Source organism: Rhamphochromis longiceps, linkage group LG16 (assembly GCF_057381845.1).
Source record: "Rhamphochromis longiceps isolate RC_006_pf linkage group LG16, R_longiceps_female_GT1.1, whole genome shotgun sequence".
NCBI classification, from domain to species: domain Eukaryota; kingdom Metazoa; phylum Chordata; class Actinopteri; order Cichliformes; family Cichlidae; genus Rhamphochromis; species Rhamphochromis longiceps.
In genome coordinates, this window is record NC_140572.1 from 16,192,342 (window position 1) to 16,480,699 (window position 288,358).

The window sequence follows — 288,358 nt, forward strand, 5'->3', positions numbered from 1 at the left end:
AGTCAGGTGCTCCAGCAGTTTAACAGACTGACAAGCTGAGCTGAAGTTGACGCCGTCTCCTCTGTATTCAATTTTCCCTCGTGAGGTCATGTGAAAAGACCACGCCAGCTGGCAGAGCATGTCCAAAGGATGCAATCAGCACTATTTTATACAATAATCTAACACTCAGTTATCTCAACGTTAAGTGTCTTTTTCTAAGCATACCCAAACAGGTTACAATATAACTGGTTACTACATGTGATCAGGCCACAAACATAACACTAAGTCAGTATTGTAGAATATTGTCCGCAGCTAAAAAGTAAGGGGCTTTACGAAAATTCCTAAAGTCCTCAACAAGATCAACTATCTTCTTACTGTTATGTATGTTTGTATGCACCTCCATCTCCTCCCTAACAGGTGGGCCAATCTGAATGAAAGTTTGCAAGAACATCGTCACACATACAGCAATTAACTACACTAAGCGGTGCAAGACCAAAGCCAAGAAGATTATGAGGGATCTCTCCCATCCCAACAATGGACTCTTCTCACTGTTGAGGTCTGGGAAGCGCTTCTGCTCCCTTAAGGCCAAAACAGAGAGAATGATGAGGAGCTTCTTCCTCTTACTCTCTGTCATTACTACACATCAGTAACTGTTTATTCCACTGTATACTAGTGGTGCAACGGATCAAAAGTCTCACGGTTTGGACCGGATCATGTTTTTTTCGTCACAGATCGGATCAAGTTTCAGATCAGCAGAAAAAAAAAAGAAGAAAAAATTTAACTCGTCATTTACTTATTTATGTATTTTTTGCCTATTAAAAACATTCAACTCAAGACTCATTCCACGCAATTATATAAAAACAAATTAAGGTGCAATATAGGGCAGTACAGGGCTTTCTATCTACAACTCCGCTGTGATATAATGAGCGGTCAAATCATTTAAAAATATAACTCATTAAACATACACACCACATGGCAACCCAGACTTACAGAAGCAGGGGACATGTCCCAATCCTTGGTTGATTCTGATGTCTCATTGTCTTCCTTTCCACTCCTGTCCAAAAGCTTTTTGCTTGCTGGCTCTTCTGCATCTAAGATATCCAAGGCCTGCTGGAACTCTTTGGCAGCATACTAGAAAAAGCAGAAACAAATAAGAAGCATTAAAAATGACAGATCTAATCGATTATCTGCAATTTAGAAGATTGCAGAAAAGGCTATAACAACTGGCATGTTGTGCATCTTCCATTTACTTACATGACACCTTGCAGCAAGATACTGACAAGCTCCGTACAGCTGTTAAAGAGAAGACAAGAGATGTTTAAAACTTTGGTCTGACATTATGCTGCTGACTTTTTTATGACAAACAGTTTAACTCTAACACACACCACCCCCGTACTAAACACGGTTATAAAGGCAATCACCCACTTTTCAACACTCACGCAACGCACCTTGTCAAGTTTACGTGAACGGAGGGCATGGGAGGCTCTGTGGTACTGTGAGGTCAGATAAAGGCACTGAGCAAGCCAGTAAATATCCTGGGGATCTTCTGTATGTAAACAAAGTCGATAGGGTTATCAGTTTTAGAGGTTAGGAAGTTATCGCTGGCAGGTTTCACACCAATGAAGATGTGCTAGGATGCTAATCTGTTATCCGCCCAGACCGCTAGTAAAACTTTCTTTCAGCTGCAACGTAACAGGAAAACGTAACCACTTCCCATGAAGCACCACACACACCATCATTAGTTTTGCTGACAGGTTAAGTAATGCTACTCTAACAGACAGATTAGAACTACCGTAATTTGCTCACCGTGAGAGAGAGATGCTATCTTGTCGGCCCAAAATAGAGCACTCTGGTACTGTTGCTGTAAACAAACACACAAAGGCACCGCATCAGTCTCCAAAATATATGTCAAGCTGCTCACTGGCTGTTATTTGTTAAAGAGGAAAACAGCAAGAGTTCGTTACCACTGACACCAAACGTGCTAAAAAAAAAAAAAAAAAAAAAAGCTAGCGTAAGCTAGCAACACAGAAACTAATATTTTTTCCTACCTGATCGATGTATTGCCGCACTCGCTTTCTGAGTCTGTCGAGGTTCATTTTGACTTTTTAAAAGTGGACTGTCAAAAGTTCTGACTATCACAAGTGTGTCATTCTAAGAAGCAGAGGAAGCAATGCACTAAAACACTACGTGAGATCTCGCTAGCTGCGTAAAATCAAACCCGCGGCTTCTTTCTGCAATGAGTGCTCCGCTAAACCGTTCCGTAAGGAAACTACGTCGTGATAGAAAGTTCCACGTTGACGCTCCTGGCCCCCGGGCCGCCTAACCTAACAACAACAACAACAACAACAACAACAACAACAACAACAACAACAACAACAACAACAACAACAACAACAACAACAACAACAACAACAACAATATATGTTATTTCAGTGTATTTCCCCTGTTTTTATTTGTCATCACATTAACAACAGTGAAGACAGATACAACAGGAACACCTTTCATCTTACAGCAGTTAAATAAACACAATACATGCATAACAAATAGAATAAATCGGCAGAATGGTATAGGGATAAAAGAGAAATACATTTTAAACACTAATGACTAAACAAATATCTTAATAATGTAAGAAGTATTCTGAAAGTAAAAATATAATAGAATGAAGTCAGGATAAAATGAAATACAAATAAAGTAACAATATGAAAAAAGGAAAAAGAAAACTGCATTTAAAATTGCTTACCTAATCACAGAATAACAAATACTGCATTAACATTTTTCCTGTTTTTATTTTTAGGTTTATTAGGAGTCCTTGGCATTTTTAAATACATCAAAAACATGTGACTTGTCAATAGAATGACTGCTTTAATTGATTTATTTTGAATTTTAGGGTGTATCTTGTGATTTCTTTCTTTCATTCCTTTTCTCATTTGGTAGTGCATTTGTTTTAAAGGTATCTGTGTTCCTGTATCCTCTTCCTTGTTGCTCGTTTTTCTTCTTTTGCTTTGCACCACATTTCCTGCTTACCTTGCTGCTTTTTTCTTGTCCCTAGCAGTGACACATGAGATCAGGTGTTCACATTTTTATCTGATTTGTACATATAGTGTGAAACAAAAGCATATAGAGCATAGAAGTTAAGGAATGCAATGCAGCTTTAAGGAAGAAAGAAAAGGACACCTTTTGCTGATTTTCTCTGTCATGAGGATAGTGACTAATTCTTTCCATCACTTCGGTAGTTTTGAGCCAATCCTTGTGCCAAGCCCTCACATAGAAAGGTTTGCACTGGCTCAGTTTAAGCTGGATCCTTTGATTCTCTTGGGCAATTCTGAGCATTTCCAGCTGCTGATTTTTGTTCCCAGGGCTATATTGAAGAAAAAGAAAGCACAATTAAGCCGCCTTATTTCTTTGAAAACCCTATTGTTCTGACACCGTTATTACGAAACTTAACTGACCTTTTCTTTTCATAGAAATTCCAGTTGTCGACTCTTCCAGGTGTGCTCATAATATGTGATATATTCTCTCTAAGCCTATTGTTTTCTCTCTGAATCTCCAGCATCCTCAGCGATTCAGTCTTAATTCAACAAAATGTGATTAGAAACAGTCACATTTACAGGAGGTTATTCTAACTACATGTATGTAAAAACTGTGTTTTAGTCACTCTAAAACATTGTTATTACATTGGATCACTTCAGGCTTCACAATACTTTATTCTACACTGACTGGAGGTAAAAATAATTTTGTGATTCTAATTATTCATTTAAATTTCTTATGTTTTCTCACTCAAAGGACAACCTTGTGATTCTTCTGCTTGGGAGTGAGGTGACTATATGTCTTTGGTGGTCCCGTGTTTACCACTGGATTTGCTGTCATCACCTTGGGGGAAAAAACCACATACATGTCTGTCTGAGGCGGTAAACCGTGATTATCCTGACTTTAAAACAACTGTATAAAACAAAAAGGTAGATTAATTTGTAACAAAAACCCCCCCAAACAATCTAAGGTCAAGACATTTAGAATATGGGCAAACAGGGAAAATGATGACAAATGTTTTTTAAAAAAATGTAAAAATCAAAGACTTTTCTCTTAACTCTTTTTCTGTGCATGTCGTATGCAGCCTGGTCCAATTTGTCCTGCAGGTATTTGCTTGCAGTGGGAAACAGGGGCACTGCTAAGGGATGCAGCAACAGCTTCCTGTAAAGAGAAAACAGAAAAAAAGCTGCAAAAAACCAAGCCCTTTACACTCAGCAGAAAACAGTTTCACACATTTTAATGATACAATGAAAATGAAGAAAACTATAACAAATAAAATCCACATGGGGATTGTTTTAAAATTGCTCAAGATTATTTAAAATAGAATCAGAATCAGAATACTTTATTAATCCCTGGGGAAATTATGTGGGTTATGGTTGCTCCAGTCCAGTAACATTAAGAAAAACAAAAGCAAAAACAAAAACAGACTAAACTATTAGCAATACAATATATTAAGATACAATGAATAGCACAATATAAGGAATAGCACAATAAAAGTATGGGCAAATTATGCAAGAATAACAAGCTCTGGGATGCCCTGTCCAGATCAGGGGTGCTTCTTTTTTCTAGTACCTATAACTTGGCCATCTCCATGTCTCTTATACACCTGCTCTATGTGGCAGGTATGTGTTTCTGTTTCATGGACTGTATGTTTATTTATGAGTGCTTTAGATTAACTTATTTGTATCCAGTTCCAGCCATGTAAACGAAGTGAATCCCCCCAAAGGTTCACGGTCCCTGGAAAGTTTCTGCAGTGGAAAATAGGCTCATGCAAAGAGGACAGCTTTGCCGAATAAATAAAGCAGTAGGGCCTATGTAGAGATGGGACTTTTTTTCCTAAATTGTCCAGCATCTCTTAATCCAAATAAACGACGGACAGTTTGTTAACAGGGTGCATCAACAGTTGGCGCGTACGCCAATAAATCAATTAGCGTAAATACCCTCGGGCTCCCTGCCTCACCTTGCAGTCTGTGGTTGCCCTGCTTCCTTGGTTTCTTTACTCATCTTTCCGAGAGTACGCTGAACCGTCCGCGCGGACTAAAGCTCAGAAAACTGCAGTGTGTTTCGTGCCAGTCATACACGGTTGCCATGACAGCAGAGCGAGAGAGCGGAGATGAATGGTTTCAAACGATGCGCCTGTTTGGTTTGTTCCACACAGAGAAACACATACAGCCACAGAGATAGGCTAATTAGCGAGCAGACTGTGGAGCGAGTGGCTGTAAAATGAGCCGCTGTGTGAAGACGCATTTACACATAGTTCAAAGCTGAAAATGAGGAAAATGAGCTAGAACATAAACTGCTTTTATTTATTTATTTTTTAGTTTAGTTTACTTTTACAAAGTAAAACAAATAACACTTACTGTGTCTGGCTAGACATTATGTCCACTAATCACTTTGATCTCTTCATCTTTTAGAGCATCAGTGGAATTAATTTAACCAAATGTAGAATGAATTTATAAGCTGTAAGGACACAGTATACAGTATCTTTTGTATTTTAAGTACATACGGTCAATAACAGTGGAAAACTTACACCAGTGCCACTTAAACTAACACTAGTGCAAACTTAGTTTATACACAAAACAAGAAATGACATTGTTAGATTTTGCCTGGTCATGAGGAAAAATGAGGAAAGTTAATTATTGTGAAACCTTTAACTTAAATTAGAAATACAAAGCATTACACTTCTATACTGTGGTATCACGTTGGATTATTTCAATGTGTTTATAAAGTATTATGTGTATCATCCGGGAAATAAAAGACAGAAAGAGGAAATCAGAGTTGTTGAATGAAACCTATTCTAGTGATTTGACTCTATGAATGAATATACATGCAACACTTCCCCCTACTGACAGGAACTGGCTACGACGACTTTTGACACACATGGCATTTTTACTTTTAAGCATTCAAATTTCACGCTAGAAGGAACAACAACAACAACAAAAAAGCACTGATGAAAAAATGGTCACGTCACCGTTTTTTCACACCCTTATAAGCTGTTATAAATGTTGTCATTAAGATAACAATTAGCCAGAAAAATAAACTGTAACATTCACTTCACACATATTTCAAACCTGTAAATACTCATAAGCAAACTGTTCTTCAAGTACAGGTTTAATGAGAATATTGCACAATCACAAAGCTGTCGTAGACGTTAGCAGCTGATGTCGATCTGTCACGGCTACAGGCCTCATGTCTGGCATTTCCCCACAGATGCCCTCAGAGGTGAATTAATTGGCCCCCCTTCCATCTCCCAGCGTAGTCTTGCCTCAGTGCGTGGGAAGCACTCTCATGAATGAATTATATGCAATAAAACATTTCCAGTCCACTTTGTTATTTTGTTGTATAAGAGGAGATGTGTTGATGGGACAGATGGAGAATACCAAGATGGAAAAAAATCATGTTACATGCCTCTAGATCTCTTCCATCCTATTTTTGTTTTGTTTTTACACTTTTGTGTTTTTTGTTGAACAGTTAAACTGAGATATTTGTAAAATGTTTCTAGGCCTTTGAATATGTGTGATTATAGCATGGGCAAATGTCTGTGACCAATTTTGAATTGATTTGAATACTAAGCCCTTCAGGACCGATGACGTTTTGAAGGCATTCTTGTGCAGTTTATTTATGAATTTATTGAAATGTTCTGACTAAAACCCAAATTCCATTTCTCATGCAGACTGCAGGCGACATTTGGACATAAAACTCAGACCTTTCCAGGGACTGTTGCAGAAACTTTACAAATAGAGTTTCTGCTGTTTCTGCTGCACAGTGTTTAACTTTGTCCAAATAAAAATTTGACATGTTATCAAAATGCTTATAAGAACATAGAGCCTTCTACTTTCAGACTGTTGTGTACACTTTCTGCCAAAGACTTTCCCAGATTTTAATACTGTGTTTACATTCACTGGCTTGGTATGATTATATTAGCATACTAATATACTATATTGAACTATATGATTAATCAATTTGAAGAAAGCTTTCGAGTCCTAATGGGACATGGAGAAAAGGACAATGTTGTTGAGCTTTTGGTAGCTTAAACAGTGGCTTTTATGTGTAAACAGTTTTAGAAGATTTGATTTTTAGGCTGCAGTTGTCAGATTTAAGGTTGGACTTTTGGATTTGACTGGAATATTCATTTATATTTATGAGTTGGGGTTTTTTTGCCAGAATTTTAAGTAGGTGGATCAAAAATAACTTTGATTAATTGCATTGTTTCATTTGATTAATCATTTATTAAAAAACAACCACAAAAGAACCCCAACAAAACAAAAGCAAGAGCCACTTTGAGAACATAAACTGCTGCCAAGGCAGCTCACCATCCATCCATCCATCCATCCATCCATCCATCCATCCATCCATCCATCCATCCATCCATCCATCCATCCATCCATCCTCTTCTGTTGGTGGAATAATATTTTGTTTTTGTATATGCTCTTCATCTTTGTTAGTTTTTTAACAAGTTTGCATTTGTTTTTATTGCACTACAAAGTGCAGGATTTTGTTTTCCCTGTTGAAATGCATTTTGAAATACTTGACATAATTTTGAATATAATTATTTTGTATTATTTGTCATTTATACAGTTTGTCTTACTCTTGACAATACTTTCTTTATAGATGTATATCGCATCTTAAGGTCACCGCATGGTTCGAAAGATAGAAGACATTTTAAAGTTTGAAAGTTTGACCTTTTTTGACCTTGAAAAAGACGACAGAGGCCCAAACTAAATTTAGAATCCCCCCTTTTCCTTCCCTGTATGCTGAAAACATTATCAGCACAAACAACTGCAGTTTGAATATATAGCTCTATATAGCCTTGTTATCCCTTTGACCTTCAGAATAATCTACTGGCCTTGAGAGAGAGGTCAGAGGTCAAACATGACATAATATTTTAATCTCTATGCAAAACTTTCTACATGTTGCCAAGACATGCAACACACAAACACTACTAAAAATATAACCTCCGTCACAGAGTTAACAAAACAAAAAGTTTATAATAATCTTAGATCTAGAACAATGAAAATAAATAGTTACACCTAAGTCATCTAGTTATGACGTCAAAATCGTGAAAAAAAGGAAATAAGAGAAGGCACACAGTGCTTCTCATAGGCTTTGTTAGTACCTCAAGTGATTCAGAAAAGCGATAATGATGCAGTGAAGCTTGTTTTCAGGTCTTGATCAGAACGGCAGTGGATGCTAACAGTTCCAGGAACTCCCAGAGGTGGATCTTCCATTGCACTGCTGTGGGAATAGGTGTTGAGAGAAACTGCCTCTTTGGGACTGGGGACGCACAGTAACAGAAGAAAATCATGCAAACATAACTGGTGTTTTGTTTGCATGCACCTCAACATTATTATATGGTTTTAGAGTTGTAACAATCTATAATCTACTGAGACAAATGCAAAAATCACAGAGAAAGAAAGAGAAATAATCACTTTCAGTTCCAGAGGTGAAAACACACGAAATGTGCTCAAATATGGCTCAGAAATAATTTTGTCATCATTAAAGCTCAACATCTGCGAGAACTCAGATTATCCAATGCCATCAGATTATCCAATTCCATCACCATCCCTATTTCATTATGTTCTGAGGGCAGCAGAGGAAAAACAGAAACACAGTCTCCCCTGTTAGCCACCTTGTTTCTGCTGACTGAGACAAACATTAGAAGTCAGCTCAAATCTCACACAATTGCCTTATTTTCTCATCTATCCCGGCGACCAGTAACACTGTAAGATCAACAGGAGGAGTGCATTTCCCCAAGGTCAGGATTGAGTTTTTTTTTAATCTGTGTGATGGAAGTGACTATGGTAACAGGTCCCTTGAGAAGATCCTGTTGAGAGATGGCTGCATCACGCTGGCTCCCAGCCTGCTTGTTAGAACTGCCAAAGAGACACCTGCAAGCAAAGAGTTGTGTTGTTAAAACGAACAGTTGACAGATTTAATCAATTTCTCTCATCAAAATCATCCTGACATCCAATTTTCTAGTTAGCAGTCGGTTTACTCTACATTGCCCATACCTTTTAAATCAACAGGCTTCCAAGGCGAACTGACCAGGATACCTTCCTCTGCCTTTAAGAGCTCTTGTCTCCACACCCAGTGATCATCTGTCAGACTGGTGTTAAAGAGCCATTACAAACACTGTCTTGACCTTTTTAAAAATAGAAACAGACATTAGAGACACTACTATTTTTTTTCCAGAGTAGATTCTGTTCTGACACTTTGTAGTGTTACAGAATAATGGTACAAAATAAACAATACAGCCGCAAAATATAAAAACACACATTGTCAACAATAAATGCTTGAGCTTGTGCAGTAAGCTGCTTTACCTTGACTTCTGCTTTGTTCAAAATGGTTACAGTTCCCAGTGATTAAAATTCAACTCTAACAACATGTGAAAACCTCCGTCAGTCGATATGTAGAAAGTTATTTTAAATTCAACGCAATTTTCAGCTAATGGATGGTAGAATAGGTAACAACTCTAAGGCACCGCTCTCAGTCCTGCTGCTCCATTAATGCCGCTGAGCTATGGAGGAATGGATGCTTTGACTGGGAAATAGGGTTTATCTTTCTAAAAGGGGCTCTTTTGATGACAGCTTGGTGCATACATGCTGCACTTCCTTCTCAATGTAGGAAGTTTGCTCCATTTTAATATACAAACCCATTCGGGCCTAAATGCCAGATAGCTCTGTGCTATGAAAGAGTATAAATAATGAAGACTGCAGTCTTTACAAGTTAAAAAAGACCCACAGTGCTATTACATAACAGTGGAATGAGTTATGAGGATAACAAATTAGCCAGAGTACAGTAACATCCTGGAGTAATCAGCTGAGGTACCCTAACACAAAATCAGATTTACGCTCATATTTGTCCTCTAAATGTAACCTCAGCTTTTTTCGCATCTATAAATGTCCTCTTGTTTCCCTTGGCAACTTCACCTCATCTGAACATCGCAGCTTCTTGGTTACTGCCAAGGTCCCCTCTTGCTTGTATCTTGGTTTAAGACTTGCAAAAATTCCTCATGTAACTTACAGGACAATCCTTCCCCTTTTAACACGAATCGCACTCTCTTCTGCACCTCATCGAGTGTTTCTAATACACAAACTTTTAAAATCGTATTTAGTGTGATGGTTGTTTCTAAACTCTTGTGATGTCTGCCATCCGCACTGTTTAAATACAAACAGTTGTCAGAAGTTTATCCACACTCACCAGGAGTAGGAGTGTCAGGGTAGTTTGAGACGTTTAATGAGTTCTTTGAACACTTCTTTTTGTTACAGCATATATCTTTAAATACTTCCACGATAACTCTGGTTGGATATTTAACCACTTTTCTTGGCAGCATTGGTAAAACTCATTTAAAATGTTTGGTTTCCTGGCACAGATCCAGTTTTTAAGCAAGTTTTCAATAGAGTTGAGGTCAGGACGTTGGGAACAGAAGCTTAACGTTAGCCTTAATGTTTACCCATGTCAAACACAGTTTTCGTGTGTGTTTGGGTTCATTGTCCAGTTGAAAAAACTGTGTACGAGTCTTAACCGTTGTTGTTGGTTTGAGATAAAGCTGAAGATTTTGGTGGTCTTCCTTCTTCATTATTCCATCCATGTACCACCATCAGACTTGACACTGATAAGTCAAGTCAAGTCAAGTCAAGTTTATTTATAGAGCACATTTAAAAACAACCAAGGCTGACCAAAGTGCTGTACAGTAAATACAGATAAAAATACAATAGAACACAATTTCGTAAAACACCTCGCTGATCAAATAAAAAATAAATAAACAAATAAATTAAACCTTTCTAAAAGCCAATGAAAAGAGGTGAGTTTTAAGAGCAGTTTTAAAAGTTTCTAGGCTTTTGGAGAATCTGACGTGAGGAGGTAAACTGTTCCACAGTCTGGGTGCAGCCACAGCAAACGCCCTCTCTCCCTTTGTCTTTAATTTATACCTGGGAACATCTAAAAGCATCAGATCGGCTGACCTCAAAGATCTCCTGGGGCGATAAGTACTAAGGAGTTCTGACAGGTAAGAAGGTGCAGTGCCATTTAAAACCTTAAAAGCCAGCAGTAAGATTTTAAAATCAATCCTAAAAGCAACTGGGAGCCAGTGGAGAGAGCAGAGAACCGGAGTGATGTGGTCTCTTTTTTTTGAACCGGTCAACAGGCGAGCGGCAGCGTTCTGCACCAGTTGAAGGCGATGTAGACAGGAACGATCTAGGCCAGCATAGAGGGAATTACAGTAGTCCAGCCGTGAAGTAATAAAAGCATGGACCACTCTTTCTAGATCGTTCCTGCAAAGGTAAGACTTGACTTTGGCTAAAATCCGTAAATGATAAAAAGATCCCTTAACTACAGAGCTGATTTGTTTATCAAGTTTAAAAGCATTGTCAAAAAATAACTCCAAGACTCTTAATGGAAGAAGTGCAATCGGAGGTTAGGGGTCCCAAAAAGTCAAGAGAGAAGTTGGGATCTTTAGGAAGCCCAAACACAATGACTTCAGTTTTGCTTTCATTAAGGTGTAAGAAGTTAAGAGTCATCCAAGTCTTAATGTCAGACAAGCAGGAGAGTAGCGGCTGCAAAGAAACATTGCAGTTCAACCTCAGAGGGAGGTAGATCTGAATATCATCGGCAAAGATGTGGAAGGACACATTATGTTTACGGAGCACATCGCCCAGAGGGAGCAAGTACAGAATAAACAACAGGGGGCCTAGTATGGACCCCTGAGGTACGCCACAGGTTAAAGGAGCTCTGGGAAATGACAGTTCACCAAGGTGAACAGAAAAACTCCTATTATTCAAATAGGACTGGAAAAACTTTAAGACAGTGCCCTTTAAACCGACACAATGTTGAAGGCGGGCTAGCAGTATGTTGTGATCTACAGTGTCGAAGGCTGCTGTCAGGTCCAAGGTTACTAAGACAGCAGCACAACCAGAGTCAACAGTTAAAAGCAAATCATTAAAAACTCTCAGTAGGGCGGTTTCTGTGCTATGCCGAGCTCTAAAACCAGACTGGAACTTCTCATAGAGATTGTTGTTGTCAAGAAATAGCTGGAGCTGCGTGAGGGCGGCTCGTTCCAGTACTTTGGACAGAAAAGGGAGGTTGGAAATGGGCCTATAGTTAGAGAGTAGGGATGGATCTAGATTAGGCTTTTTAAGGAGAGGTTGAACAACAGCGTGCTTGAAGGGTGTTGGAAAGCAACCAGAACTGAGGCAGGCATTGATCAGGACCAGAAGGAAAGGTCCGACTGAGTCCAGAACCTGCTTCAGAAGCCGAGAGGGGATAGCATCGGTGGAACAGTTGGTAGTCTTAACCTTGCAGACTATTTCATGCAGCTGAGAGAGAGAGATTGGTTCGAACTGATTAAAGGCAGAATGGCACAAAGAAAAAACACAGGGATTGGAAGGTGGAGATGGAATGACAGACTGCAGGGAGGAAATCTTGTTTACAAAGAACTTTAGAAAGTCATTACAGAGGGTGGCAGAAGGTGTGAGGCTGGTGGATATGCAAGGATTAACAATGGAATTTAAAACACGAAACAGAGTCTGAGGTTTATGGACACTACTGCTAACCAGGTTTGATATGTAGGAGGACTTGGCCTCTTTAACGGCTTTCTGATAGGTTAAAAGAGAGTCTCTGAGGATATTAAAAGAAATGTGCAGCTTGTCCTTTTTCCATTTTCTCTCAGCACACCTACAGGTGCGCCTGAGAGCACGAACAGAGTCTGTAATCCAGATAATGATAATGTTCTTAGGTTTGAAAGCGTTACCTTTACTCTTCCAAGGATACCTCTTGTCTTTGCTGCCAAATAGTTTTTTTTGTCTTGTCTGACCATAAAACATTTCTCCAGAAGGCATTTGGGTTGTCTATGTGTGCAGCTGCAAATTTCAGTTGACCCTGAAGGTGTTGATTTTGAAACAGGGGTTTATTTCTTGGTCCATACACTCTCAGTCCATGACTCTCCAAACCGGCTTCACTGTGGACACTGGTGTTCCAGTAGTTTCCAGTTCACAGCAGGCTTTACTGAATTATTTATACTTACATACAATTGTTTAAATGGATGATTTTGGCTCCAAGAGACCTTCCCAACATGTGCAACTACATCATTCTGTCCCTCTATGTTTTTTTTAAGCTCTTCACTGGGTTCCTTGGGCTTTTCCATTGTTCTAACTATAGGTCAGCCTGATGAGTGCTGTCAAACAAATCCTGGCAAAGAGAAACTACCAGTCGTAGTCAATCATGATCATTAATGTGAAGCTAATAGTCCTCAGCCTTGTCAAGTTAAAAGACACTGCAGAACCTTCAGCACCACTTATTAAAAGATTTAACTGAGTTTATGTCTGTATTTGAGCCTGTATGTATATTTTTGATTCTGTGGAGATTAGATTAGAGAAATCCAAAATAAATTCAAACTGTGCACCCAAATCATGTTTTTTTAAACTACCAAAAAGGTGTGCTGTACAGTCATTCCACCAATCATTCCAAAAGTTTAAAGAAATCATTAAAAGCCCCATTCATGCCCATGATGAGGGTATAAAAACATCTGACCACAACTGTACGCAAAACTCAGATATCCTCCATTTCAAAGGTGAAGATTATTGTGCACCAAATGGAGCAAATTATTTGTGAGATGTGAGAATAATAATAATAATAAGGCCTAAATATCCTTAACAGTCAGCTTTTTCAAAGTGTGTTTTTGCTGGCAACTTAAATTAACAAGACAAAAGCAGAACACACAAACTGAAGAAAATCTAGCTAAATGTAGGTTTTGTGTGTGTGTGTGTGTATGTGTTAAACGACTTAACACCGGGCTGACCTATAGATCATTCAAGCATGACAAAGGCACCCTTACTTGACTTTTGTGTCTACATGTAACAGACAACGTAGCAATGAACCAATTTTAAACTGTATTTTGTGTCTAAGAGCCATGTTCTTAAGAAATAGGGAAAAAAACCAGTGAAGACCTAACTCATGACCCGAGAGATGCATCTGGCCCTTCAGCTGACCCATCTACTGTTTTCCTCATGCCTCATCAGAAATGGTCTCAGTGGAAGGTTGGCTGTCAAGAAGCCATTCTCAAGGAAGGGAAACAGAGAAAATGAAAAGGCATAATTATACCAAATTAACCTCAACACCTCAACATTATCAAAGCAGTGTGGGAGCATCTTGCCAGAGAACAGAACCAAAAGGTAGAAGCATCTAAAAGAAGAGCTTTGAATTTCCTTCAAGAAGCCTGGACAACTATTTCTGAAGATTGTGTAAAGAAATTTCAAGAAAGCTGCCCAAGAGAGTTCAGGGTGCATTGAAAAATAAAGGTAGTCGTACCAAATATTGACTTTCAACCTAGTTAGAGCTTTACAATCTCTGTTTCAGCCTCGTACAATGTATTTCCACATATAGGCTTGCACATTTTTCACTAAATTGCTACACCTTTGCTCATTTCCCTAGCTAAATACAAAGAAATGAGGCGTGGCTCATTACATTAGGGCAGTACTAGATTGAGCGCGTTTGGCTCCTGCCAATCAGACCATTACTTACAACCATCATTGTTCATGTATCATTATGCATCTTAATAATGACACACAAAGATAATTGTCCTTAAAATGTTTAAAATGCCCACTTACTTATTGTGTGTACTGTAGACTCTATCTATCTAAACACCTTTTTAATGTTCATAGTCACTAAACATGCCAGATAAAGCATTAAATAAATGAATAAGGAAACAACACAAACCACTGACACTCAAAATAACATGATGATATCACATTTGTTGTTCACCTACTTGTTGCATTTTATTCTGGTACAAACAGTACAAGGTGATGTTTTATTCTCGCAGTTGCACTGACTCCTGAAATGTGTACCGAAGGTTAAAATAAAAATATAGCAGAACAGAACGGATCACTGGTTAAACAGGGGATAAAATAGCTGAAAATATCGATTATCTTGTTGGCTCTGCAGGAACCAATCAATTGCATGATCATGAACAGGGCTGTACATTCGGGGGAAACTCTGGCTTAATGTGCATATCTATGTAGCTGTATTGTCCCAACCATATAGAGTAAAGCAATACAGACAACTACAAGAGGCTAAAAATGGAAAGTGCATTCACGATAAGAGAATGTGTTCATTATGAGAATTCTCAGTGAACAGGAAACTCCCAGAGAGATGGTTATGAAAGGGCGTGATTTGAGTGTGGGCTTTATTTTTGGCCATGCGCTTCATTAAGAAGCGATGCGTGTGCTCGTATCGCTTCTGGGTAAAGTTTCGAAGAGCCTGTGGGGAGTAAGGCTGAAAAAGGGCAGTGCCGGGGTCAAGAGATGCTTGGTATGAGAGTGACCACTGTAGCATTAATAATAGCAGCTCTCATATTGACTGCTCCATTTGACTCCTTCTCATCCTTTGGGTGAATACGCAGTAAAGGCACTTCTTGCTTTGCCCCAAAGCCAAACGGCTTCATTTACATTTCACCCTGCTGTATTTGTAACAGATGTTTCTGAGTGTTAACAATACTGCAAGAGAGCATTGAAACCATGGGTGATCTTTGTGCTTTTTGTGATTTAGTAAAGCAATGAATCCATTAAACACTTGAAATTTGATGAACTCCCCAGCGGATCTTAGGAAGAGTACATAAACCTCTGTGAGACGGAAAATTCAAAACATAATAAGTTAAAGCAGCAAAGAGAAGACTCTTGATGTGTCAGTAATGTGACGACTTGACTGAAGAATTATTCATTACTCTCGGGACATGAACAGGTTAAGCTAGAGTTTTTATGAATCCTTATTACGCTGTAACAGAATTCATTTCTTAGAGTCATTTTATGTCTTCAAAGGGAGACACCAAGATGTCTTTTTTTCATGCATGCTTTTTAAAGACTGTGTTTTTACTGCTCTACAAGAGACTGACACTGAAAAGGGGTGATGGGGAAATTAAAGACGCAGACTGTGGATCATCATCATGCATGGGGACAGTTTGTGTAACTGGCTGTCTATATTCACTGCATAAAGGCTATCTTTATACAATGGAGGGTACCTGAATCCTCACTGGGGCCAGTTTCATTACTCTTATCACTAATAAATACTTTGGGTTATAATTTCTTTTTTAAAAGATGAATTCGTTATAATGTGTGCACGATTCGTCTTTTGCCCTATTAGTCACAATGTGGGTGCACCAGAGAGGTTTTAGAGATGACGTCTAAACAAGATGCATGATTTTGCATTTTACACATAAATTCAGGAGAAAGAACTGACAGGAAGTTAAATGTACACGTTAATATCAGCTGGTGAGTGGGCCCATATCCTGTATGCTTAGGTCCATAATTTGATGGACAAAGACACAGTTTTTGTACTTTTGGACAGATTTTAAAACATTTTCAAAACATGAGTTAAATGCTTTAAATCAAGGGGTTTAACAAATATTTAGCATTAACGGTTTAGGAATTGCAGGCATTTTTATACACAGCTCCTAATTTTTGGAAGCTCAAAATCAGTTGGACAAATTAGGATAATTTTAACTATAAGGATTGTTTTTAATAGTTGGATGAAAATCTTTTCTGCCTGAAGTTTGGCACCCATGGATATCACCAAATGCTGCGTTTCCTTTCTTGAAATTCTCTACTCAACCTTTACTGCAGCCATCTGCAGCTGCTGCGTGCTTGTGGGTCTCTCTGTTTTCTGTTTTGTCTTCAGTGACTGAAAAGTATGCTCTGTTGGACTGAGATCAGGCGACGGACTTGGTAATTGAAAAATATCCCATTTCTTTACCATGAGCTTTTTACCATTAGCTTTTGCAGCATGCTTTGGGTTGTTATCCATTTACACTGTGAAGCGCTGTCTTATCAGTTTTGCAGCATTTGGCTGAATTTGTGCAGAGTTTAACCCTTCACTTCACAATTCATCCTATAGCAGCAGTCACATCATCAATAAAAACTAGTACTGGTAGCTCTGCAACAGACTGGCAACCTGTACAGGGTGTACCCTGCCTTTCTGGATTAGGCTTCTGCCCCACAGTGACCCTGAATTGGATAAACAGAAGGAAATGGGTGGATGCAAGTTAATCTTGGTTTCTTGTATCCAGTTTCAGAACTGTGTCTGCTTCATTTGTCATAAAATACCAAACAAACAGGCCTCACATGGCCCTCGAACTGCACTTTAGTTAACTGTCCAATTAATTGTAAAACCTTGGATTCAAGTTGAAAGTCTTCACATTTATCGTGTCTTGATTGTTTGATTTGAAATTCACTGTGGTGTACTAAGGAAAAACTACAAATAATTGTGTCTATGTTCAACAAATTATAGATTTAACTGTGTCTTTCTCCCCCCACTCTCTTGATTTCTCCCCAGCTCTCAGGGGCTGGTGTGATTGGGGTTTCCAGTAGGTGTGGCCAGGGGCTGCAGCAGCTGGGTCATCACACCTGTGTATCACTGCCTAATCGACCTGCTTTTGCTCAGCTTGTTTTTGTGGAAATGCTGGGGTTCTGACAGTCTAAATGTTTTCAATATTTGCTTTCTTTGTGTGTGACACTTACCTCCTCTCGCAGGAATCCTCTGGTTTGCTGCCCTCCACTTTTCTGTTTTGCTGGAACTTCATCTTGTGGTCTTAGTTCACGTTGGATTTAGAGCTCTGTAACGTGCCCTTCCAGCGTGACTGACTGAAACAAGCTAGACACTGTAAGCTCTCAGTTAACTTACCAGACTGTCCACTCCTCCACATCCAGACTGCAGTTGTACTGACTTTGTTGATCAACTCCGAATTTGTGAATAAAGTCTTTGAACTGTCCTGTGAGTCTGAGTCTGCCTTAGGCTCTTTATGTCATTCTGTAATCGGGACACATTTATTTATTCTGTGTAGTAGTTGTAAACCTGAAGTTGCCCAACACAGTGCGCTTTTGCTGTTTGAAACTAGTGAAGCACAAAAAAATGATTCTGGGCCTTTCAGCTGCCTTGTGCATAGCTGTTGCAGCAGGGTACTCACTGGGCATATAGTTGGGTGCGAATTGCAGAGCAGAAGCTTGCCACAATTTGTTTACAATGAGAGTGTGTGTTTATGTGTAAATTTGTGCGTTTGTTTGAGTGAAGTCTTTGGATATGACTTGGTTCACAGCAGCTGTTCATTTTCTAGTGAACACTTCCTCCAAGCTGTGCCAAACACTGCTCACTCTCCATCTCTGATTGGTAGACATCTTGGCTGGAGGCATGCCGGGAAAGGGGGTGGTTTTAACACTGCTGCTAAAATGGAGACGCAAGTGGTCCCAGTCTGGCATTCCCTGAAAACTCTGACAATGACTTGGGTGAAAACACAATTTTCTAAATTGGAGTACAGAGGGAGATTATGTAAGAGTGTAATTTATTAGTGTATTATCTTTGACTTGTTAATTTCATTTAAGGGGAATTCTCTGCTCCCCCCCCCCAAATAAAATGATGGGAATATCTTGTTTTGTTGAGTGAGCAGAAAGTACACTAGAGCACTGACAAGTAAGTATTTATCATTCACAGTTAGCGAAGTACTCAGATTATCACTTCGGTTCTTTCATTCATTTCCAATCAAATCCAAAAGATATGTGTTTGTAACAAATTTCTGGCTCATTCATTTTAGAGTATACTCAATGCTCTTATTCCTTTCACCCAAGTATAGCATATGTTGGTGCAGATTGTTATTAAATAAATAGATTTTTTTGTACAAAGAGTTAAATTAACCTCCATTATAAATTATCTCTCAAAGTGATATTTTAGTTTGTATGATATAATATCATATGAATCCATCCCCATAAACCAGTCTCCAAATCCTAACACTCATTCATGTGATATTCACACTCCCCCATGTGTGAGCCTTTTAAAAGTGTACAGTGAAATCACGGACCATGAGTAAAACTGGAACCACTCCATTTATCTCTGTGCATCTTAAATCAAGTTATTTTTTCCCATCAGGAGAAAACAGGCTGTTAAAAACTCACAAGGGAGCCACTTCCTGCCGGGCCGCAGCCTGGGCAATCAAAAAGAAGTATTCTAATGATCCCTGACAAAATTGTCAGATGATATCCTCCAGGGTGCGATGATACTTTACATTACAGTAGACGGATCGATAGCAAAGATGACATGAGAGGCCTCTGCAGAGAGAGGAAGCTGGAAAGACTGCAGTGCTCTGACTCTTACTTGCGCTGTTTCCACAGCGAGCTCACTTGGCCTCACAGAACACGTGAGAATATGTTTTGTTAGCATAAATTCCCTAAATTAATGCATGTGCCACTTATCTGAGGCGGTGGACTGGATCTACACGCAAGGACACCTGATAAGTGTGTCTCTACAGTAAATGTGTGTCAGCTGTAGTTGAAAAATTGAAAGTCACCTAAATATGAAATTCTCACAGTTAAGTTTTAAACAAGGATTTAGCAGATTCGCAATGTCAAGAACGTCACTCAGGAAACATTTTGTTTCGAAGTGGCCCACATCCCCGAGGAACCAGTTATCACAGACAACTGATAAGACCCGGGCGCCACAAAACTAGGCCATTAAAGTGGATTAATGCTGTAATTTAGAGGTGAACACACAACTTGGATAACATAAAAGGGCACAATTTTAAAATACAAAGGTATTTATTTTGAAAATGGAGGGATCAGTGAAGTGATTTAATGTGAAACATACCCCATATAAGCAAGAACTCACTATTCACCCCAGATTTATAAAATGAAAAACAAAAAATAGATTAAATACATGGAATAAGTGGTTCAGGTTTGATCTCAAATGAGTCACATACTCCTGCTGGTTCAATCACCCCGGTGCCTCCCTCCCCCATTTTCTTGTACTATAGTGACTCTGGTCTGTGTAACACCTGGGAATGGAGTCAGTGCTGTACTGAGCGACTAATGGCTCCTCTTCCAAACACTAACTTCTGCCATTTGTGCTGAGAGAGAATAATGCTGACAGACTGAAGAGTTATTAAGCGGTCTGAAGTATGGAAAACACATTTAACAAAAGACGATCAAACAACAAATGAACCGGTGGTTCCAAATCAAATTTAAAATATCTTGAGGCTGGGCTGAAATGATAAACTCGCAAGTGTCCGTGCACATACATGTCCTCTATCTCCAGAACCCCAGCTTGGTAAGGGCAAGGATAATGAACAATATCTCCTTCGCCTTTTGTCTGTGATGGAAAATCTATAAATCCTTAGAGATCAGCCATGAGGCAGTGGTAACAGTCGCTCCAAGCAACACTAACTGGGCCTCAGTCCTCAGGGATGAAGCAACAAAACAGAGCAAGTAAATGTGATTAAAAATAAATAAATAAAATCTCCTCATATACAATTTTGCCTTGACATTTCTGTCACTTCTTTTGGTATCTTTTGCAATCGTGGCTCGACTTCTGTTGCGCGTCTTTCCCCTCCTCCTCAGTTCAGTGTCTTAATCGGGGATCTGTTGCTTCACTGAGCTTCAAATGCTTAGATGACATGAAACAGGTGGACACGAGTGTCTACCGACCTATCCAAATGAGTACTGAACACCTGCGACTTTAGAGCTATTAAGCACAATTTCTCATTTAACACCCCATATAGGTGCACAGAGCTGCAGCAGCTTGCAGAAGTGAAGGCAAAGAAATGATCTGTTTGGAAGAAACCGCACAGAGGTAACGGACAGAAATGCTTTTCACCAGACTTTTTCACCTGCGACACACACACACATGCACTCATGTAATAAATAAATAGAATATCCTGCAACAGCCTGGGACAACAGTCTCTGCCGGATCAAAATTTTTTCCAAGCATCACCGATATGACGGCGCACAAACCACGTGTTTACGTAATGGAAAGCCAATCTTTCACTTTAACCCCTCCTACTCGTCTATTTCTAACTAGAGGGTCCGACGCCAAAGAAAAATGATGCAAATGTTCTTATACAGGCGCATCGTACTTTTGGAGATGCCAGTGGCGTTGTGCTGAAACGGCTTGAGGAGAACACCCCGAAAAGGGAGCAAACGCACACTCCAGGAATCACGGACACACACACACACACCAAGAACCCTGGCTTTAATAGAAACGTTGCAGCGTGGGGGCTCAAAGAAATGAAAACTGGGGTTGGTGCTGTCTGACCTCGCCAGGCAAGCAGGTTTGCAGGGGAAACGAACTGGACTTGATCCGGCAATGTGGTGTCTTGTTGGGGCTATCATTGCAGCAGTCTGTCCATAGGATGCATCCTCCCTTGGCTTTTGATGCTGTGCAGATCCACCCTCCTCTCCTCAGAGTGATGAACTAATAGGCAATGATTTTCTCCTCGGAAATCCACCGTGGTTTACTGTTTGCACGTTAGTTGTGTGTTTGTTTACTGGCGACCCGTCTCCTCCCGGTGCGACACATGCAATTTCCAGAGTATATTTTCTATTGTCGACTAGTTGAGGAGGCATTCTTTACACGCCAGAAGAAGAAAACACACCATTAGCACGAAGTGTGACAGACAGTGAATATTTTGTCACGTGAATGAAAGCGCACAGGACTTGGATATACCTATTTTTTTTATGATACAATTGGTAGCCTTGCTCGGGAGAACTGATCCAATTGTGTTATTATGCAACCGCAAGGATCTCATCTATATCTGGGTGTTTAAGACACGGGATTGCTCTTCGCCCAAATCAATGTGGTTTCTTTGGAACATTTTCAGCAAAGGAACGCATATGCTGCAGTGTCTTTGTGGCAAGAGTCTTAAGAAAAACAAGAATCCAAGTGGTAAGCTCATCACCATTTATGCCTACTCCTCCGTTTCTCAGCGAACCGGCTTTATGCGTGCTTGTGTGCAGAGAGTTGAGTGTCTGCGTAATTCTGTTAATTTGGTCGTAACGATGATAGATCTGCAATCACATTTATGCAGCGAGTGGATCATGCAGAGGCTCCTGAAGGAGGGGAGGAGGGGGGACAACTTATTCTGTGCTGCTACTACATCGGCGAGCTCAGGTCTTTTTTTTTAGGAGGGGGGCACAGCACAGACACACAAAGCCCCCCCGCTGCATCACCACGGCACCATGATCTTCTAACTTTTTAAATAACGCTTGCTCCCCCCCACCTCTCTCTCTCTCTCACTCTCAGACACACACAGGGGCTCGATGGTATTTCAGAGGATCACATCCACGCACAGTTATTTATTCATTATTTCTTTTTCTTTCTTTTTTTTTTCTGGACAACGTGATTCCCCCCTAACCAGATTATTCATCCTCGGGTTGACTGCAGCAGTGCCCCCCCACTCCTCTGCATCACCACTTCTCTATTAAATGAGCTATACTCGCTGTGTTTTCAGCGAAACAGCCGGAGGAGACAGACTATTCTTTCATGTCTGTCACTCTACTGATGCAGACCAATACTCATCATGCGGGCCCTGCGAAAGCGTGATTTTTACACGAGCACCTGAGTTGCTCTTATGTTGACGAAGCCAGGCAGCTGAGATGCCAGTAGGGCATGTAGAAAGGGACTGGGATCCGCTGCACCGAAGCAAATCCTGCACTTGAGCAGTCGACATCGTTTCGATTTAGATTGTGCACTTTTTTCTGGTACAAAAAAAAAAAAAAAAAAAAATCAGTACATAAGCCCTGAATTTAGGATCACAGTAACATCATATATATTTTTATATATCCTGCCAAAACAAATATAACAACGCAGAGGGCCAGTGTACCAGGAATGCTTATTTCAACAGGCTGTTGTAAAGCCCCAGTTAGACAGCATGTAGTGCGGGCTACTTGTTACCTCATGAAGCGGGTAGATGGGCTGAGTAGCAGCACAGTTTTTCGACACTGCAACTGCAGTATAGTAGATCATCACCATACTTTAGTGGGACAATCGCGCTTTGCAGACACTGCAGGAGTGATAACAAGACACTGTCTACTATCAATTACCAAGAAGAAGAAGTTATATTTTACAGCATTATGTCTCCACAAACCTAGCCAAGGTTTGTGTTGGTATAGCTCAAGATAGGGTGAAAACACAGTTAGCCTCAGTTTGTGCCTTCAGTTTGTCAATACGCATTTTTCTCATAGGCCCAGCTACAACAGCTAATTTGGAGGCATTACAAGATTTGCCAAAATATGTCAAAAAATATAATAATAATAAACATCTTTGGAACTATTTTCTCATGCTACAAACTCCAAGCAGGAAAGTAGGATAAATTCTTGCTGTATTTATGTTGTTCTGAAATATAAATATTTGTTAATGTATGTACGCCATCCATTTATTTTATGCTATACTGCATTATAATTGTTCTTACTCACATTTTTCCTGGCAAGCAGGAAGATTATGTCATCACCGGCCATAGGCATAACCTGGGTATTCCCCCCCCCCCCCCCCCCAAAAAAAAAAAACAAGGCAGAGTGTGACACTCTAAGTGGCTTTTACTTTGAAAAGATTTCTCTAAGCAATACTCATCTTCCATATTTCAGTATAAACAGTTGTTCTTGCATTAGAGGGAAGCTGTACAATATAAAGCCCTTTATAGTCAGTTAAAAATTTCTGGTGCTGATTAGACTCTAACTTATCTCTTCAGAGGTGCAGCATTTTCTACTAGTAGTTGGTGCTACATTTTAAATATGACAAATCAAAAGAACAAATTCTGCACCTCACTCATTTGTAAACACTGGTTCAGTTCTGCCCCTGGTTCCCATCTTCTCTTTTAGTTTAAGGAAATAAGCTGTAATTTCGAAAGACTTTTAAAAAAATGTGTTTTTTCGTAGTTAATGGAGTAGACATTTATTTTTTGTCCTCTAAGTGCTGTTATACAACCTCTGCATTTGAGTTTTGCTACTATCTACTTTTGATTAAATTAGAAAAAATAAGCTGTAACAAAGAGGTAAGACTTTAAAAAAAGAACAACCAATAAACAGCAAATATGTACAACAATGTCTCAGTAGAATTGTATGTATATAACTCTTACTAGCAAAAAATTACTAGCATAAAGGCTATACATTTTTTATGCTCCTATTCCTTGCTGATCATATTAAAAGCATAATATTGCGTTACAGTGGGCTCTGGAGTGATAACTGACTTTGGTCAGTAGAAAAGCCACTGCGAGACAGTAAGTTGTGTTTAACGCAATTCATCCAGTCAATCAAAGCTAAGACTTTGCCCTGACCACAAAATGGTCAGGACATGTGCTACAGCAAGTGATAGGACCAGTAGTTTACTGGGAAATGAAGTATCCGCACTGCCAGGCAAATCACACAACTGACTTGTTTCAACTCCAAAAGGTGTTTTAGAAATTCTCACACAAGTTGTTTAAGTGCCATTGTGATAGTGGGACAGCGAGTCCTCTGCGTGGCCCTGTGTCAGCAAAGTGTTACCTAAACTGTTCGCCAGGCCTGAGCTGCAAAGGCCTAGACTTAGTGCTACAGCTCTTTGGTTGTACTTTTAGTAACACAGCAGAATTGAGAGAACCAAGAAAGACCAAACCAAACAGACTGTATCACTATAGCTGTAGTTTTGTTACCGTATAAACACCAGTCTTATAATTCACGGATTGTATTCAGTTTCTCTTTACACACACACACACACACACACACACACACACACACACACACACACACACACACACACACACACACACACACACACACACACAGGCTTAGTGACTGTACAGGACCAATTCATCTGGAGAGGTTTAAAGCAGAGTATGGATGGCACTTGATTTTATTCTAGCGTGGGTTAATAGTTCCCTATTAAAGGCAACATTTATTTTCTGTCACTGGGTGTGTGATAGCATAAAGTTACATGTGTGGAGAACTTGTCTTTAGGGCCTTGTAATTATGTACTAACTGGTTGTGAGCCCATTCACATAGGGTCTTCCCTTTTAAAAAATCTTTGAGTTCTGTGTGCATCCTCATTTTCCTTCACATCATCAAATTAAATTGCCTCTAAGCCTATAGGTCAGTGGCTTTGTATTCATTGGTCAGCTGTACTGATGTGCATGGATACATATGGAGTATTTCTTGAAGTAGACCAGTCATCTTTTAGTGTTGAAAGAAGATGAGAGGAATCCAGTGCCTGGTTCTCTAAAGCATCTCCTCTCTTCACAGTGGTCCAGATCAGGTTATGATAAAACATAGTGCGGTTCTGCATTCTGATGCAAGTGAAGGGTTGGGTTAAAGCTCCATAACACAACAGGATGAGTCACTTCCTTGTTGGATATGGCAGTTTGCCATCATGTAAAGCTACGTGTCCACTTTTAGCCTTTTTGCAAAACTGCCTTCGGGTAAAGTCACCAAGATTTTATACTCAGTGACCTGTTAACGTTCTTCCAGTTGTGCCTCTGTTTTCCAGCAAGATTGTTGTTTCATGTGGTGGCTTGTCCTTAGGGTTGGTGGTCTGGTACAACTGCTACTGTGGATCTACTCTCAATGTTCACTCTTGTGTAACAGTACGGGTACATGTCTTTGAGTGAGTGTACTTCATTAAGTAAATTAAAAGTGATGAAGCAGCTTAGTGGAAAGGACGTAGATATAGGACGTTTAACCCTGAGGCTTAAGTGGCAGTGACGGCTCTATAAATGCCCACACAGATGTCATTATAAAAGTTTGAGTGTCACTGAATGATGCACACAATAAACCGTTTAATGAGGGTATTTGTAGTGTAGAGGGAAAAGTTATGTCATATGAACTGCGACAATCAATAAAGGCAGATATGCGAGTGGCGCTCTTTGACATATCTTGGGCTGAAATGATTGAAATGTAGACGGTAAATAGGCGGGTTGTTGAAAGAGCAGAATTGCTCTGGGTGTGTGAAGTCAGTGGGTGGCTTCTTCAAAGTGGCACAGTGGCTCACTGACAGCAGAGTGACACTACAGGTGAGGTCACATGACACCCAGGCCTCCAGGTGATGTTGGCTCATAGCATGTGAAGTGAAACTTTTCTCTGTTATCTGTGACATAGTCAGAAAGCTGGACCTAAGACTCATTTAATTTAAAATTGAATTACTATAACAAAATAATTTCTCCTGGTTCTTTTCTATGATCTAAGATTATATTTATGAGCCAACCACGCTGACTATTAGAAGACTACAACCTTGTAGAGGTGCTTCGAACTGAGAAACGTTCATGAACTGGGGGAATGTGAGATATTTTAATGTAGAGGCTTATAAACCACTGTGAATTTCAATTTACTGCGTCTCACATTACCTAAAATAATAAAAACCAAATAAGTGTCACTGTAATTAAACAAAAGGCAATTCTTTGGATGCTAGGAGCAATTTATTTGAAAATAAAAAAAGCTTCTTTATTCACAAAACGTGGCTACGCACGTTTGATTTTTACAGATTTTACACCAGATGCCCTTCCTGACAAAACTCCAAAAGGATTGTTTCTCCTTGAGTATGGAAGCAGGGATCTTCTGCCTGTTAGGAAAATGTGTAAACCACTACACCATGGAGCCACTAGCAATATGTAAAGCAGGACTTTGCAAGTTTACTTTACATTTATGTGCCAATAAATTCTACCTGACAGCATTGTGAGTAGGCCTTTAATACCTTTTAAGATCAAGCGCTACCTCTGTATCAGCATCTTGAATGATAAAGTGGATTTCCTGTGAATGTATTGTCTGTCATGTTACAGTAAGTTTATGAGTCTGTCTGTGAAACCCATACAAATGCAACTATACACTGTTGTTGTTACTGTCCTGCTGTTCGTTTGGTGTCAGTTTCTGGTGTTGGTGTCTCTTTTGCATGCAGTTCTTATCTCAGAGCAATTTATCGAAAAAAATGTACTGTTTCCCCCCAAAAATCACATTTTTTTGAGAATTTAAAAAGAGGGTCGATAATTATTTGTACAGTTAAAAGATACTTGTTCCATTTGTCTTACGTACTTGCGCTAGTTTAATTTGTGGTAACTAGGAAAATGCAGTGTAATTAAAGGGGACGGGCAAGATTCAAAGACAGACTCCTACAATTAGAGTAACAGCAGGGCTGGCTAAAAATAACTTCCTCCAACTACGTTGCTAGGTTTCAGACAGAAACATTTCAGTAAGTTTGTAAATGGCTAAACTGCAGTAGTTACACACACACACCCTGAAAGATCACAGCAAAGATGTAAAAAAACAGAATTTACAGTTAAATATGTATCGCTTTTCGAGTAACCTTCACACTTTTAAACTGACAGCATTTACTAAATCTTTTAAACTGTGAGTCACATTGATGAAACCTTTGTTTCTAAAAATATCTCAAGAGCATACATGTCCTTAGAATGGAAGTGAATATGCACAGAAGGGATAAACGTGTTTTGTTTTTATTTGATAAAACCATTTGGATTCTTGGAGATTCTTGGTCAAGGACTGTTTTTCTTCTCATGACAGAACTCTGTGATTATTGTCATGCTTTGTTGTCATTTAGAAAGAGACGTGAAATTAGGTGTTGCTGCAGTTAATATGTCAAAGATCAACACGACAGATTTTTTTCACTTTCATCTGCTTGGGCAATGGCACGATCAGTTTCCCCTGTGAATTAATTTGGGCTCCGTCTCTCTTGGTTTTCAAGAATGTGACCTGAAGAGGTGATAAGAATCAAGTTCCTGGCTACTATTCTACCTCCCTCTGCGTGCAATCAAGTTTACAGAGAAATCTCATGAGTGGGCAAATATATAAATCTAAATATGGTGTTTCTATACAGACAAAGACAGAAGCACAACAAGAAGAGAAGTGTTAGCTTCATGTTAATGTCTGTAAGGAAAAAAAATAAAATGAATGAAATAAAATATATCATGTTTACCATTTACATCTAATTAATAGTGTATTAGTGTGAATTTGTATTAAATTCTATTCTATTCTATTTATATAGCTCCGATTCACAACAACAGTTGACTCAAAGCACTTTATTTTTTTAGAGAAAACCTCAACAATCAAACAACCCCCTATAAGCAAGCATTTGGCAACAGTGGTAAGGAAAAACTCCTTTTGAGAGGAAGAAACCTCCAACAGAACCAAGCTCAGGGAGGGATCTGCTAAACCACTTTATTCAGCGCTCAACTTAAAGCATATACTGTTTTTAAGGATGGATCAAATATCAAATATCCTGTGAAAGTATTGCTTATAGGAATACACTCATAGATACACTACACTAATACACTAAAAAACGACTGAGGCACAATTCTTAATCTTTCAAATCATGTGTTTTCAGTTTCATTGTTACAGGTGTATAAAAGCAAGAACCTAGCCATCCAGACTGGCTTTACAAATATTTGTAAAGAGAATGGGTCATTCTACAGAGTTCATTGAATTCAAATGCGGTGCAACCCTGGCGATTTGTCACTTTCCTCCTATAGTCCACCATCCACTGTAAGTTGTGTTATTGCAAAGTGGCAGTGTATAGGGTGTGCCACTGCAAGGACAACATGGAAAAGCCAAGAATAATATGGTATAAAAAGAAGTTAATTAAATGTAATTTATGTTGGGAAAATAAATGAGTATTTGCTGATGCCGTCCTGCTTATTTTTCCAATATCACAGGTTTCCTTTTGTTGTATTGTAAATTTAAAAAAAAAATCTTCTAAGGGGCATGCTATAAAAATGCAGCATTTTCCTAGCATTATATTACAAAAAATACCTCCTCACCACTAAACAGCAAACAAGGAAATCTAGTCGTTAGCAACTAGCTAACTAGCTAGCAAACTACCAGCTAGAAAGATGGATATTTCCTCGAGGAATTAGTGGAGATCAACCCAGAGATACAAATATATGAGCAAAGTGAGGATAGCAGTAGCATTTTAGATCTTGTGTTTGACCTTACCTGCCTGATCTTTAAATTTAAGTTGACAAAAATGATCCATTGTCTGTCAGCTAATCAGCTAATGTCTGTTAAATATCTCACACTCATTTTTAGATTAGATAATATCACAATGAAATTATTACTCCTTTTTTTTAATATAGGCAAAGCATGAGATGGTTTTGTGTCTAGCTAATAGTATTAGGCTTTGCTTTCTGTACCTTGCATTTTAAGCCATTAGAGGTAATATTGCCCTTTTTGAATAAATCTGCTTTAAAAGGTTATATCTGTCTTTTGTAAACGGTCTAGTGCTTCTTTCATTTTCAAATAAACATCCCAAGAGTCAAGAGAGTCAACTGTATAAAGCACAATGAATATTTAAATGCCAAATAAATATCCTCAGGATGGGTTGCAGGTAAAATGCGAGCGAGAAGTGACGATTAGTTGATTGCTTTGTAATCTGAGTCATAGATACAGTTAGCTACCTGTGGTGTGAAATGTTGCTGTGAGGAATATGTGGCTAAATGTGAATTACAGTTTGATTACCATGGATGATGTCAGTTAAGCAAAATTAGACAGCTTTGTGATGAAGTGTTCTGCATTTTTTTTATTAGGCTGTCAACATGCAATATAAATAAGCATAACCAACACAATGACAACAAGAAAAGACGACTGGAAACAAATGCTCACAATCATTTCCCAATTCCTTTTCCCACACTTTCTGACAGAAACTACACTGTCACTCTTTTGAGGTATTTATGATACAGAGTGGTGAAATTGTCAGTTGTGCATGTGTACTGACGTGGACTTGTCAGATTTGAAGAAATAACTTTAGAGAGTGTAAGAAATTGTTCCTCAGTTGTCAGTTTTATGAACTTCTTTATTTTCAATCAGTTCATTTTTGAGTCCCTTGAAGTCATTGAAATTTCTGTTTAGGTTATCAGTAATAACATAGGCCGGCAATCCGATTGTTAAGTGATGACGTGACGAATCCTACTTCCGGGCCTAAAGTAGTCTGCGTTTAATATGGCTTTTGTGTTGTTAACATGTTTAATGTTATGTATTTTCTTCTATTTAATCTCAAAAAGCTCCTAAAACAGTCAGTGATCACTGTTGATCTCCCTCGGCTTTTATTACCGCTAATCATTTATTTAAGCTCAGTTTTTAAAACCTTAGGATGTAACTACAGCCCAGCCCATGCAGCAGTATATGAATGACTAACCTCGTATTGTGGATGGATTATCTCAGTTGTTCTCCTGGCTGAAGTTTGGTCCTTTTACAGCATCCTGCCATGCGATTATATTTGTTCCTGACCACCGAGAACACTCACGTTAACTTTTATCGAGTGGAAAAAAAGTTAGCTTGTTTATATTATGCTAACATAGCTGTGTCGCTAGCGGTCACGTAGCACATCATTATATACCAGCTAGCCCAACTTCAGTAACCCTACAAACCTCACTGCTGTTTAGTTTCCTGTCTTCATTTATGCTGGAAGTGATAGCAGAGCTGTACGTTTTAATTTGTTTCCAAAACCCCGCAGTCAGGACATGCTATATTGTATTTAGATAGAAGATAGCGAGCTAACTCCCTGCTAACTTCTAACTCCGTTAAATGTCATAAATTCCGTTTTCTTGGATGCCTGGATGTTAAACTCAATTGTTACACCTGGTAGAGCAGAACGCTGATCATTTTATTAAAGATGAAAGACTTTAGACAGTTTTTCAACTCTCAGTAATGCCATAGTGATCGTTTGATATATGGACCTGCAGTGGAGTTTAGGTCCAGACACGGCTAGTGACGTCAGACTGAACAACCGGATAGTATCAATCACAAGAGACCCATTAAATGAAATTAGAGTATAATTACTTTATGATGAGTCATGACAGTACCATATATGGATTACAAATGGCACTTTCCAAACAAAAAAAGACACTGTGCTCACTTTGTTAGATGATATTGCCTGCAAAGGTTGCATGACTTCATCTATTATTTTAAAACCTCAAACCGAGCATCTTGGTATTGCCGTCTTATTGTTGTTGCTTGGCAAGCTGCATCTGTAAATTTATTGATATACTAAACTGGGTGAAAACTTTGATTAATGAAAAATGACTGAAAACAAAATGTTTTCACTGGGGAAACTGAACAGGTCTAGAGACCAGTTAGTGACCACCTGGAAACCATTGTTAATGAACAACAAATGCATGTTCCCTGATCAGTTGCGAGTGGCTGGTTCAGGTCTCTGCCAGTTGCTATGAAATCAGTTGCTAAAGACCAATTCAATCAGGCCTATGAACTGGTCTGTGACACATGGCGACTGCTGGTTGCTATGGAATATATGTGTAAATTCCACAACCAGTTGCAAGTGGTTGCTGGAGGTTTCTGACAGTTGCTGCAATGAAATCGACAGATTCTGACCTGTCTACAAATACTAGCAAACTACTCTCTGAGGGGTAGTGAGAGTGAGTGAAAAGTGTGAAGCAATGCCCCTTTTGAGATGTTTAGGTTACAGTGATGAGGCAGACAGTGATCTCCACCAACAACATTCTCCAACTTCCAGCAACCACTTGCTAACTTGATGGGAAATACATATTTTTTCTTTGCAACTGCTGGTTCTTACTAACAGGTCTTTAGACCAGTGTGCCTGAGGCCTTAGATACTGCTGAAGCCAGAATAAGACAAAGCGGTACCCATGAGTTCCTCAGAGTGACCGAGCCCCCACTATTGCATGACATCAACCCACAATTTCAAAACATGAGTTAAAAAAAATACCTCACAAAAGGAAAAATTGGAGTAAAAGAATTTTCTTTTGCATCAGGATGGTAGCATCTGATTTTGAGTTTCCTAACACAAGAGCCTTTTTAACTGAAGTCGATTAAAAAATTACAGGAAGTCTGCTTTGAGTAACATTTTTTGAGCTAATTAAGCTAATGTAAGCTTCACGTTGATTGAAAACCCTGTCTCCTGCTGATTTATGAATGTCTGCTCTAGTGAGCTTGATAAAACCTGAATACTGTAAGAAACCTTGAGTGTTCACTTGGCAGTTACAGATATCCTCCTAATACACTAAAAGCTGCATATTTATGGGAAAAATGTCAAAGTCTTTACTTGATGAGCCATACTAATATATAGAAATGTCATTTTTCTGGTACTAAAGCATGAATCTAGGTAGTACTTAGACTTCCCCATCTGCTTTTAACTGGTTAACCCAAAAACTAATGTAATTAGTCAAAGATATGCCTGTGGCTTCGGAGGTAAGCTAGATTAGTTCACTGAATTTTGCACCTTTGCTCTTGTATGCTTTGTTTTGGCAGCCTGAGAAAAGATACTGTCTTTACTGATGCCTGCCATGTCTAATCACGATGCCTAAGAGCTGACTGGAAAATTCGCCATGAGGGGTTTAATGTATTCAGTGTAAAAACAAAAAAGAAAAATGGTTCTGTTTTTTAATGGAGTGGTATAATTTAATATCCTACACGAAAGACCCGTCTGCATGTTTGTAGAGCAAGAAAACCTCTCTGCACACACATAAAGGGCTTCTGGCTGCTTCTTGGCCCTGTCACTGCACCTTTTGGAGGTAACCTTAAACTGTAAATGCTTTTCAGCATCCATCACATTTGACAATGATCCTGTTTGAAATTTAAAGACACAGCTTCAAGTTTACATATCTTAAGATTACCGTGTGAAAGATTCATTTCAAGGACTTTTCAGTTTCTCTCGCCTCAGTGTTTAATGGTTTTGTAGAGGACGCGTGCAGTCCTGAAATAGCTTTCTCAAGAATACCAGAACATTGAAATACATGCTGTAATCATTGGTATAATAGGATGCCATGGATGTGAACTAAGATTTATGTTATGTCCCTAGTGTATGTCAGACAAACTTGGAAACCTGCTCCCTGCTTACATTTCCGCCAGGATATGGGGCGTCTGTGTCAATCATTTGCTTTAGCTTTGTGAAACCACAGATTTGAAATGGAGAAAAATGAGAGTGAAGCAATAGGGGCATTGTTACTCCTATTTCTAAATGATACTGCATCTCACCCCTCCCTACGCTGGCTTTTTACTCCATCTTCCAGTGAGGTCGTTCATAATAACAGATTTCACAGCTGAACTCGTTTGGAGAGACCACAACCCCGCTCTAACAATAATGAAAGCAAGGTCTGTCCCTTTCTCAAGTACATGACACATCTCAACACTCGCTGCTTGCATGATCCCAGATTATTGGGCATGTGATAGGCTGATATCTGTCTTTCGCGAGGCTGCTGAGCTTTTTGTCTGTGATGATGCACTGCACTCTGATAGTGAGAAAGAGAGATGGAGAGCAGTTGAGAGTTAGACAATGAAATTATTGATTTGTGGGATCAGAAGTTTGAACGGTTTTACAGCAGAGCTGACACGGATGCAAAATGACTTTTGAAATTTGCCGTCATTATAAAAATGTATTGTGAAGTGTTGGAAATACTCTGGGTACAATCGATGTGGAGTGGAGGAGGAGAAGAACAGTTTTAACAGGTGTGTGGAGGGCTTTTGTCTTCGAGCTCAGCATTTGCATCAATACCTGTGGCAGCATAATGTAGTCGGGGCAGTCAACAGGTGAAAACATCTGAATAATCTGCACTGATTCAATCCTTTTACAACCAATGCACCATGTCCATGTGCCATGAAGAGTTATTTCCATGTCTTTAAACACTATTACAAGAGCTTCTCTGTATTCATTGACACTCACACCAACTGAACTCTTAAATAACTCACTCACCCACTGACATTTGGTCTTTAGAGTGAAAGCTGACATGATTACAGTGGAGATGTATTTAATGAGAGTATGTAATGTTTCCCGAAAGGAACCCCAGAGAGCTATAATTTCAGTCTTATATGTCAACACAACATTTTGGAGCCATCTACAAAGATACGATTGTCTAAATAAGAGGTCCTAAATGGTCACCAGAGGGGAAAAAGCTCTGCTGTAAAGACAGGGTTATTGATTAAAACACACGAGAAAAAGAGCAGATCAGTTTAGACTAATTGTCTCTCACGTTTCACTGTAAAATTGGATAAATTGGCTTTGATTAATTTAAATGATGAAAAACCCAACCCTTAAAAAATACACTTAAATCTAAACTCGGAAATTACGTCTTTGATGGATGAATGAATGAATGAATGATACAATAGCATACGGAACATGAACAGTGACCAAGAGTCATTAATTGCAAAGATTTGAGTCTGTGTTGATATCACTCTGTGTGCACAAATAGGAATACAGGCATTCCAGAGTTATCCTGACTAAATTTTCCTCAGTGGGATGGGACAGAAAGGTTTTCCCTAAATGATGAACAAGGATACTGATGCTAGAATAATTCAGGCGTGAAGAATTACTTCATGCTTGATTGGACTTGATTGAAATACAAAATAAAAGATGTGGGAAAAAAATACTAAGGCAAATGAAATATATCCAAGAAACAACAAACAGGCACAGTTTGCTGTTCGCTTCGCTGACAGACACGCTGCATTGAATTGTGGGAATCAAAACAAAACAACGGGGGTAATGGTACAAGAGTACAATAAGAAAAGATTTGGCTTCACTTTTATTTTTAGTAATATGCTAACATAATCTGATGATGCCTTCCTATTTTCCTGAAAACCACCAGCAGCTGAGGGGTTAAAGGCTGTGCGAAGTGAGTCCATTTATTAGTAGTAATTTTGTTTCTAGGCCATCATCTAGGAGCGGGAAAGGATACAGTCATATTAGCATGTTGCTGATGCTGTACAGCAAGAAGGTTGGGTCATGTTCCCTGTGGCTCTTATGACAGAAATGTAGCATCTTCAACCTTTATCAAAAACACCAGACTCAACATGCTGAGGTGCATGGTGTGTGTTTGTGTTACTGAACCACTATTTGTGTTATTACAAATCATACCGCCAAAGGCACACGGCTTAAGTGATGGCTCGCTGTTGTTCTGGGCTACAGCAATGAGGACTGTTGGAGAGAAACATAGAGCCAGTTCAGCTGGGCCTGCTTCTTTCCTGTGCTGAAAGTACATTTTACTGATTTGATTATGATTGATTGCTGATATGATTTCATGACTCACCGCTGGCCTGTAGCTCATTTATTACTGTTGTCCATCATCTGACTGTGGTCTTTACTTAGCAGGATGCACTTACGTCTCTCTCTCTCTGTCATTATCTCTGTTGCAACAGTGTGTTTTCAGTGTACGGTGAATTTGTAATTGCGAAAAGCTCTTTATAAGGCAGCTGATGTGGTGGTTACCTCACAGCAAGAAGGTCATGATCCGCTGGCTCGGGCCCCTCTGTGTGGAGTTTGCATGTTCTGCATGCCTGTGTGGATTCTCTTTGGTTACTCTGATTTCCTTTGCCATCTAAAGGCATGCATGATAACCCCCTGTCACACAAAGGCCTAGATACCGGCATCCACAGGTCACTAGGGTAAAATGTGTATTACTTTACTATATGGCAAATGGTTGATGGAGGTTAGTGGTAGTCATTAGATGAAAACAGGTATGTGAAGCTGCACTGAAAATGTTCTTTTGATCGCTTTGGTTACTAGTAAATTGCTGTGATCACCTGTAGTTTGCAAACAAGATTGCAACATGTCTGCAAACACTCACACAAACTACTCAACAAACAATTTGAAATGTTCAAATACTTTGAAAGTGAATGTTCTCCATTTCTGGTGTGCATCACAATTTATTTTTTTTTGCAAGTGTTTGCAGACATCTCACTACCCACCATGTAGACAATTCAAGACTATGGTAGAAATCACAAAGAGGCTTTTGGTGCAACTCCTTTGTGACCAGTTTTACTTAGCAACTGCCATCAACCTCCATTAAATACTAGCTGGTTAAAGATTTGCACACTTTTCCCTAGTGACACAGGATTGCCAGGGGGGTTGTTGACCTACATGACAGAGACGATAGGTTAATTAGTGATTCTAATTTGACCATAGGTGCGTATCTTGGTGTTAGCCCTGCCATAAAGTGATAACCTGTCCACTCTCACCCAGTGGAAGCTTAGATAGGGCTCCAGTATGGTTCTGTGTTGGTCCGACGCACAGCCTACGGACAGCTTTGCAGACTATCTTCTACATGTTGTAGCTGTTTACTGCCTGTAGGCTACTCTTGCTTATGCCGTTGTTGGACATTGCCAGACAGAATAGAGCAAAGTTATAACATACTAAGAAATGACATGGATCTTGGTGTTAAAAACAATGAAAAGAGTCAGCTGCTTATGTTTTCTTGCTGGTTTTCTTCCTGGCTGTAACCTGCTCTGACATACTGTGTTTTGCTTCTTCCATGGCTATGGTAGTTTTTCCCCCCCTGACTAAACACAGTTTTGTTTTGGAGTGTGTCATTCTTGATACTTACAGTTTATTTTGGTAGACAACTCAGGGACCTATTCCTTTCAGGCTTCACTGTGCTTCTACTTCTGCCAGGTTTTGCTCAGTAGCCAGATTGTGGTCACTCAGTTTTTCAGCCGTTTCTGGTGTCTCGTGGTGCCCAGATAACTGCCTTCTCTGTATTGTCTGTTCAAAGTTCAGTGCAGGTTTTGTCATAGCTGTTCAAAGTTTTCTCTCTGGACAGAATTCAGTTTGTCCAGATTCTGAGAAGTCTTTGTCCATGGTGTGCAATGTTGTATGATTTCTCGCTCTTTCACTGTGTCCGTTGATGGACCAGGGTTTCACGATTTTCCAACAAAATAGTGTAATGTTGCAATGATTTCATCTGGAGGCGATTTATTACCACCTGTTTAATTCTTCAGCATTCTGGCCACAGCAAAGAAAACTACTGTTTTTTTAATAAAGGAATAATTGCCATGGTTTGAATCATGCTGCGAGCAAAGACTTTTTGGCACTTTACTGTTTACTACTCAGTAATCATCTCATCTGGCCTGAAAGTACCTGCTTGGCTAGACTTTCTAAAGCCTCCAAGTAGAGTCCAGCAAGAGTCTTTTTTTCCCTCTCTGACCAAATGAATTACAATACACTTAAAGGTTGTTATAAATTTTTGGTTCAGCATGTTGCCTACTCCGGTTTGAAGAGATATTTATTATAATGGAAATATTAAAAAGTTTGACTTGGCTAAGCTTTTTCCAGTTCACAATGCCGGATAATTAACTGTTGTTCTCAGTGCCCATTTCGGAGAAACTGAGCCTCATGACCAGCTGGTTGAGGGGACTTTTCTCTATCTTCTTGTTGATATAGAGCTTTTTAACAGTAGGAGTTTGGGCTTGCTGGCTTTAATTTGTTCATGGAATTTGATTAAAATGAAGCTGGCCTAATTAGGCGATCATCCATTGTTTGTTGTATTTCTTTGTACTCAGACGATGTCCTTAGAAATTCTAGTGTGCAGTGTTTAGCTGGGTTTCATGCATGTTTTCACAAGCATATAAAAGTTCTCCTGGGTTTTGAGTCTTTTGGAAAAGGCACCTAACAAAAATGTCATTTTTCCTTTCTCTTCTATCATTGAGTCTTCTTGTCTTTACCAGTTTCACACACACGTGTACATTCCACATTCATCCATCCATCACTCCTCTCCCTCAGCACAAGGGTCTGTTCCTGGCAGTGCTGGAGGTTGTGTGGTGGCTGTGGTATGCTGTGTAGATTTTTGCTGCAGTGCAGTAGGCAGTATTGTACTGCTGCTGCTTTCTCTCTCCTGCTCTTCTGCTCTCTCTCTAGCTCTCTCTCTCTCTATTTGTTTTTGTGTACATAGTTTGGGAGCAATGTTACACTTCTGAACACTTTCCCCGCAATTTTTAAAATCAAATCTATAAAAAATACAAATAAAAATAAGCAAGCACACAAAATCAAAGACAAGCAAGCAAACAAACAAACAAAAAACAAAACAAAATGGCATTTGCTTCAAAGCTTCCATCATATTTATCGCAAATAAGAGCTTTTTTCTGGACACTTACATAGGTTTGCCAACATTTCTATGATGGAAGTTGTTATTCTAGGTGTCATTTCCACCTCTTTCACATCCCTGTCTCGGAGTTCACTTCCCACAGCTTTAGGTGGGTCCCCCCTGTGGCTGTTGTCCTTTATTCAGACACAAAGCAAGAAAGGGAGAGAGAGTGAGAGATGATGACAGTGACTAAGTAACCTGTTTGTGGCGGTGAGTGCACGGCTCTTTGCACAGAAAGGCCAGTTGTTTTCTGTTATACACACTAGGCTAGAGACAGGGAAGCACTCAGATTCAGTATGTCAGATAGCAGAAGTGGAAACACACAAAGAAAATATAGCTAAGCTTGGCAGCCATACAACTTTTGTTTTGTTTCTGTGGACGTGAACATTTTTTGTTTGGTGACTCAGTGATAGGTCTTGCTTTCTGTCACATGCAGTAGAGACTGTGTCACCAACACCATTTAGCCATGACATGACGGCACTAGGCATTTCTGGTTACCTAAGAAGGTGTCAGCGCTATCTGCGGGATATGGCTATCTGCATGTTGGAAGGTTCTGGTGGGAAGATGTTGGCAGGGTCTTTACGAGTGGGTGACAGGCAATATATGCACGTGTGTATATGTGTGAGAAGGTGGCCATGCTTATGTGACTGGGTTAAAAGGTTGTGCCAAGCACTGGAGGACATCAGGAGGAGTGTGAGAACCCGAGCAACAGTTCAAGGCATGCATCTTTATTTCAAATGTTATGACATTTATTGCTAAAATACAGTGAGAAAAAAAATCAAGTTAGCTGGCCTTTGGAGCAATGGAGGCAACATCTTTTGCTAAGATTGTGGAGCAGCATGTTCGCAAGGCACTAAAGGGTGAAGCAGTGCATGGTGAGTCCAAGCATGGAGGCTGACACAAGTATTCCACAGGTATGCCTTTTTCCTGTAATGGATTGGTAATGTCAGGGATGGAGCAGTTCCTTTAATCCACACCAGTTTCTTTAATGGGACATAGTAAAGTAAACTCAGCACTGACATGAGTATCCTGATTGGTAGTATGACTGACGTAAATAGTTTTCTTGTTTAATATGTGAACTGTTATCAATGCAGACTCCTTCTACATTAATAAAACTAATCACTGCATTGCAGATGATCAAACCTGAAGGTCACACGTTGTAGTTTCTGTGTGCTTGAGAGTTTGTTTGCATGTTCACTCTCTGGACTCTTTTTATACAACACCATGCCAAAGAGGAGGAGGTAATTTCATTGTATGTATATATATATATATATATATATATATATATATATATACACTGCTTCTGGAGATTATTTAGTATTATTGGTCTTGCATAAAATATAAAGCATTTTCAAGGCCAAGTAAGGAAGCCAAGTACAGTGATGCATGGCTGTGGATCTACAACACGCCAAATTTGACCCTCTCTTCTCTTCTCTGCTCTTCTCTTGAGCAGAGGAAAGTGAATGTTGTCTGTCAGCTGTGTTCTCATGTGTTTATACACAGGAATGACTGACACGCAGGAATATGCACAGCGGGCTTACTGAAAACCTTATCATGTCTGCAGTAATGCCGCAGCATCTCTCCTATCATTCAGTCACAGAACTGCTCCTTAATAACAGCTTTGACAGACCTGCTTTTGCGGCAGCAGAGTCACGATCCATATGTTCCAAGGCCAAACTTCATATTGCTCTATTGTGATGTTCTCAGTAGGAGAATCTTGCTGATGTCTCCTCATGTTTGCTTTTAGAAGAGCAAGGTAATAAATGCTGAAAGACACTGCATTGTGTGTTTTAGTGGCTTAGGAGTGAACAAAATACTGCACTTAAAAGATTGACAGAAAGTCTCCAGAAGTGATGCTTCTGCTTTTTAGGTGAGGTGCTGGGCATCAATCTTCTCTTCTAAACACTTGCTTTGTTCCTAGATACTGTTTTAGCAAAGTGTTGAGAAATGCTGGATCATTCACTCATCAGCTAAAGGTAGGACAGTCTGTGTGAAGGCACACATGGTCTGCTGCAGACCTCAGGGACACATAGTTGTTCCTATTATACTACTTTCTAGTTTGTTCAGAGTCCACACAGAGGAAACCTACACAGTTGGTGCCTTTGTCGTGTAGTGGCTAAGCGGGAAAGTCACATAGCAGCAAAACGTTGTGAGGGTATGCTTATATGTGCGCCAAGCCTCTCCAATTTTATACACAATATGCAGTAAAATACACAATTTCTTATATATTAAACAATGTATTTTTCAGTACAGTCCCTTTGTGATGTGAGGTAACATTAAGCTGAGATAAATCTGTAGAAGTTGTTCTAAGCTTTCTGTATTTCCTTCTGCATTGCCATTTGCGTGCCCTTCTCATAGCTTTTATGCTCTCTTGCCTCTCTGCGAGCCCTCTCCTCATTTTCCCTTTGCTCCTCAATGTGGTCAGCTTCTCTGTCCATGCTGGCAAAAAGCCTGTGTAGATTCTGTGAAGTCTGCTCATATCTGTACTGTGTTTTCTTCTTCTTTGGCAGAGGAGCACAAGGAGATTCTGGTTAAAACGGACAACAAACAACAGGTTACTGTTACTGTACTTGAGTCCTTAATCGTAACAGGAAGCTTTAAATCGCTCCTGTTTTTGTTTTCAGCCATTGCAGAGCCGCAGACTGAACTTATACTAAAAGTGTGGTTATTAAAATGAGCGTAAATAACTTGAAATGAATATCGATAAACCCTTTTCCCAGTATTAACATTCATTTTAACGTTGGCAAAAAAGCTGTCACAAAAATAATGACATTCACGTGCGTGTGCTACCTGCTCCTCTGGGACCACAAAGTGCTCATTGAGCCTGATTCCAGCACATCAAGCATCCCCTTTGTCCAGGTTAGAGAAGTTTCTTTTGTTTTCCAAGTTTGGCTCCAAACGTCTTAGCAAAGCAACAGGTTTTGTTGATTTCTTTCTTCTTTCTGTGTTCTGTTACCATTTTCCCTTTTTCCTGTAGTGGCCTTTTACACTAAGATATTTTTGGAGACCAATCAGGCCACCGATAAGTTGGATCTACAGCTTGATTTCACAGTTTTGTTTGTTTTTATTTGTTTTTTTTCTCACCATCACATTGATCTGCTTTAACCTCCTAGGACCTGGCGCCCACATATGTGGACATCACATTTTAGGTTATTTAGACCAAAATACTGAATTTTGCTCTACATGGGCCTGATATCCACTTACGAGGACATTATACTGCTACTGTTCTATCAAAACTTTAAACGAATATCCTCATGTGTGGCTCTGATTTTTCATAAAAACAAAAATAAGATTAAAAAAAAATCTGGTAATTCTTTGTTTTTACATTCATCGGGCCCCAATATGACCAAATATCAAAGAGAAATTAAAAATGCATGTCGTGGAAGAGTTCGGGTCTTAGGAGGTTAAGATCTTGATCTTGGTGCAAACTAGTTTCCTGAGATTTTTCTTTACCACATTTGAATGTTGAAAACAAGGATAAAAAATTCCTCATTGCAGACAGATACTGAGTCTCAGGTTGAACAGTGTCTCTTCCTTGAGATCCCATGTCAGCATGTTGCAGCTGTTGACTATCCCATAGTATAAGTGTAGAAATCCCATCTGTTGGTCTGATGTTTGTGCCAGATTCCCCTATTTCATGACTGGATATGTATTTTAAAGACTATTTAAAACTAGATGGTGATATAATAATAGAGATTGATCATATATTAGATCGTATATTAGAGACCCCAGATTGTTTGTGACAGATAGAGGGTCTATATGTGTATTTATATAAGCTCTGTATGAATGTGTGTGAATGGGAAAGTGTTTTAAGTAGTCATACTAGACTAGAGTATCCTATGAATATCAGTCTGTGCAGTTAAATACAACAAACAGCAGAAATAAAATAGACAATGTAGATTCTCATTAGAGGAGTAGTAATAATTATTGAACTGAATACTTACAGTGATTAAGATTTGTGTTCATAAATTAAAATTTGAATCCTGCACAGTTTCAGTATATTTTACGGGGGCGTAATTAATATTTTTCTCTGCTGCATCATTAACTGTTTTGCATTGTGTTTTACATGATAGCGTCCAAACCTCTCCATGCGAGGAGAGTCAAAATGTAGGAGTGTTTTATAACTGTGTACACCGAGCAATGATAGAGTGAGAGAAGGAAAATATGTGGTCAAGGTTTTTCACTGTAAGTCAAGCAATACAAAAGTGACAAACTTTAGCTCAAGAAGCTCTTGTAGCTCCTTCGTCTTTATCATTTATTAAAGAATTGACAGATTTATGATTCATGTGATCAGTCTTAATATTTTAGGGGAAGCAGCTGCCTAAGACAGTGTAGGTTTGGATACAATTTTAGGAAGCGTTATCATTTTCCTACCCAATTTTAAACCAGTCGGTGGACTTGATAAAACATTTTTCATATGTACTTGTGTTGGAAGTCAAGGATGAACCTAGAACCTCTTGCACTTTAAAATGGAGCCTCAGTTCTTTCCTTTAAGTGATGTGAACCACAGCTGTCAAAATGTCAGAGCGATTGCCTTAAGGATACATTCTTCTTAGTTGTGAATTTTAAAAATTAAAGATTTTAAAGTTATTTTCAGGCATTTCTGCTATTTTTCTTTAACAGGGATGGAGGAAAAAAGGGCAAAAAATGAAAGAGTGGCAGCGGGGGAATGGCATTTAGCAAATGGTCTCCGGCTGGGATTGCACTGCTCAGGGCATATGTGGTGGGACTCCACTGCTCAGGGCATATGCGTCCATGTGGTATGCATCCTACCCACTGCACTTTCCGGTCTCCCTTGATGTTGTTGTTTTTCAGTTAGAAACAGAGTTGTTGACCATGAGTGGTGGCCACTCATCCATAAGTGGACCACCAATGGCCCACATCATCAAATGCTCTCATATCATGATCGTCTTGTGCAACCCAATCTGATATGAATGATATTAACCTGCAATACTCATCATCTACACTTAGAATATGTAATGTCTAAGTAGAAAAAATGTTCACTACTACTCTAATTATTTTGAGCTCTTAAAAAATAGAGATCCACTGTAATGTATTTAAAACAGGGAAAAAACTTTTCTCTTTTCCCTCTCTTTTCCAAAAATGTTGGAAGTCCAGAGTTAATAAATAATACTGAAAAAAATTAAGAACAATTAATAAACCTGGACAGATTCATCAATCTCGCTGGCTGATCCATTTCATCTGTTTTGGTACACAAAAAAGTGACAACAGGTGCACTGGAGAAGCAACAAGACAGCCTTCCAAAAGAGAATGGTTTTGCTGGTGGTGGCCACAGACCATTTTGCAGTTCTAGTATGATGGACCAACATTACCAGCGCCCTACAAAGTGACCCCAAGTGGGCTAAACGTACTACTTATGTGCTTATTTCCAATAAAACTGTGAGAATGTGGCATAAGAGCACTTCTTCCAATAGTGGGGCCTGCACTCATAGCCCAGCACCAGCAGCTCAACTTGTATTTAACCAGTGAACACCAGAACTGGCAGCTCTGCAACTGGTGCCCTGTTCTCCTTACAGATGAAAGCAGGTTCACATTGAGTACATGTGACAAGTGTGAAATATGCTGGCGACACCATGCTGGATGTTATGCTGCTTGCAACATCATCCAGCATGACTGGTTTGGCAGTGGGTCAGCGGTGTCCTTGGGAGGCACATTCCTGCAGGGTGACAGAGATCCCAGTGTGCTTGCCAACATTATCATCACTGCGGCTAGATACCAGGATGAAATCCTCAGACCCATTTTTTTAATCCTTATGCTGGTGAATTGGGCCTGGGTTCCTCCTGGTGCAGGACAATGACCGACCTCATGGAGCCAGAGTGTATAAACAGTTCCTAGGCAACAAAGGCATTGACACCACTGACAGTCCTTTATTGTCCTCAGACCTGAATCCAACTGAGAACATCTGAAATGTGTTCCCAACTCGATGCTACTAAGTAGCTCCACAAACTGTGCAAAAGATCAGTGATCCTGCCCTGATCCTGGTCTAGGAGGAGATCCCCCAGGAGCCATCCACAGCCTCATTAGGAGCATGCCCAGTTCCTGGGAGTGCATACAGGCATATGGGAGCGATACACACACAAATCACATCAACCTGTGATTTCAACTTTCAACTTTGTTTTTTTTAGTGTGATTTTTAAATCCTGTGCTTGAAGGATTGATAATTTTGCTTTCCGCTGACCGTTGTTATGCCATTTTGATTTTTGAATTACACAATGTATCTATGTAAAGACTCTCTACTCGATTAGTTCATTCATCATCAACTGATGTGCGATTTAACGGTTCCATTCCTTTTTTTTGAGCAGCATATTGTCTATTATGTGCAATTATTTTCATTATGTCCATGCATGAAAAACTTGAACTATCCTTCATTCCTAGCATTTCTCTTTTTTCGCGGTGCTGAATAATTTGTGGTATAGAAAGAAACAAAATATAATCCTCATGCGATACATCTTTAGGGTGGCAAACACTGAAGCATTCACAGTAAGAGGTCTTCTAGATATGCTGATTCAAAAAATGATCTCATGTTGAATATTTAATTCAAGGAATAATGCATAATGCACTAACACTAAAGCGAGATTAAAGGATAATGATGCCTAATGTAACGTAACCCTTGTGTTAAGGGTAAAATAACAGAGAGGCAATTACCCTTAGTCTGTACTAGAGATGGACCGATCCGATATTACGTATCGGTATCGGTCCATACTGACCTAAATTACTGGATCGGATATCGGAGAAAAATAAAAAATGTAATCCGATCCATTAAATATCACGAAAGCACCTCACAAAACTTGCAACACGCCGTAACTCACCTCAGAACGTTAGCACGTCGGAGCAGTATGCATCACGTGATAGAGCGGCTGTGGCATGCGGGACCTGTCGGTGGTCTGGATAGCATTTGGAGCTTCGCTAGCAACCCGGCATTTCATCTCCGACAAAGTTATCCCGAGAGAAGTAAAGCAAGTGTGTAAGTCCATCTCTGAATGTTTGTTAAGCTTGCGATATATGGAGCGACTGCCTCTTCTTGCTGCTACTTCAATCATGAAACTGCTTAATGATCAGCTGATCGGCTTTTCTGTCGTGAGTCCATCTCTTTTGTTTGTTTTTGGCCCACTTCGCGCCAGAAAGAGGAAACCAGCGGCTGAACAACAGCAGCACGTTTAAGCTTGATCAGCTGTTGTTAGAATGTATTTAATATTACTTTCTACTCCAGGATCTTTTTCTATGTAGCTGACGCTGGTAACTGTGCAGGGGCGGATCTAGCAAAGTTTAGCCAGGGGGGCCGATAGGGCATTAACAGGGAAAAGGGGGCACAAAGACATACTTTTCTTTCTTATTCTCATTTAAAATGTCTAGCTTTTAACCCTTTAGAGCCGATCGGAGCGGGAACGCTCTGTTATGCGTAACTATTTTTAAATCCCGGTAGCACTGCAACCACGTAAGCTAGCGCAAAAAATTTTTTTGCATATGAAACCGGAGGAGTTGTACTTACATATTGTGCCATCAGCTTGTCCTAGGTCACGGTTTCCTTCCACATAAAGCTTTGCAAAAACTGCATAAAAAGCGCTTGCAGGAACAAAAACATAATATTCCAGAAACACGCTTTGCCGGTCCGTTGGAATAGACGTCAGCGCGAACTTTTGCATTTCCGCCATTACCTGGCCGAAACCGGAAGTGACGTCATTTTTGCGGAAATGTAGTCTTTTTTGCGATCAGGGCCTCAGGGCCTATACTGCTCTTTTTAAAAGTTATCTTTGACTTTATGACTTTCTGTGTCGTTTCTGGGATGCTTAGGACTCATATTGCACTGCTGGAAATAGTTTATTTTGATGCATATGCTGCTTTTTTGCAAATTTGCAGTATAATATTTATTTTCGTTTTTCCTGCAGTGTATAAAAATTGGTGTATTTCAAAAATAAAACTATGAAGACACTCAAAATAAATTTCCTGTGGTGGGAAACTATTTTGTGCAACTTTTTTGTATTTACAGTTTTGAGGGATAAGCCTCTTAAATTTCTCTAACTACAAATATATGTTAAAAAATCAAAAACGATTTTCAATTTTTTTGTAGTTTATTGCACTTTTTTGCAATTTATGTAATTACTATGCACTTAATGAATACATATTATTAAAATCTGGGCTATAATGGTTGTATTGATGTATAGCAACTTGAAATGCTCCCAAAAATGGCTCCACAGCATGTAAAAATATAATATAAGCTCTGGCGGACTTGGTTCTATGGTAGGTCTTAAAGGGTTAATAAATAATTATCTGACACCCAAAGTTTTAATTTGATGCAAAATGAATAGAAGTCCATTATTGTATATAGTAACTATTAAGTCTAATATATATACCCTAGTAAGCTATAGTACTTTTTCCTTTGGGAAGGTACCATCTGTGCAGTCTGCAATTTTGTTGAAGAAAGATGTTGAATCTATTTAATATTTCTTGAAAAAGAATTGATTTCTGTGCATTTTTTTTCACACTGCATCAAATTAAGGTTGATTACGTCGATTAAGCATCATGAGGTGGAGCGTGAGGGGTGGTTCCCTATTTTTTATTTATTTATTTTTGTTGTTGCTGGGAGTTGGAACCCTATTAGTTAGGTTGCTTAATATGCTAAGTACTCTTTAAAATATCAGAATAGGGAGGATGGTGTAGGTTTAAGTTTATTAGATTGATCAGTATTGCTGAACTACAAAATATTTTTTTTTGCATACAGGTATAACAGAATAGCTTTAGTGTAGTTGTTGTTTTAAACTTGAGTATGAACTTATACAAAATGCAGCAAGATATTTAAAAAACAGTTTTGTTGATTAAAAAACACTATATCGGATTCATATCGGTATAGGCAGATATCCAAATTTATGATATCGGTATCGGTATCGGACATAAAAAAAGTGGTATCGTGCCATCTCTAGTCTGTACATCAAGGGAAACAGAAACAGATAAAGGGGGTAAGAGGCAGGTGTTAAGTTTTCCCAAGAACGACAGAGGAGGCCCCTTTTTTATGTGCACATGATAATAGAAAAATGAAGAGACAGACTGCAGCTAAAATCAAATGGTAAACAGAGGTCATTAATGAGAAACAAAGCAAAAACTTTTTTGTTAAACTGTCTGCAAAACTCCTTGTGGTCACTGCTTTGTTTCTGGTGGAAAGCTAAAGGTGTGTTTCAGCTGTTGTTGTGGACAAAACCGCAGTCACCTGTGTGCTTTTCAAAAACCATTTACAAATAAGTTGAGAGTCCTTCTAAATCGCTGGCGTAAAACAGTGATGGATACACCGGAGATGGAAGCATTCACTTGTGAAATGTCATAGAAAATGGCCTGTTCTGCAAATAAATGAACACAGGCAGATTGAGAACAGAGCGTTGTTTTAGAAATGCAGTAACACAGAAACTTTCTGAGTAAGAAAGTTGTTTCTTCTTACTCTAATCTTCAATTTCAATGAGGACTTAGCCCCCCCCCCCTTTTGCTTCCTCTAACCTCTAACCCTCTGATTTAATGATCTGACTGCTGCGTCTGTCTCTCCGGGGTTTTCAACATGTTCATTGTTTGCTCTCTTTTGTTGTTCTAAAACCAGTGAAGTAGCAGGGCTGATGGCTGTCTTCACGCTTGGTTTATGGCAGGCGGTGGATACATACTGTGTGTTTTTACTAGTCCAAATGTCATCAGACAGAGACATGCTATAAATAAGTTCCAAACCATTAAACCAGCTCTCTGAGTTCTGACTCGGTATGCATTTGCCGTTGACTTGCATTGTGCATTTGAATGCTACCTTGAGAACTTTCCTTGCCTTTTAAGCTTGCAGTCTAATCCTCCACAGCCTGTGTGGTGGGCTCCTTATCTTCCTCTTATCTCTGTGTGGTGCACTTTATTTATTTTTCCTCGTCCTTTGCTGTATCACTTTTCCCTGCAAGGGCAACACTGGCTCCCCTAGACCTGCCCCAAAATGACCCGTCAGTATAATCTGATCCTTTTAGACTGAGCAGGACCAGTCTTTTGCATGCCAAAGTCTTGATGATGGGGGCCAAATGTCCTCCCGCTGCCCTCCAACTCACCAACGGCAGCAAGAAAAGGTCTCCTAATCTCTCGACAGTAACTCTAGATTCTGTTGACACTGACAAAGAAGGTTGCAACAGCAGAGGGGTGCAGACACGTCTTTCTAACTAAATCAGCAGTCTTTCTGGGCAGTGAGAATAGAGCTGGAATATGGGCGAGTGACACTCACGAATCAATGCAAGGAAGAGCAAAATATATCAGATTTGAGACTTTATAGGAGAATGAGGATTGACAGAGGAGCCAGGCCTCAGCCATTTTTTGAAATGTATCCATCAGGCAAAAAAAAGAAAGTAATCGTGTTTTCTTGTATCACTTTTCGTAAGAGTTAGAAAAGCTCCCTTACAAAGCAAATAATCTCGCAATATTGCAGAAAAGCATTTTCTCATAGTTGCTCTCAATAGCTTGCAGAGTGTGTGATCTTAGAAAAGACTAACATATCATTAATGTTTTGTTTGTAAAGCTGGGAAAACATGTTGTTCCATCACTCATTAATCTAATTTAATGTTTTTTTCAGCCATTGTTACTGAAGCTTTTAGGCACTCAGAAGTATTTCTCAAAACTTGTTTTTCAACCATATCAGCTGTTTTTATAGTTGTTCTGTATGGCTGCACCGAAAGAGGAAGTGAACAGCTGGCTGTCATAGTCTGGGAGGGGGTTTCAAAGAATACCTGCCATCACAGACACCCCCGATCTTACACTGGAAGTGTGTAGGGGTAGTTTTTGTACAGGCCATCCTGTTTTACAGCCTGGATAATGTGCAGGATGTTGTCATCCAACAGTGTTACAAGCAATATTATTTTATACATGCAAGCGTTGCTGTGTTTGTGGCATGCTCGTCTCCTAAATCCAATTCAGTAAGGAGAGATCACTTGGAAGAATTTAACATGATTTATTGAGACAGAGAAATTAAAGTATTTGCAGATTATACTCCGATAACCCCTCGTGGCAGAAGGGAATCCCAGTGGTGAAAGGATTTAGGAGTCTAGATGTTGGCAGTGGTGAAGATAAGGAATAGAGCTCAGGCTGTGATGTCTGAGGTGGAGATGGGGAGGAGGTCGATTGCAAAGACAGTCTAAATGGGAGAATGACAAGAGAGCGCAGATTTAAACCATGCAAAGTGGAGGCTGATTGGCTCAAAGAATGCAGGTGAGAAGATGATTGGACTGGAGTAATGATGTCAGTATTGAGATTGGCAGCGTGGGAAAGCAGTCAACATGTAAACAGAAAAGCAGCTGAACACCCAGGAAAGCAGGCGGATGGGTGATTACAGATCTTCCTTATTGAAATTACGCATCAGCTTCATTTGACAGATTTACTGATTCACGCCGGTTTTTATTTGATTACCCCACTGATGCGAGATGTTGGCAGCAGCACTGATGGTGAGGGAAGGTAAGAGTAAACGACAAGGACACTCAGCGAAGCACCAAGGTCCTTGTGTCATATACATCCTTCAATGTGCCACTGGTTGCTGCTGAGCTCTTTAGAAAAACTGCCGCCTCAGATACTCAATATTAATATGTGTTTGGAGCTAATGTTATTAAAGGTGCTGGAAGAGACCGCTGAACACTTTGAGATATACAGTTTGCACACGAGGACAGGACAGATGAGGGTTAATGGTATTGTAGAAAAACTCCAACATAAGCACAAAAAAAAATGCAATGAGGTGCCATGCATGTTGCCGAGCCATTTATGATTTCAGTGTCACAGCACAAGGGGCACGTTTGTGACCCAGTAAAAATGAAAATAATTAATACAGGATTTGTTTTGTTTATGCCCTGCAGTCCCCAGGCTTGCTTGTTTGTTTGGACAAAGTCTGCGGTGACGCACATATCGTGATGCTGTTGTAGATGAGTGTAACACAGAGAAGATAGATGGCGACACATCCAGGCCCGTTCTTCTACCCATGTGATGCGCTGTATAGTGGAGATAACATATAAGGCATTACATACAAATTGAAACATTAAACCACTACATAAAGATTCACGTTGACAGTAGACCACATAGGGAAGATTTATGTTCTTGTTGCTGTTCATTATCCTCTTGGCTGATTAAATAATGAAAATAAAATCCTGTCATAACTGCAAAAAACACCCATCCTGAATCAACTGAACAATAGAAAATAGTCAGAGACCATGGTTATTATAAAATGTCATGGTTATCCATTAAGTTGTTTAAAAGATTAATATCTACAAAGCCACAATGCTATCATGACTGCAGCAAGTGTCCTGCATTCAAATAAAGGAATAAATAAGGAATTCATAAAAGGATATTCACAGCAAAGGAGCACAATTATTGCTTACTGACAGTGAAGATGGGAATAGTGACGGATAGATGAAGCCCATTGAGCTGAGAGTCAGCAGTATGAGGTACAAAAATGAGCATCTACAGACACATGACAGGGACGAGAGTGTTTGATGTGCGAGTCCAATTTCTAAACTAAAGAAACCTTTTCTTGATTAAAATTATGTTTAGACATTTCTCTTAATGCCTGATAGTTTTTTTTCTGTTAATGTAACTAAACAGTGCAGTAAAAAGTAACACAGTAGGATCTTGTTGGCTTCCTGCATTTATGCTTGTATTTTGTGCTCATATATATAAACTTTACCCATCTTTACCCATGAGGTTTTCTATCTAACAACAGAAAGTGGATAATATGCGCACATACCTACTGCAATAGTTGTTTCTGCTTTGGGATGACACAGACTCACAATTTCAGGTTTTTTTTTCTTAATCTCTTTTGAGTCCTTTTAAAAACAAGGCCATAGGTCCCGAGAGTAAAACAGACCACAGTGGTTGTACAAAGATTATAAAACCAACATTATGTACTCCATGTGAACTTGTGCTGAGGGGCTGAGGGCGAAGTGATGACTTGTCGCTTCAGTCTCTGCTCTCGAAGTCGTTTGGAGCTAAATGGCTCTTTGTGTGGAGTGCTTAGTTAAGGCTAGAAAAGCATGAAGTATAGAGGAGTGTGTAATGTTAAAAAAGAAACAAGGCGGTGAAATATTCATAATGGAATTGTCCTGGCTCGGAAAAGCGTTATTTATTGATGCCGTACATGTGATGGAAATTGGGGAATAGTTCTGTGTGGATTTACATGCTTGCAAAACAGAAAACTGCTGCCCGGCTTTTGTGGTCTGTGTAGTTCTTGCAGCAGCTAGGCCAGGACTTCTGTTTTCTGAGAGAGTGCATGCTCAAGGTTTGCTATCAGCGAAGTCAGATTTGGTAAAATTTGGGGAGACGTGACGATTGCAATCCATAACTGAATGGCTTACCCATACGTGGAGACTCCATGAGCAAGCAGACACAGACAATGAGGTTGTGTTTTGGTGAAGTGTTACATTTTCATGCGTGCGTTTCTGTAAAAGGAGTACAGGAGAAATTCTGACAAGTCAAACCAGTTAAGGTTCATGTGACAATGAAGCAATGGTGGTGCAGTCCCAGAGGTTAAGGAAACAACAACTCAGACCCAGAAGGACTTTAGAGGGGGTCTGAGTTGCTCAAAGAATGCTGCCAGTTTGCTCTAAATTCATTTTGTACAATATAGGTTAAAAAAACCCTCCATGACAGGTCATTTTTCACTCCACCTGTGTATTCCTACTATGAACACCTGCGGTCACCTGGGATTTGTCTCAACCCCTGATGTTTGTTAGTCCAGCCTCGACCGAAGCCAAATTATTCGCACACGTGCATATGTCAGTACATACACACACACAAACTCAATGTGTTGCTTCTCACTTCTAATTAGAGAACCATCGTTTCCCACCAGGAGTCAAGTCTAGACTTGTTTGTACGTGGGGATTTATAATAGAAGGTGTAATTTACCCTCTGAGTCAGTAATCGCGTGTGCGCAACGTGCGTGATTCTATCTTGGTATTATTCACAGTGGAAATGGACATTTATTATTGTAGTTCTGTGTGCGTATTTCTTGCCCTTTCTTCCCACATCTATTGCCTTTAAGTGTTAATGGAGCTATGTGTTGCTGCCTGATGCCTCTCTCTTGACTGATATTCCATATGGAGCCACAATCCAAAGCATGCTCTTAAAAACAATCTGCACAAAGGGGAAAAAAAAGGAAATGTGTCCATGTGTGTGCATTCAAGTGTGTGTGTGTGTGCTAGCTGTGCAGGGGTACAGAATACAGTAGAGCAGCTGGTATTGCACTCTGTCCTGTTCAATTCATAATGTTTTAATCCCCCTCCAGCTTTGGTCCACGGAGCAGGAAGCACGTTTGCTGCCTGTTGTATGAACGATAGAGCTGGCTCTTAAGTAACCGTAATGGGCGTCCTCTAAACTGCATCCCATGTACATAATTGTGTTCCAGTCAGACAGTTATTAAATATGATGACCAAACTGTAAAGTGGCTAGCAGATCAAGAATCATTCATCCAGTTAGTAAAAATGGGTGAGAGTGACTATTTTTTTTTTTAAAATGTTCAATCACAGTTTGTTAGATTTAGCAAACAAAACTACTTGGTTAGTTTATGCAGTGATTTTGTTTTTGGTTAATATAATAGACCCTTTCACAACATTAACTTTGTGTTTTGATGCCCTGAAGGCGAGGCCTTGACATGGCAACGGTGTCATTATCATGTCATCATTAACGTGACAGTCGTGTTGATGGGGTTGCACGGAGGAACATTAATTATGGTGTTGCAGCAACAACACAGTGATATCAGATTATTCTACGCTTCCCAGTCAACAAGCAAACAAGTGTTAGCACGCATCGTTCGTCAAACTCACCGTGCATACAAATTGAATTACTATTTATAATAAATCATGGTTGGATATCTTATTTATCACCGCTGTTTGCAGTTACTAAAACATTACAATGATGTTTCACATTCAAAAGTCAAAGGTCAACCTCACTGTAACGTTATAATATTTTTTTTTAATTTCTTTTCTGTGCATTACTCAACAGAGTAAGTCACGAAAAAGAGATTCCAAAAAAATATATATATTTTTGGCCAGAGTGCAGCAACATCCATATCTTGTGGCTGCCATGGCTATGTTTAATCAGAATCAGCTTTGTTGGCCACATATAGTTTGTTTTAACAAAGTGGCCACACAATATATTGTTTTATTGCACATTTTAAGTTGCATCCATGCAATGAAATCCTCTGTACCCATTTCTGGGTAGCTGAATTTAGATGTGAGAAGCATAGTACGCTACAATGACTTGATAGCACAATTTTCCAGGGGGCACTTGAGGTACAGCAAGTGCAAGCAAAGGTGGAGCACTCTCACAGCAGGGTGGGATGTTTCTTTGCGCTCTTGTGTGCATGTCTCAGAGACCAAGAGCGAGCAGACAAGTAAAAGGGAAAGTGTTTTTTTTTAAATAATGTTTCTGTGTCCATATCTTGTACATGTGCTGTTTGCGCATGCACCTGTTCATACCTAATGTAACTTGAGTAAGTGCTTGTTTGCTAGTGTTCTACATCAAATGTAGTGGCCATGCAGTTTGTCAGAAAGACTATGTTTCATTTCAGTATTGATGTGTGTGCGCTCTGTGAATTATAGCGGCGGGGAGGTTCTGCCTGAAACAGATTCATCAGACCACTGTAGCACTGATGAATCTGTTTCAGTGCAGGTTCCCTCAACAGCAAAGCCACCACACTAACACCGTCTATTGAAGCATGATGCATAAGTCTCCCTTCTCTTTCTCGCTCTCTCAGTGAATACACATTTCTTTTAGTATGCATGTTCTTGGATGTTTACAGCAACATGCAAATGATGCTTCCATCATTTGATAAGGCATGTGTGAATTCCCATGCCGGTCTACGCAAATACACATCCAGGGTGATAAAGTACCAACTCTGACAAGACGAAGACCTGCTAAACTGGAGAATCTAGAGAAATCTCTGTGTGCAAGGAACAAGGCTATCAATCAGTACTGTCTGTGCCTATTCCTGTGACCTTTGACCCCTCAGATGATACTTCATTAAAATAGTCATGATTTTGTTTAAATGGAAATCACTGCATTTGAAGTCATTATCATAAAATTCACTGTACTAACAAGAAATCAAGGCTAAAACTCTATCATGCAAGAAAGTCATAAGAGAACATGATCCAGACACCTCCTCTTTGTTTGGTTGACAGGACTTGAGGAGAGCTTCGTTTGCTTTTGGGTGAACTATTCACACAGCAAATGCTCACACATCTGAAGACCTGTCGTGGGTGTACCCCACCTGTCAGCTGTTTGCATTTGTGCTGTTTTTTTTTTCTTTTTTCATTGTTGCTTGACCAAACTTGTTTGCTAAAAAACAAAAATGAAAAAACAACAACTTTATGATGAAATGTTTTGCCAGATGCTAACCCTAATATAGATCTATTTTTTGTCTTTCTACTAGCTATAACATTCTAAGTTTAGTTTTATTAGGTGAATGATGCAGTTGTACTAATACACTTTCAAGATTTCAAAACGTTCCCTTTAATCCAGCAGTTAAACTATCCAGTCCATTTCAGCCATCTCTCTCACTCACACACACACACACACACACACACACACACACACACACACACACACACACACAGAAATACACAAAAAGCTCTTACCCCAGTTCTGTTTTACCTCTGCTGCTCTATGTCCCCCCCCGCCTTAGTGCATATGGAAAGTCTAAGAATATGCATGTCACCTGATGGGCCTGATAACAGTGTATTGATGCCAGTCCTTAGTAAGTGAGGGACTGCTCAAGTGCCTGCACATCTGTGTGTGTGTGTTTTTCCCACCAGAAGGCAAAGGATCAGTGGGTTGTTGACATCCACAGTGCTTTTCTACCAAAGCTTAAGTGCCCCAAAGGGACACGGTGTTGCTGATTAGTGCAGCTAGATGCAAGAGGGACAGGGAACACATGTCCATACGTCTCTCTCTCTCTCTCTCTCTCTCTCTCTCTCTCTCTCTCTCTCTCTCTCACTAACTCTTACTTTAAAGCTTTTCACCCCAGTCTCTACCCCACTCCCACTACCTTCCTTTCTTCTTGTTTCTGTATTTCCCGACTCTCTCTGTTCAGCTGCGCCTCACCATCCAACAGCTTTCCACACCGCTTTCTTCTCTCTGAGTCACTTGTCAATATCTTTGTGTACACTTAACCTTTCCACGTTTTTCCTGTGCCTCCCGCCTCCCTCCGCTGATCGCACACTGGATCTTCTGTGATGACACATGTAGATTATTCAGTGGAAAACACAGAATAGTCTGCCTGCACGCTGTTTTATGATAGATAGAAATGAAGGTTGGGGTAGCGGAAAGAGACAGTTTGCATTCTTTGTGCTGATAATCTAGCCCAAAATGTTCAAAGACGGTATTTGAGTCATAGTTAATCTTAAGCTTTCCTGGAAGGCAGTGACTCAGACCTGGGCTAATATAATAATTCCTGTGCCTGCTTTTTCACACAGAAAAAATAAAAAACAAAAAAACATGATCTTATTGTACCGTGCCATTCACAGTATAAATGTAAAACAACTGTTCAAGCTGTTGTTATAACCTTTTTTAAAACAAAATGTTAAAATGTTAAGTGACCATTAGCAGCTGTGTGAATAACTACATGGATAATTTTCACTACAGTAGCATTGAATAAGTTTGTATTTGAACCAATAAATGGGATTTTTCTTTCCTAACCATAACACCATAAAATCGCTATACCTGAGCAGCTATTTATGGTGCCTCAGGCTTACCAAAGAGTGGGTGAAAACAATCCCACTGTAAACAACAGTGACTCTTAAGATTAGTCCCACACAAGACATAACTCCAAGTGCTGGACCAAAAATTCCCTCTTTAGGAGACAAAAGAGGAGTTTTAGCAAATAGAGTTCAAACCTTTTGTCTCAGGAAAGATACAAGGGAGAGTTTTCATTTTAAAAAGAAATCCACGGGGAAACACCTGTGGAGTTGCAACGATTCAGTATGTAGTTGTGCAGCAATTTGTTTGTTTTACTGATGAGATGTACACTTACAGGCCACTTTATTAAGGCCACCTTACAAGTGCCTGGTTTGTATGCCTTTATGCCTTTATCCTATATAGCAGGGGTCCCCAATCCCAGTCCACGAAGGCCGGTGTCCCTGCAGGTTTTAGATCTCACCCTGGGTCAGCACACCTGAATCACATGATTAGTTCATTACCAGGCCTCTGGAGAACTTCAAGACATGTTGAGAAGGTAATTTATCCATTTAAATCAGCTGTGTTGGATCAAGGACGCATCTAAAACCTGCAGGGACACCGGCCCTCGTGGACTGGGATTGGGGACCCCTGCTATATAGCATAGAATAATTGCTGGAAAAATGAGGCACAAATTTGTCAGCTGCACATCCAAGTCTCCCATTTCATCACACCCTAAAAGTGCTGTACTGGATTGAGATCTGGTGACTATGGAGGCCATTTGATTACAGCAAACTCACTGTCACATTCAAGAAAATAGTTTGAGATAAACTGAGGTTTGTGACTGTTACGGCCCTAGCAGGGCCTCCTCCTGAAGCTGCCTGTGTGGGCGTGTCACACTACCTCTTCTGCCTGAGGTGCCACCTTTCCCTTTTGTGCAGCTGACTCTCGTCAGTAATCAAGGAGATTTAAGCCCAGGGAAAGGTGAGCTCTGGGCCAGAGTGCCATTTTGTGTGGGCCCAGCTAGTGAGCTGAGTGTCTTGTGGTGTTTCCAGCTAGTGAGCTGAGTGTCTTGTGGTTTCCAGCTAGTGAGCTGCGCTTTCCTTTTGACTTTTTGCCTTACTGACCGACGCCTGAGTTTTGTTTGTTTCTTTTATGGTGATAACGGCTTGTCCGTCTCTTTTAGTTGAATTACTTCAATAAAACTGTTTTATTTAACGTTTTGCCTCCCTGACTCCTTTTTCTGACCCGGTCACTTTTGTTACTTCCCCCTCCCCGCCTAGACCCCTCAGGGGAACGTAACAGTGACATGGAGCGTTATCATGCCTGAAGTCTGTACCCTGTCATAAAGGGAGTTTTGAGTTGGAATTGGTTTTTGATTATCTTGCTTTGTTCACCTTTAGAGATTCAACTTCCCAGTTAAGTTAGGTGAGTGTCCAGCTGAGCTTAGTAAGTTCTTCCTTCGGGCACTCTTTTGTTGTTTTGCCTTTTTTATTTTCGGAGTAATCCTGGGCGGGGATTAGTTCCCTGTTGGGGGTAGGCAATTCAGGGCTCCAGTCGCTGAAGTTTCGCCTTTCAAGTTGCCTCGAGCCCAGCACGCTCCAGAAGATAGGTAAAGTTAGTTGTGTTTGTTTATTGTGTAAACTGTAAGAGGTAAGTTGGTCATTTAAACTAAGTTGTGTAGTTTTGGAGTGAGTTGGCAGAGAGGTGTGGTTGTGTCTTAATTAGGGTGTTTTCTAACCCTTCTCCGGCCCCCAAAATGGCTGATGAAGCCATCAGTGCACAGGTGTCTAGAAGCTCGTTTGTAAGCAGTAACATCCACCTGGTTCCCGTTTTCTGTGAATCCAGTGTTGAGAGCTTCTTCAGTGTGTTTGAAAGCATAGCAACTGCATTACAGTGGCCTGAAGACGTGTGGGGGGTGATGTTGCTGTGTAAATTCACAGGTAAGGCTCAGGAAGCTTGCTCTGGTCTGTCTAGGCAGGACAGCCTAGTTTATGAAAAGATTAAAAGTGCCGTCCTCCAAGCCTATGAACTTGTGCCTGAGGCCTATAGGCAGAACTTTTGAGGTTTGGAGTTGGCACAGGGTCAGTCCTACCTTGACTTTGCTCGGGAGAAGGCAAAGCTTTTTGGTAGGTGGTGCTCTGCAAGCCAGGTTCACAATTTTGGGTCGTTACGTGAGCTCATGCTTGTGGAGGATTTTAAAAACTCTGTTCCTAAGTGCATTGCTCTTTATTTAAGCGAACAGAGGGTTTCCACTTTACAGCAGGCTGCCATACTGGCAGATGAGTTTACCCTAACTCATAAAACAAATGCTGTGGAATGTGACATCCCTTCTCACTATAATACATCTTGGAGAGATAGGAGGGAGCCAGCTAACAAGGCTGAAAAAGTTGTGGTTTCGAGACCCAAAACAAAGCTTTGTTTCTTCTGCCACAACCCTGGACACCTCATTGCTGACTGTTCAAAATTGAAACTCAAACGGAAAGCCGACTCAAAGCAACAAGTGCCTGCTTTGAGAAAAGCTAGTCGTGGTTCTCAAACCGACCAGGTTGCCAGGCCTAGTAAAAGGCTACACTTGGAGCATAATTGCTCAATCGTGTCATTTAGTCAGTGTGAGAGGTCAACTAACCCTGAGCTGCTGCTGGTTGACAATGTCCCCGTTCCTCAACATGACCTGCAGGTGGACAGATCATGTATAACACCACCACTCAGACCTGCACCCCTGACTAACAAACATGCCTGTACCCGTGACCTGAGCAATCGTCTGAAAACTGTTGCAGTAAGGTCTTCTGACTGCCTGCTGTGTTCTCCACATGTGATGGCTCAAAAAAGCCCTAGCCACCACATGAGACATTGTTTTGAGGGTCTGCGGCCACCCTCAGTCAGTATTTTGAACCCGTTGAGATGGGGTTGGCAGCTTCCGCAGGCAATGCCTAACCGTTGCTATGGGGTTTGGTAGGTGGAAAGCCTGCAATTTGTTGATGCGATGGTTACGGACTTGATTAGTTGTTTTGGTTATCATAATCATTTGACAAACCACGGGTTTGTATTTATGGGAGGGGGTGTTACGGCCCTAGCAGGGCCTCCTCCTGAAGGTGCCTGTGTGGGCGTGTCACACTACCTCTTCTGCCTGAGGTGCCACCTTTCCCTTTTGTGCAGCTGACTCTCGTCAGTAATCAAGGAGATTTAAGCCCAGGGAAAGGTGAGCTCTGGGCCAGAGTGCCATTTTGTGCGGGCCCAGCTAGTGAGCTGAGTGTCTTGTGGTGTTTCCAGCTAGTGAGCTGTGTATTGTGGTTTCCAGCTAGTGAGCTGCGCTTTCCTTTTGACTTTTTGCCTTACTGACCGACGCCTGAGTTTTGTTTGTTTCTTTTATGGTGATAACGGCTTGTCCGTCTCTTTTAGTTGAATTACTTCAATAAAACTGTTTTATTTAACGTTTTGCCTCCCTGACTCCTTTTTCTGACCCGGTCACTTTTGTTACTTCCCCCTCCCCGCCTAGACCCCTCAGGGGAACGTAACAGTGACATGGAGCGTTATCTGTACCCTATCATAAAGGGATGGACATGGTCAGCAAAATACTCAGCAAGATAGGATGTGGTGTTTAAATGATGCTCAATTGATACTAAGTGTACTAAGAGGGTTAGAGAGTTATGTAGGCAACTGGAATCTCAAACATCTGCAACTGAAAAGCCATCGGCTTCAAAATGATACATAACGAGCAAATCGTTTGTACACAACTGAAAGTAGATGATTCACAGAATTCAGAGTATCTAGCTTTTAAATATATAAATACTAGTTTATAACCAGATGTAGGAACAGAACGGTCAGCTTAGAACTTGACAAAAAAATGTCGGGTTGGTTCAAAACTGACGATGAGATCCACAAGTAACTGCAGCTGAAGGTGGCTCCAGGAAAGCCCTGGCAGAACATCTCAAGGGAGGAAGCATTTACTGATGTTCTGTTCTAGATTTCAGGTGCTATAGTTCTATACTTCAAGATTTTCATCTAAGTATTTATAAAAAAATCGGATTTTAGTTCAGTTTTTCCAATTATCTTTGAGCCTCTAAAACTACCGTACTGTTTATAAAATACAATGCTTGGGTGAAACCCTTTGAATTCAACCTGAAAAGGTGCAGTCGCATCTTCATTGTGGTGTGCAAAAGGCAAAACTACAAAAATTACATAACTGTTCAAAAACCTATGAACTCATTCTGAAAGTCCTTTACCCTTGCAGTGGCAGAGAGCAGTTCAGTGGCCATCTCTTGTGCTTTAGCCTGCAGTACAAAGTTGTCATGTGTGTTATTCCTCCAGATTACAAGTGAAGGGAGTGCTGTCTAATTATGACATAGTGCAGTTAGTGTGTGTCAGTCTCCCTAATGATAAGTGACTAGAGACAGAGGATAGGCCTTGTCATACACCCCACATGTTTTATTCATATCAACTGTACAAGGAAACTGCATTGTGCCAGACAAGCCCGATTCTGGCTCGATGTGAGGACAGAAGTTTCATTTTGGGGAATAGTGGAGTGGAATCCAGTCTATTTTCTTCACCCTTTAATAATGTAGTATATGTTGTCTTTTAAACATTTAAATAGATAAAATTATATATTCCTGTGTTGTTTGGCTTACATAAGCTAGCCAACTTTGGCAGATACACGTGTTTGCTGACCTTCAGTTTAAAATATGTATCGCTTTACTTTACAATCCATATGAAATAGAAAAGTGGCTTCAATAGTTCATTTATCATGCACCATTGAGCACATGCGTATGTTTGGGCAGTACAGTATTTGGACATATCAAAATTCTGATATTCGGAGAATATCACTTCAAAGTCCACATAAAGTCCATTCACAGAGTTGTTTTCTAGTTAAAAGGGTCTCCTGTTTGCAATACAGCTTTTTACTTTGTGTACCTAAAAGTGTCACCTAATTTGTTCTGTTTGCGTGGTGTTAAGCAGTAAGCTCAGTCTCATTCACGTGGCAGACGTATGTGCTGAGAAATAGCCTCCCGGGTTCACCCGCTCACTAACCACATTCGGCATTGATAGTTTGGACATGTCTCTTTATAGTCTAATTCTTTGTTTGATGCCATATGTGTTCAGTCCAACTTAGTTTCCTATGAATTGTGTTTACAGCATGTCCTTACTAATCTCACTAAATCCCATTGGCCACAGTCAACAAGAAAGCATCTTTTAGGTCTCATGTTTGAAGAGACAATAGAAGAACCATAGGTACTAATCTCTCCACGGAGGTGAATGAAAGTTCTTGCAAGGATTTGCTGTTCATGTTTTTGTTCTCAGAGCTGGATCTTCTCATTCACCGGTTAGGATGGGATTTACAATCCACTTGTTATTCTTGTTGGTGTATAGAGTCCCTAGCTGAATCACAAAATCCATCGGTCAAGCTCCTCACCTAGCATCGAAGAGCAATATCTCAGTGTTTTAGTGTATCCGGTATAATCAGAATAGCAGACATCCTGTTCAATTTTTGGATATTTTTTTCACGACTAACAATAGCTAATTAGCTCTTAAAAAGTTATATTCTTGTTAACCTACGATTTTGAGATTGCATTTTGGCAAAACGAGCCCTCTTTAGCTCTCCGCACAGAGTGTCTAACTGAATACAACCAAAACAAAAGTGGCCAATCAGTGCTAAGACTACAAGCAAACTTCCAGGACCAAACATGTTGTTCCCTGTCCAAAGAGTCTTTATTCGTTTTGAAGTTTGTGTTTATGTGGATGTTCTTTCACCGTGTGTCTTTGTCCTGCCTTGCACCCCTCACCTGCAGTCGGTTCTGCCAGATGGCCACGCCTTCCTTTGCCTGGTTCTGCTGGAGGTCTCTTCCTGTTAAAAAAGATATTTTCTTCCCCACTGTTGCCAATCTGCTTGCTCATAGGGGGTCACCTGATTATTGCTGTTGTTTTTTTCCCCTCCTCTGTATTATTGTAGGATATGAAGTGCCTTGAGGCAACTGTTGTTTTGATTTGGTTCCATATAAATAAAACTGAATTAGCAATCATGGGCATGTTGGTAAGAAAAAAAATATGACTCATGTGTTTATAATTTATTCACTAGTTTTAGCAGTGTAGTTAAATTAAACAGTTAAATTAAATTCTATAATAATCTAATAATGTACAAAAAACCCAATACCTGTGGCTAAAATAGCTATTTCACTGTGAAGTGCTCTAAATAGAGTGCATCTCAAATTAAACCCACTGTCTGACTAAAAGTGGGGTTGCCACTTGTTAAGTATTTAATCAAATTCAAATTCAAATTTTTTATTTGTCACGTACACAGTCATACACAGTACGATATGTAGTGAAATGCTTGGACAACTGCTCGTGACCTAAAGAGAACAAAAAAGGAAAAGGCTATGAATAAGATAGGAAATAAATATGAAAAATTAAAAAGGGTAAATTTAACTAGGAAGGAATAAAATATAAATTAAGGTTAAAAATGAAATAACTGTACAACACAAATTAGAATGAAGGGTAAATTTAACTGGGAAGAATAAGATAAAGATAAATATATAAATTAAAGTTGAAAATAAAATAACTGTACAACAAAATACACAATACACAATATAGAACTATATAAGAATGTATGAAGAAATCTAAATATAAATAAATATATACACAATAACAGCAGCTGTACAAGTATTAACCGGAAATGAAGAATATAGTGACCAGTGTTGTGCAAAACCAAAGTCCAGAAAGTCCAGTGTGTGTGTGTAAGAACCATATGTGTGGGTCAGTACTGTGTGGTGGTGTGATTGAGAGACCGTATCGCCTGCGGGAAGAAGCTCCTCCTCAGTCTCTCTGTGTTGGTCTTCAGGGAATGGAATCGCTTTCCTGACCTCAGCAGAGAGAACAGTCTGTTGTTGGGATGGCTGAGGTCCTTCACGATCTTCCTGGCCTTGGTCCGGCACCGCCTGCTGTAGATTGAGTGCAGGTCAGGGAGCTCGGAGCGGATGGTGCGCTCAGCTGACCGCACAACCCTCTGTAGAGCTCGTCTGTCCTGCATGGTGCTGTTCCCGAACCAGGTTAAGATGTTTCCCGCCAGGATGCTCTCTATGGTGCACGAGTAAAAGTTCCTGAGCACCTTGGAGGGCAGTTGGAAGTCTCTCAAGCGTCTGAGGTGGTAGAGACGCTGTCGGGCCTTTTTCACCACGGTGTTGATGTGACAGGACCATGACAGGTCCTGCGTGATGTGAACTCCGAGGTATTTGAAGCTGTCCACTCTCTCCACTGGGCACTCGTTGATGACGGGGGTCTGGTAGTTCCTCTCCTGCTTAGTGCTGAAGTCCACTATCAGCTCCTTTGTCTTACTGACGTTTAGAAGGAGGTTGTTCCTCTGGCACCAGTTCTCCAGATTCCTAATCTCCTTCAGGTAGGCCGTCTCGTTGTTATCAGAGATCAGGCCCACCACGACGGTGTCGTCAGCAAACTTGATGATGGTGGTGGAGCTGGTAGTGGCCACACAGTCATATGTGTACAAAGAGTACAGCAGGGGGCTCAGAACACACCCCTGGGGGGCTCCAGTGCTGAGAGTGGTGGAGGCTGAGACATGTCCGCCCATCCTTACTGCCTGTGGTCTGCCAGTTAGGAAGTTGGAGATCCACTGACACATAGATGAGCTGAGTCCCAGATGCTCCAGCTTGGTGGTGAGTGTGGAGGGAATTATGGTGTTAAATGCAGAGCTGTAGTCTATGAAGAGCATTTTAACATAATTCCCCCTTCTAGTGTCCAAGTGAGTGAGTGATGTGTGGAGGAGATGAGAGATGGCATCGTCTGTGGAACGATTTGGACGGTAAGCGAACTGTAGTGGGTCCAGTGTGTCTGGTAGTGAAGAAATGATGAAGTCTCTGACCAGGCGTTCAAAGCACTTCATCACTACTGAGGTGACGGCTACAGGGCGATAGTCATTGAGAGAAGCAGGGTGGGGTTTCTTCGGGACAGGAACAATGATGGACTCTTTGAAGCATGTGGGGATCACCGACTGAGATAAAGAGATGTTGAATATCTCAGTGAACACAGGAGCTAGCTGGTATGCGCAGTCTCTTAGGATACGACCTGGGATGCCGTCTGGTCCTGCTGCTTTCCTGGTGTTCACTCTCTTGAAGGCTCTCCTTACTTCATGCTCGGAGATGACGAGCACGTTTCCGGTGCTGGCAGTATCTTCCTGTCTGCAGCCGTTAGCGCCGCTAACACTAGCATTGTTGGAGACCTTAGCTGCAGCCTCGAAGCGAGCATAGAAAGTGTTCAGCTCGTCTGCCAGAGTCACGGCCGCGTTCGTCATACCGGTTGTTGGTGCTTTATAGTCCGTTATTGTCCTTAGTCCCCGCCACAGGCTCCTAGAGTCACTCTGTTGGAGTTGTGACTCTAGTTTCCTCCCGTAGCGCTGCTTCGCCTCTTTCACCGCCCTCCGCACGTTATATGACGCGGCTTTGTACGGGTCCATGTCCCCCGTCATGAGTCCCGTGTTGTAGGCAGCGGTGCGGGATCTCAGAGCGTCGCGGATGGTTTTATCCACCCACGGCTGGTTTTCCTTTTATTGTTTTAAACATCAGGTTTGATTTTGAGTCACCTTTTCACACACCGGGAGCGTGCTTAACTTACCATATTTTCTGTGATTGTCTGTTAAGTCTGACTTATTTTTGTTTCCTCGTATTTTTACTTTTCTTTACAATTTGAAATATTTGCAGGTTTGTTTTTCCAATTTCCCAGAAACCAATTCAAGTGCTAAACCTCGACAGAACATCTTTACAAGACAAGTAATGGTAGCAACATGGCGCAGTGCTGTTTTCTCTGTCAGAATCCAACCACCCCACAGACAGTTGTCTCTTTTTATGAATCGTGTTTGTTTAGTGTTTACTTTATCACATCTCTCCTTCTCTTTACCTCAGTGGCAGAACCATTTCCACATGTACTCCTGCATTATTTAGCTGCCCACTGCTCTTTTTTAGCCTTTTTAAAAAACAGATATTCTTTTTCTTTCTCTCTTTTACTCTCTTTACCTCATCACCTCATTTGGGCATCAGATTGGCTTTTGTTACTTCAGCTGTGAATTGGTAAATGTCAGGTATACAGATTGCTGCCATCTTTGCAATGCAAACATATTGTCCTTCAGTCCTGCATAATCTCCCCTGCTGTGGGTCTTTATCTTTGGTGTAAACCGATGGAAATCTCGTCCATTTGATTGGAGAAGTGTACTCCCCGCATTAAAATGCAACACTGCATGCATGCATTGAAATTGCCGCACAAACCTGGCCTCTCTGCCAAGGTATACTGAAGTGTTAAGCTGTGGCCAGGAAAAGAAATATCACTGAGTGTGCCTCAGTAGAGCGCGTGTCCAATAGAAAGGCTCTTTTTTTTTAAAGTTATACAACTTAACATCCCATATTGCCGTGTTTGTACTGTAAGTTATAAATTCACAGATGACTATCAGGTGCCATTTTCCCACCCCGTGAGTCAGCTTTCATCATGTTCCAGGAGGTGAGAAGCCTTCCCAGCATTACAGACACAACAGTTGCAATCACCTCCCCTAAATACCTCATTCACTGACATAAAGTGGCGTCCCTGGATGTCTCTGACAGACTGTGACTCCACAGCAGATGATTCACTGGTGCTGTAGCACCACTGGCTGGGTTCACAGTGTGTTCAGGAAGGGTCTGTCGATCATGCAAAAGTGGTAAATTAACCATTAACCCACTTTATCGTCATCCCGGCCAACAGAGAACAGATGGTGTTGTCAGAAGATCTTGTACTGTTGCAGTCATATATTTTTTAATATGAATTAAGTGCTGGAGCTGCGGAGAGGTAAAGAAATACTGGAGCTGTCTCTTGTTAGCCAGGTAGGCTTTTGATCCTCGTACTTACCCCAGTGGAGGTAGTGGCAATGTCAATTCTTCAAACAGGAATTAGAAACAAGCTTTTATTTTTGCAAAACAATCCGTAAACAGATGATATTAACTAATAACAATAACTGCATTAATAACTATTACTGTATTTGATGTTATTGTTGCTTGGGTTTGATACGCTGCATAAGGACATCAGTCAGTCAAACATTTAACATATAATTCTAGGGTCCAATGGCAGAAGAATAGAAATTACACAAAAATCCCAGATTTAGCAAATGTGATACAAATTAAAACACACACACACACACACACACATTTTCCTCTTTACAGTATAATGCTTCATACCTGATTGCATCTGGAGTGAAGGGTTTGTGTTTGGTGGTCAAATTGCTTTTAACCAGTGTTGGGAAGGTAACTTTTAAAATGTATTCCACTACAGATTACAGAATAAATGCCCCAGAATGTAGTTTGTAATGTATTTCGTTACGTTACTTAATGCGAGTAACGTATTCTGAATACTTTGGATTACTTAATATATTGTAATGCTTTTTACAACTACATGAATGTACTATTGCTGTGGGATTTATTACTATTACTGAAGGCTACTCGCCACCGAGCTAACATTGTTAGCTGGCTTTAGCTGAGGTTAGTTCATGGACTGCTTTCAGAACTGCACATGATTATTTGCAGCTAGCAGGTTGTAATGCAGTCCATCAAAGATACTGAAGTGGCACATAACCCAGGTAGCTACCACAACTAAAACAAAGCAGTTGCAGTGGGCTAACGTTAGTTCTTAAAAAAGAACTTACTTCCAGATGTTTCTTTAGGTTGGAGGTGGAGTCTTTTAATAATAATAATAATGGATTGCATTTATATAGCGCTTTTCGGGGCCCTCAAAGCGCTTTACAATTCCACTATTCATTCACTCACTGGTGGAGGCAAGCTACAGTTGTAGCCACAGCTGCCCTGGGGCAGACTGACAGAGGGGAGGCTGCCATATCACGCCATCGGCCCCTCTGGCCAACACCAGTAGGCGGCAGATGAAGTGTCTTGCCCAAGGACACAACGGCCGAGACTGTCCGAGCCGGGGCTTGAACCGGCAACCTTCCGGTTACAAGATGAACTGCCAACTCTTTGAGCCACGATCGCCCTTTGACACTGACAGCAGCTTGGTTGCTGGCAAACGGGGTTTGCATTGCCCGGTCAGATTTTGCCCATCCCTTTCTTTAAATGTGAAGTGGTGTCCGAATTTCCAAGTAAGAAATGCATTCCTGCCCATGTTCTGCTGGCTCTGTTGTGCTGGCTGCAGGTCTATTGTGTAACTGACGCCACCAATGTTAACCGGATGCTTACATTATAGCCTCTTATTGGTATCTTATTGTTTTGTTTTTATTTCCGGTAATGCGTGGAATTACCACAATTAGAGAGGAGATAGAGAAGAGATAGCCTAACATAAACGGGAAAAGACCGCCGTGTAATCCATTTATTTCAACAAAGTAACTGTATTCTAATTATGACTTTTTTAAACGGTATCTGTAACGCATGCTGGTACATGTATTCTGTTACTCCCCAACACTGCGTTTAACTCCTACTTTTCAAATGTTACATTAAGAGAGTGAAAACTAACTGTTTTTTTCCACGACATTGCTTAAAAACAGAATGCGTGTGTTCTTTATCATTTCTGTGCTAACATTTTCATTTTCTATATTTCTATTATTTCTATGTTTTTCTGTATCCATGATCCTGCAGTTTGGTGTGATCAGAGTGACACAAAGCAGTTAAAGTTTTTATTCAACTGTAACCAGTGTCACTTCAAGTGGTCTTTGCATGTACAGACTAATGGAAATGTCGTGTATAAGTGGATTGCCTCCATATGTTTTTTTGGATTGAATAAAGTAACTTGAGGTGGTTGACCTGCAGTGTGTTGATCGCTGTGTGTGTGCATTTATCTCAGAACTTGCATACACTAACAAATGCGGACCTACAGTAACACATCGTTGGGCATTTAGGAACCACTTGACATATTCATGCCCATCTGTTGTTTAGAGTCAACACAAGGCAGTGCTCCAGAGAGACAGGAGGAGGTGTCAGACCACATCGTGTTTGTAATACACTGAAGGTCCAGACAAAGTCATTTCTATTTACTGGGGTTTTAATCTTGTCAAACTATGTCTTATTTGCATTTTGATGTCAGCGAGCAGATTGAATCTTTCCAAACTGTCTCTAGTTACCGGAGAGGATTTACTCTTCTGGATTTACTCTTACTCCTTTAACAACCCTCAAATAATCTTGATAAACTGTTAGTGTTTCAAGATGCAAATGTAAGATTAAAACCTTCAGATCATAGAACCACCATCAAACTTGTCCTTGGTGTGCTGCAGACAGCACACTCGGGCTTTGTGGTCAGCATCTTTAGTTTCCATATCAGGGACTTTATTTTGTGGTCAATTCTTTATTATATGACTTCCTGAATAATTTAATTGTACTACTAATTCCAACTACAGGGCCTCAAAAGAGTCATGTACTGTTATTTTTCATCACTACCTCTTCAGGTTGGGAATGGGTAATTTGCTTCCCTGCTGCCATCCTTGGATATGGTAGCCACTGGATGTTTTGATGGCTGGATGGGATTTTAGATGATAAGATGTTCAGGGCAGTACAGATAAACGGCCGGCTAAAAAAACACAACCCAATAGCTCGTACACTTGTTGTCTGTTTCAATGTTATTCTCCCTCAAGTCCCTCTGAATTTGACTCTAAATTGAACCCTAAGCTCTATTAAGTTCTAGAGGAGATCAGTCTCACATTAGTTGCAAAAACTTTGTGTTCTTTTATTTAAAAGAACAAAACAAACAAAAACAAAGTATGCAGAAAGCTCACACAAGGGCACAACAAAAACACCAAACAGCAACTAAAACTCAAATATGACAAGAACTTCAGCTCATCCTACAGGACTGTAATTGAAACATGAGTCAGCATTTCGGTCTAAAACTGGAAGAACAATTTCAACCAACAACATTAAAGCTTATCACAGATAAATTTGAGATTGACTTTTTTTTTTTGCTTTTTAGTTAAATTAATTGTTATATGGATGCCATTTGTGGCAAATAAAATCAGCTAAATCCTCTCTCTCTCTCTCTCTCTCTGTCTCTGTGTGTGTGTGTGTGTGTGTGTGTGTGTGTGTGTGTGTGTGTGTGTGTGTGTGTGTGTGTGTGTGTGTGTGTGTGTTATTGTTTCATCTTGATTGCCTGGTGTGACCCAGGAATTAGGAACCGGCTTGCTATTTCTGAATATAATTAAAATGTATTCATTATTTAGCTCTACACTAAGAGACATTTCAATTTCAGTGAAATAAAACACTTTACAATTACCAATTCACAAACCTTTGATAGTAAAATTACATTTTTTTTTTAAGTACAGTAATCAAATTCCCCATTTTAACAAAAATAATGATAATTTGTTACTTCCCTCCCTAAAAATCACTTTACCAGCTGATTATCCTGACAAACCAATTATCTTTACAGTATTTATGTTTGCAAACATGCCTCAGTGATTATTTTCTTTTGTTTTCGTTCTTCAACTCTGAAAAAATCCTTAATGAAAGCATTTCCTTTACTTTCCCTTTACCCGTGCTTTTTCCTCACACACGTTTTACACGTTTAATGTGAAGCTGAGTGTGTATGAATGATGGCTGTGTCAATTTGGAGTGTTTGAATGAGAGAAGAGGTGTGTGCATGTTAGTGTAAAGTGTCTGCGGCTGTTAAGAAGCAGCTGAGTGGCATTTGTGTGTGCAATGACAAGACCCACTTAGAACCGTTGGATGAAGCCACACAGCTTGTCCTGGATAGTTTGGTCAAAATATGGGTCAAAACCAGATGCTTTACTGCTCTCTGCTTCTGGCTATTGTAAATTGCCTCTGATTTAGTGCATGCATGTGGCCTGCTTGCAGGTGTGCGAACTGGAGCTTTACTTGGTGTACTACAGGTGCCTGCGTGCTCTGTGCATAAGCTTCCCCAACATTTTTGTTTTTACAGCTTAAGTTGTCCTCTTAAAATGGAAAAGTCAAGGCAATGCCGCTAAGTCTTTGTTTCATGCCTCATATTTTCTGAATCTTGTGCGGTTCAAAGAAGGAGAACCACAGCTGAAGCAATCATATACTTTCAAGTATTCTCATGGTTTGCATTTTTTCCGTATTTAAGGTCAGAGCTATATTTCTCCCTCGCTGCCGCCACCCGTGGTGAATTCTGAGTCAGATGGGAGTTACGGCTTGAACGCTCCCCGTGGTCATTTAGAGTGGCTGATGAAGGGCACTGCTGCCATGGCTGACCACCAAATTTGCACTGCCCATTCAGATAGCTGGATGCAAGTGATCTAAATGTATTTTCAGCATTGTGTGTGAGATTTATGCTGAAAGTAGGCCTATAAAGAGGATCTTTCTGCTGCTGTTTTCCCCACATGTAGGTAGCTAAAAAGCTCTGTGACCGATTTATATTATACAATTTAAAAAACATCAGTAATATTTTAGCCCTTCTGTAACACAAAAGTGTTTTCACATATGTTCTTGTCCACAAATTTAATAAGAATTTTATTATGTACAGTGATGACTCATTTACTAGTGCAACTGTTTTCGAGATCTGTTTATTTAGTGGTTTGAACCAGCCTCACTGTTATGGTGACTTTTTGTCTGACGGTGTATAAACTGCCTTTTTGTTAAACTGGAAGTGTTAAACTGCATGTAGCATACAGTGAGGTAAAAATAAAGGCACTGAACTTAATACCTGCTTTAATATTCACGTTTTTAGTTCACTTAGTTAACTACTGTGTTTCTTTCTCCGACTGCAGAGCTTGTCTTTGCTATTCATACCATGTGTGAAGAATATCAAGACTGGCTTAAAATATTTCCTCCTTGAATTATTTATACATTTTTAGTTTGAAAGTTTGGGTCTGTGGCTTTGTCATGTTATATTTCCATCAAAGGCTTTCAGGGCTGATTCGTTTTGCAGATACATTTTTTTCTTTTTTCTGAATGCTAATAACTGACAGTCTCAGAGAGAGCGAGCAACTCCAACACAGTTTAAATATACTTCAGTTCAATTTAGTTAATTTAGCTTTATATGCATGGTTCCAAATAAGAACAACGGTTGCCTCAAGTTGCTTTAAACTGCAAGATGAAGGGCCTACGCCATTCTGTGGAAAACTCCAACAATGAAGTGATCCCCTGAGCAAGCACCAGGTGTTGGCAGGAAGGAAAAACTCCCTCTTAACAGGAAGAAATGTCCGGCAGAACCAGGCTCGGAAGGGGCAGCGATCTACTGTGACCAGCTGGGGTGGTGAGGGGAAAGAAATTGGAAAAGGAAGAGCATAAATAGACAGGACACACACTACCGAAGACACAAGACAGAATTTAATGACACGCTGCACATCATTAAATTTTGTCTTCTCCCCACTGAATGTGATTATCACACCCTACCCTGACAATAAAAAAAGACTAAAACATTAATGAAACAATGGAGAGAAAGGATTTGGTTGTCAGGAAAATAAATAACACTTTACAGTTAGAACTGAATAAATTCAATAAAAAAGTCAATGAACCAAAGAAAAAGGCAAACAGGGCATTTTATGAAATCAAATTAGACTGAATCAACTTACTTCTATGTTCCAAAAAATAGATTTTGGGAGCATTTTCTTCTCTGTTTAAGTCAACTTTGGGGCTCAATAGCAAGCCTAACATTGATAAATGATAAAAGCATCTAAATCATTACATATACATTTCTGACAGACTACCTATTTGTTATATCCAAAAGAGAAAAAAGAAAGAAATCTGTCTGAAAACACAAAGGTAAAAAGCAAAATTGAGATCACAACACAGGAAACACGACTCTTCATCTGTGTGGAAAATTGCAGTGCAGCCTTTATTGTTATTCTTGTGTGTCTTCCCCAAATTATGATAAATCATCCACATCCTATTGCAGTGCAGTGGGGAAAGTATTGGAATATCTCTGCTGGGATATATGTTTTTCTGCTATGCAGTACTCCAATAAGGTCTTTCTGTACCACACTTACATTTTCTGTCAACAAATGACAATCAGTAGCATCCATCAGACAGCATTCACATGCTTATATTGACACATATAACTAAACATTTTGAAAATTGTTGCAGGAAATCCGTTATGTGATGTTTTGTTTTTTATTTCAAGAAGAATATAAAACAAAATCAAAGACCGAAGCTGCTGAGGACAATTTTTTGCTTCCCATGCTTCACTACACTACTCTGTGCTCATCTGAGGAAGTGGTTTGATGGCCAGCTGTTGTAACAACTGGCCATCAAACCACAACTGTCATTCTCTTCATGTAAGTAGGTGAAAAAAAGTTTAAAAAAATCCTTTATATTATAGATAGATAGATGTGCAGTAAGGTGATGCATACTGTTTAAGAAAGATATTAGTAATGACACAGAAACAGCGAGGAGAAGATCGTGCGTAGGAGGTATGCAGGCCTCTTGGGAGCTTGCTTGTAGGTTAAGTGAAGCTGTTGGAGGAGCTGGAGAGCTTCTTTATTCATTTAATTACAGGTTGGCACAAAGTTTGATTGACTTTCTTATTGAATTCAATGTTGCTTTAACAAGTCTTCTATATCTGCAACTACATTTTAGTGTATTACATGCTAAAGTAACATAAAGACCTTACACCACATGTGAATTGCTGCAGCTATGCAAAAATGTGTTTTCGGTTGAGTTTCTCTTCAGTTGATTTCTGTTATATTTTGTAATTGTTGGTCTAAAATTGAAAGCTGTTGGTTTTACTTCCTGTCCTTGTCAGTCTTCCTCTGTTGTGACTGTTTGCCTTGTGCTCATGAAGACAGGTTTGCATCACCTATCTTCAATCAGTGATCAGGCTCCTGCGTGTCTACAGTATATACCGCCAGTTGTTCTTTTACCGCTTCTTTGATCGTCTTGTTCTTCTCATAGTCAAGTGATCCAGCCATTTTAGGATTCAATTTTTTCCCCTTGTATTTATTTATTTATTCCTCATGTTTGAAGATCCAGATTGCTTTACCTGTTCCTCAATTAAATTTGTTTGCTCCTTTGCCTGTCTTCCTGCGCATGACCCCACTTCCTATTTCTGGATTAAAGATTTGGACTTTTGGACTTTCATTCAGCATTTGGGTCCTCCTCCACTGTTATTGTTACTACCTGCATTTTAAGCTCCCCTGATGTGTTTTCTCCAAAAGCTCTGGTGGAAAATTCTGATCTACGACTCTGCGTGTGTTAATGGCGTATTTGTCAGTAACCCTGTTCTCACAAGGACAGCATGTGTTGTTATATAGGATGCTCATAGATCACAGGATTTTCTTGGCAAAGTGCCCTTAATAATTCCACTTCTTTGGCACATGAAAGCATACGCACACACAGAGAGGAGAAGTCTAGACCTAAATAAACACATAAATAAATAAAAACTTAAATAAATACTACATACATTTTAGTAATAAAGTTGCAGTTTCATGTGCAGCCTTCTACATCAGCGTTTTAGTGTCAACTTTAAGTCAAAATTGCCATATTGGAAAGAAATGCACACAAATCCTGAAAAATACCCAACACGTGTATTTGTTCTACTTCTTGAACTTTTAAGTTCAAACCACTTCCCCTTACGTCGCCTATCACCGACGTCCACGGCCTGCTGGACTGTTTAGCCGAGCACCTCTCAAAGTAGGCTGTTTGTAATTGAGGGGGGTTTATTATAGGAGGCCAGAGGATATTTTAAAACAGATAGGTGCATTGTGAAAGCCAAAGCTAACTGTAACAGGCCTGATTCTGTCTTAGTGATTTACACCACCGTGTATCGCAGGCCTTCTCGAGGCTTTTAACACAAAGGACTGGGCCTCTACTGGGGCTGTATACTTGATGAATTACCCGGTGGTTATGAGATAACACACGTCAAAGAGCCGCTGTCACCGTCTCACAATGCCCGCACAGCGGTCGCACACGGAAAACAGCGCTCTATATTTTTCTCAGTCTAAACAGACAATAAGCGATGAGAGGCCTGGTGATCAGAAATGTTTCGAAAAAACATACGAGTCAAATTGAAAATAGACCTGTTTACTACATGAGGCAAGTTTTCTCTACTTCGAAATGAGAGCATTAACACATGAGACAATGCCAACAAGCACAACATGGTATAAATTGTTTGCTTGAATTGTGTTGCCCCCATGTGTATTTTTCTTCCTCTTTAGATCATCTCATTTTATACGAGAGGCTCATATATAAAACATCCTCATGTTCATCTCATGAATACGTGTTTTCCTGCATTGTGTGTTGGTGACCCCACTCGATAAACAAATTGGGATGATGCTGTTCGCCGTGCAGTGCTTTTAGAATGAAAGAGGAGGGTGGTGAGTGAGTGAGCCACAGGATTCACAGTCCTCCACGCTATCCCGCTCTGCTCTCGCTGACAGGTTTTTCCCCCTGTCCACCCCCAGATATATCACCTTGGAGCACGGAAGGCCATGAATATTCAACAAAGCGTCCACTGTTTATTGCTATGCAGCAAAGATCAGTGCCGTGCCCTCTGCATGCGAACGCACTCTAATCTCTCTGTTACAGTACCGGCCAGCGTAGTGGACAGTGAAGGCTAGAGCCTCGAAACACTTCAAGTGCTGCGAATGGAAATGTTGTTGTAATTATGTGATGTACTGACACAGAGACTTGTAGATCTACTGAGTGATGTAAGAGGGGGACACATGAAAGAAGCTGCCTCGCAGAGAGAAAATAGGTTCGGTGTCTCCTGCACTTAACGTTTTGGCTCGGTCTCTCAGTGGAAGCGCTGCCCCTTCAACCAAACGCTTGTGCTTAAATGATCGCCATGAATAAGTGGAAAATTAAACATTTGGACAGCTCCAGGGTGACACAACCCCCACTCCCCCTCCACAGTGTGCCAGTAAATACTGAGTTTATGAGTTTGTACTCATTCTCTAATTGGCATCAGGTTTTGACAGTGGCACTGTACAGGGAGTGCAGAAGTATTAGGCAAATTAGTATTTTGTCCACATCATCCTCTTCATGCATGTTGTCTTACTCCAAGCTGTATAGGCTCGAAAGCCTACTACCAATTAAGCATATTAGGTGATGTGCATCTCTGTAATGAGAAGGGGTGTGGTCTAATGACATCAACACCCTATATCAGGTGTGCATAATTATTAGGCAACGTCCTTTCCTTTGGCAAAATGGGTCAAAAGAAGGACTTGACAGGCTCAGAAAAGTCAAAAATAGTGAGATATCTTGCAGAGGGATGCAGCAGTCTCAAAATTGCAAAGCTTCTGAAGCGTGATCATCGAACAATCAAGCGTTTCATTCAAAATAGTCAACAGGGTCGCAAGAAGCGTGTGGAAAAACCAAGGCGCAAAATAACTGCCCATGAACTGAGAAAAGTCAAGCGTGCAGCTGCCAAGATGCCACTTGCCACCAGTTTGGCCATATTTCAGAGCTGCAACATCACTGGAGTGCCCAAAAGCACAAGGTGTGCAATACTCAGAGACATGGCCAAGGTAAGAAAGGCTGAAAGACGACCACCACTGAACAAGACACACAAGCTGAAGCGTCAAGACTGGGCCAAGAAATATCTCAAGACTGATTTTTCTAAGGTTTTATGGACTGATGAAATGAGAGTGAGTCTTGATGGGCCAGATGGATGGGCCCGTGGCTGGATTGGTAAAGGGCAGAGAGCTCCAGTCCGACTCAGACGCCAGCAAGGTGGAGGTGGAGTACTGGTTTGGGCTGGTATCATCAAAGATGAGCTTGTGGGGCCTTTTCAGGTTGAGGATGGAGTCAAGCTCAACTCCCAGTCCTACTGCCAGTTTCTGGAAGACACCTTCTTCAAGCAGTGGTACAGGAAGAAGTCTGCATCCTTCAAGAAAAACATGATTTTCATGCAGGACAATGCTCCATCACACGCGTCCAAGTACTCCACAGCGTGGCTGGCAAGAAAGGGTATAAAAGAAGAAAAACTAATGACATGGCCTCCTTGTTCACCTGATCTGAACCCCATTGAGAACCTGTGGTCCATCATCAAATGTGAGATTTACAAGGAGGGAAAACAGTACACCTCTCTGAACAGTGTCTGGAAGGCTGTGGTTGCTGCTGCACACAATGTTGATGGTGAACAGATCAAAACACTGACAGAATCCATGGATGGCAGGCTTTTGAGTGTCCTTGCAAAGAAAGGTGGCTATATTGGTCACTGATTTGTTCTTGTTTTGTTTTTGAATGTCAGAAATGTATATTTGTGAATGTGGAGATGTTAATTTATTTTCACTGGTAAAAATAAATAATTGAAATGGGTATATATTTGTTTTTTGTTAAGTTGCCTAATAATTATGCACAGTAATAGTCACCTGCACACACAGATATCCCCCTAAAATAGCTAAAACTAAAAACAAACTAAAAACTACTTCCAAAAACATTCAGCTTTGATATTAATGAGTTTTTTGGGTTCATTGAGAACATGGTTGTTGTTCAATAATAAAATTATCCCTCAAAAATACAACTTGCCTAATAATTCTGCACTCCCTGTAGAGCGAATAATTTAATTCCAATTTGGTATCCCTCCAATCACTTACTTTCATCTCTGGAAAAATAAATGAGCATAATAGGCCTGTGTATATATATTGTTTAGTTGTTGTAATTACTGAAGAATACGACACGGACACAGCTAGGTGAAATCCAACAGCAGTTATTAAAGGCGCCCTGTGTTTCAGATCCAAATGTAATTTATTTACAAATGCCCCACTAACATAGGAACATGTGGCTCTACCAGATGATGAGCATTGTTTCTCCAATCCATTTAACAATTGTAGGGTGGCATTTAATCAGCTAATGCTCCACCACGTTGATGCATCCAGATGAAGTCATGCTAATGGTTGGGCTGAGTGTCTGCTGTGCCGGACGGCTTAACTCAGTCAACCTCTTGCTTGAGCTACAGGAAAGGGGCTTATAATAAAATATATTTTATTAGCAATGCTCTGGGTTGAGCATCAAGTGCAGTGGGAGGAAGGAGTGGGCGGGTGGGCTGTGTGTGCTGCAGGGTTGGGGCCAGCGGAGGGAATCCAACAGACAAAACTTGCTTGTGTTTGTATTTTGTCCCGGTGTGTGTTCATTCTAGTTTAATCTGTTTCGAGCAGTTTAGACTGACGGTGATTTGGATTAATGTTAAGCAGCATGTTGAAGTGTGTGAATGAGAGATGAAGTTGGTTTGGGGGTGGACTCTGCACGCGTCCCTGCTGCTGTGCATTTTTGCTTGTGTACACACATGCATATATGTGGGAGCGGGAAGTGGAGCAGTGGGTGCGCACACCAAATGATTCAGCACTTCATGGACAGGATTCATGTTTTATGAGTATAGGCAACCATAAATTAGACAGCCTGGATTTTCTGCTGCTGCTGCACAGTGTAATTCTCTTACTCTCTCTAAGCCCATTCTCATACTTTGCACTCTTTTTTAAAATATATTCATATTTACTCAGTATAATTCAACAGGCAGTATGATATCAAAACTACAAAAAATATCATTAGAAGTGCCTAAGGATGTTTACTGCATCCTACTTGTGCTGGTTTGAAGCACACTGTGGCAGGGAAATGTGTACACTTGACTCAGTATGTTTACCTGTGCACCGTGTGTAGGCTTGTGACAACTTACTGAACTTACTGAGTGCACTTTTGGGAGCTTCTTGTACGTTACTTAGCAACGGTGTTTGATCGGCAGACTCCGTTTTAGCTTTCTTACGAATCCTTTGTAATGCGCCTATGTAGCTGTACATTTGAGGGCCTGTGCAAACACAGAGGGAGAGCGACCAGCATAGAAAGCAGGAAGCTGAACTCTTCTGGGAATCAGCAGGTGAATCGGGGGAAACTGATGCTAGTGTTACTCAGGAGACCTAGGTTTTTGTTTGTTTAAACTACAAATGATGGATCAAGCCACTGTAATGTGACCCATTGTTCTGTGAAGTCTTCTGTTCATGCCTTGATTTTCACATTTTTACCATTACCATCCCAGTTTTTGTTTGGTTTTGTATCCATATTTAGGCTGAAGGGTGGTTAGTAAAGTCATAACTAATGCTAACATGCTTGGTTAGCAAGGTCCATCCATAAACTGTATAAAGTGTCTCTCCTGGTTGCTAAAATATGAGGATTTAACTTCTTAAAACTGGACTATTGGACGGACTGCTAGCACAGTTAACCACCCAGGAACCTTTGTTATCCGTTGGATAATTGATCGAAAGGCAGCAGCTCTTACTTGCCATCTCACCAGTTAACTGAAGTTTAAGGCTTACAGACAGCTAGTGGCAAAGCTACCAGTCAAGTCGAAGCTTTCTGAAAATGCATACTTTTAAGCCTTAATTACATTTTTTTAGAGGAAGATGAGGCTTACAGAATCAGTAGCCTCTTTTAAATTGTTCCTTAAAACTTATTTTGATAGACTTTCATTGTCTGTGTTTTTTCTGGTCTTTCATCTGGCTTTTTGATTCCTTACTTTTAGCCTTTTTATTATTTATAATTAATTTTCTCTGTCTTTAACTTAGCTTACTGTCTTTAGCTTTAAACATGGGAGTCAGTCTCAGAGGCCCATACTAGCTCACTGACACGAATGATATCCACTGCTTTAGGGCTGGATATACAAGCAACTCTCAGGTGTTTTCTTTCTAGTTGCTCTTCTTTGTAAATGAGCAGAAAGAATTAGCATATAAAAAGTGAAAGGAATAAAAATTCACTGTTCTTCCCAGAACCCGACGTATTACTAAAACACTGCTTGCTTTTAGCCTTTGAACAAACAAGACTATAAAGAAAATGGGTTTAACCAGTCCATTTCAAGCTTGTCCAAAGCAAAGGAGCGTACTTCCATAAGCAGAAATTGACCAGGCATCAGGAAGGCTGATGAAGAGGGCAATGGCGATGTTCATGTGTTAATAAGGGCAGCATGTGTGTATCAGCTTTCATGAGGGCAGACATCAGCTTATGTGTTTGCACTTCACAAGCGTCTTACTTATCCTGGGAGCGCCCCTTTATTTCAGAGTGGTGCTATTTTTAGAGCCGTGTAGAAAGGTCATCTCCTCTATTGGCTGGAAAAACACTGAAACAAGGTTTTAACAGAAAACATGCAGCCCTTGGGAAATGGATGCAGCTTTGTCAGAGTCACCTGCTGCATGCTTTACATCAACCGAAATGATGCATTGCTTTGATGACAGTGAATCTGCAGTGCAGTTTTGACACAATGTTTGGCTTAGACATCACTTTAACCTTAAAAACATCATATTTTCATCATTAACAGAGTTAGAAATGCTGATTTTAATTGATGAATCTGCTTTCCCATGTTACAGCCCCAGTAGACACTTCTAGCTATCAAGACTTCTAACTGTCAATTTTTCAAAGTAATGGGATGAGATTTTACTCCATACTTCCTGGAATTAAATCGCTTCCTGGAATATCTCCATTACAGTCATAATTCTGACTGACTGCTTATTCTTTTGATATTGCTGACACCTTTTGGAGGCGTGGTTTGGGTCAAGGGATTATATCGGTCAATGCTAGTCCACAGGGTATGGCATGGTGTTGCAAAGTCTTATGATACCTTTCTTTCCTCAAGCTTTCCTTTCCCCCCCCACCCACCCCTTTTTTCCTCCAAAGCACTCCTAGACATTCACGCTGCCTCCAATATGCTTGGCTGACGGTATTAAACACTGTTCTTGCATCAAATATTCTTCTTGGACTCATATACCCACAACCCCTTCTTCCAGTCTTCCAGTGTCGAATGTCTGCACTCTTGTGCTCGTCTCAGTCTTTTATTTTTACTGGACAGTTTGAAACATGTCTTTTTGTCAACAGTTCTACCATGAAGTCTAGCATCCTACTGTTGCCTCTTCTTGATGCTAACACTGTTGGTGTTTGATGGGTGCTGTTTAGTGCACGCTACCAGTGTATGACCTGTGAGGCATCTTTGTCTTAAGTTACACACTCTCAGATATTTGTGTTTTGCACCGTTGTGCATCGGGGCCTCCCACTCCTTTTTCTGTCTGTGTTAGAGCCAGTTTGTGCTGCTCTCTGAAGGGAGTAGCTGAAAGCATGGTAAGAGATTTTAAGTTTCCAAATTCTTACATCAAATATCCTTCCTTTTTAAGCGCAACAATAGATTGACAGTTTTCTAAAGAAAGATCTTTCTTTCTGGCCATTTTGAGCCTGTAAACAAAAAGGCAAACAATTGCCCGACTTCTGCTGATACTAAAGTGACCTAAAGAATGCCATGCTCTCCTTTTTTCTCCATTAATAGTACAATGACTTTCAGACGTGAACCATATCAGAACAACCATATCAGGAGACGGCTGATAACAGGCATCTATGCAAAAATGTATCCCTTAACATTCATCTGATTATTTTAATTGTTTGTGAAATGGATAAAATTGTTTGCGAGTTTTCTGAAAATGTTTTTGGTAAAGAAGGAAATTTGCACGTGATCCCAAACTTTGACAACCAAAGTCCAGCTGCTGGGCAAGTGGGGGGAAGGAAAATGTGGGTGGATGTGAGAAACTCAATTCTTCTTTTTAAAAAGTTCACTGAAATCATCCCTTACACCTCTGCTCACTTTTCCACCATCTGTTTACTCCAGCAAACATTTTTTTAGATTATCAAGAAACAGAGCAATTGATTCTCGCATTACCTCACCTAGTTCTTAAAGACAGGATGAAGCAGAAGAAAAGTAAAGTGTTGCTTTAGTATAAAGTACTTGTTGTTGTGTAAGAAAGCATCTGTAACGTTGAAGCGTGATGATTTTTGACCGGGGGTGAAATGTCACTTTCTGAGCTGCTATTCTAACTATACCTCTGTCACACTGGTGCTCACTTATAAGCAAGCAGCATGTGTTTTGTCACATTTTAGTAAAATATGATTAGCAGTCGTTATGTCCACAGCTGTCTTTCAGGGATCCAGCGCTGTGTGGTCATGTTTGATAGTCAAACAAACACTGCCGGGAATGTCAGTTGACTTTACAGGGCAGCAGCAGCAGAAGGAGGTCACAGGTGTGTGCGTCTGCAACAGCATCATCGACAGCTCTGTCTTTTTACTAAAGCCTCAATCTTCAATATCCTGAGGGCCAGGATAAAAACATGTCCCTCCTCTTCGCCGTCCTCCTCCTCCTCCTCTGTAAGTAGGCGTGATGGAGGAGGTGAGTGAGCTTCAGCAGTACAACGAAGGCCAACATCGCTGTCCACATTGCAGGCTCAGTCCTGCCAATTTTCGAGCTCTGTAATCAAGTCCCACCTCAACGGTCTGTTTCATGTGGAAAGAAAATTAAACTCTTGCATCAACTTTAAGTCATTTTTCTCTTATGTATTTCAGATGATTTAAATGCCCCCTCCCCCCAGTCGTAGCCCAGGCATAAAGACTTGGGTTCTTGCATCTCACTTACACACCGCCTAATTATAGTCCACTGTAATTACAAATGTGTCACTTTTCATTAGGCCCTAACAGCAGACATGCAAATGAAACACTCTGTTTGAGAGGGTTTTTTTAATCTTTTCTTTTTACTCTTTTATATCTCACAGATTGACACAATTTAAAAAAAACAGCTTAAAGGTAATAATGCTTTCATCTCTATAATTATTATTTCATTATCTCCATTTGCATATATATCAGAGGTGGGACCAAGTCATTGTTTTGCAAGTCTCAAGTAAGTCTCAAGTCAAGTCTCAAGTAATGTCAGGCAAGTCAGAGTCGAGTCTCAAGTCACTGGTGTAAAAGTCCGAGTCAAGTCACAAGTCTGAAACTTTGAATTTCAAGTCCTTTCGAGTCTTTAAAAAAAAAAAACGAAAAAATAATGTTGCAGTTATCCTAAATGTAAATATTAGACCATGTAATTTTAAAATCTGTGTTTTTCTCAACACATGACAAAATAGTGAACTTAGAAAATATACACAAATTGTGAAATTGCACCTCTATAAAATGCAGCTCAATTAAACCTAGCTCCAAGAATAATTTTCACCGACAGTTCTGTGATAAGCTGCATGTTATTCTTGGATGCGGTTGTAGGACCAGCTTTAAAATCGCATGACAAAAATATCATACACATTTAAAAAAAACTGTATCACCAACGTAGCCTGGACAACATTTGCTAGTTAGATGAAGTCAGCTATCTCATCGTAGCATATTTATATGCATATTTATAATTATACGGTTCTTGGAGTGAGTGCATACACTCGTGAAGTTTAGTAACTTCCGGTCACTGCAACAAGCCCAGGTACAGTTTACCGACGGATGGGTGCAGGACCTTGAAATGCACCGTGTAGAACGAAAGACCATCGTACGTATCATAAGTTTACCAGTCTCACAAATTGTCGTCATAAATACACATTCCTTAACCGTTTATTAATAGGACCTTTGAGCTCAACGGTAATTAATTAGTAGTGGAAATAATTTCTGGTAGCGTTACAGAAATGTAGCAGTGACAACAATATTGTATGCTGTAATCACCGCGCGGATAGGAGGCGGCTGGCTTGACCGCGGCTCACAAATGACGGCTCACTTTACCGCAGTCTGTAATCGCACTGGGCAATTAGTGATACAAAAAACCTGTTTTATCCTGTGAATAAAAGTATATGTTTTTGTCAATGTACCATAATAACAGAAGCGAAACGCAATATTGTGTCAGGACAATTCACTATTTATGCACAATAAATAAAGGAGCATAGCGCAACAATTTCTGTTCAGCGCCAGACTTGCTTGTAACCTATATCACTAATTATGTTATGAAAATGACGTATTAACTACTAAAAAACACTGACCTTCGTGTAAATGCTTGGAGCAGACTAACCTGTGAGCTGGAGTGTTCTGGGACGTTATATTTGGTCTTTGAATGGCTGCAATCCAGGCCATCCGTCGCGTCTTTGTTACTTCGGAAACATGGCTTGAACAATTTCTCTTCAACGACGTAATCCGATAACAACCGATCTCTTTACCCGTCGGCTTCCCGTGGCTGTCATGCGACCGGCTATTGCAGTTAATAATACAACGGCTTCTTGACATTTTTGTGTTTCTTTTTATCGCTGTATAACTGATTTTAATTGAAAGCCTGCGTGCGCTAGTACCGCTTGCCACGAGTTCCCAGAATCCTTTGCGGTTCTACCCGTGAATGACGTCACATTTTCAATCTCTATATAATATGCATGTTAAATTTTTATATTTGGGGTGAAATATCAAGTCTTTTCAAGTAAACCGGTTCAAGTCCAATTCAAGTCCCAAGTCATTGGTGTAAAAGTCCAAGTCAAGTCACAAGTCTTAGAACATTTTTTCAAGTCAAGTCTAAAGTCATAAAATTAATGACTCGAGTCTGACTCGAGTCCAAGTCATGTGACTCGAGTCCACACCTCTGATATATATTAATTAGGGCTTTTGGGCATAAACATAAATCGTGTTGTTTAGACTTTGATTTTGGCATTGTTCTGTCTTTTGTGCTTGCAGAATGGTTTTCTGTATTTTTCATTTATTTTTTCGTTACTTCATTATATCGTGTTTACTCACACGTGGAACTTGTCTCTCTGCCGCGACCTTTAACCCGTGACAGCTCAAGCTAACATAAGCACGAGCTCTAAGAGGGTGTTTGTAACTCTGATGTGGATTTTCCTTTGTCTGGTTGGTTAAACGGTGACTTGTGGTGACATGCTGTATTCTGAGAGCCAGCGATTGTCTGGTAAAGGCTAATGTCTGCTTTCTGCACCATATCGAGAGCGCTCGTCTGGCTGTGCTCCACTGTTCACATCAACAGTGTCTTCCTCTGTTAGTGTGTAGTGTGACCTGACATCACTGCACCACTAAATGCTATTGGAAGCTATGCGCCCTAAGGCAAATCCATATATCATAGTGTGCCTCTATTGTGTAACAAAATGAAAATTAATGCCTTTTCCAGTTTGTTTGTTTGTTTTTTTGTCTTTTTCTTCATTTCAGTTGTTGTCTTCATGCTGTTTCCTCGTCTCATCTGACATGGATGTTGACAATTAATGTGAAATATGAATTCATATATAGTAAATACCTGTTGCCAAAAGATGATCGATAAGTGTTTTAAAGCACCCTGAAACCCACTATCAGCTTTTGGTTTATCACTACTGACTCTAATATTAGTTACTGCTCACTTCCTCTTGTTAGGTCATAACTCTGCACTGAGATCACTGCTGTTTACATCATGTTGTCAGATCTTTTATGAGTATTGACTGACACAGAGATGATTTCGATAAAGTGATGAGACCCAGTGGGCTATCATCATCAAGACTCACATGTCCGCACAGCATTTGCGATGTTGCCCGTTTTGGCCACTTGAGGGCATCTTGGTTGTCTTAAGAATACAGCTTCTTTGTTCTTCAGTGAAACGCTTCGCTTTCGATCCAGTCCAGTAAATCTTCTGACAGATGGTTGCCTAAGTGCACTGGAACATTTAGAATCTAAATATAGTGCTTACATTCAGGACAATGTACCGACATGACACACTGTTAGTTTCCCAGAAAAGGAGCTTATATTTAATTCACTAGAATCTTTTTTAAAAATTATTTTATTTTTACGATACACGTTGCTGCATGCAAATTAAAGTCGATGGGCTTCCATTTGAATTATTTATTGTCATTATAAAAGACATCACAGTGCACAGAAATGTAGTTTTAGGGAAAGAACGTGAACTTTTTAGAGTGGAAGCACATATGCTCTGTGCAGAGCAGCTCCTCTCCTTGGTCATTACTCTAATCCTGCAGCAGGGTCCTGCTGAGCTCTGCACTGCTCTCTAGTGGCTAAAATGTAGTAAAGCAATTTCAAAGAAGTAAAAGAATTATAAAGACAGTAAAGAGAAAAGAGTCCACATTATCTTGACAGTTAAACTATCAATATGCTATAATGTGTCAAGTCAAAAAGTAAACATCTAAATAGGAATATAGTCGATAATTTATACTGTGAGCAACATAATAAGTTGCTCATTTGGTGGATGAGGTCCTACATCCCCTGAAACCTTGTTACAGTGGAGTCACAATATTTTAGTGCTGTTGCTGTTGTTTCCTGTAAATGAATGAATATGGCAGGCTGGGAAATGCCAGTTTATTGCACACATAACCTAAACTCTACCTATGATACTTCTTTTTGTTTAAAATATAAAGATAAAAAGATAAAAGAGCTTCATGTTTGCATGCACAACTAACAAAATATTGCAAATCTGAACCACAGATTTCTGTGCAAGAAAATTCTCCTTCCAAATGTGTGCACGGCACTATAAGTAACTTTTAGGTGACTTGTCTTATGAAGAAATCCTATTAAACATGCAGAGCCACTGAGCAGGTGTCAGCACCATCACCAATTCGTCCTTTAGCAAGAAAAAAGACGGACACACTGCCAGATTCATAAAGAACAAAACTAGGAGTCCTGTAACAGATGGTATGGCCCACACACAGCTGTGATCTCAACATCATTGAGTCAGACTGTAGCCTAAATCCACCGAGTCCAGCAACTTCTCTAATATTCTTGGAACAAGCTGTCTGCCAAGTACTTTAAAAAAAAACTGTAAATTTGTACTCAGGAGAAGTGGAGGTGTTTTTTAAGACCCCCTCTGATGAAGATTTAACCTTGTTAACGTGTCCATATGTTATATTCTATGTGCTAGAAGACATAGCTCGAGTAAAATAAGTAGACACCCCTGCAGTATGCCAGTTACAGCTTCAAAACCAGATTCTCTTTAAAGGGCACATGTGATTTAGATTTCTTCATAATAGATCAGCCTCAGATTTCACAGAGCACCCCGTTAACACATGTTGTGTTCAGTCGATTCTGTATTTAAGTGTATTCTTCCAATCAAAGAAATGTCTTACCTAATTTGGCTTATCACTTTGTTGACAATGGCTTCTCGCCAAGTGTTGCTGAAAACTGATGTGAGCACCTGAGGACATTTCTTGGGCCTATATCAAACCTGTGGATTGTTTTGGTGTATTTTTATTTTTAAAGTAATCTGAAAAAATGTAGTCGAATGTACTTTAATGTTTTCCATATTCATTTGATGAAGATGCTTTTCCATATTTTGTTGTTATTTTGTGTTTTTTCGACATCTACAGCTGAAACTGAGTGTGTCCAGTGGCATATTGCACCTATTTGAATATAAACCTTACTATCTGAGTATATATTAGATGTGAAATTTTTGATGTATTCATAGTTGTGGTAACACTTGATCTATGACAGTTAATGGGCGTCTGAGTGTGCTGTAATGTCTCCTGGTTAATTACTGCTGTCATACTTCGGTATTAACCTCATCACTTCAGACTAGTCCCCTTGTCACTTGCATTAGCTCACAGTCAAACACACATCACTTCTGTAGTGGCAGGACATCATCAGTGTTTTTGTCTTCCTTTCTCCTCAGAGCCAAGAGGGTCACACCAGTCAAAGTGCAGCACCAGCTAATGAAAGTTAGCGCCATAATTCTGGTCATTACAGACATCATCAGTATTTCATTGTCTCTTGTGGAAAGCTTTATTAGTCTTCTCAATCAGAGGTGACCGAGGTCCTATTCATACTTAGTTATTAAAGATCTATGGTCCATATTATATGAGCACACCTTAATAGACCTCAAAGAGGAAACATTAAAAGGAGTGCAATGTGAAACACATCTATTTGACAGAATATTTTATAGAGCCATCATTTTTATGGTTATGGCTCCAAGTCATTCATTACCAACAGCACATTTGTCATGTTGTAGTAATGGATATTTTTATAATTTATATACAGCACAAGCAAGGTTGTGCATTTTTTCCCGAGTACAGTGAATACAGAGCAGACATTACAGAATCAGATCACCTGCTGTCTGGGATGACGGTGGGCTGGTACAGCTCTTGTTGCACTGTTGTTATATTTTATGGTATTGGAGAATTTGTAGCTATTGTTGAAATCACATCCTCAGCTCTAATGATGCTGCACTACAAAATGTTTGAGAATCTTAGCTAATCAGCCTTTTTCATGTCGAGACTACTGCTTATCACTTCATTGTCCGTGAGATAAATGTGAAGCTGGAGCCGTGAATTGGTGCCTTTTAATGCTCTGTAATTACGATAATTGTCACATCCCATCTGAAAACCTGTCACAAGGTGTGGGCTGATTCTCACTTCAAGTGCAACATGTCCTGGGTTTTGATCCTGGATGAGTACGCATTTGTCACAGCCCGCCTCAAAGCAGAAATATATTTACAAATACATAATAGACTTATAGAAGAGCTATTTGTCAGCACAGTCGGTAGTGTGAGACACTTGTGGATGGGTAGGAGTGCACATGCAAAGCAAAGGAAAGAAAGTCTGAAAGAAGGAATCTGATGTAGTTCATCCAGCTGATCACTTACATCTGCAGGAGAAAGCACAACCAGAAACAAAACAGAGACACCTAGTGTCCAAATGGCCTGTGGGATTGTGACACGGTATAGGTGATTTAATTAATAAATGCAAAAACACAAATTTGAAAACAGCAGTTTGTCATTTTATTGGAATTATGTGTCAGATTATATCTGGCTGTGACTAGCTGCCAAAAACCCAAGGAGAAAATCCATGACACAATAATACACGTTATCAAAGTATGCACCATACAGGCATGGTGAGCGTGTGCACGTGGAAAGCAGACATGCACATCTTCTTAAACATCGACCTCGATGGGGCTGTCGATCAGCCGCTTCCTCTTTCGTGCTAATTGATTTTGGCTTGTTCTTTCAAGAGGACTGGCAAGCATAAATGTAAATATGTAGTGTGTGTGTGTGAGAGAGAGTGGGGGGGGGGGAGGGAGAGAGAGAGAGAGTGAGTGAGGGAGCAGAATCAGTTCACAGTAATGTGTAAAAGGTGTCAGCAGTGATGATGTTATCAAAGGTAGCCATTAATCCTGACAGACCTGTGCTGTTCTTACATCTGCATATCCAATATCATTTGTGTATTGCACTTAAACACACACACACACGGTTTTGCTTGGCTGGCCTTTTATCTTAAAAATGTGAGTTACCTGATTGAAAACTATGCTGCAGACACGACTACATGAATATTCTTTACATTCACATCAGAACTCACTGACCTGATTTTCTTCATGTCTTATTTTTGAACTCACAAACAGAACTTGACCTGACCTGGCGCCACCCTCATTAACATTATATGAAGCACCGAAATACACAGAGGTCCTTCACCTGCGTCGGGAAATGATTAATATTAATGTGCACACCTATCCACTTCACTTGGCTTTGGTTTAGACACCTCTGTATGCATATTCACTGACAAGCAAAACAATAAAATATGCACACATGCAAGCACACATTTTTGTGCGCCTGGTGTCAGCCTTAAAATCCGGAAGCAGGCGATGCCACAGGGGCTCAGAGTAATTGATATTCTCCCACACTGCCCAGGGCTTCTCCAAGGAACCTCACTCTGCAGTGCTGCTGACAAGGCACATTCCATCACTGCTGCAGACTTAAAATAGGATCAAAGGATGAAGCTGTGTGTGTGTGTGTGTGTGTGTGTGTGTGTGTGTGTGTGTGTGTGTGTGTGTGTGTGTGTGTGAGATACAGAAAGAGAGAATGAAGCGGGAATAGAGGATGTGTATGACCAGTATGTTGACTCTCCGGTGAACTGTGACATTGTTTTGCCCCAGCATGTCTGACTTTTGGCCTCTCCTCTTTTCATCTTCTTTTGCATTTGCATCTATCGCTCCCTGTATACATCTGTTTACTCGCTCATATTAGTCCTTAAACACCCCCAAATTAGTTATGCATCATATTGGACTGTTTGTTTTTGAGCTTTTGTTGAGTTTTTAACTAAACACTGCAACCAAGAGGCGACTGAGATCAGTTGGATCACTGCCACTAGTGCAAAATTTGTCTCGTTTCACTTGCAAAAATCGGCTGTCTCAGCTTTAAATGTGGCAGCAAAGCCTCCAGACATATCTGATTTTTGAGTGACCTTCCATTTCAAAGCTAAAGTTGCCAAGAAGACTTAATAAGGAGTTTTGTTTAAGCAAAACACCATTATGAGACCCCTCATTCAATAATTATGTCCCCACAATCCCATCCTCTTTCTTACTCATTTTTTTTCCACTTTTAGAAGACTATTTTGTTTTATTTTGCGCTAGTTCAGCAACAAAAGTGTTAACTACCTCTTTTTTAGTTGACTTTAGACAATTGGTGAGTGAAGCTAACAGTTTGAAGCCACTGTGTTTCATTAATGTCTCCGTCGGAGGGCCCCACACCTCAGGCCCACTTTAATCTCATCCCCAGAGAAAGGGCAGTGCTCCATCACACTCGCAACAGAGAGACATATTGTAGTGTGGCCATACATATTCTCTGGTGGCATATTTAGTATACCTAGGGGCAATTATGTGATGCACATTTAAGTGATTTTTATAACACTCTGCATGAGATGATGAAGCGGCTATTTAAAGGTCTGTGGGCAGAGACGTAGTGTGCGAGCTGTTCCACATATTCAGAAGTCAGTCTCTCTGAGGTTGTTCTGCCACTTTTTTAAATGTATAATTTATTCACAGTGAATGATCTCACTCACAGTAAAGCAACAGTTACTGCTTCTTGGTTGACCTCGTGGAAGCTCATTCATTCATATATTCCTTCAGCAATAAGGAGGCAGCAACAACTAGGCCCTGCTTTCCCATCACGCCATATTGGCTGTAACTCACATCACTCACTTATTCATTATTTACTGCTTTCTATATGTGACTTTTCACTGTTGCAAGAAAAAGCTTGTGAACTCAGGATTTCTGTCTTGATGTTGACAAAATCTTGTGTGATCTCAATCTGTAATGAAATTATAGACACAATGTTATTATAGTTTACTGACATTAAATTAAAACCTCAACTCAAACTCAGCGTAAAAAAAACAACATTTTAGAATAACAACAACAAAAATAAAACCTAGAAGTTTGAAAAAAAAAAATATATATATATATATTACATATCTATTGAGGTATTTAGTAACATGTTTACTGAGACTTTGGATGTAAACCACAGCACTATACAACACTGTAAATCATCTGTGTTTTTATATGCACTGATTTTCCTAAATCTTGCCTCTGACATGTGCCCTCAATCCAGTAACAAAAGACATAACAACTCTTGACAAAATCTTACACACTTACCAATACATACAGTGGGGCAAAAAAGTATTTAGTCAGCCACCGATTGTGCAAGTTCCCCCACCTAAAATGATGACAGAGGTCAGTAATTTGCACCAGAGGTACACTTCAACTGTGAGAGACAGAATGTGAAAAAAAAATCCATGAATCCACATGGTAGGATTTGTAAAGAATTTATTCGTAAATCAGGGTGGAAAATAAGTATTTGGTCAATAACAAAAATACAACTCAATACTTTGTAACATAACCTTTGTTGGCAATAACAGAGGTCAAACGTTTACTATAGGTCTTTACCAGGTTTGCACACACAGTAGCTGGTATTTTGGCCCATTCCTCCATGCAGATCTTCTCGAGAGCAGTGATGTTTTGGGGCTGTCGCCGAGCAACACGGACTTTCAACTCCCGCCACAGATTTTCTATGGGGTTGAGGTCTGGAGACTGGCTAGGCCACTCCAGGACTTTCAAATACTTCTTACGGAGCCACTCCTTTGTTGCCCGGGCGGTGTGTTTTGGATCATTGTCATGTTGGAAGACCCAGCCTCGTTTCATCTTCAAAGTTCTCACTGATGGAAGGAGGTTTTGGCTCAAAATCTCACGATACATGGCCCCATTCATTCTGTCCTTAACACGGATCAGTCGTCCTGTCCCCTTGGCAGAAAAACAGCCCCATAGCATGATGTTTCCACCCCCATGCTTCACAGTAGGTATGGTGTTCTTGGGATGCAACTCAGTATTCTTCTTCCTCCAAACACGACGAGTTGAGTTTATACCAAAAAGTTCTACTTTGGTTTCATCTGACCACATGACATTCTCCCAATCCTCTGCTGTATCATCCATGTGCTCTCTGGCAAACTTCAGACGGGCCTGGACATGCACTGGCTTCAGCAGCGGAACACGTCTGGCACTGCGGGATTTGATTCCCTGCCGTTGTAGTGTGTTACTGATGGTGACCTTTGTTACTTTGGTCCCAGCTCTCTGCAGGTCATTCACCAGGTCCCCCCGTGTGGTTCTGGGATCTTTGCTCACCGTTCTCATGATCATTTTGACCCCACGGGATGAGATCTTGCGTGGAGCCCCAGATCGAGGGAGATTATCAGTGGTCTTGTATGTCTTCCATTTTCTGATGATTGCTCCCACAGTTGATTTTTTCACACCAAGCTGCTTGCCTATTGTAGATTCACTCTTCCCAGTCTGGTGCAGGTCTACAATACTTTTCCTGGTGTCCTTCGAAAGCTCTTTGGTCTTGGCCATGGCGGAGTTTGGAGTCTGACTGTTTGAGGCTGTGGACAGGTGTCTTTTATACAGATGATGAGTTCAAACAGGTGCCATTCATACAGGTAACGAGTGGGGGACAGAAAAGCTTCTTACAGAAGACGTTACAGGTCTGTGAGAGCCAGAGATTTCCCTTGTTTGAGGTGACCAAATACTTATTTTCCACCCTGATTTACGAATAAATTCTTTACAAATCCTACCATGTGGATTCATGGATTTTTTTTTTTCACATTCTGTCTCTCACAGTTGAAGTGTACCTCTGGTGCAAATTACTGACCTCTGTCATCATTTTAAGTGGGGGAAGTTGCACAATCGGTGGCTGACTAAATACTTTTTTGCCCCACTGTATGTACTTTTAATATTTTAGTTGTGCTATAGTGTAGTGTTTAACATGTTCACTTAACATCTGTTAAGTGATCTTCTGGTTGACACCGGGAGGAGACACAGAGAGAGGGTTGGATCAGGAAGGGCATAAACATCTGTGCCCAATCAAACATGTGGATCCTTCTGCAGCTGCAGCCCCTGAAGGAGCAGCTGAAAAAAAGCAACTTTCACAGGACCAAAGAAACATTATGGAAATACACAGAGAAGAAAATGCTTTTCTAAAGACTTTGGTGTTCATTAGTTCACCATTAGAAAACTGTCTACAGATGGTGGAAATTCCCTGTTGGTATTCTTTCAATTACCGGGCATCCTGCAAAGAATGTGTAATGGAACCCAAGTGTACCAGCAAACACAGAAATGTTTACAACTTACTAAAAACTTTGTGTCCACTACAATAAAAATGCTAAATGGGACTGTTTTTTTAAATGAAAAGACACCACAAAGGGAACAAAAGGCCACTGAATGTTGCAGAACACTACTTAAACAAAAACTGAACAAGTGATTCCAGCCAATCAATGTCAATTGTGCATCAATGTATTCTTCCAATGACATATAAACTAAAATTATCACTAAAACTCCAAAGCACTGTATTTTCAGATCAAAGCAAATTACCTTTATTATTATTGGCGTGGTTATATTTAACCTAAAATTCCGACACGTTTTGGCACACAGACCTTCATCAGGTCGAAAATACAGTCCATGAACACAATGAATCTTCTCTAGTGTGTTCCACCATTAGAGGCATTAGACGTATGGTGTTCAACCAGTAGCAAGAGTAAAACTTCACCAACAGGAGGATTCTTTAGTAACGTGGACCAAAAATCCAAAGAGGATCAAACATTCACGAAATTCCGAATAAGACAGAAAAAGACGGCACATACAAAGATAACACAAAGGCATCTTCAAGTCAAATAAAGCTTATAAAACAAGGAATTAATTTAAAAATATTCTATAGTTTTTAAATAAATTTGACAGTTTTCATAGTTTTAATAATTTTCTTCAGGTCATAAGTGAACGATCTAATAAAGGAATCTCACTCAAAGTGATCAAATGCAAAAATGTTCAGTAATGAGCATGCAAAATAACAAACTAGTTAAGACTGTTCATGATCATGTGCTCGCGATCCCCTGAGCTTTCTGGCCTTTTCCCATCTCCACGGTTTCAGTATGTGCACTTAATTCATGACCACTTAATAAAATTTCTCCACAGTCGCTGCCCCATACAGGCTCTTTATGTGCACTCGTCTATCTTAGCTCTCTGATTAGCTCGGACTATTAAACTCATCCAAACTAATGAGATGCATACACGAGCACTGTAGGATACTTAAAGTCTATAACTGGGCTTGCTAAGCTTTTATTACTTCAGTATATGGACTCATGATATTCCCTGATTAAACAGCTAAAGTGAGGGGAAGAAGAAAAAGACATGGAGGGGTGGGGGGATGACATGAATCTGAGCTGGGAAAAATCATTAGTCCTCTCAAATTGAATTAACTTGCTGTCTTTGATAATGCAATGTAATTTCATTCTGTAAAGTTAAGGTTCTTTTATATCGTCGAGCCTCAGAAGTGCTGAGTCCTGCTGCCTGGTTTTTCTATCAGGATAGGTGATAAAACAACATGCCCCCTCCTACTATCCTCAAGCAAAGTCTCAGCAATAATCAAATGGGTTGTTTACTTCAGCTCTGTGAGTTGCCATTTGCTTTGCCTCAGCAGCAGGACATCTAACTAAGATAATTTCATTTTCTCAGAGGAGATTGGATTTAAATGATTTGACCTGATGAGGCTGTGGTTGCATTAATTGCAGCTTCTGCTTTGTCGAATCTTTGTGAATGAATCTTGGTTTCCAGGGTTTTCCATAAAGGCCAGATGTGCACGGTGTTATGCTCAGTGCCACACAAATAATAGAGGTTCAAAAACCGGCATTGGCGTGCCTTGTATTTTATAACTGTTGTTAGTTAATGTCTTGCAGATTCCAGCCTAAGGCAACATTTAGCCTTGTGTTTGCGGGCAGCCTCAGACAAAGTGTCCACATCTGTTTATCTAACTGCCTGTCTCTGTGACCCAACTTAAAGAATGAGTGAAGCTTTTAGGGCCTTCCTGAAGAAATTACTGTGAACAGCTCAGGGCAGACTGTCAGTTTGCTGTAACCATGTTAGAGCCTAGAAGGTGCAGTATAAATGGGGTATTAGAAGTCACGGGGAAAACACTTGGCTTATAGGTCTTTGGAATGGGCCTGCCATGGACCCTCATTCATTCACACACAGACGGAAAAAAAATGTAGGTAAGTGCGCTTTTGTTTTACTCTTCGACTGTTTGACGGGGTTTTCGATGCTTTTTTGCAACCACTGCTGTGTTTAGCTTAAAGGAAAGAACTGCCCTAGATTGCACAGTGTTGTCTCTGACTAGACTTCCACATGTGAATTTATGTGCTTTGAGGAAAAAGCTGTTCATGTATATTATGCCCATGCTGTGAGACTGAAAGTGGAAAGGTTATAGTTCACCAGCCTCCCTATATATATATATATATATATATATATATATATATATATATATATATATATATACTCAAAGGGGAAGATGCATATTTCTTGTGCAGTCAGGCGATGTAACCCAGAGGAATAAAGAAAATCCATTATATTTGTGAGCTTAAGTAGAAGCCCTCTGCGATTCATAACCGTCACGGTGACAGTGCCGCTCTGCAAAGTTGCTGTGGGACCATTGTTGAGCTGACAGTGTCCGCTGCTGGTTGGAGCGTTAACTGCATGTCTCTCAGAGCACCGCAGCAGCAGGAGGCTCCTAGGACATAAACTTTTAATGCACCCACGATATGTGCTCAATCTAGTGGGATGAGGGGTCGGGGGAAAAGCACACAAGCCCACGCATAGCGGGTTGAATGTCTTTTGTGAACCTATGTGATCTATAAAGAACATTTTAAAGCGGAATTCGTGTTTTGTTTTGTTTTTTTAAAAATCACTAACAGCGCTTTCATCCAGCTGTTATAAACCTGCTCATCTGTCCTCACACATTTTTCCCGTTCCTTTGTCACTTTAGTCAATCTTATATGTGTACATCTGCTGGATATCAACAGGTGTGTGTGTGCATGTGTGTGTGTGCATGTGTTTGTGTGTGTTGTGAACGCACATCAGAGCTATTCAGTACAACACTTTAGTCCCCCGTGAGCCAGGCTCTTTAATTACAGCCACAAACAGCAGATGGCTCTCTTGAGTTTTAATTTCTGTGCCTGTGATTGAGAATTGGATGATATTTATCCCCAAATCAACGAAAAGGATCAGACGCCTCAACCTCGCCCTGGCATTTATTGCGTGGATCAGAGACGTCTCGGTCAGCGTTTAAATTCACATGCGGGTCGTGAGTGGAGTGGAGTCTCTCTCATTTACTCGTGATTTACCGGAGGCATTCGCGCTGTCTCGTGGCTCGTGGACGTTTAAGTAAAGGTTATGATAACCGACTGAAGAAATGACACCCCCACACTCGCGACCCACCTCCATGATGGTGCAGAAATCAGAGACGCTGTCCCTGGTGCTGAAGGCGCACACAGCAAATGGAGCGCGCGACTTGAATCGATCTTAATTAGAACAACATAAACAGGTTTCATGAGATGGAGCTAAATAAATAAATAAATAACAAAGAACAAGAGTAGCAGTAATCCACTCACTATATGTGGAAATATATGGACTGTCCTGTGATAATGAGGTGAAAGGGAGTTCATAATGGCACACTGTCCCCTCGCGTTTGGCTTTCTTATTTCCACATGAGTGGTAAAGGGAATGTAGCTTTCTAAAGAGTCCAAACTAAAGCGTTAAAAACTGAAATGCTACTATCTAACGGCTTCAGACAGTCTGTCGTCCCCCCCCCCCCCCCCCCCCCCCCCCACACACACACACACACACACACACACACTTTCTCTCTTCAAGCAGGGGCTCGGTTGTCAGGAGGGAGGAAGTGGGAGGGGGTGCAACCTCTTCAAGTCGTGCACTAACGAGTGGTTAGGACTTGTTGATGGGAAACGTTTGTTGATCTGGGGCATATAAACAAGCACTTCCTACCCCGTCCACCCCCACCCCACATTTCTTTTTTTTTCTTTCAGCGTTGGAAAATAAATTGCGCCGTTTGTCTGTGGTGTTACTTTCTTCCCTTATTCCCACTGCGCACTGATCGCTATGCATTCGTTTTCCTCGCAGTGGGCTCTTTTGTGAACATGCACTGGGTCGAATTGTGTGCTGGTCGCCGGGGGGTTTAAGTTTAATGTATTTGTATGCAGCTTGTCACACAATGCAGACGTCATCTCCACATGCAGGATCAGCTTTGGGTATGTTTTTCCCTCCCTGGATCCTATCGCGCCCAGTCGCTTGTGTTGTGAACACTAGCCGACACGTCGACTGGTAGTTGGAAAATAACTTGGTATTAATTCCACATAACAACTCTGGCTCGGTTGCGCGTTCCTCTGTATTCCCAACTGTGTTTCTCTCGTTCGGTCATCGCGGGGTCCCTGTCGCCGATTGCTTCTTGCAAACTTGGGAGCTGGATTCGCCCCGAGCTGCTGTGCCTTGAGACGGGTTGTGATCTTCGTAGGAGGCGCCTGTGTTTGTTTAATTGCTGGCGGCGCACATGCACGGGCGTCCCCACCGCAGACTAAAGACTGACTTCAAAAAAAGCAATCTCGTCTGGCAAAAGGAGAGGGGGAAAAAACGGAGTGTGAAAGGAGGAAAGAGCAGGTGAGATTTCACCGAGCGGACGAGGAAGCCCGTGCTGGACATTTAAGGAGGCGATGCTGCTGATTATTTCACAGACAATGAACAAACACATCACAGCACAGGTATGAATAATCCTCGGAAATATTCGGAATCAAGACTGTAGTCAGTGATGTGCTGAATTACGCATGAACTGATCTAATTTTTTTCCACCATGCTCAAGAATTTTTCGAGTTATAGTGACAGCTGGTTTAATCCCCTAATTATCATGTAGTATTTTGATTTTTTTTGATTTTTTTTAAAAAGGAAAGCCAGCTTTTAGAAATATTTATTTGGCATTTGACATAACGGAACGAGCCACATAGCCGCCACCATGGGACTGTGACCCGGGCTGCGAGCTCTGAGAGGCGGCTGTTTGAATAGTCCGTGCTCCGAGTGCAGACTGGACCTGAGCAGTTGTGACATTTTGAGCCATGGCTGCTGCTATCGCAAGTGGGCTGATCAGACAGAAAAGACAGGCACGGGAGCAGCATTTAGACCGACCCTCCACCAACCGACGGAGAAAGAGCCCCAACAAGAACAAGGGGCTCTGCAATGGGAACCTGGTCGACATCTTCTCCAAAGTGCGCATCTTCGGCCTCAGGAAGAGGAGACTACGGAGACAAGGTCTGGGAACTTCAGAGTGTGTATTCAGTGTAAACATGTGCATACATTCAACCACTGGTTGATCGCTTAATTAGGACTGCACTATAAAAAAAACAACCTTGGAGCCAGGGCAGCGAGGGGGCGAGTCAATAATGTTTGCTTTTTATTTATTAGACGCATTTGCCACGTTAAACCTTTGTGCTCCAAAAAAAAAAAGTTAAAGTTGATTATGAGAAGACAGAGCACCATGTTTTGTGTATGTAGTCGAGTTGGTTGAAAATAACCAACATTCCTCTGATTTCTATGCAGACCCAGGTAGCTGACGGGCTCCTGACGAGTTGTACCAAATGGTTTAGACAGGTTTACGTAGCTGTCACCTCTGTGATTCTAAAAAGGGGTCTGATCGCCATGAAGCACATACAGAATATGCTGAACTGCTGTACATAAGTAGATTACAAGAAGCCCAAAATGAAACTCATTTCTATGCAAGTAAAAGGTCAGTATCGCTGGAATGGAGATTACTCCTTTCAAACATAATTCCTCCACCCCCACCACCATCCTAGCATAATTCTTCAATTTCCAAAGCCAGTGGCCTCCCCTCTTGTTCCGAATGATATTCCGTGCAATTATGAACACGTCATGAACATTTCTTGGCTGTAAAGTGGCAACCTGGGATTGCTAAAAGAGCAATATCAACAATTAGCTCACTGCTGGAATCACTAATAGTGTTTTCCCTTAGAAAAAGAAATGAGGGTAATTCATTTAGGGAGAAAATGACTCCGGTCATTTCCCCCTTGTTAGTGAATGATTGAAGGCAGCTGCATGTTTCTCTCAGAATCATCAGGTATCAGACCTGTTGCACCACACATGCTCTAACTCCAACAGATTGAACCCTCTTGGCAAGCTGCATTTGTTTCCTCTTTATGTGCACGGAAGCAGCGTTTACTCTTTCATCTTGTCCACAAAGAGAGCCATTTTGATTGCTGAGTCTCTCTGTTCATACTGGAGCAGAACAACACCATGAAGTGTCTGCTTCACCAGCCCTTAGTGATTACATGTATTAAAATGGCTTTGATGAAAGAGGATCCGTATAATAGCCCGTAGAGGACACATCTGGCCATGGGTGAGGGTGCACGAGAATGGAAGGGTATAACCAGCTATCCTCCAGGCTGCTGTTTCTGCGTCTGCCCACAGTGTGCATGTGGTGGGATGTGTATGTGTGGCTGCCCCATTTTTGTCTGTGTGTGTATTTAATTGTCCGTCCTCTTGTGTCACCTCCGAATTGGCTTGTGGCGCATCTATCTTTTCATTTGAAATTGTCAACAGCATCCAGAAGCCCTCGCAGATCACAGATGTGGACAGACGACGCTGTCCACATCTGTCAATACAAGGGCCCGTATGCTGGTGTTTCCTTTCATTGGGGCGGCGTGTGCTTCAGTCTGCTCTGAGTGCAGAGATGTAGATGCCAAGTCAGCCTTCACTGGCAAGCATAAAATGACAACATCACACCTGGATCGGCCATTTTCTGGAGCAACACACGGCCTCTTGAATTTCAAATAAGTGACGGTAATCCACAGTAACAGCTAAAGCACAAGTGTTGGTGAACTGTGTCACAAGTCTGCCCGGAAGATGAGGGACACTTCACATAAAATCAAAGTAAGAATTCAAGGAGGGGGAAGCTCCTTTAAAATGGCCGTTTTCTCCTTAGTTTTGAGTGTCTCGTTATAACAAACACTGTTTTCCTTTCCTTTCTTTCTGTACTCGTTCTGATTAAAGGCCCTAATGGGGAAAATACCTCATTAATTTCAGTCTCACATGAACTGGGAAAATCTCTATCGACTGATATGCGACGTTGTTGCCGGGGTGCTCCCTGCCACTGTTACTGTTCTCACTGCTTCATCTCTCTCTCTCTTTCTCAGACACTTCCTTTCCTTCTCTCCCTTCTTTCCTTCTTTCCACTGTGTTAGCATGAGAGCACAAAGCTTAGGAAGACTAATGACTTGTTTGCTGTACTTAATTTAATATTGAACCCTGAAAAGATGTTTCTTTGCCAGCGAATAAAACCCAAATGCACCACTGATCACATAGGTTGCGCTAACGTGCTCGGACGTACACATTTGTCGTCATTTCCCAGGTGACAAAAACACTGGGCTCTGACAGCTGAGCCTAAACAGACTGTGGTGCTTCAAATTCCTTCTCAGATGTGTCAGAATGAGGGAGTTGGGGTGAATTAAAAGGAATCCCTAAGTCTAGTATTCCCTTTGGGTTTAAATATTGATCTTGTGAGTCAGACACTATGGGCTGCATTGATTGGCATTGACTTACAGTGTGTATCAAAGCCTGAGCATTCTCCGTACAGAAAATGATCAGTTGGCACTTTGTATTTGAGCTTGTTTTGTTGCAGTTGATCATTAAGCCGCACAGATGTGGCTCCCTGACATCTGTCAGTACCTCGGGGGATATGCTGCGTGGAAGCATTTTGTTTGCCGTCCTTCATATCAGCTTTAATTTTAAATCCATGCTTTTTGATAGCAAATACAGAGCCAGTGATCGCCATAATTTTTTAGGGGATTAGATGGGAGTTATAAATCCTATTACACTCAAACCCAGTAAGCGAGCCGGGGGCACACGTGGCTTGGACTTGCCTATAATCTCGCTGCTGTGGCTCTAATTATCTCCCGCCAGATTAGATCCCTTAATTATTAGATAACGTTACATTAGATTACCCTATACGTGATCTAAAAAGCCAGCTGAGATGAGTGATTTCCCGCTCCCTGGCTGTTTATTCAAGCACATGTTGACAGGACAGAGCAGTGCGTCATCGGTCAGCCTCCAGTGTCTGTGCTGAGTTATTGGATGAGATGTCAGCGATGTTGTTGATGAAGGAGGAATAGGAAAGGAGTGAGAACGCTGCTTTGATCGCCTTTCATATGACAACACAAGCGAGAAGGGTTTTTCCTTTGTAGGCTGGAAAAGCCCTTCTCCTATTCTAGAAACATCCAAAGTGGGTCAGGCAGGGCAGGGCTGACAGGAGTCTACAAGTATTGCTGCAGCTGTGCCTGTGTGTTTGTGTGTGTGTGTCTCCTTGTACCCCACATGTTGCTTGCTTACTTTGTACTGAGGTGAGTATGTTCCCCTGCACACACACACACACAGAGGGATGACACAACAGAAAATAAGAGAGAAAGGGGAAGAGGGAACTGCAGCGAGGTCGCTTCACAACTTTCCCGTCACAGCTGAATTTATACACAGAGAGGATTACTGCTACAAAACAACACAATTTGAGGTCTTACGATTCCGATGCTCTCTATTTTCCAAGGAAACCCCCCGCTGATGCCAAGCCGCAACTCAGTTTCCTTAGAAACAAAGCATGTAGAAACATACAGTGCTTCAGTTGTAATAACCAATAATGCGACTGGGAAAGTCCAGTGAGATTAGAGGCTGGAGACTCCATCTGTGATAAGCAGCATTGTTGTTTCACTGTTTGGGGCTGTTATATACAGAGTCGTCTTCATACAGACAAGAAAAGAAATAAGTAAGAAAAGAAGCACGAGTCAAAGACCTCGTCGACTTAGAGAACACCACAGAGACGTTTTCAAAGCTCTTCTGGATTTTAAAGAGTGTACGCACCATATCAAGCTTGTCTGACAGGACTGAAAATGCTGTGTCACTCTTAAAGCCCTCAATCCTTCCTTTGTGTGTTTGCTTCTGAGACCCTTCATTCACTCCCATTCTAATATTCCTGTTCTTATTCTCTTCCATTTAGCCACACTTCACACTTGTCTAGTATTTTCTGAATTTGCCCCCCAAAGGAAAAGATAATAAAAGAATAAATGAGTGTAAATAAAACTATTTATTATCTGGAAGCATGTTCAACCTTTAACTTGTGTTGCATTCATGGGTTGCCAGCTTGACTAGGATTACAAAACCCATTATATCACAGGAATGCATGCTAGTGTATTTGTCAGTCATAAATAATTCGCTAGGTATTTAAAAACACGACTGACATATTCATAGAGACACTCCCCAGAATTGGAATAGAGCTCAACTATCATGCACAGTATTACAGAGACTTATCTTCCCCATTTAACAATTGTTTTGTCTCCTCCCCCCCTTTTCAGTCTTCTTTAATTGAAATAGCTTGAATTAGTTTTAATTTGACTTATTTCAGCTCACTCTGTCTGCTGCTCTGAAGTACTTATGATTGAAGCTGAAGGGGAAGTCTGTGTGTGTTAGATATACGGGCTTGCTCGCCTCAGGGAACACAGCCAGTATTTCATGATTTATGGCACGATAGAGGAGCCAAGTTCACCTCACACACATGTGCATCGCACACGCACACAACACAATACGCAGTTATGCAGTTTTAATTATGACAGATGTCCTCGGAATCAATCTCACCTTTCCCTCACAAGAGTTAAATGTTGATCAAAGCCATTTATTGATCACATGTTTGCCAAGTTTGTGTTTCCACATAATAGTATTTGCTCAGGGGAGCTGTGTGTGCTCATTGAATATAAACATGAAAATCTGTGTGTAACACCGGTGTTTGCTGATCTGTGAAGAATTGAGACTGTTTCTAGAGCAAATGGAGACCCAACACCATATTAGTCTGTCGTGTCCTGGAAAGTGCTCTGTGTGTGTGTGTGAGCATGTTTCCCGGCTCTCACTACTGTATGAGAACACACCTGTCTTCAGTGGTCTTAAGGTTGCACGGTTTTCTATCTGACTGCTGGGTACCTCTATGTTTGAAAAAACAAATGCCAGCTGATATAGCATGTGTTTGTGGACCTGGAGACACCTGTTTAAGTGTCTCAAGGTCACATCAAATGTGACGATGTGGAAACATTTGCATCAGGACAGAAGGAGGCAGTTTAAGGGAGGATATCTTAGATAAAAAAGGAGGTTCAATGTCTAAGACAGGTGGTCTCACCTTACCTGCGATTAATATATAGTATTTAAAGGCCTTGACTATCCTGAACACTTGAAATCCTGTTGTAGAGGCAAGAAATAAAATTCACCCCAGATTTTGATGTATTTGTGCACAAAATGCAATAAAGTCGACTGCAAGCTATAACCTAATATTCATCAAATGAGTCATCCTCTGAGCTGGAGATCACTTTGGTCTTAGTGGTATGTGGGATGACCCACAACCTGTAAACTAATTTAAAAATAAGTTGAAAGAGTCTGTACTCAGCTCTGCTGCAATTACTGGTACACATTCCATCTTCTCTGTCCGTCTCTCTTACAAATGAAGAAACTCACATCTACCCCACCTCCTAAGGCTCACACAGTTTAAAGTTAAGGTGCATTAAAAACACCAACCCACGCATAACTTGGTCTTTATGTGCAGCCTGCTGTGAGACGAGTACGGACCATCCACAAGGCTATGCCACAAATATATTCATTACCTTTACTCTAACACAGTGCTGTAAAACCAAAATCATTCAAGCTGAACTCGACTCGAGCCACGACCCCAGCTGCAGGACCTGCAGGTTAGGAGTCTCTCTTTGCAAGACTAAAGTTAGTTATCCGGCTCAGAGGACAGCAAATTTGGACGACTAGGTTGTTTAGCTTCACTAAGTTTGGAACAAAAGGTGTTGAATAATTTTAAACTTGCACAAATTAATCAAAATGTGGGATTTAATTCCATTAATAAATCCACACAATGACTTCTAATTAATTTCCAATCATCCTCGTCATTTATTAAGCGGCATTTGCTGTTTTTTCTAATGTGAGATTCATATTGCACATTGGCTATTGGAGTTTTCATTTTACAATTTAAAGTGTCATTTTTTAAAAGTGTTTTCTGAGCCCAGAAAAGTTGTCATGGGAAGAAAAATGCTATATGCTTATAAGGAAAAACAAAAAAGACGATAACACGAGTGCTGTCGATAATCCTCAAACCAATGGTGCTCATGGAAGGGGGCAATAGCAAAAAGACAAGCTGAAAGATTATGCTAAAAAAGAATGATATTAAAAATCCAAGATCAAGTTCAAGTACTCATATTAGGTTTGGACAAATAATGAGAAATTTTTTTAATAGGCTTTTTAAAGAAGCCATTCTTTAAATTTTAATCTTTCCATTTTCCTTTAAAAATATACAAGTATTAAGCAGAAATCTATAAACCAAAAATTTTGACAAAAACTGAATTTTATTTGTTACATTTTTGAATTTTTTTCTTCTTTTTTTGTCATTTTACTGGCACAAAAGAGGTCTCAAACCAACCTTCACTCTAACAATGCTTTTAGAACGCGTCACATGTATTGTAAGTTCAATGAAAAAGAAGACCAGGGACGATGATCTCTTCACAGTGACATCTGTCTCTGGCTAAATGCCTGCAATGATTTTGACTGAGCTTAGCATTATTGCGAACCAGATAGATGCTGTCACCATCCTGTCAGCCTGAATCGCACACAGCGGAGGCACTCTGACAGTCAGATTCTGCTTTAGCCACCTTTTCATTGTTCTGCTGAAGCAACAAAGCAGTGCAGATGAATGCCATAGCGCCGCTGCTCCCATCCGCCAGCAGAGAGGCATTCTCTCTCCCTTTCAGGGAGCGGGAAAAGGTCTCAGAGCTGGCTAATGCCATCAACTGAAAGAACCATTTCAGAGGAGAATGCCCCGAGCCGCACAGTAACGGGGGGGAAAAGCCCGATGCTGCCCTCAGCAAGACCTCTGGAGCTCTCCTCTGTGGCCTCTCTTTGTTTCTTTCTATATCTCTTCCACATAACTGTACTCACCCACCAACACACACACCGAGTAGCATGCAAGGACTCAGGTGAAGTTGATTCTTCACCTCCCTTCTTAGAATGAAATTTGGTGTGATGGCTGTCTCTACAATAAGTCTAATGTTGATAGTATATGACCTCAGACGCGCAGGTACACAAAAGCACACAGATGAAGAAATATCACAGCACAGCTTGAGAGCAAGCAATATTTTTTTCCAGAGATGTCCCAGTGTGCACCCGCACGCAGGTTTATTAAAATGTGTCCTTTTCTGTGTTGTACTGCTTTTTACTTTTTACATTTCACTTTCACTTTTTGTCATGTTATTGCAAACTGACAAAATGCCAACTAAATTACAATACGACTCGCTGAGCTGCAGCGGCTCTGGGCAATTAAACACTAGTGATTTATTTACAGTAGATATGCGGCTAATTCCCCTGTCGGGGCAGCTAGAAGGGACGGCACGCAGACACTCTCACATCCTACATACGAAGAACCCAGAGAGGGTGCTATTGGGTTCATTATGGGAGTCAGGCAACCACAGATTAATTCTGCTACCTATAATTGGATGGACTATCTCTGAGCAGGATGGGGCTTATGTGCCAGAAAGGTGGCTTGGGGATTTGCTTGTGAAAAACCACCAGCTGCAATACTTTGTGTGTGTCTCGGTGTTTTGCCATAAAGTCCCCGTGAAAACAATTTTCTTTTTGTTGTGTATTAAATCAAAAAAGTTGCATTCTTGAAGTTTATTCTAACTATTCTCTGTTCTTTCTCTTCCCCCCCCCCCCCCCCCCCCCCCCCTTTCCTTCAGATCCCCAGCTCAAGGGTATAGTGACCAGGTTATATTGCAGGCAGGGATACTACTTGCAAATGAACCCCGATGGCTCTCTTGATGGGACCAAGGATGACAGCAGTAATTCCTGTGAGTACCTTGAAATATCTCTTGGACTTGTAGATCAGATTTTTAACAGGTGTCTGGAATAATCTAAAGAAATACTAGCAGAGGTTATAGAAAAGTTTACCCTGTGTAGGTTTCTTGAGCACAATTTTATGTCTGGCTTGTTTCCTGCTCCATATTTATTCTTCTTATACAAAAAAATTAACCAAGCAGTCACCCTCTGCTAATGTCTGGTCAGTATTTTTGATCTTTGGAGCAAAAATGGCTCTTAAATGGAGCCATGGGATCACACAGTTTGGTCCTTTTCCCGAGAGGCAAAGTGGACCAGGAAACAGTAGGCTCAACAGAGAGAAAAAGGTATTATTAGCTTGTTCTGGCACTGCTCCTCTAACACTTCAGGCTAGGTGGTTAATTTGATTCCAGTGCTTGGTGCTAATGCTAGCCTGACACTCTGCATTGTGTCACTTACTCCTGTCAGCAGGAAGAGATGTGGCACATGTCACATGCGGTAGGCTGAAGGGACTTATTGAAACGGTAAGCATTATAGATAGCGTGTCATTTTAACTCCAGGATCAAATTAGGTGTCGGCAGTTGAAACTGACCGCAAGCCATCAAAAAGGAAAGGAAATGAGTGGTTCTGCATTTAGTTCTCTCAGATTTTCTTCTAGGATGCAAGCCTGCCCTTTCCAGTTGCTTGCAGGGTCAGCTGAGTTCATTGCATCCCTTTAGTGCATGTCTCCCAAATACACACCTAATGTCCCAGCCAGGCCAGTCCTCTTGTTTCTCCCCCATACAAACAATACCCATTACCTACCACGAGTCTGCTACAACAACAAGGGTGTTATTAAATCAGCCTCGCACTAGCGGTGGCCCCAATTACAACTGCTTCTCAGGTAGCACTGAGTGGCCAAGGCTGCGCTAGGCTAGTCACGTCCACCAGCTGTGCTGCAATTCATCTTCTGAGATTACCTAAATGCAGCAGTCAGCAGTTGTATTATCCATAGTTTGCAACGCCTTAAAGATAGACATCTTGTGTTTAGATGATGGATTGTTACTTAAATGTTTTACCCCCATCTAGTTAAAGTTTACTTAATGTTTGGTTTGTCTGTTTCAATATTTTTTGGTGAGATTTTGATGAATGTTTGTGTTTGCTTGTTTTACGTGTGTGTTCCCCAGCTTTGTTCAACCTTATTCCTGTGGGCCTCAGAGTTGTCGCCATTCAATCCGTGAAGACAGGGTTATACATCGCAATGAACGGGGAGGGCCACCTGTACACATCAGTGAGCATTCTATTCTATTCTATTCTATTCTATTCTATTCTATTCTATTCTATTCCATTCTATTCTATTCTATTCTGCACGGCTTTCAGTAAGACACCTGTTTTGTTCCTGCATAACACAAAATGAAGCATAATGCTGAAAATGTTTCTATGTGTGGCATCTGTTTATGTTTTGTACCTGTGTACAGCTGTATGCATATAAAATCATCAGTTTTGACATTAAGGCAGACTCCATTTTCAGTAAGGGGGCTTTGACCATGTCTCCAATATTTGCAATACCACATTTGCAACAGGATAATTGCATTTCCGTGAAGCTCAGGGATCCCATTAAGCAGAAATTTATGCAGTCCAATTTTTATTCATCAGCTTAAATGCCTTGCGACTTGTCAGTCTATATGAATTGACATCTGATGACAACGGTCAGGATGCTCAGGATAAAAAACCCCAAAAAACAAAGTGTTTATCTTTTTTACCTCTGTCGGTCTAAAATGCTAAATTACAGGATATATTTTGTCATGTGGCACATTGAAATGTTTAGCACGGCATTCATAAACCTATGCTACATATTCAACATTCATAGCTACAGCGTTATTTATTAGAGTGAGGACATCTGAAGAGCAGCCATTGTTTTTCACTACACAGTCACCCACTATTATTGACGGCCTCTCTTCAAAACAACATGGGCCCGGCAGGTTAGGCAGCCAAGGGAGTGATAAGACCTCACCCAGTCCGCTCTGTCCTCTCCCAGTCACTCAAATCAATCAGCAGAAAGAACATTGGGAGGAGTGACTCTCTGCTGGACAGGGATATCCATCAGAATCATTGTCTCGTCACCTCCTGCTGTGCACATGTTCCTAATGCTCAGAGCACAGACCGGGAATTGCCTTTTTTTTCCCTCATTCATTACCGTAGAGGTTTACAGAGGCTACTTCTCTTACTGTACCATGCACGAGCATTCTTCAAGTATATAGTAGGATTCCCGTCTGCTTAATCACTGCTTGACTTAGGCCAAAAAATGAAATTCATTTGAGAGGATTGACCTAGAATCCTGTGGCTCTTGTTATAGAATTGCACAGTAGGGATTATAAATGAAACCGTGCTAACTATCAGAACACACAAAAAGACACAATTCCACAATTCGTTAAATGCAGGCAGCCCTTTTCTCGTGTAAACACATACTTTAATTAAGACACTTGTTCTTATTGAGATGTTTTTTTTCACCATATACTTACACAGATTGCACATTTATACATTTTCAATTCTTTTGCATGTGCTCCAGTTCACAGAATGATATTGCATTAAACCGGCATAAAAGTAGACTTTGAGCACAGCAGTTGTGTAAATATAAGAATACATGAGATGTGCTCAAAAACATTCCAGAAATCCATCCAGGAAATTCAAAACCTGTACCAATTTCAATCTGACCAACTCTTTTGCAGTGCTTAACTTCTTCCAGTGCTCTTGCTGTTCTGTATAGTCCTTTGAAAGTCCTCTTCTCATAACTTGCACATGTGAAGTTGCCATTTCACCATAGACCTCAAACACTAATATGCAACAAACTAACAACTTTCCTCCCAAGAATCATCGCTGGTATTTTTCTGCGTCATCAGGTTTCTGAGTCGGAGCCGTTCAGTTTCCAAACCTTAAAGCGGTGCATCCAGTCTTGCTCATCCACCATATCCTCTGACAGTGACTCAAATCAAGTCTAGAGTATAACACTGAAACTGCGATTCATAAATTTGCCCCTGAGGGTGAGATTCTCAGCATAGAGTTCTGTTGTAATTTAGTGAAAAGTGTGAAAGAGGACATTTGCCACTAATGACCAGACTTCGATACATGCTAGCGTGCCATCGAGTCTCTGCTCACGGCAGTTTTTTTGGTAAGACCAACACAGTCTTCACTGACTCCTCACTCACTAATCAGCATATTTAGAACTTTGCAAATCAAGCTGTGTATGTTTTGACACAATGGCAGTCATCAAAGCAGTGATCCAAGTTCAGCAGGAAAGCTTGGAGTAGTCCATTGCTTCTCAAGGAGACATCCTTAAAGGAGATAGCAACCAATTTTAGTTCAGTCATGGAGGAGCTGTGACACTTTTTTCACAGCTCAATAAACAAAGCTTCACTGTAATATAGATGCAGTTTGTCAGTGCTTGGGATTCTAACCTACAGTAATAAGAACCTGTAAGAAGAATGCGAGTTAGCTTTGAGTTTCTCGTCCCTCTGTGTGGTTGGTATTTTATCTTTCAGCTTCTTGACATGTTTAGCTGAGCAGAAGTGCTGTGAAGTGGGTCTGGCTCTGCCTGGCCGGAGCACTGTGTTCCTTCAACACCGTTGGCCCTTCTCTTTTTTTCACGCAGCTCCTCTGTTCCATTTGCAGCTTATTTCTGTGCTAATGGAGGTTCTGATCGGCCCTCAACAATCCAACCACCCACTCAAAGGTCTCTTTTTGATTCTTAGTGTGTGAATTAGACCACTAATGGCAGCTCAGTAAGATGTTCTTCATCCTCCTCCATCTTCACCACCCCCTCCTTTCTGCCGCTGCTCTTCTCCTTTTGAAAGAAAGGTGCAGCGTTCCTCCCATTATCACGGTGTTCCTTCACAAGCGACAATCTGACAGTCGACCTTTTCCTACCGATTAGGCGTATTTGATTTTAGTGCACTCACATTTTCAGAAGCTTCTTTGATGGTTATGATAATGCACAAAAACATGCTGATTGGAGACAAACACAGGACACTGAACAACAGTGAAAAACAAGCTGTTGTTATTGGAAAAAAGTGTTCTTTAGTAAGTTCCCTGAAGCGAGGTTAGTTTAATTAATCAGTATTCACTTGGCCAGTTGTACAGTATTCTTTTACATATTAAATGCATTTCTGAGGCTTTTACTGCAATGATATACTTTGATAATGAGTGACACTCGAGGCGGCTCAAAAGGAGAGTTCCCCTCTTGCAGAAAATAGATGGGAAGCCCATTCATGGCCTCTGGTGGTGCATCATATTCTTTTGTGTGAGGCACCCAAGGCGCAGTATGGAGCTCAAATGACAGAGATAACATCAAAGTGACTGCACAGCCTGGCACAAAGGACACACCATGGAATAAAGAAGAGTTCAATCATCTCACCCCCTTTTCAATCTGCTCCTTTTGTATCTGAGCCAATAAACTCCTGGCTAATTTCTCCTCCAGGCTCCTCCCTGGATCAGGGATACTTTCGAAATGTAATAACAGCAGAGCAATTCTCCCAACTTGTTGTACTGGTGGAAGATAGCAGAAACAGGATTGCTGAAAGTCTCCAGATGACTGTAATAGAGCTCCTGGTGCAAAAACAGACACATTCAAATGAGATAAAACATAAATCATTAATTATTCTGCAGGGACTAGCATACTAAATCCCTAAAAGCAAACAAGGGAGTGTTGGATTATATAGTTTTTTTTGTTATACATGATGAAATTGTGGTGCCGCAGAATGCAACTCCTGATTTTGTTGTCATGTTTCAGTCTTGCTAATACAGTCTGTTGCCATCTCTCAAGTGTAAAGGTTCGGCATTTCATGGTTGGCTGGTTTTCTTTGGAACTAGTTCCCCATCCCCTCACTTCACTAGAGTCTCTCACTGCAGCCTTCCTTTATCAGCAGCCTGCACTTGTTAGTGCTACCTTTCATGATTGTCAAAATGACTTGCCACATTACTTGAGTGTTCCTTTTAGAAATGGAATCCTTGAGAGGGCCAAAGTGGAGCAGTGCTGAGGGCATCTATTTCCTGTAGTGCCCAATTCAGAATGTATGAAAGCTCCGATGAGCTTGATGTGAGGGCTCCTTCACTTTACATCAATATGAAAATGAAGGTGAATGGTGGTTGTGTGTAGGCAGAATAAGAGAACAGCAGCTTGCATGGGATTAACTGAAGTTGGTCCTTCAAGAACACTGAAGGCACCGTTAGATTTATGTATTTTATATTTTCCTGACAACTTTGCTAATGAGATAATCAAACCTTGTGTTTTTTTTATACAGATATGCTCAAATTTTCTGCCATTTTGCTAACACCAAAGACATGGCATGTCATGAGTGCAGAATTTCATATTTTATATCTATATCTATGTTTATATCTATATATTGACAAGCTCATCCTGGAATAATTGTTGAAATAGCCAAATCCCAACAGCAGTCTGCCTCAAGGCTTTTTATATTGTAAGGTAAAAACTCTACAATAATACAGAGAAAATGCCAACAATCAGACCACTATTAGCAAGCACTTGGCGACAGTGGCAAGGAAAAACTCCCTTTTAACTGGAAGAAATGTTCAGCAGAAACAACCTCAGGGAGGGGCAGCCATCTGCAGTGATACGGACGCTGTATCGGTCTGTTGTGGTGAAAAGAGAGCTGAGCATGGAAGCAAAACTGATGATTTACCAGTCAGTCTGTGTTCATGCTCTGATCTATGACCATAAGCTCTGGGTAGTGACAGAGTGAGACTGCAAATACAAGTGCTGTAAATGAGCTTTCCCTTGACGACAGGGTGAGGAGTTTGGTCATTCAGGAGGGACTCTTACTCCTCCACATCAAAAGGAGCCAGTTAAGTTGGATTGAGCATCAGACTAGGTTGGTTCTTGGCTGGCTGCAGAACTCCTCAGTGTTCCCTGGAAGAGATGGGCAGGGAGATGGAGGGCTTGGCTTCTTGGGATAGATTGCTATCACTGCAGCCTGCAAAGCGGCAGAAAATGGATGGATGTATGGATGGACAAAGGTGGCTTTCAGACTGCCTGTTAAAACACTTGAACTTATTGCATTTCCTTGCCAGCTATAGCAAGATGCATGAATAAACCTTCTAGGGTGTAAAAAGTTAAAATCAATATGCATGATGAAGAAGATACAAACAACATTATAACACCCAATGTGTATGAGTTCACATGTGTCTGCAAGTGTGCACGTGTGTTTGTTTAGTGTATATGTAACCCCATAAGCCAGCAGATGGCTTTGAGTTAACAGTTTTGTTGATGGTGTCTGCAAACCTGCCAAGACTGAAAATGATCTCTGATGTTATTTGTTATAAACCATGCTTATCTAAAGTTCCTATGATGTAATTTAACAAACTGGATTACATTTAAAAACACCCCCCAAAAAACTTAATACGTTGGCAACGTTATTATTTTCATATTCCCAAATATCTACATATACTGTGATGATGACTCACATGATCTTGCCTCTGGAAGAGAGTAAGTCTCAGAGCTGAGGTGTGGGGCTGGTTTTGTGGGGAAGGGGGGTGTTGGGCTCATTTTTTTTTTTAAAAGCGTTTCACCCACCTTTAATGCAGTGGCAGTGTCAGGAAAGAAAGTGGTTGTAGGGGCTGGAGGGAGAGCTGCTTCATGCATTAATGAACAACAAGGTTGGAGGTAGGTGTCAAAGCTAAACTGGTGAACTGCTGGTAGGGGCCAATGCAAGATAAGAACAGATCGACTGGTCCTTCAGCCATTTAACATTGCTGTTATTAATGACTTTATGCTCTTGGCTCGTTATGATATTGCACAGATTTGATTCTTTTTGTCAGACATTTTCCTTCTTTGCAGGATCGTGTCAGTTCATTGTGCTCTATGGAGCGCAGCTTGCACTGTGGCAGCGCAAAGGAGAGTTTTCTTGGCGTAGCAGGGGGTTACCCAGTCCAAATAAGGACACTTGCCACAGTATCTTTGGATTTACTCTCTGAACAATAAGTCTCAAATAAACAACACTAATTTGTCCTTCATCTCTTTTTATAACAACAGCTTAAGGTCTGTTAGCGTCACATCTCTCCCTTAACCACTGTTCATTTAAGGCAATTAAGAGCAGCTGTTTTCTGCATCACTGGTTTACCTCACACATATTTATGAGTGAATAAAATGCAATGAGATCCCTGCAAGCTTTCCTTCAATAGCACACTGGATTACAGGAGCACAGAGTCAGAAATTGTGCTTGCATTAGCTAATTTGCTTCAGCTTCTGCATTTTAAGGGGCTCATTTGTTAGCTTCTTGGCTAGCAGCTATTTAGATTAGCATTCAATCATACTTTACAACCTAACTTTTGTCCACAGTCACTCTGCTGATTATCTCATACCAGCATATTTGTTGATGAACTTTTACTTTGCTCCAGCATTATTTTTTACTTTTTGGTAGTCACTTCAACTGACATGAATTACGCCAGCAGAACATTTCTCCCTTCTCAGATTTTTGAAGTGCTCCCTCAAAGACCAAGGCTTTCTCTAACTCCAACTGTATAGCTATTGGTTACACTGTATATGCATTGTTCCCTACTTCCTGTCTCATGCTGCAGACAACATGACCAGTTACCATGTTGGATTGTTTTTCTTCTAGAAAAATGCATTTGTCTGTTCACAAAGGTATATACTGCTCTCTCTCTTTTTCTGCTGTCTCTCTCTCTCTCTCTCGCTGTCACTCCTAAAACTTTCCCCTCTTCCTAAACAGCCAAATGTCATGTTGCCATATCATTTTTTGATTGGTCGATATTGTGCATTTCTCCACCAAAATGAACGGGCTGGTTTTTGTTTTGTTTTTTTGGTCATGAGCAGAGAGTGCTTGCTAGCGCTGTCCTTAGACAGTAAACGTGATGAAACTATTCAGAAAAAATTTATATATTGTTTATCATGACTCTGGTTTTTCGTGGCCTATCAACACAATTTAAAAACTGGTATATATCACCTTTGTCATCTTACAGTGGTCATGTGATTGGCACAACTACTTTATTCTTCCTCAGTCAAACAGCAGCACGCATGCGATTGTTTTGCCCCTTAGCTCCAGGTGTTGTGCCAAAAAGTGATTGCCGTCCGCGGGAGCGCGCACAGCTGCTTAAAGCTGTAGCGCCCAGATTACTTACGTCTGCTTCCGTGCAAATGATATAAGATGCTGTAAGCTGAACACAGCTTCTTTGTTGAAAGATAGTAACGCGACCGCACCGCATTTTCTTGTTAGTAACGGTAACAGCGTTGTAACGATATAAATAGTAATTAGTTAGCTCATTCGTTACCATTACTTGTAACGCCGTTATTCCCATCACTGCTATCCAGTCATCTCGAGGCCTGTCCTAGCTGCCTTACAGCAGGGAACACCCAAGACAGGTCACCAGTCAGGTGGGAGGGCTATCATAGAGAGACAGGCAATTATTTGCAGTCACATAAACGCCTATGGCCAGTTTCATCAATTAACACAACACTCAACTTTGGGTTGTGGGGACCAAGCTATAGAACCTGGAGAAAACCAGGCACACGGAGATCATGCAAACCTTACACAGAAAGGACCCAGCTCACCAGCAGTGCAACCACGATGTTGCCAAAAAAGCATTTACATGTAATTAATGTAATACGTTTCATTGCTTTGATGAAAATATTGAGAGTGGTTGAATTACATTTTTATTGAAGTTAATACACATTGACAAACAACAATATCAACAGTGTTCCAACAATTCAAGATCATAACTGCACAAATATAAAAAAAAAATATATATACCTCTGTATGTACTTATCTTTGTTAATTTCCAGATGTATACCTCATGAATCTCAAATACTTTCTTCTTTTCCTTAAAAAAATGTTTCCTTATACAAGTATCTTCATCTATATTTTTCCTCCACAGCAGACTTTCGACCGCGGTGGCCAATATCCAGCTATATCCAGGCTTGCACTGCCTCCCTTATCCAGCCGAGATAATCCTTACATCTAAAATTAACTGACCAAAAACACACAAGCAGTTAGTTGGTTTGATAAGGATGCTGGAGGGAGTGCTATTGTGTGCATCTGAAAGATAATGGGAAGGCAGCAGGCTGGAAAAAGTAGAAACAGTGCATTGGTTCAGAGAATGAGGGTTTGAAGCGAGAAAAAAAGGAGGGGGGAAGGGGGCTGGTGTTGATGAGGAAACTCCAAGGTGTGCAGCAGGGAAAGCCCTGCTGTGGTCAATATAACCAGTGTAGCGTGCACACAAGTGCAGACAACCTGTGCGAATTGCCCCCATTTATCAGTTGTTCATTCAGCTAAAAACCTTCATCTTTATTTAACAAAACCATCAACGTTTTGGCATAAATACAGCAGATTAGCAACTTCTAAAATATTATTTTGTTGTATAAGGAAATAAAAGCCTAAAACAGATGGAATTATTTGGTTAGGTTACTGAGCATCCAAAGATTATTTATTTAACTCTGCAACATAAAATTCAAACCCAACAGCTGTCAGCTAAGCTTAAGTCAATTAATTGTTAGTAGAAATATTACAGAGCAGAATTGAGTTCGGCTTACTGGTGCAGCCCTCCACAACAGTCCTAGTTTCTCATGTGGCCCCTTGGGAAGATAAATTGCCCACCCCTGCACTAAAACTTGGTCAACTTTAAATTACTTCTGTAATAAAAGCCTCCGTGTGGTTTTAGTTACTGCCTTTGGCCTCCACTAAATCATTTGATAAACTACAACTCTTGGAAAGTATCACATACAAACAGTTCACTGTTGATTACACTGATCCTCAACCGTTGCCCAATATTGCATATTTCCTTTTTATTTGAATAAGCTTTCATGATTACTTACTAGAAAGTAAGTAATCTCTGTTGCTTGTGAAGCTCGCACACAAGAATTTCCCTCACATGTGCTGTACCAATGTACCTGCACATGTGATGTGGCAATAAAAGTGATTTGATTTGATTTGATTTGATTTGAAATACTGTTTTCCAAGCAGAAATGTTCCAATACTTTGGGAATGTGGGAACATGTCATAGGTAGGCACTGGCAGTAACTGCTAACCTGCTCTTATATCTTGTTTCCAGCGCTCTTGTCTGGATTATCTTGTTATTATCTTTTAAAAGACTTGAAATTGCATGTGTAAAGTTGAGGCTGTTTAGATTCAGGCCTCAATGGATAAATCAAATTTTGTACACGAGGTTTTGTGTGTGTGAGTGTAAGATATGTTTACATCGCTGAGCAGCAAAATACAAGGAGAACAGAAGAAGAGTAGGCGCATTGAACTGTGAATTCAACTGTGAATTTCATCTTTATTCCTCTCTGAGACCCACAGAGGAAATGTTAGTATAGAAATGCAGATGGCATCATATTCATTTCTCTGTGAATGCATATTGAGGTAGCTATGAGAGCAAACACATCTAGTCTGTTCACTGTATTAATGGCCCTAGTTCTGGCCTAATTGCTTTCCCAGTGTGTAAATGTCAAGTACCATGCAAATACAAATGGCACAATGGTGCTTATTGCCTCTAGAGCCTTGTTATGTGCAAATGAGCAATGGACAGATGAGGGCTTGGAAAGCTACAAGTAGTACTCGGGAACTCAGTATCCCAACAGAAACATAATGCATATCATTTGCAAATTTACCCCAGACCATGAACTCAGCACTTCTTTCGGCTAACTATTTTGCAACTTTAGTTCTGTTAGCAGCTCGCCTTGTTCAGCCTTTTGGGAGACAGTAAAAGCAAAGAAAGTAAAGCAAACCTTTTAAAAAAATATTTAAAGTCGAACCATCATTTGCCTCCTCTGTAATATCTACACCATATATTTGAATATTACCAAATAATAAGATCAGGCAAAGCTACTTTTGGCTGCTCTCTTATTCACAAGGGGTCACCACAGCAGGTAGCTCTGCGTCAGGTAAAAAGATAAATATTAAATGTCATATGATAAAAATACCACTTGCAGGTTAATAAAAGTGACTTCATTGCTACAGGCACTTCTTCCAGAAAAGAAAATTGTCTGTGAGGGGCTGCACATATCAAGTAGTTTTTGTTTTTTTGTTGTTTTTTTCTCGTGTTTTTTCTTGCTGAAGTATTTAAATTACAATTTTGTATCTTATATTCAGCACAATGAAATTGAATTACTACAGAAAAAAATTTAATGATAGAAAGATGTCATAACAGTGAATCAACTCACTGCAAATAGGTTAGTGTAGCCTTAGAGTGCCCATACCCATGGTGAACCATCTAAAGCTTCTACAATGCATCAAAACCTGAGTGTGGAGAAATGGAAGAGGGCTACCTAATGGCTACCTAAATGGGCTTTAGCTTCGTATTTGCTGTGTGACATATTATCACGTACACCATTAACAGTAACAGCAGTCCCTAATAACGGTGCCTCAATTCATCAGGATAAAGGACCTATCATAGAGTAGAAACCTGTTCAGGAAATGTTTTGAGGAACAGTGTTCAAGATATTGACTTGTCCTCTGGATCTCACTCTGACTTACCATGTGGTGGAGAGATGACCAACCTTTAGCCTTATTTCCGCTGTGCTTGGCTCAGACGAGCCTCTGATCGTGCCTGATAATGAGCCTGTCCATTTCATGTAGGCACAAAATGGACACAGTGGCGCAGGCGGAGAGTGGTGCAAACTCACCCCCACACGCTAGCATGTCGTTAGCGTCGAAGCTCTTCGCTGGAGTGAAGACACAAAGTTTGCCAGTAAACTGCGGGGGACGAGCACGACAACGTAAAAACATTTGTAACAGCAAGTCAAATAATCTAATCATCCCCCTCGCCCAGCTAAGCATGAAAGTTTTAAAAAGGCTAGCAAAGGTAAACTGGCTAAAGCTAAAGCTGTCCAGCATTAAGAGCCAGCCACAAGTCAGAATCCTTATTATCAGCACACAAAGAAAGACAGACAAGCATCCACACCTATGTGTATTAGAGCCACCAATTAACCTAGCCTCATGAAATCTTTGAAGTCATGAAATGAACATCTTTGGACTGTGGGAGGAAGCCGCAGTCAGGAGAGGACCCGTGCAAACATGGAGAGAACATATAAACTCCACACTCCATCCCATGCAGTCAGGCAAAAGTGTTAACCACCATGCCACTGTGCTTTCAATGTAATATTTATAAAAATTTAATAATATTTTAAATTTTTACTTTACTTATTTTTCATGTGAGTAAAATTAGAATCAGCCACGAGAATGTTCTTCAGTTCAATACAATAACAGAGAGACAATTCCAATAATCAGATGACTCCCTATGAGCAACCATTTCAGGACAGTGGGAAGGAAAAACCCTGTTTTAGTAGGAAAGAAACCTCCGGATGAACCAGGCTCAGAGAGGGGCAGCCATCTGCCACAGTGGGCTGTGGGTGAGGGGAGGAAGACAGGACCAAAGACACACTGTGGATGAGAGCCCGAGTTTAAAGTAATGATTAAATTCAGAGTGGTGCATAAACACAGAGTAAAAAGAGGTGAGTGAAGAAGAAATACTCAGCACATCATGTACATCAGCCTAGGTCTGTTGCAGCATAACTAAGGGAGGATTCAGGGTCACCTGGTTCAGCACTTTAAAAAAATTGCAATCAGTGCATCTCCAGGCAGAAGCCTTGCAACTATCTTCTCTGTGCTGCCTACTACATGATTTCTTTGGGTTTTGCATAGTCCATGCTTTGAGGTGTAAGATCAGGTTTTGCATCATGACCTATTTACGGGCCTACTCAATGTCAGGCAGTCATGTTGGATTTCATGTGGTAGCTGAGTAGTTTACTATAGCTACTTATTTTGGTTTATCCTCAATGGTATTTAACATGAAGGAATGATCCGTGGAGGTTTTGATTGTTATGGATGTTTTATAGGGGTTCAAGCTTCAGAAAGACTTTTGTGTCATGCCCACGTTGTTGCAGTTTTAAGTCTTGCTCAAAACCTTCTCAGGAGCTCGAGCAAAGTGTGGGGGTGTACGTGTGAAGGATGAAGGTTCTTTTGCTGTGACAGAAAAGCCCTCAGTGTTCAGCCTGCCTGCAGGTGTAATAGCTGCAATCCTCTCTTTACCTCCACAAGCATCCTTCTTCCTTTTCTGTTTCCACCCATGAAATGAAAGTAACATTTTATCAAGCTTCACCCCTGGAGTTATAAAAATCAATATAGTGAGGGCTCCTGCAGAAAGGTTGTAAATCATGTGAATTAATTCTCTTAAATCAAAGCCAAACCTGGTCTCCAGTGTGTATGTGGCTGTTCACACTGTGAGCCAGTTGACACAACAGCTACTATAGGAGCACAACAAACTGCAATTTCCAGGGCAAGTATATTTATGTGTACACATGCTATGCGGTAAATACTTTGGCAGGGAAAGAGCTGCATTCCTCAAACCTACTGCAAAATCTTCAGATTTGTTTTTTGAGTGTGTGAGATTACACTTGTTCTGGAAAGAAATCTCTTTTTAAGCAGTACAACGAATGCTGTAGTTCTGACCTGTTGCTTAGAACTGTTTGCTGCACCATCTTGTGGTTACAATACCACAGCTTCACTGCAGAGGCCAGCAGGTCAGAGGAAGTATCTGTGTGATACACCCACACACAGTATTCCACTAAAAAGAAATAAGGAAGCTTGCTGTTGTATAAGCGTATTGATCGAACAGATAAGAACACAAGAAACCGCTGAAGATCTGGAACTTAAAATCTCATGACGTACATTTTACTCTTGTATTAAATGCCACTTGTCCATCATGCATAAGTCGTTTTACAGTTCTGGCCCTTCTGGGTGAGATATTGTATTTTTCCCAGAGTGAACACCAGCAAAGAGCTTAACTGTATAGGCAAGTGAGTGAAAAGTGGCATCAAGCACTTAGTTTTGACCTTTTTTCCAGAGTTGCACAGTGAGGGCTGATGTGAAAACCTGATGTGAGCCTTCAGGTGAACAGGTTTTCCCCACAGAAAAACAAGAGAACTTGCCTGTTATGAGTTGTTGGTGCCACTGTACTAAAGAGCAGTTTTGATAAATTTGGTCTTCTGTGAATTTAGTTTTGGAGTTGTTCTAAAGCACACTACTGGGGAACCAGGGTCGAGAGCTGGTGAACTGCATCTCTGCATCCAAGAATAGGAAGAAATACCAGAGGAACTGTGACAAAACATGGCCCAGTATCAGGATCAATCGTAAAGTCGGCCTTGCCAAATTGTCTTTGTTTTTAGATGTGGATTGCAATAAACATTAGACTGTTTATACATCATCAGGTATAGACTTAATAGGGTACGATTTGAAGTGGTAGATCTTCATCAAATCTGAATATTTAATAGGGGTTTTACTAGAGCCAGTTTATAAAAATGAATAAAAACAGATTATGGGATCATAAAATGGGTCATGAGATGATATTGCTAAAGTATTAGTATCCATACCCCTACACTGTGTTTGTTCATTTGTGATATTGAAGCAGATTAACATGCACTTGAATCCTGCTTCAGCCCTTGGCAGTTGGAACTGCAGGTGAGAACTACGAGCTGAAATATGGCAGTCCCATCCATGCCTAATGTACCCAACCACCAATTTCTCTGCAGCATTAGTTATAGTGTCACCATTCCTGTGCATTCCCAGCTTGTTTAAATTTAGCATTTGGCTTGTTTGCTTTTCAAAGCAAACTCGTTAACTGCATGATCGACAGGATATGGCTTATGATTGAACCGCTGGCAGGCTGCTTGGTTTCATGGTTCCTTTCTGGCTGACTGGCTGCCTCACTCAGCCTTCCAGCTGTAGCCATGCCACATTTTATTTTCAGAGGGAGACAGACTGTTGGGGAATCCTCTGCTGTTTTCCCCTCATGCACAGACGTTCAGGCTGAGTGCTTTAGCTGCTTGTCAGCAAGGTTTCAGCAGAGATGGACATTGTGTGATTCTGCAGTCCAATTTCAAGAAGGAAAAATAAGTCCTTCTAATTTTATCCATTAAAGTGGTGTGTCCTTTGTTTTTTCCTGAGGCCAGCACATGTTTTTAATGGTTTGCAGTGATAGTACCATATACTTTATTCCACCAACACTCTAATCACAGTGAACATGGAGGGGTGGGATAAATACCACACTGACCAAACACCAAAGTCTTCTGATTTAAGTCCTGAATCACAAATAACAACCAGCGGAGTACAAGTTAATACTATTACTGTCTGGGTAATATCCACAGTGCTATTATTAGAAAAACACGAGGACAAAGTAGTTGTTATTAGCACTGGGTCTATCAGCTAAGCCATTAAGCTAAGTCATTAAGAGTCATATACTACCATACTAACATTCAAAATCCTAGCAAATCTAATAGCTGGAAAAATGGCCCACTTCCAATTGCTGTCAAGCCATTTCCAGCTGGGTGTTTTCAGTGCCTGGTGTTCTGAGCTAGCAGTGGCAAAAAAAAGAAAAAGAAAAAGAAAAAGGAGTTCAAGCTGTTCCAGGATTACTTCTGTGCAGTTCCAACATCTGGCTTTATGTGAAGGACCAGTGGCAATTTAAAGGGAAAGTCGGAAAATCAGAATAAAGTGTCTTTGTAAGGCATGCCACGTGTCAGAGAACAGTTCCAAGTCTCTGGACTTTTATTGGTCAGAAGAAATACTGGTTTTCCAAAAGAGATTCTCTCATTTGGTTTTAGATGACAGTAGAGAAGAAAGCTGTTTAACATGTTTGTCCAAAATCTCCCAAAGTTGTTCAACAAGGTGGAGTCGAACAACTATTAATCTCATTTACATAGTCACCAAACCGTTCATTGACTCCTTGTGCCCCGTGGATGCCCTCTGTCATCTTGGAAAATGAAACTTCCACCAGAAGAAATATTTTGTCATAGGATAAAGATGATCCTTCAGATCAAGTATGTTCTGATCCGGAGCTCCACTTCAGTCTTACGGGGGAAAGAGGTCCCAAACTGCATCAGCAATAAGCCCACAATGTGGAGAAGCCACCAATACAAGAGAAAATGTGACTATTACTGTGATTCTTCAGTGGATCATTTTTCTTCTTTTGAATCCTGGATCAGACCAATATATTTAGATTTTTTCAAACCATGTTTCAGTCCATACTGTATCTGTTTCATTTGGATATGAAAATTCATGGTCGCCAGGAGTGACATAGGGTCATGATGCTGAGTGTGAAATGCAGTCAGTGGAGATTATGTGTACTCATGTGTACTTGCACTTGAGCATCTGTCTTACTAATAATAATTTAAATTGTGTGAGTTAGAGTCAGACTAGAGTACACTGTAGTTGTTTGCACACAAAGTTTACATTTCAGATTTCATATGTAAGTCTTGCTGCCATGTTGGGGCTCCAGTGATTCAGTCAACTAAAGCAAAAAGCTCACAATTTACCAATTAATCAGTGAATTTATTATGAAACTGGTAACTCTCTGAACAAATTTACAGCACCTGTCACCTTAGCTGTGTTCAACAGAATGATTTACAATTACTTGTCATTTACCAGAGCTGCCATTCAATGTGATTTTTTTTTTTAGTGCTGTGCCTTGGTGACCTTAAATTTATAATTCATACATAAAAGAGAAGCAACAAGCATGCTCTGGCAACAGCTCATTAAAAGCCATGCCATGTTCTAAGACCTTTGTCAAGCTTTTGGCATTCTGAACAATTCATGGTCCGTATCTGGCATCAATTAAAGCTAGAAAAAGAGCGTGCCTGCATTCATGATAAGAGGAGGTGCTCCCGCATAATGCCATGCCAAACCTGCTACCAAAACTGCACTGTACTGCATATTATCTGTGTAAACACAACCTCTGCCACGCTCTTCCACCCACCCAGTACAAGGTGTCACAAAAGATGAAAGGGCAAAGAATGAAGGTGTGCCTGACACGAAAAAATAATTCTACATTTTGTCATCTTTGCTTGTATGAAAATAGATCGCTTCATCCTTCAGTCAGATTACGTGCTCTAATGGCAAATTGCTGTCATAGGGCAAGAAGCGGGGTACACCCTGGACAGGTCGCCAGTCTGTTGCAGGGCTAACACACAGAGACAGACAACCATTCGTGCTCACATTCACTCCTATGGGCAATTTGGATTAATCAATTGACCTATCCCTACAAACTGCATGTCTTTGGATGGTGGGAGGAAGCTGGAGTACCCGAAGGAGGAAGCCGGAGTACCCGGAGGGAACCCACGCAAACACGGGGAGAACATGCAAAGTCCACACAGAAAGATCCCGGCCTGATGGTGGAATTGAACTCAGGACCTTCTTGCTTGCTCATTTAAGAGGCTATGTTTTAACCATCTTGAGATGTATTGTAGCCTGTTGGCTAAGAAGTAGTGGTGAAAGTTAGGCACATATAGTGTTCCTCTATCCTTGGTCCGCTGTAGTCTATTTAACCCTTTCATGCATGAATTATGACAACCTCAATCTGGATTTTTTTTTTCTTAAGTATTTTTATTCTTCTGTAGGCATGAAAAAATGATTTTTGAACTCCATTTTTTTTAAACATATACTTTTCAAAGAGTTGTTTTTTTTTTTTACATGTCCACTTAGGTGGACAACTGATGTGTGTGGAGTGACACATCAGTGTCCAATGTAGTGGTTTATGTGCAAGTATATCATCAACACTGAAACCAATACAAGAAAACAGCTGTGGAATAGCTGTCCACTGTAGTGACCAATATGCATGAAAGGGTTAAGCTAATATGTGGGGGTTCCAAAGGAAGTTGGAGATGGGGGAGTCCACAGATCTAAACCAGTCAGGTGACAGTGAAACCATCATTTAAGGGGTAGAGACTTACATCTACTCAGATCGTCTTCCACTTTCTTTAAAAGTGCCATGTGGTTCCAGATTACAATGGAGAATAAGAAGAATTATAGAGCAAGCAATAGATCGGAGAACTGTAGATTTTAACCAATTTATCAAATACTCTTGAGAAAGAGTTTATCAATTCAGAGAGAGTGGTTTGCCAATGCTGGAGAAATAGTAACACATCATCCACATATGTTCTGCTCCTAGTGGTTTGATTAAAATTGCAAACAGTGAGGGGGAGAGTGGGCATACCTGCCTCCTCCCTCTGGAGACATGCTGTTGGGGAACGCTATAATATGTTTAACCAGTTTATGAAAGAGTTCCCAAAACCAAATTTGTGTAAAAGTTCCAGATAAAAATTCCCAGTTACCTCCATGAAATCCATTTTCTGCATCTAGAGACAATATTGTGGTTTAATTGTTTTTACTGCATGAGTAGTCAAATTAAGCAATCTATGTGTATTTGTTGATGAGTGTCAACCTTTTATTAAACCAGTTTGATCCAGACGTGTTATGAGAGGTGTTATCTTCTCTCATCTTTTTGAGACGGCTTTGCAGATTATTTTAAGGTCAACGTTAATAAGGGATATTGGACAATAGCTGGTGGGAAATACAGGGTCTTTTTCTGGTTTTAGCAGGAGACTAATCTTGGTAGAATTCATATTTGGTGGTGGTCTGCAATTTTCCCTGATTTTCTGCAACATTCTGTGGAATACTGGTGCCAGAATTTTCCACAATTCTGCTGGAAATCCACCACTACCTGGAACCTTTTCATTGGGCATGCTTTTCAGGGCTTCCTGCAGTTCACCTGATGTCAGTGGTGAACCCAGTGCCATCTGATCATTTCCAAAGGGTTATGTTGTAAAAAAAAAAAAAAAAAAAAAAAAAAATTTGTAAAAGTCCCTGAAAGTGTTGTTTATTCTTTCAGGGTCATATACCAAGTTACTTATTTTTAACTGACTAGCTAGAAACTGACATGATCAGTTACCATGTTCAAAATTTTGCAAGCAAAGTCTTTGTGGTGACATTTTGTTTTTTGGTCAATAATTTCATTGAATTCTACTTTTGCGTATTTTTCTCAGCATTTCCTGTTCCAGCTAGGACACACAGGCTTCTTCTAATGATTTAATGGTTTCTTCTAATTCCTGAATATGTTTGTTTTCGCTTTTCTTCTTACGTGATGAAAATGAAATATTTTTACCTGTCATCACAGCTTTCCCTGCCTGCCAAAGAACAATTGCTGATGTTCCAGACAGGTCATTATAGTCTAAATAGAAAGCCCGTTCTTTTTTAAAATATTTAATAAAGTCTTCATCTTTATGCAATGATGTATTAAATCTCTGCGTTTTACTTACCGGAATGACCTTCTTATTTACTAGAGTTGATCGCTGACAGCTATAGGGTTTATCTCAGTGTCTGAAATGTCACTCAACAGTGAGCTGCTGACCAGGAAATAATCCAGACGAGATTAGGAGTGATGGACATGTGAGACGAAAGTATATCCCCTACGGTTGCTGTGAAGAGATCGCAATGAGTTGCAAAGCCTGGGTCTGTAACTGCGTTGAGTACTGTGGAATTAATATTTTTATGTATTAAAACTGCTATTCTCCTTTGCCTAGAGTTATAGCAGGCTGAGAACACATTAGGAAACTCTGGGGTTTTAAGTGGATCTGTATCTGTGGCAGGTCTATGAGTCTCTTGTAGGGGTCGTGGTAGAGTTGTCCGTCCATGTAGGGCCAGTTCACGGCAATGACAGCACAGGGGCCCTTCTAAATGAAGCTGCGTTGGATGGGGAACAGGACCTTGAGTCACTCCAGGATCTCTTTGGGGAACTGGTTGTTTATGCTAAAGTTTGTTCTTTTCCTTCCACCTGCACCTTGAAATGTTCGAATTTGGCCAGAATATTCGGGCGTCAAGTCTCCTGGCTCTGAGGTGATGGACCCAGTGGAAGGTGATGTTCTTCACTGTGTCCCATGGAAGCTTCAGGTGGGTCTCGGTGAAGGTTTTAGTGGTAACTTCTGCTTCCTCTTCAGCAGATTCTGGGATGCCTGACAACATCAGGTTATCTCACGTGCTATGGGCCTGGAAATTGATCATCTTTTTTTTTTTAAATGCAGTAAGAGACTTGACCGTGTCCTGTAGCATAGCATTTTCCAAGGATCCCCTTAAGAAGTGGAATTCCAGGTGTAGAATTTCGACCAGAGACAATCTCGGGTGGATGCTGGACAATCGCTTATTGATTTAGTCCAAGATGTCGGCAAGTCTTTACCGGGCAGCAATGTTGTTCCGGGTTCTGCTGGGTCTGCTGAGTCTTCTCTTGGAAGATGAGAAGATGGTGACATGTTCTTGGCTGGGGAGGAGGAACTCTAGGCTTTCTTCCTGACAATAGCATCAAAGCGCCAATCAATTTATTCCTGAAGAGTGTACAAATTCTCCTTCGCTTTCTTCCAGGGTGGTGGAAACAATTATCCAGATGGGTTTTGCTGTTCGTCAATTGTTTGGAGTGTTTAAGCTTCAGAAAGTATTTCTTTCATTCTGATCCACCATTGAGTTTTGTTCACCAAGTTTCCATCGTCTGACATCACTACAGCATTTTCCGCATCTCAAGCTGTTTAAGTGCAAAACAGTGAGAGTCACTTACAAGTGAATCTACATGGAGGGGACCTGCATTTCCTCTTAGAAAATCTGGGACACTTTTCCTGAGGGTGTAAACAACTCAAACAGAGCAGAGACAGAAACGCTGAAGAGAGGAAGCTCTGTACCTGCAGACTCACCTCTTGGGTTTTTTTTGAAGGGGGGGGGGGGGGGGCTTGCATTGTAAGCCTTGAGTATCCTTGTTTCTTTTTGTTTGTGCTTGGACTTGTGCAAATGTCCATGCACTCTTCTAGAAATACATGTCAACATGTCTGAGATATGCTTGTCAGCTTGTTGCACAGAATAGATTGCTGACTTGCCCGACAAAAGATGACAAGCCAATCTAACAAAAATCCGGCTGCCTTGACACCAATCTGGCCCCAATTTAAGGATCAACAGCAGCAGAGTGGACAAAGACACACACATACGCACACATTTAATCCCCACTGATCTAGGCGTGGGTGGTTGCACTTTGTGTATTTGCTCACCAGCAGGCTCTCTTGCAATGCGGTTTTTTTAATTGAATATGAACAGAATATTTTTTCTCATATACTTCTTCGCTACAATCTGCAGTGATTTATTCTGAAACCTTTCAATGGTTTCCACTTCCCACACATTCAAACTGACCCCAGTGAAATAAGTTTAGGGGTGGTGTTTGTTGCAGTGTTGAAAATATTCAAAATTAATGAAACTGATATTAAATAAATATCTCATTCCAAGATTTTCAATATCACAAACTGGAGGACAGTAGTGGCATAAATCTTACTGTTTTTGTGTAATTCTGTTGTGCATGAAGTCTGTTATACAATCTATAATCATTCATGGCAGCATTAAGCCCTCCAAAACTGTCTTTTGAGGGCATTTGAGATTTTTTTGAAAGTTTCTTACTGAACCAGCAGAGCACTCCAAGCCAAGAAAGGCACTTTTTATTCTTTTTAAACCCAGATCCTAAATATTTATTGGATATCGCATGCTACAGATTCATCTCTCACTGAGAAAAGCATCATTTCCCTACAGCAAGGTTTTTTTGTGCATGTTTGTGTCTCTGTGCTTGTGTGCACATGTGTGGGTGTGTAATGAGCCAAGGGAGCTGTACTGGTTTGGTGTTAAAGGCTCTGTGCCTTCAGGGAAACTTTATTGAAAGCTTAAGTGCTTCTGGTGGCCAAACACTTTAAGGGTGCCACTGTTTTCTACCACCCTTCCAGTAAACAGTATGTAGGTTAGTGCAGCACATGCATTTTTGGTCATTTGTGTTAAGCTTGCAGAAGCATATTAAGTTAGTGCACATAAATGAACTGATATGATATGCTGAAGTATCTATCTACTTCAGTGAATAAGGAAATATCTTCATCTTCCTCTATAGAATACAGAATGAAATTTGATTTCAGCATATCCAAAGACATTAAAATATGAAAAATAAACAATAAAGTGACTCAATTTTAAGCATTATGTCTTATTGTGTTTTATTCTTCATCATTATTTTTCATTATGTGTTATTTTTCTTTTCCTTTATTTTTCCAGACACGAACTCAATGATTAACAATCATCATTTAACTGCATTCTCCAAGCCGCTCATAAAACACGGTGTTATTGCACATTTGAGTCAGTGCTGGAAAGCATGACAGCTTCACTTTGTGCAGATCCAAAGATCTGTGAAGACAAGGAACAAAGTCAAGAGATATTTCTCTGACATTATGCCTTTGAGGTTTAGACAGGAAGTCATCTTTATCTTACTTTGACTTTTGTCATCTGTTTTCTTTTTTGAAATGCTTCTTTAAATAAACTCCCTGCCGTTAAGTTTAAGCTTTCGTTTGTAAGTTTTCCAAGATGTATATGTTATTGTCGTAACATAATTTAGCTCTTATAAGCACATATGCTTGTGTGTGATGTGCGTTCAGATCGTTTAGGGAAAAGAAAGAAAGAAAACGGAAACTGTACACCGTGTCCGTACACAATTCATCCAGCTGTTTACTACCAGCTCTCCTCATTGGGTCCCGTCTCCTTCTCTTTCTCTGAGGGTGATAATCAGACAGGTCTGCCGAAGCCCCCGTTGTCTGCACACACTGTCGACGTGACTCTTATACATATGAGAGCAGCTTGGCATTGTAAATGCAGCTCAGCTTTCTAGAGGTTGACCTTTTTCCATGGATTAACAGGTTTTATGCTGGCAGCATTAATAAACAATTTCTTCATTTCCACAGTGGGGTAGTGAGCAGTCGCTCTGCATAATAATGTGCCCCCTCCCACATGAACCTCGACTCACCTACTTTTAGGAGGCTTTGCAATCGTGACCTTTATGGAGATTTTTCCAAAGAGTCTTTGTTTTAGAGTGACTCTCTTGTTTTTAAACTGTAATTACTCTTACTCGGGGAATTTTTTAATTCATGCTCTCTCTGTATCCATGTGCCTTTTTAAAAATGTATTCTGTAGAAAGATTAACGCTCCCTTGAGCCACTTCTTCCCCCCTCAACCTTTCTCCCCATGAGTTGGTCAGTTTTTCTGTTTTGCTCTGGCTGTTCTTTATTTCTGTGCCTGTCTTTTTTGCTTTGGTGACCGGGGCTGATTATGTAGGGCTGAGCTGTTTTGGCCCTCACGCTGTCTGTGGCCAAGGTCAATTATGGCCTTCCCATTCAGAGCATGGCCAATCACGAGCCAGGGAGCCACTGATGTGGGAGCGCCAGGCGGGGGAGATCGAGTGGGAAGAAAATCAACCGTTTGGTGCCTCAAAAATGATTCGATTTTCCACTGGTGTGAAAGTGTGTAGCGTGTCTGAGTCTCCTTCTCCCTGTTCTCCTTCAATGTCACCCATGTTTTCCCAAGATATCAGTTTGATGTTGGGTAGAAAATATTTAGTGCACACCTCTGAATGTAAAGAGAGCATTTTCTGGTTTTTCATACAGCTTCAAATTCATATGTCAACATCAGAATTGCTTGGGGTCCTTTTTTGATATAAGGGGAATTTAATGCCAAAGATTTTAAACGAGGAAAAAAAAGATTTTTTGTTTTTGTTTTTACATGAACGTAACCCATGAATCTTTCAGTGAATCTGGCTTGTCCTTCTAAATGTACTATTTTGCCTGTGGTGAACACAAAACAACAAAATCAATCCCGCAGCAACATTTCTTCAAGAAAAGCACAATTGGGTTTTAGAAAAGCCAGGTGTTTGTTTTACCTTAATAAAGTCCCACTGGAATGGTGGCTTAGCTAAAGCACTCTTAAGACTCTTCCATGTACATAAAAAATATTATTTGCGACATGCCATTCAAAGAAAATTGTCTGTGAGACAAGCAAAGATCTCATTAAATTCAGCTCTAGCGGTTTACTTTTCATCTAATTAATGCAGCAAAGTAAGATTTTGTCCCTTTCAGGCAGCAAAACAAAAAAGACACCAATACCTGATTGAGTTGTTCAGAAACTGATGCTGTAACTGTTTAGCCAAGTGTCGTGGAACAACAGCAGTTATTTGAATGGGGTGAGAGTGAAGCCAAACAGCTAAAAGAGGCTAAATGTCTGCAGAATACTACAAATCTGGGTGACTCCCTTCAGTTTTGTTTTTTAATCTCCATTTGCCCTGTTGTAAAGTGTGAGCAGGCTAAATCGTTGATCAGTTTTGGGTCAACTATTTGGAGAGGTTTAATTTCTATTTTGACACGATAAAGTTAATACGCACAATATGACTAGTACACTAATATCAACTCGGCACAACTCAACTTGGTTTTTAGGGTTTTCCATTAGGTGCTAGTTCCTGGTACCAGATACTTTTTAGTACCTGCTCAGCCGGGGCGAGCTGAGTCGATCCAAAAATATGACATCAGCAGACTGCACACCACTAATTGGCATCACTTGCTGATTAATGAGAGCGACTTCTTCACATAAGTCAAACCGCCATTTTTGAAACCTGGCAACGAGGGAAACAGCTGCACAAAAACTGACTCAGACAAAAAGCGATAGACTGAGCAGCAGGTATACCATCGCCTTGATATCTTCAGTTGTTGTGCTGTGTTTGTGTCGCATACAAATGACATCACAGGACTTTTGGCCATGCTCCTACAGCGACGCCACACACATTGATGTGGTACTCAGTTGTAATGAAAAATGACCGAACCAACCACTCAGTTCTGAGTCGATTTGAGTAGAGTCGAGGAGCTACTTGTAGAAAAAAGGCATAATATGGGTGTACGGTAGTTTCTAGCTGTGCCTAATCTCTGCTTGGGTACTCACATACATTTTCTTGAAGTGATGAAATTAGAACAAATGAAAAAAAGAGGGATGTTTTGGGTTAAGACAACGAATATGACAAATGATATGACTGAAATACACACTTCAAATGCAATCAACATTTTGTCTGCTATAGCTGCCTCCTCTGCTCCAAACTCCAATCAAACTGATTATGCTGACCAGACGTCTCATTCCACAAACAAACCACCTCCACTTGCTCAGCCTGCATAAACAGAGACGTGCATCTATGTGAAGGCATTTGATTAACCACAATTACAGACTTGGCTCCAGCTTATAGATTGCTTTGACTCCAGGCTGTTTTGTAGGTGTTATATAAGTAATCAGTGCTGGACCGGCATCAAAATGATGTGCCTAATTACCTGGGGTGCAGCTCACCTGACGAGGAAAAAGCAGAATTAATTACCTTGTTGAATCAAGTCAAGGAACCATGAAGGTAAAAACGTTTTGCTTCTAATCGGCTCAGCAACAGTTTTCTATAGCATGAAAAATCATTTAAACCACTCTTAAAGAACAGTGGTTAGTTTGTTTAACGAATGAATTTGTTCTTTTTTTGGTGTTTTATCCAGAAGAAAAATGACAGCCGCCCCTTAAGACAGCATTTTTCCACAATTTGCTGCAAACTCTTGTGTACAGCCAATAAAACCACATTCTTTCACCTCCCTGGCAGTGTGGACTCATCCCCCCTTACTGACAACTTGGACATAATAAGCAGCCATATGACAAACTACTGCTTGCCGCTGACACACGACAAATAATGATGGGGTTGAGCTTGCGCATCATCATCCGGAGAGAATGCTTGTTTGATTTGAACGCGCTCGGGCTCGTGCTCAGGGTTTTGTCATGTAAGGCTCCGTTTTTATTGCTTCAGCCTGCGGTTTGTCTGCCTATCAGTGGATTGTCCTGCTCAGCCTCTGCGGTCTGCTATAAAAGCAGCATTAATAGTTCTGATCCTAATCCCTACATTCACCACTAGAATAGACTGAAGTTAAGTCTCTTGTGTAATGTAATCACTGTCGAGACAGACCAAAGTCAGGGAGCTGAATTTTTCTGACAAATATCTAACCATACCACCCTGACCTCTCTGTACCTCTGAAGACATGCAATAACGATTTCAATACTTTATATCTGCAACCAACTGTGGACGTTCACAGGAGTTTTGTTTATCTGACATGTCAGCTGACGCTGGTGTTATGCATCATGCGTTTGTGCCTTCCACTCAGAAATGCCCACGAGTCCTCGAGCAAGGATAGAAAGGACACTCAAAATGCAGCCGGGTGCTTCTTAGGATCATTATTGTAATCCCGAGTGTCTTTCTGCTCCTTCCTGCTCAGCTCTCCTTTCAGCTGAATAGTGTCTGGAGGATAAGCTCTGACAGGGGTAATTCAGCAAAGCGCTAATTACATGATAATCATGGCATTGTGTGTCCTGTGTTCCAAACTAAGCATTTAGCCCATAAATAATGACCTCTGCTGTTACAGAGAGAGCCCCATCATCCCCAACTATGAAAAATCTGATATTCAAGAGAGGAGAACGTTTTTTTTCTCTCCAGAGATGGCAAGATTTATTAGGCCACTGCTTTATTCAGGCTGAAATATTTCAGCAACATTTTGATGTATTACCATGAAATGTTGCTGTGAAGAAACCCCATGAGATAAATCCTGCTCAATATTCTTCCGGCTGACTGCCGTGTCTGTTAATAGTGAAAACTGTTCGGAAGAATATTGCGCAGGATTTCCGTGAAAATTCGGTAGAAAGTGTGATACATCTCAGAGAATGAACTCAAGTGACTTGGGTTTCACCTGCATTTTATCTTGCACCACTAGATACATTTGGTCATACTGTGTGAAATACTTCAACATCTAATTGTAAGGCTTCAGTCACACAGGGCTGGAAACCAGTTAACAATTCCCTGAAAACCTTTGGTCATAAGGGAAGCATATCCATTACTCAGCCGGTTGGTTAACTGCTCGATGTCACTCGGTGAAAGTAGTCGCAAAGAGGGTGCGGCACCAAGTTGTGCCTTATTCCTGAAACCACATTTTTCAAAGTGCTCATCTTATACAGTACTTAGAAGATGAATGGTGTCTGTTTCTTGTTTGCATCACACTCCTCACAGTTCTGTGGCCACTTGGCGAGCAGTAGACAAACCTTTGCAGATAAGTCTGTTTCTTTCATTCAAACTATAGGTTAGAGCAGGGGTGGGCAACTCCAGGCCTTGAGGGCCGATGTCCTGCAGGTTTTAGATGTGTCCTTGATCCAACACAGCTGATTCAAATGGTTAAATTACCTCCTCAACATGTCCTGAAGTTCTCCAGAGGCTTGGTAACAAACGAATCATGTGATTCAGGTGTGTTGACCCAGGGTGATATCTAAAACCTGCGGGACACCGGCCCTCGAGGCCTGGAGTTGCCAACCCCTGTGACAATCTAGCAGCCAAATCAATCTCAAGGAGAATTCATGTACAGCACTGTACCTAGTGACAGTCAGCCTCAGCAGACTACGCACCAACTAGTTGGGCAATACACATTTTTCCCCCAGCGACCACTGTAGCCTTGTGTGACTGAGGCTTCAGCAATCAATTTCACAATGACTGCAAGCAGCATCCAGCAACCACTTGCAAGTAGTCAGGGAGTATTCACTTTTACACACAAGAACTAAACTGAAAATCAGTGGCAACAAGTGTTATGGAGTGATATATCCAAACCTAAATTTCTGATTCAAGTCATTGTCAGTACAGTATGTATAGAGTAGGTCAGGAGAGCGGTACAACAATGCATGCAAAACACAGTGAAGGCTCTATCCTGGTTTTAGTCATATTGTGATCATACGCAATACCATCGGGGAAATGCCTGATTGGCAATGGCTTAATTTTTCAGTACGACAATGATCCCAGTGCAGTAAAAGCATGTCTGGATAGGAAAAACACACAACAGAACACTGTCAGTCATGGATTGGCCTCCCCAGAGCCCAGACCACAACGTGCGGGATCACCTTGACAGAGAACAGAACAAAAGACAAAAAACATGCAAAGAGGACTTTTGAATGTCTTTTAAGAAGCCTGGAGAACTATTCCTGAAAACTACTCCAGAGCTTGACTAAGAGAGTTCAAGAGAGTTCAGGCTGTGCAGAAAAATAAATGGGGCCACAACAAGTATTGACTTTCCAGCATTTTAGAATTGTACAAACTCTGCTTTCGCCTAATATATTGTATTTCCGTGTATGGCTGCAGATGTTTTAATAAATTGCTGCAGCTATTTCCCTGATGAAGCGTGAATCAAGACTTTTGCATAGTACTGCACAGAATGTGCAGAAATGACCTTTCTTTTCTTTCCTCTTTTGTGTGTGTGTGTGTGTGTGTGTGTGTGTGTGTGTGTGTGTGTGTGTGTGTGTGTGTGTGTGTGTGTGTCGGAGAACAGTCCCCAAAGATCCCCTAACCTTTCATGAAGCACCATTGTCAGATCAATATTTTACACTGGTTTATGAAGAAATGCCTGCAACAGGATAATTATTATTAGCATGCTGACACATTGAACAACTGTGAACATAATCACTGTTTTATCTACTGAAGATTAGCATAGAATCAAAGGGGTGCAGAAAAATAGATAAACAGTCATCAAAGACTCGCTTTCATAAAGATGTTTGTGTGTTTAGTTTTACATTGATTAGCATAGAAATTAGTTCGCAGTGGTTAGGTGATGATATTGCATATAACACAACCATTATATTGAAGACTTTACATATTTCTAGCTGAGAAGGTACTCCTTATAGTGATCTCTAAGGAATATTGTCACTGACCCCAGACATTGAGAACCACAGCAGTATGACACTTCCTGTGGTTTTATGAACCAATTCAGTGTGAACAGCTCACAACAGATGTGGTGGATGTCTCCTTTGTACGCTTTGATTAATATACCCCAATGAATGCCTTTATTTTTAGCTTTCTGGGGCAGACAGTGTAAAAAACGTTTTTATTACCCTTCTGGCTGGAGATGAATAGGTAACAGCAGAAAGAGATGTGGTGCCTCTGTCTTCATTTGTCATAGCCAGATTGAGGTGTAAAGGATGAAAGAATCACTTGATTAGCTCTATCATTATCTGAACAAAGTCCAGAATACAGTCATAGACAAATTGCTTAAAGCAGATAGAATATGTGGGGGAAAATGAGCCACTTTGGATTTTGCCAATTAAAAACATTGAGAAACTAGCGAAGCAAGTCTGGCTTGGCATCTGGGGTGAGGCGTGGTGGTCCTCGGGTCACAGTCTAACAATCTATACTTTCTGCCAGGAACATGAGCTAATTGTCTGAACGAGTGCTCTAACATCAGATGTCAAGGTTAAGGCCAAGGAGAGAATGAGAGTTGCATCGTCAGGCTCAGCCTGAATCAGGCATGCTTACACCGCCTGAGGCTCTGCAGTGCTCATCCTTTTCAAGACAGGCAGAAGTGTGAAGTTCATGTTAACTAGTTGGGTGGTTTCACATTATTCTGCACAATGTGAGTTTGAAATAAAAATGACACTTGTCCCGGTGACCCGCATTCAACATTAAATATAAATTATGACATCTTTTTTATTCTTACACAATATGAACCATGAATCATTGATTTAAGCCTGCTTTAATGTCTCCCGGTGCAGATTATAGCCTCGTGAAGTATCATTTTCATTTTTTTTCCCTAAGCATTGTTTAAAATCTGTCTCCTCCACTTTTGTCTCTCTGCAGGAACTCTTTACAGCAGAATGCAAGTTCAAAGAGTCGGTGTTCGAGAACTACTATGTGATCTACTCGTCCATGTTGTACAGACAACAGGAATCGGGAAGAGCTTGGTTCTTAGGGCTCAATAAAGAAGGCCAAGCCATGAAAGGGAACCGAGTGAAAAAAACAAAACCAGCTGCTCACTTCCTGCCCAAGCCATTAGAAGGTATGTAGCAGACATACAGAAAAGACGATTATGCATCTAAAACTGACATAATGTGCTTGACAACTGCTGCATCATACTACATGACAAGATTCCATAGTACTAATTGTATAACTATGTAACTGTAAAGAATATAGTATATGTTTGATATGCTTTTGTATTTGTGTGCTGATTCATTCTTTTGCTCCTATAAGCATAGAGCATAGGAGGCAGGGCTGTTCTGTAAGTGCAGCATGAAATGTTGATAGTCCAGCAGATGCCACCATCAATCTTGTCAGCCACCAGCCTGATTGCTTCGAATTATTTAAGCAGAGAATCAAGTTGAAGTGTCCTGTCAAGGCACCGTTACAGCTGTAGTGTAGTGGCTGTAAAGTGGGGGATAATGAGACTCCTTTGCAGCTTTGTCAAAAAGTCTTTGTGTTTAGATTGTGTCTTGTGTCTCCATCAGCCCAGATAGATGAAAAAAAAAAAGTGAGTCAGTGCAAAGCTCTGTTAATCAAAACACAAATTTATTTTCCTTCAGTAAATTGCCTATTGTCTTCAATGTGTGAGAATTTGAGGATTTTTTGTGTTTCTACCACACGTTAGGACTGAAGAACAAGAATAGGGGATAGACGCTGCTTTAGTAATTTTCAATGTGTAAACTCTCTCTGTTTTCTCTCCTTAATTTTTCACCCCTGACAGTTGCCATGTACAGAGAGCCATCTTTGCATGATGTTGGAGAGACAGTGCCCAAGGCAGCAGTACCTCCCAGTAAAAGCACAAGTGAGCCGGCAGTGATGAACGGAGGGAAACCCGTCAGCAAGCCCGACAAACCCACCACATAGCCACGCCAGTGCCTAGTGTATGTGCATGTGTTGGAGGGGAGGAATGCGACGGAGACAGGGCTTTATCCAACTAGACTCCAGACCCTTCTGCAGATCCAGGCGAACCTCCCTTTCTTTCTTCTCTCGCTCCTCCTTTTTCTCCACCTCATTCTCTCAAATTCTCCAGCTGCCTCAGCACAGGCAGATGGATTCCTGAGGTGGCCGACTTCATTCAGCCCAGGAGGGACGTGCGTTTCACAATGACGCTTCTGGTACTTTGCTTGATGATGATTCCCCCTAAAAACCTCCCCCTTGTCTATGATGCCCTGTTGCAGCAGAGTCTGTGTACCTTCAGATCTATTTTCTATACCACAGTTCACCAGCTATGTTCTGGGATAGAGACTGTATAGATAGAGTAACTATTTGGACTGTTGTCCTCTATTTTTTACAAGTGCGTCCCCCTCTCCCTTTATTTCTATCTTTAGTCACACTTTTCTCTTTGTCAAGTAACCTAGAAAACATTTTGCAAGGGGGTTGCGTGATTTTCTAAGAAACACATGAACACAAATGTGGCATAAAAAGCAAAGACATGTGGAAAGGAGTCCAAATTTTCTTCTTGCCTACAATATGCACACACTCTAATAGACAGACACACAAAGTTTGTGTTGAAAATCTGAGATTTTTTTTTTTTTAAACAGCCAATAAAACACGCTGGAGGCTGGCAGATAGCTCCTGCAATCATAGCTGATGAAGTGCTAATTACCGCCACTGCAATCAATGCGAGGAGCTCCCTACACACATACAAACACACATACACATTTATAAACAGATGTGTGTGTGGGTGGGAGAGCGCTGTAAGGAATGGTGTATACATATCACTATCTAGGTCCCACCAGCGGTTCTGTCCGCCTTCTCTGGTAAATAGAAAATCTGAAGTCTATTTTTCTTTAATCTTATTTCAGAGCGTGGGCTCTAGGAATATCTCTAGGCCTTGTAGGCCTCTGTCCCTCACTCACCGACTTCTTTGGACTATGAGGCAAGGCTTGTGGCTTTGACCCAGATGGTCTATAACTCCAGCACTGGCAGCCACCTTACAGCAGTGTCTACATAAAGCCAGAAAACAACATGGCTGAAAACCAGTAGGTGACATTTACACTGGCTGCATCCCTATTTGGTTCAGCAAGCTAAAGCATGGACAAGGTTAATATTGTGTTCTCTCTTCTTGCAGCAGATATACAAGAGATGGCTTATATTATAACATTTTCACTGTATAAAACTTAGGGAAAATGACTATTAAAAATCATAACTTTTTAAAAGACTAGATATTATTATTATAATGAGAGAATTTGTCTTCTAGCTCAGCATGCAGAGTCCAGTTCTGATCATCTTGGCCTATCACGTGCCTGTTTGGACCTTGATTCCCGGCATGCAAAAACAAGTTCCCAGTCCCCACTGGGCCAAAGGTGCCTCACCCACCCTATACATCCATGTAGACGACACGTAGCATTATTCACTGAAAAAAACACACTCAGATGTATCCATTCTGAAATGACCAAAGTCTTTTTTTCATCCCAAGAAGAACTGATTCTTAAAAAAAAAAAAAAAAACAGAAAGAAAGAAAACAAATCTCGATTCTCTTTCTGATTCAATTCACGGAAGCTTTCACTGTGATAGCATTTGTTCTGTCCAGAATAATCAACTCTGCTCAGATCCACAAAGGTCTTGACTGATGTCACTTTGGAAAAGTACATATACCTTGAATAATCACATGCATGTATTTTCTACAAGGAGTAAGGTATGGGCATTGTTCTTCACTATGTGCAAATGGATGAGCACTGAAGTTCAGTGTAGGAGTTGAACAGGCATGTATCACGGCTGCGGCACACTCACCGCACTTTGTTTTGCATTTTCATCATGACTGTTAGCAGTTTATCAAAGCTCTGTGTGATCAGTGTATTTATGTCCGTCTTGCTTTACTGGTTTTTCTTTTCCTAATAGTTTAGTTAAGTAAGATTTAGAACATTAAGTAGATCGTTGCTGCCGTATGCTGCTAAAAGTGCAACTATATTAAGAACTTGATTTGGTAAATATCATTTTTCTGAGTTTATTGGGATTATACATGGCCATTTCTTATTACAACACATCAAAGCACATCACATAGATATCAATATTTGTCTGTACAAAGCTGTTAATCCTAAAAATGGTGTCATATACACACACAGGAGCTGGAAACCACTGTCATCCTCCGCTCTTACAAAACTCTACATGCTGGGCTGGTGACTGCCCCAGCCCTGCAGCCCAGTTAACTGGCTCCTTCAAGGCTGGCTTTATTTTTGTAAATGACCAGTGTGTACAAGTACATCTGTTTGGATTGCTGTAGCCTCCATTTGTTTTGTTCGTCCTCATCTCTCTCGCATACGGGTTGTGTGTCGATTTCGTCTCCAGATCCCAATCGCGTTTTTGCTTTGTTACCCCCATTTGTTCAAATGTGTTACGAGAATATCCTAGCTTCTGTTTTCGAACCTCTTATTTTCTATGTTGTCCCATCTGTTGCATGGGGAGAGGATGGCATTGATGAACTGCATGTAGTAGGCTATGTCAATCAAGAACTGTTGGTATGTACCGCTAATTTTACATATATGCAACGAGTTTGTCTACACTATACAGTTTGTGTTTGTTGTATACACATTATACAACATATTGAATAAAAAATATTTATATAAAGGTATACTGTAAAGTCAGTAACATACTTAATGCAATATAGTGTGCAGTATATTATTGCACCTGTCATTTTTCGGGGACAAAGAAAACAGAGGGGATTGGCTAGTTTAAGCATGAAAAAGGCCAAAGTAGAATTTACATTAAATTTCCTTTGTGACTTCTTATCGGTCCTTTTTTCAAGTGGTGACTGAGCTCTTGTGTCAGTGCAGCTCTCATCCCCTGATACCGCCATTTGAAGTGACATGGACATCCAGCATGCCACAACTGAACTATTTATTCCCTTCTCTTTGTTTCTTCCACTTAGAATTTAACCACTACTAAGACAGTAAAGGTTTCAGGGCAGACTGTTTGTTTGACGGAGGAGAGTAGGCACTAATAAAATGATTTATTTTCGAATATATCTCTCTCTATATATACCATTGCAAGTATGCCCATTGGAGTTATGTCATGTTATAACAAATTTGTAACCATGTATGATTAAGGTCTTTGCATTGTTTTCCATGCAAAATGTTGTGTCATGCGGCACATTTAATGTTTTATTATGAAAAAGAAATAAAAAACCTCAGCGTAACCTATGCCTCGAGCTTTCGAGTAAACTTTCAGTCCAGTGTGGGAAGGGCAGACCATTTACCAGTAAAAACAGACCACAGTATCAAACATATTACTACAAAGTCATCTTAATGATACATTTTATCCTCTCTCCAGCATTTGAAACTGTCATGTACTTGCATCCTATTATATATAGCCATTTGAAATATGTAAGCATTCCTACAATATCCAAAAAAAAAAGCTGCTTTGAAAACATAAATGTTTACATTGTAATATGATTTAAGCACAGAGCTATGGCTGTTTCTTTTCATCTACAAAACCCAGTTTTAAAAGGATAGTTTGTAACCAGTACAATAAAACAATGAATGCTGTTTGTGAAATGCAGAGCTACGTCCATGTTTAGTCTTCCTTTCTCCTCCCCGTGGTTTCGATAACTTGGCGTTTCACCAGCTTGGTCGTGACTCGTGGTGCTCCTGGTCACACTGGGCAGCCAGGTCTCAATTCTCTGAACCCAGTGTCCTGTTCTCTGTTGGCCTCAGTATTCTTCTCCCACCCAGATTTCACAAGCATTCCCGTTCCAGCCGTCCCAGCACTCGCAGTTGCCACAGCTGCACAACCCATTCCCTGTGAGATGTGAGAAGAAAAGCTGTGAATTAAAAGAGCTGTGCCATCATGCCTGACCTTTAACAAGGTTCCTCTTTTCACACTCCTTGCTTCCCTGGGTGCAGCTCTCTGATAGGGGATGGAGACCAATGACATTGCTCGGGACAGTCTGTGGTTTTCCACTGCTTCTGCCTTAACAGCAGGAGAAACATGGAGTTTAATTACTTTTCGATATTAATTTATTCGTGTTTTGTTTTTACAACATTTGGACAAAGCTCAAACATCTCTATATATCTGACCAGATCCTGTAGTAGGAACACAAACAAAATGAAAACGAAATAGGATCATAATATTACCAGAAGTCTGACTAACAGAGAAGTTAAGTCACCAACCCATTCACACTGGTTGTTTTAGGACTGATAAATAGTCAAGACATATAGTTTTTTCTTCTTTATCTCTAAAGAGGGCCAAAGTGGCATAACATGCTACTGTAGGAATTATATCGCTACAGTATATACCCCACACCTCCCCATAAGCTTCCGGAGCTGTCAGTCAGAGGTGCTGGGGTTAGGAAGAGGGCTCCTGCTGGTCTCCTGTCACACGGTTGAAAAGATACATCTACCACCAAATATCTCTGTGGGAGAGGAGGGAGGAGTGTAAGCCAACAAGGAAGTAGTTGAGAAAAGAAGCAGGAAAGCGATACAAGGAAAGAAGCAATTACAAAGACAAGACCAGAGTTATTTCATGCTCCTAGACTAGAACTGTAATTTCTCAGTTTTTTCTTTTGCTTTACTGCCTTGTCCATGGGCTTCAGTCCTAAACTCATTTGTTCCCAAAGAAATAAACATTTAAAAAACAATCATAAAAAAATTAAAAGTTAAATATTTTCCTATAAGAGAGCTGAAAATTGGGGGGGGGGGGGGGGGGGGGGGAATAGTTAAAAGGATTAAATACTGCATTTGTTGGCTGACCACTTCCATTTATAGATTTATAACATTTTGGGCGAATATTTACTGTACAGTATTTACAGAGTATTTTCTTAGTACAATCTGTAAATGGTTATTTTTTTTAGAGTTGGTCTTACAGTCCTGTGAGGTTTTACTATGATGGTAGGTCTGAAAGTCATGGTCAGTGAAACCTCTGCTTTGACCTCGAGGCGACGTCTATTTAAGTGTCTGGAAGCCTCAAGAAGCAGCCAGACTTTCAGGCTCCTTTTCATCTAATTTGAAGATAGTCAAGGATCTCGCTGTTCCAATATGTGAAAGAAGAGTAAGCACAAAAAAAGTCAGTATAAAAAGAAAAAAAAACTTTCTGAACTTCAGACGTGGATGATCACATCTGCTCACCTCTTCCTGAATTTCAAGATGTAGCTAAAATAAACACATCTATATTTTGTACTTTGTATCTGTCTCCTGAAGGATTTATTGCTGCACAGGTGAAATTTCCATGATTTACTATTGATCTGGATGTTTTATAGGAGTTTTAGAATATTGAACAACATCTCTCTATGTATACATATAAGTGCCAGATTAAGATTTATTATTGGTTCATGCTCTCCTCAACAAAAACATCCACAGTTCTTCGTTTATTCGGAATTTACTTAAACCAATTTTTTCCCGACTCACAAACATTTCACATGATTAAACAGCTCTCATGAATACCGTAAACTCAAACCTCTTCTTCATTTTATTTTCATCCCACTGACAAAACACAAATTGAAAAAATTGTACATGGTGAGAAAATGTTGTCATTTATTTTGGTTTTTTTGTTTCACATATTTACCTGTGTAGCAGGCGACCCGACAGACATTTTTGTCTCTCTTCTAATACGATTGCTGAAATTATCATATGCAGTGCATGAAATTAGCCAGCAAGAATTGCTAATATGCTAAATTTTCCACATCACTCATCAGTTGTATGTGTAATGAGAATCCACAGCACTGAAAGATCCATGAAATCTCTGGATGCAAAGTAATTTATTGGCTAACTTTTGTCAAACATTTTTAATCTTTACAAAATGGCAAGAAATGACTCAATCACTGCTGTCTGAAAAAAAAAAAACCCACAGCCACAGCAACTCTTTTATCCAAATATTAAATCCCTTTCTGGAATTGCCTTTCCATGTAAAACACTATTCCAATAAAATAACTTCCAAGGATATGGTTACTTTCACATTTATACTGCAGTCAGTAATGGTAGTCAGGCACATTTGCCAGATGCTCTAATGCATTTTCTTAGTTTGCTCCCTGTGTTTAAGCAATGCCGATCTGCATTTGGAAACACTGATGCTCATTTGAATGACATTAAGGCTGACATTTGGACCCTTAAAGTCATGATGAGAAGCACTTGTGAAGCTATTCAGATTCTGACAGGCCCCCAGGGCAAAAATAATTAGATGTGTACTAAACTTTCCACAGTCAGTGATGAGAATAAAGCTCCTGTGGATAAACAGCCATATGGCATATAGGTATGCAGTTGTTTATGGTTGTCAGGCACACAACCACAGCCATTAACATTAATACAAAATGAGTAATACAAAAACAACAACAATAAACAGTGTACAAAATGTTTAAAAGCGCTCATTATGGATTTCAGTTACGCAAATCTTACAAACTTCCGACATAATTTAGTTATGTTAGTCATGGTTTTGTCAGTTATGATTCGCTGTTTTAACTATTCATCCGTTACATGTAGTGCATTTAACAGCTAATCACTGCTTAACTAGCTATTAAGTGTTTAGATTTAATATAAGCTAACAGTTTTAACTGCTATGATAGTTGTTTTGTGATCAGTTTTACTGTTTCTATAAAAACAGCTGCCAAACAAGCCCACACCCCATCTCTGGTTCACTGGGATTGTTACTCATGAAAGTAATTTGATTTTAACACGCGGCTCCCTCTTTCTGCTAAGGTGTCGCTCTTCAATAAAATTCTGCTCCAGTATTTTCTTTTAGAAAACCCCTAAAACACCTTTTAGGGGTGTTTTAGGGGTGGTCACTGGTGGTGGTCAGAGGGCCCGGTGGCGCCTGTGTCCGGCAGCCTCGCCTCTGTCAGTGCGCCCCAGGGCAGCTGTGGCTACAATGTAGCTTGCCATCGCCAGTGTGTGAATGTGTGTGTGAATGGGTGAATGACTGAATGTAGTGTAAAGCGCTTTGGGGTCCTATGGACTAGAAAAGCGCTATACAAATGCAGGCCAGTTACCATTTTCAAAAACAAATGTTTAGAAGCAAGGCCATTAAAATGGCTTTGATTTAACTCGAAACCTTTTTCGTCCTTAGTAAGGGCCAAGCTTTGAAAATGTAAATTAGCCCCTGCTTCTCCCAGCATCTCTGCATCTTGAGCACACCTGCCCACCTTCCACTCTATTCAAACATCATAAAACTACTCTCCATTAGATAGAGGCAAGTTGCACATTTAAATTAATTCAGCCACACACATTTAAAACATAAATTGGTTTTGAAGAAGAGCAAATTATACAGTAACCCCAACAATGTAGCGTGCTGATCTCCCTTTTCAGTGTTAGAAATACTAATGTAATAAAAACATAAACCTTCAGCTTGACTATTCTCATGGAAATAAAACATCTGGCAGTCTCTGGGGCACTTCAGTCCAAAGGTGGAAATGCTCAGCTGTGACTTTGACTTTTATATTATCCATTATCTTCTAGTATTTACCATTTTTACTTATTCTGATTGTATCGACTATATTCGATTGATTGTCTCTCTTTTTTTGATTTCATTACCTGTGCAGATGATCCCGTCGTGCTTATCACACTCTCGGTCGTCACACTCACAGTACTCTCCGGACACCCACCAGTCTTGGGGATTGCAGATACACTTACCACAATGACAGGAACCTGTAATACACACATGCAGACCACACACACACACACACACGAGCATACACATTGTATATTAACTGTATATTAACATCATTTTTTTTCATTTCAGCTGGGATTTTGGCAGTGTATATTCGTTATTTGCTGTAAATTATTTTGCACAGAAGATAATACTGGGCTGAGTGAATATGACATGTATTCTGGGGAAATGGACACTAATATGCTTTCACCACCAGGACACCAATCCACCCACACTTTAAACTTCCTGTCATGCCCATCAGTGTCTATTCTTCTCTCTATCATTCTCTCTCTCACTCACTCTTAAGGGCAGCAGCAGGATAATAAAGTATTAAAGACTGGTAGAGAGAAACAAATCTACTGTTGTCCACTTTATTTTTCCTAAGCTCACACCCAGAGGTCCAGCAACTATGGTTTCAATCCCCCCAGTTTGTATCCACATTCAGTGGGTTGCAGGAAAACCACTATGAAAGATGGGAGCAGATGAAGTAAGAAGAAGGAGAGAAAGTGAAACGGTGAAACAACAGGAGGAGGCGAGGAAAGGTAGCTCTTGTGCCTCGGTGTAGCGGCGCATGGAGAATGAACATGCTCGTCTTCATTTTCACACCATCCTCGGCTTTGCAGGGCTGGACTCAGAGCAGCAGGTCTATTTCTGTGGATTCACTGCTATGCAACAGAGAAAAAAATCCTGCTGCGTGGTGTCATTTGCCACCTAATGATACATACAATGTAGTGACAATGCGCAGTGTAAAGAAGTCGACAGCTGCTCCTGCTGCAACTAATGATCAGTTTATTTACTGTCAATTAAAATTTCTATACCTCCAAAATTTAGTCTATAAATATCAGACAATAATTTAAGTACTCTAAATACAACTATATCAAGAGATTAAGCAAAATAGTACAACAGTGAAATCAAAATCTTCCTTTTGATCACAATACATGATGTGAACAAGAACATTTTTGTTAATTTTCTATTACCCACCTTAATTAAATACGCTCAGCTGCCTGAGATTGAATTATTTGACTATAATGCTGCACGATAAAAGTTTGCCAAATAAAAGTCTAAGTATCTAAACCACAGACTACATGATAAAAATGTTTCAGTGTAAATGTAAATCTTCTAAGTAACATCATCTTCTAGTATTATCTGAATTAGCCTAATTTCACTGATCAGGACATAACTGCTTGCACTGAATCGCCAATCAAGTCTGATACTCTGATTATCTCCAATAGATTGAGACAATCTCTCCCTTTTAGTATTTCCTTGAACTATTCCTTGCTTTCCTTGAGTTTAGCTGCCTTTTTAGATGAATTTTTCAGACTGCTAATAAGCTTCTTTATTATTCCTAGAAGGGATAAAGGAAACATACTTAACATTATAAAATACCTTAACCCTGGCTTAGGTGAGGAGCCTCTGTATTCACTGTCCTTTCATGTAAATCCTATGTGGTCATCCATAGTGAATTGAGGCCTTGAGTTGTTCCTATCAAACCACAACTTATCCTCAGAATACAAATGTATCAGTTTTTGGCTGAACTTCCTATTATAGCTTGGTAATAAGAAAATTATTGTTAAAAATTATTAGGATAAGTAAAATGTAAATAATACACAAGCAATACTTTGTACTGTGTCAACAGTGGTTGTGGCTCAGTAATATTACATTCAAATATATGATTTGGGGGGGGGGCAATAGTGTTAATATTATGTTTATTGCTGAAGCATACTACTTGGAAAAATGTGTGGTAGTTTCTAATTAATACCACGTTAACAAGCTACCGGTAATAAAAACAAGCTTTAAGAAATGTGATGATTTCTGTGTAATAACCAGGAATCAGCCCTGCACAATTCAGATATATTATACTACTATACGACTGTATAGTTTCATAGGTATACTATACATAAGGCTATGAACTCTATATTTTTGGTGTCCACGCCGGTGGAAACCCAAACAAAAAATGCATTAAGAGGCTCTCATGTCTGTGTCTCAATCTTGCAGCCCATGTCACCTCTACTTGCGGCCCGCATAATGACATGAAGAAATATTTAAAAAAATTATTCACAAAAATGATTTAATATGAAGGCAATAGGCAGAGTGTTACAGGCATAGCCCTAAAGAATGTAGCCTCATGGGCAGTGTAGTCCGTGCTGCAGGGAGAATGGACTGCTATACCCGTTATGTGTCTGTAAGCATGAGGGAAGGAGAAAAAAAGAGTCGAAAAGCAAGAGATGTCACCGACCAGAAACGGGAGATGGAAGCATGTAAATATATATATACAAAGTTGACCCAGACAACAAAGTAAAGCTAGTTTTCTGTATGAGATCGCTTCAAAAAGTGCAGCCTTACCTAATGTCCACCCTACTCTTACTCATTTATATTAAGATTTAAAAATCTAGTTGGTATGGCAAATAACCTTTAGTAATAGTAATAAATCACACAGCAATAGGACATTCATGTAGTTGTAAAAAGCATGATAATATATTAAGTAATCCAAAGTATTCAGAATACATTACTCTCATTGAGTAACGTAACGGAATATGTTACAAAATACATTTTGGGGCATGTATTCTGTAATCTGTAGTGAAATACATTTTAAAAGTAACCTTCCCAACACTGCATATTTATGCATTTCAACTGTTTGAATGATATGTGCATTTGAAAACAATGGGAATGGGAAATAGGTTTCTGAATTTCTAAGATTTTTAGAAAAAATATGTGGTTATACTTTTGTTGCATTGCTCTTTTATGTGTGGAATATGATCAGCTTTCAGTGGATGTTCATTATATTAGCATACTATTATTGCTATTCCAGCTAGTTTACATTGATATTGAATCCAGTATTCCACATCATATTCATACTTATGACCTATAATCTTTAAAACATAAATAAATGTACATTTTGTGTTTTTGTACTATTTGACATGTGTGTATTTACCAAACTTTTTTTTTTTTTAATCAAACGGGCCATGAAAATGTTCTTCTCAGTTGAAATTCAAATATTAACTTTTAGAAATGTTTTTCCCAAACACCACCGAACAAAAGGAAATACTGCTCACCTTTTCCACTGCATATAACACCATCAGAAGTCTCACAAAGCTCCTTGCTCTGGGCATCGCTCATATCACAAGACCTGGGGAACTGGCAAAGCTTCCCAAACCAGCCCTCCTCACAGATGCACCGTCCACATGAACAGTAACCGTGACCTGGCGGTGGAGGGCAGAAGGGCCTTCGTTTAAAAGGAGACAGAATATGGAGCATGGCCATGAGAAAACACTGCAAATACAAGGAAAAAAAAAAAAAAAAAAAAAAAAAAGAGTAAAGCTTTCACTAGCAGCAAAAGTTGAGAGAAATGCCACAGGAGAGTAAAAAAAACAGCAATAAAGAACATAAATACTGGAAGTTGACAGTGCAGACATCGAACCTTGACACTAATAGGCAGTACAAGGAGGCAGAGCTACAGGAAGATGAGAGAGAGACGCAGCAAGCTTATTGTATTTCCCCTGGGGACATGAAAGGAACTGTCATCACTGGTCTTGTCCTGTCCTTAATGAATCTCCAGTGCTTCAGAGAGAGATGAAAAACAAGAAATGGCAATGGCAGACGAAAACACACAAATATTTTCACCCACACATAAAATCAGGGAAATGCATGATAATTGACTGAAGGAGGCAACTGCTCCCGGGATGTCTAAATAGCTGTTAGCATCAGTGTGGTTTTGACAGCCACTATAACAATTATGTCTCCCACCTCCAACAGAAGTCTTGCATCACTCACACCATGCTTATGTTTAAATAAACGCAGTGCAGACCCAGTTGCATCATTGACTGAGTCCTTTGTGTTCACATCTGGCAACAGATGCCAGGTGGTTACCAGAACACCCTTACCTTGCTCCAAATTGTTTAATGTAGAGGTACACAGGAGTGATCCAATCCACAGCTATTTGCTTCAAAATTTCTTTCTTTTTATTGTTTTAACTAAAATCCTACAGAAAGGGAACCATTAAGAAAGGAGCTGCTCTTAAGAGTTGTTAAACCACAATAGCAAAATAACAAAATAAAATACATTTATTTAAAAAAATGGCAATGAAAGACAAAACACACACAACACCAGGGACATGTAACTGGTTAAGGGAAGCAACTGAGTCCTTGGATGTTTAAATAGTTGTTTGCATCAGTCAATCAAACAGGTTGTTTTCAGATTTTTTCAGATTCAACACCACAAAAGTTAAACGGTCAAGACTCCTATGCATATGTAAACAAACACAACCAAACTTAGTTAAATGGTTAATTTCACTGAATTTGAACGATTTTCAAGGCACAGGTTTAATTTTTGTTTTGTTTTTAAAACCAGCACATTTCAGTCAATATTTATTTATTTTAATTCTGGTATTTTTTATCATTATTTTTCAGTATTATTTTGTTTTTATTATTATTTTTTTTGCAGGAACAGCTTTTTACTATAAAATTCAATATTATGTGATAAATACACAAAATAAGCCGTATCCCCTTTTTAAAAATGTTTTGAAATATTTACTATTCAATTTTTAATAAATACCCATACATTATAATAGAATAATATTCCTTAGTGTTTTATTATTTTTCTTCAGGGAGCTTGGTTCAGATGCAATATTTCTTCATTTGTTTCCAGAAACTGAGAAGTTCATTTCTACTTACTCTAAAGCCAAAGTTTCTCTGAGCAAATGGGTGAAAAAGAAAGCCATGCACGACTGGCTCAATCAGACAGCTTGGGAGAGTGGTTAATTGCTTTAAAGGAGCAGAAATCTAGCCCTCATTCAATTAGTTTGCACCTGCCGATCACAAAACTCAAACAAGTGCAGCTGCCTTCACTTAGTACTTAGATATGCTTTTAATGGAGCATGCATCGCATTTCAGCATTTTGTTAACTTGGTATCAAACCCAGCAGATCTGTGCTACTTGCAGAAAGAATCTGACAGAGGTTTAGAGTTCAGTGCCACAAAGGGAAGAAAAGAAATGGAGCTGTGTGAGTACAGGGAGGAAGAGAAGAAACTAGTAAGAGAGAGCAAAAGATCTAAGCTGCCTTCTGTTTAAAAGCTGTTACCACACAGCAAGAATCTCTTTTGAGTCTATTTTAAACTGAACAATGAGAACAAGGTTTATCCTGATCCAATAGGGTGGGTGTTTGTATGTAGAAAATACAAACAAAGCAGATACCAGATATTAGATGTAATCGCAGACTGACAAGACTCCTATTATAATTTCCCTCAACTATAATTTAAAGTCACAAACTGTGAAAATTAGACCTAAACAGCCTAGCATCTAACCTCGGTCTCACCTCTGTAAATGTCATGTGACCACACTGTATTTGCCAGGCATTAGCACTTACATAGTTCATTTGAATTAGACTGTTGAAGCGATCACAGAGGTTAATTAATACAAAGAATGCAAGATAACCTCTGTTGTTCCTTTGCGTTTCTTTCATTTTTGATCATTATTTCACAAAGAAATGCATGATGGTATGTGGTATCTGATATTAATGCATTTATTAACCCAACACTTTACCTAAGATGTATTATTGTGACACCTGCTATCAATTTGGCTATGAAGGAATGTATGTTCTCAACCATTTTGGCTTATTTGCAGAACAGTTTAAAACCAGCATAAGGAGCATCCACCGCCAATGCTAATGATAAGACCAGTGTTAGCTTAAAGCAGCACATTTATTTGCAGTTTATTGTCTTTTGATTTGTTAATGCATTCTTTGATGTCTGTTCATTTTCAATTCCCATTGTCACTAAAGAAGAATTTAATGTTGCATGTTGCTTGACAAGTTGCAAATGGGACAGCTGGCATGACATTTAAAGGTTGTAGTGGTCATTTTCAAGTGCACCAAAGAGCATGTCAGATTCAAGACACCATGAAGATCTTGCACTATCAAAGTAAGTACAAAGTACACAACAGACAGAAGGATCAAAGTAGAGACACAGTGCAGGTATCTAGCAACATCCCTGTCATAAAGAAACGTTCACGGTAGATATGCTGACATGATTTCAGTGGTTTCAGTAAACCTCTGTAAAATCTGGAGATTACTGTGTGACTTTGTGGGGCACGGAGCCTTCATAATACCCACTTAATACCCACAGCCAGAAATCTGGCTAAACATGAATGTGGGAGCCGACATAATGACCAGCTTCAGACTTTAACTACGGTTCGTGTCAATCCAAACATCAAAGTAATAATTATGCATGTAAAATCTGGACAGTTTAAAAGTTCAACACTCAGACTTGGCATTAATGATACAATATGAAAAGAAAGCAATTTATTGCCTTAAGCCTGAGAGCCTAAGATGTTCTTTTCAAACTTCCAACTGACAAATAATAACAAAATCCAGTCACGAGTAGCTCCAGTGAGATTAAAATAAACAACTCCAGTTTGGAAGAGAAATAAAACACAATTATGTTATAGCCAATTCAATCATCTAAGTACAAGGAGGTCTCTACACTGAAGAAGGTCCTGTGTGATCTTGTGTTCAGTATGACTGACCACCCATGTTTTCTATCCCATATAACACGAATATGTCTTTGTCATAGTGAAGGTGTAAAAAAACGATGAAATTATGGACCAGAAGAAAGAGTGGACTGCTTTAAATTGCAGTGTACAAAGTAAACATTTTGTCTTCTTGTTCTTTGTTTTTGGATACAACCCTCATGAGTCAAGTAAGGACCGACCTGACTGACAAGCTTGTTAACACAGAAGGACTGAATTGTATACACGTGTCTCTTCTCTGTTGTCTGCAGTGAGGTCCAAACAGTCAGCAGCACTGACAGCACTGTACCATGACTTATGAAGTTTCTTACAAACCCCCTTGAAACAAAGCTCCTATATGTTTGATCCTCACGTGTCACCTTGTTTCGAGTGCCTTTCAGCTTCTCAAAATACCCAATGACTTCCACAGGCCTTTCAGTATACAGACATAATTGTGGACCTATTGTTCGTATGTATGCTTATGTTTGTTTGCATGTGCAGCAGTGCTGGAGATAGGCTAACCCAGAAGGCTCCTCAAGGATTGTCCCTGGACAGCCCAAAGGACAATGAGTGGCCATAATCCAATCAATACTACAGAAAATTACCCTCAGATGCTGCACTGCACCACTAATGCAATAGTGAGACAGCTCACTAGAACATTAAAAAAAAAACTCCCTACCCTGGAAGATCCACATATTGATATATGGTAGCAGTTAGACAGATCACATGTGAATTTAAGAGAAAAGACAAATAGTTTTAAACTTCACTGACTGAACAGTGAACTTAGTTTCACTAAGTACCTTCCCTGTTTGGTATACATGTGAAGGAAAAGCTCCTCGCTGTTGTTAGAAAGATATTAGTTTGGAAAAAAAAAAGAGCTATTATTTGGAAAACCGTGTATGTGTCATATTTTATCATTTTTCCAGCACTTTCATTACAGCAAAGGACCCAAAAAGCAGATCTCCGTGTGGTGTATGTATCCAAAAAAATACTCTGAGTCATGTGGAGTCAAATTAAAGAGGCTTTGTGATAATCATTGATATGACTCTCATGACCTGCACTACGATCCTTTTTTGTCTTTATTTGGCTTCTGCCAGTCTCTCTCTCTCTCTGTCTTTTCTCAAGCTCTAGCATCTACAATGGGAAATATCAAATTCAACTGAGCCTCTAATGTTTTAGTGTGAGCTACTGTATTCATTACAGCATCTCTGCCTAAATGGCTCAAATTATGAGCGCCAACTTCCCGAGACCTCAAACAGAAGCTTCAGCAGCTGAGAGAAGTTTCTCTAAAATTAGGCTCAAGGGTTTAGAAGGTTGTGCCTGTGGATATCAATGAGAGCAGACAGGATCACGGTGCACTGATCTTCAAATTTACAAACGCTACCGGCAAAGTTTCAAAGACCCCTTAGGGCACAACAAAGACTTAATGTGTGTGTGTGTGTGTGTGTGTGTGTGTGTGTGTGTGTGTGTGTGTGTGTGTGTGTGTGTGTGTGTGTGTGTGTGTGTGAGGGTCTGCGTGTGTTCGCTTACCTCCACAGACCTCTCCACTGATGTCTTCGCATTGACGGTCGTCACACTCACAGTTTTTGCCATGAACACGACTGTCCCCAGGTGGGTGGCAAGTACACTGTCCACACTGGCACTGACCTAGAAAAATAGAAACGTCTTCTCACATCTGAGCAGTTGTGTTGTGTTTTTAACAGAATAATCTTTCTTTGTCAGAAGTTGTTTATATAACCTTGTTGGGATTTTTTTTCTATTCACTCTGTAATTTTAGGAAACTGATTTGCATACTGGCTTTAGTGTAGAATTTACCTCTGAGATCTAAGTTATCATAGGTGCTAACCCTATATTTAGGAAAAAAGCTAAACTGCTGCTCACACTTATAGTGGGGGAAGTAATCATTCACGCCCCTGCTGAATTTGCTCCTTTGCAAAGAACTGACCAGTGTGAAATTTTTATGGTAGTTTCTTTATAATGGAGAGAGACTGAATATCAGCCAAAAATCCAGAAAAATAAAACGTATAGATTCATGTCACTGAGTAAAGTAAATATTTGATCCCCTACTACCCGGCTTGTTCTAGCCAGTCTGGATCTGCGCCCATGTGGCAGGCAGATTACAGATCACTCAGTCAATTCCAGATAATCCTGATCTCACTCCAACCTCTCCACAACCATGGGCAAAGATGGTGGGATGTCAGGAGGTGAAAGGATGTCAGGGCCTGCAGAAGGCTGGAAAGGGCCACAAGACCTACAAGAAGCTTGCTGAGAAGGTGACAACTGGGGGTGTGATTATTCAGACATGGAAGATATATATAATTACTATCAATCATCCTCCGTCTGGAGCTCCATGCAAGATCTTGCCTCATGGGATAAATGGTAAATGGATTGGTTCTTAGAAAGCGCTTTTCTACTCTGCTGGGGCATGTTGTATAAAACATGAGCCATGTTTTATACAACATGCCCTATTAACCCATTCATACGAGCACTTCTATGTAAGTGCTTTCTATCTAACATTCATACAACTTGGAGTTAGCATCTTGCCCAAAGATATTTGGCGTGCAGACTGGAGCAGCCAGGGATTGAACCAGAGTTTGTTAATGATCTGGGCTGTTGAGACCAGCAAGAACACAATTAGTAAAACACTACCCAGTAATGGACTGAAATATGAAAGATCCCCTTGCTCAATAAAGTACTGTGGCGGAGGTGTGATCCCTGGCTCAGCTGCAGAGGAGGGGTGGTGCAGTGAGCTCAAGGGGCAGTGCCAGGGAGGTTGGAGGGACAGGTGGATGTGATTGTCCTGACAAGGATTTCCCTTTTTCAGTGACGTTGGACACGAAAGGGGAGAGGAGTGTGCAGCTGACTGGAAGTCGGCTGCTGAGTGTGCCGGAAAAAGTATTACTGTGTTCTCAATAAAAAGCTCAAAACGAACGAAAACACAGTGTGTCGGGTCCGAATCCTTTACAGGCACATATACAGGCCCGCCTTAAGTTTGCAAGTAAACATCTAAATAATTCAGAGAGGCTTGGAGAAAGTGCTGTGGTCAGATGAAACCAAAATGGAGCTATTTGGCATCAACTTGGCTTGTCATGTTTGGAGGAAGAGAAAGGCTGAGTATGACATAAAGCCTAAAGAACACCGCACACCCAGTCAGGCACGGAGGTGGAAACGTTATGCTTTGGGGCTGTTTGCCCAGACCTCTACAACGGAGAGACCAAACAGCCATTTCATAAATGCATGGCACAGCATAGAAGAGCCACCTCGATGGGACAAGACTCGGCTGTCCGTCTGCATCTAAAGGACAAAGGTCACTCTTTCGAGGACACCAATGTTCACATTTTGGACAGAGGAGACAGACGGTTTGAAAGAGGAGTTAAAGAAGCCATCTATGTCCACTGTGAATGACCATCTTTGAACAGAGGGCGGGGCTTACGACACCAACTGTTTTGAGATCCCAGACGCCTTAACGCCCACTCACATCCTGGGCCATTTAACCTCAGTAAATCACATGATAGGGTGGGGCTAGGTTTCACAGTGGGTTCACCCGAAACCTTGGCTGATTGGGACCCACACCCGTTTTCACACCGTGGCTTGTGTGATTAGGTAGAGGATCAATAAGGGGTCCATGACCCTCTTGGGTACACTCCCATAGGGCTTAAAATCTGGGACCGTCAAACAATTGCTCTTAGACGTGAAGAAGCTTCTTGGATAAGAGGTTTCACTTCACAGACATAATCTAAAATATTTAGATAGTTTCTGTAAAGAGGAGCGCACCAAAATTCCATTGAGACGTGTGCAATCCTGGTGACAAATTGGTGTTTCTCCACTAAGTACCAAGTCATGTTTTGTGTGGCGATCAAATACTTATTTTGTTCAATTACATCCAAATCAATTTATAACTTTTAAGCAATGCATTTCTTTCTGCATTTTTGGTTGATATTCTGCCCCCAAACCCCTCCCCTAATTTTAATCAAGCTACCATTAAAATTAGAGACAGTTTTTTTTTAAGTGGGCAAATTTACAATTTCAGCAGGGGATCACATAATTATTCCCCCCACTGTACAGACTCTTTTCAAGCATCTGCATAAACAGCATGCTAACACAAAACTAGCAAACAATCTAACTGATATTTAAGCTGCGTATATGTCAACCACAGCTAAGCAGCAAGAGCCTGATCTAGAAACAGCGATAAGCAATCAGACTTGTAGCATTGTGGCCCCAATTTCTACTTGTACCTGTTTCTACACTGGGAGCACAGTGGCGATTGCTGTGAAGCGCCCTTTGGCCTGGTTTCCAGCTGTGCTGTCAGCTTTGTGTTAAAACAGAAACACTTAAAAGAAATATCATGTGTGTCCTCATTAGAATGAGGATTTGTATCAGTGTATGGGACCATAGGTAAGATGAAAGTACAGCCGATGTCTGTGGATTTTAAAGAAAACAATAAAAACCTATTTAGTCTGTACCAAATCTTAAAATTAGGTAATTACAATCTAAGAGGAATATATTGGGACATGACATCATTTATTTAACAAAAACTAAGCAGAAATGCGGAAGCAGTGTGTGTAAAAACTAAATACACTTTCGGAATTAAGGCTACGTCCACACTAATGCGTTTTCGTTTGAAAACACATCATTTTCTCTCCGTTCTGGCCTCCCGTCCACACTGAGACGGTGTTTTCCCTCAAGGAAAACGCAGCGTTTTGAAAACGCTCTCGAAAACGCATACATTTTAAAACTGTGCTTTAGCATCACAGTGTGGACAGCAAAAACTGAGACTTTTTGAAAACGATGACACATTTTAGTCATTAGTCTCGACATTTTGCCGCGACGTTTCAACGAGCCGGAAAGTAAATAAGGGGCAGACAGAAATGAGGCAGGTCGAATTATCTTGCATTCCAGTACTGGACCGTAAGTGTTTTCGGCCGTTTCAATGTGGACGGACAGCTCTGTGACAACGACTGAAAACGATAGTGTGGACGTCGAGCGTTTTCAGACGAAAACGCCGTTTTCAAATCTATCCAGGCGAGTGTGGACGTAGCCTAAGAGAAAAATAATTGCACAAAGGGAATTTCTTGGTGCAATAAAGATTCTTAAATCACAGCACACACAGTGCCCCTCTTTTTCTTTTCTCTTGTTTTTATTGAGCTGGGTATGTCCTTTTTTTGCACAATCATTATTCACTCTGAGTATTTTCCCTGTTTGTTACCCTGCGGAGTACATTTTGTGTTTAGTGCCACCAAATTAGACCTAAAACACATCCATAATGTGTATGTGCCTGCCTTATCTTTCGATGACTCACTGGGGGAAATTAGGGGCAATAAATAGTGCAGAGCATGAATTTACAAGACAGCTACTCGAATGACAGCGTCATCTAATGTGTCGTCCATGTCACATCACTGTCACTTCTTATGACCACGCACTTCAGCATGCACAGACACAAACATAACAAGCTCTCGTCCTTCTTCACATACAACATACCACCATCTGCTCAGTGGACTCAGTTACCCTAGCAACCGGTGATGTCATAACACCCCTGCCTTATTGATTATCTCCATGGCCGTCAAGCCATCCACCAGTGTGAGTGTGTGCATGCGTGTTCATGTTTCGCGTGTGTTTCTTGCTAAAGTAAATGACACATTCATGTGCGTGTCTTAAGATCATTTTCATTCCATTTTTGAAAAGTTGAGAACTAACGGATACTGCTCAAGAAATTAAAGGAACACTTTGAAAACACATCAGATCAACAGGAAAAAGAAATCATGTTGGATATCTATATTGATATGAACCGGGTAATATGCTAGGAACAAAAGGATGCCACATCATTTGATTGAACTGAAAATTATCAACCTAAAGAGGTCTGAATTCAAAGACACCCAAAAAATCTAAATTAAAAATGATGCAGCAGGCTAGTCCATTTTACTGAAATTTCATTGCAGCAACTCAAAATAGTACTAGTTTATATAGTTTGCATGGCCCCACGTGCTTGTATGCATGTTGTGGCTTTAACGTCATTTCAACGAGATTAACCTGAAAGCACTAGAAACACAACGAATATGACTGCACATTTACTCCGACATCATCCTAGTGCAAAGACAAGTGGAAGCAGACAAAAACAACAAGCATGCATGCTACAAACTTTACACACACATATATATATGCATATATATATATATATACGCACATACATACATCATATATATATATACGCACATACATACATCATATATATATACGCACATACATACATCATATATATATATACGCACATACATACATCATATATATATACGCACATACATACATCATATATATATATACGCACATACATACATCATATATATATACGCACATACATACATCATATATATATATATATATACGCACATACATACATCATAAAACAAACACCCAGCACGCCCCTGCGGGCGGTTTATCCTTCAAGCTCGGGTCCTCTACCAGAGGCCTGGGAGCTTGAGGGTCCTGCGCAGTATCTTAGCTGTTCCCAGGACTGCGCTCTTCTGGACAGAGATCTCCGATGTTATTCCCGGGATCTGCTGGAGCCACTCGCCTAGCTTGGGAGTCACCGCACCTAGTGCTCCGATTACCACGGGGACCACCGTTACCTTCACCCTCCACATCCTCTCGAGCTCTTCTCTGAGCCCTTGGTATTTCTCCAGCTTCTCGTGTTCCTTCTTCCTGATATTGCTGTCATTCGGAACCGCTACATCGATCACTACGGCCGTCTTCTTCTGTTTGTCTACCACCACTATGTCCGGTTGGTTAGCCACCACCATTTTGTCCGTCTGTATCTGGAAGTCCCACAGGATCTTAGCTCGGTCATTCTCCACCACCCTTGGGGGCATCTCCCATTTTGACCTCGGGACTTCTAGGTTATACTCGGCACAGATGTTCCTGTACACTATGCCGGCCACTTGGTTATGGCGTTCCATGTATGCCTTGCCTGCTAGCATCTTGCACCCTGCTGTTATGTGCTGGATTTCCCTGTAGTGCTGCATTAACATCATCTAGCAGACCTTCTGAGGGTACTTCACGTAATCTTGGTAACCGGCTACGGGGGATCCAGGTTTCAAGCTTGGCCATGATCCTATTTTTCAGGTCAGTTCCTCTCGCACTCAACGATCCTTCTCCTATCGCACTTGGGGCTATGTACCCAATCTCGGGTGGGGGTGATGATATCTCCCCCCTGACCTGGCGTCCTGACTCCTCCTTGCCGTAGCATTTGTGTTGTACCTCGTCAATCTCTAGCTGTGAGAGCAGTCCCTTCTTTCGAATGTTGGAACACTGAGCTACTAGTTGTTTCGCCGTCATTGTGGATGTTGGGTATCGAAGAATCCATAGGTCCCTCATCCTATTCATGTAGCCCCTTCCGCCGGGGTTACTTGCGTAGTAGCATTCCAACAACGCCCTGTTTTCGTCCCTTGCCCACCGATGCCTTCTTGTTCCAGTAGCCCACTTTTCGTCAGGGTGCCCTGGTTCCTCAACACCTGACGCGGACCTTGTTGATCCGGGCGACGTCCGAGCCGGCATGCCTTCATATTTATCTGTCTCGCTCATGTCTGCGGTAGGCTTGCTTAGCATAGGGGGTCTAGCCTTAGGACCCTTACTGGATACAGACGCCCCAGGCAGGAATCGAACTTGCGATCCTCTGTTCCAAAGGCGTGTAGTTTAACCACTACGCTATCCAGCTGCTATATATATATATATATATATATACGCACATACATACATCATATATATATATATATATATACGCACATACATACATCATATATATATATATATATATATATATATATATATATATATATATATATATATATATATATATATATATATATATATATATATATATATATATATATAGAGAGAGAGAGAGAGAGAGAGAGAGAGAGAGAGAGAGAGAGAAATCCTTGGAAATCTGTTTCATTGAAACCATTGAACAACAGCACTCAGATTCAAATTTGTCAAATTTTGGCTTCATCCTCAACTATCACATTCTCATGAATTGGCTGGATTCCAGTCTAACATAGCAATGAAACTATGCAAGCTGAATTTATCGGCTTTCATGTTTAGAGCATACTGCATGTGAGTTATTTGTACATATGGGTTCGTTCGGGGTCGTTACCTAGTCAGGTTAAAGTCTGATGTAGGCAACATTTGAAGAATTGAATTGATAGATCTGACCACTGATGCATGCAGTGTGGACATAGCATTAAATATGCTTACATGCACAAACTAGTATGACTGATTATTCCATGACCACATAACTTCAATATTGGTAAGATTTTAAAATCATAATTTTGACATCAGTTTTCCGTGTTATCAAATTGCAGAGCTGAGAATATATTGTACTTACTTAAACATACTCTTACATGATTTGCTGTGATTAGCTTGAGGTCTGAACCATAAAGTAGTCTATAATCCAGCTGCTAGGTTAATTCAAGCATTCACCCTATATAAATCATGTACCTGATATGTATTAAACAGATGGCTACAGAGACAATTTTATATATGGACTTTAAATTTAAGCAAAAGGCAGGGCCACAAAATTGAACAGAATTGAGAAATGTCCCATCTACACTGTGTCTCATTCATCACATTTTCAAACAACAGCAAGTGGGCATAGGAGCCCATTGTTATGCCAAAGTGAGCACCAAAATTGTGCTGCACTGCCTGATCTGCATAAACACAACCACAGCTGTGACAATCCTTTCACCACAGAGCTGTGAAACTGACAAACATGCAGGCAAAAGTACAAAAAAAACCTCTTGGATTGCATCTACATTATCCGCTCTTTGCACCTGGAAAAATAAAAAAGCTCAAAAATGTCGATTTAAAGATTTAAATGTAAAATCAAATCCACTGCACAATATATTAAACAACGCGTGACCACAGTTAAAGAGTGCTTTCAGCATTGTCAGTCTGGTTTTCCCTCCGGTTTAAGGTCTTTTCACTAAATTTCATTTTCATTTCAGCAACAGCTGCAATGAGTCCTCCAGCACAACAGGTATAATGCATTAAGCCTAATGATGGCCCCTTATGTGCTCATCCTTTGCTCATATGTCCTATCCCGTGGTGTGAATGAAAGCATTCCATCAGCATTCAGTATGCAGCTAGATTCACTTTATGTACTAAGTTTATGATAGTCATCTAAAACCAATGTGGTAACAACTTCTTAGGGGATAAAAAAAAAATCAGTTTTGTTATACAGACAATTAACTATATTTCAAAACCTTGCAAATGACACAACATTGTAAGATTAAAAACATTTTTTTCTACTGCAGAAGGAATGTGCTATGTTAAAAAGTAGCACACACATACAGTGAATGTCTACTACAGGCCACACTAGAGAGCAGAGAAAGGAATCCCAAGAATCAGCAAAAAGATGTTGAAAGCAGGTGTTTCCGTCAGGACATACCAGAATATAAAGAATGTACTCCACAAGCGTCTTGTCTCCATCTTTCAGGAAGAAGCTCTGAAGCTGCTGTTTCAAATTTCAAGGCCTTTCCTCTCAGACTAACATCTGTACCAGCCTCATTCATCCATGCCTAAGTGATTTTCTGTGTCTGTCTCCTTCAGTTTCTCTCTTTCTCGCTCTGTATCTTCCCTCCCACCTTGCTTCCTGTCTTCCTTTTTATTGTTTACATCTTTTGACATCACAGTCATGCAATGAACACATTCTTTCCAACCGTTGTGAGTTTCTAAGCACTACATCATTGCTACAGACAGAAAGCAACTAGAAGAAAAATTTTTGTTTCCCTCGACAAGGGTTAGAGAATCTCAGCCTAGAACTGTACCGTATCTCATAGTTTCCAAATCCTAATTCTCATTTAGGTGTATGAACAGGAAACCAACAACAGTGAGATACGTTGCCAGGCTTTAAACGCTTACTGAATGGGCTGGAAACATTTTTTTTTAATGCAGTTCTGAAAGGGAAGCATTCATGAATCCCATTAATTGTTCCATTGCACTGTGTAAATTGAAGTTTCATTTTGTTGCAGCTTTTGGAGATAATTTAAAGGAAGTATAAGAGGAATTAAAGTTAATTAACTCTCTGTGCACAAGTTAATCTTTTCTGGTTCATTATGTGGTGGGGAACGTCATATGTCCTCAATCACGCCATTGGTTTGAGGCCGTCTTCCTGGCACAATATGTAATGGTGATACATTAGAAAAAGGCACAAAATGGTTCTGTTTTGCCTGCTTGTTGTTGTTGTTCAGTTGAACCTTGTGATGTTAACTTTTCTGTAATTTGTTGTCTCCATGGTAGCAACCGTGCACTCAGGTGTAATCAGCAGCTCCTTCGCCCATGGGTGAGAGTATAACATGCAGTACAAAGCACACATATCCTCCCTTTCCATTTCCAGCTGCAGAAAAGCTATACATCCCCCCCTGACTTCCCACACAGTCAAGTGAATCAATGCTTCACATTAACCCCTGACATATCTGCAGAGTCCAGAGACCAAGCAAGTTTTGTCCCTGTAGAACTGCCCACTGCCTATATTATTAGGTTCAATCAGTGTGCAACCAACAGAATAGCAAAGGCTTTACTGTACCATCTCCTGAGGTACAGACATACTGCCAGGTATTTCCCAGAAAAACACTGAACAATGGCTTACACAGCACTGTAAAGCTGATTGATTAAGGTTGCTGCATCAGTGTAAAAAGGTACAAGAGAAGACACCCAAGTGTATGCAGCAGACTACCAGACAATTTGTCTTATTAACAAATGGCTGTAGCATCCTTTAGAACAATGCAGGCTGTCAATGCAAGGACAACTGTGCATTGTGCATTGTTAACTTTGGATGATGGTAAGAACTTGTTGTTTTTTGTCGTCTGGCAATGTGCATTACATGACTGAGACTGATGATCAAAGATTTTTTGGTTTGTTTTCTTTTTCTACACCTCGCTAGAGACTTTAAATCTAAAATCAAATTTGAGATACACACTATGAATAAAATGAGAATAAAAGCTATTCGTAATTTATGGAACTATATCTTCTTTTAGGCGCACTGCTACGCTCCTGGATATCGTATCATCACACGCTGGCTGAATACTTTGCACAAAAATGTGAGAAGTTATGAATCAGGAACGGTTTGATAACTAATGAATCATTAATGAGTAGCTCCTAAATAACTGTAACTACTCAGCAGATGTTGACTAGAGAACAGAATGTGAGAGATCATGTAGATGAATCATTTGATAATTATTAGTTCATACAGTTCTTTCTGCATAAGCAGTTTCTGACTAACTCTGAACTCGTCACATGCTACAAAACATGGAGGATATGTATATGTCCTTATCAGTCTTCTTTTGTGCACCCTCTGTAATGTGTCACGGTGTGTGCTGAATAGTTTTAAGTGAGTCAAATTCAGTAGCAATGGAGCGTTTAGCGTTTTCCTCCAAATACCAAACACCTGGCAGCGTCTGAAACTGAAATATTCATTAACCTTCTAGATTTTTCGGACATCGATATCCAAACGTCTGCTGCAGTCTGACCATAAATGCCAAGCCTTTTTCTAGATCTTATTCTTACATCATCCATTTGGTATTTAAGTTTAATACCATTTATTGTAGATATGCCCAGAAGCGTTTAAGCCCACTTCTTGTAATGATTAATCAGTGCTGCTTTGCAAAAAATGACTCATTTGTTTCTCACATTGTTGACTGAAAAGCTTTCAGCTATGTAAACACCTAGTTGTTTCTTAATTAACTGTTTGTGTGTGGTCTCGTTCCATATTTTTTTTACCTTTGCCTGCTCAAGCAAAAGCATGTTTCTGGAGTACAAAAAAGCTTTTTTAAAAACACTTTTCCCTCCATTTCTCAAATTCATAATATGTATATTAGAGTCCTATATGAACACACAGATTTCTGCCAAAGACAGAATAGCAGTTATTTAGATTGAGATATTTCTGTCTGCACTGTTTTGTGCGAGCTCTGCTCCCTCCTTCGAAGTGGGGGAAGAAGATAAGAATGTTACACAATTCTGTGTACCAGTCAGAATTTAGCAATATCCAAATATACACCGGTCATGCATCTGATTGTACAGTCCCTTAAACCAGATCCACGCAATCCTGGAAATGTTATATCTGATCTTTTCGCTCTTCTAGTCATGAATATTTGAAAATTGTTGAAAAATATTTTGAATGTAGGTGGCAATACACAATGTCATCACCTCTATTACACTGATCTTCCACATCTACTACATATACTATTCCCCCACTTTCCCTTACTATCTTACTATCGTCCAGCAAAGATTTGTGGATGCACGACTTTGAATAAACACAAAACACCTGGACCTTTGCTTCGTTAGCAGAACCACTGGTTCAGTAGCTGAATCTACTATTAGTATTAAGCCCCACTTTTACAGGTACCAAGAAAACAAGCTTCCTCTGTCTAGAAGCGCCACCTATGAATTACACAGTGCACTGTAATAAATCTAGACACAACCACCTGTAGTCTGAGAGTTAGTTGACATTGTTGCCAGAAAAGATTGTAACTAAATGTATATAACACATCCAGAAAAAAACCTTCACACACACACATATATATAAGTATGAGGACAAATGCACATCACAGCTCACAAACCAGATAAAAAAAACTAGCACGTGTAAGGCTTCATTATGCTCACACATTTTAATGCATACTGCTGTATAACACAAGAGTCGAGCGATCGCTGTTAAGATAATGGCTCGGTTAGAGACGCCATCACATTTGACTGATGTCTGTAAAACGCTCATAAGGATGAATAAAGAGATGCGCAATTCTGGAAATGACCTATTTTACTCCAAGAGGTAAAAGCAGAGTGCAAGTCTGCTATGGTAACCATAGCAACAGGCAGACCAGGTACCTCGTCCGAAGCAGGGCAAATTGGACGTTCCTCTGCACTTCTTCAAACTGCTTTCCAAAGACAGGGAACAGGACAGAGGATGCTCACACTTATTCCCTGCCCACCCTTCCTTGCAGTCACACCTGCCACAGTTGCATTGGCCATGACCTGCCGAAAGCATAGAGGAAGAGTTGGTGAAAGCAGGGTTTGTGCAGAAAACTATTATAATTTAATAAATGGAAAGCTCCATAGTAGCATCTATTATACTTTGTTCATTAATTCTTTGGAGAAATCATGAAAAGGTCACATTTACCGCTCCCCAGTTTATCGTTAAGTTATATAGGAAGTTTACTTTTATGGCTGAAAAGTTGTACCAAAGCAATAAGAGTAGCATGCAAAGTGCTGTTGGTGTTTGCTAAGTTAATGGGACTGCAGTTTCTTAAAGATGAAACAGAAATTAGAGTAGCTGTAACTTTGTCACCAGCCCTTCTTTGAAAAATTAGTTCAACATTTTGAAGAATAGACTTTTCTTCTTATTATTTATTTAGGTTATCACACTAGCAGTCAGCAAAGCAAAGTAGTCAGACTACAAAACCCTCATCATGTGTTTGAATCTGTTTTTTAACCATACAGAGCTTGCTGACCTGAGCAGAAGTCATCTGTGTAGCGGTCATATGTTGCATGACAGTTCCTCTCGTCGCACTCGCAGGTGTCTCCATGAATATCTCCCCAGTCACCAGAGGGATCAACATCATGGCAGTTACACTCTCCACACACGCAGGTCCCTAAAACACACAAACACACATCCTGTAAATTGTGTTTTCTTTCTACACTGGTCATTAATCTTTCAGATTAATCAGGCCAAAAACAGTGAGTAATGTCAAGTTCCAAATCGCTGTTTTCCATGTATGTTGGTGGGGATAGGAGCGCATACGTTTCCTCTTGCTGAAAGGCTATAACTTCCTTTTTTTCCCTTTATCTTTGTATCTGTCCATCCGTATGTCTCGCTTTTTTATTTGTTTCGCGTCTGAGCAAGACCATCAGCTGAGCAGTATCCATTGGAAATCCCATTTTCTCTTATCAGCAGTGACAGAGCATGGGGAACCCCAGGGGAGCAGGCCAGCTGGCAGGCCTGTAGGCTGTAGCTGGTGCGTGTCTGGCCCTTGGCCCTCCGCTTCGTCTCTCTCACTACCTCATAACCCTGGGGTTCTGGATTAATAGACCCATGCACTTTTATGTCTGATACAAATGTCACAGTGGAGCTTCACCAGAGCAGATTACAGCACCTGTAACGGTCATTGATCACAAATGTTTTATAATCACTAAAAATCAGGATGCCATTTGGAAATGTTCCAAATACCTGTTATTTCAGAATTTGAAATGACACATTCACTTGTATATGTTTTCAATGTATTCAGCTTTTGACATCCTGTGGTTGGTTTACTTCCGATATAATCTCTACTGGAAAGACTGTGTAAACCAAACGGATAAAGGGAGGGATCATCTTGTGATTGCTGTCAGTCAATTTAATCATAGAGTATGAGCGCGAGATGAAGGTTACTCATGAACAAAATGCAGGAGAGAGGAATAACATGTCACAATCTCACACAAAACACTTCAAATCTTTACATCTGTACACGATGATGAAATCAAATCGCGCCTCAGTGTAATCGTCAGACTTGATCCATTGCCTATAATCTCCAGGAATTATCTTCACAGTGCTTTTTGGATTAATTCAGAGCGAAATTGTTGCATGTCACATAGGGACAGGACTTGAGAATTGTCCCCATAAAATCCTATACTGAATTGTTCAACTTCTTGGAATTACTTAGCAAGTAAGCCAATCACATGAGAACTTTAAGATGACAAAGCAACAAGGTGATATATACCGGTTTTTAAATTGTGTCGATAAGCCACGTAAAACCAGAGTCATGATAAACAATATATGCGCGGTGTTTTTTCCTCAATAGTTTCATCACAAAAAACAGCCCTTTCGTGTTGGTGGAAAAATGCACCATGTCGACCAATCAAAAATGACATGGCAACGTGACATTTGGTTGTTTAGGAAGAGGTGGAAGTTTTAGGAGTTCAGCATGTTTGGAGTGTGTAGTTAATGTGTTGTCTTGTGTAGTTAGTATGTAGTGTTGTGGATAGTTTTGTGTTGTGTATCAGAATAATGAGGCGACTGCTGTCTCCAGGTAGAAAACAGGAGTGATACACCTGCTGCTGTCAGACCTGCAGGTATCAGGCTGTGATGTTCTCCTTTATAGTAGGCAGAAATTTTTGAAGTGGCACAAATAATTTGTGTGGCATCTCATTGAATGCAGAACACCTGATTGTTATGTAAATAGTTTGAAATGATTATAAAAAAAAATAACTTTGTTGTTTGCAAAACTTGTGCATATGATTTTAAAATTGACAATTTATATTTGCATTTAAAGTTACAAAATATGATTCATTAAACCTGTTTGTGGTTGTTACAGTAAAAAATGTAACTTTTTCTACTCGAATTTTATGTTTTTTTGTCTGATTATAGATCAATTGTGTTAACACAGTATGTCAAAATGAAAACATAACTGTAAATTCAGACACGTCAGGTTGTGCTGAAAAGAATGATACCACACAAGGCAAAGTAAATAGTTTTTAAAGTTGAAATGTAGAGGAAACATCGAAAGTAGTTAAAAATGGCCAATTATACCCTAGACCAGCGGTCCCCAACCTTTTTTGCGCCACAGACCGGTTTATGCTCGACAATATTTTCACGGACCAGCCTTTAAGGTGTCGTGGATAAATACAACAAAATAAAACTAGTACCGGTACTGAAAAAAAGAAGATTTATTCATAACACACGTGAAAAGACCCAGGAAAACCGAGTTAACGATAAAAACGATAACAAAATAACGCTGAAAACCGATAAAAACCCTCAAAACCATACATTTCACACCTGAGCCTCAACTCTCGCGGCCCGGTACCAAACGACTTACGGACTGGTACCGATCCGAGGCCCGGGGATTGGGGACCGCTGCCCTAGACCAGCGGTTTAGGGCAGCGGTCAGCATTAAATCAGCATTAAAGCGAATAATCGCTTTAATGCTGATTATTCGCTTTAATGCTGATTTTATCTGTTGTCACGCTCTGTTTTGTAATTTTAACTTATTTTATGTATTTTATGACTATTGTTCCTTTTATTAATTGTGTTTTTTGTAAGGTGACCTTGGGTTTCTGAAAGGTGCCCTCAAATAAAATGTATTATTATTATTATTATTATTATTTCTTGGCCCAGTCTTGACGTTTCAGCTTGTGTGTCTTGTTCAGTGGTGGTCGTCTTTCAGCCTTTCTTACCTTGGCCATGTCTCTGAGTATTGCACACCTTGTGCTTTTGGGCACTCCTGTGATGTTGCAGCTCTGAAATATGGCCAAACTGGTGGCAAGTGGCATCTTGGCAGCTGCATGCTTGACTTTTCTCAGTTCATGGGCAGTTATTTTGCGCCTTGGGTTTTCCACACGCTTCTTGCGACCCCGTTGACTATTTTGAATGAAACGCTTGATTGTTTGATGATCACGCTTCAGAAGCTTTGCAATTTTGAGACTGCTGCATCCCTCTGCAAGATATCTCACTATTTTTGACTTTTCTGAGCCTGTCAAGTCCTTCTTTTGACCCATTTTGCCAAAGGAAAGGAAGTTGCCTAATAATTATGCACACCTGATATAGGGTGTTGATGTCATTAGACCACACCCCTTCTCATTACAGAGATGCACATCACCTAATATGCTTAATTGGTAGTAGGCTTTCGAGCCTATACAGCTTGGAGTAAGACAACATGCATGAAGAGGATGATGTGGACAAAATACTCATTTGCCTAATAATTCTGCACTCCCTGTATAAAGTATAAAGTATACTTGAAATGTACCCATATATAGTGCTGTTATTTCCACGTCTGTTAAAGTAAACCTTAAGTAAACCAGGTTGGAGTAGCTTTCAAGGACATAATCTTTTATTTTAAATGACATTTCTAAGACTCTGGATTTATAGTAGTTTAAAGTCATAAGCAATTTGATGAAAATGTGACAAATTTGCTGGTAATGTATAGTAATTCAAATCTTTAACATCATATTAACATCCTGTGCCATTTGTTAATATATGTTGAAGTATGGCTAAAGAAATTAAAGCAAGATAATAGAATAACAGGCTGAAGAAAGGAGTTGATAAGAAGTCTCATTGAGATTAAAAATCTCTTTTTCAAGAGAGATCAGGACAAGAGGGCCCCTGTTACGTGCTACTGCTGTTTCATTAGCGCAGTGGCTGCTCCACTACAAGTCAGTTGTTCATGCTATGTCAGTTGTGCACTAGACCATAATTTTGCAGCTCTGTGATGAGACTCTGTCCATGTAGCCTACCATTTCAGCCTACCACTTAGCCAGCCCTCAGCCAGTTCACTGTAATTAATTTTTGAGAGACTTACTGAAATCCCACAGGATCACTTGAGCTAGGTTAGTGAAGCTGTTTTGCTGACTGCTTGTCCTCCAAGCAATGAGTTTGAACTCATGACTCACGACAACGACTGCAATCAACTTGTAGTAACATCTGACAGATGATCAGAGGAAACAGGGTAAACCTGAGCTCAATTATGAGTGTCACTGAAAAGGCTATGAAAACTTGCGTACATTGCGTTAATTAAATTGCATGAAATTAAATGAACGAATTTCAAGCAATCTTTGTTCACTTTGTCATTATCAAGGACTGTGTAGAATTTTTTTAAGGTGAAAAATGAATGTAATACATTTTGGAATAAAGCTGTAACAGGACCAAATGTGGAACTAGTGAAGCAATGTGAATATTTTCAGAATGCCATGTAAGCTGTTTGTCATTTTCAGATATTATTTACTAATAGGATTGGTACTAAATGATAAAGATTCCTTTCATGGCACAAGCATTCGGGGAGAAAAAATAGACTGGAAGACATTACCGAAAACATCGAAGAAGAACAGAACAAAAACAAATGTATAAATTGTTTGATTGCTTGTAGCACAGAGTGTTTGTTTCCCTCTTTATAATGCAGCAAACAGACAGGAAATGAATTTGACCCCATTTAGAATGTTTGCTTCCTGTTCCCTAGCAACACACTTCTACTGAAATAGATATTATCAGAGCCCTCGAATAGTGAGAGCCTCATCAGCCGGGGTTCAGAATACAGGATCATCATGTAGTTCATGTAGACTTTAGATAGTTCCCAGAGTACCTTGCAGAGATCTTTCTTTGGTAATTAGTAGTCAAAATGCATTGAGCTACAGTAGTTCTTATACCACAGTAAAGTGTTTTATAGTTAATCTTTGTATATATGTTTTTATGTAAAAAATCGTTTTTCTTATTTTGGCATAAGGATACGTGTCTATGCTTATGAAACACATCGCTCCTTTAACAGTTTAACGATTAAATATTCAAATGCAAAACAAATATATTGACCACTTTCTGTGTGAGACACAAACCATCCTGCATGCAGATAAATCTGCTATGAAATTAGATTTACAACAGATTTCAGATTTCAGGCATGTTTTAACAGGCATTGTAAGATACTTCTTATTTTAGGAGGCTTAAGTGGTATTAATACATATTTGTGTGTTTAACATAAACATAGGGCTGCTCGATTATGGCAAAAATGATAATCACAATTATTTTCACTGAAATTGAGATCTCGATTATTTGACGATATTTATTTAACCCTTTAAGACCTACCATAGAACCAAGTCCGCCAGAGCTTATATTATTTTTTTTTACATGTTGTAGTGCCATTTTTGGGAGCATTTCAAGTTGCTATACATCAATACAACTGTTATAGCCCATATTTTAATAATATGTATGCATTAAGTCCATAGTAATTACATTAATTACAAAAATGTGCAATAAACTACAAAAAAATTGAAAATCATTTTTGTTTTTTTTACATATATTTCTACTTGGAGAAATTTAAGAGGTTTATCCCTCAAAACTTTAAATACAAAAAAGTTGCAAAAAATAGTTTCCCACCACAGGAAATTTATTTTGAGCGTCTTCATAGTTTTATTTTGGAGATACAGCAATTTTTATATACTGCAGGAAAAACAAAAAACAATCCTATGATACAAATTTGCAAAGAAAACAGCTTGTGCATCAAAATAAACTATTTCCAGCAGTGCAAGTCGAGTTCTAAGCATCACAGAAACTATTCAGAAAAGTCAAACATGACCAGTATAGGCTTTTAAGGCCTACAAGTAAAGAACTACATTTTCCGCGAAAATGACATTACTTTCAGACAGGAAATGGCGGACATGCGATAGTTTGCGTTTCCGTCGTTTTCATTGTGGGAAGTGTTACGAACAGCTGATCTGATCGGCAAAGCTGTTTCTGGAATATTATGTTTTTGTTCCTGCAAGCGCTTTTTATGCAATTTTTGCAAAGCTTTATGTGGAAGGAAACCGTGACCGAGGACAAGCTGATGGCATAAGATGTAAGTACAACTCCTCTGGTTTCATATGCAAAACTAATTATTGTGCTAGCTTTAGAGCTGGGCGATAGAACGATAACGATATGTATCGCGATATAACTTTTACTCGATAGAGAAATTAAGCTATCGCGATAGACCTCGCCGCTCTTGTCCTCAAAAAAAGAAAAAAAAAAAAAAAAAGGTCAGCCAATCCAAATTAAGTAGCGCAGAGCCGAACCAATCACAGCCGCAGCGTCACGTCGCGTGACTTGTTACATACAGCACAAGTGCCAAGCCGCACGTGTGTTTGTTTGGGAAGCAGCCAGCGGGTAATGGAGGAAATGAGTGTGCTGACTAGAAAAATCAACCGAGCGTGACCGAAGAGAAAACAGATGATGGTTCCAATGCCGGAGAGATTGTCGAACGGAAGAGCCATAGAAGTTCCGTAGTGTGAAGGTATTTCGGCTATTTCAAGTCTGACAAAAAATAGAGTAGCCGCACTGTAAATGTGCCGAAAGCAAGTCTGGAAATACAATAAACTGGTGCATGCGTCACACTGTGCGCCACGTTATTGTTTCGGTGAAATGAATTTCTACAATACTGTTACTGTTAATTCTACTCTCTGCAGTGTTTAAATGCTTACATATACACACAGTTACTGTCCCTCCACACATACGACTCGGTTCTGCTTCTATGCCCCAGCTTTGTTTACTTTTTCCCACCGAGGCTTCTAGACTTCTGATTGGCCAACATTTCGGTACGGTTAGGAATCTAGCGCCACCTGCTGCTTTGGCATGTTCATAGCAGCGTTTTCCTTCATTTCTGCCTTTATGTGTGGACGGGATTATTTTTTAAAACGTAAACGGAAAATCTCCGTTTTCAAAAATACCCGTGTACGTGTGGACGTAGCCTCAGTCTCTGACTGGAAGCGCTAATTTGTCATTCGGCTTTTGTCAGACTAAAGTAACTGTTAAAACTGTTTGAAAAGCTCAGCTATACAACAAGGAGAGGTTGAGAATTTCCTTTTAGTTCTCAGTTTATTTGATATTGACAAAAGTTAGTCAGTTTTGTCTGTTCTTCTGTAAAACAAACTAAGATTTATTTTTAGAATTAATATTTTGTTTCTAAGTGGAATTGACAATTTAGTCTGTTTTGTTTGTTCTATTTTGAAACTTAAACGCTTTAGTGGCTGCCTTTTGTATAGTTTGCAATATTTGCCTTTATTTATCTGAAAAAGTCTCATGTTCCTTAAGTACATCTACCCTGTTGAACTTATTATGGGAAATAAATATTTAAATAAAACAAGCTGCTGATTATTTCACATTTTACTTTTGAGCAACAGCACATTTAAATCTTACAAATATAGTTATTTGGCTTATATCGTGATAGATATCGTTATCGCCTGAAATGAAAAAAACATATCGTGATATGAAAAATCTCATATCGCCCAGCTCTAGCTAGCTTACGCAGTTCCGGTTCTACAGGGATTTAAAGGGTTAACAATAACAATGTATTGGATAATGACTTTAAAAAATAATATAAAATAGTGTGCAAATACTGATAACAGTGCAAATGTTTGCAATATAAAAAATAAATGAAAAATGTAAACATCTATGTTTAGTGAACTTTGCAGTGTTGCTCTGTGGTGCAGCTATGACACCATAGCAAAGTTTACACACTATGTCTAATTGAGCCCAGTTCTGACTCCGCGAACCCATAATGTTTCCACACCACTGAAGTTTTTTTTACCTCTCTTTTCAACCAATGGCAGTCACTCTCCTCTCGAAATAACTTCTGCTTAGCTTTCCGAGCTTCCCTCGGGTCCTCTTAATTGTTGTGACGCGTGTTCGAGATGCAGAGGAGTGCGCTCGATTTGCCACACGGAGCAGCGCGAGAGTAAAGCATGAGGGAGGGGCTAATAATCGGCTCAGTCATTTGCAATGATCGTTGAAAGCCCAGATCGTAATCGTGATTAAAATTCGATTAATTGAGCAGCCCTACATAAACACACATTTCAGTTTTTTGGTTGGTTTAATTTAAAAAAAACAATCTTAGATTATATGGATTGAAACAACAATGACAAATAAATGTAATGTAAAGCAATGATATTCAAGCACTACATTTAAACTTTTTCTGACAGTTACCACACCATGGTGAGCACATGTTTGCTTTATTAAAAATAAGAAAAAAGTCAAGCTTGAAACACTCAAGGAAATGAGTCTCCCAGTCAGGGTGCTGTCTCACTGTGTGACAGTCTTCAGGCTGAATTGTACTGTGGTTCTACTGCTGAGAGATAGATTGAAGAGAGAAAAAGACAAAATGTTGAACAAGCCTCTAAGTGCATTAGGAGAAAACATTTTTCATAGCTGGCATTTTATTTTAAACTCACCTTGTGTTTTCAGTCTCATTTTAGTCCCTCTGCTCTTTTCATCAACTGAGCTGTAATATAATACAGACAGTAACAGTTAAAAAGACCATAAAACTTATGAAACAATATTTACGAGACTTCTCAAATCTGTTCTCTGCCTCTTCATAGCAATATATCACAAAAATAGCTGTTTCGCTGATTGTTGTACAATTACTGTTTTACCATAGTAGGTTATACCCACAGTGGATATATTTATTTAATTAGACCAAACCGCTGTGTGTTACAGTATAATGTTATATTTAGCTAGAAAACTCACACTTTGAAGTCTTTAAAAAAAAATCATAATGTCGATTGAAACAACATCCTGGTTTCTGGTTAATATTACATGCTTGCTAGCTTAATCTGGCATCATTTAACATGTTAAAAATTGGATAATAATGATAATAACATGGTTTATTGGTCGATGTAATTTGATTTATGCATGCCAGAAACATAGTCTTGTTTTTTTAAGTATCTTACCTTTAAAAATGAATTCCAAACTTCTACGCTGCTATTTCTGATGACGCGATAGGCACATGTTGCAAATTGAATTAGTGGTAGATCTAAATTCTTTAAGCCCCTATAAAATGATCAGTGGGGCTATTCAGGTCTTACAGAAATGTTTAACATCCAGACATCCATGAAAAAAGATCCACAAGGTTTAGTGGAGTAAAGTTACAAGAATGTTAGCTTGCAAGTTTCTATTCGAAGATGATATACCTGAAATACCTGCTTTAGGTATTTCTAAAAAACAACATTGTACAGCTCTGCTATAGCGATGGACAGCAGAGTAAATAGCTGAGACATTTGTGGGGCTAGTGAAATTGCTGACATATAATTATTATTATGTGCCACCTGGTGGTGAGCTACAGAGCTATAATTAGGCTACTAGAAATTCTTCAAAGTTCATCTTGAGGGTTCCTGATAGACAAAGAAAAATATCATCAAATAATCATCAACTAAAACACAAAATGCGGGTGTCTTTTGAGTTTTTTTCCCTTCTGACTTTAAGTTTTCTGACTTCTGATTTTTGTTTCTGCACTTTGAGAATAAAGACAGAATTCTGTCCTTGGTGCATGATCTGAAAATGTAACCAGCATAATACTCTTCAGTCCAGCATTTTGTGGCTTTCTAATCAGCGACAGCAAACATATGTGTATGTTTATATTTCTTATGTATAACTGTGTACATGACCTGTGTATATTATGATAATACTTTCATTTCAAATTTGTGATTACAGTTTAATAAATATAAAAAACAAAAATCAAACACGATGTTCCAGGTAAACAGACCTCTGTTGCTGCAGATTTTGCCATCTGGAGATGTGCATCTCTGCCTGCTTTCCCATGGGCTCATGTCACACTGGAACTCACATTTGTCTCCATGCCAACCAGCAGCACAGTAACAGTTTCCACAGTAACATTGGCCATGCCCTGGAAGCAGATCACAGAGGAACAGCTGATGAGATTTCCTCCAAAATGTATTTTGACAAATGGTGATTACTGTCCTGGTGATTAAGTCATATTTTTGGTAATCCAAACTCTACTTTTTCCTTTAAAAAAAAAGAAGTGAGTATTAAATTAAAAAAAAGAAAGCAGCATATGTAAGTTGTAATTGTATATAGTTAATGCATGAGTTTTTTTAAGGAAACCAAATGAGCAAAGGCAATGCATTTCTATTCTTTTATCACAGTAAAACACAATATGTGTTACAGTAGTTGGGTTTTTTTGTACCAAATCCAGCATTGGTTATACAAAGATGCATTCTATGTTTAGGGGGAGAGTAAAGGGCTGTGTCAGCAAATGCAGGGCACACCTCCGCAAATCTCTCCAGTTTCCTCATCCAGGCACTCGCTGTCATCACACTCACAGAAACGTCCTGTTACCATGCCTCTGTTGTCTTCATTGTCACACATGCAGCTACCGCAGTGGCAGGTTCCTATGGGAAACACAAACTTTAGACACAGTTTGTTGGAAAATGTCAGATTTCAATAAAGAGCAATTCAACACCTAGAATCTAGCGCTGTTAACTGGAAGCACTGTCTGTACATCAATAGTTCTAAATTGTTGTCTGACTGTGTGTGCGTGCAGTAACTCGCACCGTTCCCTTTTGTAATTATGTGCTAAAGAAGCAGAAGGCTAGACAGGCACATGCTGTGAATACATTTGCATTTCTATACAGGCCACATACGGTACAATACACACTCACACATATACATTCACTACACCAACAAACATGAACGCATCACAGACACATAAACATACAGTGGGGCAAAAAAGTATTTAGTCAGCCACCTATTGTGCAAGTTCCCCCACCTAAAATGATGACAGAGGTCAGTAATTTGCACCAGAGGTACACTTCAACTGTGAGAGACAGAATGTGAAAAAAAATCCATGAATCCACATGGTAGGATTTGTAGAGAATTTATTCGTAAATCAGGGTGGAAAATAAGTATTTGGTCAACAACAAAAATACAACTCAGTACTTTGTAACATAACCTTTGTTGGCAATAACAGAGGTCAAACGTTTACTATAGGTCTTTACCAGGTTTGCACACACAGTAGCTGGTATTTTGGCCCATTCCTCCATGCAGATCTTCTCGAGAGCAGTGATGTTTTGGGGCTGTCGCCGAGCAACACGGACTTTCAACTCCCGCCACAGATTTTCTATGGGGTTGAGGTCTGGAGACTGGCTAGGCCACTCCAGGACTTTCAAATGCTTCTTACGGAGCCACTCCTTTGTTGCCCGGGCGGTGTGTTTTGGATCATTGTCATGTTGGAAGACCCAGCCTCGTTTCATCTTCAAAGTTCTCACTGATGGAAGGAGGTTTTGGCTCAAAATCTCACGATACATGGCCCCATTCATTCTGTCCTTAACACGGATCAGTCGTCCTGTCCCCTTGGCAGAAAAACAGCCCCATAGCATGATGTTTCCACCCCCATGCTTCACAGTAGGTATGGTGTTCTTGGGATGCAACTCAGTATTCTTCTTCCTCCAAACACGACGAGTTGAGTTTATACCAAAAAGTTCTACTTTGGTTTCATCTGACCACATGACATTCTCCCAATCCTCTGCTGTATCATCCATGTGCTCTCTGGCAAACTTCAGACGGGCCTGGACATGCACTGGCTTCAGCAGCGGAACACGTCTGGCACTGCGGGATTTGATTCCCTGCCGTTGTAGTGTGTTACTGATGGTGACCTTTGTTACTTTGGTCCCAGCTCTCTGCAGGTCATTCACCAGGTCCCCCCATGTGGTTCTGGGATCTTTGCTCACCGTTCTCATGATCATTTTGACCCCACGGGATGAGATCTTGCGTGGAGCCCCAGATCGAGGGAGATTATCAGTGGTCTTGTATGTCTTCCATTTTCTGATGATTGCTCCCACAGTTGATTTTTTCACACCAAGCTGCTTGCCTATTGTAGATTCACTCTTCCCAGTCTGGTGCAGGTCTACAATACTTTTCCTGGTGTCCTTCGAAAGCTCTTTGGTCTTGGCCATGGCGGAGTTTGGAGTCTGACTGTTTGAGGCTGTGGACAGGTGTCTTTTATACAGATGATGAGTTCAAACAGGTGCCATTCATACAGGTAACGCGTGGGGGACAGAAAAGCTTCTTACAGAAGACGTTACAGGTCTGTGAGAGCCAGAGATTTTCCTTGTTTGAAGTGACCAAATACTTATTTTCCACCCTGATTTACGAATAAATTCTTTACAAATCCTACCATGTGGATTCATGGATTTTTTTTTTCACATTCTGTCTCTCACAGTTGAAGTGTACCTCTGGTGCAAATTACTGACCTCTGTCATCATTTTAGGTGGGGGAACTTGCACAATCGGTGGCTGACTAAATACTTTTTTGCCCCACTGTATCTATAGCCTTCATTTAGCTGGAGTCATTGCACGCTAGTGAGGTCACGACCAAGTAGATGAAGGGCTGGCTGTCAGACTCACCTCACAGTGTGTGCCTTCAGCGTGTCAGTGCATAATACTATGTTAGTCACACAGACTGTGTGAATCAAATGTACTTCAGTATTTACTTAGACTATTGTTAATTCAAAATGTCTTCCAGTATTTACATATATTTGTATGCGTAGGTGGGATTTTTGTTTGAACTCATGTGTGTATGTGTGACTGTGTTTAGATATCTTTGTGGGGGCTAAAAGTTGAACGTTTTCTATGCTTGTGGGGACCAACAGCCCTTATGTGGACAAAATCCCAGTCCCCACGTGTTTGAAGGCATTTTTCAGACTCAAAATGTGGTTTTAGTGTCAGGATTACAATTAGGTTACGGTTAGGATTAGGCATTCATTTTTGATGGTTAAGGGTTAGGGTAAACGGCTAGGGAAAGCATTATGTCAATTAAATGTCCCCGCAAAGATATGAAAACACAGCGAGGGATTAATTGTAATTAATGCGTTTATTATGGTAACTCCTTGTTTATGTTTTTGCTTGTAGTAAATTGATATCACAGAAAAATTCATATAAACTGGTCGATTATTTAAAAAAGAGTTTTGAATTATTATTTTTTTAAATATTTGCTCATCACTTTGTAATAAAAAATTCGATGTGCCGAACTGATTACCCCCTCACTCTGTCTATTAATGGCTTGGTACTAGGCTATGTTTAGGCGATATTATTAAAATATTAGCAGAGCATGCCGAATTGTCTTAAAAATTGCTGTTGGTAATATGTGAGGGTGCAACGCTTTGATAAGTGTTTGCTTCAAAATTTATGTTATATGTAACTGACTCATTGTGCGTGTGTTTGTACAATAGCTGTACCTCTGTTGGAGCAGACCACCCCCTGTTGGTTTTTGCAAAGCTCTCTGCTCTTCTTGCTGGATAGGTTACACTCTTCCTGAAACTGGCAGGCATCACCGAACCAACCTTCATCACACTCGCACACTCCACAGTCACAGTAGCCTTGGTCTAAAGGGAAACACAATGCATCATATGCTGTTTACCACTGCTAACATCATGTACATGATCAGTATTTCACATCACTCTGTAAACACAAGGGCACATCTGTTATTTCTTAAAGGTACAGTGTATAAAATTTCACAGCTTAAAGTCAGTAGATTGCAGATTACAGTCAAATGAATTCTATTTTCTTACCCCTATCGATTCAGGTTTTACCCCTTGCTACAGTAGCTGCAGTAGGATAAACAACTCTGGTCGCCGTTCATCTGTAATGTGTGCAGATTGTTCACATCTATTTACGCACAAAATTTGTGAATGGAATTCGCGACAAGTACTTCTGTCCGATGACAGTGATACTGAGGTGACCTGTTTAGAATATCCTGCGCTTCTCTGTCAGAAACCGCTGCTGTTTTTGCTACCATTAGCAGCTGTTAGCTAGCATTAATGAAACTTTCTTTGAAGTGGATCTGACGTTGTGTAACTCTCATGCCACGTGATATTTTAATCAAAAATAAGTAACTGTGACAATATTAGGAATAAAGAAGCATGCTTATGTTTGTGTTTTAGAGCCCTGACTACAGCTCAGGAGATAAAGCTTCAGGGGAGGAATGTCCCCCGAAGCAGAGGAGGATTAGATGGAAATGATGGAGAGGGCAGTCGTGGAGGAGGAGAAAGACATAATAAGAAAGAGATGATGAAAGCATACAGGTACAAATGTTAAATGGTGAACTATAGTTGAAAGAGCCATTTGTAGTCTTTAGATTCAAAGTATCTTAATTAAAGGGTGTACTATGTGCGTGGCTGGTCTCTAGCTACACACATAAACGTGATTAGACAGAACTGTAGTCCATCACCAGAACATTAGTGCTCATTTGCCTGTTGTTGACTAAACTTCAACAAGACCCTCTGCTCCCAAATAACTTAAGCTGTGTAAATGTGCATAGTAAGAAGGCAGACAGGCACTGACATATTTCTATAATATTTCTAAGTTTTGTTTGTGCTATATACCAATAACCCAAGCATTGTGATATACTGGTTCCTATATCAATCACACTGCCAGAACATTACCATGTTCAGTGTTTGAAGGACCTACGCAGGCAGTCTGGCATCACTGTTTCTCATCATTCTGATGGTCACAGTGAGCAATATGAAAACAGGAGGAAACACATGATGCAAATGAGGACTGTTGACAAGTTATTATAAATGTTGCTCTCATTGCGTTTAGCAGCAAGGGGCCTTCTATGTCACACTCAATCATTCGCCTGAATCGTTCATCATGTAAATGTGGTGTCCTTTTCAAGGGCTATCCATCAGTCATTAGTAACGCACAAGTCCCCTGTCTCTCCACATTATTGATACGTCTCAGGGGACACTAGGCAACAGGTTGGAGGAAGAGAAAAATAGGTAACATGCACATCGAAGAGAACTAAACCACAGAGACAACAGAATTCCAAGGAACGTCCAGCTTTTATAAACCGCTAACAAATTTGGATTGTAATATTTATGCTGTTAAATTAAGCTCTTTGTTTGTGTACAAATATAAAGAAATATATGGTTCACGACATTATAAAGTCTTGTATAGCTGTAAGAACACTGACTTATTTTGCTTTTTGTCTGTGGAAAAAACTTTGCCTGTTTTAACTGCCAAGGTGTCAAATACCACCGTTGTTAATTTCAGTGTTTCAGATATGCACATGGTTTCCTTTAACATTGATCCTGTAACACAAGCAAAACCTTTCATTCCCTAAGTTGCAATATTTTAACCCTAAAAATGATATTTATCCAAAACTAACAGTGATTTTTTTTAACTAAATGTGTGAAATTACATAGTGATGGAAGCAGAACACAAACTGCTGTCTCCAGGCTCACAATCTAGTGAAGTATGCCATACCACCTACTTATGTACTGTAAAATAAGATTCATAAGCATCAATTACAATTTTATAATGACGACTAAATAATAATTATTGCCAACGCTGTGTTCGTTTAAGCGTTGGCAATTTTACTGTAAGAATTAAAATGATGACATTTTGTGATTTGTCCACAGTAAATCAGCTGTCTCATACGTATCGCCTAATGATTTATTAGTGAAAGTTATTCTAAAGTGTTATCTACAATAATTAGTGATTCTTGAATTGCTATTGCATTAAAAAATGCTGTCTTACAGTCTCGTTTAATGTGATTTTACTGATTTGTGTACATTTGGCGCATATTCATGAAGAACTATGCACATACTGTAATTGTAGAGACTCTTTTTTCTGGATTTATTGCATACTTTTTGCATATGGGAACTGGAGCACAATAGTTATAAGACAGAATTAGATTAAACACCTTCCAGCTTAATTCTGTAGACTATTACAAAGTCAATGCCACCCACTAGCCCCCGTTAACTCCCCCTCGACAATCACTCTGACATATAAAACGTCCCTCTTTGTCTGGTAGGCCAAAATGTATGTGGGTGGGAAGGTGCCTGTCTGTCGACAGTTTATCTTTTCTAGTGCTTCCTGAGCAGTAATTCTCTGTGGTATGAGGGTGTCAGGGTCCCTCCTACGCTTCACAGACAGACACACATACTCAGCCAATAAGGTCCCGATCAGTGCACAGGTATATCCAATGAGGCTTGCAAAGTGTGGGTGCACCTCTTCCACCATCAATGGCAGTAATAACAGGTGATATAGTGCTGGCACAATTAATTGCTGATGAGGACAGGATGGTGAATCATGCAGCAAGCTCATTTCAGGTTTAGGATTTAACTTGTTCATGCATAATGATAGGTCTGCTTTTTTTCAAGTATTTCAAGTTAGATTAGTAGAAAACAGATCTTTTACAATTCATGCTTTTCATGCAGTTTCAATTATACACAAAACTGTAATCCTAGCCAAACATTACATGCAAGAATTGACTTTCTCTGGGTTCATTTTTTACATACATGTTTTTTTCTCCAATTAGCATTTGCTCACATCCTTTGTTTCTATTGTGTTCTTCATTACATGCTAGTGATTTCACCGAGTAATTATTCCACCTTGCTTTTCTCTCCCTGTGGCCTGTGGCGCATGAAACGACAGCACGTCAACTTGTGTTTTGTGGAACAGTTCCAGGAGACACCTGTCTCAGGTAATAACTAATTATGTGTGTGTGCAGTACTTGGAGCAAGGAACTGCTTCCTGCTTTCATCCTTTTACACTACCCAACCTGATCATTCATTGAAAATACTGCCAACTTCATAATACCTTTGTTAAAGAATTTTTGAAAACCCAATGTAAGCAGGATCACAGCAACCGAGAAAAACACTTGTTCTGACAGCGTGAAGTGCTGGGAATCTTAATGGGTCCCAATCATAACTGACTTTTACTAGGAAACTTGGACAGGCTTAAGTGGCTTTTTCTTCCTGCAGCCCAGGCTGGAATCATTAGGTGACTCACAACACAGGCACAGTGCCCAGCAAAGCTCAGAATATCTTAGTGAAAGCGCATCAAAATATGTACTAGGAAAAAAAATACAGGGATGAACAATTTAATGGACTCTAAGGACTGCGATCCACTCTAGCCCGTTGTTTTGTTTTTTCTCTTTCTCTGGGAAATCAACAGTAAAAAACCTAATAACTTTATTAGGCACACCTTGCTAAGACAGCTTTGGAACCCCTTTTACCTTCACGACAATGTGCTCGAAACATTTCTGAGAGATCTGGGTATTGACGTGATAGCATCACATAGTTGTTATAGATTGTTTCCATGATACCAATTATCCCAGCTCACCAAATCCTAAAGGTGCTCCATTGGATTGAAATCTGATGACCGCAGAGGCCCTTTAAGTACAGTGGACTCATTGTAATGTTCAAGAAACCAGTCTGAGATGATGAGTAAACTCATACAGGGATCGTTATGATCAGCAACAATGTTCAAATAAGCCATGGTGTTGATTTGGAACCTGTATCAAGGAATTATCCCCCACGCCAACACACCACGAGCAGCTTGAAATGCTGATTCAAGGGAGGTTGGATTCATGTTTTCATGTTATTTATGCCAAATACTCACCCTACCATCCAAAAGTCACAGCATCAGAGACAGATTTGAAGTTTTTTTTTTTTTTTTAAACCTAGCTAGCATCAGATGGTATAGGCAGACAACTGACATGATTGTTCAGTTGGGCTTAAGCAACTATTACAGTTTATACTGCTCCCTGAAATGTGCCTGTATTGGAAGACACACAAGCTTATGTGATACTGACAGTGAAAGTTTATCTAAAGGTGTGTGATTTGGAGCAGTACTGTTTAAACCGATACCATATGTGGCGCTGACATTAAAACTCCTTGGGTGGGATATTCTCTGGCTCTGATAGGGGGCAAAAGGGCGCAGTGCAGAGTGAAAGAACAGAGGCTTTTAAAATCCAAGGCCTGAGAGACAGTGAAAGGAAGAAAAAAGAAAGGTGGGGAGTCAAAATGTGTTTTGACATCCACTGGGGGAAACAGGCTTTTAATCTTATGCTTACACCTCTGAATTTTAGCTCCTTTAAAATAGGGTGAGAATGACACGCATATGATAAAGTCTGCCAGAGTCACAAAGTTATAAATTGATCTGACTGCAGATGTATTTGGCTCTCTGCCTTAGTCCACATTAGTGGCCTGTAGTTGTTGCCAGAGGTATATGAGTAATGATTTTGTCTGTTGTTGTAGTAAGTCCACTTGAATCAAGAATATTTGATGATGACAAATCCAAATAAATGAGTCATTATGCTTTAATTAAGATGCAGTAGGTTCCATCCTGATGTAATAGTTTAACACTACTTAACATTTCATCTCCTTCTTCTTCTTTTAGCTGCTCCCTTTAAGGGTCACAGCAGTGGATCATTTACTTCATCTCATCCTATTCCTCTGCTGTCACTCCAATTCTCTGCATGTCCTCCTTAACTACATCCATGAACCTTCTCTGAGGTTTACCTTCTTCATGCCTGGGAGCTTCAGCTTCAAGATTCTTTATCCAACATATCCGCTATTCATCCTCTGCACATGTCCAAACCATGTTAAACATGCCTCTATAACTTTGTCTCCAAAACTCTCAATCTGCTATTTAACATTTCAATTAACAAGGAAACAATAAAGCAACATTTTTATGGTTTGTTCCCCCCACCTCCATTTTTTCCTCCTTTTTTCCTCTGGGATAACACTAACACCATTGTCCACCCTGTATATCTGATCAACCAAGTGGAATAAAATTACAAAATTGAGGGAGGATTTGCATCAATTGGTCCTGAATTCATGGCTCTAAAATGTTTACTAAAGAGCTTATGTGTTATTTACATATCCTGTCATGTGCTGTAATTTCTTCTCCAAAGGTACAAAGCACAAACTTATTCTGTTCAACAGAAAATATTGCTTCTCCTAAAAGAAAAGTCTTGTTGGAAGTCCAGGTTTTTCTTACTTTACATAGGTGATACAGATTAGCACAGCTTGCACCTGCATCTAGCAGCTAATTTGTCACACCTTTAAACAAAGAATGGGCAGCTCTCTCATCTGCCATTATTTCCTTGCCACTGCCTGTTCTGCTAAAATTTCTCAGCTATGACCAGAGCATGCCAAATGTTCTATTTACTCTATCTAAGGAACTAAACACCTATTAGATTACTTTTATTTGTAATGGCAGTCTCCCCATGGACCTCTCCACGAACTTTATTATAGCGGAGGGGTTTGCGTGGGAACTATGTTATCAGGGCTATTTCCCCATTGGGACTCCCAAGGAAAATTGATCCTGAGTCCAGACTAAGAGAGATTCAGGGGGGAAAAGTATGATGAAGGATAAATCATGGGATATGGCTACCCTGCTTAGGATAGGGTTACTGGGGCCCCACCCTGTGCATAGTAGAGCTACTTGTGGCTGGGTCTTAGCCCAAAAGAAAAACATGGGGTCAACCCTCATCTGGAGGGTGTGTAAGGGGTTTGTACTTTGTGAATGGGAAAGTGTTTGGGGCAGAAGTGCTGTCAACCCGACAAATCTGGCTTTGGTAACATAGAATGTCAATTCTCTTATGGAAAAGCAGCTTGAGCTAGTGTTTGAGGTTGAGAAGTACCAGCGTGATATAGTTGTACTTGCCTCAACAAAAAGCTTGGGTTCTGAAACCAGTCTCCTGTTGTGTGGCTGGACTCTATACCACTCCAGAGCTGCACTTGATTATACGTAGCAGACTTAATGAGGTATACTTGTATCCTCCCAGTTCTGTCCCTGTACTGCACTTTAGACTTTTCCCAAGTGGACAAAAGGTTGCTTCCTTGCACATTTGGGTTGGGAAATGGGTTCTGACTGTTGTTTGTGCTTATGTGCAAAACAACAGTTCAGTGTTCCCAGTCTTATTGAAGTCCCTGGGGAAGTGCTTGAAGGTGCCTCTGGGGATTCAATTGCCCTGGTGGGGTACTTCAGTGCTCACATGGGCAATAACGACACCTAGAGGAATGTGACTGGAAGGAATTGGTAGAGGGTTTCTGCTTTGGTGGCCTCAGGATCACTTCTCTTCGCTATGGATGTGATCCTCCTAGAAAGGATGGCTGGGCTCTCCCTTTGAGATAGGTTGAGAAACTTAGGGTATGTTCACATTGCAGGCAAAAGCGCATCAAATCCGACTTTTTTGACCCTATGCGACCCATATCCGATCATGGTATGACAGTTTGAACAGCACAAATCTGATATTTTCAAATCCGACCTAGGTCACTTTCGTATGTGGTACTGAATCCGATACATATCTGATGTTTTAGAACGCGACTGCTGTTTGAAAGGTCATGTCGCATTAAATCCGTCTTTTACGTCACTGACACAAGACAGACGCCAATTATCACCGCCTGAGAAGACAAACGAGAAAGCATCCATATATACCATACCATGTATACCATATATACTCTGCACGGAGGTAGCAGCCACTGCTCCAAACAAGGCCATTGTTAAAGCACGGGCTCTCTTTTTTCTCAGAGTCCTGCATTATCTAATTAATTTGTCAAAATTCTGACGGTTACGACTGTGCAGAAATTGATAGACTGCTGCAACAACACCTGCTAGCTCTGTAGCCGCCATTTTTACTTACATAAACAGAGCACGTTGAGTGTGACGTCTTCTTTTGCGCATGTGGGCTGCTTTGAGGGCCGTGAACCATTCACACTAGAGCGCGTTTGATGTCACATTTTATTTGTAGTGTGAACGACCAGACAAAAAAAAATCGGATTTGATTAAAAAATCATTAAGACCTGCAGTGTGAACGTAGCCTTAGTCATTTAGGACATGCTCAGTGTAGAACCAATATTTTCCACATCAAAAGGGACACGTGGGGTGTTTTAGGCATGTCCTATTGGAAGAACGCCCCTATGCAGACTACAAACTATTATCAAAAGCACTATGTTTAAAAGACTTAATGTTGAAATCAGATCCAACATTCAACTTATGCCTCCCCTTCTCAGATCAGCACAGACATGGAAAGCAAGCGTGAGAGCCCGTGCCAGAAAGCTAGGGACACAAAGTTTTCAAATGAGTCATCAACAGAGGAGAAAAAGACAAAAGCATGTGAAAAAGATTATGGAAGCTTTGCCACGTTGACCTTTGTTTCTTATAACAAGAGTGTTATTACATAACCTGAGAATAAACATAAACACTCGAACCAGACAAATCAGAGTTAGCACTTTTGGAACTTATCAAAGGTCATGTTTTCATGTACTGCAGCTTATTTTAAAATGAGGACATGGAGTCAGAGCAGGAAAATTTAAGCACAGTTGAAAAACAAACAGCTGAGTGAAACAACACGTTTTTGAACAGTTGGTGAACAGATGTTATTCCAGATCATCGTCCTTGCTCTACTATAAAATAGGATGGGATGTCTGTGGGAGGAAAAACACATGACAGCATCAATGTTTTATTGGACTTCTAGCTACAAATTCAACCGTTATTCAGCAAAAGCTCCAGTGTTATCAGATTTATTTTTTTTGTCTGTTATAAAACGCCTTTTATATTTTGGTAGAATGTATGACAGTTATATATATGATAATATTTTGTATACAATAGTAATACGCAACAGGACAGCTAATTTTCTTCTCTGGTTTAAGTGACATGGCATATCATGAAATTTGGCTTATTTAAAGCATGCTGTAATAAAATAAAAATAAAAATCTTGCACACAATATAATCCTGTCATGGAAGAAGCCGGTTTCACACGTATAATTTTGAAGCAATTTTGAAACTGATAAGACATTTGTACATCTTTTTATATATACAAAGAAAGAAAAAACATAGTTGTCAGAGAAAGGCTGCAGCAAAAATCCAGAAAAGTCCATGGAGAGCTGACAAATTGACTAGAACAAGAGGCAGGTAGCATGCAGGGAGACAAAAAGATGCACATTTACGCACATGAGGCTAATTGGGGAAGTGGTAACAGGTAACTAGATACAGTTGAACACAATTAAGGAATAAACAAAGAGGAGGTAAACATCAAGCAAGACATGGGAGACAATGACTAAGAAATTAAAACAGGAAGTAAAAAAGCTAAACTTAAGTTCCATCCACAATGGAAGTGATTCATAGTAATGTGGTGAGCAGACATCACAGGAAGCCAATAGCATTCGGCGACTTTAAGTGACTAATGGTGGGGTAGCCGCTGGCGAAGAGACAGTGGTACGGCTACAATAATCAAATAAAAAAGAAAACCAAAACTCGAAACCCTGGGTTTGAAAACTCAGGACCAAGACATAATTAAGACAATTAAGACAATAATTATACTTTCATACTAACAAGAAAGTATAAATAGAGAGCAATGATTTAATTGCTCTCTGTGTAAAATGATCTCTTTTACACAGTTTTACACACTTTATAACATCAGTACGCACTGGGTTAAAATAACTTTGACACCTCCGGGTATATTACGAATAGGCTACACAGACAGGCATATTATATTTAAATCTAAATCTTCATGCTAAGTTGGCTTATATGTCAATCAAAAGAAACTAATACAACAAAGGTTATGAAAAGCAACCCAAAAAGGGATCTCATTTTAAAGCTGTGTTGAAAACATAATATTTTTCATGTGAGGCTCCAAAGAATGAAGATGATATTATAACTCCTAGGCATGTCATAACAAATCAGTGTACAATATTTCAACCAAGAATTTAAATATATCACTATCATGCCTAACTGTATCCCCATAACCACCATCCGGCTTGACTTGTTGCTATGACTGAGAGAAATTGAACCAGGTCCAAGCTAAAATAACATCTAGGTGCCAGCAAAGCTTATGGTTTTGGAAAAGAAAAAAAGGATAGACTTTATCCCTTTGGAGAAAAATCTATTTGGATCTTATCAATGGGTGGTTGTGAAAGGCAGATAAGGCTGCAGATGGAACTTGGGGACCAGTCTTTGACGACAGGCCCATGCTGCATGGGGCATTGTGGGTAGAGAGGTTAGGTGGGTGCTTTGGGGGCAAATCTTCTTCTCAGTGTGCTTTAAATGTGTTTTCTATGACCTGCTCCATGGGCAAATGATTTTGTGAGCGTATGGCTAGCTGTGTGTGTGTTACAATATGAGACTGAGCCTGATGATGGATGTGTGTGTGTGTGTGTGTGTGTGTGTGTGTGTGTGTGTGTGTGTGTGTGTGTGTGTGTGTGTGTGTGTGTGTCTGTCTGTCTGTCTGTCTGTCTGTCCGGGTGTGAAAATCCATCCTTCTCTTGATGCATTTAGGTTCCATTGGCAGTCTGTGTACTAGTGAGTGAAACCCCATTATCAGACTGAAGCAGGGCCTTGCTCCAGACTGCTGAACCATAATGAGCTCCTCACAGCAGCCAATTTGTCTACACAAATAAATCACTCTACCCCTCACACGCAAGCACACCCGCACACACGGATATATATCTTCTTTAGAACTAGTCTGCGTGCACACATATCTCCATTAAACCTTGACATTCATAGAACAGTGGCCAAAGAGGACAATGCACAAAAAAAGATGAGAACTGTTTTTCCCTCCATTGCCATTGAGGAGCCAGCATTTCTCATACCCTCCAAAGTACCACATATGATAAATTCATATTAAGCCTTGGTAACAGATTGCAAATTGAGTTTACGTGAACATATTGTCTAAAATGTTTGCCTGTTTATTTTGTAAGTTTGTTCACAGCTAATGTAGGCCAGTACAATAGCCCTGTGATATAGTTTAACATTTTGAGAATCAAATCAGCTAGATGTTATAAACCTAACGTAATACATTTGGACAGAGCACAACAAACTTTAAGCACAACATGGGTCTACTACAAAACAACTGCTCTGAGCAGTTAGAATGAAACAAAACACTGTTCCAGCCAATGAATCCAAAACAATGCCCCAAATAGGATATAATCTATTATTACATATATTTAATTCACAGTTGTTGTTGCCTGTATTAGTGAAAGATGACCATCAACTAGTCACAAAGTTACAAAAAAATAGTAACACTGGTCACTGTTATAGTATGTTACATCAGACTGCATCGGTTTTAGTTACATTTAGCTAATAAACACGCAACTGTGTAAAATCATAGCAGTTTTATATTTTCTGATATATCTACACCTTTATGTCTTAAACTATTCACCAACCATGATTTAACTTGCTCTTGAGTACAGGTGCACTCTAAGTGTTCTTTCTGTGAACTTATAAAATTTCAAGCAGCAGGGTAAGTTCAAAGCCGTTCCTTCCAACAAAAGCTAATGCCTTGGTAACATTTGAGAACCAACCAGCTGCCTATTACCAGTGAAACCCTTTGAAGTACTGCCAAGACAATGTGGGCAGTCAATTACACAATATTGCACCCTTCTGACTCTGAAATACAGGTGAAACAAAAATACCCTAAAACATTCCAAGTCTGAATTACAAAATTCATATCAAATGAATATTAATGCCTATTAAAGCCAAAAAAATAATATGAAAGACATTTTGATGATTACGGTTTCCATTCTTCCTGCACCTGGCTGGAGCAAACACTGCACTTCAGGTGCACAGTTTATTTGCCAAACTCCTCTGATGTAAGGAGGAGTGAAGAGTTCTGTTGCATCGCTTACTGAACCATCACTAACAACCATATCTAAGAGGTAAAATATGTGCAGCATGTCCCTAGAATTCAGATCATGTGAAGAAAAAAAAACAACAGACTTTTTACTGTTATAGAAACCCATATAACTGTGTTAGGTATCAGTAAATGTAGTGTGCATTAAAATGTGACTCCAAATCTTCCCATCTAAGTGTCTAATAGTGACAAGTAACTGAGTCAAGTTTCACTATTGCTGTATCAAATAGTGCACTGAAACATGTGCCAAAAGAGATGCTGTGCCTGTGCCTGTCTCTGAGATGCCAGTAGTTTTGGCAAAATAGCAACATTTGAGACCTTAGAAATGAGGACAGGATCATACGCACCGTTGCAGGTTTTCCCATTATATGTAGCACAGACCCAGTCGTGGCACTCGCAGCGCGGACCGAAGAACTTCCCTGGTTCTATGGCCTCACAGATGCAAATGCCGCAGTTACATTTTCCCCTTCCGCTGCAGATCTTACCATCAGGCGTCCGGCAGCGGCGCAAGGATGACTCTGTGGACAGCTTGCAAACACCACCCACCTGGCTGGGAAAAAGAAAGATCAGATTTTCCACAACTTTTATTATGAGGTTAAAGTTTAAGTGTGTTCACACCTGTTTTTGTTGCAAATCCAAATCGAAAAGACATATTTCCTCAGTCATGCATCAGCATCTCTCTTTAAACATATAAAGAGACCTATTCAAGATATTTGGTATGTGCGGTAGGACTTAACACATGTAGCTTTCGATGCAATGGCTTGGAAGAAAGAAGTCTAAGAAAACAAAAGTGGGAAGAATGTAACACACAGCCCATATATTTGAGTCTTTATCAAGTAATAACAAACGCCTTGGAAACACACACATGACCACATGCACAGCTAATAAATTCAAATAAACCCAATCGTACAGACACAAATGCACTTTTCATTTAACACACTCTAGGAGCTGTTTTCTGAGTTTTACCCTAAAGCGTTTCTGAGTGAGATTTGTTTCATTTGGATGCCGTCTGGCATTCTTTTTTAAATCCCTGCCCTCTCTTGATATTGGCCAGATGTCCGCGTTTGAAAACTGAACACATTTCCAAAAATCAACAGCTCAAGTGTTCTTGACCCTCCTATTAAAATTAAATACAGAATGTGATTGTCCTGAGTGTCACAGGGAGGTTATACAAGCCCCATTTCACACAGACTTTAATCAGTAATGGCCCTTTTAAGCCTGATCACAGAGCTCAGCCACACGATGCAATGAACTGAAATGTATCTGATTACATTTATTCATTTTTTTATTCATTTTACGGCAGCATGACATTCAAATGACCTTTTTGGATTGTGTTACTCTGTCCAGTTCAGCTGATCAGTGATAGATCTGGTTAATGCCTGGCTTTTGTTCTGTAGAGTACCTCCCAAGAATACAACCAGAATTCCACAAAATAGTAAAATAACATTCCAATTCATAAAATTAATGCTTGGTGAAGAGAGTCTAACTTGCTCCACATTAGAATTTTGGACTTTCCTTGGTTTTAACTTGGGTTTTGTTTAACTGTTTTTTTCTCCTTGTTACTATGTCTCCAGGGGACAGTAGTAACTTTCTTGGCTATCCAAGAAAATAAAAACTGCAAAATGTACAGTTTTAATTAACTGACTGAAGAAAGACATTGGACTGGCCATCACTTCTTACCACTTCTTCAAAGAAATTGGGCAAATTGCTCTGAGCACCAAAACCTTGCCAAAAGTATTCACTCACCCATCCACATCATTGAATTTTGGTGTTTCAATCACTTTCATGGCCACAGGTGTATAAAATCAAGTACCTAAGTATGAGAATTGCTTCTACAAACATTTGTGAAAGAATGCGTCACTCTCAGGAGCTCAGTGAATTTCAGAGTGGTACTGTGATAGGATGCCATCTGTGCAACTAGTTGAGTTGTGAAATTTCCCCACTACTAAATATTCCACAGTTAGTGGTATTATAACAAAGTGGAAGCGACAGCTATTCACCCACAAAGCAGTAGGCCATGTAAACTCACAGTGCACTATCAGGGGATGCCAAGGTTTCCATGGCTGAGCAGCTGCATCCAAGCCTTACATCACCAAGCACAATGCAAAGTGCCCAAACTAGTGGTGGAAAGCACGCCACAACTGGACTCTACAACCGTGTTTTCTAGAGCGACGACTCACACTTCTCCATCTGGCAATCCACTGGATGATTCTGGGTTTGGCAGTTGCCAGGAGAACTGTACTTGTCTAACTGCACTAAGCCAAGGGTGAAGTTTGGTGGGGGGGGGGGGGATTATGGTGTTGGAGTGTTTTTCAGAAGTTGGGCTCAGCTCCTTAATTCCAGTGAAAGGAATGCTTAATGCTTCAGCATACCAAGAAATTTCAAAAATTTTTACTAGTTACTAGTCCTTAAGGACCCCAAAGTGCTTTACACATCCAGTCATCCACCCTCGTGATGGCATGCTACACTGTAGCCACAGCCACCCTGGGCGCACTGACAGAGGCGAGGACACTGGCACCACTGGGCCCTCTGACCACCACCAGTAGGCAACGGGTGAAGTTGAAGTGAAGTAGAAGTGCCCAAGGACACAACGGGGCTTGAACTGGCAACCTTCCGATTACAAGGCGACCGCCCAACTCTTGAGCCACGACCGCCATAGATAATTCATGAGATGTAGCTTCTCTCTAAGCAGCAGCAGCTGATTCATATTTTTGTTTTGTTTTTTTAAAAAGGTTGGTAGTACATTGCACTACACTGTTTAGCTTTTTAAACTTTTAAAGCTTTCAATAATAGCACAAAATATCTGAGAAGTGAGTACTCAGTCCATTTCCCATTTCTAGACTATCTTCAAAGATGTGTTTTCAGTCCCATGGCTTAGTTTTATTACATTTGAGTCATATTAGGAAACATTTTTTGCATCATTGAGTATGGGGAAAAAAAGCCTATGAGCCCCATGGGCATCATGTGACTTGTTGTTCCACAGGGGCTCCTCTTAAAGGCCTTTTAGAGAGAAAGGTGCCGATTAAAAAATAAAGCTGATATAGCGTTACCATAGTTTTATGACTACAGGTGGCGCTCTACAACCTTAATCCATGTGCTCTAAGGATATTGTGTGGGCTGAGCATAATATGGATATTGCATAGCACTCCTTGGCTGTGCTTACAGAATTGAGGTTATAACTTTGTTGCTTAGCATTTTTACACTTTTTTTTAACACTGCTAGGTCAATATGATGACATAACTGGCAAACAAATAAAACACAAATTATTCAAATGTACATTGGAAAAACTGAAGAAAATATTGCAACTACCTAGATTCCCAGTAGCTGTTACTTTCTGTAATGCATGTGTGGGTTAGCTGCAGCTGTTCAATAAATATCCCCTGTACACTACATATGCAATGTAATCACTACAGAGGCACGGTGCACCTGCTAAAGAGTAAACACCCACAACTTTATGTCATCGTTAAATATTTAGAGTTCTGCTAACCAGGGCTCGACTTTAGAGTAGCAAAGTAAACAGAAATGAGTCTTATATTCGTTACTGTATCCAGTTTCAGTGACTGACTTGATGTACTTTTGTTTCCATTTACAGTTTGTATTTGAGGTTTAAACTTGAATGTTCGTTCTTTCGGCAAAAACAAGTAAAAGCTCTGATACAAAATAATATTCATTGCAATTACCCTTTTCTGTTTCTGGCTTTTCCTCATTATTTTGATTTTGCTTGTTGCTATAAACTGATCCCACAGCAAATCCTTTTAAACTGGAGATTTTTTTTCCCTCACAATAAGCTCAACTGCAAAAGAATGTAAAGCTGAACTGTGCAAAAAGAAAGTAAAACAAAACAGAAAAAAAGTTTGCATCCAATGTTAGACGACAGAATCCGAGACACACGCAGCATTATGATGGCAAGTAAAGTGGCATAAAGAAAACTGCACAGGAAAGAATAAAACTATAAGAGTAAACTATAGGAATAGACTTTCCTAAACTTTCCCACATTGCACTCTATAAGTGTCGCCTTTGTCAGCAAGTCTGCACCTCCCTTTTCCTTCTTGCTCTCCAAACTATCCTAAAATAAACAAGAAAAACAACAAAAAAAACCCCAAAGCTGTGTGGAAACTCACCTCACCGACTGCAACAAAGAGTCCTCAATGAAAGAGAGAAGGATCAGAAAGAACGGCAGTAACATGGACTGTACCAAAACCTCAGTGTGCATGTTTAAATCCCACAGAAAGCTGAAGTAAACTGGCTTGAAGGAATGCCCCAATCCTTCACTCCTGAAACAGACAGGAAGAGAAGGGAGAGGGAGAGGGAAAAGAAAAGAAAAGGAGTAAAGGAGAGAAAACGCAGCAGGCTGGCCTGAACTGGCTCGGTTCCTTCAGAGGCCAACAGTCCTCCACATACAAGTGCCTTTGATTAGTCTTGACTCTCAGACACAGTCCTGGGCAGGAGCTAAAGTAGGGAAACCTGCCAAGATGAAAAGCTAAGTCACCAGTTTGAGAAGTAATTAGAAGCAGACGGCTTCTCTAACTTTTTTTTTTGGTTTCAATCTTTCCCCTTTCCTTTTCCAGATGATCTCTCTACGTTGCAGTGTTTTTATTTCTAAGTTTTCTTCTGGTGTTTTAATAATAAATAAGATCCAGAGTCAAAGAGGCAAGCCCCCGCCCCAACATTTAGAGTGTATCCATTTGTCATAAAAGAAGCCGAGGAATTGTTCAGAGAAACTGCTTGAAGATGAATGTCTTGCTCTTATTCCCACATTATGAATTCAAATCAGTAGTTCACAAAACCAATAAGTCTTTTGTGGCAAACACAAAAACACATATATATGAACACACACAAAATGCTGTGATCTTTGTCAGTAGCTGCACAGCTTGTCCTCTAGCATCATGGTCCTTTAGGTTGAAGGAAGTGGAGGAGAAAAGGAGCAGCGGGTTGAATATTGACTAACTAAGTGTGAGCCACATTTCTGATGTTTGCACAAATACAAGAAATAAGAGTAAATCATGGCTATAGTGAGTTGACTTAGCAGGGATAATATTAAATAATGATGATAAGAATAATTATTTGAAAGCAAAGCAAACCTCTGCTCTGGCAAACAGGTATATTTCAGTATATGGTGAATTGTTAGCATGGTTCCAATTTTTTTATTGCGTGGTAGCTTTATCTATAATAATGTTATTTACCTCCAAAATGACAGGGAATTAAGGCTTTAAATAAATGGTATAGTACACGATATTCAATGTTTTGTACAAAATAACAGTAGAATAGAAACAGAAAGTAGCATAACAGAGAAGTACTTAGGGTACTGCATAACAGTTTTGAGCCACCTCCCATGAGGAACACTGGATATAGGTGCAGTGATTTATTGAAACATATGTAAACACAAATGGAAATACAGTACATAAAGCACAAACAGAATTTATACAGTTCTAACGAGCTGCAAAGTCAATATTTGGTATGACTATCTTTATTCTTCAACATAGCCTGAACTTTCTTAGACAAGTTTTCTTGTAATAGTCTTCAGGAATAGTTCTCCAGGCTTCTTGAAGCTCTCCTGTGGATGTTGGCTGCCTTTTCCTTTTGTTCTGTTTTCTGTCAAGATGATCCCACACTGCTTCAATAATGTTGAGTTTCAGACTCTGGGGAGGCTAATCCATACTCATAGTGTTCCATAGTGTGTTTTTTCTATCCAGGTATGCTTTTGCTACATTGGCATGGAGTTTGTGATCATTGCCATACTGAAAAATAAAGCCCTTGTCAATCAGACTCTTTCCAGATGATACTGTATGGTGGATAAAAATCTGACCACAGTTTTCTGCATTCATAATTCAGTTCAATGTTGACACCACTGACTCACAGCAAATGCACTCACAAACCATAATAAAACCACTGTGTTTTACAGATTTACACTGTTGAACCTCCGTCATACATATTGACAACAATTTTGATCCAAACTTTTTAATTTGAATTCATCCCTCCATAAGACCTGTTGCTAATTATTTTCAGTCCTTCCACAGAGACCATTTCATCAATAAAGAGTAGATGGGTCAACTCAAGAGTCAGATGGATTTCTCATGTCTTGTGTCTTTGCTGGATTTTTTCCCCATTTCTTAAGGATATCACTTAAGATACTGTTGAACTACTGCACATAGTTTTTAGGACTGACATGTTGGGCTAACAGCTCTTTGGAATTCGTCTTGTTTGTGCAAAAATGCTATATTATGCCTGTTGAACTGTTATCGTTGACATTTTTAGCAGATTTGACTAAATAAATTGGAATGACTTATGTGTTTTATGACAGGTTGCTAATAAAAAGTGCCTAAAAATACAAATAACCCATAAAATGGGTTATTTGTCTGTTATGCTGTTAAATTATGCGTAGACACAACACTGGTTTATCCTTTGAATGAGTCATAGGTCAGTTTTAAGTGGCTCAACAAGACACCTGAATCTCTGCATGTAATCCAGATGCCCCACTAAATATGGCTCATACAATGCCAAAACAAAATGTAGCGCATGATACATATATTGGTTGCTCAGATGGGGTTCAGGTCAATATCACACTATCATGGCTCATTAAAATACTGAAATAGAATGAAGTGATTAGCAGGCTAAATTTCCCTACTAGAGCAATTCAGAAGATTATATTTAACAACAATGCACATCAATGGCAAATAATCAACCGGTTCTACAAGATACTGCAGCACCCCTGGGTGATTTCAAGCAACTAAATGGCAAAAAGATATTTTGGTTAAAACCAATTTGCACCTCAGTTACTGAATTTACTACGACTGAAACTACACCCACGTTTGGACAATACCCACCCATGCAATATCAAATCAGGTGAAGGCAGGTCACTTGATATATTACAGAAATTTAGTAAGAAATCCAAGTTTTCCACTTTTGTCTTTTACTTTCTATAACATGAAGAGCACAGTTGTGATTTAATACATATCCAATGGTTGTATTCTTTCAGGAGGAAGAACATTACATATATAGTATATACATTGGGTGAATGTGCAGTAGTAGCAGCAAGCAGGTGAATTCTGTACATTAATAAGAATAGACATCTGACTATTTTACAGAATAGACAATATAATCATATTTAAAATTAAAGGAATTTGAAATGTACATTGTGATAGTTATCCATTGTTAAATGTAAAATGCACATTAAATTTAATTAATTGTTAGGACAGACCTATCTTCAGACAACTGTCGCTGCATTTTTTACCGTCTTTGAGCAAATCTCTCATAGACAAGCTTTGCCAACTATTCACAACAACAACAACAACAACAACAATAATAATAATAGTAATAATAATAATATAGTCTGTTCAAATTAACTGCGTATCAAGCGATTACCATTAATGCAAATAAATATACTTGTATGATGTGATAGAGCAGCATGGCGATCTTAAACTGTTACCACGGAAACGGCTGCGCGCCTCCGCAGCACGCACTAGTGCTGTTGATGTGATTGCTACCTGCGCGCTCCCGCGTTCTCCATACGATCCCAACACAGCCGGAAAACAGCTGATGTCATGGACAACGCTGGACGCGGCAGATAAAAGAAACCCTCCTCTCGTAAGTGATTCAACGTGTTTCTTTTCTCTGCTTCTCCACCCGTCGCCAGTCACTTTCAGCAGTTGCGTTTTTAGGATGCGTCTGAGGCTAGGTGCAGCCGCGCGCTAGCTTACTGGTCCTCCAGGAAGTGAGGAAAATCTCATCCTCCGGAGTAGGCCCTCGTCAAACATTGCAGTGTATTTGCTACACTGTCACGTGGTCAGGTTGTTACGTATTATATAGCTTCATGTAGGCCCTATGCTTGAACATATTCATGTATATTGTTGTATTTAGCTTGTTTTTGCACCTATAGCAGCTGCTCATATTCGTTTCCATAGTAACCTTTGCTCTTCCGACGTCATTCATTCAGCTTTCAGTCATAGTATGGATATCCAGCGGTTTGACAACCATTTTACACGACGTGGGATCGGTCATATGCTGCAGCCTGTCAGTGGCTTTCCTGAAATGGTTTTAGGATTTCACAGTTGCTCGTGAGCCCCTCGTGGTTCCCAATCAGGAAACCTGATCCAGGTGTTCGTTCTCTTACATCGATTAATTAGAACATTTTCAAGGTTATATAAGCACCTCATCACAGTTTGTGCAGTTATGTTTTCAAGAAGAAACCTTAAAACGAAGGAGAAATGCTACAAACATTATATGAACATTGGCATCCTGGGGATCCACTCGTTTAAACAACTGGGCCAATATAAATTTGTTCATTTTCATTTTGCTGTAATCCCTGTAATCCCTGTAAATGTTCAGTTTTCACGGCACTATCTTGCAACATCTATCCATTGATTTGATCTGGCAAAGCAGATAAACACCAGCTACTGAAATTGGAAAATGTCAGTTTATTTGCAAAAAAGCCCAACGTCACACAACTTTTGGCTGCTACTGATGCTAATCTGTGCAGCCCTTTGGAATGCATTTGAATACAATCAGTCATTAGGTGACATACTAAGTGCTATGTGATTTTTTTTTTTTAATGTTGACATCAAAAATCACAATATTTAACGTCTGTATCAGCATACACTATTTCTGAAAAAGATGAATGCGAGTTTGAAATGTGAAGTGGGTCACTCATAGTAGTAGTTACACATTTATCATCCTGCAGAGCCAGCTGTTTCATATGTGTCAAGCACTGGAGTGTCTTTTAGGTCTTTGTTTTTACTGTAATGGCTTACCACTTTACTTTTCATTGTCACCACTTTGAGCTTTTGTCAGTCTCATTTTAAATATACCCACACTACTGGCCTACCACTGAATAGTTGTGAAGGTTTGACCTAAATTGTCAGCATTCCTTTGAATTTGCTTTTCTGATCACTTTGGCTTTGTATGCAAGACAAAGTAGTGAGAATCTTAGCTTGGAACTGTTTGGGGAATTCATTTGAAGGTATAGCATTAATTTAACTTAATCAAGGCTGTAATCGCTGCCCTTGTGGGAGCTTTGTGAAATAGAAAAAAAATACAAACTGATGCAGTGAGTAAATGAAAGGTTTAAATACTGTTAAACTCCTTCATAAAATGTATTTTCAAAGTCTGCCTTTTAGCTCATTTTATGCATTTGGTATACAGTTAGGTCTGTATATTTTTTGTATAGTAACACATTTTTTTTTTTTAAATTTTGCCTCTTTACACCAAGTGGCTTTAAAATCAATAATCAAGATTTGATTGAGGTGACTTTCAGCTTTAATTCAAGAGGTACTTCACAAAAGTACAGCATTAGGGAACTACAGCCAGTTTTAAACAAACGCCCCTATTTGAGAGGCCCAAAATTAATTGGACAAACTAACATCATTTTAAATATCAGGGCTATTTTTAATACTTGGATGAAAATCCTGTTCAGTTAATGAATGTCTGAAATCTAGAATCCATGGACAACACCAACTGCTGCATTCCCTCTGTTAAGATGCTCTACTAAGGCTGCTGCAGCTGCTTTCATTTGCTGCTTGTTTGTAGGTCTCTCTACGTTTAGTTTTGTCAATCAGTAAGTGAAAAATATGCTCTGTAGGACTGAACACAGGTAACTGACTTGGTAATTAATGAATATCCCAGTTCTTTCCCTTGTGACACTCATAGTTTGCTTTCTGCAGTATGCTTTTATCCATTTGCAATGGGAAGCTTAAATGGATAAGTTGAGCTTTTTAACTAGAGGTGGTTAAAAAGCTCAACCCTGTGAATCTGAGCTCAGAGTAAAGCCCTGTACACTTCACAATTCACCCTACTACTGCTGTCAGCAGTCACAATATCAATAAACACTAGTGGCCCAGTCCCACTTTATTTTTACTTCAATGAAGGTGTCTCTTGATTGTAGTCTATGTTGTCTTGTCATCAATAATACCGGTATAATTTTTTACAGAACATAAAAATGCTATATAGTGATATCACTGCATTTACATTCCCTAGTGTGCACAACAACGAGACAGAGCCAGGCATGTCTGAGAGCAAGAGCCAAGTGTCAACCTCTGGTAATGATTTAGTATGTAAATATGGAGCTACTTCAGCAACCTCCAAAAAAAACCCACATTGCTTTGCAAAATATGCAAGAAAATTGTTCCAGACAAGGCTTAAGGCGAAAACGCACGATTGATTACAACTAGGCAACAAAGAAGAAGGTACTAATAGCTGGTGATGTGCGACCCAATATAAACAAGAAACTCTACGTGTCATTGCTGCAAAAATTAGCTAGCTGCGCTTCATATGACAGGAAGAGCAAACGGGATGGAACTCAGAAACCGTGGAAAAGCATGGCTTTTCAAGATCCATGGCAAACTACAACAACCCAGGCAGAAAATATTTTTTAGTTTTGTGTGACAATATTGTGCAGCTACTGAAGAGTTAGGTGGCTTACTTTAGTTATTGTTAAACTAAAGTCATAAGCAGTGATTTTTTTTACTTACAATTTCTGGGAAAAACACTGCCTAATATACTTCTGTGCTTACATTTGACTTATGGTGTGTCACTATTGCACTATCATGCTTCTGCTGCTCACACCTTGTTCCATAAAATTGACACTTCATATTAGGAAGGGTGGAAAAAAATAACAGTGGCTCATTTGAAAACAAGGATGGGAAATGGCCTTCATTTACTTACACTTATAAATTCAGCTTCCTCCAAGCTGCAAGTGCCAATAAAACACTGTTCTGCATTTTTTTTCCCTGTATCATCAGAAATATTGTGATTGCAAATTTTCTTGAACTATCGTAATACAGTTATAAGGCTATTTGGCCCTAGTGCAGACTTTGATAATGACCTCCTCAAGAGTGTCCGTGACTTTGCTTCATGTTGTGAAGGGCTTGTTCTTAACCATGGAAATCCTACCACTTTTTTGATTTGACCATTTGTTATGTGTTTACCGCATAGCTCTCCGATAGGTTCGTTTGGCTTTTTCAGTTTAATGACTGCCTCTTTAACTTATATCAACAAGTCTTTGGACCTCATGTTGTAGTAGTATTTTTTCAGAGAATAACAAGGGGATGGGCCTCAACTGGTCGTGAAACTGTTTGTCAGTCAATTGTCCAGTTACTTTAGAGCTTCTGACAATGTGGGGTTATTGTATGTATAAAAAGGTCTGTAATTCCTGAACAGTTAAGGCATTTATTTTGCTAAACATCTTGAATTAAAGCTGAAAGTCTGTACTTCAATCATGTCTGGATTAGAGCAGGGCGATATGACCAAAAATATTTATCACGATATACATTTGAAAATTTGCGATAACGATATAACTGACGATATAATTGACACTAGACAAAATACTTTACAACTCCACAACTTTATTCGTGCCAAAAAAAAAAAAAAAAATCAACGTATTTTCACTTAAACAAGCAGCTGTTTTTTATATGCATTAAATTTATATAAAGATTTAACAGTGCAAATGCAAATTCCTTGCTGACAGTTTAACCAAAAGGCATTCCCAGTGGAAATTGGCTGACATATCCTCAGCGTAACCATGTATAATATCCACAAAACTTAAAAAGAGGTTATACACACACAATACGGTAATATTATGTGGAAGCACAGTACGTATCACTCCACGAGGCTCCTGCCTACGATAGCCGTAATGCCCATCAAGCGGAGCAGGTTCGTAGCTTAGCAAAGTCGTACTAAAACATTTTCCAGCGCCGTGTACCACATAAAATCATTTCGAGGTCAGTAAACACAACCAGAATTCATACATAAGGCACACGGGATTATAAGGGGCACTGTCGATTTTCAGAAAAATCAAAGACACTATATGAAAAGTGCCACTAACTTAAAAAAAACTTTTTCATAAGCAACCATACAGGGGATTTGTGCTAGAGCAGCTATGAATACCTGAGTATCATTGTAGGTTATGGTTAAGAGATAAAGAATTGAACAAATGACCTGCATGCCCACATCTACAAAAGTATTTCTTGTGTCTTGAAAGAAGATGCTGCTCTCAAAATGCACTCAAAAATAGAAGTTCAACAAAGAAAGTTTGCATACTCAAACAAATACTCACAGTTACAATTAATGTGCCCAGAGATCACATTTTTTCCTGTGAGGAACATGTCCTTTCTCCAAATGGGAAAGTAATTGCAGTCTATGCCACCTATACTCCCACATAATAGCACTTAGACCCTGTAATTTTGTTTTCACTCTTCCTCACGTCTCCATCTGCATATGTTAAGTGTAGCAATTACACTGGGAAATTGCTTCTAACTACATGGGGTTTGTAGCATGGATGGACAGTTTCTTTTCTTGGTGGGGGCATAAAAAGGAAACAAGGATGTGATACCGTTACATTGTTCTGCCTTCGTTCCAATCCTAACTTAGAGTTCTGTTTCAAAGAGGAGATTTTTTACAATTTTTATTTAATCATCAAAGTATGTTTACATATTTTTTGCATCATATGTCAGCCAGCAAAGGTCAAGTCAAAATGTAATGTAATCAAGTCATTGGGGCAGCAGCTGTTGTTGCATTTGCATATGCTGTTAGCTGTTTTACATGCACACATATGTGTGTGCGCGCACACACACACACACAAGTGCAAGACATGCTTTTTCTTTTCATCTCTGTTCAGTCAGCTTAACTGACTTACTCTAAAATTGACATTGTGTTTTTAAAATATGTGCCGAATATGACATAAAAATGTTTTCTTATCCCTTTTTACTGCTCTTATGATTGCTACCGTTCACTGATTGCTGCCGCAGGACCTCAAGGCCTTTAGGACAATCTCCTTTTTGCATCTCTAGTCTGTCTCTCTGGTTGGTTTCTCCACCCCTCTGTGACCTGGGGATGAACGCACCAATGAGGAGCCTCACAGTGAGTCCCCGTGGTCCTCTTCCACCCCATCTTCTTTTTCCACAACACCTCACTCACTCACTCACTCACAGAGTGTGTCGCATATATGCCTTGATGTCAGACGTGGTGGGCATTCCTGTCTTTATGAGCGTACTGTAGATGTGGGTAGTGTACTGTATACCATATAAGCCATAATGTTGACTAACTGTTGTGTGTTATTTACAGGGTATGCCTGATCGCATGTTATGTGCAGTGCTGGAGCAATTTCAGCTTTACTTTTCCCTTTGGTATGTGCGCTTTGTCTCCATTCAGAGTGTCATTTTTTCTTGTGTTCTTAGGTTAAAATGGCCTGTAAAGTTTTCTTTTTTCTGCATACATACATTCGCACAAAGATACAAACAAATGCTGACATGCACAGGTAACACTTGGTCACACCCCCGGACAATGTACAGCATATTTTACTGGCACTTTGGTGTTCGATACAGGGAAGATCATGCGTGATCTTTTCAAATGGTAAGTTACTGGAGCTGTTCCAACGTAATACCCTTGTTCTGTGTTCCATGTGTGCTGCGTTGTGTATCACGGTGGCCATTCAACAATGCAACGCATTCAGTTTTAATCACCAAAAATCTGCTCTGGCAATTCAAGTCAGGGAAGTTTACTCTTCGGACTAGACATTGCAGGAAATTTTGATGCTACATGTAAAAACACCCAGAAGCCACTCCTGATACACGTCTCATTTACTACTATTTAATACACTAGATTTCTGCATTGGTTAACTATGTACATTTTTAAGAGGTATAGTGATTGTTGGCAGGCCAAGTGCCTTGCACCTGCACTTTTTTAAGTATGTCTTAAATAAATTTTTATATTATAATGATATGATTAAAGTTTTGAAAAAGTTGTAGTGCCACTGCCCAGACTTGGATGCAGCCAGAGTATTCCCCTGTTCCTTGTTTATCTTTGGTCATTGTGTGGTCTGCCTCCCTCCCTGTGTCAGATCCACTCTTTGTATAGCACAGCAAGCCCCAGCATGCTGAAGAGGAAACAGAGCTCACGGGTCGAGGCCCAGCCCATGACTGACTTTGGGCCAGATGAGACCCTCGCGGACAGTGCTGACATTTTCTGGATAAATAAACCAGTGAGTGTACGCGTGTGTCTGGCTAAGGACAACATTAAGAATACAGAAAGATATTAAGGCTCATTTTTGGAATTATTTCCTTTGTTGTTTCCTTCCATCAGTGGGTGCACTCTCTGCTGCGAGCCTGTGCCATCATCAGTGTCATCTCTGTGTGCATGAACACCCCAAAGACGTTCGAGCATTACCCTCCGCTGCAATATGTGACATTCACGCTGGACACACTGCTCATGTTTCTCTACACTGCTGAGATGATCGCCAAGATGCACATCAGAGGAATCATTAAGGTAGCTGCTGCATCATGGCCACGAGAGAGTGTCAGTGAAATTCTGTGAGCAGTAGCAGTAAATGACTAGCAACCCCAGAAAAATGGCAGGTGTTGTTTGTTTGTTTTTTTTAATCTCAGACCGTTACTGCCAAATAAATTATGACTAATAATATTTCTTTATTATATTTAAAAACTATTCACAACTTTGATGCAAGTGATTGGAGTGACAACAAATGAGACTTTATTTGTACATTTTTCAAATCTGTCAATCTGTTTCTCTGTGATCGTGATATTTTTGAAGGTTTGCAGTGAACTGTGGTTGAAAGTTATGTGGTATAATAACATGTGATTAGCCCCTCTTTCTGTCCCATGTACATTATGGTTATACAGTCACACTATAGCTAAAATATGAAGATGACCTCCTTGTGACTAGTGGTTGCTCAGTGACTGCACTGAATTCTTTTGGGTAACAGATTGTGAGTAGCTGCAGTGAGCAACTGGTCTCGCAGAGGCTGAGCATGCAACACCTTCAACCCCCCTGGGTGACCACTTTCGGTTGCGAGGTGGGAGGCCTCTTATGTGGGAGGCTACCTGTCTTCAAATAGTCGCTGACCTAAATCATTCTCAGTCAGATTGGTGAAGGTTTGTAAACAATTGCTGTCTAATTTCGAAATTAGACATATTGCCAGCACATTGCAATCATTCTGAGTCAGCATGTCTCTTTGCAGTATGGGGCTCAACTCATCTGGTTGCCCACTGGCTGTTTTCTGGTTATATTTCTGTAAAAAAAATAAATAAAGTTTTTGCAGTTAAATTGCCATCCTGCAGCAACTAAGTCACTATTTGTGGAGGAATGTTTGAATTTCTGTTTCAAATCTAAGAGGTCCTTATGGACTCTAAATGTAAGTATATGTGAATTTCTGTGTAGATGGCAACAGATTTGCAACAGACAGCAACAGATTTGGAGTATTTGTTGATTTGCATGCTTGAGCCCATTCAGTCACAACTGATAGCAGACTGACTCCTTACTGGTATTTTATCACCGTCTCGATGCACGAAAGTCACTCACTGACTGTGAGCGGTTGCAGATCTGGTTCCCATCTTCATTTCAAAGGCAGTGAGATGAAGCTCATTGTATGCTCTTTCAATAGTTTTGGTTGTGCTCCAGCACCATCAAACTTTATATTTCTGAAGACAATAGAGGCAGACTCTGTTGCTAGTCCAGTTACAGGGGTACCAAAGAAGTTGTTTTCCACAGAAGACCAGATTCAGCAGCTTTAGCAGAAATGTTCCCTTATGCAAGCAATAAAAAATATATTACAACAGAAAGTTGACGACAAAAAGGTCAGTCAGCCACTGAACCGAAAGAAATCTGACTGACCTGACTAATCATATATTGTTACCAGAATTACATAAAATACTAACAGTCTTACATTTGGGATTCTTCTGCAAAATCAGATACTTCTTTATCTTTATTTAAATGTTTTAGCTCTGGACGTAAATGTGCACTTCAAGCAGAACAGAAACATTTCTGCTTCTTACTTGTAGTGTTTCTTTTAGTTATTATTGATAGCCGAATTCCATTCTTTGTCTTGAAATCAGGATGGTGTTTTCCAATTTTCCTATCTGATCTGAAATAAACTTTTATAAATGATGCAGATATGACATCTTAGGCTTAAGTAATTTCTGTTTTAAAGTATGGTACTGTGGATATGTAGTTTTAAGCTAGCTGTGGAAAATTACTGCCCAAAGTACATGATCTTCTTAGTGTGGTAAAGTAATTGCATGCTTTTGTTCTTGTCAGCAGTGTGTTTAATCAAAGATGGTCCTTATCTGTAAAGTGTTTCCGAACACACCCTAGTATTTGCAGTCTTTCTTCCTGTGCAAGACCCCTAAGAGCTCCTAACAGACTCTCCCTCTCTGTCTGGAAGCGGTAATTAAGTATACCCATTTAGCTGGCCCCCCTTGGCATTTCAGTTTGTTCACACCTCAGGGGCTTAATGATTGAAAATAGGTTTGAAATTTGTGGTTAGTTTGTCAAAATGGGGACAATATTTTCACGTTCTGTATTTCTTGAATATTGCCATTACTTTGAACTCACACAAACATTTTCTATCACAATAAAAGCTTTCTGCAGCAGACTTTCCCAAGGTGAGGGGAATGCTTGAATTTTTCCATAAAGATTATCCATGAAACAACCTAGAATGTAATTGTAATGTAATATATTCAAAGAAAATATGGCCTTGAAGAATGATGCTGGTTATATTTGTCTCATTTATTAACTTATGTTAGTATTTCCTGCTTTTTAAGGCTTTGGTCTTTTAACTGTTGCTCCTTTGTTTCTGTCTCCGTACAGGGGGATAACTCCTATGTGAAGGACCGCTGGTGTATGTTTGATGGATTCATGGTATTTTTCATCTGGGTGTCCCTGGTTCTGCAGGTGTCTTGCAACTTTTTGTTTTTGAATATATTGCACTTTTCTGCAGGTGCTTGTGCAGCTTGTCATAATGCCATGCATTAGTATGTATTAAAATTATTAATAATCAATTTATTGTTGTTTTAGGTCTTTGAAATAGCAGGGCTTGTAGATCAGATGTCTCCATGGGGAATGCTGAGAATCCCCCGCGCGCTTATCATGATAAGGGCCTTCAGGATCTACTTTCGCTTTGAGCTTCCTCGCTCCCGCATCACTAACATTCTGAAGTAAAATACTGTCGTAAGCGTTTCCATTACATGTGGTCTTTGTACATGTGAAATATATCTCATAGATATCTCTTTCTGTACTATTTTGCATTGCAGGCGATCCGGGGAACAGATTTGGAGTGTGTCAATATTCCTACTGTTTTTTCTCCTGCTCTACGGAATTCTGGGGGTTCAAATGTTTGGAACGTTCAACTATCACTGCGTTACTAATGATACAATCGGGTAAGAACGAATGATTAAATAAATGTAACATTGGATGCTTTTTTTGGATTATCAAGTCCGATATAAACTTTTTTACTTTTTTTGGACTAAACTATCGTCTCTCCAGAAATTAGAAGATACCTACGCTAAGTGTCTTTGTTAAAGATCATATAAACACTGAGTGCAAAGTGTCAAAGGAGAAAACTTTTAATTAGAATAATGCTTTTGGAGACAAAAGTTTTGGTAGTGACTGGAATGGTTAAACCCCCAGGTTGCAGCCAGAGTTAATGGTAATTATAATAATAAAATTTTCCTGCATTGTCCAGCCTTTGCATTATGCTTCTCCATTTCCTCCCTGATGTGTTCCTAAGCACCCCAGGGACACAGAATATATTAGCCATTAGTAAGAGGAAATATAGTACCAGGGCATTGTGATATTCATGTATAGCTTTGTCATTCATCTGTATTATATAAGTCCAAAAGTGGTGTGGCAGTTGGGCATTTAATTTGTTTACTACTGAGCTCCTTTTTCTCCAAATCCAATACATATATATATATATTGGGGTATCTAATGGGGAATTTTAGAAAAATGTCACACGTGGGCAGAAGTGTCTAATCTCTGTTTGCCATATGCCCTTGGCACAAAGTCAAGCTCTCTAGCTTTTCACACACATGGGATTTGATGAAAACTGTGGGAACAATGGCAGGGGGCATTCTCTGATATGGACATTAAAGGGTTTTGACTATATGAATAGAATAAAGTCCCCTTTTATGGATGTTAGGTTTCCTACAAATGACCTCAGCACTGTTGAACTTCCTGACATGAATCATGATGTTGAATGAGATATAACACTTGAATATGTGTTACTTTTTTGTTTCTGTAGAGGTTTTATAACTGTTTTATATACAACTGTACAACTGTTTCCAGGTTTGATGAGTAGTCTAAAGTACAAAAAAAAGGTTCTAACAAATTATGCATTTTATTTTGAAATAACATAACATTTATTCATCACTACACATTGTGATAAATCTAAGTTTATTAGATACTTTGAATTGTTTGATGAAACTAGCATTTTAGGACCTTAAGCATGCTTTAATAAGGGGTGTCATTATGTTTTTGTGTTATCAATTTACAGATGCCGAAAACCAGTCATAAATAATTTCTTATAACACTCACAAAATGTAATATTTTTGCTTTTCACTGGACATTTTCTCTCTTCTTTCAGGCTTCATTTATCGCTCCTCTGTCATCAAGAAAGGGAATATCATAGATAAGACACATTGATATTATTCAGCTCGGTATAATGAGCTTTATTGGGATTCACCACTATGCCTCTGATTGCCCTTTGTGATAGTGCAATAAATTATTCCCTCTGATTCTCTACCTCTAATAAACAATTTGGATGAATGTCTGTGCAGACAATTTGAAAGCATTAATTTTCATTAGCCCAATCAAGCTGTTCCTGGTAACACCTGTGGCAATAAGACAAAGAGAGGAATTGTATTCACACATTAACCTTTGTTTTTCTTTTTTATTAGGCATTTTTCTTTTTTGCAAGCACTGCCATTTTTGATATGAGCTAGTAATTTTTTTTTTGTATTTGTTTTATTGGTAAGCAATGTGTCATTGAACAACTTGACCATCCCAGACACCCATTGCTCCCCTGATGGAGAAGGCTACCAGTGTCCTTATGGCTTCAAATGTATGGACCTGAAAGAACTGGGTCTGAGCCGACAGGAGCTCGGTTATAGTGGATTCAATGAACTAGGTATGCGCTACACAATGATTCCTTCAAACGTACACAGATAAAGAAATATTTATTATCGTGTATTTTTATTTGTTTAAACAATATATACAATTTTACAACTTAAATTTCTTACGGAGGCCAAAAAATACACACTGTAATGAAAATTATAATTCTATACTGAGTAACTTCAGCACATGCTACTAAACATTTAACTAGAAAATTTCACCTTCAAGGCTTCCATATATTTGATCAAGACCTGTGGAAAAGATGACCTTGTTTTGTCTATTCTACATAGCTCAAAAAATATTTAAAAAATACACTTTGAAAACACATCAGCCCTCCAGGTAAAAACAAAAATCATGCTAGTTATCAGATAGGGCCTGGGTAATCTGCTAGGGACGAAAGGATGAGACATAGTTTGGTGGAAATGAAAGTTATAAACCTACAGATCGGCTGAATCCAAAAATAAAATGAAAAAAATGATGCTGTACACTAGTCCATTTTGCTGAAATTTCATTTCAGCAATTCAAAATGTTATTCAGTTGTTTGTTAGGAATAAGTTAGTCACATGACAAAGTCTTGACTCTCACCAAGAGGAAATATACAGAGTGTTTTAAGAAGAATCATCCAATTTCAAAAGGCTATATTTTTTTAAGGCAATGCACATAAAATCTTGCAATAATTTTTGAAATGCATGGCTGAATATTAAGTTTTCCATGAGAAACGCACGTAATGGCTGGGTAATTAAAGCCCTTTAAAATCGGATGATTCTTTTTGATACACCTTGTATGTTTGAATGGTAATAGTTTAACTGGGGAACTCAACCTTTGATGACAGTTGTCAGCTACTTGTTTCCAATCTAACACTGATTAATTTGTGCAGAGAAGAATATTATATACCTCAGAAAAATAAAAAAAGAGAATGTTCACTCTACTTTTTCAAACACTACAATAACTTGAAATTGTGTTTCTCCATAAAATCATCTTTGGCTAAGACTTAAAAGAACAGACAGTTCCTTTGCAAAGAGCATGTTAATCAGAAAAACAGCAAAGATTAAATTTTTCCTTGGCCTGCTGACATAATTTATGTTAATTAGAGGCATCAAAGATGAGTTGATTGGGTTTGAGTCTGGCAAACAGAATTTCCCGTCTTGTCATTATAACAAAGAGAACTATGAGGACTCTGTGAGCTGTCAGAGTAAACACTCATTATAGGTAAAAAGAGAAACTCAAACTGTTATCTTTTTAAATGGCTTAGTCTTCGGGGGAAACATAATAATTGGTGTGCGGTTCACAGACATCGACATGTTAAGCGAAAGACAGATGCTGACATTTGTTTCTTCAGAAATCAGCTTCTCATCTGACTGCTTCTTTCTGACTCTTGTGTGTTTTTGCTCAGGCACGAGTATCTTCACTGTGTATGAAGCTGCGTCGCAGGAAGGCTGGGTGTTCCTCATGTACAGAGCCATTGACAGTTTCCCTCGCTGGCGCTCCTACTTCTACTTTATAACTCTGATTTTCTTCTTGGCGTGGCTTGTCAAGGTTAGAGCTTGGCTCTCTCTGCTGCACTTTTCATGATAATTTCTGGAGATCGTTGAACACCGAAAGGTTAATTGACATAACCTAATAGTTCACCTACAAACATGATGATTTACCCTTTTTAGTAGAATGTCCTCTGGCTAATGAGAGAATTAATGTCACGACAGCGAAAGGAAATCAAGCAATGGGCTTGCACTTGGTCATTGACTTTGAATAGCCTGAGCGCTCTTACTCTATCGTTGTCCTCTTTTTTTTTTTCTTTTTACAGAATGTCTTCATTGCAGTCATCATTGAGACATTTGCTGAGATTCGAGTCCAGTTTCAGCAGATGTGGGGGTCAAGGAGCAGTACCACCTCTACTGCTACAACACAGGTACAACTGCTACAGAACCAAGCTAAAAGAATAGAGCCATAAAACTGACAAATTGTATGTCTCATACATTTTGACTTGGTTGAATTGGTGCCTACAATTGATCTTTTTAAAACCTGTACACGTTGGTAATCAAGTGCATCAAATTCAGATGACTAGAACACAAACACATTTTGACACTATATAGATTTTCCACAGTGTATTGTGATCCATAAATGCCTTCAGAAATCGAAAGAAATGACTCCTTAATAGACCTTAGTGTATGTAGGCTCATATGTAAAAAATATTCAGATAAAAATAATATTTAAAAAAAAGACAAGACATTTATGTGGCCATGTGACAAGTTGGCTCTCAGTAGCAGGAAAGGTTTACTCTATGAACTTGGTTGTTGACTGTGTGAAATGTTTCTTGCTTTTGTTGGGCCTTTACTGAATCATTCAGGGGACATAGTGAAAGCTGTGTCCGAATTGGTGGCATCAAGTCGGGCAGGTTCTCGGTGGGCGTTTGGCTCATCCAAGATTATGCATTTTCACAGATTGTGTTTGTTTTATCAGGGAAAAAATCCATTGGTACAGCTAAACACTAAATGCTGTTGCAAATCTGTTACCTCTCTACTCTTTATAGAGTATAGCTTGCAACTTAACATTTTTGAGATATGCGCAGATCACAGTATTCAATGAAGTCACTAATGGTCACATCAGCTGTTTCTAGCAAATGTCATGGTTATGGTGATTCAACATACGTACATTAAAAAAAATATGGCTGTTGTTGTGTGTGTGCTCTTTCCAAGGCCCTTATACTGCATCATACCAGTCTGACAAGAGTGATTGGTGTGAGTAGATCTGTTATTCCAACAAAACCAAGGTCCCAAAAAAGAAATTGTTTTATGCCATGAATATCTGGGGTCACACTCACGAAAACTCAAAAAAGGCAGCTAGACTTTTGAAAAGAGTTTGGAAGAAGATTTCTCCTGTATTGACATGAATGGAAGAGAGTTTGGGAATCTCATCAGCATGTCTTGGGTGTCCCTTTCCAGAGCATACTGAAGGATTGTACCCTTGGGATTTAACATAAAAGCTGAACAGCATGGCTGGAAAGGGGATCTTCTTAACTACCTTGTTCAGCTTTGTTTTGCAGTGTCTATCTCACGCATCCTGTCTGTGTGCTATCTGCTACTTGAAGCGAGGGATCTCTGCCTGAATTTGTCTGCAGCACGTCAGGGAGCTCCTTAGGGTGTCAGTCCTTTGCTTTACAGTGCTTTCTTGACGTTTCTGTGCCAGGCGTCTTTAGATCAACCGTGGTTTGTTTGCCACCAGGTGTATCCAGCGCACTGCTGGCACGAGGCGAGTTGTGTGGCATGCGACAGACATGTTCCAGCCATCTCCATTGGTACAGTTTGTCTGTCCTGCTCTGCAGATTTTCCCTTGAGATGATGTTTAGCTGAAAGCTCTCGGGAGCAGCTCCAATTTCATTTTGAGTATAAACATGATCTTTTAGTTATACAGGAAACAGTCTTGAAAATACTAAGTTTTGTCTGATGGAGCTTCAAAAAGACTTCAGCATGTAAGCTTTTCATAACCTTTGATAATTCTAATGTTGATCTGCTAGGTTCTCAGGTATTATGAGTCTGCAGTTTGTCCACATTATATTTTAAACTCTTTAAAAATATATATAGTTTGGGGGTTCGTCTATAATAGATTTTGATTAATTTCTCTCATTTCTTCTTATCACAACACCACTGCTATGCAATAACCCACAGAAATAATGTTATATAGCAAAATAACTAAAGTTGTATACATTACTTTGTATTGTATTTAATGTATTCATTATGGAGCACTAAGGAATTGACAGCTCCAGAGGCTAAATAGAGGAATAACAAAAAACAAATGTCCTTTAGCAACAATTAAATAATACTTTTTAAAAAACAACTTAGATATGTGAAAGCAAATTGCAAGACTGAACTTAAGAGTTTCTTTGGTCTGATATTTGCTTCTGGAGTTTTCCTTTCACTATTTGCAAATAGTTTTGAAACTATATAGGCATAAACAAGAGAGAGAGAAATTATCAGGAATATTCACAGATGTTAATGCCCCAAGAGCTACTGAGGAACATATAAAAGTGATTTATGTGACAAAATATAATTTGAGGCTCATTCTATAAATGGTTTCTTATTGTGGATTGTGTGTAGCCAACCTCTAATGAATACAGTACAACAATATATAACAAATATGTTATGAATCCATGTGCAAATTTGCATTTGGCAATTGTGTTGATGGTAAAGCTATGAAGCCAGTGTTTGGTTTAGAGTTTAAACATTTGAAATGAATAATCCGAATGATGTCAACCTGACAAGCGTTGAACTGCAGACGTTTTTTCCACTGAGTCCTGAAAACGATTCTTCTTGTAATGTCATGAAAGTAAAACCTCTGCTACTTCACTCATGAATGGAAAACAGGCTAGTGCCACTGGCATACTCCTGTGACCTTGAAAACAATTAGCCTTTCTTGCCATTATCAAAATTAATCATAATCACATCGTCATGCCCCAGTCTTTATCTTAGAGGGGGGAAAACTAATTAGCTGTGGTGTAACACTTAACTGTCAGTCACAGATGATGAAAAGAATATGATCCAGTCTTAAGGTTCCCTGGAGAGAGCAAGGTTGGTATAAGGTGGCCCTGGGAGATACTACCCATTCTATACTCCCTATTTCTTGTCTTTGTTATATTGTCTCCCGATTATTGCAGCTTTTATTAGAGATTAGGATGGAAAGCTTAACTGTGTTGATTAAAAATGGAAAAAAAGGATAAATCAGCCTTTGTTTGACAAGATCAGACTTTAAATTCTATATTCTGATGAGCAGTTATGAAGTGCTGAACGTTAAGCTGAAATATAGTGTAACTTTATCTTGGTTTGTCTTTAGTAGAATAATATCAACTTTCAATTTTTGATATCAATGTTGATATCAGCATGGTTTTTGCTGATATAAAAACAAAACAAAGCTAATGGCATGCTATGGATTTGACATCAGTCTATGTGATTTTAAAATGATGTAGTAGATATCAAAGCTGAAACAGTGTGCAGCAGGTGGGATGGTGGGTATGTAATCACAGAACAGGATGACAAATGATGCAGGCATGTTAAAAATGTTTTATGTGTGAGAAGCCAGCAGCTGCAGATCAGTCCACACGTTTGTGTTTTATGCTCCTCACATCACTTCAGAGAAAATTCATGATACAAAAGGATTTAATCCACCACCTACTGCATTGTTACATTATGTCAGACGATTTTGTTTTATTTCATTATATATTTTTTGTTTATCTGAACACATACGTGTGTGTGTGTATATCTACATATATATTCGTATCTGTAAATGAAAATATATGTAGTGTGTATATATTGTTTTTTTTGTTTTATATGTCTGAAACAAATAAAGATACAATACAATACAATACAATACTGCATGGAATGATTTCAAGGACAGTCAGGCCAAAAACACTATACCAGCTCATTTGCTAAATAAATCATTAATATTCCAGATTAAGTCACATCTGGCATGTAGAGTTCAAAAGCAGTGTTCTCCTGTTTTCAGATTAGTCAGTTTTGTTTTTTAATTTAATTCTAGCTGCATGTTAGTACATTGTTGGCATTGTGTTGGTCAGTGCTCTGCTTTGGACCAGACCAAAATGTGTATTTCATATAAGCATTTTGGTCACCAGAGGGTGAATACGGAATTTAGTCAACTTTTGACTCTGTTATTTGTTGTTCCTACATGATCACCTAAAGTTTCCCCACCACCAGGCCAAATTTTACTTCATGGCATGTCGCAGCTAATGCATAAATGCCCATAAAATTAACAACATTGCTGCCATATAGTAATTTAACACAATTAATAATAATGTCCAAGTCTGCCAGGCCTTTAAATGTTTCCTGTAGCCTGACTACGAGATTTGTTATGCTACATTCCGCCAACTCTCATTTTTCTCTGTATGTTTGCTTTAGGATCACATAGTTTTCTCCAGCCTAGGCAGCAAATTAATTTTCAGTGAAATTATGGTTTGTGTGTTATTAATTTAGATTTTCTATAAAATTAATTATTTGAAACTGGGATTAGCATCTGCCTGAGTGGCTATAAACACTTGATCTTGCTGTGATACTGATACATGGCAATCACAGTATGTTTGCTGTATATGAGTTATTGTAATGTTTGGCAGCTAACTGAAATAAACACTTTTGGTTGATTCTTAATATCAAGTTAACTCTTTGTTGATATTTCTCATATGTCTAATTTGTTATATTCAAGATTTGGTAGAACTGTTATTAATGAGTGAACCAGCTGTCTTGTGTATTTGAAAGTCTCTGCTCTGATATTTGCTTGTTTTTATTTCCGGTGTTAGGTCCTTAGGCCTGCATACTGTATTTAGTAGCTATCACACTGCTTGTGTGGGTTGGTTCTGTGTGTATGCCTTCAGCTTTTTTCTGGCCACAGATGTCTTATGAAGATGTAGCCTAGAGGTTGAAATGTCTGTTGTGTCCAGTGTTTTGAATGGTATGGAGATTTTATGTGTGTGTGTGTTCGTTCTTCCACTTACATGCTGTCCTTGTGCCTCAGATGTTCCATGAAGATGCTGCTGGGGGATGGCAGCTTGTTGCTGTGGACGTCAACAAACCACATGGCCGAGCGCCTGCCTGCCTCCAGGTAAAAACGTCACACGATTAATATGCTGCTGGTGTAAACTGTTTCTTTTTCCTCTCATATGCACCTGCATAATTCCTATTCTGTCTATTAACAAAAAGCAGATAACTTCATTCTCTTTAACAGCTGCTGTAGACTGATGCAGTATCACATCATTGTTTTTGCATTTGTTTCTTTCTTTAGTGGCTGAACAGTGTCAAACAGTTAAGTGATGGGATTTAAAATGAGGGGAGGCTCATGTTTGATGTGTAATGCTGCGCTAATGATGTCGCTCCAGTGACAGATGGGTTTTAAATGACTTCTACATGATGGACACCACTGGCGTCTCGTGGTTGGTGTGATCCAAATGGTTGGGCTTTAAAGATAAGCTGAAAGCGGCGGGTGTTGTTTGCAGCTGGCCCGCTGTTGATAGCGGCGTGTTGTGGTGTAAAAAGCTGGGCCCTTGCTGTGAAAGACTGCCAATGGAGTCTGCAGCTATGTGAAGGTGGATGGCTGTCAGCACGCCCTAATGGAGTTAAAGCTGCTCTGGAGCTAGGTTTTAAGGACGCATGCACACATAAACAGAGCAAGGAAGAGAGTGCAAATAATAACAGGGAAATTTGAAGAAGGGAAGGAAAGAGAAAATGCGAAATATGCAGTATTCCCATTAAAGCAGCATGTCCCCCAGAGCCTCATCATCGGCTGAAGGAAAGATTTAGATAGAGGGATAACCAGAGGGATAAACACGGCTGACTTCCCTCTGAGCCCTGTGCTGCATTACAAGGAACAATCAAAGACTTCTTCATTTGCCTTATTCACTCGTAACAAATAGCCATTATTGTCATTATGTGATAACAAGATGATCATTTCCAACAGTAGAAAGGCTAATGGAGTGAAAGACAGCAGCATTAGGTCACCTTTATAGCACTGGGTCAAAAAAGACAGCTTCTGTTTTAGTCAGACTGCTGTGTGGATGAATTGCGGGTTAGATTGCATTCGCCTCCAGTAAAACTATGAGCAGATGGGCAGAAAGAATCTGAATCTGGTGAACATTTGCCTCAAAGGCCATGCCTTCTTGTTTGATTGCTTTGCTGTACATAATTCTGGATTTTTGCTTCAACATCATTAACTGCTGATAATAGGATAGGAGAAAGGATTTTTTTCAAGTCATATACCAGAGGATACAGATGCTGTGGGGCCGGCTCCCTGTGAGAGGGAGCAAGCTTCACAGTGAACTGGTAGACGCAAGGCAACTCACACTACCATCACACGGACTGTTGGAAATGGCCTTGAAATTGTGATAGATGAACATCTGTCTCTGATAATCAAAACACAGAAACATAGGATAGGAATGATCCTGATATTACTTTATTAACTTCAACAAAATATATTTCATATTAAGGCCAGTACTAGACAATGCATGTATTATAACAATAAAGTTTTAAAAGGAAAAGCATATGTTAGCTAAATATTTAGTATATATTACTATGAGATTTCAGATCCTACCGTCAAAATAGCCTAGATGATTTTTATGTTTCCATGGTAACAATCAGTGACATGTGTTTACCAATGATACCATCTGACAAAAGCTGAGGAAAATCTGCCTTGCAGATAGACTTGAGTGCAAGCAAGGAAAATAAGATTTTGTTTAAATAACCTGCTGAAACTTTTGTTTTAGTTTGTTTGTTCAGTTGAGATTCTTATTTTTTTTAAGCTGGTATGTAAATGTTTTAGCCTGCTTGTGCATTCAGTGTGTCAAATGTGAGGCAAATAATGATTAAGTATTAGCTGAATACTTGTGACTGATTTTGACATGTATTGTACAGTGCTAATCTCAAAAGTCTTCCATTGTTTTCTGGTGCCAGTCAGACACTGACAGCAGTTTGTGGCATATAAAGCCATCAAAGCACTCTGAAAATGTTTTCATGTTTTCATGTTGTCAAAAGCACTGCAAGATCTAACCCAGCTCTTCAAACCAAACCCGAAAGGCCTAATCAGAGATCACAAAGAAGGATTTTAAGTAAGGAAATATGTTACAGGTTTCACAGATTAGTTGTTAAAAGAAGTTAATCTCATCTAAAATGCGTTGTACACAAAATATTCACCAGTATTGACTTGAAGAATTAGTCTTTTATTTTTAAAGGACTTTAATTTAAACTGTCTCCTAATTTATCGGAACAGGCCAGTTCATAATGTGCTTTGACTTCGAATGAGAAAGCATAATAAAGACAAACAACACACTGTTCATTATTAAATCGTGATATTTCCCACTGCAAATGGTACTTCAGACTTAGAATTTCCTTAAGGTATTGCAATTTTTAGATATTGTTATATTTAAATAAAAGAAATGTAACTGAAGATCACTGTAAAATGAGTTTAAATAGGAAAGACATGGGATTGATTGCATTGACAGTTAGTGTAGCTGCACCTGTGTATCTGTGCATCCATGTGTCGTGGGCAGTTGTACACAGTAGTTATGTATGTATGTAAATGTGATTTAAAAAAACCCCACACATTTCTCTTCTCTGATGTAATGGTTGGTGTGAGAAGGCATGCCATATTACACCAGTATCAGATTATTGATGGATGCCCCTTGCACGCTTTCTTTAAAGCCTTGCCAAACACTGTATTTCTTTGCTTTTTCATCCATATCAGAAGGGAACAGTGTTAGCTGACTTGACAGGTAGAGTGAAGACAGGTAGTGGAGATCCAGCCTGCAGGGCCATCTGTGAGTGCTGGGGAAGTGAAGTGTGAGTTTCTGTTCTGCTCTATCTGGCTCCAGAGTAATTGGCCGTCAAATGATTAAAATGTTTCAGCGCTGGCAGGTGGGTGCTTTCTGCAGATAGGAGACCCGTGTGCATCCTGTCTTTGTCTGCTGCCGGCTCACCTATTACCGTCGGAATGTCTTTGAAACTACGTGCAAGTGTCCGGTCAGGCCTCTGCGTCTTCGACAGGCAGCCCGGCGATCTGCCTGCAGACGTCTGCGTATTTGTTCGTGTGCGTGTGTGTCAATCTGGATCTGTCTTGGTCCAATCTGGCTGCAGCAGTTGGAGATAGCACATAATTGATTAACCACCTGCTCTTTTTGGAGACGGGGAGGAAATGGCAGCTTCCTCTCCTGAGGGGCTACTAACAAAAATAGCCCTCTAAGCAGGGAGCACCTTCACTTTCCTCGTCCACTCTAACAGCTGTTTTTCTAATGTTTTTATTATCTCATTTTTAACTAATGCTGTCTTACAGCAGTATAGTCTTAATCAAAGTTTTGACAACATATGGCATCCTGGTTGTCATTTTTGTTGAATTAGAATATTCTGTTCTTTTCGCTTTCGGACAGTAAAAACTTTACATTTGCATATTTGTGCTCATGAAATCTACCAACAGTCATTTTCATATACATATTTGCATGTTTCTCTTTGCTATTGCATTAAAAGCATATTTTTATGTTTAGACATTATAATCAGCAGTAGAGTTCAGAATTAAGGCCTGTGAGAACAAAAGACATGCACGAGTGTTCCTGTGAGTTTTTAGTAGTGCCTGTAGGAGCCATCTTACATTCAGAAGGTCTCTCTTTGCTATATTTTAATCACACAGACTGCTTGGACAGTATTTATTTAAGGGTTTTCAGTCGGAGACCGGTGGAGGTTAATGAAGCATTCTGTTCCTTTCCCCATAGATTTGGTCTGCTAATTAGCCCCTGATGCTCCACCGTGCCATAATTATACCGCAGATTGGTGCTTTGGCTGCTATAGGCAAAATAAAGAGAAATACTCACTGCAGATATATACTATTGGAGTCAATAATTAAAAGAGCTTCAAATGACCACTTAGGGAAAGTGGAAAAGCAATAATGAATGTTCAGGTCTTCTAGTAATCCAGCAAAGTCATGTGTTTAATTTTGCGTTGTCTCTTTGCCAATGAGCAGTTGCTGTTCCTCACTCCTCATCTGCAGAGCTAAATGCAGTGTGATGGATAAACCACTAGCTTACTGAGCAAAAGGAGGATCTTTTTGACCTCTCTCTCCCTAAAGCCAGAGGTTATTGATTCTCTTGAGCTCCCTATTTGTCCCTGCCCTTTGTCTTCTGGATCTTCTCAGTGACACCACTCGTATACTTTTAGGCAGCCACACAAACACAAAGATCTACAATGTGTGAAGGTTAAGGTCAGTTTGACTCTGCATGGAAGGAGAAAGAGGGTACAAAGAAGGGAAATTAGATGAGGAGAACACAGGATGCAGAAAAGAAAGACATAGCAAGGTAGGTAGTGCATATGTGTGTGATGTGAAATGGATCATCTGCAAGAAGAAAGTGAACAACATGTGACTGTTCCTGTGAGATCAGCTCTGAATGTAATTGTTCTTTCAGTCTAGTCAGGAGCACAGTGATATATTTTCTGAAATTAGATACACCACACAGTCCTATTCTAGGACTAAGACACGGAATGGACGCAGAGGTGGCAAAGCCAGCAGATATTAAAGGGAGAAAGGGAGACCATCATGTTTTATTAAGACCCTTTTTCCAGCCAGAGACATGAGTCAGCCTGCTGTAGTCAAGGCCGTAATAAGTCAAGGGGCACCCACTTAACTTGGTCCACAGCCCAGTAAGACTTTATGCACCCACTCCTTCAGCCAAAAGCTTTGAATTACAATAACTCTGTGTTGATATCTTAATTTGACAGTAGGCTTCTGAATTACGATGTTTGGTTTGCATATTTTATTCATTTATTTTTTTTAATTCGGTTGGAATAAAAAAGCCTTAAGAGAACTCTTTGTCAAGTATAGAGACTTAAAAAATAACTCAAGCAAAACAGTCTGTAATCCCACTCAAGTTCTTCTTAATCTCAGTAAACAGGAGAGAAAACTGTAGCAGCAGTAGGTGCCAGAACATGGCCCAGTCTGTTGGTGACAATTCCTGTGTGACTACTGCTTTTCCCTGCCAGCTATGTGCACATGTGCTACACTCCTCTCATGTACCAGCGGAAAGAGCATTTGTCCTCCTTGGCAGTCTGAGGGAACAGACAGAAGACGAGGAAGCAGCCAGTCTGCGTCTCTTTGTTGATTGTGTTACAGTTGCAGGCCCTGGAAAATTTCCAGATATTATGGATATTTTCCCATCATTCAGAGGATCGGTCTCTTTACTTACAGCGGCTTGTGTCGCTACATCTCTTATATGAGGACAGCTGAATGTTGTCTCAGCTCTTTGGTGAGATTATGGTTTATTCTTCACTGACCAGAGCCTTTAGTGAGAGTGAGAATTTGCTTCACTGTTCAGATTGACTTAGCACTAAGGAACAAAAGTGCACAAGTCAAGTAACGAGAAGTCTTCACAAAAAGAGAAATAGATGTTCATTACCTATTCCTTTGTATTTTTTTCAATTGCACTTTTAATTTTACCAGAGAAAAACACACACTGAGTGCTCTTTTTCCCTAGATACCAATTTGCATGCCAGTCGAAATGATCTTTTCTCCACAACGCTATTTGCATGTATAATTTCCATCATGGACAATCTGTTGCAGTCTAGAACATAAGAGCTGAGTACACGCTGCATGTCGGAGGTATGCTGTGCTATGTATTGGAAATTAAAGTTTGCTTCACTCACGGAGAAAATTGTGCTATTATTCACTGGAAAAAAGACAAAATCGCAACTTAATGTGTAGCTGCTTGCAACACTTGAATTCATCATCGCTCTCTCTCTCTCTCTCTCTGTCATTAGTAACTTTTCTTCAGGAAGCAGTTGCTAGTAAATGTGAGGTGGACATTACATTTCAAATATGTGGATGCTTATATATAGTTTAGTATCTGTATATTGTCATGTCATAGATTTGGGAGAAAACAAGAAATTGATTAAAATGTTCTATTCTATTTCAGCAATCATCAACTTCATATATTCGTGTGTGTGTGTGTGTGTGTGTGTGTGTGTGTGTGTGTGTGTGTGTGTGTGTGTGTGTGTGCGTGTATCTGCGCGCACGCATGATTGTGCCTGTGTGCAATGAGCACCTGGTATTTCAAAGAATCAGCCAGAGGCAGCTCGAATAAATAGCATCCATCAAACAAGTGGCAAAGGATTTCAGAGACATACAAGCTGAGGAACATCAAACAGCAGGGGAGAGCCTTCTTGTACTGCAGTTGATGCTCTTAAATTGATTCTGACATCTTGAGGCCATACAGGGTGTGCCAGTGTCATCAGCTGCATTAGGGAAACTCAGCCATTTTGCCTTTGGAACAACATGGAGAGTGTTATACGGTGAATTGCTCTGCATGTTTAGGCAATTTGGCGCAAATGGCAGCGTGAGGGCAAGATCAAAAGGTTGTTTTGTGGCAGACGTGAATGGTTACAGGGCTGTATCTCCATATGACAGATGTTCGAAGTAGACACTGCTCTCCAGGTTTTCTTAGAGATGTGATTCCCAAAAGCTGACAGAGAATATGGGCAAAGTCAGGACCTTAAGAAAATTGACTTTCATACACACAAGCATGTACTTTCTGCTCTCTGTCAGTATGCCTCTGTCTTGCTTCTTCTCACACACACACACACACACACACACACACACACACACACACACACACACACACACACACACACACACACACACACACACACACACACACACACGCACAGATCCATTCAGCCAAAACACCCATGGGGGAGAACGTCTGGTTGCTGGAAATGTCAAACTGCTTTGTCACGTCCAATCTCAGTCAGGGAGCTTAAGCACTGTGTGTCTAGAGTGGGCATGTGTAATTTCGACACAAAAACACCCATCCTCAAGGCTATGAGCTCTGTTAGCCTAGCCAGTAAGTTGAGTTTTCAAAAGTAGGAAGAATTTTACAACAAACATGAAGTGAAAAAAGAAAAAGATTTGTGAAAGATTTGGCTGACTATACTGGCAGTTTCATAGCTCTGTATATGACTGGGTCTTATGCAAATGACATCATCTTAAAGAGCACCTTAACACCAGCTGAAGATCTTGTTTTTGCTGACATCCAGTGGTTTAAGTTTTCATCCACCTGCCGTGATGTAAAAGTTAGGGTGCTGTTGCTTGACCAGTCGAGTGAATTTTTGATCACATCCAACCCAGCATGCATGATACGGGAATCGCACTAGAAAGTTTCAACCAGAGAGGGCAGCCAAACACTCCTTTGTTAGCCTGGATTTAAAGCCCAAGTTTATTTTAAGCTGTCAGAAACTTAGGGATATTACTAACTTAGTATTGCCTCTTCGTATTTAAGACGAAGGAAAGTGAACTCAGTAGAATTTAGACATATGTCTAACCGATTTATACCCACAATTGCCCTTGAACCTGTGTGCTTAACCTCAAAACTGCTCCTTTTAACCCCTCCCTTTTTAACCCTCTTTAATTGCAATGCAGCCCTGCTGGTTAACAGTCTGCTGCTTTTTAGTTTGCTTTATTAGGAAGCTAAAGGTATTTGGTTAAGGTTAGAAAAAGCCAGAAGTAAAAGAAAACAATATAGACATATAGGAGACAGAATACTGGCAATGATCAAGGTGTGCTACCAGTGCCATTGCTCCTGACAGAAGTCTGTTTTTGTACTGTAAGAGATTTTTGTCAGGTAAACATAAGTGTGGTAAAACAGCATGCAATACATCATGTAATATACGTGTCATTCAGTAGCTTGGTTGGGTAAGTTTATCTAATAATTCCTCACTTGTTTTCAAAGCAAACTGACTGCAGATCTGGATTTCTAGACTTTTGAGTTTGTACTGTAAGTGTCCTTGTGTGTAGGAGGGTGAATGGCAGGGGGCCCATTTTCCTGGGGCGAATTTGATCTTTCCAGCAATGTTGCAAACGATCTTCATCTGTCTTAAAGTCTTCCTCTCACTTTTCACTTTTTCAGTCCTTCCTATTGCTAATCTCACATGCAAGTCTTTTTTTAGGGTGAGTCGTTCTACCCACTCACATGCTGTTCATCCTGCCATATACAATATGTGCAGTTTAGGGCTGTGATCACATCTGTCGCATTGTTTCCAAAAGAATGCGTCATTACCACATTTTTCTGAAAGAGCAGTCTGTGTCTCGGATCACTGTGGGTCAGTTTCTTCACATTCTCGTATTCCGTGATTATTTTCATCATGTGATGTTATCGGAGGCTTTCAAAGCCTCTGCTTTTTTCAGGGTAAACGGCGTACACTTATTGCTCCCTTTTTCTTGTTTTTGCCTGTCTGAATGCACACTGATTCTGATGTCTGGAACAATGTTTCTCATAGTATTTAACGAAACCCCCTTAATTGCTTTTAAATTTCATGTAGGACTTTTTGCTTTTCTGTACTCTGTATATGTACATACACATGCCCAATGCATTCCAGGTGGGCACTTAAAACTAAATTGCTATTGTCTTGTTCTAAATTTAAATACCTGATGTCCATCATACAGGGTGTTGAAAAGGTATTGGCCAATTTCTTACTTTTTGCATATTTGTCACACTTAAATTAGACGATTTATTAAAGGGGAAAGAAGCTCTCCAACCCTACCTGGCCCTATGTAAAAAAGTAACTCCCCCCTCTTCTTAAATCACGACTTAACATTCATTAGCAACATGTCTGGAAAGCTGAGTTCACTTTCACTAGCCACACCCAGGTCCGATTACCGCTGAACCCTAAAAGAGACTATCCGCCCATTAGTTCATGCCCTGAAGCTCAAGCACAATTGAGTTATGCAGCAGGACAACGATCCAAAACGCAAACTTCCTCCATAGTGATGTAAAAGACTCATTGCCAGTTATTGCAAATACTTGATTGCAGTTCTTACAGCCAAGGGTGGCACTACCAGTTATTAGGTTTACAGTTGTGGTCAAAAGTTTACATACACTTGTAAAGAATAGAATATAATGGCTCTACCGAGTGTCCCGTTATTTCTAAAACTCTGATTTTTCTCTGATAGAGTGATTGGAACAGATACTTCTTTGTCACAAAAAACATTCATGAAGTTTGGTTCTTTAATGACTTTATTATGGGTTAACAGAAAAAAGTGATCACATCTGCTGGGTCAAAAATATACATACAGCAGTGCTAATATTTGGTTACATGTCCCTTAGCCATTTTCACTTCAATTAGGCGCTTTTGGTAGCCATCCACAAGCTTCTGGTTGAATCTTTGACCACTCCTCTTGACAGAATTGGTGCAGTTCAGTCAAATTTGATGGCTTTCTGACATGGACTTGTTTCTTCAGCATTGTCCACATGTTTTCAATGGGGTTTAAGTCAGGACTTTGGGAAGGCCATTCTAAAACCCTTATTCTAGCCTGATTTAGCCATTCCTTTACCACTTTTGATGTGTGTTTGGGGTCATTGTCCTGTTGGAACACCCAACTGCGCCCAAGACCCAACCTTCGTGCTGATGATTTTAGGTTATGTTGAAGAATGTGAAGGTAATCCTCCTTCTTCATTATCCCATTTACTCTCTGTAAATCACCAGTTCCATTGGCAGCAAAACAGCCCCACAGCATAATACTCCCACCACCATGCTTGATTGTAGGCACGGTGTTCTTGGGGTTGAAGGCCTCACCTTTTCTCCTCCAAACATATTGCTGGGCATTGTGGCCAAAAAGCTCGATTTTTGTTTTGTCTGACCACAGAACTTTCCTCCAGAAGGTCTTATCTTTGTCCATGTGATCAGCAGCAAACTTCAGTTGAGCCTTAAGGTGCCGCTTTTGGAGCAAGGGCTTCCTTCTTGCACAGCAGCCTCTCAGTCCATGGAGATGCAAAACACGTTTGACTGTGGACAATGACACCTGTGTTTCAGCAGCTTCTAATTCTTGGCACATCTGCTTTTTGGTGATTCTTGGTTGACTCTTCACCCTCCTGACCAATTTTCTCTCAGCAGCAGCTTGCGTTTTCTTCCTGATCTTGGCAGTGATGAAACAGTGCCATGCACGTTATACTTACAAACGATTGTTTGCACTGTTGCTCTTGGGACATGCAGCTGCTGCAAGGTAGGTGCGACCAGCCATCTGCTGCAACCGGTCGCAGCAGATGACCCCGCCCCTCCCTCAGCCTGGTTCTGCCGGAGGTTTCTTCCTGTTAAAAGGGAGTTTTTCCTTCCCACTGTCGCCAAAGTGCTTGCTCATAGGGGGTCATATGATTGTTGGGTTTTTCTCTGTATCTATTATTGTGCGATCTACTGTACAATATAAAGCGCCTTGAGGCGACTTTTGTTGTGATTTGGCGCTATATAAATAAATAGAATTGATTTGAATTGAATTGAAATTGAATTGCATTATTATTTCACACAAAGCCATGTAGATTTGGATAGCTTTTTTCCCCTTGAGAAATGAAATCATTACTTCAATATTACACAAAGATAACTTATGCTGGTTATCTTTGTGTAATATTAAATTTTATTTGATGATCAGAAACATTTAAGTGTGACAAACTTGTAAAAGAAAAAAACAAAACAAAACAAGAAACCAGGAAGGGGGCCACACTTTTCACAGCACTATATCTCCTTTAGTGTGTGTTCTATCAAACCCTTTGTTTTTTTACTGCAGTTGGAGCTATATCCAGCTGTTTAAATTGAAAGTATATTTTTGTGTTATCTTTTGTCTGTGCTTGTTCATTAAAATCTCAGATAAACACAAACTCTAGCTGAGCAAGTCACAATTGCAGATCTCTTATCGAACACCATGCAATACATTTTTTGTTTTCTCAGTCAAAGCAAGTGGGGTTTTTCTGTGGTGTTTTTGTTTCCACTGACAGAGATTGTCCAAATTATCAATCAATCTGTCAAAGTCTGAACAGATTGGACTGACACAGTCAACTACTGTCCAACATGCTGAATTGAGGGAAGCGTTCCAGACTAACTCGCTGCCAGCTAATGGTCTAAATACTAATTGTCTCCTGTGTCTATTTGAGTAAAAGAAAACAAAAGCATTCCTGCTATTCTACTTCAATTACCTTTCTGCTTTTCACACAGCAAATGATGCGGTCATCTGTGTTCCACATGTTCATCTTAAGCATGGTTGCCGTGGATGTCATCGTTGCTGCTAGCAACTATTATAAAGGCGAGAATTACCGCAGACACTATGACGAGTTTTACCTGGCAGAGGTGAGATTTATTTATCTATCTGTCTATCTATATATATATATATATATATATATATATGAATGCAAATCTATGACAACTTTTATTATTAATTTTAATTAAACGCAGAGTATTCTGTTTTAAGATTAAACAGCTTTAAGGTAATTCTTGTTTTTTTGTTTTTTTAATTTCATCGTTTTAGAATATACACAAGTGTGATACTGTGTGTCCTTCAGGTTGGTTTGATGTCATCTGTATGCAGGTGACATCACACCAGCAATGACGATAAGGATTGTGCCCACTATCCCAGTCACTTCACACCTCACTCTCTTATACAGCTGGATGGAGGAGATAAGAAAAGGGAAAACCCACACAAAATATTGCCTTCTGTCTCCTTCCCTTCCTATCATGCAGACACCCATCTGCAGATTTGTTCTAATCTGTGTGAAGGATTTGAAGGGTATATAGGAACGAGGCATTCGGTTTAGAGAAATGCATGTTTTACAGAATGTCTCAGATCCTTTGCATGGTAGTCCAGTGTTTTACTATTGCTGTCAGCTCGACTAGAAGATACAGATTTAAAATAAAAAAGAAGAAAAAAAAAACATATTCTGCTGTTAAAGGATCTGGGTACTAAAGTGACCTGTCTGTAGTCCTGGTCTGTCATCCTCTGAAAGCATGAAGAGAAACACACACAAAAATATTTTTGCTTAAAAAAAAAAGCACAACAATCAGCCTCCTTTTGTTTCAAATACTTTTTGAAACAGGCAAAGTACTGATGTAATATAGTGGTAAACATCTCACTGTCCTACATTTTTTGAGCTGTCTATGTTTCTGTTGGATGTTTTTGGTTGGACACATCCTCTCTACTTCTTAGTAATAGGATTGTATTATTTTAGACAATTTCATCATCAATATTTCTTTTTATATTAAAAATTTGTTATATATCAGCATGCTTTGCGACAGTGCATTGTAGCCATAAATAGAAGTTCATCCACAGAATATTATAGTATATGCCCTCCTGAAAGATGTCAAATGCAAAAAGGGATTTTCCCCCTTCTGTCCTAGGTTGCATTTACTGTGCTGTTTGACCTAGAAGCTCTTCTGAAGATCTGGTGTCTAGGCTTCACTGGCTACATCAGCTCCTCTTTGCACAAGTTTGAATCTCTGCTGGTGGTGGGAACCACTCTGCACATCTACCCTGACCTCTACCATTCCCAGTTTACCTACTTTCAGGTATGGTTGCACAACTACATGCATAAACATTTTCATGTATTTTGATTGAGAAAGCATGATTCCGTACACATTTATCAGTCCCATGAAGAACAGATGCTGTGAATCGTTTTGTAACTTTCCCGTGATCATGCAAATAAACCATATCACTAGTCTCTGTTCTTCCATACATTTAAAGTTATTTCATGTTTTGCTGTGACAATAATGATTCCAAATATATCAGGAGAGTGTCTTTATCGATTCTGGGATTGGAGGAGCCCTCAAACATCACATGTCGGGTTTACGCTCCGCAACATTTTTTGGACTCTACTTAAAAAAATGTTGTTGGTGTGAAAAATGTTAATAATATCAGAATACAAAAACGTGCAGAAGAGTTCAACTCTATATGTAATTGCAAATAGAACAAAGACACAGTATCCGATGTTTAAACTGAGAACATGCTTATTTTAAATTGAAGCCAGGAAAAATGTTTTAAAAGAAGTGGAGGCAACAACAGACAGGAGAAGAAATCTGCACCGAGGGCCAGGGCTGAAAGCCAATCCTAAATGGCCGTCTCGAGGATCTTCGGGCCCTTGGGCTGCATTGCATTAAAAACAGACGTGTAATCGCTGCACAGGCTGAGGAACCACTGTTAATGTTGTTTCTGCACCCACAATATGTTAAAACTCTTCTATGTAAAGAAAAAAAAACATATACAAACAAAAGATCCCAAAATGGCAAGTAATTGGTTTCCTCAGTAACCCATTGCTTTTGGAGTGCTGCTAAAAGAGTATGTGATGCAACACAGTAGCAAACAGGCCCATGTCCCAGGCTTTTTTAGTCAAATAAAAAAGAAATGTCCATTTCATCATCTGATTTGTTGTCATCAGTGATTTTCAAAACATTGCCTTTTACTTAAGTCTTAAGACGTAAACATTTAAAGTTAATCCAAAGCCAATTCAAAGTATATCTTTAATCAGTCTGAGGATCTGAGGTAAAATTACAATTTACAGTTGTGATCTGACTGGACCCCTGAATCCATGAATCCATCCACACAATCTGCAACTAGATCCATATATATTTGGACACAACTTTGATTTTTTTACCTGTTTACTGAAACATATTCCAATTATAGTTATATAATGGACATGGACATAATGTGTAGACTTTCAGCTTTCATTTAATGGTATCCACATTCAAATTGGGTGAAGGGTTTAAGGGTTTCAGCTCCTTAACATGTGCCACCCTCTTTTTAAAGAGACCAAAAGTAATTGGATGATGACTCAAAGGCTGTTTCATGGGCAGTGTAGGCACTTACTTTGTTATGTCATTGTCAATGAAGCAGTCAAAAGGCCTACAGTTGATTTGAGGTGTGGTGCTTGCATTTGGAAGATTTTTCTGTGAACAGACAACATGTGGTCAAGGAACTCTCCATAAAGGTGAAACAAGCCATCCTTTAACTGCAAAAACAGAAAAAAACCCATTCTAGGAGTGGTACATCCTGATAAAGAAAGAAAGCACTGGTGAACTCGGCATCACAAAAAGACCTGAACATCCCAGGACGAAACCTAGGAGTTTATTAAAGCAAAGAAGTGGAATATTCTTGAATGGCCAAGTTAATCACCTGATATTAACTGACGCGAGCATGCATTTTTCACTTGTTGAAGACTAAACTTCGGACAGAAAGGCCCACAAACAAACAGCAACTGAAAGCCGCTGCAGTAAAGGCCTGGCAGAGCATTAAAAAGGTAGGAAACCGAGCCTCTGGTGATGACCATGAGTTCGAGACTTCAGGCTGTCATTGCCAGCAAAGAGTTTTCAACCAAGTATTAGAAATGAACATTTTATTTTCAGTTATTTAATTTGGCCAATTAATTCTGAGCCCCTGAAATGAAGGGATTGTATTAAAAAGTTCATCACATTTTTATTCTTTCTTTTTGTTCAGTCCACTGAATAAAAGGTGAAAGCCTGCACTTGAACTCGTCTGAGTTGTTTCATTTAAAATTCATTGTGGTAATTTAAAGATGCCTAAACATATTTAGGGACCTAACTGTATTTTCTGATGACTAAAATTTCTTTACCCCAGAACCTTGTTGGGTTCGAATCCACCACTTGGCTGGTGCCTTTCTGTGTGGAGTTGGCATGTTCTATCCGTGCTTGTGTGGGTTCTCTCCGGGTACTTGGGCTTCCTCCCACAGTCCAAAGACATTCAGATAGTAGGATAAGGTTAATTGGTGATTCGAAATTGCCCATAGGTGTGAAAGTGAGTGTGAATGGTTGGCTGTCTCTTTGTGTTAGCCCTGCAACAGACTGGCGACCTGTCCAGGTTGTACCCTGGATAAAATGAGTTTAGTATTAAGTTTTTATGTTCCTTAGTTCCCAGTATTGTGTAGATATCTGATGTTTTCAGGGATATTTTCAGTGAAAAGTTACATTCTGGTTATTTATTGGTATTTTGTAGGGATCGGTTATGTGACTTTTGCATATGAGCCAAACAGCTGGGATGTTATTCTGTTGATAGAAGCAACAGTGTATTATGCCTTTGGCCTCACTTTTGTAGAGGTGCTAGTTGTAGTGCTCCATGCTTTTTTTTTCTCTACAAATTCTGTGTTGTCCTTGAATGCTTGTGTGGGTGTGATCTTACATCCTCCAAAATGGTTTGCACATTTTTTTTTCTTTTTTGCATTCCAGTGTTCAGGCCAGAAAAACAAATGGCCCATGAGGGAAGGTGCCTTGTTGCTCTAACAAAGCCTTTAAGTATTGTATCGGACCAAATTTGAACCGATTGACCTTGATCTAGTAACTATGACAGAGCTCTAAGGATGATCTAACAGGAAGAGGCTTCTCGATGGGTTTTTAATGAGCCTTGACCAAACAATCTGCCCGCTGACTCTCTCACAATAGCTGCCATTCCCACATGTGCAAGGCTTTCAATTCGAGACCTGGAAATATAGAGATTAGCTGTGGCTGAACAGTTGAAAGCTACAGTTCACTTGATATTTGTTACACTGTTATATGAGTTTTTCCAAAATGAACATTGTATTTATTTTAATTCTGTTAAGTGTGATTGAATTTATGTGTATGGAAAAAATGCTGTCAGTGGTTGTACACAATGTTTTCACCATTTTTTTCTAATGCAATTACTTCATCCTTTTAACTAATAAGTAATTTTTTTTAGAGAATCTTTAATTTAAGTGCATTGATTCTGCCTCACTCATTGATCACTCTTACTTTTCATCTTTTTCCAAGCAGGTTGCACTTTAAGAAGATGACATTTTTTTCATGAGCAATTCATTTAAATTTTCTGGGCTCAAATCAGGTCACTAGAAGAAACTAGCCAAAGCAGTTTTTGTATTCTCTTTTTTATTTAGCTCTGTCTAACGGAGCATTTGAAAAGCTTCATTCTTTAGGTTCCTGCTTATTGTAAAACTTTGACACACACACACACACACACACACACACACACACACACACACACACACACACACACACACACACACACACACACACACACACACACACACACACAAACATGCACAAAGGTCCATTCAGACAAAACAGCCCATATAAATAGGCCAGAAGAATGGACACTTCCCATCTGTGTGCGTTATTAATTTATTTATTGAGAGAGGCAGGAAGCGGTATAATTGTTCAGTGTTTCTTGTAAGAGTCCACTGCTCAAATTAAGATCATTGGTATTTATTATTATTATTAATATGGCTTTAAATGCTTACTTGGGTAGCTTTGATATCTTTGACAGTGACAGTATGGCACATCACACAGTTTAGTTTCGTGTTAAGAATTGCATTGGCTTGCATGAAGCTGAATTCAGAAGCTCAAGCACCAACCCAGCTGGAAAATGATTCTCTGGGTGTCATTTATTGTTAATTATCAGTGTCAGATACACTTTATTATTTGGCATACAAGAACAAGGTTTTGATTAAGTCAACATCATCTTGTCGCCAGACCAAGCTGCTTTTTTGCTAATGTCACGTCTGGTTTTAAGGAATGGAGATTTGTTTCAGTCTGAATTTGAATTGCCATAATGGCAATACCTCAATGTACCTAATATGAATTCTGAGAATAAAAACAAGACAGCAGCAGCTTTGTTGTTTGAAGAAGCGGGAGGGGGGGACTTTTGCTGGTAATTGCCTTGTATCCTCTGTGGATTTACCCTTGTTTGCTTTGTCCTTAGCCTCAAATTATTAATTTATTTTAAAATAGACAGTTGCTATCATGGTATGTGAAGAGTGGAACATACTTTGTATCACTTCTGCTGTGAGTGTTATTACTGTCTTTATTTTTATTTTTTACTCGAGGCTTCCTTTTAGAACAGTATCCTATGTTTGTCTTTTTTATTTTGTTGTATATCTAGGATATAGGGGAGAGCTGTTTATTTGGCCTAGTATGGGATTCTGAAGAAAAGCCTGTGGTCGAAGGCTTTGCAGAGAGGAGCTCGATCAATAGCTACTCTCTGATCCAAGCCTGACAAAGATGCATTACCTTTTGGAATTGTTGTCACCACAGGCAATTTAGGGACTAATCCCACTGACAGACCACAGTATCACCTCACTGTTACCACTGGATCAAGTTGAATGCTCTCACTTTTAAAATCAATATGTAATCCATGTGCTGCTATGTTTGCTTTTTATAACCATGATATGTATTTTAAATTCTCCCTAAAACCTAAATTATAAACTTTATGAAAAGGGGGGCACAGAAAGCAACCTGATGGTAATGATGTCTTTTTCTTTCCCTTAGGTGCTACGTGTGGTGCGCTTGATTAAGATTTCCCCAGCTCTGGAAGACTTTGTCTATAAGATATTCGGACCAGGTAAAAAATTAGGCAGCCTGGTGGTGTTCACAGCCAGCCTTCTCATCGTAATGTCTGCTATCAGCTTGCAAATGTTCTGCTTTGTGGAGGAGCTGGACCGTTTCACCACCTTCCCCAGGGTAAGCAACCTTGAAGCTTATGTATATTTATAGAGCCAAGATTGTCTTGTCTGTGGGTTTGTGGTCATTCTTAATTCCTTAGACATCTTCAGTAACCATGTGTCACGGCGAGTGAGAGGAGCCGTGTGGAGGAAATGAAGGGGGATCCAAACGCAGGCAGTAGTGGAGAGGTGAAGGTGGTTTATTGAACACAAAATGAGGACAAACAGCAAATGGAGCTCGAACTAAACTATACAGGGAAACAGCTAAACTATAGCGCAGAAACCAGAACATGAACATGAAGCAGGGCGAGCAGAAGCAGACGATGGTTAACAGCAGGGTGAACACACGAGCGAGACACGGTGGTTACACAGACGGACCAGCAACTACAATGACGGAGGACACGACTTAAATACACACAGAGAAACACGGGAATTACACACAGGTGGTGGACACAGCTGGGAATAATCCGTAAGACGAGACAGAGGTAAAACTGAACACTCACATAAGACGCAGACCTTCACAATAAAACATCACACGCAGGCTCGACATAGAGAGACAGACAGGAAATGACATATGAAACTAAGCCCACATCTTAAACCCAGACAAACAGAAACATGGAACTCTCATAATAGACATCATATTCATCACCATAACACGACAAGAGAACAAGAACACAATCCCTGATGCAAACTTAAATCAAAACACAATAAACTCAAAATACTGGGTCCAACGGACCCAGAACCGTGACAGTACCCCCCCTCAAAGGGCTGGCTCCCGACAGCCCCAAACAAAAAGCACAAGCACCAAGCCAGGGTGGGCGGAGGGGGCCCAGGAAGGAGGGCCCGAAACACAAAAAACCAGGAGCACGAGAGTCCAGAACCAAAACACGACTGTTCACTAGTCCATAACACAGTCAGGGGGCCGACCATGCACACAGCAATGGCGGCGACGGGCAAACAGTTCTGGGGACCGACCGTGCACACGGCAACGGCGGCGACGGGCAAACAGTTCTGGAGGCCGACCACTTGGAAGGTAGTGGCGGCCACCGAGCAGGTCCGGAGGACGGCCGCGATGCCAGCGGCGGCGACGAACTCTTTCCGGAGGCCGTCCCCGAAGGCCATGATGCCATCTTAGAGGCCCGGAAAACGGCCGGCAGAGGCGAGGCAGAACGGGTCGAGCTGGCTCCGACGGCGGTGTGGCAACCGCAGGATCAGACGAGGCGGGACCAGACGAAGGCGGAGCCGAGGCCGGACCAGACGAGACTGAAGACACGGAGGCCGGACCAGGCGAGACTGAAGACACGGAGGCCGGTCCAGGCGAGACTGAAGACACGGAGGCCGGTCCAGGCGAGACTGAGGTTGAAGCGGAGGCCGGACCAGGCGAGACTGAGGTTGAAGCGGAGGCTGGACCAGGCGTGGATGACGGCGACGAGACAAAAGCGGAGGCTGGACCAGGCGTGGATGACGGCAGCGGGACGGCTGCGGAACCTGACGGCAGCGACGCTGCAGGAGGTGATGTGGAGATGTGCTGGCTGGGTCCTCCAGGACCGTCAGCAGGTGTGAGGATGTGCTGGCTGGGTCCTCCAGGACCCTCAGCTAACGAGGCGTGGTGCTGGGTGGGCTCCTCGGGCCCTCCAGCAGACGACACTTGAGGCTGGCTGGGTTCTCCTAAACCCCCAGCAGACGACACTTGAGGCTGGCTGGGTTCTCCTAAACCCCCAGCAGAAGACACTTGAGGCTGGCCGGGCTCCTCAGGCCCTCCAGCCGACGAGGCAGGACGCTGGCTGGGTTCACCTGAACCCCCAGCTAACATGACTTGAGACTGGACGGGCTCCTCAGGCCCTCCAGTGAAAGCAGTCTCTGAAGCAGCAGGTACGGAGACCTCTGCCAGTGTGGACACTGGCTGGGACTGAGCAGCACCGTGGCTAGACTCAGGCAGCAACAGTGGGATACAGTCCTCAGAGGGCTGGAAGTGTTCCCCAATACACTCAGCAGAGGACTGAGGCGGACGGGTGAACTCACTTGAGCTCTCAGGGGGTGCTGAGAGCCGAGACTGTTCAGGTGAGTTCTCCGGTGAGGCTGCTGGTGCTGGTGTCTTGACCTCTAGGGGTCCAGAGTTGGCTGGTGACTGACACCCAGCCTCTGGGGAGGCCCTAGAGGGAGCAACTGTCTCTGAGATGGCCAGCTTAAGTGAACCAGCTAAAGTTTGTATGAAGTGTGTTCCCTGCTTGTGATGAGGCTTCGAGGATGATGGCTGGGTTAATGAGTGGGCAGACAGCTGAACTGGTGGCAACAGAGCTATAGGCAGTGAAGCGGCTACAGACTGAACTGAGGGCAGCTGGGCTACAGACTGAACTGAGGGCAGCTGGGCTACAGACTGAACTGAGGGCAGCTGGGCTACAGACTGAGGTGAAAGTAAGGATGGAACAATATGGTCAGAAAAACCAGTTTCAGAAAGGTTTATAGCTTTCCCTGAAGGAACTGACAGAGACAAGAAAGCTTCCCTGACACTTAAATTCCCTATGTTCGTAGTGCTAGGCTCAGCTACTCCGGGCATGGGAACAACAGCGTGAACATAGTCATTAGCACGAAAAGTCGGCTCAACAAAGGCAGTCTTAGGAGCAATGGTCATGGGTGAGACGGAGAAATCCTTATCATGTTTAGAGGAGACACAAAAAATAGCTCCAGAAGAAATAGACCTAGCATCTGGGTAAAAAGGAACAAAAAGAGTGTCTGCTTCACCCACCACAGCCGACTGTTTTGACATCCTGAAGTCCGGCTGTGGGGTGCCGCGCCGGTGACGCGAACGTCGCTTCCTCCCTGCCGACTGCTCCGGCGGGCCGGGCAAAACCTCCGGCGGGCCGGGCAAAACCTCCGGCGGGCCGGGCAAAACCTCCGGCAGGAGAAGCTGACGTGACTGTTCCGGGGCGGCCGTAGTCCGCTGCTGCTGGACAAAGTCTGTGGATTCCCGAGCTCGCACCACCCCCCGGGCTTTATGCAGGTTGCAGATTAAGCCTGAAACTCCCTTAAGCTGGCAGAGGTAGGGATTTCCTTCCAGGATTGCCTCGATGGCTTTTAACCCCACCACTCTTGCCCTTGCGTTGGTGGTGTGGGTTACCCAGTCCATCAGGCGTCGGATGCGTGCGAGGTCGCTCTCTCCAGACAAAGCTGCTGGATCCATCTTGTGGCTGGTCCGTACTGTCACGGCGAGTGAGAGGAGCCGTGTGGAGGAAATGAAGGGGGATCCAAACGCAGGCAGTAGTGGAGAGGTGAAGGTGGTTTATTGAACACAAAATGAGGACAAACAGCAAATGGAGCTCGAACTAAACTATACAGGGAAACAGCTAAACTATAGCGCAGAAACCAGAACATGAACATGAAGCAGGGCGAGCAGAAGCAGACGATGGTTAACAGCAGGGTGAACACACGAGCGAGACACGGTGGTTACACAGACGGACCAGCAACTACAATGACGGAGGACACGACTTAAATACACACAGAGAAACACGGGAATTACACACAGGTGGTGGACACAGCTGGGAATAATCCGTAAGACGAGACAGAGGTAAAACTGAACACTCACATAAGACGCAGACCTTCACAATAAAACATCACACGCAGGCTCGACATAGAGAGACAGACAGGAAATGACATATGAAACTAAGCCCACATCTTAAACCCAGACAAACAGAAACATGGAACTCTCATAATAGACATCATATTCATCACCATAACACGACAAGAGAACAAGAACACAATCCCTGATGCAAACTTAAATCAAAACACAATAAACTCAAAATACTGGGTCCAACGGACCCAGAACCGTGACACCATGATTTATTTGAAGAGACTGTTTAGTAGGCTGCCATCAAGAGTTAAAATTCAGTTTTTCTTTTGTCAGCTTTGTCTCAGCATAATATTCTTAAGTTCTTAAGAAATTAAGAAAAAGCAGTGCTGCTTGCATTTCCATTGCACTGCAGCCTCTCTATTGTGTGTGCTACACTCTGCAACCTTTTCAAAATTGCCCAAGGTTGTGTTTTAATAACATACATCTTGTATCCAGAAGAGGGGACCTGTGGGGTGGAAAGGAATAGTTTCTTCTCAGGCAAACATGCAGTGCAATTTAAATTGAACTATTCGGGTACATAAACTACACCAAAAGGAATTTTTTTTTTTTATGAGCAGCACCAATAAGGAGATCTCATGCATCCAGTGGGGAGGCCCTGCAGATGCTGATAATGGGTAGCATGACAGGTCGACAGATGTGGCATCTCCTTTGATTTTTAAGTGCTCGCAAGCTTCTCTCTCTCATTAGCAACGTCTTTCCATCTCCTATTTTTTCCTTCTCTCCTTTCCAACGTTTCTCTGATCCTGGGCACAGCGGGATATGAAGGGCTGCTCATGAACAGATGCCACTTGTTTGCTGTGTTTCCCCTTCTCTCTCTTACTTTCCCTCTTCTGTTTCACACACTCACATAGATGCATCCAGTCACGTCATACTTAATCATGTTTGGCTGTCTTCCCTATGGGCAGACCTGTTGTTGGGTTTTGTCTTTATGTGCAGTGACTGGGACATTGTAGCAGGTGGGAGGGGCAGAGGCGGTTGGGGTGGGCGGGGGTGTGGGGCCAGCTGGGTGCGTGCTGTCTGAAGGAGAAAGGGTAAGAAGAAAGTGCAGGCGTGCCATTTGACTCCAGGGGCTGTCGTGTCGCAGCTGGCTGTTCCCTACACCTTCATCTGACCTCTCTCAAGTGCATGAGAGGGCAGGAGACCAGAGGAGAGGGGAAAAAAGGAAAAAGCTGTCTCCTCGCTTTTTCTGCATTGCTTATGTTTGGAAATCTTAGTCACACGGTTGTGAAAGATGGTCAGAAGGGGATATGTGCATTAGCTGTGTGATTTGCTCACCAGTGAAAGGGAATCTTTCAAATGCCAAATGTCTTTCTCGGTTTGATTTCCTTCCTTTTTGCTTTTGTCTTTCTTTCCCGCTCTGGGCTGCTTTCACTTTAGTTGGCTTCTCTGGCCTTCAGTCTCGCTCACTTGCTTTTACCCTGTGCTTCCCTCCCTTCAGGCATTCATGTCCATGTTCCAGATTCTAACACAGGAGGGCTGGATAGATGTCATGGACCAGACGCTGGTGGCTGTAGGTCATATGTGGGCTCCAGTTGTAGCCATTTACTTCATCCTCTACCATCTGTTTGCCACCCTGGTGAGGAAGAAATGATGCTGCATGAAATGTAAAGTTAATTAAATAGACTGTTGGAATTGTGTTTTAGTACATTGTAAATTGACAATAGAAATCTATATTAAAACTCTGTATTCTGTGTTTTTCTCTGTTAAAAACTAGTTAGAAGTTTAAAGTGACAAAAGGATACATGGATTTCTTTCTTTATATTTTCAATTAGAGCCATGCCCCTTCATTGTTCTCTCAACTGGCACATCTAATCACAGTTAATCAGACTTGCAGACGTAAGAAGTGCTGACATTTCAGTGTTTGGCCTTCTGATACGGGGAGCCATCAGCCAGCACAGACGCTCTCTAGATGACTCACAGCTCACTCTAGACAGATAGGATGTCTCCCGTGAGAAAACGAGCAACAAATACAATTACTGAGCGGACTCCATACTTGAAAACATCTTATTATTACTTTAATGATACAGGAAATGTTCAATGGCACTTTGTCTTATTGCATTTTAGATTCTGCTCAGTCTTTTTGTGGCTGTTATTTTGGACAATCTGGAGTTGGATGAAGACTTGAAGAAGCTCAAACAGGTAAGAAGTTTATATCAGATACAGAGGCTCGCTAGTTATGGTAATGGAAATGCTTACTGTTCAAATGAATACTTACCTCATTCCATCTCATAAGCCAAGTTCAGTGTCTGATTTTATTTATTTATTTTTTAAATATAGGATGTACTAGCCATTCTTCAAATGTTTAGATATTAATATTGCCTCATTAAGAACACAAGCCTTGCTGGCAACTATTAAAATCTTTGAAATTCAAGCTAAAAACAAGCTAAACCATCCATGGGTTTTGCAAATAATGTGAATAAAGCTGGTGTCATGACAATGCCTCGCTAAGCTTGTGTGATTTGCCTTGGCGGTCTCGTATTTACTATGGCAATGTACTGTATTGTATATCAGTGAATCGCCAACAGCTTTGTGAGGGGTATTTTCAGATTTTATGTGTTGCAGTGTTGTAGTGGAGCTACGGGATGCTGTTTTTTATACTGGCTTATTTGCAAAGCTGTCGAGTCATCTATAGTTTCCACCTTCTCTTGTTAATCTTCTTTCTGCTTATTTATTCTTCTGCTGCCATTAGATCCTTTTACACAGGAGTACAAAATTGTTATACTGATTGGGGCAGTCGGCTGATTCTTTTACCATTTGTTTTTTGAGTATGTTTAGCACTGTTGCATAAAAAGACTCTTTTTATGCAAGTTTTTCCTGTTTTATATATATATTATTATATATATTGGATGCAGTATATAGGTAGGGTGACTAACCGTCCTCTTTTTTTGCACTTGGTGACTTGTAAAAGCCTATATGACATGTTTTATTTCACCAGTCATTAACTGCACAGAGAAGACATTGTTTACATATGTTAAAGTTTTCTTTAAGCAAACAGTATTATTAAAGTTCTTCACGACTGACCCAAGTGTCCTCTCTTTTGGAAATCAAAATATGGTCACCCTCATATAGGGTAACATGAAAAAAACATTGTGTAACATTGTTCACACGCCACACTTTAACAACAGATTCTAACCTCTGCAATAGCAGTAGTTCAAAAAGTAAAAAATGGAAAACAAATGAAACAAAAACGAAATGTCACAAATTGGACTAAACAATGAAATGAATTCTACACATGTACTATATCCACAAAACTGTTGCTTCATTTTTCAGACTTTTGAATCGTCTTCTAGTTTAAAACTCAAATCATGGCTAACTTGCACCACTCCACTCCTAGTGTTCTCACCCTACGAAAAGCTTAACAGAGACATACTAAAGATTTAAGCCACTGATTATTTTTGCGTTCTCTTTGTATCCATACAAAACCTTTACACAATTGTTTAATCAACTTGAATAGCATTGTGTACACACGCGCTCATATAAACTGTGTACCAGTAGATGGCTGGCAGGTCTCAGCTTCCTTGGACAGGTTATTTCCCACAGCTGAGTGATTAGCAGAGGTGGGACCAAGTCATTGTTTTGCAAGTCTCAAGTAAGTCTCAAGTCTTTATCCTCAAGTCTCAAGTCAAGTCTCAAGTAATGTCAGGCAAGTCAGAGTCGAGTCTCAAGTCACTGGTGTAAAAGTCCGAGTCAAGTCACAAGTCTGAAACTTTGAATTTCAAGTCCTTTCGAGTCTTTAAAAAAAAAAAAAAAAAACGAAAAAATAATGTTGCAGTTATGCTAAATGTAAATATTAGACCATGTAATTTTTAAATCTGTGTTTTTCTCAACACATGACAAAATAGTGAACTTAGAAAATATACACAAATTGTGAAATTGCACCTCTTTAGAATGCAGCTCAATTAAACCTAGCTCCAAGAATAATTTTCACCGACAGTTCTGAGATAAGCTGCATGTTATTCTTGGATGCGGTTGTAGGACCAGCTTTAAAATCGCATGACAAAAATATCATACACATTAAAAAAAACTGCATCACCAACGTAGCCTGGACAACATTTGCTAGTTAGATGAAGTCAGCTATCTCATCGTAGCATATTTATATGCATATTTATAATCATACGGCTCTTGGAGTGAGTGCATACACTCGTGAAGTTTAGTAACTTCAGGTCACTGCAACAAGCCCAGGTACAGTTTACCGACGGATGGGTGCAGGACCTTGAAATGCACCGTGTAGAACGAAAGACCATCGTACGTATCATAAGTTTACCACTCTCACAAATCGTCGTCATAAATACACATTCCTTAACCGTTTATTAATAGGACCTTTGAGCTCAACGGTAATTAATTAGCAGTGGAAATAATTTCTGGTAGCATCACAGAAATGTAGCAGTGACAACAATACTGTATGCTGTAATCGTACTGGGCAATTAGTGATACAAACCTGTTTTATCCTGTGAATAAAAGTATATGTTTTTGTCAATGTACCATAATAACAGAAGCGAAACGCAATATTGTGTCAGGACAATTCACTATTTATGCACAATAAATAAAGGAGCATAGCGCGACCATTTCTGTTCAGCGCCAGACTTGCTTGTAACCTATATCACCAATTATGTTATGAAAATGACGCATTAACTACTAAAAAACACTGACCTTCGTGTAAATGCTTGGAGCAGACTAACCTGTGAGCTGGAGTGTTCTGGGACGTTATATTTGATCTTTGAATGGCTGCAATCCAGGCCATCCGTCGCGTCTTTGTTACTTCGGAAACATGGCTCGAACAATTTCTCTTCAACGACGTAATCCGATAACAACCGATCTCTTTACCCGTCGGCTTCCCGTGGCTGTCATGCAACCGGCTATTGCAGTTAATAATACAACGGCTTCTTGACATTTTTGTGTTTCTTTTTATCGCTGTGTAACTGATTTCAATTGAAAGCCTGCGTGCGCTAGTACCGCTTGCCACGAGTTCCCAGAATCCTTTGCGGTTCTACCCGTGAATGACGTCACATTTTCAATCTCTATATAATATGCATGTTAAATTTTATATTTGGGGTAAAATATCAAGTCTTTTCAAGTAAACCGGTTCAAGTCCAATTCAAGTCCCAAGTCATTGGTGTAAAAGTCCAAGTCAAGTCACAAGTCTTAGAACATTTTTTCAAGTCAAGTCTAAAGTCATAAAATTAATGACTCGAGTCTGACTCGAGTCCAAGTCATGTGACTCGAGTCCACACCTCTGGTGATTAGGTGCAGTGAGTGTAAAATTGCCTATTTTACAGGTGCTTCAATCATGGATACAGGGCTGACTATAAATAAATGATAGATGGTAATCACCCTCCCTTCATGAGACGGCTTCTGCAAACATTTGGCAAAGGCCCAACAACAGGTCCAGCATATCTAAGAAATACACATGTAGGTCATGAGGGATGAGAAACCAATCACGGTGTATGTGATGGGTAATTTTTGCCTGGTTCTTGATGAATGACTTGACTGACTATTTGACTCACTATTTATCACAGGTGTGAGTTGTATTCATGACAAGCACTTTAAAAAAAAAAGAAATTTTTTTTTTGTTTTTCAGCTCAAAAATTGTTTTGTTACTAAAAGTATTGTGATTACAGACTGGATATCAATTAATATTTAGAGTAAGAATGCGACACCAAAGCCATGTGTGTGCATGTTGTCCTCCCTGGGACATTTTTAATCCTTTCTTCTTCACAGTTGGCTGAGCACAGTGATAGATGCTGTGTTCAAATTAATTGGAAATAATGGAACAACAAATTGAAGCAGAATAAACTATTCAAAGAGTGACTTCATACAAATCGTAGAATGTTACCTTGTATATTATATGAATTTTCATATTTTTATATCAGTGTGTATGCTGAGTCTCTGCTTTAGGTAGAAAGACCCACAGTACAGGGAACACTGCATACAGTGCGTAATTAGTGGTATTATTAGCTCAATGCGAGCAGTGCTTTTACCGTAATGTTGAACAATGAGTTTTAAATTACTGAGGGGAAAATTATGCTTTCGAAGGTGGTTGGTGACATTGTTTGTCTTTCACGGCTCTGGTCACGCTCTTTGTGTTTCAGAAATATCAGTTGTAAAACCTGTCAAACATGTCAGCTCCCCTTAACCTCCATTGTGTTTAGCTTCCACCCATGAAAAATGTCAGGACCAGTGTGGTTGCAGGCAGAAAGATGGGCTAGTGGGCTAGCAGTAGCTTTATGTATGCGTATCTCTGATTTGGTGTCAAGCCTTTGGAAGAGTCACAGTTCAGTTATGCAGATTTCCCCCCCGTGTGTGTTATGCCACTGCCAGTGTTATGTACTATGTAATCTCTTTAAACCTGATGTCCACACAGGTCAAGATTTTGGTGTCAAAAGCTTTCTGTTTGTAGTCTGCTGTAATCTTAGCTCTATTGAGTAGACACATTTGAACTGGCTTTGTTTGCATGAAGATAAGAGTGAAGTTTAAATCGGAAAACCATCAGTTTTTGTCTACTGGCAAGCTAGGTTAGCTAACCTAGCAAGCTAGCTTTTTATTTATCTGCACTTGTGAAAAATCAGCGGATGGAACTGGACGTCTCAGCTCAGAATCCAAGGGATACAGCAGAAGCCCTGAAAAAATGACCGGTGTCCTCAGATGCTAAGTCAGCAGACCAGTTTGCAGAATGTTTTCTACGTGAAATCCATCATAGTCTTGTTATATACTCCTCTCTGACATTAACATGATAAATGACTCCTAATGAACATATACTGGTCTAATTTATTCCGTTTGATTTAGTGCACTGGTGTGTAGTGGTTAATGCTGTTACCTCACAGCAAGAAGGTTCCAGGTTCAGTTGAGAACAACTAGGAGTTTGCATGATCTCTTTGTAACTGTGTGGTTTTCCACTGGGAACTGTGGTTTTCTCCCAGTCCAAAGACATAATTGTTGGGTATTTTGGTGTGAGTAAACATGGTTGTCTGTCTCTTTTTTACCCCTGTCATGTGCTGGCGTCCTGTGACAGCTGGGACGGGCTTCAGCCCTCCTGTGGTTAAGAAAACAGATGGGTTGATGGATTCAAATCAGTTAAATAAGATGTCTTATTAAGATCCATGCACAGTAGTTCACAGTTCTTCTGATTATTTGCTCTGGGGAACACTGGCAGGTTACATTCTTTTCTTGAACCATTTCCTGCAGGTATTTATAATGTTATTTAGTCAGCTTAATGTTTGACTGGTCCAACTTGGAAATAAATTTTCCTGTCAGGCATATTAGGTCAGCAGTATCCTCTTTAGAACAGTTCTATAGCCTCTTAAACACATATTTTCTGAAGATCCAAGATGACGCCCCCCCCCCTTATTTGTCTTTATTCTTTTACTGAGTGTAAGGGAAACGTGAGCAGGAGTATAAAGGCACTGTGATCAAGGGGATCAAACTTTCTATGCTGTGTTATCTGATTGGTTTAATGATGCATGAGGTTTTGGCAGGTTTAACAGTCGTGAATCAGTGCATTGTAATCAGAGAGCCTGGAAGCAGGAGTATAGTTATGCTTGTATGCACACAGGCACATTCAACTATGCATGCACTGTATGCACATATAAAGAGGGATCATGGATAATCACAGACATGACAGTAAGCAGGACTGCAGCTGATTAACAAACTGGCTTATTCCTCCACACTCAAGCATCATGAGTACAAAAGTAACAGGAAAGTCTTATTGGTTCTTGAACACACACATACACAGATGTTCATCCTCCACTCATCAATGTTGATTAGGATTGTGTATTTATTGCTTGAGATGAAATTAGATGGAAATGCATAATGAAAGGAGGACCGGGACAGGAGATGACTAGACAGAAATGAAAGGAGGAAGGAGATCCCTGCCACACACACACTAGGCGCACACACTCATTCACAGCCCCCTAGGTGTGCTTTAGTACACAACTAATAGGAAACTCCCTCACAGGGTGACTGTGACTCAGGTGGTGGGGCAAGCTGTCCACTAATCACAACGTTGGCGGCACCTCCACCTGTCAAACGTCCTCAGTCAAATCACCATTCAAATCCCAATCTTTGATCAAGTGACTGACCGGGAGTGAGAACAAGGTGAAGTCATGCATGCAAGACAAGAATTATAGAGGAGGGAAATGTTTTTACTCTCTTATGTTACTCTTTTTTTGTATTAATAAGTTAATCATCATAATAATCGATTAAGGTTTAGTAATTTTGTTAACAGTGCTCATAAAACCACAGGCGGTATGCATATCTAAATTGTGAGTGAAACCTTTTCAAAAGGAGGAGGTTGCATGTTGTTGCTGCCTGCTATTGTGTTACCTTCATCTATGCTGCCATAGTTTGGTGGGCTATGTGGTGAGAGAGACTGATGGCCTGTCTTCATCCAACAAACTGTTCCTACTCGCAGAACAGTGCAGGACCAGAGGCTAGGAGCTTGAAAGGGAAGGGGGATGTTTATAGAGTGCCCGAAGATAGAGAAAGGTGTTTACCCCTAAAGGCAATGATGATGATAATAATGCATTTTTTATTTGTGCAAGGTATGAATTGTCAGTAGTGAAAAATCAGTTTCTTATTGCACACACACACTGATTTTTGCATATCTGTTTGTTTGGGTGAAGCTGAATATTCTAGCAACCAAACAGGTCCTCAGGCCTGGTAGATGAGTCATGAGGAACATATTTGCAAAATACTTAAAGGGGACAAGAAGAAAGTCAGAAAAGCTGAAAGCTATGCTGCCTTACAATTTGCAGTCGGTTAACAAATACAAACAAACTGACATTTGAATCCTATGCAGTCTTTTCCTTCTGTTCTTTGACACTTTCTCTCTGGCTTTTAAATTATTTTATAGTTTTATGTGGAAAGGGCAGAGGACAGGTAAAGGCATTGAGATTGTCTTTTTGTCCATCAGTGTTGGCAAGCTTATTTTAAACAGCTGCAGGTATATCCCATATAGTGCAGCTGTTGATCAGAATTCCTTAAAGAGCAACATTTGCACTATATAGAACAGAATATAAGCTTTTTTTTCCAGTGCCTTTACCTGTCACAAGACATGTAAGTGTACTATGTGAGCATTAACTCATTTGCAATAAAAGATAAATTTATAAGGGAACTTGACCAGCAGCATTATTGATATTGTAATAATATCATTGTCGCTTTTCCCACAATAAGTGTGTCTTGAAAATCTGATGTTGTGACATAACAGTTGGGTATGAATGAGGTAGAGAATGATTAATTACTATTGTACAACGGTGACAGGAGCATGCTGTATCATTGTTGCAATAGTGATCCTTTAATTACTTTAACATGTCTTTATATAAATTCTGAGAAAAAACAAAGGCTACTCTACATTTGTGTGAATATGATGTAGCTTGTTTGGACATGTCAGTTCTGTCTTCTCTTATATCTGTGCTGGAACCTCCATATTTTGTTAAATGTTTAACATTAAAAATCTTTTTTTTCAGAAGAATTTCGTTTAACCAGAAGCGTTGAAAAGTTTTATTGTTTTATTACCTCCCACTAGAGATTTCATTATTTATGAATTAAAGTAAAAGCCTGTCCTCAATCTTCTTGATTTATTTTTTTTTTTTTTAACTCTTTATTTTGTACTTTTTCCTTTGTATTACATACGGACAAGACAATAATAATAATAACACAACAACAAATACACAAAAAAAAAAAAAAAAAAAAAAAAAAAAAAAAAAACCACGAGAGGTCCCGCCCTATAAGGCTGACTGAGACTTATAAATTATCCATTTTGTCCACTGTTTTCGGTGTTTATCAGATTTCAGTCTCAGAGTGTAAGTCATTTTTTCCATTGTATATATGTCCTCGATTACGTCCATCCAGTCTTCCAGTTTTAAAGGATCGCTTTTCAGCCAATTTTTTGTTATCACCTTTTTGCTTGACAACAACATAATCTTAAACAAATACCAGTCCTCCTTTTTTACATTTTCCCATATTCCAAAATACATTACTCGTGCCTCACACAGTACTTCATACCCCAGCACCTTCGTCATTGTTGCCGCGATTCTTTCCCAATATGATTTAATATATTTACACTTCCAAAACACATGTGAGTGATTGGCGTTCCAGTCTCCACATAATCTCCAGCATTGTTGGGGTGTTTTCAACTGCTTGCTTTTGATATACGGAGTAATAAAAAACCTAATCACATTTTTCCAGCCATATTCTCTCCATCGTCTAGAGCTAGTGGAGTTATGCTGTGTGAGACATAAGGATCGCCAATCATCCTCTGACAACTCAATTTGTAGTTCCGATTCCCACTTTTGTTTAATATATAATGTTTCATTCCTATTCGAATTTTGTAGGCCATCATATAATTTCGACAGAATTCCTGATGGAAGATTTTTATATGCACCTGTTATTGTTCCTATTATACGATTTCTTTCTCTCGAGAGCTTCTTTCTAATTTCTGTATTGTAAAAGTGTCTTAATTGAAAGTACCTAAATAAATCTGGTTTATCCAATCCGAATTGTTTCTGTAGATTCTCAAAAGATTTAAATGTTGTCCCATCTATTAATGTACACATTGCTGTAATTCCTTTATTGACCCATCTTAAAAATGTGCTATCCCATTGTCCACTTTGGAATTTTCGAGAGTATGCAGGCCAAATCAGCAATTTACAATCTTCTGTAATTCTATATTTCTTCATTATTGTCCACCAGAGTTTAATAGTAAATTCAATGATGAGATTTTTGTTCGTGGGCTGGGTAGTTTCTTCTCCCAATCTTGCTAGTGGATGACATGATAGGCAATAAAGCCTGTCCTCAATCTTCTTGATTTAATGGACCAAGGACTTATTTGGGGATCTAGCAGAGGGGGAGAAAGGCGAGGAAAACAGAGGGAGCGGAGAAGAAAAGAGCATATCCCCTTAGAGAATCCCAAAACAATGTTTTCTTATCTTTTCAATGTCACTTTCAGTTATCTATTAAAAACACTCCCATTTTCTGAAACTAGCATCAGCACACACAATAAAACACAGGCACATGCACATTTTTTTAAAAGAAAGAAGTCTTTATCGAAATGTAATTTTAAGTGATTTTTTTTTCATGTTTATTATGTTTGCTTTGGGCTGTCGTCGCACATTCATGGCAAGAGTTTCCAACATGTAGGCATACAGAATATCTGACAGTATTTTCATACTTTTGGATCTAAAAAGGAAAGACTATAATAGGGGAAAAAACAAGAGGCTACGTGAGACCAAGAAAGGCAAGCATGGGGATACAAAACAAAAATTAGCTTCAACATACCCCCTTAACCCATTAATCTTTTTTAAGCCCAAAGCAACATAGCTGAACGTGATACAGTTTTGGACTTTCAGACAATGGCACCTGCAGTTGTTTTGAGTATCAGGGGTAGCTATTAGAGGTTTATGGGCTGTGTGGCTTTACAGCAACTCCGCAGTATGCCTCATTACCCAACTAATGTGAAGAAAGAGGGTGACCCTGCTTACTCGCTCTCTGATCTCCTTCCACTGGGTATTGCAGCTTTAGGCTCACAGGCCTGGGGAAGACTTTGAGGAATGTGGAATGCAAATAGGTTGTTTCCAATTACAATGACCGTGCGTGTTTTTGAATTTTTCAGCATTTTAATATTGGCATATATCATGGCTAAAATTGTTGAGCTGGCACAAATTCATAAAAAGAGAGCGACACACACTGCAGATGTGCCGAATGATGGATTGCACAGCAAGTAAAGCTGTGTTATTATTACGAAAATGTGCCGTCTGGGGTCACGCACGCACACATCCTCACGCGTACACAGCTGTTGTCTGGTGGGGCTGGTGAAAGGCAGGCTGAATGGTAAAATGCAGATGATTTTATGCACTCCCACAGGCATTTGACGGATGTGTGTGGGCCGCAGTTTGGTAGGCGGCTGTTCATGAGTTCCTCATTGTTTGGCCACTCGCAAATATTATCGGTGTTTGCGTGAGCTAGATTCGCTTTACAGGACTGAGAGTTCAGAAGGATTGTCCACTGCGAATATTAATACTGTAGACACTAACCTGCTTGAGTCATTCTTCTAATTCACAGATCCATTTGTCCTTCTGCTAAATGGGATTTTTATCCGAATGGAGCTGTTCTTGCAGCTGTAAAATGAAGCTATCATGAAAAGTTGGGGTGTTCACCTGCAGATGGATAAAAGTATTACTATTGGATAACAAGGTGAACTTCATCTTTATACAGGGCTTTGCTTCTTTCTACCAGCAAAGAAAGAAAAGCAGTTGATTTTTCCCTCTGAATTCTCTCAATCTTCAATACTCTCTGGCTCTGGCTATTTCAATCCTGACTTCTTCATGCTCTCCCTGAACTACGGCTATGACTGAATTGGGTTTAATGCTTAATGCTAATGGTCAGTATTAGTTTTTTTCACCCCTCTCAGCCATGGTCAAGAGAGCTGTGGAAATCCCAGATGGAAAGTTCCCTAGCTCAGCGGAGCCTGAAATTGGCTTGAATGAAGGGGGAAGCAGTGGCAGGTCACCTGAATGGGTCTCAAGGCAAAGCACATTAGTCTTGGCTCCATTGTAACTGCGCCATGCATTAAATCTCATCAGTGGCAGGGAAAGCAGTAGTTTTGATTTATCAGCCGTTAACTATGGCACAAAAAGAAATTCCTTTTTTTCCCACGTGCATATGTGCACATAGACATACAAGTGGAATATAAATATCCCACATTTGTCACGTGCACACACGTACTTTTAGTGCTTATTCCTTAAGGCGTATATAACAAAGCACATAGGGCAGCGAATGCAAGCTGTCACTTATAATGCTGTTTTAGTGTTCAGGAAAATATTTATCCCTTTCACTGTTGCTCCAACACGTTCACTGTGCACGGTGCAGTTAGCTAATGTCATGTGTTGTTGCTTTGAAGAGTCCTTGTTCGATCAGAGCGTGAGACTTAACCAAGCCCATATGGAAAAGAAATAGTAAAAACATACATGATTTACTCATGAAAGTGGCCACTTTCTCATTACTTTCATATATTTTTTTAGTAAGTATATAAAACATACAAGTTTCATTATATAATTTTTCAAGGGATCTTATATGTGCTTTCACTCCTGTATGCTTTTCATACAAGTTTCATACAAGACAGATAAAAACTTTATAAGATTTATATATATCTTTTCCATATGGGAGTGTAAAGTTGTGAGATGTTAAAGTAAAACAAAACAAAGAGCTGCAAACTGGATAACAATGCAGAGCTGGGGATAAATCTCAGTGCAGTCATACGTTTGTTTATTGCAGTCACAGTAATAATTTGATCAATGTTTAAAACAAAACTATTTATTCTAGTGCCTTAAAGCTTGTAAAGCCTTAAACTAAGTACTAGATATGTTCATAATACTTGATTGTACCAGTTTGGCCAGGGTTCTTTTCTTCTTTTTTAAATCTTTGCCTTGATAGCAACAGTATTGATACATTATTACAGTACGGTGAAAACCTGACAAAGAGGCACTTTCATTTTCAGGAACACATAAAATCAGTAAATCTGCAGAGAATAGATTTTGTGTGAAAGCAATCTCTTCTTCCTCATTCTTGTTTACTTTATTGATTTTACAGACAGAAGACCTGCTGCGTTAGCATTAGTTGGTGATCTATGGCAGCTTATGAGTGTAACTACACATACAGGCGAAGCTTTCACAGAGAAGATTTCCACAGTGTTAGAAGTCGAGGAAACTATGCATTGCACTACACTCGCCACCCCAAACAGCAATCTGTGGCACAGTGGACTCTGATCAACGTTCCATTGATAAATTTAAATGTAAATTCGATGCATGTGAGTATGAATAAGTGTGTCTAGCTCACACGACAGTGAAGGTTTTTGGTTTTTTTGGGGGGGTTTTTTCTTACAAGAGGATGAAAAAATTAGAGGTCAGTGAGGGAAGGAATAAATGGAATCTGAACCTGAAACTGAGATCGTGAAATTTAATGCTAACTTTTTTTTTAATATCTTTCAAGAAACCCAAGGATGATTTATAAAAGAGTATAAATATTTAAACAAATATATAAATATACAAAAAACAAAAGGCTAGAGGTTGAAGGCTTAGTTGTAGAGATGACTTTTGATGAGTTTATTGAAGGACTCCATTGACGGGGCATTGCAAAGCTCTTTTGGGAGAAAGTTCCAGAGGGTGGGAGCTGCCACACTGAAGGCTCTGTCCCATGGCTGGGGATCTTAGCATCTGAGACTTTGTGTATGGGTGGAGCAGGTCACACAGGTACTGAGGGACCCGGGCTTTAAGGGATTTGTAAGTGAGAAGAAGGAACTTGTAAGGATGATCTTATATAAAGAAACACTGAGACTTTGAGTTTGATAGAAAAGAACAAGTTCTGTAAAGGATAGAGGGAAATCTTTGCTTTGTTGCATTGTTGTAGCAGATAAGGGTGTAGGGGTTTGTTGAAGGTGCACATCTCACTGAGTTGGCCCAATTGATTAGTACCCTTGGGAGCCAGGAGGTCCATATTAATGATGTGTGTGTGTGTGTGCGTGTGTGTGTGTTTCAAGTTTCAGTAAAAGAACTGCAGCACTGAAAATAAGCTCACGATTGTGCTCAAAAATTTTTTTTTCCTATTCTGTGCTCTTGCAGCAAACACAGCACGCAGTTCTTTTAAATAATGACTTGTTTTACATCTTGAAATCCATTTGTCTTTTTTTTTTAAATCATCAATTAAGTTTTGTGTCGTTATTTTTGCCGGCTTCCATCTGTTGGCTTGTCTCTTTTACCTTTTTTTAGTCTCAGTCTCTCTTTCTGCCCTGTGTCTATCTTGGGAGTCAGTATAGACAGAAAGCCTAGGCAAGAGAACGCTGGTGCATAATTCCATCTTCACAGTATGCCACACACCCACTCAGGGTAAAGGAGAAGCTCCAACATTTTAGTCTGCTAAAAACAAAAAGAGGAAGTGGATAGGCAGATTTCCATCCCTTCCTTTCTCAGGTTTCTCTGTTCTCTGGCTGTTATCCCTCAGATCCGAGAGGCTGTTCCAGTCATTTGGTCGCTCACAGTCAGACAGCTGCTGACAGAAATACCTATACGGGGAACAGAACGCAGGGACGTTTTTATCAGCAGACAGACAGTCACACAACGCCACGACTGACAGAAATATTCACAGAGCCCAGTCAATATATTTCACAGCAGTTACCTTCTTCGAATGATAAGCTCCAGTTCCCCTCGTAGGCCTAATCTGCAATGCATCAGGGATTATCTCCATGCACCCATACAGAGAATACCTGCAAGAGAATTTCAGTCAGCCCCCCCAATATGTAATTAATGGAAATAATTGGTTTTAGTCCCTTTGTCATCTTTTGATTTCACCAGTCTGCGCTGCATTGCTTAAGCCCGCACACATGCACATTATTCTGTCATTATTGTTTCTTTTCTCCATTAACCCCTCCAGAGTAATCTTTCTTTTTTTTTTATCTTCTGTTGCCTTCTCCCTTCTTTTCTGAAAAGTAAGTGGGATCTCATCCTAAACGTGGTTGTCTGTACTGTATGTGTTGTGAGTGTTGTAGGTAAGTGTGTTGCTGCCATCATCTGGCAGAAATATAAAGCTGCACCCTCAAAGCCGTTACCTCTGGATATCCCACACATAACCTCACACCTTCTGCTTATGAATAGCAATGAAAACCTGCAGATCTCAAGATCAAAAACCTTCATACAACCCGAACTCAGTCTAACCGTTCCCGTTTCCCCCCTCCTTGGTTTCTAACTTAAATCCCTCTCTTCTCATGCTGTCAAGGCCGGCTGCATTCTTTAAGAGTGCCCTGCAGTTCTGTTCTGTGCTTAAACTGCCTCTCATCCTCCCTCTGTTAGCTCAAGCAAAGCGAAGCCAATGCTGACACCAAAGAGAAGCTCCCTCTACGACTCAGGATCTTTGAAAAGTTCCCCAACAGACCTCAGATGGTGAAAATTTCCAAGCTTCCATCTGATTTCACTGTGCCCAGGATCAGGTAAACACACAAACACACACCTTAAACACAAAAACTTTACATAATTTGGGCTATTTTTTGTCATGAAGAGAAAATGAAGAACGATATCCACCAGAGCTAAAAAGATACACAGACATTTAAAGTGAGCTAGATTAAATATAGGGACAATGTTATGTTAAGTAGTAATTCTCAGTGTGGGTTTATGAGTGTGGGTTTTAACAGAGACCACCAAAGATGTGAAGCTTTTGAATTCCACCAGTAGTTTCCAGACATTATGCAAACAAAGTAAAAAGTAACGTTTTCATTCCTGCTCCTAGTTTAAAGCAGCTAGTTGGTCATTTGCAAAACAGACTTTTTATGTTCTGCAGCCTTTAGCGGTAAAACTGAACTATATTTGATGCAAAGTCCGGCTCATAATTTAGCTTTATTGTTTAGTTGCCGAGTAGTGCAGGGCCGAGTCCTTCACCCTAAAGAAATCTCCCTCTGCAGCCCATCTGCTGGGTTGCTGCACTAAGAGCTTCCACTGCAGCTGAATTTGCACTGATGTAATTATGCGTCTAAGATAAGCTTTATAAATTTGTGATCGTCTACTTCTGAATATGGATTTCTTTAGGGGGACACCGTACATTAAAATTCATGATATTTCTGTGCGTGCTGTTTGTCGTGTACTTTAGGGAGAGTTTTATGAAGCAGTTCATCGATCGTCAGCAACAGGATACCAGCTGTCTGTTCCGGCGTCTCCCCTCCGCTTCATCCTCCTCTTGTGACCACTCCAAACGCTCAGCAATTGAAGACAACAAATATATTGACCAAAAGGTGCTTTCACAGACTTCTTTGCCTGCTCGCTTACATGCTATTCCTTTCTTTGTCTCTGTGACTGTAAATATACAGCAAAATGAAGCAGATTGCCACGTTGTACCTAATATTTACAGCTGTGTAGGTTTTTTTTTTTTTTTTTAACTGACCGTGCTTTCTTAGCTTCGAAGGTCAATATTTAGCATCCGAGCTCGTAACCTCCTGGAGAAAGAAACTACAATCAATAAAATCCTACGGTAAGACACGACTACACCTGAGTAATTGTGACAAACTGTGCTAAATTTGATTAATACACGTATCGTACGCCAGCTCGCGCATCACAGTGAAATGAGGATATTAATATGCTGCAATAAACTATAATGTAACTTATATTTCTGTAACATGTTCACGTTTCATCCGCCTCTGTTCTAAATTTAACCTGCGCGTACAGACATCTTTTGACCATCTACTCCCTGCTTTTAGGCAATCAGTTATTTGCATGTTTTTGCTTTTTTACAGTAATTCATACACTTTCAGTTTTATACCTTCCTTAAAGACTTGAGTTAAATGTGTTTACAATGCATTATCCATAGTCATAAAAATGCATCGTGGGCTCTGCGTGGGTGAAACTAATAATGTGTGTACATATTAGGTGTAGCTGTGCCACAGCAGCACTCTTGTATTGTTAATGCTTCTCTCTGTTTTTTGTTTTGTTTTGTTTTATTCGGCACACACACACACTCAGACGCACACACAGGCCCACTTCAGACTCATTTACTGTTGCGATGAAGTAAATGGATAATTTGCTGTTCAGCATGGCAGAGCTGGCACTAAGTGCAGATTAGCTTGCCGGCACCGTGTCCAATCCGTCCCCCCTCCCCTTCCATTCCAATATTCTGTCAGTCTGAAAGATAGACAGCTTATCAGTAGTCATAACACGATCTGTCTGGCCAGCCATCCTCCACACAAGCACACAATTAGGCTCACATACCAGCATAGTCAAACACACGCGCAGTCCAGCATACGCAGGAATTCATGCGTGCTTATTGCCAGTAAACAAGCAATCGCTCAGAGTCTCCATAAATGATTAAAGTACACACGTTGCTGGTGCCACAATGTCATTAGCTCTGTTCTGGTACATGGCTCTGCTGTTAGTCAGAACAGACAGTAATGATCAGAGTCTCTCTCTCACTCACACACACACACAAACACTGACTAATGGAATGATTCAAACCAGTTTCTCAATGGTAGACTGGGTTACTACAGTCCTCTTATGGTTCCAGACTGACAAAAGCCAGAGATGACTTGTTACACTAAAAGATGGACAAGAGCTAACTATCTTGTCACACTAGGGGTGGGAATTCTAGTGCAACTTATGATATTTTGATATCACGATATGCTACAACAACACGGCGATTCTTAGGTGCTTGCAAGGCAGTTATGAATGAGTAACTAAAGAAGGGGAAAATACTCTTAAAAAGGCAAAAGTGTATTTATTGGCAGCACTGTGGTGTCAGTGTTTGTCTGTACTGAGCATTATTTAATATGAAATTTTTTATTAATGTGCCAATTCAGTTACTTCTCTAATATTATGCCCCCCACTGTCAGTAATAGCTGCCATTTTCCTGTCCTTTGAGTTTCTTCCTCTTCACTGCAAGCTGATTAGCTTCAATTAACTGTACCCTCATTCACTGGATAAACAGCACCGTCTGGAATCATGAACTAGTGACTCTGGTGAAGGACCATGTTTAGAGCATCTACATGTCTTTATAAAAAATTGGTACTTGATAACAAGAGGTAGCAAGGCAGTATATAGTTTTATTGGTATTGCAAACTGTATTGTGTCTGTGTTTCCAAGCGCTTGCACAACACAGCGGATACAAAGTGGATCTTTTGAAGGCCAGCCTGCCAAAGAACGCTCCATACTCAGTGTCCAGCATCACGTGCGGCAAGAGCGCAGGTCTGACGTACACTTTGATGCACAGACAGAAACTTAGACACTTGTGCTTTACTGTCGAGACCTTGTATCTTATGGTCTGCTTTTTGCGTCTGCAGATCTCTGCGACATGGTTCTACTAGTCAGAGGATCAGCCGAGGGAAATCGCTGGAGACTCTCACTCAGGATGTCAGTACAAAGTCACATCCCAGCACATACTTTGCACTAGGCTTGTTTGTTGCCAGATAAAGCGCTTCTGATTCTATGGTCCTTAAAAATATATCTCAGTATATGCAAGAAGTGTAAGAAGATGACAGGGAATTTCTGTAATAAAAAAATGAGTCATATATATTGTCTATTTTTTTCTTTCCCCAGCATTCCAGCACAGTGCGTTATCGTAATGCCCAGAGAGAGGATAGCGAGATCAAGATGATCCAAGAAAAGAAAGAACAAGCTGAAATGAAAAGGTTTTCACACACAATATTATAATTACGTTAAATCAAGTTCTTCACCAAAAAGTAACTCAGTTAAGTATGGCTAAACAATGGTTTATTCTCTGACGTGATTGATATGAAGTCACTGGTATTTTCTCCACGTCTTTGCTTGTGTGGCTGAGCAGGAAGGTTCAGGAGGAGGAGCTGAGGGAGAACCATCCTTACTTCGATAAGCCTCTTTTTATCGTGGGGCGTGAGCACCGTTTCAGGAACTTCTGCAGGATGATTGTTCGAGCTCGCTTCAATGCGTAAGACTGGTCTTAAATCTAAACTAACAGACACACACACATACAGTGTTTATATGAATCTTTGTAGTAAGAAAATGTTTTGAACCTTATGTTTTCTGTCTGTCTGTATGTTTTTTGTGTGTGTGTTTTTTGTTTTTCTATGACTTCATATGTAGATCAAAAACTGATCCAATAACTGGAGCAGTGAAGAACACCAAATACCACCAGCTGTAGTAAGTGTGATGAATTATTGATTGCCTGACTCTCCATCGATCTGTTCATTGTGCAACAGTGGAATACTCATTAATTCTGTGGCTTATTATTTGTCTGTTGTGCTTCCCCAAACTGTGGTAAGGAATGAAAATTGTGAAGTGAAGAGCTGTGAAATATATTTCACCCATTATGCAGCCTGATAGTAATTCAGCCGAGCAGAGAAACTGATTACTGAAGTGAGAAGCAGAGAAGCAGAGAACCCTTTGTATCAGATACCGTTGGTGCCTGGGGACATCTTGCTGTAAAACAGATCGGCCTGCTCACACGTGCACACAGACACACACACACTAAGATTTATTCACTCTCACTTTCTGATACCTTTCCCCACTCATCCTTGTTCTCTCTTTGTCTTGCCGTACCTATCTTTTTTTATATTGTATTAGTGTTTTTCTGGCTAGCAAACCAAATTGCTCTCTTGGCCTACTTACTGTATACCAAACCTACTTTTTCTTTGCGTGAAATCTGATGTGCGTTTCCCTGCAGTGATCTTCTGGGCTTAGTCACCTATCTGGACTGGGTTATGATTGTTGTGACCATCTGCTCTTGCATCTCCATGATGTTCGAATCCCCCTTCACCAGGGTTATGCACGCCCCCACCCTTCAGGTATTAAAAAGATGACTGATGGTTCATGAACAGTCAAGCGCAGGGATAAATGCACTAAACCAGTGGCGTCTGTTTCAGATTGGGGAGTATGTATTTGTGATCTTCATGAGCATTGAGCTCAACCTGAAGATCATGGCCGACGGTCTGTTCTTCACCCCGACAGCTGTCATCAGAGACTTTGGAGGCGTCATGGACATCTTTATCTATCTCGTGAGAAATCTAATATAAATATTGCTTCATCGTGTTTTTCCATTTAGTCGAGTGAGGGTACATAGACCAAATGCAAAGATATTATGCATTTTTGTTTGCTATTAACTATTATAGGAGTATTTTGGACCTTTTAACATTCATATGACTTTCCAGAAAATTTTACATCTGACAACCACCTCACAGATTTGTTGTTGCTGCAAATGTTGCCTTACTTAGAGTTACGCAGTAACCATATGAATCAAAAACTGTATCCAGTTTTAGTGCCTTACTATCATGATTTTTTTTGAAAGCTGCAGTTTTGATGTGAAATAGAAGTGGTCAATAGAAGAAATATTTTATGCTGAATGTTATTCAGGCTTCAAAGTTGGAGAGTCTTTGGTTTGGGTTCAGTAGATCAGGTTTGTCCAATGTTTAGTACTGAGAGAAATGAAAAGAGAATGGATAGTTTCAGTGTTGTTGTTGGAAATTAAAATATGAATCACGTTGCTGTAAAATCAGTAGGATGCTATTCATGCTTGCTTTGCTGTGTTCGCTGTAGGTGAGTCTGATCTTTCTGTGCTGGCTACCTCCTGACGTTCCTCCTGAGTCTGGGGCTCAGCTGCTGATGATGCTGCGCTGCCTGCGTCCGCTCAGGATCTTCAAGCTGGTACCCCAGATGAGGAAGGTGGTGCGGGAGGTTCTCAAAGGATTCAAGGAGATTTTTCTGGTTAGCACCTGTTTGCATTTTCCACCTGTGTGTGGCAGAGTGTGTGACTTTTTTTTTTAATATACCAGATAACAAGACAAATAGATTATTTTATCTACAGTAGCGGCAGATTATTGTTTTTTATTAATGAGGGAAACAAAAAAAAACCTTCTCGTGAATTTCGATTAATATAACTCAGTCTTCTCTTACAGGACTTACTATTTTTGCAGGAGAACTATTTAAATAGGGTTCAAATATTTGTTTAAATCAAAATGAACTTTTCTTACCTTAAACTTGATACCTTACCTTCAACCTGACCGCCACACTGCTTATAAAATAAAGTGACACTGCTCAGGAATTTCAGAAAACAAATGGGAAGCTGTATAAAATACAGTAAATGCAATAAAGGAAATAAAGACATAATACAGTGCTTTAAAGATCATAATGCACAGCATGTCGAACAGAAACATTTTTTGTACCAGTCTGTAAATAATAAACAGTTTGAACTTGATGACGTCAACATCAAGAAGGATTTTGACGTCGTTTCAGTTAAGTTGACCAACTTAACTGAAATTTCTCATCCATGGGATAATAAAGGTTTATTCTATTCTATTAATTGAAATTTAGAAAGCAAAATATTTTCCCATCCATGCTTATTTTAGCTACTCAAAAGTTTGAGGTATTCCCTATTGTACTTTTTTGTTTCATATCTGCCAACTGAGACTGCAGGCGGAGTGTTTAGTAATTTTTTTTAAAAAGAGTGTTAAATAATTAATGCCCAAATTTCACATTTCTTTTTTTTTTAAATTCATCTGATCAGTGACTTAGTGATGGCTTAACTTGCATTAGTGCTCACAGTGGCTTCTTCTTATACCCCATTATGTATATTAACCAATTTTATTACAAACTGAGCGCAACTTTTTTCTAAACGGACAGCATGTACCAGCTTTTCTGGAAACTGAATATAGTTATAGTTGTGTTACAATGTTATAGTCACAAAAAATGTGCTGTAGTTATTGATTTTTACTCTGTCTGATTGATTTTCCTGGCTGAGGTTTCTACATCCACTGCTCTCATACTTGGATTATGTTCAACTTGTGTCTTAAATTCCTGATTGATTTTTCTGCAGGTTTCCATTCTGCTCCTCACGCTGATGCTGGTGTTCGCAAGCTTTGGAGTTCAACTGTTCGCCGGAAAGCTTGCCAAGTGCAACGACCCCAGTGTTCTTAAACGGGTACAGCAAGAAACTCCTCACTGACCCACTGTTCTACACTTCCTGCAGAGAACTACAGGCTGAATAAGTAGAAGGGGCCTCCCCAGTCAAATCAATAAACCAGTGTTTCCTTTTATCCTATTTTCTTAACAACAGTCCTCACGCTTTTTTCAGCTTGTGCTAGAACAAAACCTTTTATTTTATAAACAGTTGTTCCAAGATAATTGACTATATCTAGAAAAGTATTTCTTATTTAAGTTAAATGCAAGTGCTTTTTATTTAAGTCTACTGTAATGCACTAGACTTCATTATTGTGAAAGTCTTTGGGTATATTATTTTCATAAATCATGAATCCAAAAATAGCCCTTTTCTTCCATTTCATTAAATGTTCTGATTATTGTTCCTTTCTGTGTTTTGCTGTTAAACTTTGTGGCCTGTCACAGGAGGATTGTCACGGGATATTCCGAATAAACGTCAGTGTTTCCAGAAATCTGAACCTGAAACTGAAGCCTGGAGAAAAGAAACCAGGTTTCTGGGTACCACGGGTCTGGTAAGACTTGTTTTTCTGCTTGTGTGTGCATTTGTTTTTGCACAGCCAGTCATTAATGCACACATTATGACCTCTTCTAGGGCCAATCCACGAAATTTTAATTTTGACAATGTGGGAAATGCCATGCTGGCTCTGTTTGAAGTGCTCTCACTAAAAGGGTGGGTGGAGGTCCGAGATGTCATTATTCACCGTGTTGGACCGGTACTGATCCTTAACATTTCATATAACAATGAATTTTCTCATTTTATGCCTGCAGTGCGTCAGCTGCTCTACACATTTTCTAACTCTTTGTGTCTGCAGATCCATGGCATCTACATTCATGTCTTTGTGTTTCTGGGATGTATGATTGGACTCACTCTGTTTGTGGGTGTTGTCATTGCAAACTTCAATGAGAACAAGGTAAGAGCCGTACTGCGTATACATTATAGTAGATACACCTTCTTGCCTTTTATTGCCTACCACCATACTGTGTGGTATGTGGGGCATTATGGTGTCACTCTGACCACTAGTTAAACAAAACTGACCAATTAAAATGCATCTTGTTTTAGATTTTTGTGAGGCGTGTTCCCCTGTTGTTTGGCATCAGATAGAATAGTGCAACACAAATTAAACCTGGTGATGGTGCAGTTATGTGGTACTCCTTCTAGGCCTCTAGGCTTACAACCACGAGGAGTTAAGATTGTGTCTCATCTCAACAGGGTACTGCTCTGCTAACAGTGGACCAGAGAAGATGGGAGGATCTGAAGAGTCGATTGAAAATAGCCCAACCTCTACACCTACCCCCTCGCCCAGGTTTGAGTGTACATAATAAAATAACATAATACATTTCACCAATGGTTTGCAAAACACAGCTGCAGGCAGCAATAAGAGAACCAAGAAATAGGAACATTTTTTTAAATATACTTTTTTTGCAACATCCCCCAGTGACTGTGTGCAAAACCTGGTAACCAACTACAAGTAACGGCTTACTACTCTGCCATAACAAGTCACGTTTTGGGGATCAAATAGTTTTTTCACTCAATGACAGGCAAATCAATTTATAACGTTTATGCAATGTCTCCCCCAATCACAGTTTTGGTAAACTCTTTTAGTACAGCAGTTAAAAAAAGGTTAAAATAGTCAAACATTACAGTTGAAAAAAAAACTAACTAACTAGCACATCGCACATATAAGACGGCATTAAGTGGCTCAGTATGACAGTGTTATTCATATGTGACCCGCAACAGCACTGGAACTCTGTCACTGAATTACATGTCATTGCTTTCTTTTGCTGCCTGCAAGTGGAAATATTTGTTCAGACTTTATCTGATTTTCCTACCTGAGTTGAAGAAAACTGCCAGCTTTATTACAAAGTAAAATCATGCGGCTGTTCTCCCTTTAGTGATTAGAGTCATGAGAACAGTAGAAGTGCCTCAGAGGCAGTGTGGGAAATTGTCTGTTAGTACAGTTGAGGCTGAGAGCTAACAGAAAATCAATCGCTTAAGTTTTAGTCATCACCGCCGCTTATTCCAGCACCATCAACCTGACTTTGATCCTCATCCAAAGGTCTTCAGTGCAGGCACCACTCACTCACTCACTACCCGTGGTTCATTAAAACACTGAGCTGGTCTGTGCTCACACAGTCACATCCAAAGTACTTACAAACACTCTTTGTGGCCAGCAGTCATATAGTATATAGACTCACAACCTGCAGATTTCATTGTTTGATTTTCCTTGTTTTTTCATTTGATATTAAATGATCCTTGAAAGTGGGCAAAAGAAACCACTATATAATATTTAGGAACATTATATTTTTGAAATATGATGCTTAAGTAGGTTAAAAGTGTCTCACAAACACAACACAACACGTCATGCCACTAAAGAAACAGCTGAGAAACAAAGGCATTGACGTTTATCAGTCTGGAAAGAGTTACAAAGCCATTTCTAAGGCTTTGGGACTCCAGTGAACCACGATGAGAGCCATTATCCACAAATGGAGGAAACTTGGAACAGTGGTGAGCGTTCCCAGGATTAACCTATCAAATTACTCTAAGAGTCCATCAACGACTCATCCAGGAGGTCGCAAAATAACCCAGAACAACATCTGAAGAACTGCAGGCCTTACCTGCCTCAGTTAAAGTCACAGTGCATGTTTCATCAAAAAGGAAGAGAGTGGGCAAGAATGGCCTCAGTGGAACAATCCAACTCGAATATTCTGTCGACTGACGAGAAAAAAGTGGGACTTTTTGGAAGGTTGTAGTCCCGTTACGTCTGGTGTAAAATGAACAGCATTTCAAAGAACAGTCAGTGAAACATGCTGGTGGGGCTTCCTTGCTGCCTCATGATGCTGTCATTGATGAAATCATGAATTTTGCTCTCTAACAGAAGATCCTGTAGGAGAATGTCCGGCCATCAGTTCATACCCTGAAGTTCAAGCACACATTGGGTAATGCAGGAGGACGATCTCTTAATGACTCAAAAAAAGACAAAACAAAATGAAGTTTTTGGAGTGACCCAATCAAAGATCGTCTGATTGAGATGTTTGGCATGACCTTTAACAGGCCGTTCATGCTCAAAAACCCTCCAGTGTGTCTGAATTAAACAATTCTGCAAAGAGGAGTTGGCCAAAGTGATCTGAAAGGCTCATAGAATAAAAGTCGCAAAGACACTGCATTCAGACTATGAATGTATTCTGCCTTAGATAACTTAGATTTGATAAGATTAGAAAGGTTTTCTAAATATGCTTAAGAGGATCAACATTTTGGTTCATGAAGTGCAGAAGCTGCCGTTTGAGACAGCCTGTCCACAAAACTTGCCAAATTCACAAAAACTTAAGCATGTTGGCATGTTTTTCCCTTTATCTACTTGAATAAATATGCTGCACTAAAGTCTCATTGGCCAGGTAATAATAATCGAACAGTCTATGAGTGCCATCTGTTGGACAGTAGGGGTTACTACTGAAAGTTAAATCACCCGGGTTATTCAATACAAGAGCCTTTTCAGACATTTATAACTGATCACTGATGATCAAAAATGCCACAATTCTCCAAAATCGTTGTTTAGGTTTCACTGAATTTTTTTGCCTTCTTTTGTGCTTGACAGAGAACGGAGGTTTCCGGGCCAAGATGTACGACATTACTCAGCATCCCTTCTTCAAACGGGGCATTGCTGTGCTGGTACTGGCACAATCTGTCCTCCTCTCGGTCAAGGTAACACCTCATTTAACAGTATATGACGCCGTATTACCTGAGAGTGCTTCTAATTGTCTTTGTTCAGTTTACACTCTCAGCTGGCTTTTTAATTATCGCAGATGTGAACCCAATTTTATATGTATGAACTGACGTCGGTCTTTTTGTGTTTTTCCTCAGTGGAATGTAGGGGATGACGGTGTAACATTTCCCCTTGCCACTATGTCTGTAGTTTTTACCTTCATATTCGTCCTGGAGGTGAGCCTGTTTTGGGGGGGATGGCTGGGGTATTTGTAATGTACCTGAGTGGCTTTATTTACTTTACTGCTGCTGTTGTTTTATAGGTGACAATGAAGCTGATAGCCATGTCCCCCGCTGGTTACTGGCAGAGTCGACGAAATCGGTATGACCTCCTGGTTACATCGCTCGGTGTCATCTGGATTGTTCTGCACTTTTCCTTACTGGTTAGAAAAATCTGTTAAACAAATTCAAATTCAGTCAGTATTATTGATTTTTTTTCACTACAGCTAAAATTACTGTACAATTTTCTACTCCAGAATGCGTACACCTACATGATGGGCACATGTGTGATTGTCTTCAGGTTCTTCACAATATGTGGGAAACATGTGAGTACATTAGTCAACAAATAAGATAAAGTACTTTATCCAAATAGATTTTCTAGTGTAGGAATAAAATTCTGCTTTTTCACCTTTGTGTACGATCTTAAAGGTGACACTAAAGATGCTGCTGCTCACTGTAGTCGTCAGCATGTACAAGAGCTTCTTCATCATCGTGGGGATGTTTCTCCTTCTTCTCTGCTATGCATTTGCTGGAGTTGTTCTCTTCGGAACCGTCAAATACGGAGAGAACATAAACCGGTAATCATTGCTTTTCCGATCTTTATTATGAAATTTCCCACTCGTGGGACTAATAAAGGTATCTTATCATTATTATTATTATTATTATTACTATTTTTTTCAATAAACAATACAGGATGTAAGCAGCGGGTACAGTAAAGGAGTTCTTTACACAGTTGTGTCAGTGTGTCTATCTCCTTCAATCGCAGGCATGCCAACTTCTCCACAGCAGGCAAGGCTATCACTGTTCTCTTCCGTATTGTCACAGGAGAAGATTGGAATAAAATCATGCATGACTGCATGGTAAGATGGGCTGCGGGTACAGTGCACTTCCCCATAGACAAATGTGAAGTGGTTTCTGGGGCCATTTCAGTGCAGTAGGAGGATTTGATTGTTGTCTTTAGTGCTCACAGCATAATATTGTGGTTACTTCTTTATATTTCTATTATTTGGCCATACCCCGCTGATCTCAATGTTGCCGTTCTTCTTAAACCACTTTATTAAAAAAACAAAAAAGAGGACCAGTGGACACTGTTAATATTAGCCATATAAGTAAATAAGAAAACATGTTTAACATGGTTTCTTAGAATATTTGATGTTTGTTTTAATATCTGTTGGTTGATGCAATTTTTTTCCCCCTCCCCAGGTGCAACCACCATTTTGCACCCCAGATAAACATCGCTACTGGGAGACGGACTGTGGCAACTATGCTGGAGCACTCATATACTTCTGCTCTTTCTATGTCATTATAGCCTACATCATGCTCAACCTTCTTGTAGGTCAGTCAATTTTTTGTTATTTATAACCTTGTAATGTCATCTTATTGACTCACCTTTAATGTCGGGTCCAAAAACTAGGTAACTTGTTATATTTTATGATTTGATTTGGGTTAGTACAGTTTAGTTTAGGCAAAAGGATAATGATATCAATATAAACTAGAAAATGTATTTTCTGAAGAAACTGCAGTGCGAATGCTGATAGCTGAATGTTTTAAGCTGAAATGACATAAATGCTGAATTTAAGTTAAAAATGTTGAATGAGATTAAAAATACAGAAATTTTCACCTGAAAACAAAAGTTCAGAACTGCTAAAAGCCGACGTTCACACAGATGAAGTTGAAAAGTAGGTGAACATGTTTAACCTCCTAAGACCCGAACTCTTCCACGACATGCATTTTTAATTTCTCCTTGATATTTGGGCATATTGAGGCCCAATTAATGTAAAAACAAAGAATTACCAGATTTTTTTTTACCTTTTTTTTTTAAAAGAAAAATAAGAGCCACATATGAGGATATTTGTTTAAAATTTTGATAGAACAGTAGCAGTACAATGTCCTCGTAAGTAGAAATCAGGCCCATGTTGAGCAAAATTGAGTATTTTGTGATGTCCACATATGTGGACGCCAGGTCCTAGGAGGTTAAAATGTAAATTAGAAAAAGCTGACTAATGACAAAAGAAAAGTTAGAGTCAGAAAACATCTGAATGACAGGAGCGATTTAACAAGTGGGGTCTTTCCTACTGTTGAGACAAACTCCTGACTAAAAATACAGTGTATTTATATGGGTCGGTTAGAAGGTTATCCCTCTACTTGGATTCACACAGTTCAAAAAGTTTACTTCTCTGAGCATTGAAAGACACACTGTTGGAAAGAGAACAACGATGGCCACGTTTTGAGAGTAAAATGAAGGCTGCAGAGCAAACACTGTGCACACAGCAGCAGTTGAAAGAAGTTTTTAAGATTAATCTTAGCATAAAAAATAGCATGAAACTTAAACTGGAACTGAAGAAAAAGTATAACGTTTTAAAGTTTGATTGGTGGCTCTAGGTCAATGAATGTGGAAGTAGTTAGAGTTGAAAAATGAGTAAGTTGAATGAGAATTTGAAGATTCCCCTATTGAAATACATGTCACAATGAAAACTCATAGATAGAGGAACTGGTATTATTGAATATTTCTGCGTGTGTGTATTAATATCTCTTTTTGTGTCTGCAGCCATCATTGTGGAGAACTTCTCTCTGTTCTACTCCACTGAGGAGGACCAGCTGCTGAGCTATAATGACCTGAGGCACTTTCAGATCATCTGGAACATGGTGGATGACAAACGGGAGGTGAGAAATTAGCAAGAGGAGAGTGGGCACAGTTACCATGGCAACATCTCTGGCCATGATAAAACCATAGTTGGTGGCACATTGACTGTTATGAAGCAAAATACTTTTTTTCCAGCTTATTGGAACACACTAGTGGCCAAATATGTTTGCTTAGAATGTCGTCCCCAGTCGCTGAGATATCAGGTCACTTTCTGTTTGGGACCTTCATAGTTCCTTTGCTATGAAAATCAAAGGTTCATAAAATATGATTTAGGTTGTTGAAGAACTTTAGAAACAATCTTAGTTACTTTGTGAGTAAAAAAATCTAAATGCAGTTGATATTTTACAGCTTTTGAAATACACCTAAATCCCAGGATTTCAGGCTTTTAAAGTTCGTTGCATAATTTCTTAATTTACCCCGTGAACTGTGTGACCATCTCTCTCCAGGGTGTAATCCCCACATCCAGGGTGAAGTTTCTGCTTCGTCTGCTTAGAGGCAGGCTGGAGGTGGACCTGGACAAAGACAAGTTGCTGTTTAAACACATGTGCTATGAGATGGAGCGACTTCACAGCGGAGGAGATGTGACCTTTCACGATGTGCTCAGGTGACTGAGATCACACATAGATGCAGAAGATTAACCCTGAAATAAATACCTTCCATTGCTAGTGGCCTGGGATAATTTAGAAATAGTTTTTTTCTTTAGTAAATGTACCTGTCTCACAATGTCTAGAAAACATTCAAGAAGCTTTTGTTTAATGTTTTGTTGTGTGATGCATATCATAAACTTTATATCTTAAGTGTTGCTTGCAGTTTAGAAGCTGCTTGAGTGGTGAGTAAGACTGGAAAAGCACTTTATAAATACAAGCACTTTACAGGTATGTACCTGTCTGTTGGTGCTTTGCACCTGCAAACACTGGTGCCCACAATGTAAGAAATTAGAGTCCATTTCTTCTGAGCCTATTGAGATTAAACTGAGACTAAAGCAGAGATCAGAAGAGGAGTTTGGGGGTCATATTTAAACATGTTCAAATCCACACACATGCTTTTTTGCCACTGCTTTGAATCCACTGACTAGTTTGCAAAAAACAAGTTTTGTTCCTTAAGTGTTAGTTAATATTTAATGAATATTGATTATTATAAAGGTTAGTGATCTTAGGTCTTATATGGGACACTCTCCCTTCTCTCTGAAGCATTAATTAAGGATTGATCGTACATCTTTTAATGTCAGACGGGCTCTTATTACATTCTAAATTAATCTGTAGTTCAAAATGTGTTGTAGACATTTATCAGGGAATTCTGGGCCCTGCTTTAAAGGCATAGAATACGGTCAGTATGGAAGTGTTAAACAGTAACCTAAAATTCATATCAAAGTAATGAGTCACATTGTTTAAACCTGAATCAGGGGATAAAAACCTCTTTTAAGTGCTTCTCATGTTTCCAGTATAAACAGTTGGCAATGTAGAGAGACGCAAATGATGTCATTTTTTAAATATCTGAAATTTTTAATCAGGTGACATCACATTCACCACTTTTAATTCTACCAAACCTATAACTAAATATCTCTCTTTTCTGTATGTTTTTGCATGTGTGTGTGTGTGTGTGTGTGTGTGTGTGGTTTGTTGTTTGTGTATGTGTGTAATCGTGCAGCATGTTGTCATACCGCTCAGTGGACATAAGAAAGTCTCTCCAGCTGGAGGAGCTGTTGGCAAGGGAACAGCTGGAGTACACCATTGAGGAAGAGGTTGCCAAGCAGACCATACGCATGTGGCTCAAGAAATGCCTCAAACGCATCCGGGCGGTTAGTGTCTTAACAGAAAACACATAGTCATGCTTTGTGTTTTGTTCCCCTGCAGTATCCGCAGTATTGTAAACATGCACGACACTGACCACGAATGTATGCGTGCGTTCACAGAAGCAGCAGCAGTCGTGTAGCATCATTCACAGCCTGAGAGAGAGCCAGCAGCAGGAGCTGAACCGGTTCCTCAACCCTCCCAGCATAGAGACCACAGTGCCAAGTGAAGACCACAATGCTAACAACCCAGACAACCCCTCACAGCCTGAGGTAAAGCCCCGCATCTATACCACCACTCCATACACAGCCAACACATGCTCACAGCGTGATTTATAGCAAGCACATAATATAATCTGCGGGTGTGCGCTTGCATTGGTGAAACAAAGGATCTCTCCTCTTTGTTTAGATGAGTGGCCTCCAGCAGCTTCGGAGCCCCACGTTGTCAGACAGAGGAGGGTACAGGCAGGACTCCTCGGACCTGGGGAGACCACAGAGGAAGCTGGGACAGTGGCGGCTGCCTGCAGGTGTGTCTGCTGTAGTGTGCTGTCTACGTACTGTAAGAGGCAACATTTCTTTAGAGGGCGTTCTGTAAAAGTGAAAAGTTTTTTGCTCAAGTTTCTCTCTGCCGTGGGAAAATCCAGGCAGTCTGTTTATGAGCTTCAATGTTTTAAAAAAGACATCACCTCATCTTGACACACTCTCGCTTACAGCGGCACGCAGTGAATGTCCATTTGTGGTGGAATTGGTAATATAACATCATAAATTACATGCAGACATCACAAGACTCAGGGTGTGAATGTCTTTCATTCTCAGGTCGCACGAGTGTCAAGTCTATTGTTTGCAAGATGAACCCCGTCAACGACGAGGCTTCTTCAGGGTCAGAGGTGAAGAAGTGGTGGACCCGTCAGCTGACCGTCGAGAGCGACGAGAGCGGCGACGACCTCATTGACATTTAGAGATGAGCTGCGCGGCATCCTGCGGTGTTTTATAGATGAGCTTGGAATCTTGCTGGTTGACTCCAGTTGTTTCATTTTCTCTTGCTGTAACCCGACCAATGGAAACAAAAATGTTTAGCTCTTTTTTCTGATCGAAAAGCTTGGCAGGACGTGTGCGGAGGCTGTCGATGAGCCATCGATCCGGCAGACAGAATTTCTTTAGGTTTGGCATCGGAATGACTGTTTTTTCCACAGTTTCCACTCATTATAATGAGGACTTTTTTCTATGCAGGCACATATGGTGTTAAAGATTATTCAATGACCGAGGCCATGGCGTGTAATACAAACCAAGAAGCTGCTGCTGTATGTGTTTTCTACTCTTTCGTGTCAATATTTGACACTGGCCATTGTGCTGTTGCAGCTCCAGTTTCTGACATCCTTTCATGTTGATGCTCTGTCTCTGTTCTTCTGTTTTAGTCAGTGTTTTCCCATGACGTCTCTGGTGGTCTTCAGTATTACTCATATAAATGTTGATTTCCTCATAGTCACTTTATACTTAAACCAGACCTCTTGTTCTTGTTGGTGGAACAAGCTACATAAATGAAACTTTTAGATTGATGACTGTGAATGTAATTAATACATCTATCCGTATTTGTGTGGCATTAAAACGTTAACTATTTTGTAAATTATTATAAATTCTTAGCTTTATCAAGTATTCAATTCTTCTATTAAATAAAGGCCCAAACTTGTTGGGCATTTATGAGGTAAAAGACTGAGCAGACTGTTTTACTTTCCTTTACATTCAATTGCATACTTTTACAGGATACCTTCGAACAAGGCAACTTAAAGATTTATAGTTAAGTTCTTAATATAACCAGTCATTTATCTCCGTTCTTAGCAAGTTCGATTATGGGGTAAGTCACAGCATAAACCACGTAATATTCCACTATAAAATTTGAAAAGCATAAAAGCTAAAAGTTTTTACATTTTTTAAAACAGTTAGGTGTCTATAATGCATGGTGTTTTAACAAAAATCAAGGCTCTTGTGATTAAATATGCTGTTCACAGACAGAAAATAGATAGGGATAGATAGGAGCTATACGGTGGTGGTGTCCTCTCACAGTCTAAATATATAGGTGTTTTAAGTTAATTTGGAGAACTGGCCGTGGGTGTGAATGCGTTGGCCCTTTGATGACCTGGCGACCTGTCACGAGTGTATCCTGCGTCTTGCCGGTGTCAGCTGGGGTAGCCTCCAGAGCCCAGTGACTAAAATATATAACAGTTTTATTCAAGAACCAGAAAATGCTGTCATTTCTGGCATTTGCACTCAATGCCATTGCCATTTTAGAATAGGTCACTGATGTCTTCAGTGGAATTGCCAAACAAGTTAAGCTTTGAGCACATGCTGTACAGTATGATGCTAAAACGGATTTAAAATTTCAACCTTTCAAACTTCCAAAAAGCATCCAATAAATTGAAAACCCGATCTTTTAAAAGATCATTTTAAATGCCGGTTTAGTGTCATGTGATACAAACTCAACACTGAAACAGAAATGTTGAATTTTTATTGTTCTGAACATTTAATTATCAGGAGCACACATCCCCCCCTTCCTATCATGACTTGTTTTTAATTCCAGACGAGTTCACTTTATAGGAAAATTAATTAGCCTTCTATCTAACATATGATTAGACTAGCAACGAGGGTAATTGACTGAACAGATGCTGTTTAATGATTCTCCTCATATGGATCTGCTCAAAGAAAATGGTCTCAACACTGTGTCTGGATTACACTGCCCTCTCCTGGACACAAGCGGTCCTGATGAGCCATACTGTGCAACTTTGATCAGTCTGGCGGATTCTACAGCTAGGCTGACGGGAGGAAGCGAATGCATTATTTACTCCTTCCTCTCCTTCTCGCTTCCTCCTTTGCATATCACCCCTGTTGAGTTACTGCTTATCCTGGTGCTCAGCACTTTCTCCGTTTCACAGCGATGACCTATGATGACAGCCCTGTCGTCTGCTATGAGCAGCTTGCTGTGTATCTAGATGAGCTCAGTTTCTAGCCAACCATCCAGGTCAGTGTGTGTCCACAAAATGAAATGTAGCCAGTCCACTGTGAGCACAGGGAACTCTGCCATTCGCACAAACAAACAGATAAACAGACGTGAGCGTATAAGCCTCTAATTTATTTCTTGTGTTCCTTTGATGATGTATAATGACTCTGGGTCATACTGGAGCTAATTGACTAATGCTCTCAAATTCATACTAAAGTATTTTCCCTTAACAAGGGTCCTTGTTTGACACAGAATTAGCCCATTAAAAGAGACTGGGTCTTCATTTGTCCATTCAAAAGCCCAGTAAGTTTCACAGTTGATGGAGTGTGTATGGGGTTGGCTGGATAATGAATGCAAGGGAAAGCAGAGAGAGAGCAGAGAATCAGCTGCCTGTGGGACGCCTACTTGCTCTATAGAAAGCATGACTTACTCACACATTCCACTCTCTCAGTGACTGAGTGCTCTCCCCGACATATGGTCCTGTAGGGAAACAGTGTGACATCAACCTTCTTGCCAATCAACTGTCTTTATCTTTTCTCACTCTTTCTTCTCTTCAACCATCACCTCTTAAGCTCCACTTAGCTGAGAGCTAGTTCATCAAAGGTTTTTTTTTTCCACTTTTTTTTTTTTTGCTCATTTTCGCCCTGCGTGGTAGAACTCTCTTTTTTTGTCTTTTAATTGCCTCTGCATCACACTGGCTCTTATACGGCCTGTTGTTTTTACCCTCTCTGTTGTAATTTGCCCACCTCTCCCTTGTGCATGTCCACTGCTTATTTAGGGCCTAATTGAGGCACTTTGGTAATTGAGGAGGAAGTTCTTAAGAGCTGAGGGAGTGGACGAGTGTCTGTGAGTTGAGATTACCTGTAATTAAAGTACATGATGGCTTTGATAGCTTGGTTCCCTCCTGTAGAGAAGCCGCATTCAAACCCAGGCACTGGCAACACATAGACTAAAAAAATTCCTTCCCTGTCTGTACTACAGTCTGTACACACACATACACAGATGTGAACACTACATGCATGACAGTCGATAAAACAGACACATGCGTACTGTATAGCATGGTAAAATTGTTGATGATGCTTCATGAAATAATTAAAAACTGGTTCTAAAGGAGGAAGCTTTGGAAATAAGATAACATTTCTAAGATACTTGTCATAATTCCCACCTCACACAGGTACACTTTTGAATATTAACAAAAAATTAGGTGAGAGGTTCAAACAACAAACAAGTGAGTCCTCATAAACCTTTGATCTGATCTGAGGAACCTCAGCACATTAATGCCTCCTCACACTACAGCTACTGTCCAGCTACTGGCTTTTACCTCATTACTTCTACTACATGGAGTTGGAAACACCAGAAAGGCAATGGAAAGCTTCACCCGATTTGAAGTGGAGCATACCTGAAGATATTGTCATCTGCATTTAAGAGAAACACACAAAAGGAAAGAATGCCAAAGATGCCATAAGCTGAGCAAATAGGTGAGACCATATCAGAGAGAAGAGCCGTCTACACAACCAGTGACTTGAACCTCAACTGTAAGATTGATGAGAATAAATATGAGGTCAAGCTTTCGGTAAAAGCTTTCGCTGAGCTTCTCATGGCTGTTGTCCTTTTTAGGCATTAATGAAAGCATCTGAGTGGTTTTCAGCTATTAAACAGACAAAGATGGGTTAGAGCAGTTTGAGCCCACTGTTGTTATTAAAAAATGCACAGGATAATCTGGCTTGTGCATTTTGTACATTAGTGACTGTTCATTTATCATTTTGGTACAAAACTACACAAGGAAGGGTTATGGATGGAGGACTATAGATATATATATATATTATATATATGCACTCTTTGCTTTTAATTTTAGGCTCTCATCGTGCCGATTTCCTCCATTTGACACATTCTTGCCCTCATAAATAAGGTGGTGACGGTGCAAATTAGCCGCCTGTATCTCATGTCAACATCTACCCCAGGTCTAAGCCTGATCCTGTCCTTGTGTTTTGAAACAGATGGCTACTACTACAATAAAAAAAAGTAGCAAATTATTTTAGCAGCAGGCAGCGAAAGCAATTAACAACTGGCATAATGTGTTGATTAAAATCCAATCCAGTCTCAATGAAGGAAAAAAAACAACTTTTTTTCTTTTTTTATTCAGTCGCTTGGCGTCTATCCACCCCTCAAAGTATGCTGACCTTGACCTGATCACAGCTGTTGTTCACTTAAAGTAGAACTGAAATATGATTTGTTGAGCTCATCCAGCACCACTGGTGTAACTGCAGCATGAGAAGCTTACCTTATGAAAGAAGTTGTCTTTCATGTCATTTCATAAAGAATATAGTGTTTCTGCTGAAAACCATAGTCAAGTTACGGCTCACCCTCCCACACAAATTTTCAAGCTACCATTTTTTTCTGGATTCTTTTTACTCAGCCGATTCAAGAGTCTGATTTCTCCCCAATTAAAATAAAGACCTTCCATTTCATCAAAAACACTTCAAATTAAAAATGCTTGAGGTGTGTCTCTCAGATTTACACTGCGACTTTGACGCCGCGACTCCTCTGCTCCAAATATGATGAATGCACAAAGTCATTTTCAGGCTTTTACCTCATGTACCTCATCAACAGCAGTCAATTGCCACCCCACTGAACAGTGAGCACCGAGTGAGAGGCTTTACTTTGTCTTTGAGCCAGAAAATCTCATTTTCACTAAACACCTAATCAGTCCCATTCATCCGGCTATGGTTCCCTAGTTCCCCAGTCCTACACCTGGCTTTGCCGTCTTTAATTACTAGGAGAGTGGCTTTGTCTGATCAGGAGCCAAGATTAGAATATGAGTGGCAAATTCGGAAAGAAAATCATACAGGGTAAAACCAAGTCAATTACCCACCAATCAAAGTAGAAAGGCCTGTAATTGCAGGGAAACAATGAGAGCCTCTGCTTCAGTCTGAGCATTGAAGGTATTATTAGCAAGAAATAATGCCCACCTGGAGGGGGTGCTATGCTCAAACTATTAAATTTCACTGCAGCGAGCAATCTTTGAGATCACTGGAAAAGCATTTTTTAAATGCGACTATAACCCTCAGTGAGACATTGCATTATAATTTCATGTTTTTACTCTGCTATTATGTCAAATTGTGCATATGGCACTTGTGAGCAAGGATGCAGAAAATGGTTGAGACATTATAAAGAGGCAAAGCTTTTAGACTGCAATGTGCAAAATAGGCAGAAATAGACCAAGTACATGGAAATTACTTTTGCAATGTACTAGCAGAAGCGGCGTTATTGTACAGAAAGAAACAGTCTATCGCAAGAAAGATATGACTGTAAAATCAAACGATTCCTTCATTTCTTTGTTAAGATCGATGTCTTGTCACGGTTTTCTGTCCCAGTATCCTCTCTAGGGATTTTTGGAGTTCTGTATCAGCCTGAGAAAGTCTTCAAAGAGAGGAAAAGAAAAACAAATAGCAATGCAATGTTACACGCTACAGTGGGTTGAGCTAAAGAAATCTGCCTCAGGAATATTGTTCAGGCAAAAGAACAACATCTCTAAGTATCCATATGTAGGTTGTTATTAAAATACAAAAGAGTACATATATCATTTCCTCTGTCAATGATTTTAATGATTCTTTAATGTATTTGTCATGTGCCCCTTAATTTTACTGTGCCGTCATTGCAAGCCCAGACCCTGAGATCGAGTGTATAAAAGCCCAGGAAAAGAAATGGAGTGGCAGTGACAGATAGGCTGCCAGCTGACAGAAACCCCCACCAGGCTGCAGAATGGGATAGTTTGAGACAACTCAGGTACAAACTGACAACTTCAATTTTGCCTTTCCTTTGTTTTTGTTTTTTTCTTCTTCTCTCTCTCTCCTTTCACTTCCTCTTTGTGTGGTTGCATTTGAAGATTCCCAATTGCAATATCAAAAGAGAGCGCTGTTGTCATACAGTTTGTTTTCCAATTGTAACCTTTTGCTGCTCCTCAGTCATACTCAATTCTTCAGAATTCAAAAAATAGAAGAAAAATCTATCTCATGTGCAGGGCATGCAGATGCACATGCCTACATACAAACAGACGGGTACACGGACACACGCTCCAAACAAACAAAATCAAACAACATCAAACGGCATCAAAGTGAAAATCAGTGTCCTTCATGGACTGTGTGATGTTACAGATTATTTTCTGCTTGGCTTGGCATGGCTCTGATTTTTTAAGACAGTGTAGATCTGATCTGAAAATAACATTTTGAAATTGGCATGACAACTTCACAGCAATTAATTTCACACTGGGGACAGGACCTGCCAGGAAGAGAGAATACCTAAATGGCTGACTACAAGTTTTTTTAAAGGGTAAATACACATTTTAAATTGCTTATTTAATTTACTAAATACTATAACATACTATAAATATATATTCTTTTGCTTTTTTTTCTCAATGTCATTAGATTTTTCGCGCAGCTCTGATGATTGGATGCAACACACTTACTTAAATTTCATTGAGCAAACCCAGTTATCACAAAATACTGTTGTGCCCATCAATACTGTACTTAAAATCTATATGTATCTTCCAGAGGAGGTTCTGCCTTATGTACTAGAAACGGTAAAGAAGGCAAAGAAGCGAGTCAGTGAGTGTACCATCAAATGGTTTGTTAAGCTTAACCCAATCCTTGAGGATAAAGTTGGAGCAGTGTTCACACTGCCAGAAACAGGCCTCTTCAGTCTCCACACAGCTCATTATTGCTGATGTGAGTCGGCAAAAAAAAGAAGAAAGTCGTGGGATTAGCTTGAATGTTCTGTAAGTTTGCTGACTTTGGGCGTGCTGTATATGAATGACTGGACTTACCATAAAACAGTGCAGGAGTAATGGAGACCAAGGGATTGAGGCTCACTGGAGCGCAGACAAACACAGTCTCCGGGTGGGAGAGGGTGAAGCATCTTGGAGTTCAGACCGGATCGCTTTTTCCTGTTTGAAAACTTGAAATCATAGGATAATGATGGTAGAAATATTATAAAATGAAATAAATGTATCTCTCTTTATAAATGGGTTCAAAAGGAATTGAAATTTAAATCACATATAATTGATTGTGCAATCATTTATTTCCTATTGTGGCCCTGCTGTAAATCAATCATGTGACTATTTTTCTGTCTTTTTCTAAACTCACATAGAATAGAAATACTCTGCGCACACTGTTAGTCCTGTAAAGTGCTCCTATTTAAACTGACTGTTTGCAATAGCGCGCTGGCAGTTCATGTTTACACAGTAACTTACCACAGTAAATATTTTATTGGCATTTCCCGAGTTAGGGTTAAACCACCAAAAACTTGAAGCCTCCTTGTTACAGTATCTCCACTGTAAGTGAAGGGCAGGTGTCTGACCGCTGGCCACACTGTACAGGACCAAAAATGACATCCTTTGTACATTTTATATTTTGATTTATGTGTAACCTGTGTTGGCCCTTTTTGAAATAAACTCAGTAGAGTGATATTTTTTGCTGGGAAGTATTATATTGTATTATATTTCCTCAGAAAAGCTGAGAGCAGAAGCAGAAATATGTGAAAAGTGCTGATTGTTTGTCTTCCTGTCAGCAAGATTATGCAAAAACAACAAAAAGTGCAAAGCCATATAGAGCAGACCTTTAAAATGCTCTTTGCTTTATTACCAAGTAGCTCAAACTGTTTTTTAGTTTACCGTAACAGATTTCTCTCTCCGGTAGTTTTGCTGCTGTTCAGCTTCTTCAAATGTGAAGTAGGTCGGTAACTCTGCTCTTGCTCCTCAAGTACTCCCCTGAATGCTGTTTGTGCTGCTTTTTCTGACCACACAGTGAGACCTTCAAATAGACCCCCCCAAGAGTGAGAGAAGCATCTCAACACATTACCCAACATGTTATAGGTTTGGCATGAATGGAATGATGATAAGAACACACATTAGTCAGTCCTCTCGAAAGTGACATTTACTGTTATGTGGTTTGTGTTTCAGTGACTTGAATCTATAAATATTCTCATTACCGGTCACTTTTTAATATTGCTTTCTTTTGATTGACAGCAGTTCTTCTATACAGTAGAATATAACCCTGCAAGTTGATTTGGGAGTTATGTTTTGGCATTTTCCATTGAATTCTAAAATCCACAGTTTTTATGTGTTCCAGTATTTCACCGTAGTAGTATTTCACTTCTTTTGCAGTTTCCATTTTCCTGGTTAGTTTTGCTTGTGTTTTAATGTTTTTACATTCCTTGTGTATGACATCTGCCTGTTCCTTAACTCTGTATTTGCTTTTTTCTCTCTTTTTTTAAGTTTTACTTTTCTGCCTACGTCCTGTCTATTCTGACTGCACCGCTGGCTCTCTACCTGCGTTTGATCCTTTTGTGTGCATCAAAACTTCAGATTTTGGACTTTTACCTGCCCCTGGTGTCACGTGTTTCGATCCTCTCCTCTTTGAACCATCACATCGCATATGGATTCATTATCAGCCGACATATTCCGCATGATCTTGGTCTGCATGCAACAAAGAATACTTTCTTTTGTCATTTTTTTACGGTGTGACTCTGCTGCTTTTGAATAAAACATGATTGCTAAAATAATGTGCAACGGCGCTCTGAGCACTGAGCTAGCAAGGGATTCATTAGGATGAGTTTGAAGATAATCCAGCAGTGGAAGTAAATGCCAGCATCTAAAAAGTGTCTTTCTCACAGACAGTGATCCAACCACAGAACAACCAGCATCAATTAAAAAAAAGGAAATAAATCTGTATAAGCAATGTTCAAAACCACTTACACACATAAACCCTTCAAACGAACATCCACCTCATTGTTTAAAGAAACTGGAATTGGAACATTTAGTGTTTCAGATACCGTGTCTAACAAGTTTATTCAAATGTTTGTAATTAATCTACAAAATTATATTTGCCTAATATATTGACTATTTATCAACCAAAATACCCCAAAGCAACATTAAATGTGTTATCATTTAATTTTGAAGGGAAATTATAGCACATGTAAGTAAAGTGCTACATAGCACAGCACATAAAAACATAGTAGTTTTGGTATAAAAGACCTTAAAGATCATTTCTCAGTCACTACGCCTGATAAGACCCCGATAAAGTTTTATGTCTTTGAGCGGTAAACACTGATGTGCTTAAATGTGTCCTTTCTGATCTTCAACAGTGTTACCTGTTTATTAAAGGATGTTTAAATGGTAAATGGCCTGTATTTGTATAGCGCTTTTCTAGTCCCTAAGGACCCCAAAGCGCTTTACACAACCTGTCATCCACCCATTCACACACACTGGTGATGGCAAGCTACAATGTAGCCACAGCCACCCTGGGGCGCACTGACAGAGGCGAGGCTGCCGGACACTGGCGCCACCGGGCCCTCTGACCACCACCAGTAGGCAACGGGTGAAGTGTCTTGCCCAAGGACACAACGACCGAGACTGTCCAAGCCGGGGCTCAAACCGGCAACCTTCCGATTACAAGGCGAACTCCCAACTCTTGAGCCACGATCGCCACGATCGAACGAATGTTCATGTTTCAAAGACATCATACTTGAAATACTCAAAGTTATGTATGTCTGCTTGCTAACTCCTCCCAGGCACGTGAATCAAACGGGACCAAACTTAAACTTAAACTACCAGGATTGTTTTCGTGTATGTAGCTTTTGGAAATATTTCTATAAAACTCAAATCCTTGCAAATTATTTATACTAACTGATTACATCAACAGTTCAGCACATCTGTAAATTGTCGTTCTATGGCAACATTTCGTGTACGTCACATGTACTTTGTTGGCATAATGTGTACGTTATGGGTACGGGTATGGGTATATGGTACATGTACGCTGTTATTTGTAAATAAATGTTACTGAACGATTTTTAGTGCAGCAGCATTTTGGGGTAACTGGAATGTGTTGTGATGGATGTCTAAAAAAGTATATAAATATAAAAAACTGTTCATCAAACAGTGAAACTGATTACTTTGTCTTATACAATGAATATGTAGCTTGCGAAGAAGACGTACAAATATATGTATTGTTCATTTGTTTGGTGTTTATGGATAGCTATTTTTGCCATCTGGCTATATACGGTACTAAAACCAAGATAAAAAGAATAACATTAAATGACGTGAGCGAAGCGAACAAAGCGCCACATGCCTGGCAAAAAAAACTGGGCGGGTTTTTGCTAGTGTACATAAAAATATCATTTTTAACTCTTGTGAAGGAAACATAAAAAGCGTCCATGGAGAATGTAGTAATGAAGACTTTCTTTTTAATAGACACTATGGTCTTTTATCTACATTGTAATGTCTCTGATGTATTCCCACTACATCATTGTTACTGTTGTTCAAGATAACTTCAAATAAGGACGTTCTTCAAAACACAACTTTTAGGAGAATAAAAGCAACTTAACAAGGAAATGTCATGTCATATAAGAATAACCACACATGTGGTATGATGCTATACAACACTTTCTTAAATGCAGTCGTGCCCTATGAGTCACTTCCCCTGTATATCTGTGTATATCTGCACACATTATGAATGCCACGCTGGAAAAATCTTTTTTACAACTCAAGCTTCTTTTGTGATAAACATTGCAAAGAAGAAATGAACTTCCATATACCAGTCACTCATCCTTTGTGAATAATACTTAAGGACTCATTAACCCCTAATTTTATCTCCTAAATGTATGATTTCAGCATCTTAGGTCTGTTTTCAGCACGACATGAAACACCAAAAAACCAAAGCATAACTCGACACAAGTTCTGTCTGAATCAAGTGGTGATTTACACCATTGTGTAAAAGATTTTTAAAAATGCAGGTCCAAGACCGATGGCAGTTTTTGATGATCTTAACAAAGATTTCTGCCATGTACAGTAATAGACCTTTGTGGCCAAAGCAACTCTCAGCTGTACGCTGAACACTAATGACTCATAAAGCCTCACCGCCACCTCAACTTGACAAATGGCAAATGTCAGCGGCATATTCTCCTGGTAGGCATAATTTTATTAAGTGCAAATATCACTGTGCTCCTTAGGAGACACTCAAAGGTTAGACCAACAGCTGTAGCAGTTTCATGTGTATTAGCTGGGATTTTGCAGCAAGTCAGACTCCCCTGAGTTGATGGACACAACCAGTCAAGCATGAGGACGGATGCTCTAACTAAATGCAATAAGGAGAGGCTCGGGCTACGATCATGTTTATTTAAAAGTCTGGGACAATAACCTAATGGAGGACAGTAAGGTAAAGGGTTTGGGCAGAAGAAGGGGGGCTAGTGATGAGAGAAAGGCAAAGACAGACTGGTGGTATATAGAGGGGCAGATCATTTTTTTCCCCCGTTTATTGGCTGTGGTAATTTGTTGACTCACTCATCCATGAAGAGTCTTTATGTTTAATGCAGGCCTCCAGAGGGGGAAGGAGGGAAGTAGGGGGTGTAGGAAATGGAAAGACAGGCAATAGGGGGTTACGGGGTACCCTTAGAGATTAGCCTCCACCTCTTAGTGCGGGAGACGAAGGTAGATGAATATCAACCCTTAAAGTGGGCCTCAGATGCTAATCGGGGGTTTCATTTTGGCCTGACCCTGCTCACTAAACCTATCTAATAACTGATGGAAATGCCCTGAAATAAATGTTCAGATTTTGTGCTAAAGACTGGTCTGACCTTGCAGGTGTGTATGAACAAAATAAACTAAACTAATTCGACATCAACGTAATACCAAAGCGCAAAAGATGGAACCTTTGTTGAAATAATATGTATCTATGGTTTATGAACAGCATTCACTGATAATAATTTCTTCTTAACTTCCAGTTCAATGTCATCCAGCTGTCAGATGTATATCTGGACTTTGACGTGTGCTGTGGTCTGACATCCATCATCCTTATCCAGCTGTTAACGGCATGCATGACCTGACCTGGCCCTCGGAAGGTTCATGCCCACGAACATTTGTGGCCCACTGTTGGCCAAGGATCCCTGTGAATCCCATTTACAGAAGGGGTTACTATTGTCTGTTTTGCTTAAAGAAATGGGAATCTCAACCTGTCCTTAACATCTTCTGACGAATGCCAAACCCTAAACCTATCGTATTTTTAGTGTAGTTTCACACTGTGAGGTTTCATGGCAAATAAGCGTTAAAATAAGTTACTTTCTGTGGCAGTTGTTCAAATCTGCTTACAAAAGCTGTCTGTTAAAAGAGAAAACTAGCACCAGTAAGCAGGATATTGACACTTGATATATAGGCTACAGAAGAGTTTAGGTCTGAGGGTTGAAGTGTAAGAAGTTTTATGGTTGAGAATTTCATACTTCCCAAACTGTCCCAAGTATACACAACAAAACGCTAAGAAGCAAAAAAAAAAGACAAAAAAGTTATGTTTGCAACAGTTTTGTGTGAGATGTTTGTCAGAACATAAAAGTCCAGTGTGCAGCATTTGATTGACAGTTGAAAATTATATAGGAGGATTAATAGAACTGGGATTTCATTTCACTTCTTCATCCTAAGTCCCGTTAGAATTTAGTGGCAGGATTTTGGCAGGTCAAAAACTTAAACTAGAAGAAGACTCCCAAGGACAAGTGCAGGCAAACTACTACTAGGAGCAAAAGTTCCTGGAAAGTGCATATTTAGATAACCGGCATTTACTGGTGAACATGGAGAAATAGTTTTAGGTCAGGCATCATCAAGTGATGCTAAGCAAGAACGAGCTAAATTTAGAAGATCTCCAGTTAGGTTTTTTATGAAGCTGTTTTTATTGAGAACAGAGCAGAGCAGTTACTTGAAAGGTATGAGCATTACAAAGGCTGTTACTAAATGTAATCTGAATCAAATTAACCTCTATTTAAATGTGAAAAATTATGAGGTGGACCTTTGTAAAGGGGTCCTTGTCCCCCAAAATAATGACAATCCCTCATTTACATGAGGACTACATATCAAAACAGAAGTTACAACTGATACCAACTTATCTGTATTGATAATCGTACTGTACTGCAACAGAATCCAGCAGCAATAAAATGTTTTTTTCGTCTTTACTTGCTACATGCTTTTTAAAGCTTTCTGTCATGTTACTCTATAAACACACAAAGTTAACAATTCAGCTTCTTCTGAGATTCGCATCATATTAACTTCAGAACAAAGATGAGACTAACATTTAACTCCTCTTTCTTAACTTTCATCTATTTTGGTCCCCTTTGTTGGTTTATCATTCCTTGATATGTATGCTAGAGGTGTTACATTGCCACGAAACATCTCTTGGGCATCGAACTACATAAATAAAACTGTGAAGCTACCGGCTATAGAAACTGATGCTCATAAAGGAATCGGTGGATTGTTCCATATACCCTGTTGCCTAAAATAGCACATCTCAGGAGCATGATACATGATGTGCAAAACATCTGTGGCCCTGTATGAACCTTCTCAAGCGCTTGGTGAATTCTGCCTCTAGAGCAGGAGAATCTACACATGCAGACACATCAAGGCCGAGATGTATTTTCATTACCCAGCTGGTGTGTCTTGATGCTCCTCAGGGCGTGTTTCTGTTTACTGTATTTGTGTGTGCATGCATGCATTTGCACCGGCATGTATGTGTAACCATGTGCGTGTGTGTCCCAGTATCACTTCTTAGCACTCTCTCTCTCTGCACCAGTGCTGTCATAAGATAATGTGACAGGGTGTCAATCATACCAGGGCCTGAGGTACCGGGGCGACAAGAGGGATTTTGGCAGAACACTTTTGTGAGCAACACCAGGAAAGGGGCAACAGCAGGGTCCGCAGTACATAACAAATCAACTTAAGCACAGCCACGTCACACACGTCCTTTCTTTTTTTTTTGCCCCCTGCAATTTCCCTCTGGCCACTTTCAATTCATGCGGTCATTCTCCCGCTCTGAATCCTGACCCCTGTAAGAAAAAACCTGGTGGGAGTCACATGCAGACAAAGCATTTTGTCATGCCCTGAGAGAGCCATCCCTGGCAACAAGGGAATGATCTGATCCACCCCATCTTCATGCCCAGGGGCCTAGATTGTACAGTAGACTAGCTGGGTGCTGCCACTCTTCCACTCTGAGCCGTGATGTGTTATGATAGCTCCGTCATTCTATGAGGCAGGGCTACAGACACCTGTGGAGGCCCTGGATAAAGTTGATGAGGTTGGACAGGACTTAATCTCTGTCGCTGTCCATACAAGACTGTTGCTGACTGCAGGTGTTAAACAATTGTGGCAGTTGTGGATGTTTTGATTTGATTTGGTTTAGTAAGTATTTATGTTGCTGGATTTCATAGTTTTGACAATCACGCAAATTCCCTGATGCTAACATGTTATAATATTGTTGTGACATAGGCCTCTAAAAATCTGATGTGGCCACTCTGACACCACCCATTGTTTCTAAGAATGGGCTTTTTGTTTGTTTGAAACAAGTAATTAAGACTAAGTTGTAGATGAGAAAAAAATACCAAACTCATCCTGTCAGAAGGATGCTTTCATCCTTTGGGTGGCACTGTCACTTAGTGTTCGCTCTCACTTCCTGTTCCAGCACACAGTGGTATTTTTGTGTATCTTGTCTGCGTAGCAATTTAATTGAAACTTCTTATATGAACTTCTTATATCTTATATAAGATTAACTGCAGACTCGGCTTCCACCCTTGAAAAACCTGTAGCTAGCCAGGCCCCTGTAGCCGATGCAACTGAAGGTAGCGTAGGCCCCAACAGCTGCCCCCAGCAAACTGTCCCAAGCAACCGGGGAAACAGGATGGCTGGGTGACGGTGAGGAGGAAGCATAGTCTTAATGAGAAGCCACTGGTACACCACAAACCCAAAGCACCTTGAGGCAACTGTTGTTCTGATTTGGCGCTGTATAAAAAAAATTGAATAGAAGAGAAGAGAAGCCCAAGATACTGCACGCTTAAGCTAAGTCACTTGCAGGTATGGGAATCGAGAACTAGTAGTTCAATTCCGTGGAAATGTTAGCACTTAGAAACCAAACATTCGTTTTGAGAGAAACCTGGTCTGTTTTTAAGAGCATTTAATATAACCAGAGGAAGCAAAAGTGGTTGTTGGATTGTTTGAAAGTGATAAACTAATAGAGAGAAGTTATATACTAGTGGAGATTTTTGAAAAGAAAAAGAAATGCCTGCTTATGCATATCAAAAGTGTCTTAACCTGACAGAAGTAATGACATTTCATAGAGACCGTTTTGCACAGATATTCTCTTTAGTGTGTTTTGAGGACAAATTGTATGAAAACCACTGTTTTAAAAAATGCTTCTTTTTTGTGATCAAGAGTCTTACCTCCATTTAGCTATTAGTCCATCTTTTATATACAATCTTTGCTTTGAAGGTTTCTATATCATCAGTAATATGAAATCATATATCACCGTTATTGATTTGCCTACTAACCACGAGTCTAATGATTATGTGGAATATGAAAGAAACCGCCTGCACCAAGCTATAGTATGGTCTTACTTTGATTTAACGTGATAAATCATCTGCCCCAATACGGTAAAAAAATATATTTTAAAATACATTTTGAAATATATTTCAAAATATACAAAAATGGCCAAAAAATATATGTGCTAAAATACATTTTAAAATATATTTATATATTTAAAATGTATTTTAGCACATATATTTTTTGGCCATTTTTTGTATATTTTGAAATATATTTCAAAATGTATTTTAAAATACATTTTGAAATATGTTTATGTATTTTGAAATGTATTTTAGCACATATATTTTTTGGCCATTTTTTGTATATTTTGAAATATATTAATAAAATATATTTCAAAATACAATTTAAATTTATTTAAAATCATTCAAAAAAATATAAATTTAACCCTTCATATATTTCTAAGAAAACACATTCACATGTAACATCTGAAAGAAATCTTTATTTGATGTTTAAAACATACATATAGCATATCAATCAAGCAAGGAATATTCATTTTATAAGTTTATTCTCATTACATACTTAAACATTCTAAAAGAAACACACACACATATACATATATGTGTATATATATATATATATATATATATATATATATATATATATATATATACACACATACACACACACACATATGTGTGTGTATGTGTGTGTGATTGTATGAACATAAGTCAGCATACTTAAAATGTAATTTCTTTTCCTTTTCCAGCAGTCTCAGTTCCCCCAGCTTTCACGGCAATCCTCAAAGCCCTTCTGGACACGCTGGGAAACCCCTTCCGCCACTGTAACAAACAAAAGTCACAGTTCTATTACTTTTATCAGAGTTAAAATAAAAATGTGATTTATGTTAGCTGGCTTCATTTAGCAAACAGATATTTCTGTTTATATAGATACAGATATTAATACAGATATATTTTACGCATAATTTTACCTCTTTTTTTTCCTAGATGGGAAGTCTATCCAGTTCACATTACAGTAATGCTAACACCCCTTTTGGTCGTCTCTCCTTACCTTCCAGCATTCATAAATCTGTTGACCTTCTTTGTCTGAGACCAACCACTACAATGCATCATCACCTATTTGTATTGGTAACTTACTTTACAACCTATTTTAATGGTTGCAAAGTAAGTTACTTGTGCTGTATGCAATTTTAGATACACAGAAAGTCTTCACTTACTATATATGGCTGTCATAGTGTCCTTATCAAGGGCAGTTCTTCACTCTGCGCCGATGTCCGTTTTGCTCTGTCCTCCTATAAAAAGCATGAACATTTGAGTGTTTGACTAGTTTTAGATTTCCAAAAATTTGATATTTGTACAACTAAACATTTGAACTACAATATATGCTATTGAGCGATACTTTTATGGGTAATTTTTGGTAAAGAAACTGGTGACAGAGTTGTAGGCTTTTTAAAGTACTATTAGCTAACCATTTGAACTGACTTTCAAAGCTGATTACCTTTTAAATTGCTGTGGATCAAAACCTCCAGTGGGAAGGCGGCCATTAGAAGAACACGCACCATTGAACCTGAAAATAACAAAAACAAACAAAAAACAGAACAATATATAAGAGTCCGGTAGGGTAATAAATCTCTTCTGAAGCAATATAGTTCATTTTGGGTGAAAAACAAAACATTCCTCTAAAATATATATACTGACATCAGCAATCAACATCATGATTGTAATTATTTCCTTTTTAGTACATCTACTGCTGTTTGCATGTGTCAAGCACTACGACTGTATCTATGCATATGCAATGTCTAAGCAGTAGTATTGGTCTGAATGACAACAAACCTAACTAGTGTTTTGGAAAATCTGTTAGAAAACAGTTATTTCAATAATTATGATTAGCATGTGACACAGACACCACATAAAAAACTACAACAACAAATACTTACTTTAGGAGGATGGGGGAGGGCAGCATGAGGTTGAGACTTTGACATCTGTAAAAAACAAATTCATGTATTACAAACAAGTCACTTAAAAATACATTAATGTGGCAGACTGTTCCCTGCTCAGATGCAGTGTATGAGTACAATCAGGGCTGTCACAACAATGGGGTGGGGCCAAGTGGCTGCAACCCTAGGTACAATGTGCAGGTATATATAATTACATATAATATATGTGAATAAAGCAAGAATCTGTTTAGGTTAGTCACTGTGCTGACTGATGCTTGCTAGGTTTATATGATTGCAAACTGCACAAAAACAACAACAGCAACAACATTAATGACAATGACAAACAAAATTACTTACATTTATGTAAATCTCACATTAGGAAGATCTGCATTCGATTTCATGGGCTGAAATAAATAGGCAGAAACATTACTGCTAAAAAAATAAAAAACAAAAACTCTAAAAAGCCTAAAAATGACTTAAAAAGCAAGGAAATGTGGAACATTGTAATTAGCGAACATTAATAAAGCATAACTGTTCTTTGTTTCTAACCTTGGTAAGTACTCTGTAGCCAGAAGGAGAGGTAGGATTTCTGTGAAAGCCAAATTAAATGTGAATAGGCTTTGATAGTTATTGAGAAGGCAGAATAATAAGAAAAGGCAAAAGTACGTCACAATATAATTAATTAAGTTACATATTTTGATTACCAAATTATGGAAGCGTGGAGCTGCCACCCAGGCAAAAGAAAAATAGAGCTGTATCACGTTATGACGTGAAATGTTTATTGTTCTAACATTATGCTTTTCATGTTTGTATAATATAATATCACGTTATTATAATATACATAATTGTCACGTTCGCACAATATTGTACGGACGTGATAATTATGTACATTTTTCGTACAATGTTGTTCAAACATGTTGTTCAAACATGATAGTATATTGTTAGAACGATAAACTTTTCACGTTATAACGTGATATACTTATATTTCTCTTTTGCCTGGGTGGCAGCTCTACGCTTCCGTTCCAAATACACGAGAATAAAGTAATATTATATGGGAAAAGGCACCTGCTAGCTTGATGATGGAGGCTTCTTAGACTGGCCACCCGCCTTGGCTTCTTGTCGCCACTCCACGAAATAAAGGTCCGTTTCCTCCATGCCGGCTAATTATTCATCCTCATTAAAATCTCGTATATGTTCAGTTGGCAGAATTGAGAATTTTACATCTTCCAACCACTTAATTAACGCGAACATAATCGGCTTGTTTCTTCCTGTCTCCTGTATCCGGCCGTTCCTCTCGCTGTCAAATTTCGCGCCTCAGAGACGTCGTTATTTTTCAAAAAAAAAAAAAAGAAGAAAGAAAGAAAGAAACAGCAACAACTACTAAAGAGAGTTTTGCACGTTCATTGCACATTTGTGGGAATGTTTAAATATTTAATTTTTATTAATTACTTTTCATTATATCTTTATTTTTTAAACCACCGTGGCAATGCGCATGCGCATACACTCCTGCACGCAAAGGGCTTTGGAGTTGACGTAATGTCGCAGTGCATTGTGGGAGCGCAGCACCATCTTGGCAGGTCACGAATCAAAACAAGATTGCTACGAACCATTCTGAAACGTAGCTCAAAAGAAAATGACGGTATAGAGACAGATTCTGTCCAGATGCAAAGAGACGGTACTTGATTGTTGAAATGTGGACCCGTATGAAATATAGCCGTGGAGTAGAAACCCTGAAGACCAAACCGCTATTGACTTAGCATGATCTACTCTCATACCTTGTCTGTGGAGTCAGAGCATACACGGCGCACCAATTTCGCAATTATAAATCTCTGGAGGCGCACATCCAATTCACCAAGGACTGGGTACAAGATTTGGCTATTTTTAAGCCTCCACGTTGTGAGTACGCCGTCATTCAAGCAAAGGTAAGTCAGCTTGAGTACTGCGAGTAAAATGCGTTTGATTCCCCCCAACATTCAAATTAGTGCTAGTAAAAATTCATTCGTGAGGGGGAAATTACAGTGAGAACATGTAGAGGCTCTGTTAGAGGGATAACATGGTGAGTTCAGTGCATTGATGTGACATTGTCCTGAAGGATTTAGTTATTCTTTATGGTTAAAGAAATTGCCCTAATTAATTCATATTTATTATAAATAATCCTAATTACACATCTTGCACACAAGAATTTCACTCACATGTGCTGTACCAATGTACCTGCACATGTGATGTGACAATAAAAAGTGATTCGATTTGTGATTTGATTTGATTTGCTTCCTTGTTTGTGTCCTGTGTCACTAAAAATACATTCATTACATACTTTAGGTTCATTTTTTGCTGATAGGTTTCTAAAAAGAAACATGCAGATTTAGAATATAACATGCAGCGTTCTATAGATGGATACATAAAAACACTTTATTTGTTACATTTATGATAAATGGATTTGAAAGTAAATAAAACACATTTGTGTCGGACTTGGCTTATTAAAGTTCTTGTCTTTAAATGAACTTTGTCTGTGTGTGTTTTAGGTCCTGCACTCTTAAAGACTGAATTGCAGCATTGCAGCCACAGGTCATTGTGAGCATCACAGGGAAGGTTGAAGCCGCCCACTGCAGCTGTATGACTAGAGTCGTGGAGACTTGCAGCCATGTCACTGCTCTTCTGTTTAATGTAGAAGCAACAGTGAGGATCTGTGGCACAAGGACTGTTACAGATGAACCTGCATACTGGGTTTTGCTGGGTAATATGACCAAGATACAGCCAGAGGTTGGCCATAAGATAGACTTCTCCTCTTCAGCTGCCCAAAAAAAAGGTTCTTGATCAAAACATAAACAGACCATTCGTTGTGACAGGTAAAAGAAGCCATCCTCAAAAAAGAAAAGTTCCACCTGCTACTGTGGAGGAGTTGGATCAACTGATGGGACAATATTTTTCCAAGCATAGTTCTGTTCTGAATAACCCATAATGTTTTAATTTAGGGGGCCATGTAAATACTTTGCATTTACTGAATATGTACTTACTAAATACCACTGTTCAAAAGTTGAATAAAGAAACAAAGAAATGTTTGCCTATTTTTAATTAAAAGCACTTTGTCGAACATCACATCAGTTACAATGTAGAAAAAATGTTATGTATAGTTTACAAATGACAAAATGTTCACATAAAATCATGACAGCATTTGTATAATATCACCCACTACTAGCATTCTGTAATTTACTGTCTCTTTTGAAAACTTATCACTACATAAACAGCACAAGACTTAAAAGTATTTAACAAGAGCATTTTTCCCTGGTTTTACTACCACACTGGGGCACATGTTCACCAAAACGCAGCAAACCTTTGCCATCTTATCCAGGAAGGTCACCTTTTTACCCTCACATGGAAGAAGTAATCTGATTGGCATGGTGGTATGTAGCATGTAGTTTGAAGCAGGGATTTCGTAGTGCCCCATGTGTAGTGTTGGAACCCAGTCAGGATTTGTTTCATTCATTTCATAGGCTGGTTTGTTGCAATAATGCCAAATAATTAGCAACTCTATAAATAGAAGGTAGTTCTGCATGTTTGTTCTAAGTTTGTGCTATTGAAAATAAAATTAACAGGCTATAAATAATAATATGAACTTATTTAGAACTTACCTGAATGAAAATACTGGAGCACACCAACAGATATCTGTGGCTGGTAGAGAACTGAATATCAGCTCGTCTCGCAGCTGCTATCCAGGCTAGACGCCTTCTTTTGGTAACATCCAACACATAAATGGTAAATGGCCTGTATTTATATAGCGCTTTTACTAGTCCCTAAGGACCCCAAAGCGCTTTACATATCCAGTCATCCACCCATTCACACACACATTCACACACTGGTGATAAGCTCCCTCATGATGTTTCCAGGTGAGGAAACAATGAAAAGAGAGCCTGTTTTCAAGCTTATTCCTTTGTCGGTAGTGCAATCTAACATTACAACCGACCACACAGCAAGCATTTGTTTGGCCTGCTAATATGGCACCTTGACCAAAAATCGTGGCTACGCCCCATCCCGTAAGATCACGCTCCAGAGCCCTATTAACGTACGGATCTAGAAAGAAGACGCTGCATTTTTAACTCTGAGGGAGATGGAGAATGAGCCTATTTCCAAAACAGTGGAGTGTGTTCCTTTAAATACTAAATTGTATATATTGTCAAAAACTAAAGTGTACATAGCAGTTGTTGTATCTTGTTTACTGTATCACTGACAGATAATTTCAAAGTCAATGAACGCTACATTATAGTGAGATATTGTGTAATGTGAAATACTGTAAGCAAGTGAATAAACAACCTAATTCGTGATAGACCTTTGACTCTGTTTTGTTTGAATCCAACTGTTTTTTGCAGATGTGCATAAAACATGTTACTTTTAGTATTGTTATCATTATCATCATTATTGCACTAAATATATTTTAAATAAAGGATACTTTGATATACATTCTACTGTAAGGTTGGAAATGTATTTTCTTCACCCTAAAATATGTTTTGAAATGTATTTTGGTTTGAAAGAAATACATTTTCAATTTCAAAAATATATTTTTTTGGAGCATCACAAATACAAAATATATTTACCATATATTTGAAATATATTTTGGCCAGGAAAAATGTATTTTTTTACCGTATGGGAATGAACAATCCAGTTATCAAGGTAGGTAGGTAAAAATTATAACTTTCTTGTGTGGACTAAACCACAGCTTCAAACACCTTCTCAAATCCAGTGATTAATATTGCACTAGGACTGCATTATTTATTATTTACAATAAAGAAATACAGCCTCTCACACATGAATGGGAAAAGCTATTTTGCCCAGGAGTTATCGGTGCCCCTGATGAATATCAAAAGAATCAACCTGACCAAGGAAAATGCAGTAAGTAGTGGTACTGTCAAAGAAATACGTTATATATGTAACTGCGAAAGTGACCACGGAGAACTTTTCAACCCTTTGCCTGATCCACCGTAACTGTAACCCTCCCATTGTCAGAAAATCAAGATCACGTTTTATCTTAAAACATCAAAACATCAACTTCACTACTGGATCTGGATGTAATAACGCCTACTGAATATTGATTTTTGAGTTCCCTGAAGACTCTACTTCCACAACAAGGCTCTTTTTTTTCTTTTGCTGGGTAGAAGTTCCACAGATATTCTCATTATGCTAACAATTACAGAACAAGACAGTGCTATCTTCTCCTGTTTTGGGAGCGCGCTCGTGTCTTCACTTATGCTATTTCATACCCAGTGGCAGATGACTAAGAAAGCAAGGTTTATAGGGAATAAATTCAGAATCTAAGTACGATATGAGTGGATGCGTGCCTGCAGAGCTTCTTGATGGTGACTATCTGGTCTTTAAGTGATGAAGTACAAATCCTGTTTCTGGGTCCAAACTACTAAGGCTGTTGTGTTTTTAACATGTTTTAATGCTTCTTTATCTTGTTCTGTTCAATCTGAACAAGCCCCTAAAAACAGTCAGTGATCACTGTCGGTTATACAGTTAATATATATATTGTTTAGTATTAAGCTTTGCTTGTTCCATATTCAGTTTTTCAGCAAAACTTGTTTGAGTCCATAAGAAAAGATTCATTATTATATCTAGAGGAAGATTTTTTTTTCAATAAATATTAGCGTTAGCCCGCGACTTTGTTCCAGTTTTGAATTTTGGCCCACTGTGTATTTGAGTTTGACACCCCTGGTTTACAGCATCCTGCCATGTAATTGCATTTGTCCCAAACCATCGGGAACCCTCACGTTAACTTTTAGCGAGTTAAAAAAGTTAGCGTTCATCCTCCAGCTTCAGTGTGTTTATATTATGCTAACATAGCTGTGTAGTTAGCACATCGTTATATATCAGCTAGCCCAACTTCAGTAACCCTACAAAAGTCACTGCTGTTTAGTTTCCTGTCTTCATTTATGTCGGAAGTGACAGCAGAGCTGTACGTTTTAATTTTTTCAGAAATCCTTCAGTCAGAACATGCTAGATTGTGTTTGGGTGGAAACTAGCGAGCTAACTTTAATTTAATAAAATCTGTTTTCATGGATGCGTGGATGTTAAACTTAACTGTTACACCTGGTAAAGCAGCATCACTGATCATTTTATTAAAGATAAAAGAATTTAGACAGTTTTTAACTCTCAGTGATGCGGCAGTGATCATTTGATTTTGGGACCTGAAGCGGAGTTTGGACCTGGAAACAACTAATGACGTCAGACTTAAAGACTAGACGACAGTCTCCCAGGTTCAGATCTTGATGTAGAGGCCTTGTCACAGAGGTCCACCATTCACCTGAGTTGTCCCTTTGCTTTTTGAAGAGAACAAAAGAATTCACCTTCAGCACCAACTGTCTAATAGTGCTAAGAGTGTGACTTTGTGAAAATACACATATGCACATGTGCTCAATATTTAACAACTGTGTGTAGAAAGCTGAATCGGTTTTATTAACTCAGATGTAATAGAAGCTGCATGAGATCATTATTATTTAGGCACATGAGGCATGTGCTGATGTTAAAAACAATAATATAAAATTATCCATGCAAACACACTGCTTTAGACTAACAGACGCACAAATTCCTAAATAGGAAAAGAATCAAAATTCAAATATTTCTAGGCGTGTGCATGATCCTTCATATAATACATCCAATATAACCCATGTTGCCCTCAGCATACAGTGCAATAATAAATACAACAATTAAATAAAACAGGCATGTTCTCACATTTGTCTGGGAATAAAGTCCTAAAGAAAAAGATGTGAATACTTTCCAAAAAGTCCAGGCA

General features: G+C 39.8%; 5 protein-coding genes and 2 long non-coding RNA genes across 10 annotated transcripts in view; 3 read left to right on the top strand and 4 right to left on the bottom strand.

Annotated features, from left to right (window-relative positions):
* Positions 1–2,225, bottom strand: part of cdc16 (cell division cycle 16 homolog (S. cerevisiae)) — a 10,781-nt gene extending 8,556 nt beyond the window's left edge. Inside the window, exons 1-5 of one of the 2 annotated variants that reach the window (XM_085384690.1) lie at positions 2,028–2,225; positions 1,786–1,840; positions 1,428–1,522; positions 1,234–1,272; positions 970–1,110 (exon numbers count right to left, since the gene is read on the bottom strand). In XM_085384690.1, coding sequence (XP_085240816.1) covers positions 970–1,110; positions 1,234–1,272; positions 1,428–1,522; positions 1,786–1,840; positions 2,028–2,075 — 378 coding nt within the window. In that variant the 5' untranslated portion in view covers positions 2,076–2,225. Of the gene's footprint in view, positions 1–969; positions 1,111–1,233; positions 1,273–1,427; positions 1,526–1,785; positions 1,841–2,027 lie in introns of both variants that reach the window. The other variant, XM_085384689.1, reaches the window with a different exon arrangement.
* A 317-nt stretch (positions 2,226–2,542) lies between these two features.
* cfap97d2 (CFAP97 domain containing 2) lies at positions 2,543–5,025 on the bottom strand. The gene is made up of 6 exons (XM_085383468.1): positions 4,967–5,025; positions 4,065–4,167; positions 3,769–3,849; positions 3,429–3,547; positions 3,154–3,337; positions 2,543–3,024 (listed from the first exon to the last, which is right to left on the bottom strand). Exons 1-6 carry the CDS (start codon positions 5,008–5,010, stop codon positions 2,863–2,865), a joined length of 693 nt encoding a protein of 230 aa, XP_085239594.1. The 5' UTR covers positions 5,011–5,025; the 3' UTR covers positions 2,543–2,862.
* A 15,796-nt stretch (positions 5,026–20,821) lies between these two features.
* On the top strand, positions 20,822–134,285 carry fgf14 (fibroblast growth factor 14). Of its 2 annotated transcripts, none has more exons than XM_085384393.1 (5): positions 20,822–21,696; positions 103,838–103,948; positions 105,101–105,204; positions 133,263–133,461; positions 134,143–134,285. In XM_085384393.1, exons 1-5 carry the CDS (start codon positions 21,489–21,491, stop codon positions 134,283–134,285), a joined length of 765 nt encoding a protein of 254 aa, XP_085240519.1. In that variant the 5' UTR covers positions 20,822–21,488. The 2 variants fall into 2 exon arrangements, with proteins under 2 accessions (XP_085240519.1, XP_085240520.1); XM_085384394.1 differs by lacking the exon at positions 20,822–21,696 and adding an exon at positions 95,113–96,317.
* Positions 134,286–136,211: 1,926 nt separating this feature from the next.
* On the bottom strand, positions 136,212–190,540 carry itgbl1 (integrin, beta-like 1). Its single transcript, XM_085384392.1, has 11 exons — positions 190,301–190,540; positions 186,527–186,729; positions 174,991–175,137; positions 172,025–172,147; positions 171,502–171,642; positions 161,986–162,126; positions 161,363–161,509; positions 150,023–150,139; positions 145,046–145,192; positions 141,878–141,991; positions 136,212–138,158 (listed from the first exon to the last, which is right to left on the bottom strand). Exons 1-11 carry the CDS (start codon positions 190,390–190,392, stop codon positions 138,070–138,072), a joined length of 1,461 nt encoding a protein of 486 aa, XP_085240518.1. The 5' UTR covers positions 190,393–190,540; the 3' UTR covers positions 136,212–138,069.
* Positions 190,541–193,652: 3,112 nt separating this feature from the next.
* On the top strand, positions 193,653–264,976 carry nalcn (sodium leak channel, non-selective). Of its 2 annotated transcripts, none has more exons than XM_085384922.1 (46): positions 193,653–193,763; positions 198,917–199,028; positions 199,233–199,294; positions 200,008–200,148; positions 200,250–200,432; positions 202,770–202,853; positions 202,977–203,116; positions 203,213–203,338; positions 204,935–205,086; positions 206,464–206,606; positions 206,872–206,976; positions 211,584–211,670; positions 222,572–222,703; positions 223,748–223,915; positions 228,653–228,844; positions 233,892–234,029; positions 234,518–234,592; positions 248,287–248,423; positions 249,077–249,218; positions 249,381–249,454; positions 251,056–251,157; positions 251,253–251,322; positions 251,509–251,600; positions 251,753–251,875; positions 252,031–252,087; positions 252,611–252,731; positions 252,810–252,941; positions 253,480–253,647; positions 254,756–254,860; positions 255,283–255,389; positions 255,470–255,590; positions 255,690–255,788; positions 256,088–256,181; positions 258,471–258,577; positions 258,737–258,814; positions 258,901–259,020; positions 259,114–259,182; positions 259,286–259,434; positions 259,623–259,716; positions 260,060–260,192; positions 261,405–261,520; positions 261,947–262,104; positions 263,148–263,298; positions 263,413–263,562; positions 263,699–263,816; positions 264,106–264,976. In XM_085384922.1, the coding sequence occupies exons 3-46, from the start codon at positions 199,253–199,255 to the stop codon at positions 264,246–264,248; spliced, it is 5,238 nt and encodes a 1,745-aa protein (XP_085241048.1). In that variant the 5' UTR covers positions 193,653–193,763; positions 198,917–199,028; positions 199,233–199,252; the 3' UTR covers positions 264,249–264,976. The 2 variants fall into 2 exon arrangements, with proteins under 2 accessions (XP_085241048.1, XP_085241049.1); XM_085384923.1 differs by having other exon boundaries at positions 193,686–193,763; positions 198,959–199,028.
* Positions 264,977–281,574: 16,598 nt separating this feature from the next.
* Positions 281,575–282,866, bottom strand: LOC146650845 (uncharacterized). The gene is made up of 4 exons (XR_014907938.1): positions 282,640–282,866; positions 282,124–282,163; positions 281,932–281,978; positions 281,575–281,619 (listed from the first exon to the last, which is right to left on the bottom strand). It is a non-coding gene; the product is annotated as an uncharacterized LOC146650845 (long non-coding RNA).
* A 179-nt stretch (positions 282,867–283,045) lies between these two features.
* Positions 283,046–284,629, top strand: LOC146650846 (uncharacterized). Its single transcript, XR_014908031.1, has 2 exons — positions 283,046–283,496; positions 284,097–284,629. It is a non-coding gene; the product is annotated as an uncharacterized LOC146650846 (long non-coding RNA).
* The last annotated feature ends 3,729 nt before the right edge of the window (positions 284,630–288,358 follow it).

Coding starts and splice junctions, on each gene's coding strand:
- cfap97d2 (XM_085383468.1), bottom strand. CDS start 5,010: ATGAGTAAAGAAACCAAGGAAGCAGGGCAACCACAGACTGCAAG. Junction 3,338..3,428: donor AATTTCTATGAAAAGAAAAG/GTCAGTTAAGTT, acceptor TCTTCAATATAG/CCCTGGGAACAAAAATCAGC. Junction 3,025..3,153: donor ACAGAGAAAATCAGCAAAAG/GTGTCCTTTTCT, acceptor TGTCACTGCTAG/GGACAAGAAAAAAGCAGCAA.
- fgf14 (XM_085384393.1), top strand. CDS start 21,489: ATGATACAATTGGTAGCCTTGCTCGGGAGAACTGATCCAATTGTGTTA. Junction 105,205..133,262: donor AGGGCCACCTGTACACATCA/GTGAGCATTCTA, acceptor GTCTCTCTGCAG/GAACTCTTTACAGCAGAATG. Junction 133,462..134,142: donor CCTGCCCAAGCCATTAGAAG/GTATGTAGCAGA, acceptor CACCCCTGACAG/TTGCCATGTACAGAGAGCCA.
- itgbl1 (XM_085384392.1), bottom strand. CDS start 190,392: ATGCACACTGAGGTTTTGGTACAGTCCATGTTACTGCCGTTCTTTCTG. Junction 175,138..186,526: donor TAATGGGAAAACCTGCAACG/GTGCGTATGATC, acceptor GTTTCCCTTTAG/ACCAAGGCTACTGTGACTGT. Junction 162,127..171,501: donor CAAAATCTGCAGCAACAGAG/GTCTGTTTACCT, acceptor TGTGTGTTTTAG/GGACCTGCGTGTGTGGAGAG.
- nalcn (XM_085384922.1), top strand. CDS start 199,253: ATGTGCAGTGCTGGAGCAATTTCAGCTTTACTTTTCCCTTTG. Junction 202,854..202,976: donor GGGTGTCCCTGGTTCTGCAG/GTGTCTTGCAAC, acceptor TTGTTGTTTTAG/GTCTTTGAAATAGCAGGGCT. Junction 222,704..223,747: donor ACGAGTTTTACCTGGCAGAG/GTGAGATTTATT, acceptor CTTCTGTCCTAG/GTTGCATTTACTGTGCTGTT.